Source organism: Pleurodeles waltl, chromosome 6 (genome assembly GCF_031143425.1).
Source record: "Pleurodeles waltl isolate 20211129_DDA chromosome 6, aPleWal1.hap1.20221129, whole genome shotgun sequence".
Classification (NCBI taxonomy): Eukaryota; Metazoa; Chordata; class Amphibia; order Caudata; family Salamandridae; genus Pleurodeles; species Pleurodeles waltl.
In genome coordinates this window covers 1311572261-1311860618 of record NC_090445.1, presented here as the reverse complement: position 1 = coordinate 1311860618, position 288358 = coordinate 1311572261, and positions in this window count along the sequence as shown.

The window sequence follows — 288358 nt, the reverse complement described above, 5'->3', positions numbered from 1 at the left end:
TGTACTTTAGTTTTTCCCTTAGTAGTTCACTATAAGGTATGTTTCATTTCTGTGGGCCAAAGTAGAAGCTCTTGGCAAGTACGACATTGTTAGCCGATGCAGATTTTCTATACATAGAGATTACAATCTTGTTGCCTTCCACCTCAATGCAAAGATCTAAAATGGTCACCTGCTGTCAACTCATAGGTAGGTGAATTCTAAGTTTATATTATTGCCATTGAACAAATCCACAAATGTTTTACCTCCTCTTGTCGTCCATTCCAAATAAAAATAAATCATCAATATATCTGATGCAAACCACAATCTTTTTTGCGTACCATGGTGTACTTGCTCCTCCCACCAGCCCATATAAAAAAAGTCTCAGAGCAGGTGGATGAAGCAGCACCCTTGGTGGTTCCTCTTATTTGATCATTCAGTGCATCATTGCAAAGGAAAATGTTTTCTGATCATGAAGACTCACTGGACTTGACCTTAGTGACCATCGTGCCCTCCGGTTTCCATCTTATGTCAACCACTCTAATTAAAACATCTCTAGAATCTCTGATATAGGAGGGTAATGTTTCTACATTTAGATTAAAGAGGTAATCAACATAGTGAGATGTTTTTTCAAGCAGACTTCCAATGGCTCAAATTATTGGTCTTCCTTAGCAAATTCGGAACGCCAGCAACATTATTTTCAGCAAATGGAGAAGCTCAAACGTTGGAAAATAACATAAATGCTTTAATGTGCTCTTGGGAGAAAAAGGTTTAAGTGCAGTATTATACAAAATGAAAGTCGTAAACTAAGGGTATAGTAATGGATACATTTAATTGTACTTTAAGGTTAGTTGACAACAGGGTACCATCAATGTGTTGTGAATTTTAAACATCAAGGTGCAATATCACATACGTGAGCACCTACGTTAAGACACTGTCTATGCACAATTTTGGGTTGACTATTGTTTTTAAGAGCTAAAACACCACTGTTTAGCTACCTTAAACAGTGATGAATGGCTCATTGTTAGCAGAAATGTAAACGGATGTGCAGTTTGCCTAGAAATGTACCAACATCTGTTGATGTATCTAACAAAAACAACATAAAATAACATAACAACATATTCAAACAATCATACCAAAAACATTGAAACATAACTAAATGCAACACAGCAATATATTCAAAACAAAATGCAACACCACAGCCAAAGTGTAACATAACTCCATTAACTCACAAGAATATAGCATAAAAGCACAGCAGCACAAAAATGACATAACACATTGTGCACGCTCCAATTAAAATAATTATGAAGGTAATATAGGGGATCAAGACTGTAGGAAAATACAGTCTTTCTTGGCCGTTTTGTCAATGTGTTTTGCCTGTCTCACTGGGATCCTGCTAGCCAGGACCCCAGTCCTCATAGTTGTGGCCTAAATGTGTTGTCAGTATGCTTAACTGTGTCACTGAAGTTCTGCTAATCAGAACTCCAATGCTTATGCTCTCGCTACTTACCAAATTTGTCACTACAGTTCAGTGACTCCTGTGAGAAAGTACCTACTTTCTAGCATGGTTACCCTCATTTTTGGCCTGTTTGTGAGTGTTTGTCAGTGTGTTTTTACTGTCTCACTGGGATCCTGCTAGCCAGGACCCCAATGCTCAAAGTTAAAACCCTATTTGTCAGTGTGTTTGCCTGCCTCACTGGGATTCTGCTAGCCAGGACCCGAGTGCTCATAGTTTGTGGCCTATGTGTGTTGTCAGTATGCTTAACTGTGTCACGGAAGTTCTGCAAATCATAACTTCTGTGATTATGCTCTCTCTGCTTTTACATTTGTCACTACGCTTTAGAGACTCCATATTCCAAAACTAAATGGCACACTGGACCCCCCTTTAAAAGTCCCTAGTATATGGTACCTAGGAACCCAGGGCGTAGGGGTTCCAGGAGACCCTTATGGGCTGCAGCATTTCATTTGCCACCCATAAAGAGCTCATAGAAACCTTTCATCAGGGCTGCCACTGCAGCCTGAGTGAAATAGTGTACACACTATTTCATAGCCATGTTCCACTGCACTAAGTAACTTATATGTCACCTATATGTCTAACCTTAATATACTGAAGGCTAGGTGCAAAGTTACTGTGTGTGAGGGCACCCTTCCACTAGCAAAGGTACCCCCGCGTTGCTGAGGGCCAATTCCCGGACTTCGTGAGTGCGGGGATACCATTATATGCATGAACTACATATATGTCAATACATATATGTAGATTCACAATGGTAACTCTGAATATGGCCATGTGTGGTGTCTAAGATCCTGGAATTGTCCTCCCAATCCAAATCTGGTATTGGGGGTCAATCCCATGTGCCCTGGGGCCTCCACCATGGACCCCCCACTACTGCCAAACCAGCTCTCTGAGGTTTCCACTGCAGCTACAGCTGCTGCCAGCTCACAGACAGGTTTCTGCCCTCCTGGGGACTGAGCAGCCCAATCTCAGGAAGGCAGAACAATGCATTTCCTTTGGGAGGAGGGTGTTACAGCCTCTCCCTTTGGGAATAGGTGTTACATGCTTGGGAGGGGTAGCCACCCAGTGCCTCTGGAAATGCTTTGAAGGGGGGCACAAATGGTGTCCTCAGGGACCCCTAGTCCCTGCTCTGGTGTGAAACTGGACAAAGGAAAGGGGAGTCTAGAGCTTCTCCAGAGTATCCCTGGCATTAGCCATCTTGGATTCCAAGGTGTGGGGACCCTCTGGGGACCTCTGAGTGGCCAGTGCCAGCAGGTGATGTCAGAGACCCCTCCTGATAGGTGCATACCTGGGTAGCCAATCCCCCTCTCAGGGCTATTTAGGGTCTCTCCTCTGGGTGTTTCCTCAGATTCAGCTTGCAAGACTCTTCCAGGAATCCTCTGCAACCTCTGCCTCAGTTTCTGCTGTCGGATCAACCGCATAGTGCTCCAGGAACCGCTGTAACTGCAACATAGTATCAGGACAACTTCTGTGACCTGCAATTTCAACTCCAGCCAGCATTTGCAACTGTTTCCAAGGTGTTCACACTTTGAGGACTGCCTGTCTTCACCCGGCACCAGAAGAACTGAAGGAATCTACCGTGGAGTGATGGAGTCATTTCCCTGCTTCAGCAGGCACCCTTCTGTGACAACAACTGGTACTCTAGGACTCTGGGTCTCCTGACGACGAGTCTGCTCCCCGGAACACAGGTGATGGACTGAAGTGACCCAGACTGTCCAAAGGTTCAGCTGTCCAAATTTTATGGAGGTAAGAGCTTGCCTCCCCGTCCTGCAACAGTACTCCTATGCACTGCATCTTCTGCAGCTCCTTGGGCTTCTCTGCACTTCTTCCAGAGTTTCTTTGTACACAGCGTAGCCTAGGTACCCAGCACTCCATTCTGCGATGTACAGCTCTCTGAGTTGTTGTCCAGCGGTGTGGGACCCTCCAGGGTAGTGCTGTGAATACCGCGCTTTGCATCTTCTTTATCACTGTGTTCAGGGACTCCTGTGGGTGCTGCCTGGTCTTCTGAGGGCTCTCTGAAGCGCTGAGAACCCCCTCTGTCTCTTCAGAGCGAGTTGAGACCCCCCGGTCCCTCCTGGGCCCAAGCAGCTCCCCTTTTATGCAAACCATGTACATGCTTGACATAAAACTTGTTGGCAGAATCCAGCGACGCAAACAACCTGCATCCCACATCTCAATGTGGGACATCTCTTGCACCAAGCAGTAACCCGCAGCCATCTTCTTTGGTGCACTTCTGTACTTTTATTCTAACCAGAGAATCAACTTTTACATCTTCTTCTAGGTTGGCAGAGGCTCCTGTCCTTCCTGGAATCTTCTTTGACTTCTGGACTTGGTCTCCTCTCTCCACAGGTCTTGAGGTCCAGGTATGCACTCTTTGATGTTTGCAATCTTGCTTGGTTCTTGCATAATCCTTCATCACGACTTGAAGTGTGTCTTGAGGAAACTTGTTGTGCTTTACTCCTGCTTTCCTGGGCTCTGGGGTCGGGTACTTTACTTACCTTTGGTGATTTCTTACACACCCAGCGCTCCTCTGCGCACAACACTTGCCTAGAGGGGAATTCGACATTTGCATTCCACTATTTTAGTATATGGTTTGTGTTGCCCCTAGGCCCATTGCAAGCTATTGTATTTTCTACTGTTTGCACTGTTCTGTGACTGTTTACTTACCTCATTTTGGTTACTAGTGTATATATTGTATATAATAGTTACCACCATAAGGAGTTTTGCCTCTAAGATACTTTTGGCCTTGTGTCACTAAAATAAAGCACCTTTATTTTTGGTAACACTGAGTATTGTCTTTTATTGTGTATAAGTACTGTGTAACTATTGTGGTATTGCAGGAGCTTTGCATGTCTCCTAGTTCAGCCTAAACTGCTCTGCTACAGCTACCCCTAGACAGCCTAAGCTGCTAGAACACTGCCTACACTTTACTAAAAAGGGATAACTGGACCAGGGATGGTCTAAGTACCTTAGGTACCCAATACAAATGGGGCCAGCCTCCTACAAAGACAATCTGAGCCTCCATAGCCCTGAATCCAAGCCAGTAAAATAAACTTACCCAAGTCAGAGTTCCAAGCTAAACCGTATAGTTTTACTCAAAATTCAGATCAGTACAGAAGGCAAAAAGTGGTTAGTTAATCACAATCAATGTCTCAATAGGAAATCAAAATTAAATGATGTGACTGGATCAACATAAGGGCTACCTCCAAAGCTGACTTGCTGAGCTGTGCTGCGTCACATATTGATAAATGTGCCCCTTAGAAACTCCTACTTTTACAGCATAGTAATGAAAGAGATGCATGGGAAATAAAGGGAATTACTTGATGTTTACGTAATACAAAAGGACAATAGACAGTTCAACCAATAAATGGTCCATAGGAAAGACAAATTGATACAATTGAGTAATACATAGACCATGGATCAGGCCTTTGTTTTGCTGATTTTCTGAAATGGAAAAGCAAACAGAAAAGCACATAAGTGTTTAAAAGGTTGTTCACATAAAACTATGCACATTTCTTTCAGCAAATATGAACAGGTGTCAGTGCAAGTGGACTGCGGCCTGGTCATGCTATCTTAAGCTTAGTTGAAATAGACATTATTATTGTAATTAACCCCTTAACTGCTGGAATTTCCTGCCACCAACTCTTTGGAATTTGGAAAGCTGTAGATCTTGGGACCTAGTGCATCCGGCGCCGGCGCCTAGGGACACTTACCAAACCTACACATTTTGAAAACTAGACACCGGGAGAAGCCCAGGATGTGGTAACGTGCATGGTTCTCACCAGGTTTTCTTATCCAGAATTGTTTACAAACCTCAATCTATGACCAAAAATGTACATTTTCCTAACAATACTGTGATGGAAAGTTCTGGAATCTGCAGAGAGCCATAAACTTCCTACCCATTCCCTCACATTTTCTAAGAACAATGGTGCCTCACTTATGTGGGTAGGCCTAGTGTCTGTGACAACAAATGGTTCAAAACACAACACAGACACATCAAATTCTTCCACAGAAAACTGACAATTTTTTTTAAAACATTGCAATGTGGGTAGCTGTGGATTTTTGGGCCTAGCTCAGCCAGCACCTAGAGAAAACTAGAAAACCTGCAACTGTTTGAAAGCTAGACAGCTAGAGGAATCCAGGGTTAGGTGACTTGCCGGCTCCCATCATCCTCCTATGACCCAGAACCTGTTGCAATCCTTAAATTGACTAAAAACACATTTTCTTTGTATGTCTGCAATGGAAAGTTCTGGAATGTGTGAGGATTCGCAAATATCCTTTCACCTAGCATTCTGCCATGTCCCCTGATAAAAAACGGAACCTTGGTTGTGTGGGTAAGCCGAGTGACTGTGACAGGAAATGGTCACAGAAAACGGACCACTTTTTTGCAATGTGGGTAGCTGTGGAGTTTGGGCCGTAGCTGAGATGACACTTAGGGAACCCTAGCAAATATACATGTTTGAAAATTAAACCTCAGCAAATTCATGGTGAGGCGATTGTGTGGCTTTCACCAGGTAATGTTACCCAGAAGCCTTTGCAAATCTCATACTTCAACTAAAATAATACATTTTGCACACATTTCTGTATGGAAAACTTCTGGAATCTGTGGGGATCCACAAAATTCCTACTACCCAGCATTTCCCCATATCTCCCGATAAAAATGCTGCCTGACTTGTATGGGTTAGCCTAGTGCCTGCTACAGGAATTGGTCTAAAATGCAAAATAGACACATCACATTTTTACAATGTAACATTACCCTTCTTTTTGCAAGTTGGGTAGCTGTGGATTTTGGGCGGTACCTCAGCCAGCACCTAGGGAAACCTAACGAACCTGTACATTTTTGGAGCTAGTCAAACAGGGGAGTCCATGGGTGCATGAATTTACCCAGAAGCCTTTGCAAACCTCAAACTTTGACTAAATCACACACTTTCCAAATATTTCTCTGAGGAAGACTTCTGGAATCTGCTGGGATTGACAAATGTCCTACCTTCCCCATCATCCTACCAAGTCTACCAATAAAATGCTGGTTTACTTGTGTGGGGAAGCCTAGTGCACGCGACAGGAAAGGACCCCAAACTCAATATAGACAGATCACATTTTTTAACTGAAAATTGACACTTTTCTTTTCAAGTTGGGTACTTGTGAATTTTGGGCCCTGGCTCCTCCGGCACCTAAGCAAGCCTAGAAAATCTGCACGCTTTTGAAACTTAAACAATCAGGGGAGTCCAGGGGTGCATGATCTGCTTGGATCTCACCAGGCACTTTTACCCAGAAGTCTTTGCAAACCTCAAATTTTGACTAAAAACACACTTTTTCACACATTTCTGTGAAGAAATCGTCTGGAATCTGTGGGAAACTACAAACTTCAAACCACCCATTATTCCCAAGTCCCTCTATAAAAATGCTACCCCATTTGTGTGGGTAGGTCTAGTACCCGTGACAGGAAAGGACCCCAAGCACAACATAAACATCACATTTTTGTGCTGAAACCTGACCTATTTCATGCAAGTTGGGCAGCTGTGGATTTTGAGCCCAAGGTGAGCTGTCACCTAGGCAAATCTAGCAAATCTGAACATTTTTGAAAATTACACAAACAGGGGCATCCAGGGGTGCATGATTTGTGTGGCCCTCACGAGGTAATTGCACTCAGAAACCTTTGTAAACCTTAACCTTTGATGAAAAACACACATTTTCCATATAGTTTAGGGAGGAAAACTTCTGAAATCTTCTTCTTCTGGGGGTCACAAATTTCATACCAACCAGCATTCCCTCAAGTCTCCTGATAGAAATGCTACCTCACTTTTATGGGTAGGCTAGTATCCCTGACAGGAAATTGCCCCAAGCACAACATAGGTACAAAACATATTTGCACTGAAAACTGACCCTTTTTTGAAAGTTGGATAGCTGTGTATTTTGGGCCCTAAATCAGCTGCAACCCATGCACACCTAGCAAGCCTGCACATTTTTGTAAATAGGAGTACCTGGGGAGCTTAAGGGTGCATCACTTGCATGGTTCTTACCAGCTAACCTTACCCAGCAACCCTGGTAAATGTCAATCTTTTGTAAGAAAAACCTCTTTTCCTCACATTTCTATGATGGAAAGTTCTGGAATCTTCAGGGAGTTATACATTTCCTACCCTAAAGCACTACTTAGAGAGCTAAGCAATGGGGAGAGCTGAGGTATTATGGGGCCATGCTCTGGGCCACCCATGCAAACCTACAAACTACATACGTTTTTGAAAACTAAACAACCAGGGAAGATCATGGTGATGCCCCTTGTATTGATTACACAAGTTTTTTTTTGCCCACAATAAACTGCAAACCTCATAATTTACCTGAAATGGCACATTTTCTTTCCATTTCTGTGATAGAACCTTCAGAATCCCCAGGAATCCACAAAATTCATACCACTCAACATTATCACACTTGTGCCAATAAAAACGCTGCTCGGCTTGTGTGGCTCAGCCTAGTTCCCATCACAGAAAAGGATCAAACAAAGGTCAATGGGAGTCCCCTTAAAAGGGTATGTTGGGTAATGGAGTAATGCTGGGTGATGTGAATTTTGTCTATTCCTGTGTATTCTGGAAGTTTGCATCATGGACATGGAAGTAAAATGCATGATTTCAGGTATAATTTGAGGTTTACAGAGCACTGTGTGTAAGAAAACCTTGTTGGATCTATGCAAGATACACCACCCTGGAATCCCTTGGTTGCCTAGGTTTAAAAAATGTCTGTGGTGCATATGTTTGCATGAGTGTTGCCACATTACACCCAAATACCAGACCTATCCCTATTGCCTATTACTCAATGGAGCACGTCAGGACATGGTCACTTCGACCACCCACACAATTAGGGTATCATTCTTATTGAAAGACGTGTGGTAACTCAGGATGGTAGGAAATTTGTGGATCCCTGCATATTCTAGAGCTTTCTGTTACACAAATGTTAGGACATTGTGTGTGTTTTTCTACAATTTTTTATGTTTGCAGTGGCTTCTGAGTAAGATTACCCAGTGATACCCACACAAGATCCACACAAGCCACACACCCCTGGACTCTCCTGGCTCTCTAGTTTTCAAACATGTGTGGGTTTGGTAAGTTTCTCTGGGCTGCAACACAGACAAGCCCCAAAATCAACAGCTAGCCACATTTTGAAAACAGGGTGGTTTTCAGTATAAAAACGTATTATAGCCATGTTGCATTTTTAGCACTTTCCAACTGTGGGTGCTAGGGCCACTCACAAAAATCGGGTGACATTTTGAGTGGAGACATGTGGAAATGCGGGGTGATTGTACAATTTGTGGATCACAGCAGATATCAGAAATACCCATCACAAAATTTAAACAAGAAATGATCTTAGCCATTTTTGCAAACTTTCATGTTTTGCAGGTACTGGTGGAAAAGTGAGTGGGGTCAAAACAAGTTTTACCACCCTGAACACCTGCAAGTATTCGGTTGCCCAAAAAATGAAGTGTTATTACTAAATTTTCATAGTGATACCATTACTCAGACAGGTTGGTTTTGGCAACTCCAGAAGTGCTAGCTTAAAAACAAAAACCAATAATCATAGTATCAGAATACTGAAAACAATCCCACTGAGGGTGAGCAATAAAGCCTCAACAAAGGCCAGTGGCTCTATAGGCCATTCACTCACAATTCTCGCACACACACAATACTTTCATACTGCCAGCCAGTGGCCCAATCCAACACATCAGTACAATTGCATAAACATACTGCTGCCATTCAAGGGCCCATCACATATATACACCACAGGCCAGAATCCCCAATAAAATCAATTCTCACTAAGGTATCAACCAACTTGCATACAAACACAACACAAGCAAACCTCTACACACACATATGGCCAGATATATCAATGGTTGGTGTGTCAGCAACCTTCACAAATGAAAAAAGATTCATTTACGAATTCTGTTGAGTATACACATAAGTTAATTCTCAGCATTACCAAACATGCCTAGTGAAACGGTACTAATGGCTCCCAGTTCAGCCACATGAGGCTCAGAAAGATGTGTCTTACATGTGCCTTTAGAGCACTCGCTATGCTAAATTCAGTTCCTTCCAGGGTGTGGATGCAGGTTTGGTTGTGTCCAAAACCTCCATGCAACGCCCACAGTTCTCATACTGAGTGAGCAAATATACCTTTAAAACGAAGGCAAACATTCTGGGGAAGACTGCCTAAGTTCCCTAAAGGGTATGTCCTAAACTATGAAGACTGGTACTTTTAGACATACTGGGTAGTCAGTGAGAATGTTCCATATGTCTTGTCTACCGTTATGTGCAGTGCAGTGAATGTAATGCACTTGTCTTACAGTAAACTAAACATCTACTATGTTCTGATGGAGGATGAAGATGGCAAGTAGGATACATATGTCACCTATATTTGCAGTGTTGGGTTCAGAGTTCTTTGTACTGTATTGTGTGTTTGTAAAGTGCAGTATTACATGAGAGGGTCTCCTGTTGATGACCCAGGGCAGCCAGGGCTGATCCATAGATTCACCTAGTAGAAGAGCCCGGTTTTCAGCTCTAAGCAGAATGCAATAATTTTAGATTTGGTGCAAATGTGTAAGGGAAGGTCATTTCACCCATTGGGAGAAAATTAAGAGGTCACTTCTCCCTGTTCTAGTGCTGCATATGCATGGGATGTGAGCGAGTACAAGTCTGGCTGAGCAAAGGTGTCTAGATGTTTGCTGCAATCTGAGGTGGTTTTGAGGTATGCTGGGAAATGCTCTGTAAGGCTTTGAATGTGTGTGTTTAAACTTTGAAAAGTCTTCTAGAATGGGAGCCACTGAAGCTGTTTGAGGTGCATGGTTTGTGTGTGATGGGAGGTTGAGGGATGAGACTGCTTGCTGCATTCTGTATGGTTTGGAGTCATCTGCTTATCTGGGTAAAGGAGTAATTTAGTATCAGGATGAGGGCCCCGTTGATGGGGTTGAATCCCTTGGTGAAGATGTAGTGATGACGTGTAACTGTACTTCCTTGACTATCTGCCTTCACCCTATGTGATATCCCTGTGAAAGCACACCTAGCCTAAGATTTACCTACCTGCCCTATCTCCGCCTCCTTCAAAATCCTGTATATTTGACAAGTGAATCTAATTTCTAGCTACTTGAAATTTAAAACAAATTGCCTTTTATGCGCCTTCAGCACACTCACTGTGCTAAATTCAACTCTTCCCACTTTGTGGATGCAAACTGAGTGAGAACATCTACATTTGAAAATATGGCAAACATGCTGGGGAAGGCGGCTTAAGTTTCCTAAAGAGCACTTCAAAATCTAGTCCAAAGTTTACATTTTGCCACACAGGGTACTCCATGACAATGTGGCTTATGTTCATGCACTTGCCATTCAGCGAGCAGAACTCTTACCATGTTCTGACAACAGATAAAGGCAATAAGCCAAACAAGGATATACTCAAGTAGTGTAAAAACATTTCTACCTTGATTGCCTAGTAAAGTGGCCCATGGAAGGTAGCTATCCATGCACAACCATTGAAAGGTTTGTGTTACAGCAGCTCCACCTCAATCAATTTCCCAGTACTCCATTTTTGTATGGTACAATATAAGGCAAGGAGGAAAACACAGGGCTGGCAGAGATGGGCACTCAGGACAGTAAACATGACTCCCCTGCCTCTTTCTGTGCTTTGAGCAGACTCTACAAAGACAGCATGGTCAAGTCTTTATAGTTGGTTCAGGAATGCGGTTGGCAAAGTGCTGATCCTACAGCCTTGCTATGTCTCACAGGGCATATGAAGTGGAGGATGCTGCTTCTGTAGCTGTAAGGCGTTCAGTGACGGTCAACTAAAAGTCAAGAAAAGACTTGAGCCTTCCTGGAGTGGTCTGATGATAAACAACATACTCATTGTATGTTGCCACGTGGATAAGGTGGGTAAACAGCTTATTATACCAAGTGCAAGTTTTTTGACTTTCATTATATTGCTGAAGAACCTGGTCATTTGTATCCACTTTGCCCATGTACTTGTCCACTGATAGGTTTGTGAACTTCAGTCATCTGACCCCAAAGTGTGACAGGGGAAGTGCAGTCATCATGAAATGTAGCGAGCATGTACATATAGGGCCTGATTCTAACTTCGGTGGGCGGCGGAGGCCGCCCGCCGAAGTTCCCCCACCAAAATACCGCTCCGCGGTCTAAAGACCGCTGAGGGTATTTCGGGATTTGCCCTGGGCTGGCGGGCGGCCGCCAAAAGGCCGCCCGCCAGCCCAGGGCAAATCAACCTTCCCACGAGGACGCCGGCTCAGAATTGAGCCGGCGTAGTGGGAAGGTGCGACGGGTGCAGTGGAGACCCGCCAGGAACAGGATGGCGATAGGGGGTGTCAGAATCCCCATGGCTGCGGAGCGCACTCCGCAGCCATGGAGGATTCTGTAGGGCAGCGGAAAACCGGCGGGAGACCGCCGGTTTTCCTTGTCTGACCGCGGCTGAACCGCCGCGGTCAGAATGCCCTGCGGGGCACCGCCGGTCTGTCGGCGGTGCTCCCGCCGACCCTGCCTCGGCGGTCTGAGACCGCCGGTGTCAGAATGACCCCCATAATGCCTTTCAGGGAATTTAAGTGCGAGCAGTTTGTTTGAATGCAATGCAATGCTCTGGAGTTTTTTCTTATAACCAAGCTCCTTCAGGAATCCTGTGCAACGACAATGAACTGCACCACATGCCACAGTGCCAGCTTTGTGGAGCTCACTGAACATCTCTACTCCTGTATAGAAGTTGCCTACATATTGGATATAACTGTGAATGTGCCCCCTCCAGGGACAAAACATGTTTTTCCTTTAACTTTCCCTTGGGGGGCAACCAGTTGCCATGCAGACTAACTGAATTGCTCTACTTTAAACAAAGAGGAAACAATGCCAAACAATGCAGCACTCTTAGTCTGAGTGATGAATTTATTAAGGCACTTCCCAGATATCAAATAAAAGCACACAAAAATATGAACATAAGCATTTAACTTGAATGCAGTGAAACGTGTATGTGCCAAAAAACTCACAGCAGTTAAACAATGATAGGCAGAAAATGTGCAACACATCAACAGTGAATATATGTAGTGAAAATATAGATATAGTCAAGCTAAATAATTAAGAACTAAAATGCATCACCATGGAGGTTGAATTCTTCATCCTTGCAGCATCAAGCCAAGGAACCCTGAATGGCTGAGGCTGGGGGTTTTCCAGACATGAGATTTTTTCCCTGAATTGTACCTACATGTTGGGGCGAGCTATTTCCTCAGTGCCAAGTTTCCCCACCTTCTATACCTTAAATCAGCGCAAAAGAGGACAATTCTAGTAATCGCCATCTCCCTTCGGTTATGAAATTCAAGTGCTGGATGTACTCGGTCTTCGGCGAAAACACACAATGGAACGTGCCCTGCCCCAATGCACATTCCAGAAACAGAGCTGTACCTTTCTCTGATGAAAACATTCCCAGGCTGAGACTCTCTTATCATGTCTACCTTCCACATTCTCCATGTTTTGTACTAACACAGTGTAACCCTGTGCTGTTGAGAAAAGCACAAACACGTTCTGGGTAGAGAACAAGCTTGATGTGGAAAAACCCTGCACCACCCTGCACCACCACTCTCACGGTACCTGAAGCTAAGCACAAAATGAAGTCAGTGGTCAAGATTGTGTTGGTTCGTCAAATACATGGAGCATTACACTCCACCCTTTGACCAATGACTCTCATAGCATACTAGTCTAGAAGTACCCCTTTTTTGTCTGGTCTAAACATTGTAACTAGGTCAGGTATTCATTGCATAAAGCAAAATAACATTATTTTAATACAAATTACTACAATCATTCCACGTAAAATGGACCTAAGTTGTCGTAAATCAGTAAGCCAGCTAAATAACTAATCCCACCACCCTTTGTCTACATATTGCTTCACTCCCTTCACCAATTCATGCAAGACTTCAATGTGGGATTGGAAGGATTTAGAGTGATCTGACGGTGGACATGTTTCAACAGTATGTAGTCAATATCTGCCCTGTTTTGCAATGCAGCTTTTCTGGTGCCTCATATGTCTAACAATAGCTCTGCTGAAGCAATAGGTGTGTGGTTTACATTTGTAACCATCAGGCATATGTTTGTTAATAACTCTCATATTATAAACAGCTCATCCCGGAACTCCTACTATAGAAAGACTTAAGCTCACATATTCTGACTTAGATAACACATTTCAGAGTCACAGTCTTCACTTAATTGAACTGGTTTCCTTGTGTGTTGAGTATGTAATACAGAGTGAAATGGAAACATCATAAGTCCTAACCGGGTAAAAGCACATGGTTCTCCGGTTATAATGGCAGGAATGAACATGTAGGTTGTATTTCCACAGGAAAACAACCTCCCCACCACTAATTTGACATGCTTGATGTGACTAGCGGCAGTCACTATGTTCCTACAAGACATGCTGGTGTTAATGTTAACATCTTTTCAAATTTATCACTCCTTTGTTGACAGAGTATTTGCTGCTCACACAGGATCTCTTGAGGACACTCCGTTGTCACTTCAAAGTGCATTTGAGCATATTTTCTGATTTTCTAAGTGTCACAAGTTAAGTTGTAGCAGACATCACCGGTAGTAATATTGTAAGTAAACATGTGTGTTAGATTATTCAATTTTTCTTCAGTTGTCTCTTGGTAAAACTGGCAGTATTAATAGAGTGTACAGTGTGTCAACATGTCACTTTCTTCCACGGCTCCATCCTTGTTGGTGGCATTACAGATTTTCAGCAAAATGCTGGCAGGAGTTGGTATGGTGACTAAACAAGTTGAAATTGCGTAAAAGGATCGGCTTATATTGGCCATGCAGAAATCAAGTTGGTTAAGCACAGTTTGTGCCAGATGAGTCCAAACATTGTAAGATTGGTGCAACAGAGATGTCGATCGGCTCTGTCGGTCTATAAAGTCAGGGCTGGGGGCTTTGGTCCCTCCTGACCTCACTCGCACACGCCAGAAGGGAGCCCATGCAAAATAGCTAGCACGCAGACATCTCGCAAATAACATTTGTCAGCTGGTACATACTCTCACTTTTCCAATCCTGATTTCATGACTATCAACCCATTCTCCTTTCCTCTTGCTAGGATTTCTGTTGGTTCGGGAGGACAATTTGGGGATTCTACACACACATCTGCACCAGAATTTTTGGCAGTTGACCTAAAACCTCCCTCCCCACCTACTGTAAGAAGGGCTGGGGCAGTCCCCTTTTAAACTATTCCTCCATATTCTTGAATGATGACAATCTGAGCAATTCCACCCCCAGGTTGTATTATCAAATCAGCGTCTCCATTGTTCAATAAGATTACCTTAATTTCTCCTTGGTCGGCTACATCAATTACTCCCCCAATACCTGAATACCTTTGAGTACCAACCCAGATCGAGGAGCAATCAATTCGAAATGCTCCGGGGGAGTATGTATTCCAACACCTGTTCCAAAAAGCGTCATGTTTCTTGCTTTCAATCTGTCCATGTTCAAAGCATGCAAATCAAGGCCTGCAGATTCTGGTGTGGCTCTGTAGGGAGCTAAGGCTCCTGGTTTTGTCTCTCAGTACATAATGGTATTTGTTGCATCAGGAGGTTGTATCTGTAATGCTAGGGTTAACATTCGCATTAATGGTGTTTCTCTATTTGTCAAGGGTCTATTTCTAAGTATCAACAAGGACTCATATAAATGATCTCTTCAATTTCTATGGGGATTGTCCGCTTGCTTCCGTAATTGGGCTTTTAATATGCCCTTCATTCTCTCAATCAATCATGCTGCTTGTGGGTAATATGGAATATGATAAATCCACTCAATACTGTGTTTTGAACAAAGGTGTTGCACCAATTTTCCTTTAAAATGTGACCCATTGTCACTCTGGACTTGCACTAGGACTCTGCAATACAACATTGACAAGTCCAGCGTTTTGATAATATTGAATTGAGTAGCACATTTACATGAGAACGCAATCAGATATCCTGAATAAGTATCCACTTATTGACACCCGCGACTATTCGGTAGTGGCCCATTGTATTCATTTTGCCATATTTGCCCTGGCAACTTCCCTCTCCCCAACTGACCTCTGACAGTTTGCGGGGCAGATCTATGCTGTGTGTGTTAACAAATAGGATATTGTATGATCACTGTTTTATCAAACCCAGGAGAATGTGCATCTCTTTATTCTCTGCCCACCTGTTAGTGGCCTTCTCTCCGAGGTGTCTACATTTTTGGTGCACCCATTTAGCCATCTCAATCAAGTCAGAATCCTGCGTTGCCTCTTCTGCCTCTCAGATTTTAGCTTTGTTGTCTGCAAATTAATTGAACCATTGTTATAGTGAATTGGTGGGACAGTGGGCATCTACATGATATATCGTAACAATACTTTGCTCTAGCATTTCCCAAATTTCCTGCCATAATTCTTTGCCCCACACCTCCTTGTAAAGTATTTGCCATTTATGTGCATGCCATGTGGGAAGCCAGGTGGCTAACCCATTGGTGGTGGACCAAGCATCAGTATAAATGTGACATGTCCCAGGAAGTTCTTGTTTTAACGATTGACATACAGCATACAATTCTGCGTATTGATTGCTCTTCCCTTCTCCTGTAGTGGTAAGCAGCTTTTTGGTTACAGGATTAAATGACACAGCCTTCCAATGTCTCTTAGCACCCACATACTTGGCTGAACCACCGGTAAACCAAACATGCTTCCTATCCTCAGTGGACCAGGATTCAAACGGCTCACCCCACCTTACGGGTGACTCTTTTATCTCTGGCATCTCTTGCACCATCTCGTTATCCTGCAATGAGGCCTGTGCCACATGTTCATGCATGGTCAATGTTCCTACTGGTCCTACTCAGGCCCTGTCCTGTATGTAACATTTTCACTTAATGACACTTGCTACCTGTGCATGTCCTATTTGGTGAGGTTTAGGTGAACTCATCACACACTGCATTATCGGGATCTCGGGTCTCTGAATCACATCATGCCCTTTGGTCATTTGTTCAGTATCCACTGGAGCCCAATAGCACGCTACTAACTGTTTCTCAAAGGGAGTATATCTCTCTCCAGTATCTGGTAGATTTTTGGTTTAGAGACCCAGGGGAACCCTCATTCTTAACGGTTTTTGCCACATCCTTCAATTTGATTATTGCCCCTAGACGGTTACAGGTAACTCAATGTCTCCTTCTCGTACTGGCTATAAGTTTAAAGCCTGTTGATTCATCTCCTTTGCCAAGTCAAACGCCAACTGCTGCTGCTCTCCCCATTCAAACTCATGTTTCTTTTCAGTCACTTTGTACAAAGGGCCAACATCTGACTCAAGTGAGGGATATGCTGTCTCCAAAAACCAAACAATCCAATGAATCTCTGAGTCTCCTGCTTATTATGAGGTGTGGCAAATTCTAGCATCTTTTGCCTTGCTTACAGCAACACCTCCCTGTGTCCATGATTCCGCGCAATTCCTTGAAACTTCACATTTTGAAAGGGGCCTTGTGTCTTGTCTGGATTGATCATCCACCCTTTGCTTTGTAAATTCTCCACAACCCTGCCCAACTGACTCTGTACCTGTTCTTGTGGTTCTTCCCGAATCAACACATCTTCGATATAATGAGACAACTGCACCCATAGGCTGGTAGGTACTTCATCCAGGTGGTCTGCCACCGGCCGGTGATAGATGGTGGGGCTGTCCACATACCCCATAGACAAAAATACCATATTAAATTGTCTTTCTTTCCATGAAAAACTGAATTGTTCCTGACTCTCAGGGGCCAATGGTATGGAGAAGAAAGCATTAGCAATGGTTGCATACCAGTCCTGTTATGTATTTGTGTCCTCTCAATCAAAGTGATGGTGTCGGGATGTAGCAGTCAAAAGGGGTGTATATTTGTTCAATTCTTGATAATTGATCATCATTCTGAAGTGCCCATCCGATTTGTGTATGGACCACAAAGGATTGTTCCACTCAGTGGTGACTGGGACCACCACACCCACCTCTATCACATCCTGTATAGTCTTACTTAACTACTCATGCCCTCCCGAGATTCCGTACTGTTTCAAATTAACCACCTTCGTGGTTGGAGACACCTTCAATGGGGGTATCTTTAGATGACCCGCCCTCACGGCTGCCACTGACATGTATCGATTTGATCCAAATTGAGAACGACCATCATCCAAGAATAAGTCACCCCTGTTAAACTTGCCATCCTTGGCATGGTCTCCCCTTAACTTTTTGCCTCTGTTTCCCAGGCTGTTGATGTATGCTGGATTCTGCTTTTGCTGTTTTTGTTACTCTGGGCACTTTACCACTGCTATCCAGTGCTAAAGTGCAAGTGTTGCTGTGAAAAATGTATGTGTAATTAACTTTCCATGATTGGCATATTTGATTTACTAGTAAGTCCCTAGTACAGTATACTAGAGGTGCCCAGGGCCTGTAAATCAAATGCTACTAGTGGGCCTGCAGCACTGGTTGTGCCACCCACATTAGTAGCCCTGTAATCACGGCTCAGACCTGCCACTACACTGTCTGTGTGTGCAGTTTTAAACTACCAATTCGACTTGGCAAGTGTACCCACTAGCCAAGTCTAAACCATCCCTTTTTATACATATAAGGCACCCCTAAGGTATGCCCTAGGTAGCCCCATGGGCAGAGTTCAGTGTATGTTAAAGGTGGGACATGTACTTATGTGTTTTACATGTCCTGACAGTAAAATACTGCCCAATTCGGTTTTCACTGCTACAAGGCCTATCTCGCTCATAGGTTAACAAGGGGGCTGCCTTTAAAAATTATTAAAGTGCAGATTCCCTTTAGGGGCAGATGGGAATTGGAGTTTAGGGTATCTGAGCTCACAATTTTAAAAATACATCTTTTAGTGCAGTTGGTTTTTAGATTGTGTGTTTGAAAGTGCCACTTTTAGAAAAAAGGCATTTTCTTGCTTAAACCATTCTGTGTCTCTGCCTGTTGGTGGATTCCCTGTCAGGATCAGTTTGACAGTTGGGCTGTTTGCACCTCTCTCTAGACAGTGACACAAAACGAGCTGGGGTGTAGCCTGCATATCCTGATGAGCCATCTGTGCTGGGAGGGAAGGGAGGAGTGGTCACCCACACCTGAAAGGGCAGTGCCTGTCCTCACACAATTCAGTCTCCAACACACTGGTGTGTGCCTGGAGCTGACCTGGGCCAGGCAGGCTCTTACAAACAAGAGAGACTTTCCTTTGAAGTTTGCCAGCTTCAAAGGCAGAAAAGGGTATAAATCGTGTACTCCAAACCCCTAAAAATTAGATCGCTTCTGGAATCAAGAGGAACCCCTGCCAAGGAGAAGAGCTGAAGAGCTGAGTTGCTGCTTCTTCCTGTGAAAGGGGACTAAGACTGGACTTTGCAGTGCATTCCTGCTTGAGAATAATCTCCAAGGGCTTAAACAGAGCTCGCCTCCTTTTGTTGAAGTCTCAGGGCCATCAAAGACTTCTCCTGCCAGCACCTGGACTCTCTGCTGCGACTCCTGCCCTGCCAAGTGGTTCCCTATCCAGTTCATGGGTCCTTGAAAGGTGAAGTTGGCAGACAAGAACTAAAAATCCACGCACAGACCGCCATGCAGGGAAATGTTTGACGCACCTTCCATGATGCGGCTTCGTGGCTGAAATCAAAACTCCACTGGCATCGCGGCTGGAAGATCGACGCAACGTGGCTGGAGAAAAGACGCACTACACCCGCTAACGGAGGCTGCTAACGACGCAAACTCCTCACGGCACGGTTTTCTGATACCGTGCAAATGGATTTTCCACGCATTGTCTTTGGGCGTCCAAGTCCAAACGACTCTGCGCGGAACTGAGGTGCCGCATCTGGAAATCGAACACATTGCTCTCTTGCGAGGGAGAAAAACGACCCATCGCCGACTGGAGAAGGAAATGACGCACAACCCCACCTGCGAGTAAGGAATCGATACATTGCTGACTTTTCCGATTCACGCTCTCCCGTGCAACTTTATTTTTTACACTAACCAGATACTTTGTGTAACAACAGCATTCTCACTGTTTTCCAAGGTTTAAGACTCTTATTCCTTTGAAAAGTCATATCTTAACTTGTGTATGTTTGAGTTTTGTCGTTTTGGTCTTGTTTTGTCTATATAAACCTTACCTAATTTACTAAACCTGAGTTGTGTCATTTTGTAGTATTTTCACTTTATTACTGTGTGTATTGATACAAACACTTTACACATTGCTTCTGAAGTTAAGCCTGCCTGCTCAGACCAAGCTAGGAAGAGGGTGGGCGGGGATTAACTGAGGGTGATTCACCTTTACTCTGACCAAATGTTTGCATCCCAAACGCCTTTATTCCAGTCTAGCCCTGCTTTAGCAATGGCTAAATTAACTTTTTTTTAATTAACTTTCCCCCTGTGCTTTTTGTATTTATACTAAGCAACGCTCACTGCAGCCTTCTCTACCACAGACTGGTAAGTGTCAACTTTATCTTGCAGTAATTTAGTCTGACATGACAGCATGGTTGAGTTATTCTTGGCTTCATCTAGCTGCCTCTCCAATTGCTAAATCTTTTGTTCTAACTGAACACATTTCTCCTGCATTTTTCTATACGGACATAACAGGATCCAGCCCCATCTTCCTAAGGAAGATAATTCCCACCCCTTATCTATGGCCACTTTTTGCAAACAATTTAATACCTGAGTTGGTTTAGCATCTAAAAGACATGCGCCCCAATTCTCACTGAACCCCGCACCACATGCCCATTCATTTGCAAGCACATTGTAGGGTGCTTTTCCTCACCCTGGTATGTAATTTGGCACCTGGGAAAATGCCCTTGATTTTTTGTCAAACATTTTCACTTTTTAATATTTTACTTCAAAAATCCTGGAGAGTGACCCCAAGTTGCATTGCTCTACTTTAAAATAAGAATAAAAGATGCCAAAGAATGCAGCACTCTTAGTCTGAGTAATTATTTTTGAGGGCACTTCCCAGATATCAAATAAAAGCACACCACAGTGAAACACATGTATATGCCAAAATACTCACAGCACTTAAACAATGATAGGCAGAAAATGTGCAATACATGAACAGTGAATATATATCTATAGTCAAGCTAAATAATTAAGAATTAAAATGCATCACCATGGGGGTTGAATCCTTCATCCTTGCAGCATCAGGCTGAGGAACCCTAAACTGCTGAGGCAGGAGGACTTCCCAATACGGGATTGCTTCCCGGAACGTGCACCCACGTTCAGGTGAACTCCTTCCTCAGTGCCAAGTTTCCCCACCATATATACCTTAAATTAGTGCAAGAGAAAGACTCTAGTAACCACCTCCTCCCTTCGGTTATAAAATTGAAGAGCTGGCTGTATCCTGTCTGCATCGAAATCCTGCAAAGGAACGGGCTCTGCCCCAATGTGCATTACAGAGACAGAGCTGTACTTTTTCCTGATAAAAATATTCCCAGGCTGATACTCTCTTATCATGCCTACCTTCCTCATCCCCCATGTTTTGTTCCAACACGGTGTAACCCTGTGCCGGTGAGAAAAGCACAAACATGTTCTGTGTACAAAACAAGCTCAGTGTGGAAAAACCCTCTGCAGCCACTGTGATGGTACCTTAAGCTAAGCACAAAAATAGAGTCAGTGGTCAAGATGGAGTCGGTGGTCACATATGCATAGCATTACACCAACCCCCTATTAAATTTAATTAGTGGTCTAGTGGTTTTCTAGGGTGTTGATCATTGAACAACCACGATTCACAGCCAGGAAACTGTTTCACGCAGGACGCATTGGAAAGGGGAAACTCTCCCCTTTCAAATGAGTCCTCCTTGAAATGAGGGTAGGCCTTTTAGGCATTTGTTCCTCACACAAAGAAGTAGGAGAGAGCACTTTTCTTGCTGTATGTGACGTTAGTGCGTGTCATAGTTGGGTGTGATGGGAGTGTAGGCGCTGCTGGGGAAGCAATTCCATATTTCCCCTACCCTTTGAAAAAAAAGAAGCAAGCACTTGAGGGTCCTTTTCAGCCCTCCCCAGTGTTGGCCCATTGTCAACAGATGCACTGATGATGGGGGGTGGGTGTCGGCTAAAGAGGGTAATAAAAACACACTAACAACATTGTTTAAAATAAATCACAACAAGCCATGAAACCTAAAGTCCAATTAGCATTTAATACAAGTTAACATGCAGCACAGCAAAACATCAGAGGGCAATTTTAATTTCAACTGACCAGGGTCCTACTAGAAAATGGTCAGTTGGAGCTTAGACCTAAAAAAAAATAAAAAAAAAAATAACATCGGCCTAGGATTTAAACAATTTTCAGTATTTTTGACAATGTGACAGAAACCTGTTATTCTCAGCGAAAATGTATCTAATATGCATCTGTCAGGATCTTTACCTCAAGGAAGTGCAGGAAGGCCTTGAAGGGGAAATATCGTTCCTATATACAGAATAGTAGCTTCATTATTCTCACAAAATTGTGCTTCCCTTGACAGGTTCGAAAACAAGGTTATCCTTCTGAAAAATATGCATTGTACAGGATGAGTCTTCTAGCTTCTAAGCAGCTAATGCCATCAAATATTTGCAATTATTGTTATGTCCTGGGAAGCTTCAGTCAAACAGAAGACAACCTTCATATTTGATCAATAATGGATACAATCATGATTACAAATATATCTCTTCATAAGTGTGTATGAAAACAATGTAGATTTTAAATATGTTTTCATAACACCAGTACCAAAACAAAATGGCTTGCAACAAATATTTAATAACATTCTTGACAAACATTACTACTTCCAGAAACCTGTTTCGAAACATGATAGTAGAAGGAGATTTGCCCAAGCACTGCCTTAATGAACCACTAAGGACATAAAATAGTGATAATCAAAAATGTTTTCTGATCCAGCTTAGTATTTTGACTTTTGACCCCACCAAATGGCTTTCATTTATATGCCAGCCTTGTGCATAAAATGGAAGCGTGGTATCTATAATCTAATTTGGCTGTCAGAAATAAAATTCAAAACTGTAATAAAAATAAGACAGAGAGAAAAACTAGTTTGGTTAATTCTGGTGTAGAGCCATGGGTCAATGTACCTTACCTGGAAGTTTTCAGCAACTGTGCTCTCTTCGAGGAAAGAGGCCCTGGCTCCATCGTGGTCTCATCGAAACAATCATAAAATGTTTACTGTGCTGCCATGGTGAACTTACTCAGGAGAATTATATTTCCAGATCCATGGAAGTATCCAAAAAACAAATGCTTTGCAATAAGGATATCAGGTTGGTAACTGCAGTGTAGAAAAAGAGTGAGAAATGTTTTGCTACGCCTCCATCCGCATTATTTGTATGTGCAGCACAGAGCCAGTAGATGAGGACCAAATTGGCCGCCACCTTGTTGTGGTAGTACATGTGTCAAAGCTACAGCAGTTGAATTGTTTATGACTGAAAACCGGGTGGCATTCACTAGTCAGTTGACCAGAAATATTCCTTTATGGCAGTGGTTCCCAACCCTTTGACTCCTGATGACCCAGGATACGCAGGTTCCCTCCCTTCCTGGAAGACTTGGTTCAGACAGCAGTATGATAAATGGTTTGATTGTTGTGATGCTGCAGAACATTAGGGTCAACTCAGGAGGAGCATGTAAAGGAAAACAAGACTGAGGTTGGGTCAACTCAGGAGGAGCATGTAAAGGAAAACAAGACATAGGTTGGGATCTTATCGGGAGTTGGGCTCCAGCTGGAGTGAAGACGCTGCTCCATACGACAGGCCGTGTACTGCACTGTCTCTGAAACCGCTGCCTGCTGATGATGTGAAGTTGCTGTCTCTCTGGACTGTCAAATCCTTCATATCTGCTGTCGCATGAGGAGAGAAGTGCTTTAAATGAGCAGGTACTATCTGCAACTCAGTATCTTCACGGCCTTACTTGGAAGGGATAGTTTTGTCACTTCTCAGCACTGTTCCAATGCTCTGTTGACTCCAGCATTGCAGTCGGAGTACTCAGCGTTTTGCAGGGGCGGAGGCGGCGGGCGAGCAGTTCGGCTCCAGCCCGGTCCCTCTGCACTCTGTACTCTGCATCTGCGGTGGGCCATCTCATGCCTCGTACCTATCATATCAGCAGTGATAGGAGGTGGGGGATGGAGGTGAGACTCCCGAGCCCCAAGGGCTTCCAGAACACTGTCCTCTGCCACTATGACCCTTCTCCCTTTACTCAACCATTAAACTGTACTCACCTGAGAGGATGGCATCCGTATAGTCTGTGTGTAGGACAGGCACTGACAGCAGTGCTAAGGCCAGGATGCACTGTATACCCAATGCCAAAAATCAGCCCACTGTGCATCTTTTCTAGTATCCCTGTACCTGAACTTGCAATGGAATTATACTAACCTGATAGAATGACCTATGTATATTGTGTGTATATCTTTAAGTAACGTAACTTTATATCCAAGCAGGGCCTGACCCCGTAACTCCAGTATCTGTACTACAATGTGCATCTGCCTGTGAACCCACAGATGAAGTTCACTCACCTGGGAGGGACCATGATACAGACCATGGTACACTCTGTGATGTGGCCAACCGCCTACATCAATCGTCAGCAGCTTTGCCAAGATGCCAAGAATGTGGAAAGGAAGGACAGGTCAAACTGTGTGCCAACAAACCAAAGTGTATCTTCTGAATGGTACTGGCAACAGACATATTCCCAAAGCACTGACCACATGATGACAACTATGGCATATACAACAAGGTTCTGGATCTGCCTGCATGACAGTCAACTAGGTCTGATGCTGCCCTAAATCACATCCTTCCCAGTCACTGTTTTCACTGCACTACTGGAAGATATGTCTATGACCATCACTCCAAGTGCTAATAAACTCAGACATCCTGAAGCTAGTGTACTGAAATAGAATTAGTATGTTATCCAAATGTCAGGTTGACACCATTGAGAGCATGTGTGCCTGTCACATTAGGCAGATCGGCAAATCCAATGTGTACATGGCCTTAGTCAAATGTCACTGTTAACTATTGGAGGTAGATGTCACAATACAACATGTAACATTTTGTCTATCACATCAGCAGGTCTACCAGCCACTTGGAACACAGAGACCACTCAAGAGACTGCCACTACTCCCATGGATGAAGCCCTCAGTGAGGACAACACTCCTGGACATGTGGAGGTTGAGGACGGTTCTGGCGCATCTGGGCAACCTGGGCAGACGACACCTGCCAGCCTCACCGTGACCACATCGACTCCTCTTAGCCCTGTTGCGTCAACATCTCAGGCAACCCTTTGACCCAAGGACAATGACAACCCAGTCCAGGATCCTTAAGTCATAGCAAGACTCCTCTGACATTGATGGTCCTGGAACCAGTAGTAAGGAGCAAACTGTGCCAAGGGGACAGACACGTGGGGGTATGGTGCATGAGAGGGATGGTGTGGACCAGTGGCATGTGGCTGCTGGGGATTGTTCTGGCCAGGACACCATCACTAAAGTCTTGAAAGCATACCAACAATCAAAAGCGTGATGGGCCAGGTACTTGGAGAACTCAGGGAGATCAAGGAGCTACAGAGGAACTTCCATCAGGAAATTTGTGAACAGCGGGAAGCCCACAATACCAACATTGCCTCCCTAACAAGGGTGCTGAGAGACATCAACACTACCCTGAGCAGAGATCGTCAACAACACCAGACCTCTTCCATTGGCCAGTCTATTCCAGCCCCTTCTATATCAGTGGCAGACACTGGAAGGGAGGCCCTGTGAGGGCAAAGACCTGCCTCAGACACCCCTGCATCTGTAGCTGAAGAACCGCTCTGAAAGCGGGACATCCTCCCAAGCATCCAGGAGGTGCAGATTGCAAGACACAAACCACTGCTAAGAAGTGAGCCCATCTTTATGAACCTCCTTTGTGTGCCACAGATTCACTCTGATGATTATTCTCTGAACTTTCCATTTCCACTTTCCATTTTCCCTGCTAGTAGGACACTGGACTTTGGTCTTGTGGCATCTAGTATAATGATTCCAGCCAACATGACTGAATCCTTCACTGTTAATTTCTGGATTTGAGCTTTACCTTTATTTTGTGTGCACATGTAAATAAACACACCATCGCTAAAACAATGCCTGCTAGTATTATGTCATCGTTGTTAAAATGTGATTGCTAAATCCATGTGATGCTAATGATGAATACCTAAGATGATAAAGTGTAGGAGGCTGGCCTGGTTTGTAGTGGGTACCTTGGGCACTTACACCTTACACCAGGTCCAGTTATCCCTTGTTAGTGAATGTAGTAGTGTTCTAGCAGCTTAGGCTGATAGAGGTAGCTATAGCAGAGCAGCTTAGGCTGAACTAGGAGACATGCAAAGCTTATACTTGTAATACTCAGTGTTACGAAAAATAAAGGTATTTATTTGGGTGACACAGTACCAAAAATATCTTAGAGACAATACTCCTTCTGGAGGTAAGTATTACACACAATATATACACTAGACACCAAAATTAGACAAGTAAATAGTCATAGAACAATTAAAATAGTAGGAAATACTATAGAATGCAACAGGAGAAAATAGGTCAAGGGCAACAGAAACCAACTACTAAAAAAGTGGAATGTGAATCACGAATTCCCCCCTAGACAAGTATAGTGTGTGTAGAATCGCTGTGAGCGTGAGAATACAGTAAAGGTAAGTAAATTACCCCACCCCAGAGCCCAGAAAATCAGGAGTAAAGTACTGCAAGTTCCTTAGAACACACTACACTTCGTTTTGGGGATTTTGCAGCAGCCAACCAAGTCTGCAAAGAACAACTGCTGGACAATCAAGCGAAGTTTAGTGTTAAGCCTCTAACCAATGTTAACAAAGCCTCCCAGTCAAGAACTCAGTCTAGCCAGTTGACGTATGATCAGTGTGATGTCTATTTGATGAACATCCCCAAACTGAGACATGGAATAAGGGAAGCAGAGGATTCACTGAAGAACAAAGTAACTCACTGGATAAGGAATGTTAAAAAATGTAGGTCCGTCATACGGGACGATATAATAACTGCCCAGAGATTTACAAGTGACACCTCATATACGGACCTCCTAGGGCTGCAGTTGAACAGCCAGAGTTTAGCAAAGGGTCTTTTAGCTCTTGAGTTAAGATCGAGACCAGACACCATGTCTCGTGTATCCCTTGTTCAGTTGATCCCTCCCTCAATGGCTAATTTGTTCTTTGGAGGTAGTCCCATTACTAGTCCTTCCCCCAACACATGCCCCATAGATGGGAATGTAGGAGCAGCTCAACCTCTAATGTAGATTGACGTAATGCCCCAGCAGTGGAGGTAGAGAAGGAAAACACCCCAGGTATAAAGCCTTTGGAACCACGTAACTTAAGTACCCTTCCGTTGGTTACAGCAGGAGCAGAGACAGGGGTATGTTGTAATGTGCATGCAGAAGGGAGACATAGTTGAATAACACCTCGCACAGGCAAGCGAATAGCGAGATTGTCCAACACTGGGGATAGTAATGAACCTTCAATTAACTTTTTATCCTGGAATGTGGCGGCTGTGACATCTAAGGCAACCAATCCAGAGTGGTGTAGCTTTATGGACCAACATCACATTATTTTTCCACAGGAAACATGGGCCACTTCCAAAAGGTATAGGGCAGTATATTGGTCTTCCAGAAGGCTGCACTTCCATCTCCATCTGGTAGAGTACCTGGGGGTTTAATAATCTGGCTCAAGCATGATTTATTTCCCAAGGTAAGGAGTTGCCCTCTCCCTCTAGGGACATACTAGCCGTGGAGGTAGTATTCAGTGGCCTAAGGGGACTAGTACGTATAGTACTTGTAAACATATACATAAGACCTGGCCCACAAAAGTCACAAATCGTTCAGATAAAAACGCTTACAGATTTCTTAAACCACCTACCCGGGGGTCCAGGCATACTCGTTGCAGGAGATTTCAACATGCAGTTGAACTGTGAGGATGATTCTCATCACAAAAGAATCCAGCTTACACACCCATGGGATAGATCAGGTCCAATCCAGGTTGCTTTAAAGCCTTCAGGGGGAGTTTTAGATCTAGTGGAGGATCTGATCAAATCAATAGGGCTTAGAATAGTCAACAGGAACACGAAATCAGACACTCCCGCGTTACCTACATTTAGGAAAGGCCTATACAAGAGTCACCTAGACCATGCTCTAGTAAGTGATTTCCTTTGGAATTCCCTCATTGACATGGTAGTTCTTCTGCGTGACGATAGTGACCATCAAGCTCTCTGTATACTTTTTTCAATCTCCCCATTTAAATGTAGTCTTGTCTCCAAGTGGGTGAAGGGTAGTATTCTAGCTGCGACATATGATCACAAAAATGTAAAGTGGAAAATGGTGGTAGATGATGTAAACTTTCAGGTACCACTATATAAAGTGGTGACATCAACGCTTTCCCCCCTGAAGCACATTGCCTTGATACCGGTTGACATAATTAAACTGCCCAACACTATGGTCAATCAGCTAAGACTCATTTTCCAGGTAACAAGGAGGCGGGCTGAAACCAAGGTTAGAACCCTGAGGTGGTTTTCCAGCTCTTGCCGACTGGCCAAGCTACGGCTTTTGGAAGCATTGAAGGCAGGGAGTCGTTGTATGAAAGGAGCCTCCAGGCTTGCATACAAAATTGAGCTGAAAAATGCAAAAATAGAGTGGGAATCTAAACATTGGAAGGCCATGGTAGACGCTTTACAAGTAAAGGACATAAAATTGTTCTGGAAACTAGTGGCAGATATAGGATATTCTGACACCGCGGAGACTTACCCAGTAATTCAGCCTGCACTCTGGGTGTCTCATTTCAGCGCTGTGTACAGTGTGGCTCAAATTAGTAGCTTTACTGCCTCGCCACCTTTTGAGGGGCCCCCTCGTCGACTTACCTCCGGGTTAGCCACTGCATTTAAATTCGATCTGGCCCCTTTTTCTTTAAAAGAAACAACCCTGGCACTAAAGGGAAGGCCCCAGGGCTGGATGGTATCCCCGGTGATTTGTATTTGTCCCGACCCAGAACCTGGTCTCTATATTTAAACACACTAAGTAATGAGATTCTGAGAGGCGGGGGGCTCCCTTTCACATGGCAAGGAGCAATTATAATCCCCGTTTTTAAAAAGGACTCAAGGGAACTTCCTTCCAACTATAGGCCAAAAAGTTTAAGCCAGAAAGTTTTTTGTAAGCAAATCTTGGCCAGATTGCAGGTGTGGATTGTGGACTCATATATTCTCTCTGACCTCCAGGCAGGGTTTAGGAAGGGCGGGAGCACAATCTATCAGGCATTTAGGTTTAATCTTCTTTGTTGGAAACATCTGTCATTAACCAAGGGCCATTTATATGTGGCCTTCATTGACCTAAAAGCAGCGTTTGATATGGTCCCAAGGGATCTATTGTGGAACATCCTTGAGACCTACAAACTTGATAGAGAGATGTTAAAATTGATCAGGTGTCTCCATGAGGGCACTCGTGCTCAGGTACGCAGGTCCCATGGTGGCGACTTGACAGAGGCGATACCTATTGACAGGGGGGTTAGACAGGGGTGTGTTCTGGCCCCCACGCTGTTCAATCTTTATATCAATGGTGCTGTCGACCAGCTGATACACTGCAATCATGACGCCCCAAAGTTAGCAGGAACCCCTGTCCCTATTTTAATGTTTGCAGATGACACCTTATTGATCTCACGAACCCCAATGGGCCTTCAAAACAAACTTGATGCCTTTTCTAAATTTTGCATCAAGAGGGGCCTAAAGATAAATTCTTCTGAGACTAAATTTATGGTTTTTAATCCTCACAAGTCTTTTAGGGGGAAAATGACTTTGGTAGGCCAACTGATAGAGAGAGTCAGTCAGTTTGATTATTTGGCGATCAGGATATCGGACGACCAACGGTGGATGGCACAGATAGAGAAGAGTGTGTCTACTCTTCGACAGAGGTCAGCCGTGATAGCGAGAAAAATTGCTAACTCCACGGAGGGAGAGATTTCCCCCGCCATCACGGTATACAAGGCAGCGGCTGTGGCTGCCTCAAATTACGGGGCTGAATTATGGGGGCATAGCAACTCTAGTTGCCTGACGACAGTGGAAAATCGATTTATGCTTAATTTTCTACGTCTACCGATAAGTACTCCACTCTTACCCCTTAGATTTGATCTAGCCCTAAATGAGATCCACAGCGAGGCTGCCCTAAGACCCCCTAATGTATTGGGTCCGCCTTTGGACATCCGAATACCTGTCCCCCTATCAGGCAGCAGTTGCCGAGCTCCTAGCGGATCGTGATGTGTTAAAAATTCCCTGGTTTAAACACATTAGAGACACGTGCCAACTCATCAAAGTGGATGAGGTGTGGAGAGACCCCTACAAGCTAACAAAGGAAGCAAAGGCACGAATAAGGCGGTGTTACTGGGAATATATTTTGATCCAACTATGGTCCACAAAGGACCATGGTAGTAGGACGTTACTGTTTTTGGACCACAAATGCAGCCCCAAGTTTGAGGCTTATATGGACAATATCAATCCCCCCTATGTTAAAACCCTTTTTATTAAATTTAGGTTAGGAACATTGCCTCTTAACACAATTACTGCAAGATGGTGCAAGGAGGTCCACAAACCGAGTTTCCACCACTTCTGTCCCGAGCAACCAGAGACATTGGCCCATTTTATGTTTTTTTGTCCTAGATATTCGGTGCCCAGGAAGAAGTGGATAATCCCTTTATGCAGACTAATGGGGATAAGGGAGTATAACACATCCTTGCAAATTCTTTGCAAGCGACACAAGTGACAAGGTGGTCTTTGGCGTTGCCAGGTACCTACAAAACGTATGGGCCATAAGAACCAGAGGAAACATTGCTGACCGTTTAGATTAGCCATAATCATCCTAGGTCTCAACCGATCATTGTGACCATGGAATCACGAAGATTTGCCTGTTAAAGAAAAAAGGAATTTTTATATTAAGTTTGTATTATTGTTACAATTATGTGTATTACAGCCCATTTTAGCTTAGACTATTGTAAGAAGAAACAGATTACTATATGGAACCTAGTCTAGCCTGGCCCTTAGGATTTTACAACTTAGATAGTTGCTTTGAACTATTTTAAGAATTGAGTTTTAATATTTTTACCTATTAGAATACTTGCTTCCTTTTCATATTTCATGTGGAGTTTGTATTTTTTCACTAATTTATAACTGTATTCCATGGTCATTGTTGTTGGTTACTGGATACATTTATGGCTTTCAGCCGAAATAAAGTTATTTATTGATATTGATTGAACTGCTGGATTATTGGACCTGAAGACCTGCAAAGGAAGGGGACCAAGTCCAGGAGTCAAACGAAGTTCCAGGAAGGACAGAAGCCCCTGCCATCCCAGAAGAGGGTGTAAAAGAAGAGTCCCCAGTTAGTAGAAGACTGCAGAAATGCACCCCAGGAAGATGCCAGTGAGTTCCTGCATGATGCAAAAGATGTCCCACACATGAACATTATTGCAGATGAGATTTCGTATTGGAAGGTGCCAACAAGCCATGGCTACGACAAAAGTGCGTTTTTCATCAAAATGGCGCTGGATGGACCCAGGAGGGACCTGGGGGCCTCAACTCTGTGTGAGGAGGAAGAGGGAGCTCTCAGCACTTTCGATGCCAGCCAATACCCCCAGAAGATGCAGGATCTGGGTTCAAAGGAGGTGCAAAATGCAGTTGATCCAGCACGACAAAATAAGGTCCCACGCCGCCGGAGAACAGCTCAGCGAGTTGAGCCTCACAAGGTGGAGTGTCGGGGACCTGGGCCAAGCTGTGCATGAATGAACTTTGCGAAGAGTCCACAGAGGCCTCAGGAGGTGAAGAAGACACAATACATAGGGGTAACATCGTTCTCGGGGAAGGCAAGGTCTTACCTCCTCCAAATTGTGTCAGCAGGACCTCAGGACAGTCTATGTCGATGATGTACACCCTCTGTGTCCTTAGGAGCACACTCGTTGCCAGGAGAGAAGGCCCAGGGTACCAGTCATCGCCTTGGAAGGTGCCTGCTTGGACCAGGGAAGTGATTCCGTCACTCCACAGGAGATTTCTTTGGTTCTTCTGGTGCAGGATGAAGACAGAGAGTCCCCAGAGCGTGCACACCATGGAAACTGTTGCAGGTGCTGACTTGGAGCTGAGGTTGCTGAAGAAAAGTTTCTCTTGTAGACACTTTGTTGCAGTTACAGTTTTTCTTGGAGCAGGCTGTGGTTGATCCAAGGTCAGAGGATGCTGAAGTTGTTGCAGAGGATTCCTGAAGGAAACTCGCAAGCAGAATTTGAAGAGAACCCCCAGGAGAGACCCTAAATAGCCCTGAGAAGGGGATTGGCTACCTTATCAGGTATGGACCTATCAGGAGGGGTCTCTGACGTCACCTGCTGGCACTGGCCACCCAGAGCCCTCCAGAGTGCACCCACACCTTGTAAAGCAAGATGGCTGAAGTCTGGGACACACCGGAGTAGCTCTGGGCACCACCCATGGGGTGGTGATGGACAAGAGAGTGGTCACTTCCCTTTCCTTTGTCCAGTTTCCTGCCAGAGCAGGGGAGAGGGGGTCCCTGAAATGGTGTAGACTGGTTTGTGCAAGGAGGGCACCATCTGTGCCCTTCAAAACATTTCCAGAGGCTGAGGGAGGCTACCCCACCCCATGCTTTAACACCTATTTCCAAAGGGAGATGGTGTAACTTCCTGCTCTCAGAGGAAATGCTTTGTTCTGCATCCTGGGACTAGGCTGCCCACACCCCAGGAGGGCAGAACCCTGTCTGTGAGGTGGCAGCAGCTGTAGCTGCAGTGCAAGCCTCAGAGAGCTGGTTTGGCAGAACTGGGGGTCCATGGTGGAGCCCCAAGGATGCATGGAATTGTCTCCCCAATACCAGATTTGGCATGGGGGACATTTCCATGATCTTAGACATGTTACATGACCATATTCGGAGTTACCATTGTGAAGCTACATATAGGTATTGACCTATATGTAGTGCATGCATGTAATGCCATCCCCACGCTCACATGGCCCTAAACTTAGTGGGGGCACATTTGCTAGTGCAAGGGTGCCCTCACACTTAGTAACTTTGCACCTAACATTCAGCAAGTGAAGTTTGGACATATAGGTGACTTATAAGTTACTTAATTGCAGTGAAAATGGCTTTGAAATAGTGTGTGCACTATTTCACACAGGTTGCAATGACAGTCCTGTGTAAGGGGTTGTCTGAGTTCCCTATGGGTGGCAAAAGAAATGCTGCAGCCCATATGGATCTCCTGGAACCCTAATGCCCTGCATACTTAGGTACCATATACTAGGGACTTATAAGGGGGGGTCCAGTATGCCAATAGAAACTGGTAAATTAAGTCACTGGCCTACAGTGACAAATTTAAAAACAGAGAGAGCATAAGCACTGAGGTTCAGGTTAGCAGAGTTTCGGTGAGACAGGCACTACACAGGCATACATATTAAGCCACAAACTATGAGCACTGGGGTCCTGGCTAGCAGGATCCCAGTGAGACAGGCAAAAACATACTGACATATAGGTTTTTGTCTATGAGCACTGGGGTCCTGGCAAGCAGGATCCCAGTGACACAGTGAAAACACAGTGACACACACTCACAAACGTGCCAAAAGTGGGGGTAACCATGCTGCAAAATTCCCATTTGTCAGTATGTTTTGCGTGTCTCACTGGGATCTTGCTGGCCAGGACCCACGTGCTCATAGTTTGTGGCCTATTGTGTGTGTTGTCAGTAGTGCTTAACTGTGTCACTGAAGTTCTGCTAACCAGAACTCCAGTGCTTATGCTCTCTCTGCTTCCAAATTAGTCACTATAATTTAGTGAATTCATATTCCAATTCCAATTGGCACACTGGACTCCCCTTTAAAGTCCCTGCCTTGGTACCCAGGGCATTGGGGTTACAGGAGATCCTTATGGGCTGCAGCATTTCTTTTGCCACCCATAAGGAGCTCAGAAAAACCTTTCTTCAGGACTGCCACTGCCGCCCAAGTGAAATAGTGCACACACTATTTCAAAGCCATTTTCGCTGCACTTAAGTAACTTGTAAGTCACCTATAAGTCACCTATATGTCTAACCTTCATTTACTGAAGGCTAGGTGCAAAGTTACTAAGTGTGAACAAGCCTTCGTCCAAGGCTTGTTGGACGAATCCAGCAACGCAAACACCCTGCATCCAACATCTCATCATGGGACATCTCCTGCACCATGCAGGAACCCGGAGCTATCTGCTTTGGTGCTCTTCTGCAGACGTCTTCTAACAGGAGTATCCTCTTTTGCACCATCTTCCAGGTTGGCAGGGGCTCCTGTCCTTCCTGGAATCTTCTGTGACTTCAGGACTTGGTCTCCTCTCTTAACAGGTCTTCAGGTCCAGGAATCCACCTTGCTTGCAGTCTTGCTGTGTTCTTGCAATAGCTCTTATCACGACTTGTAGGGTGTACTGTGGAAACTTGCAGAACTTTACTCCTACTTTCCTGGGCTTGGAGGTGGGGTATTTTACTTACCTTTGGTGTTCTCTTACACTCCCAGCGCCCCTCTACACACTACACTTGCCTAGGGGGGAATTTGTGATTAGCATTCCACTTTCTTAGTATATGGCTTGTTTTGCCCCTAGGCCTATTGCATTCTGTTATATTTTCTACTGTTTGTGCTATTCTATGACTATATACTTACCTGATTTCGGTCTCTATTGCATATATTGTGTATAATACTTACCTCCAGAAGGAGTATTGTCTCTAATACATTTTTGGCCTTTATTTTTGGTAACACTGACTGAGTATTGTCTTTTATTGTGTATAAGTACTGTGTAGCTAAAGTGGTATTGCAGGAGCTTTGCATGTCTCCTAGTTCAGCCTAAGCTGCTCTGCTACAGCTACCTCTAGACAGATTAAGCTGCTAGAACACTGCCTACATTTCACTAATAAGGAATAACTGGACCTGGTATAAGGTACCCACTACAAACCAGGCCAGCCTCCTACAGATACCAACACCAGGTCTACCAACTTGACATATGCCAAGACACAGACAGAGAGCAGTACAACAGTTCCTAATCATAGGTCCATCCTATTACAATGAATAAGAATCTGGTGGTATGATACAAACCTATGTCAGTCCTGTGGCACGGTCACTGTGGCCTGCAATGAGGAAACACTTTGACAGCTACATACAGGTCCTACAGGATCATTGTCAACCTAATGTGAAGGTAGAATGCATGAATTGCAATAGATGACAACATGTATCAAGGCCATGTGATCACACACATGAGACAATTGGATAAACACGTCACATCAAACAAGTGCATTGTGCACCCACTCACTGTCCTATCTGCTTTTGGCAAATGATCTTATACATCTCAAATCTGTGACCAACATTACCTGAATCAATCCATGTTTACTTCATATGTCAGGACAGCAACAGTTACATGCCAATGTCAAAATTCTAAAATGTCAACATGAGGATGGCATGGTGAAGAGATCTGAATGAAACACAATGCAAGGAGTTTAGGCAGGTAAAATACATACATATGGCCATAACCTAATACTAGACATCAGTAGATCCATTCATATTTCCATGAGACTGACACAAACAAAGAAGATAATGATGGTCTTAGCTTATTTTCAATTGGAATTTGCTATCAGACCTTGGCTGTAAACTACATGGGGTGAGATCCCCTGTCCTTTGTGAAAAACATGCCCTACTCAACACATCCTGTCAACTACAGTTTGCCATACACTCCCCTACATCCGATATTATCACACACTTGCACTCAAGTTAAGTATTGATTAATTGACTGATTGATTGATGAGATCTGCCAGCAAGTCTTCACCTTCCTCCTCATCACTGTCATCCTCACTTGGAATTTCAGGATTCTTCCCCAGTGACACTGTCAGCTCTCCCTCTTCTGCTATATATGGGATCTTCCTCCTCAGGGCAATGTTGTGGAGCATGCAGCCGGCCACAATGATCATACGTACTTTTTTGGGTGAGTAGAGGAGGGCTCCTTCAGTCTTGTCTATGCTCCTAAATCCGGCTTTCAGGAGCCAAAAAGCCTGCTCGACAACACACCACGTTGTTCCATGGACATCGTTGAAGCGGACTTGCCCTGGAGTAGTTGGGTTCCTCACCGGTGTCAACAACCATGGATTGTTTGGGTATGCAGAGTCCCCAGTAATGGAACAGGACATATGTTGAACAATTGGTCCCTCCCATTGTTTCTTCTGCTGAACACATTTGATACAAACACACATGAAACATGTAATTTAGCAACCAGCCAGCCTTCTCTGGGTAAAGTTGTTACATTAGCTGTGGAATTGCACTGTTCCGCATGATGAAGGCATCATGGACTGAACTTGGACAATGATGGAATGGAAGTTCTTTCTGTTCCAATATACTGGTTCATTGGCATGCGGTAGAAACAAGGCAACCTGTGTACCATCAATGGCTCTCACCACATGCGGGATTTATGCCACACCATTGAAGTCAGCCTTCACATGGGGGAAATTGTCACGTTGAGGAAACTGGTTATAGCTATCCAGGTGTTTCAACATTGCTGAGAGTACATCCTTCAATACAAGACTGAACATAGAATGGGACATACCAGCAGATAGAGCCACTGTATTTTGGAAGGACCCTGTGGCCAGGAAGTGCAACACTGCCATAATTCACACAATGGGGGTATGCTATTTGGATGAGAAATGGCAGGCCATAGATCTAGCTACAACTGGCAACAGAGATCCAGAGTAGTTTGCCTAGTCAGACAGTACATCTAAATCATGTGTCTGTCTTCCATGGCCTGAAGGTCTGGCAGTGGATGGTAGAAAAAAAGGATGCCTGATCCTTCCCTTCCCTGGGTACCTATGTAGAACAAGAAATCAATATAGCCATCATCCATTTTTTTCATGCAACATACATAATGAATGTTATTGACATACTGTGACAAGGAATGCCATGATTTGATAACATGATGCTCAGTACACGTTACCACTGTCAATGCCAAAGAAATAACATGTTTCCCCATTGCTTTAACACAAATGTCTATACATCATCCATCTGGACAGCAACAATTTGTTCCATGAAACAAGCTATTCAGAATGTGAAAAAAGTTCCTCAATTAAAAATTAAATGGGGATTTCTGTGGGCAAAATAAACTTGTATTTTGTAACTGCCAATGTACAAAAATGCTGTCAAAATAGAAGGACATACATGACAGGACAAGACTAGCACTTATCCGTTACTTAGACCATTATTCGGAGTTGTGATACATTTATTATTAGCCAACTACCACAGAAGATGCTTTTAAAATGGCGGGTGCCTGACCTACACCACTGGACACTAGGAATCGCCCACATCTGCCGGTGGAAGTCGCCTTGGTGGTAGGCGTTTGCCACCACAGCGGTTACAGCCATAAGCTAACATTGTTGCCAGTGGCGGGCTTGGGCCACCACTTGCCAACAGTGGTGACAGCCGCACACTTGACTACGTGACTGCCATGTTCTGAATAATCCTTCACTTGACTCCTGACACTGCTGCCAGCAAGACCTCAATGACCTGTGCTGCTGTGTACCATCTCTGAGAGCAATCATGCCACGTCCAACAGGTGACAGGGCCCCTGCCTCATGTCGATTTTCTTCCCTGCACTTCAACACACATTTTCTCCTTAAATGCTAGATTTTTGTGCCCATGTGTGCCCACATTTATAGTAAAGGCCATGGAGCTGCAGTCACTGTGGTTTAGGAAGCCACAGAGTTGTGTTATGTACCATACTTATTGAAATCTCTGTCAGAATGCCAGGACATACCCCACAAGATGTCAGTTGACCAACCTAGTTAGTGGAGGGCTTGAGCAGGGTGTTGGTTTGGTCTGCAGATTCGGAAATGTTTGTAGTCTTATCCATGGACTCAGTGACTAGCATGTGCCCACTTGGGCATTTTGGGCAAAACAGATTGTTTACTGCAATTTGCACTAACATGTATGTGGCTCTGCCATTTTGTATGTGATCTGGGGACATCATTTCCTGTCCTGTGTTTGTGTATCTATGCAGGTCAATGGCCATCAAAAGAAAGGGATTTGGAGAGCCATCGCCAAGAAGGTGCGGACCTTGGGGGTGCACAGCCAGAGGAGCGCCCACTGCAGAAGGAGGTGGGAGGACCAGAGACGCCGAGCATGGAAGATCACAGAGGCCCAGCTGGGGCTGCCCTCCCAAATTGGATGGGGTGCCTGTTCGGCCATGACCCCCCCTAATGGCCCGCATTCTCATTGTGGCATACCCGGAGGTGGATGGGTGTTTGACGGCAGCACAGCAGCCAAAAGGGGGTGAGTAGACAGAGAATGCCTGCTTGTCCCATTGCCAGGTGATTGTGTGGGGTACTGGCTGCTCCCCCTGACACTTTGCGATGAGCCATGTGTATCTTGCCTTCTGAAACTGGGACTTAGTACAGACCTTGGGGCAATTCACAACCCACTTACTCTGCAGGGTCCAAAATGGCTGAGTCCACTTTTCATTCACGTACTATTAGTGGTTGCTATTTGTGAGCCATCAAACACTTCCCCTGTATGTCACAGACAAAATGGCAATTGTATTATGGATAATTGTCCTCTGCCATGTGTCTGGGTATAGGTGTATTTAGACATCTGATACCCAAAAGCGAGATATCCTCAGTCTATGATGGGTACTGGTGCCTCCCTGCAGTCTGTGCTATTGTGGTGCCCATCATATATGTGACATGGTTTACCTGGATAATTGTTTGCAGATGTAGCAAACCACTTTCCCTTTTTAAGTGGGTAATGCCCATTGACATGAATCAAGTTCCATGACTGTTGCCAGCATTCCTTGTGCCTATATGTCAGCATGTGTTTTTTTCTCCTTAGGAAACGTTCATTATCTGAAATTTCAATAGCATACTTTTGTTAGCTACAGGTTAACTTGAGTCTGCTGCATGTGGCACAGCACTGGGGATGGAGAAGTCAGTGAGGCCCGCATTATGAGTTTGGTGGGCAGCAGAGGCCTGTGCAGCCTGAACCCCGCCAGCCCTAACTTGAGTGTTTCTGCCCACCGGCCTAGCGGGGAACATGGCCATAACATTGCAGCCGGCTCCTAGTGGAGCCGCCGGCAATGTGACGGTGCAGTGGGTGCAGCAGCACGTATCACGCATTCCACTACCCATAATTCTGGCAGTGGAATGCGCAACAGGGCTGTGCATGGAGACCCCTTGAGTCCCCCATTCTGCCAGCCTTTCCATGGCTGTCTAAACCGCCATGGACTGGCTGGCAGATGGGGGCTGGCAGCAGCCTGGTGGTGTTAGCGGTGGGACCGTGGCAGCTCCGCCACAGTCATAATGTGGCAGTCGGACAGCCATGACCGCGGTGGTCGGACCGCCATCATGACCCTGGCGGTTTGATGACTACCAGGGTCATAATCAGGCCCCTAGTTGCAGTATGGTTGTGGGTTTGCCAGACTTCATAAATGCAACTGTAGTAATCTAACATCCTGACTTTCTTGTGGGTAACTTTGGGAAATCCAGAGGGCATACTTGTATATGTTGTGGCACATGTATGTGCCACTTAGATGTACATTTTTGCAAGGCCTACTTGACCTGATGTTATTCTTTGTCACTCAGAGTTGTGTTTGAAGTGTTATCAGGTACATGTTGTGAACCTATTTCACTTTATTTTTGCAGCATTAGCACTGACAAGTGAGGGAGATTGGGCACCTGGCCACGGGACCTTGGGTAAAGATCCCAACGACACAAAGGGACCTAGTGGCCTGGAAGGGCAAGGGGAGTACCATGGGGGAGACTGAGTATTCTTCATCATTTTCAGATTCCTCCTCCAGTGGCCACTCCCTAATGGTGGCGGACCCACTGGGAACCCCCCATTACAATCCTTGTCTGCCACCTCCATTCTATCACTGCCCTCCATGTTGCTCCCCACCCAGTTGGCCATGTCCGCTCACTCAAGAGGATGGGCATCTCCTTTGCCACAGGAACCTCCACCCCAGCCCCTGCTAACCCTGCTGCTTTCAGCAGGTTTTCGACCTCCTGAGAAGTATCTCTGTTGGCTAGTCCACCATCATGAATGCCATCCAGGGATTGGCAGGTCAACTCCAACAGACCAATGCATTCCTGGAAGGCATTCATAGTGCAGTGGCTGTCCTTCAGAGATCTTTTCAGGCTCTGGCTTCCACACTGATGGCAGCCAGTCACCCCCCACCTTCCGTCCCCACTCCACCTCCCTCTTCCCAGTCCAAATGTCCCATTTACCTACCTCTTTATAGCACACAAAGAGATCTTCAGGCATCCACCTCAACAGACAAAGGTAGCACACACAAACACAAGCACCAAAAGATAAACCACCACCCGCAGACACAGCAACAGTCACTACTTTTCCTGACACCCCTACTACCACAGCATCACACACACATCAAGCCTCCCTCCAGACATCACCACAACAATCACAGAAACAGCCACCATACCACTCCTACCCATAGACACCACCCCAGCAGTCCTGCTAAAATTCATCCCAAACACTACACCTGCAGGCACCACAACTACTGACACCTATATCCAGCACATTCACCATACCTGCAGTCACCGTCCCAACAGACAAACTTCCTACCACCATGGCATTCCCCAGCACCTCCACCTCACCTAAGCCCAAAACACATAAACACCCACTCTCACCCACCCAACAGACACACACCACACAGAAGCATACCTCCCATAAACATGCACCTAGGACATCCACAACTACATGTTAGACAACGACTCTCTCAACCTCCAAATCCCGACCGCCTTCTGATGACCATTCCGCAGTTCCAAAAAACATTTCCTTTGCGACTTAGGCCTTACCCCTGTTCTCCCCCATGTACCATACCCAAAAAGTCTGCATCCGTCTCCAAGGCCATCCCTTCCACCTCCAAAGCCCCCCCCTACAAAGACCCATACCCCTCCCCCAAGAAGAAGCCCAGTCCTCCCAAAAAGGAGCCCCCTCCGAAACCTAAATCCAACAGCCCCTTCCAAATCTGATCCCACCAATCCCTGGATAAACCCTGAGGTGCCTGCCTATCCCCCATGATGCCCCTTACAGTGGATGTTACATGGCAGTCAGGAGTCAAGTAGCAGCACAACACTGTGCTATGATTTGGACATTTATTGGACTGGTCACTGGCCTTTGGACATTATTTTTGTCTTATTTGTTTTTGGCATTAAAGCCAAAGAGTTGATTTTCTTGGATATACCTTTGTCCTGAAATTCTTTTCCTAGGATGACTTTGGTTGTGTCCCTCCAGTTGTGTGTGTTTTTGCCTGCTTCCTGCTGCATGTGCTGTCTGCTTGCTGGAGTGCGTGAGTTTGTGTGCTGTGCTGTTGTCCACCAAGGGAAGGGTATCTGTAGTGTGTTAGGTCAGTGTGTGTATATGCAATGTTGGTTTCATGGCATTGTGTACTGTTTGGTATGGTAAGTATTTATTTTTGTGTTGTCCAATGTGGGCAGGTATGGTGTTGGACTTGTCCCCCTGACATGGCTACTGTGTACATGTGATGTGTGTATTCTTGAGCTTTGTTATTGCAGACATTGAGGACCTCATTACAACCCTGGCGGTCAAAGACCGCCAGGGCTGTTTCGTCAGATGCACCGCCAACAGGCTGGCGGTGCAATCCAAAGAATTACGACCGCAGCGGAAGTGCCGCGGTCGCACTGCTGGGACCGGCGGTTTACTGCCACATTGGTCCCGGCGGTTGTAATCCTCCAGGGCAGCGCTGCCCAGGGGATTACGAGTCCCCTTCTGCCAGCCTTTTCGTGGCGGTAGGAACCGTCATGAAAAGGCTGGCGGAAAGGGGATCGCGGGACCTTGCATAGCAGACAATGAAAAGTGCGATGGGTGCAACTGCACCCGTCGCAGCGCCGCAACACCGCCGGCTCCATTTGGAGCCGGCTCCTGTGTTGCAGGCGACATCCCCGCAGGGCCGGCGGATGGAAACTCGGGTTTCCGCCTGCCGGCCCAGCGGGGATGTTGAAATGGCCACCGCATTGGTGGCCGCGCAACGGTTATAACTTGGCGGGTGGCGGTTGCCGCCCGCCAAAGTTGTATTGAGGGCCTGAGTGTGTTAAGTTCTGCTATGTTGCCTAGCACTTGGGTGGGCATGTATCCATTTAGATGTGTGTCCCTTGTAGCTAGTTTGTGTAGAGGTATGCCCCATGGTGTTGCAGTTGTATGTCTTTTGTAGACTTGCCCTTACCCATTGCGTAGCTGTGCTTGACAATTGGTTTTGGTATGGTTTGTCCCTGAGATCCGTGTAGAGCCATTTCCTGTGCACATGTTGTTTGAGAGGCATGTTCAACCTGATGTGTCCCAGTGCAGCCTCCTTCCATGTATGCTCCTGATGGTCACATCCCAAATGTACGGGTATTGTTGATATGGTGCACTTTGTCTATTTTATCTATTTATATCTCTGTCTATTGTGTATGCCATTCTGCGTCCTTTGTGGTGTGATGTGTGTGTTAATTGCAGGGTTGCTTCATGGTGGGGTTTGCATGTATTCCATGCAACATCAACAAATATGTGTGTTGTATGTGTGGACAGTCCCTGGCCAGTGTTAAATGTGAGTGTGTGATTTGTATATGTACTGTAGGTGTGTTTTTGTTGCTATGTGTGACTATGTTGTGTAGCGTTCGGTGTCCCCTTGTCTTACCTGTGTGTTTTTGTGCATTTATGTTTTGATGCAGTGCAGTCTAAGGGGCTCATTATCAACCTGGCGGTTCAGACCACCATGCCGGCGGAAAAGACTGCCACTGGCATGGCCACCAACAGGCAGCCTGACTATGGAGGACATCATTATCCAACAGGGCAGCACTGCAAGCAGCGCCGCCCTCCGGATAATGAACCCTGTTTCCCCCAGCCTTTCCCTGACGGGTTTCCCCACCAGGGAAAGGCTGGCGGAAGGGGTGCTCAGGGGCCCCTGCACTGCCCATGCACTTGGCATGGACAGTGCAGGGGCCCCGTGCAGTGCCCCGTCACGCAAGTCAGTGCCCGATTTATTGGCAGTGATCTGCGCGACAGGTGCTGCTGCACCCACCACACTGAGGCATTGACAATGGCTCCATGTGGAGCCTCCGGCAATGTCCCGGCCCTGCATTCTGCTGGGCTGGCAGGCAGAAACACTGTCCATGAAAAGACCACCAGCATGAACACAGTGGGGTGTCCCGCCGTGTTCATAATGAACCCCTAAGTATGCTGGCCAAAGAGTACATATTGTGAGTGCATAGGTGTCTGCGTTGCTGTATGTTAGTGTGTGCGGTTTGAGACGTATACCTGCTGCCTGTGGTGTTTCCCCTATGATGTGTTTGCCGGTGCTGCAAGCTGTTTTTAAGGTTATTGATACAGAAAGGTGTGTGTACTCACGGTATCTGTCATCCACTGCAGCATTGATTTTGTTGATTTTGTTGAGCATGAGCAGCGGCATAATGTCTGCAAAGGGCTCCATGGCAGCTCCAGACATGTGAAGCTGTCTGCAGGTGAGTGTCTCTCTTTGTAGTGTCTGTTTCTGCCTGCTTCTCCCTGCTGTTTGGACCACCACGGTCATATTGGCAGTGTGCAACCTTGTAATGACTCAGATGAAAACACAAGCTCTGCTGGCCTATTTGTGCTTCCAGGTGACTGTGGCGGTCTATGCTGGCTGGCGATGGCGGTGGACCGCTAGCAGTCTTCTGTTTCTACGACTGCCATAGTTGTAATACGGTGGTCCACTCCGCCAGACCGTTGGCGGTCGGACAACCACCGCCAACATGACGGTCACAGGACCACCAAACTGGTAACAAGGCCCTATGTGTCTTGAAATAGTTTTTCATAAATTCCTTTGAATACATTTTATTCACCATTTGATTATTTCCATTTAAATATTGTTACTAGGGACCAGTGTGTTTTTTGTTTTACGAAAATTATAATGGAATTGTAAAAAAGTATTTTGGTTACATTTATATATTCAAAAATTGGTGTTATGTTTAATTTTTAAGAATTTTAGTTTTGGATAATGATTTTATTTTTCATTTTATGTTTCTAAGTATAGCAATGGTAGTAGATAATTTAAAAAATACATTATTAAATAATAGTGTTAAAAACATTTATAATTTAATGTTTATACATGCATATATAGGTTTGTAGCTTTGGGACATGTTTTTAAGTGAAATTTAGTTTTTTTAATATATTGTAAATGGTATGTGAGTATGGAGTAATGATTGTGCATAGAAACCCCTTTAGTGTCCAGCACTTTCCCCATATTGTTTTAGATTTGAGTGAGAGTAGTAAATGTCATCCTTTTAGAGTCCAACGCTTGCTCTAAATTAGTTTAACTTGGAGTGGGCATAGTAAATGTCACCCTTCTAGCCTCCAATACCCTCCCCAAATTGGTGTAGATTTGAGTAAGAATAGTAATTGTTACCCCTTTAGTGTCCAACCCTTCCTTATATTGGTAAAGATTGGAGTGGGAATAATAAATGTCACCCCTTAAGTGTCCAATACCTTCCCCAAATTGGTACATATTGGAGTGAGAATAGTAACTGACACCTCTTTGGTGTTCAACACTCTCCCTAAATTGTTTCATATTGGAGTGGGAATAGTAAATGTCACCCATTTAGTTCCCAACACCTCCTGTTTATTAATTCAAATTTGAATGATAATATTAAATGTGACTCTTTGAGTATCGAACACCTTCCCCAAATTGGTATAGATTGGAGTGGGATTACTAAATGTCACCCCTCTATTGTCCAACACCTTCCCCAAATTGTTGTAGATTGGAGTAGTACTAGGTAAATGCCATCCCTTTAGTGTGATTATTTAAATGTATAATTTTAGTGTGAAATACTTTGTTTAAATTATTTTTGTATGTAGTAGAAATAGTTTGTGTTATTTAATTAGTATTGTTGATATTTACGAATATAAAAAAATTGTAAATCATATTTACATTGTATTGAATATTGTACATTTCTACTTTTATTTCTATTGTTTGACATTTGTTTAACTTTTCCTACATTGCTTTATATACATATTTCAACCTCACCTTAACACAATATTTTTTAGTATACAGTATATTTATAGTATGTATTTTATACTATTATTTAATTTATATTTTGCAATGTTCTTACATGTTTTATAGCACTTCCAGACATGTTTTATATTTTTCAACATTTAAAAAAAAAATTGTTCACCATTTTAACATGTTCATGAGATAGTCTTTTTATTTTCATTTAGTGGCTATTTTGTTACCACTACCTTCTATTTTGTAGTCTATTTGTGTAACTTTAGTCTAATTTAAGGGCTTGAGGTTGTGGTAAGGAGGTGGTCTTCACAAGAGTAGGTAAGCCTTTTAAAATTATTTTTAATGATTTTGGGGTGTGCAGTGTAGGGGGAGGTCTAAAGGCCATGTATAGTGTTGTTTGTGGAGTTTTGGTACAGTTAGTTGTATTAATAATAGTGTGTTTACTAGTGTGTAATTTGAGGGTTTCATGCACTGTTTTACTAATTTTCTTATGCTATGTTATGGTATGGTACAGGTGGATTTTATTATTTACTTTACATGTTTTTGTCAATGAACGTTTCCTAAGGGCTTTTTTTAAATGAAATCACATTTGATTTATACTTTTTAAACACTTTTTCATGTTTTAATGGTTCCTACGCACCTTGGATTGCTTTGAGGGATGAATATTAGATTCATTACATTTTTGCATTTTTGGGGCTTTTTGAAAAATATTTTTCTCACTTTTGATGTATAATTATTTTTGACTATGTAAATACAGAAGAAGATCTGCAGCTACTGAACTGTAGGTTATATTCATTTCAGGTTTTAGGTGGGATATGTCGTATTGTATGTTTGTATAACTATTATGTGATTCTTACTTGGAAATATACGATTTTTGTATTGTATTTATTTGATGTGACTAGTGGAGTTTGTTCTTTGAGCTTTTTGGTTGGTCAGGTTTAGATTTTTGATGCAAATAATTTATGTATTATTTTATTATTTTAATCTTATTTATTTTTGGAGTTTTATTCAATGTTTAGACTGATGTCATACAATATTATGTTTATTACTCATATAAAAAATTATTTGACATCTTGGTTTAGCTTTTGTGGCAGGTTCGCAGCGTACTACTTATTTTATAATATGCTTTTGACTATTATTTCTAAGTAATCTACTCCTTTGGTGTTTTTGAAGAGTTTGACTTCAAATTACATCATTTCATATATTCTTTTGGTACGCTTGCTAAGTTTAGGTGCAATTTGGCTAACAGATTGCTCCATTTGTAGTTGTTGGTAGCTTTGATCTTTCGTTATGCTTCTCATAAATTTATAGAGTGTCAGCTAGGTTCTGCCTATTGTGGATTGGAAGGCGTTGTGCCATCCTTCCACTATGTTGTTTTTTCGTCTTACTGTGCCAAGGAGTTGTCAGAGACATTCCGTTATGGTATTTGAAATTTGGGTTGGCATCTGTGTCTGGTGCAATGCCGTCCGCCAACCTAGGTGCCTTCATAATAATCGATTAGGGGTCTTAGCTTGTCTTTGTTTTGTTAGTGAAAAGGGCTCCCCAGTAGTAATTTGTGGTAGTTAACTAGCTCTATGACAGGAATTTAAGCTAGTGCTGTTAATTTTTTTATTTCTAAGGATAATTGTCTCTTTGTTGCATATTCTACACTTAGGGCAGATTGTTGGAGGTGTCTCCGTATACTTTGATTGAAATGATAGTAACAGCCTTGAATGGCTGTGTGGGGGTAATTGTTTTAATTGCCTGAATCATGGCTTGTTGAAAGTCTATGAATATTTTCGTGGGTAATAGTTATTTGTTCTATGTTTAATGTGGTTCAAGAGCTCATAGAATGTGCTGGCTTATTATAAGGTAGTAGGGCATAAATAAAAACAATATTTGTGTTTTAATATTCACCATACATTGTGTGTATCTGACTGAATGGTTTGGGACACATTTTAGAAGCGCATCCATCATCCAGGGTTGACAGTGGCCTAGATTTAGTAAGGTATTTGCTGTAGAGAATATTAGGATGTGTTTCTCATTGTTTATATTATCATATAAAAAGAAATGTTCCTCATTATATGTCATTGTTAAATGTTCAGGTCATCAACAGCAAGCTTTATTTGGTCAACATAACCATCAAAGCATCATAAAACAATTTAGATTCAAAATTTAAAACACATACAAAAGTTTAAAAACTTAAAACTAATGAAATACAGTCTTGGACATCATGAATTTAAAATGCTTGCATACCTAAGATAGGTTTATAAAGAATTATTTATAAAATGACTTCGTATATGCCAAGTGGCCACAAGAAACTTGCTACCCACAAGGATTAAAGATTTGGAAGTATCACTTTTTAAAATCCTTATGACTGTACAGCACTGATTCAAACCCAAGTCTCGACAGATTGTACAAATCCATTTTGACAGTGGAATAGAATACGCAGGGCAAAAAAACATAAAATGTTCTACAGTTTATGAACTACCTCAACAAGCTGGACATAGGTCAGAAGATAGAGTTGGTCCCCAGCTTCTTGATAAGGACAACAGCGGTAGACTCCCAAAATGAAAACGTTCATACAGGCCCTTCCCCAGTAAGTCAGGTATAAGATCTAAGTACGATTCATACTGGGGGTACCATTTGAAGTCGATAAATAAATTCGACCATGAGGTTTACAGCAAATAGAGTAATTTCTTACATAGGACCAATAAGCTGTTTTCAAAATGGTTTTATGAGATTTTTCCAAGTGTTTCTGGGTTTTCCCAGAAACTTCCCAGTCCCAGGGTACGGAACCAGTTTGACACATATTTGACCCATGGAATAGTAGTCACATTCAGTCTGTTTCATAGGTCAAGAAGGGGGTCCCTGTATACAACAAGTTCAGCAACAGTCCAAATCCTTATCCAGAAGATTAAGGGTCTTAGGGCTATCAAATCCATTATACGGTTAAACCCAAGGTCCAAAAACATTGGGGTCAGAGGTGTGCTACGAAGGCACGCTGTTAAAGCCCTGGCAAAATTATTTTCTCCCACTGATCATTTTTTGCTATCGAAACCCCCCCATATTTCAGCACCATAAGTGGCCGCTCCCTGCGCCTTTGCCAGATAGATTTTAAGAGCTGGAGGTACAGAGCTTTTATAAAAGCGCAGGATAGCGGCTGCTCTATTCTAAAGGAGCCCCACACTTTTGCTAATCTGGTCCTCCCAGTGTAGATTACTTGATATCCTTACACCCAAGTAATCTATGGATTTAACCAGACTTAAAAGGATCCCGTCCAAATTAATAGTGTATCTCCTGCAAGAACCAGAGCTGAACACGATTAATTTAGTTTTATTAATGTTCAGCTCCAAGCCATAATTCATACAAAAGGATTTAAATCAATCAACAAGTATTTGGAGGCCCATGGGTGTCTTAGAAATAAGGAGGGAATCATCAGCACAAAGTAGGGTAGGGATTTTCTGCGCATTCAATGTGGGGGCATCATTTTGACAAGAATACAGTGTTTCTACCACCTCATTGATAAATAAGGTAAATGAAATAGGACACAGCCTTGGCGTACTCCCCCCTGAATAGGATTTTTTTCTGTCAACTCTCCTTGGTCACCCCATCTCACTTACGCGTAAGTGTTCTCAGGGAAAACGCTGTAAGAGGTAAATTATATTGGATGGAGAGGCTAAAAAGTTGGGTACAAGATCATCAGGTCCTTTCCTCGTTACAGGCAGGCTTTCGCCCTAAAATTAGTACGATAGATCAGGTCTTTTTGGCTGGTGCTCTTACATTGGAAGTATGTAGTCCTTGCCAAGCAATACCTCTATGTTGTGTTTGTGGACCTTCGATCTGCTTTTGACTTAAAATTATGCAACTACTTCTATTTTTTATACTTACATGTAGGTCCATATTAGATTGTAGCTTTTACTTTCGGGGTGGTGTATTGTTGAGTTGGTGCTTCTTTTTCTGTTGGATGGACGAAATCAGTTTAATTTTTAAATGTTTATTTGTTGGTAATTTGTAGAGGTTGAGGTCATTAAGTTTATTTTATTTGCTATTTGGGTGAGTTTATATTTTTTTATGATCTATGTGTACTTAGTTTGTTATACCTTTTTACTGGTTTATGATGAGTGATTTTTTCTGCCAGGTTATCACTTTTCAAAGTTGTAGTATTTTCTTTTAGGAATTATATGTGAGATAGATGTTGGAGAGTGTTTCGTTAATTATTTGCTATTTTACATATTTAAGTTTATTTACGAGCTTGTATTAGTTTAAGTATAAGCTTTAATTACTTGGTTATGTAGTTGCCAGATGTGTATATTTCTTCTTTAAGGGTTTGAATAGAGAATCCGGCAGAGTTTTGTCTTACTGTGTTTTCATTTTATAAGTATTTAATTGGTACAAATAGTGAGACTTTTATATTATTGTTTTAATTGTTTGATTTTATTGGTTAATGTTGTTTATAGCTTGATTTTATTGGTTATTTTAATTTTAGTTTGAATTTGTTTACCAGTTATGTCAAATTATGGTAAACGCTGATTAGTTTTCATTTATAAATGTATATATATATATATATATATATATATATATATATTTAAAGTTGATTTACAAATGTTTGTAGTTAATAGCAATATATCTTTGTACATTGTTTGCAAATAGTGCTTTTTTAATATTGTATTCAAGATATTGTAATTACTTTGGTGATATTATTGTAGTCTATATTGTGTGAATTGATATTTTAACATATTATTTCTTTAATATTATTGTTTTGGATATTTGTGTTTTTGGGAAAGTTGAAATCAACCCTCTTGTTTTCAGTCACAACAACAAAGCCTATGCGCATAGAAATAGGGAAAATGACGGCACACTCAGGTAGCAAGCGTCCAGGAACCATTTACATAGATGGAGGCACTACTTAGACCTCTAAAATGTGCTATGAGAAGGCAACACTGCACAACCAGGCAGGTGTGTCAGTGATGTCAAAAGGCTGTTTAGCAGGTAAAATGTTAAAACTTAAGGGCCATATTTATGCAAAGTGGTGCAGTGAAGCGCAGCACGTCGTCTTGCTGCTCTGCACTGCTTCACTGGCAAAGGACAGAAATAAGCTGTATTTAAGGCATATGGCACATTACTGTCCTATCCCCCTGCAATGACACACAATGGGCTGCCTAGCGCCAACACAGGCATCCTTGCACCATGGTGCAAGGGTGCCTGCATTGCATGCAGGATAGTCTTTGCACACGAAGTGTCACTTTCCTGCACAAAAACAATTCTGAGAGGCATATTCCTCTATGTGTGTTGCAGAATGCAGCACACATAGAAAGAGGAAGTAAAAGGAGAAATAAAGATATATTTCTCCTAGTTCTGAGGAGGCATGTCTTTTTGGTGCATTCCCACATTTACCAAGTTTGGTAAATCTGGGAATGAATAAAAAACCATGGGAGTTGCATGGGACACTCAGGCAACACCCATTGAACTCCTCCCTTGCACAGAGTAATGTAACGCAGCGATTTGTGCTGCTTTTCTTTACTACAGATTTTTTAAGCCATTAAATGTGACCTTGTGTGGCTTCAAAATTCTGATGTAGAGGGTTGCATCATGCATGTACCACGTTGCTTGGTGCAAGCACGATGCAAAGCTCTCATAAATAAGCCCCTAAGTTGATCCACCCAAGAGAATGCATTTGAGGTACCTTGGAAGAGTTTGTCAGTTCCTTATTGTCAGTGACCTATAGACTACATTCTGACTAAAGTGCAGTCAGAGTTTATACCTTCAAAATGTATGGCAGCTGAGCTCAGGAATATTCTATGTTCTATTCAATAGACTAAGGGTAGGGTGAAAGCTGTTGTTTAAGGTTCTGGGTAAGTCTACGACTGAGGTTCACAAAATGGCAGAAGCACAGTGGTGTGCTTCATGCCATCTGTCTTGATTGGGATAGGGTCTATATTTAAGATTTGTGTGTAAGGGTGGAATCAAGAAGGCATTTAGACTTTGTTGCATTTTAAGGCTACGTTGAGGCCTGTTTCCTACACAGGCCATCCACCCAGACTACAGTATTGGAGTGGTGTCAATTTTCTAAATTCTTGGATTGCAACCAGTGGACAGAAGGTGAGACTGCCACGGCTAACTGACAGTGTGTAAGATTAAATATATATGATAAAGGGACAGATTTTGCCCGTCACATCTTTGACACCCTTGCCTCATTCAGAGATGGCCGGACTGTAAGTATTCTTTTGGCAGAATCTTTGTTGGCTCTGTCCATAGCATACTTCCTCTGACGGCCCGATGGAATAGGCACCATTGAATGAAAGAAATTACAACATCTGCTCTACTTAAGGTTGATAGTGTAATGCCTTTTTTCCCTATCTGTCACCTCCAGGAAAATCCTGGTGGTGAGTAGTAGGAAAAAAAAACATAATCCACACCATGGGAGAAAACTTTGAGGGTGTGAGGTGGTCATTGTTTTTTTGTTTTTCAAAAACAAAATTGCACTTTGGGAGTTTGTTTTTCAACAACAAAAAATGTCAAGAGTTTGATGTACTGTTTTCAAAGCCAATGGTGGCTGCACAAGTACATAGAAAGGGACTACCGTGACAGCGATTACATTCAATGTACAGAGATAACAGCAGGGCTATTGGTTATCTATTAACTAGGTGGGCAGAGGATCCTGGTTGGGCATAGGTAATGTCTTCTGTTATCCTGATGAACATTACTCTGACCACCAAACTTGAAATCAGGTCCAAAATATTTACATAAGCAAACAGGGGCCAGCACTAATATAAATCCACTGAACTATATTCTCAATATAGGGTCCTGACCTAGCCGTTGTGTAAGAGAGGAGTGTGAGCAGACTTCCTGAAACGTGTGATGTGTGCCAACTAACAGAGGTAGAGGGTTTGTTTGGTGTAAGTTTCATGGTTCTTTTGGAAAGTCTGTCAACTTGGCCATATCTGCCTCAAAAGGTCAGCTCTGCCATCTGATAGCCAACAATGTTTATGTGTGGGAAGCCTATTAGAGCCATTTATGGAGTTTGAAAAATATGGGCCGAGATCCCCTTAGGACCCCAGTAAGATCCCCTTAAGTGACAATGGTGCTAACACTGTAGACCATTTTAGAGAGTTGAATTTCCAGCTTTGATGGTGGGTCTTCATGTTGATACTGATGGGCTGATGGGGAGGCCCATTAAAGATGAATCTGCACAGTGAAAAGAAAAGGTTCATCGTCATCCTCATCTGAAGCTTTAGCCACAAGGTATGAGACAACTGCTGTATCCAAGCATTTGGTTGCTGTCTTAAAATCTCCTAGTACTCCACAGAGTCTAAAATCTGTAGGGGCATTACTGAAGAACAGAACACTGAAGATACAATTGCATGAATCTTTACCACCATCTACTGAAGATATTTAGGAAGCTATAGGCAAACATCTACCTACTTGCGACATGGGGAAAATGGTACCAGATTTAATTTCCCCTGAGGAATGGAGGAACTTCAACTGTTGTCAACAACTGTCCAACCATCTGAAATCTATGGATCACTTTTGGAATTGAGGAACAATAATGAGGATGATGCCAACTGGATAGAGTGACCAGGAATTTCTGTGTCCAGTTCCGTCTGATTTTTAAGACAAACAGGAATGTTGTTGGCTGCTCTCTACCAGAGGTTCCACCCTGAAGGTCAAGGAGGAGATTGCTCATCCGATACAACCTCGGCCAGGCCTCATGTGCTCTGGGACTTCCAGGCCAAAAACACTAAGATGGGCAAAGGACACAATGGTACACAGAAACACTACTGGGTCCAAAGTAACCTGTTTGCTCATTTATCCACAAAAATCAAATTTCTTCTGCCACAAAGACATTATAATACTGATGATTCTGCATTCTGTGCCCAACACCATCACAGTGAAACAGGTATTATTACAAGGATTATTGTGTGTTAATAATGAGCTGTTAATCTCAGCTGTTATTGCAGCATACAACGCCCATGTAAAGAGATTTCTGGTACTTTCTTGCCTGTAATTAATGGGTAGCATGAATGCTGAGTATCTCCAAGAAAGGTGATCCCTTAAATTTAAGATCAATTGCTGTAGTTAATTCTTCTGCCCTGCATGCTGCAAATGTATGAGGATGCATTTTAATAGACTCTGAAAAGTAATGTTTTCATAAACTTGAGAGCATCATTACTTAATTTTATATATTCCTTCTTGTGACTTTTCAAAGACCAATTTAGTTGGTATATTCTGTGTAATGAGAGACTGCAAAGGTGGTAGCAAAATGCTGAAACTCTTGTTTTATCCTGAGGAAGGTGGCCATTGCCCATCAACAAGCAATACATTGACTCTTTGAGCTGGAAAGGTTGATTCAGCGGAACTATCACTACTTGGATGAAATGCCCTTGGTTTATTTTTAGCTCTGTGATGTGTTATAGGTCACAATCTTTTTTTGCTTTTATAACCAAATTCATATTTATAATTGAGCTATTATTGAGTTTGAGATACAATAAGGAAGTCTGTTTTGTGTGGTTTTGGTTTTCTGGTTAAATCTGTTGTATCATCAATACCTCTTCCATTTGTTAATAATTACATCTCTATACTTGAACTATAGCATATATTGTTTATTCTAGTCTGCATTAAAGAATGTGCCAGTTGTGTTGTTTACATTTATAGTATAGTAAGAAATTACATTTCAATACTACTTTTAGTTTGTAGTTCTTTGCAATTTTATTGAATTGAATGTATCTTGAATTGATAGACTTTTAAAATTTTGCATGTTTAATTTGCAGTGCATCTGCTGCCAGAGGAATTAACTGATCAGAGTTAATTTTATTGGTGGGCACTATTTTCTGCACCGCTATGTGCAGTATTTACCACCAGTGGTAAATGCTAATAACTGCCAGTGGGTATTTCTAGTGCTTTTTTACCTTCATATGCAAAATTACTTTATTTTACTGGTATTGAGAAACATTCGGAACTGCTATAACTCTGTTTGTATTGTTTGAATAACTTCATTCTTGTTGAAACAAAGGTTCATGCTTGGAGGCAGTAGATTTAACTGTGGACACATCTCCAGTCTGGTGGGGAACATGTTACTGCCAAGCATGTTATGAGGTTTCACACCTCCAGGATTTCCGCTGCGGTCAGACCACCACTGTTAGAAATGGGGTCTTTGGTTGGCAGTCAGGTTACCCCCTGTCCAAGCAAGGACCCTCATCTAGTCAGGGTAAGTCACACACAATCCAAATTATCCTGTGCCCATCCTCTGGTAGCTTGTTACCGAGCAATCAGGCTTAACTTAGAAGACCATGTGTAAAGTATTTGTGCAATAAATCATACAATACCACCATATAGCACCACAAAAGTACACCACACAGTGTTTAGAAAAATATATAATATTTATCTGATAAGCAGATCAAAATGATTAAAATGCAATTACAGCTGAACACCAAAGGCCTGATTCACAAAGGAATAAAAATAACTGTAAGGTATACTGTTCCAAACTATTTTATCCAGATATCTAAGTCGAAATCCAGGTAGTTTATAGTCACCCAAAGCATTTGCTTTTTAGAATCAAAAGTCCTACAAAGCAATATAGAAAGGGCCAGCCCACTTCAGCCATTGGGTAACTTCACTGTGAGTGTGAGCTCTTTAGATGAGCCCATCAGCACACAAAGTAATTCCTTTCAGTTCAAGGGACTACTATGGCAACGCATGTTATTGAGACCCAAAAATGTTCATGCTTTCAGACATTTAGGGCCAGATGTAGGAAAAAAGCAAATTGCGACTTGCAATTTGCGAGTCTGTGCGACTCGCAAATTGCAAGTCGCAATTTGCTATGCAGAAAGGTGTCTCAGACACCTTCTGCAACTCGCAATGGGGTCGCAAAGACCCACCTCATAAATATTTATGAGGTGGGTCGCAGTTTGCGACCCCATTGCGAGTATGGGCACTCAAGGGGATGGTGGCCTGCTGGAGACAGCAGACCACCATGTCCGTGACTGCTTTTTAATAAAGCAGTTTTTTTTTTCTATCTGCAGCCCGTTTTCTTTAAAGGAAAACGAGCTGCACTTAGAAAAAAAAACCGAAACCTTTTGTTTCGGTATTTTTCAGAGCAGGCAGTGGTCCATAGGACCACTACCTGCTCTGAAAAATAGTTTTTGTGATCATTCACAAAGGGGAAGGGGTCCCATGGGGACCCCTTCCCGTTTGCGAATGGGTTACCATCCACTTCAAGTGGATGGTAACAGCGATTTCATTTGCGACCGCTTTCGCGGGCGCAAATGAAATTGCATAGCATTGTGAGTCGCAAATAGGAAGGGAACACCCCTTCCTATTTGCGAGTCGGAAATGCATTTTGCGAGTCGGATCCGACTCGCAAAATGCATTTCTGCATAGCAGAGAGGCTTTTGCGCCTCGCAAACGGCGTTTTTCGCCGTTTGCGAGGCGCAAACCCTTTGCTACATCTGGCCCCTAATGTTTTAACAACGATTGGCCCAGCACCTCCTCGGGCCATAACGTTTTACAAAAACTTAACAAATATAGACAAAACCAAAAGTCTGTCACTCAGCGTCAGACTTATTGATTTGCCAGTGCTAATTTTAAATGCAATTTGAAGTCAGTTAAATAGAAATATAGAAAGCTACAAAACTGAGCAGAGTACAGTGAGTGCTATTCAGGTGTTAATACTACATCAACTAAGGAGATATATTCTAATAGTTCAGACCCAGTTGGAAGCCTTTTACACAACCTCATTATAAATCACAGATCATTGTCTTTTATATAGAGCACTGTTGCCTTTCATATGACCGGAAGTGCAGACATTTGACACTCACCCGGATCCAAGTGTGGTAGAATGTGGTTATTAGTAAAAAATGTCTAATTCACATAAGCTTAGGTTGCCAGTTCTAGATCACAGTCAGCTTTCATTGACATCCACTTTGTAGAAAGAAACTTCCTTCATGTGAATAAGTCTTTTGTGCATCTGTTTTTCGCTTTGCTTTTCATGTTCCATTTCAGAAAACAGTGAAATAGAAACCTAATCTGTGTTCTCTGTAGTAACAAGTTCTATTTATTTTGTGTTCCTCTCGGGGAAGCCGTGTTCGGGATGTTCCTGTCTCCGTTATTTTCAAGGTCCTTTGCTCAAGCCTTTGCTCAAGCCGTTCCTGTGGACCATTCATTAGCTGAACGGTCTATGTCTTTTTGAGTTATGTAAATGCCATGTAATTTCCTTCATTTCCTATGCACACCTCATTTATTAATGTGCAGTAAAATAGGTGTTTTAGGGGTATCTTATTGAATGATTCTGATGTATGAGAATCTTTATTGGTTTACTGGAATTTTACATTGCTAGTCGAGTCCTCTTGTGTGGTCTCTCACCACTAAATGTGTGTGGCTTCTGTGTATAACGTCACATAAAATATGATGTTTTGGGATATGTTCTAGACTTGTGCTTACTTTCTTAGAGAGCAGACTCTACCCCAGCCTGTCAACTGATGTACACTGTAGACTTTTTACCTACTTCCAATTTTGCAGACTCTTCACTAGTTAGAATACTGAGGACTAGATTTACGAAGGGTTTGCAGTAATTTTATAATCTATAATATCAGATGCAGAAATCCTTTTCAGGATTTAGAAACCAATGCAAATTGGTATTTGCATTGGCTTGAAAGAAAAAGTCATGCAAATCACTGCTTTATGTCATTATGCACCAAGGGGATATCCCAGGGTTGGCACATGGTGCTCCCATGTAACCACCCATGGTTTTCAGTGCAAACTCTCTATACTAACAATAGTAGACATGGTTTTTGCACCGAACATTAATGCCTCTTGAAGGCAGGTTTTAAAAAGGAGAATGCTGTTCTTTTTCCTAATGTGTCTCACTTTGCATGTGTGCTGCACTGTACAGGACACATGCAAAGAGGGAAACGTTTTAAAGTTTGTCTGGGCATAATATTTTGCACTGACTGGAAGGGTAATCTTCTAATGCAAAACCTATGCTAGACATCACGCACATATCCTTGCAAATGGTGCAAAAAATCTGTGTGCGGCTCTCAGTAACCTGATTTTGTACCAGCACTGCGGAGAGGGAAGGATAGTGACATCTCTCTGTAGATAGCTTTCTTACTCTCTCTCTCTCTCATGCATTGTTGTGTGAAAACTTTGAGTGCTGCATTGCATTGTATGACAAGTTTGTAAATCTAGGCCTAAGTGTTATTGGTGCACTCTTTGGAGGCTGACTCCATGCAAGTCCTCTTACTTAATTTAATTTGGTTAGGCTTCTTACTTCCTTTGGAGGTAGAATATATGTTGAACCTATTGCATTATTTTTATCTACTATGTAGAGATTTATTGCTAATTCCCTAACTAATTACTTTTTGCTTTCTGGAATGATCCTAATTTTAATAAACCTTTATGGTTTTGAATTGAATTATGCCTGGTGAAGGTTTTTCTTATGGTGGACAAAGGCTTACAAAGGCTCAGACAGTCCTGATCCTATGCATCATCGCTCTTAATCATTTTAATTGGAGCATAGACAAGTGCATACATGTGTTAATAAACAGGGCTTTGGTGTGCACATGTACACTTTGATGGGTATTGAATGGGTGTTTGCTGGGTAGGAATCCAATTGTTTCATATGTCAATAAAGTAAAGATCCCAGCACACACTTGTAGCTATTTCATGATCTTTTTTAGTAAAGTTCCAAGTAGAGCCATGGAGTCATCCGTGCCTGTCCAGGACCAACTGACAACTGCCCTGGAATAGGATGACATCACACAGTTCGGTGACATACAGAGATTCCATAAGCTATCTTAGCCTGCAGTCAGCTCTGACTGACATAAGTTAACTTAACAATCAGTATCACAGCCTCCTAAAGGTCCACCCAATGTGGTGGAAAGAAGGTTCTCTCTGCCCAGTACTGCATCTCCACCAACGATAGGCATTCTAATGATTGGATATTTAGACTTAATACAATGCATTGCCGCTTAAATGCTAGTGTTGTGCTCCCTCGGTAGTGAATGCAGAGCATTTGTTAATAAAAGTGAATGTCCAAAAACAGAAAAGGTACAGGTCCAAAGACAGCAGTTTGACTATGTTTTTGTTGGAGCACTTTGTTCTTGAATGGGTAAAGTCACTTGATAGGATTTCTATAACATCATCATTGCTTGTGAGAAATGTGTATTTTTTCCACACTATTTAGTTGTAGTTGCCTTGCTTTGCCTTCCTTTCCTCTGCCTGCCATTCTTTTCATTCTCCTTTCCACGATCTCCCTTCCACTCAGGATCCTGTCCTGAAACATCTCAGTTTTGGGTGATCCATTTAAGGTGAGAAAGATTTGTGCTCACAGGCCAATAACTGTGTGTCTATGCATAAACTACAGCTTGTAATCTCATTAATAGAACACTTTCGTGTAGCTCCAAAATTAATGAAATGACTACTTTTATCATTGGGTAACAGTTCGATGCATTAAGTATCTAAATCTATGTTGATATTATGTATCAGCAGTCAAAAACAGTCTTCAAAACATATTGTAGTACCTGTGTCCATATGAAGCTATCTATCCAGCCTATCTTCTTTCCTCTCTTTACTCATAGGCCTAACATGGTCTCCAAGTTTACCCAGCCAACCTGGTGTGAGTGTTCTCATATCTACCTCACGATACCAGATTGTATTAAAGAGGGCCTACACCATTTTAATCAGCCTGATAATAATTCATTATTGGTCATAGTTACTGGTAGTCTTCTCCATTGTTAATACTGTGTACTTTTGCAGACAGTCTGACATGCACGGAGCAGCACTGTTCTGAAGTTTTGGGTAATAATAATAAGTTATGAGAAGATTTTTCCTTCAAAACAAGCAGGAACTGGGCAGTTTATTTTTCCACGCAAGTCTGGAAGGAGATGCAATTTTTGTTTTTGCCTGCGGTGCGACCTGAGGCAAGAATTGCCCTAACGAGCATGATGGTGCATGTCCATCTGATAGAAATGGTGCCAAGAGACATATGTTAGGCATTCATGAACAAGCAAGGAAAGCAATGTGTCGAGGCTGGCAGTACGTGCGTGCACCAGCGCTAAGGTGAGTGATGTGTATGTGCATGTGTAATGGGTGCGGGCCAGGGATGTGCTTCAAGCGAGGGCAGAGTGCAGAACAGGCAGTAAAGTTTGGGGGTAGCCAGTAAGATTGAGAGAGCAGCATGGGGATTGGTTCTGCGTGTGTTGGGACCAGGGCACTAGTCCTACAAAATAAATCAGTGGACAAACCAAGTTAGTCTGTATACAAGTGACATCACAGCACATGACATCACAGCGCGTGACATTGTGCTTGGCATCACAGAGTCGGACCTTACAAGAAGCAGCATCAGACCTCAACACCTCAGACATATGTTTAGCAGTTCTATCACAAGTACATTTCTGTGCATTGCAAGATTTAACAAGTGAGATTTTGTGTTAGGGTTGTACAAAAAGAGTTACACAACCTTGACACAATATCTGGGCCTCAATTTATAAATGTATTTTTAAAAACTCTGCCACAAAGAAATTGGCACCAAGGAGAAAACGAGAAGTGACTCAGTTCTGCATAATTGGTTGCAAAGTCTGCATTTTAAAATATCTTATGGGAATAGGGCATCTGCTGCAGTGATCTTTGTGTGCCCAGTAAATCTCAGGGTAATAATAATAATGGTAAGATAGCTCTGGAGGTGAATGCATTTGCTGGAGAGATCTGTGCTTTGCCTAGGTCCAGTTTTGAATCAAAGTAACATTGAGGGTTAATGTGTCACCTGCAAAGCACATCATGAAATATGCAGATGACGGAATTTTATTTTATGTACATAGGTAATTGGGTTACTGTTTTTAACAGAAAGATACATTTGTAACTTGTAGAGCACAACTTGTAATTCCTCTCATATAGCACAGAGAGCTATGATGGACATGTGATTCCTACACCTTGTAACCCTTACTGTATTATGTAGCACATCCTATACACTGATTTACACACATATCTTGGATTGTCAAAGTATAATGTTTACCTATGATTTAAAGCGCTGGGATACCCTGCATTGGGGTGAGTAGTGATTTATGTATGCATATCTCTTATATAACCATGCCTCTCGTAAGTATCTAAGAAGTGCTAACAATCAGTGTGCCTTTTTCCTTTTTATTCTGTTGCAATTAGGTGAAAGGCTCCAGACAGCTTCCAGCCAGACTAATCAACAAAAGGATTCCTGATGACCCCATAATGTCAGCCTTTGTCCTGAGGCAAAAGGAATTTTAAATAAGAAAGCCCCTCCTGTCCTGCAAGTTGCTGCTAGAACAAACAAAAGCACACAACCTGCAGGCGCTGCTGAAAGTATCCCGCTACGCTGCTACGGATTCACCATATTCTGCTGGGGCCTAACTTCGTGGCAGGGTGGATGGCTTTCACCCTGTGAAAACAGTGGGTGGTCGCCGTCCACCCGCGTGTAACCCCAACTTATTGCCCTGGTTGGGCCATTGCAGGGCAGGGCCTGAGTGTGTGCTGCTGTTGTGACTGATATCCAGAAATGAGCTACTATCGTGGCCGTTGAGAAATTAACACTTCCAGGTAAGGGGGAGGGGTGAATATAATGATGTATCCCTATAAGTTCACCAGTTATCCAGCATTAAGTAAAAGTCAGTTCTCCTGGTGAGCTTTGCTTCTCCAATATCATCTGAAAGAGGTATCACCTCTAACAGCTCATGTGTATGGGAGGTACGAGTGATAGCGCGTCCAGTACTTATAAATTACTTATATTTGGACACGCCGGAGGTCGGTGACCCTTTTGACCGGGTTGAGTTCTCCTCATCCAAAGAAATCGTCGGATCCCTCAAATCAGTGATCAATAATAATTTATAATCAATAACCAATACTTAATTAGTAATCAATCAACAATTAGTTAAACAGAAATCAGTAATTTGACACACCATGACCTTTCAGTCATGAATAACCACACCTGTTTATTAAAAGTTAATGAGTTTATTTCCCTATATTAACAAAGCTAACAGAATGTAAGTAAGTCTCAAAATCAAATGATACACATATACGAACATTACTGGCTGTCCATAGCGACGGAAGAAACGCAACCTACGTAAAACCAGAATAATCACACACTCTGATATAGCTATGCAAATCACTAATAAAAGTAATTGAAATTGACTAATTGCATACATCGGTCAGCATAACAAGATTTCAATTCAGCACGGTGCATCAAATGAATACCTCAACTAACTTCTGATTAGCATTGGCATGTGGGGCTTCATGCAAAATGAATTTAATCAACATAAATTTAGAAAACTTCTAGCCTAGGCTCTGTCAAAATAAGCAGTTGGTACCTAAGAAGGAAAACACAATGAATAATACATTTATCCTTTCATAATTACCAAATACAATCAGCATTCAAGGTAAGTCTTCGTCCTTCAGGTACCGGTTCGATCATCATGGGTCAGACTTCAAAGGGGCAAAGTTTAAGTCAAGTTTTCCTTGCAACAGCAAGGAAAATGGAGGGGGCAAAAGTTATAAAAAAGGGCAAGGCAAAGTAAAGTTAAAGTTAAAGTCTCTAGGGTGAGAATTCTTTAAAGTCTCTCTCTCTGGGATAGAGAAAAAGCATCAGAGTGTCATCAAAATGGCTTTTCAAATCTGGTTTCAAAATGGCATCAAAGAAAATAGCTGGCTTCTCTTCGTCTGATGGGATTAAGTAAGAAAAGTTCCAAATTCTTCAGGTTCTTCCATTGGAGGGTCCATGGGGTGATTTCTTTTTGACCAATGAATAGTGTCTTTTCTCTTAATACTCATCTACGCATAAGGTGCCCTTGGAGTTTTGGAACACAAGTAGCAACAAAGTTGCAAATTAATTCTGCATCAGTGTCTTCATTGTCTGCACCTGCAGAAACTGACCTTGAGCTTCAAAGGGGATGAAAGTTGCCTAGCACGCAATTTTGAGATAAATGTATTAGTCATTTTACTGGAAAAATACAGCTTTAAAGATTCAAAACACGTCTTTGTTAACACAAGTGAAAACTACGTAGTTAAAATTGAGACCTGGCAACTAGGCCAAAGCCTCTGCTAAATTTAAGCTAAGCGTATAACAGTTTTAAAGAGAAAATCATAGAATATAGCTGCAATTATGACATATTCGTACATTTGTCGGTTTACATGATTAATCAAGCTTGTTTATACTAATGGCGACCTATTTCGTGGGCACATTTTTCTACAAACATTATTTTTCTTTGGTAAAATCACATTGTCTTATACGATTTTGTTACATGATATATACATGTTTGTTGGTCTTTCTTTTTCAGCTTCATCACAAGTAATTCATGAATTTTTACTTCCAGCTTAGTTGTTTCAGAAACTGTGGGTCTGATTGGTGACATTGAGCCTGCACATTAGCGGCTTGCTTCTTATGGGTCACAAATGTGCGTGCACGCTTCCAGTTTAAGCAGGTCTCGATTCACAATGAGGCACACATGCAAATCTGTGCATCTAACATGCACTTCACTATCTTCTTGTTGAAGGCTTCCACGGCTGGTTAATTAGGTGCAAGAATGTTACCTTACTTGGACTCAATAAAATTCTCCAAAAAGCGTAACGTTCCCTTATACGTTTTAAAAGGGACCATCAGACCTCAAAAACCTTTCCTCAACCAAACGTTTTTCATCTCTACTGATGTCAAAAGGCTTTACCCTAAAACCACTCATGTCACCTTCCTTGGAGAATCACGAAGTAGAGAGGTGTGCCTGTATCTATTGCACCTCACCCTGCTCGAAACCAACCACGTCAGAACTACAATATAGGAAGGGAAAGTATGACAGATAAATCTGTGTGCATACTTCTATAGAGAGGACGTAGTGTAAAGGCGGTAGCTGGGGACTTTGGAAATGGGATACCGGGTCCAAGTCTCGGCATCAACTCAACATCCTGTGATTCTGGGCAAATAACTTAATCTCCCTCTGCCTAAACAGAAGCAGGTTTGTGTCTTTGTGCATCATAACTGGGGCTCATCTAAAGAGAACTTGCAGTGTTGCGTAAAAGAGAGGGTGTTGAAATGTGCCATATCTACTAAGATCAGGTGCTCTTCTGCTCCTACATAGTGCTGGTGAACTGTGTGCAGCCTAGAGCCAACGCTGGTGCCCTTGTGTCATGCAGCATTGTTTTGTGCAGGAAGCAACGTCTAACTGCACAAAAACAATCCTTAAAGGCATTTTCCTTTTACTAACTGTTATGAGGAATGCATCATATACAGAAAAAAAGGTGCAACAAGGAGAAATTATGATATTTCTGGGTAAACCTGCACAAAATAGGACTCCTTCCTGGCGTAAAACTTCATTTGCACTGGAAAGTTGCCTTAGAGTAGTTACTTGCATAGGTGGGACATCTCATGGGTTGTACATGGGCGTTCCCATGCAATCACTCATTAGCTGATGTTATAAAGAAGAAATGCTTTTATTTTTTCTAATTTTTCTTACTTTGCATTGGTGCTGTATCGTACAACACACATTCAAAGTGGGAATAAATGTAAAGTTAGTCTAAGCATAGCACTGTGTACGTGAAGGGTACCCTTCCAGGACAAACCCTATGCTAGGTATCATGCGGGCACCTTTGCACAATGGGGTAAAAGTGTCTGTGTGCAGCTAGGAAGCCTAATTGTGCACCAGCGCCCGCAAGTGAGCAGGACAGTGCCATATCTTAGTAGATGTGGTGCTCTCGTCTCTCCCTCACACACAACGCAATGCTGCAACTTTGGCTGCTGTGCTGCATTGCGTGTCATTTTCATAATTCTGGGCTGCGTGTCTCCTTTTAATCAGAGTATGGTCGTAAGCAAGTCTTTGTGACCTGGTTTCTTAAATTCGTATCAGGATCACGCACAAAAAACGCTTTTTAGGTAGGCACAATGCACTAAATAACGATTTCGATCTTTTCTTATGAAAAGACTTACGAAAAACAACGTAAATGACCGAAAAGTAAAAGGGAGAATTGTCAAACCAGCCAAGGTAAATAAAAGATGCACACAAAACAAGAAGAAACGGCGAGGGAACAGAACATGCTCACCAAAAGGAGAGAGTGGGAAGGACAGGAAAAACAAGTGCAAGCATGAAAATATGTCTGAACAGAAAATCTATCCAGAAACTTGTAAAAAGCTTCCCTCTGAGTGCAACAGCACACAGTGACATGCCCTGATCTGAAGAGAACGCAACCATCTGGAGATAATGATCAATTATCCAGTTAGCACCGCCAGAGAATAGGGAAGCTATTTTGGGAGAGCAGGTGGCTTTCATAACCTGATTAGAGAGGATGCCATGATCCCTGGCAACAAGGAAAGGCGCTGGTGGAAAGCATACAAAGAGGGCACACAGTTTACTAGAACAGAATGTGTATCAAGCCTTTTATCTTGTTTAAGTTTGTAAAGTAGCTAAGCGGGCTAAACTATCTCCTGGAGAAATCTTCGTTAAAATACAGACTCAAATGCTAAAGGTGGCATACAGGCTTGCTATCTTATCAACGGCTCCTGTAGGGAGGTACATGACTCAGTTACATACATTCTTCATTACTACAAGTAGAACGCCAAAGCATCCTCTTCATAGTCCTTAGATAATGAAGTCTTACTCTCAATTTCGGAGCAATTTAGCTCCTCAAATATAAATGTTATTTTGAATTACATAGCCAACTTGGTCAAACTGGTTAATAAAGGCGTCACAACTACTACTTTCGAATAAAAGTGGCATCATTAAAATCCTGTTCTACAAAGCACAACATTATGGGCCAGATGTATGAAATATTGTTGCACTCGCAAATGGTGCGAATCGCAAAAATCGGCTGTTTGCGAATGCAAAAACGTGGTCTGCGATGCATGAAAGGCATTCGCAGACCAAAAATAAGAAATCGCAAAATTTGCGATTTTTTGCGTTGCGACTTGGTTTTGCGAGTCGTAGTTTACGATTCGGTATTTTCAGTAGGAAATTGCGAGGTGCAAATTGCGATTCGCAAAATCCAAGTCGCAAAGAGATGCATAAAAAAATCGCAAATTGTGATTTTTCGCAGAATGGCATTTTGCACATGCAAAATACCATGAACTGAAACCAGGTGGTAACCAGGTGCAACCTATATTAAGAGGCCCGGAATGCCTCAAACTCTTTTCAACAATGGCTACACTCTACGTCATGGCGAGGAGGATGAGGATCTTGGCAGGTTTGAGGAGATGGAGGAGGAGACAGGAGCGCATTTTCAGAGTGCGCATTACACTTTTTGACCTGACAGAGGAGGAAATATATGAGAGGTATAGGTTGAACTCAGCCATAATACTTGATCTGATAGCTGAGCTACAACCCATTTCTTAAAAATCGCTATTTGCGATTTGCAAGCTCCATTATTCATCCATATGGCCCTAAATCTATGACAAATGCTTAGTAGAACAGGAGGAGGGACAACATAGGACTATGACAAGGAAGAATTGAACTCTCAGCCATAAAAATTACTGCTAATCAACTGGGTCATTGCCTCCTTATTTACCATCGTCATCCCAGCCCTAACCCAATGAGGTTATCCCCAAGCTTCACAACATAACCCTGCTGTAGAGCCTAATAAACATGTCCCATCAACCAACGTTCTGTGCTAAGGAGAGTTATTATTAAATAAACAGAATATAAAGCATTATTAATCAACTGTACAAAATCTAAAGCAAAATCAGCAGAAAAATGTCAATAATAATGAGACGAGCCTTTTGTGGAGAGGACCAGTTCACTACAGACAAGACGTCCTTGTGGAAAATTCCCTTTAAGAAGGCCAAAGATGTTGTGGTTGCTCTGGTTGAGTGACTGAATTGATTGTGAACTCTCTCTAGTCTCATAGGTTGTAGAGGTGGTAAGACAGATCCGTTTGCTTAACACAGAAAAAGAGGGATGCCTACCTTGCTTGATAAACAAAAAGTGACAAACAAAAGTTTGTTTTTCCAATGGAAGTTGCCCTATTTAAATAGATTGATAGGCACCATGGGCATCAAGGAGATGTTGTCACCCTTCTTTTTTTGGACAACGAACGGGTGTGAGCTGAAACAGCTGTGATGGTTCACTAATCCATTAACAGGCAAAAAACAATGACATTCAAAACCCATCAGGATACATATATTGACAGGCAATTTCAAGCCATCAATATACATGACCCTATGGTATACGAGACACTTTAGGCAGGAAAAAGGTAACTTTCTAAAAGTACATTTTCCAAAATATTTATTACAAATCTGACTTAACCAGTTAATTGAGCTTGCAGTAAATATTTTAAAACGTCCAATAATGGAATTTGTAGATGTTTCCTATCTGAGGAGTATCTGAAGAGAAAATTACACAATTTCTTATTGTATCCCAATGCTTTCCTATGAAACAGCTAACATTTATGCAGTCAAAATAGCTCTCAGGTATTTTTCACTGTAAGGGCATTAAACCTTTATATGTTCTACTTGTAAATACCTTGTACCCTGCTTTATGGAGAAGGGTTATTCTGCCAAGTCAAATTTGGTGTTTTAAAACTGCGCAGCCAGGCCTCAACGGTAGGCATGCTGTCATGTTTGCATTGTCACTCTAATGAGTAGTGCAAAGGGTGGTGCTGTCCACTAATGACATTTGAATTACAGGGTCTGGGTACACTTTTTACAATGTGCTAGTGACTTATAAGTAAGCTAAAGATGCCAGTTAGGAGTATAGCTAACTTTGACCATTTGAGTGGTCAGATCACATGAACTGGGTACTCACTAGCAGAGACCCAGTGTAAAGAGTGAAAAAAAACAGCAGCTTCAGTCATGCAATCAGAGGCCTTGTCTGACAACAATATAATTACAACAAATTACAACAAATAGAACATGTAATCATGTGAAATTAAATATGAAGTATGCACATTTTTAAACAGCACTCTTAACACTTAGATATGGTCCCCTTGAGTCTCCCCTTTAGCTATGACCCTCGTTGCGTGGCCTTGTAGATATGGGTCTGCACTATGTGCTGCCTGTGCATCCCAAAAAAGATGCACTGGTGGTGCACAGAACTTGTAAAGATGCCCCTTAGCTTTGTTCCACTAGAAACAGTCCAGCCTGAAAAGCCAGGGCAACTTGCCTCCGGACAGGAACACAAACAACAACACCCAATCAACCTATTTGGGCCTCATCAGGAGCTTGAATCCAAGGGTACATTGAGAGTACATAAAACACTTCTGGATACCTATTTGGTTTCACTTTCAAAAACAAACAAGTGATAGATAAAATGCTTAAGTTACCCTCAACCCCTAGTAATTACTTGAGCCACATTTCTAGCCATTATTTTTTGCCCACTGCTCGACTAAGGACAGAGTCAAGCCATATTACTTTCGGCTTCAGTCTGATCCATTTTGTTTTGTTGAAAATGGTGGACAGGGTTTTGCCATGTGGAAATCAGACATGTTCCTTTTCCAATAGGAACAGTTCAGGCTGAACTGACAGGCTGGGTCCTGCATGGATGGAAATTAAAGCAACCCACAATAGCATCAACATATCTAGGTCTCATCAGTGACCTACATAAATCCTGTGGCACAGTGATCAAAGGGTCCTTGTCTAGGCCTACCTGGAACACCCGGACATATTAATTACAAAAACAACAAAGTGGTGGCTTTAATGCTTGAATTAATCTCAGTCACAGTATGTTATTTGGGGTTGTATTCTAATCAATAATTTTTTATCCTGCTACTGTACTCTAGAAACGAAAACTGGACACAGTAATGAGGAGAAGGAACCTACAATTGCGCAAAGTCATTTTTTACAACCTTTTTAAGGCTCAAGGGATTTGTCAGTTTGATGTGAAAGAGGAGAGTCTTGCAGTGGAGGGGATTTCAGAAATGCAATGGCCTTAAAACACAAAGGGCCTGATTACTATATAGGTGGTCCAACCGCTGGACTGTCCATACGGCAGTGGGGAAGATGCTGCCAAGCCGGCAGCCTCCCCACAGCTGTTTTATGATCTCGCCCGCAGGGCTGGCTGGTGAAAACAGTGCAGTAGCATTGGCTTCGGCTCTCAGGGAGAGGCGAGGCCACTTCTACCGCACTGTTAGTGCCACCAGCATTCTAAGTGTGCTGACGGGGACCTCAACACTACCTATGAAATGGTTATGGGCAGAGCAGGGGTCCCTTTGTGGTCCCGTCTCTGCCTTCCCACCTGCCTTTTCATGGCGGGGTCCCCACCATGGAAAGGCCGGCGGAAAGGCAAGTCTTGGTCAGCACAGTGGTGCCAACATTTGCATCGCTATGCTTGACCATAATTTGCACCGCAGCCAATCGAGATCCATGATCCTGGTGGGGGTCTGGTGGCGGTCTGACCGCCAGCATCCTAATCTGGCAGTCGAACTGCCAAGGATGTGGCTGTTGGACTTCCACCCTGGGTATGGTGGTTTTAGGACTGCCGTACTCGTTATCATACCCAATGTGTTTGGGGGAAGGGAGTTTTATGAAGGTTTGTGTACAGAAGAGACTGAATAGTCAGTAGAAAGAACATGTCTGGAAACATAGGTGTGGAGTGAATTAATGAGGCATATGATAATGGCTTACTGCTACCACCATTTTATTAACTTTTTAAACAACAAATAACTGATTTGTGACCCCAAAATCACAAACAGATCTCAGCAGCAGATGCCGAATTCACTCAGCTGTTACACCAATTGTTATATTGCACATGATAGGGCAATGTGTCTGATCTGCAAAAGTTTAACAGTGTATGCGTGGAACTGTTCAGAACCATTTCTAGGTGACTGGTGGAGGGAGAACCAAAAAGCTGTTGCAACAGTCCAAGTTTCTGTGGGGTGGAGACATAAAGGGCTTGATTTTGAGTAGGATTCTACTGAAACTGATTTGTGGAGGAAGCATTGAACAGTTGAAAATCACAAAGTTTAATATCCTCTGGCATACTGTTGCTTTAGTAAATGATGTTCCACTGGTGCATTTTACTATTTTTAGTACTGACCCCATAAACTGAAGGATCTTTCTCAACCTCCCACTGCTAAAATAGGGCCTTAAGGAGGATCCACTAATTGAAGAAATAAATTATGAGATTTAAGGAAGGAGTAATAGGGAAAGTGGTAAACAGGATGAGCCAAATGTAACTTTCAAAATGAGCACTGAGGCTCTCAAGAGTGAGCTGTGAGGCAAAATATAGTTATACTGGAACTAATGAGATAGTGGAATGGTTTTGAGTGCGGTCAAAGAGCATAAGTAGATGATTTTCTTGCATCAGTTATTCATTTGGTTATGGGTAGCCACCCAGACTTGAATGCCAGATACAGCTGTTTGGACTAGCATGAACTTGAAACATTGGAACAAGCAGTGCATGGTGTTTGGGTAAGTTATAGTTTATTAGTTTAAAATGTTTTGTTTTAACTGACTATAATGTTCCTTTAAGCATTTGCTTTTTATTTTTGTAGAATAAGATATTAATACAATTCCTAACTATAATGTCCTTTTAACCTTTGTTTGTTTCAGTGAATTTCTGTGTTTTTTAAAGGTAAGCTAAGATGTCCATTGCTGTGTGTGGCTTGGAATAGGATGCAAGGCCTGGTCTTTGGGCAGACTATGTACTCAACCCTATGCAGGCACCCTATCCCCAAACAGTCAGGGCCAAGGGCCATGTGTGGTGCAAAGATATCCACAGGACCTGACCTGCAGCCAGACCTTTCGATCAACACCCTTGGACAGCCAAAGTTTAGCTGCACTAAGCCTTTGATTGCACACATTGTGGTGTTAGGTGGCCAATTGCAGATCTGCAGCAAATCTGTATCGATCCCACTGGGCTTCATGTTGGATACGCAGCTCCAAGGAATCCTAAAACGAACTTTTTTAAAATTTGGTTCCAAGCAGGTCCTTCTGCCTCCCGCCACCGGCCTGGCTCAGGGTGTCAGGGTACTCCTCCCAAGCTCCCACTATGTTATTTTTTTTTCTTTGGAGGACTCAGGGACCTAGTCCCCAAGTTCTAAGATCACAACCACAACCTTTTTTTTATTTGAAAAGATGCAGTGTTTCCGTAGACCACTGCCTCCTCTCAAAAAAAACTTTTTCTTACATTCACAAAGGGGAACAACTCCCATTTGCTAATGCATTACCAGTACATTTCTGTAGTTGATAAAGTATTAATGTTTTGTGACTGGAATTCAGTCTCAAAACATTAATGCATACCACTCCAATTCGATATTTGACCGTTACAAATACCAAATTGGCATTTGGTCACAACCCAAAATTCCGATTCAGTAACTTTCTACTGATTCATAGTTTGAGAGTTATACATATAAAAAACGATTTTTTGTGTTTGTGGATTCTGTGAATTGTCCCATTTGCTACTGCACAAAAGCTTCACATATCGGTCCCAGGAAATGAGGGGAGGTGGACGGTAAAACCATGAAGTGGAAGCAAGATTAGGTAACTATCATGCACCCTTTGATCAGCAGTGCTGGAGGCGCTACTAAGAAAAACTCGGGGCGCATGCATACAGACACACACACACAAGTTTTCTACAAATTAAGGCCCATAATTATACTTTTTTGCGCTACATTTGTATCACTTTTTGATGCAAAAGCAGCGCAAACTGACTAAATATATTGGTATTTTGTAATTTTGCGCCTCTTTTGCGTCATAAAATGATGCAAATGCAGCACAAAAAAGTATAAATATGGGCCTAAGTGCACTCTCATCTGGAGATCTACAGCATTACCCTGTCAGCACGAGAGATTCAACTTATGATAGGGAGCTGGGATTCACAGGTCATGCAGAGTGAAGTTAGTTCATGATATTGGATTTTTAATTTCTTCTGTGTAATACAACATGAAAGAGCTCTTAGTAATAATTCCACAACTTTTTGAATAACAACTCTGCCCAATTTATTTGGATTCACTTAATCTTGTGGGAATTAAGTCAGTGATGCAGAAGATACTTAGGTATTTCAGTAGCATGTGCAGTAAATCTTTGAGTTTTCTTAGTGGTTAAGGAAGGCAAAAGTCCAAGAGGAGCTAGAGTGAGGGCATCCATGTTATGTTGTATAATATAACAGTTGTGCAAAATGAGTTATTGTGGTCCCTTTGATAACAGTAACTAGGTTAACCCTCAAGAGATTTGCTCACTCCTTAACTTACCCTACATCCCCCCAGGTAGTATCAGTTGTTCCTCCCTCTAGACAACATTCTAATTGGCCCTGCTAGGTCAGATGGCTCCAAGTTCCCAAGTTCACAGAATGGTGAAGAATTAACAGTATTGGTTTAGCACAAATGGAGCTTGAATTGGATCTGCAACACCATGAAAGAAAACCCTAAAAGATGTGAATGCTTCCTAGATTAGCCGTCCCTCTCTCAAGCAGCGTTAGCTTACTTTTTCTAGAAACAGGTTTGAGTAGGCCTTCTGGGCCACCAGAAGCTTCCCTTGTGAGGTAGGTTTGATCTCTTGCTGTCTCAAAGCCCTCCCAAGCAGGATCAGCAGCCTCTATCTCTACTCACTGACTGCCTCTGGATTTTCTCAACAGAGACTGACTAGAAGAGAGAAATCACTCAGTGTTATTACCAAAACTGAATTAACTTTGGCTCAAATAGAGCTTGGTCAGGGCCAACATCAACATCTGATGTCCTCTAAGAAAAGTTGTTTCTTTTCCAGCTTCCCCAGGACACAGCCGCTCCCTTTGCTCATGGCTGCCAATGAGCCCTCCTGATTTGCCGATCCATGTTATAATACTGATCTGGTGTCTCTCTCTTTGAGTCCAACTGCAGATGCCATGTTCTTTTGAGCCTGCTCTGTCACACTTAATAAAAGGAGCTTGCAAAATGTCCATGAGATAGTTGACCTGTTTTGCTGAAATTGTGAGAAATAATTGGTATCCCTAGCTGTATGCTTACATGTAATTTTGGTGGTTTTGCTGCAGTTGCACATTTTGCAGTCATGTTCAAATACAGCTTGATGTTCATGGATCATTTTGATTGAATGAAAGGTTTTGTAAATACCATTACCTTATGCCGGGAATATGCCCCTACTGGCCGTGTTAACAAAAGAAGTTGTGCTGGAAGGTATAAAAAATAAAAAAACTCTACAAAATTGATTTGGGCGGGTTAGCCTCTGATTGAGTTTGGCCCCATGTGTTTTCATAAATATGATGCTTTATGATTCTGTTTTTATTGACTACGCCTCCACACGATTACTACCCAACACACATTCCTTTTGGGCCGTAGGCTACCCACAAATATCTGAAGCAGAGATATTTTATTTGAACTGAGTTGCAATAACCTAAAAAAAATGACCAACACAGTAAAACAACCATAAGGGCTAATCAGTGCTCCATACAACATAATATAAAAATGCACATCTATTTCTAACACGCCCTCATCCATCAAACCACCAGGCACAGTCTCCCATAATATGACAAATGCACCTGGTAGCCCTCAGGTTTGATATGGAATCGCTTCCCACATGACTCAAAGTAGACAACACACTTCAGACCACACCCCCACATGGAGAAGCATGCTACCCATGAGGAAAATAGATTTAGTGTCCCCACTATACAGTTTCTCCAACGCCAATAATGTTGTTTCTAGCTCAGAAACCCTCTTCCACTATATACCGAAAACCTTAATGAAAAATGGTCATTCTCTTTAAACTATTTTCATTGATAGACTCTCTCCTTACCATTGATAACGCGTCCCTTTATGATATTTTATTACACATCAGGACTCGTTTTAGGCCAATGAATCTTTTGACCCAGTTGAGAGACACCGTAGGACGAGATAGCTAATCAATATATCAATCAATACATCAGTAATGTCATCAATATTTATCACGACAATGCATTTCACTTTAGTCAAAGTCCTTAATCAATTCAAAAACGCTACCATGACCTTGCAACCATGAATAACCCCACCAGTTTAGTAGAATTTTATGAGTTTTATTCCCTATTAGTTACAATCTAAGAGCAAATGCGTTAATCTCAACACCAAGAAACATAATAGCATAGTCACAATATGGCAACTGTGATAAGATTTAATTAAAGCAAGAATCACAAACATCAAAACATAACACGGCGTGAACATAGATCAAGTTTAGTAGAGTGTCAATAACGCGTCAGTTCAACAAAGCATAGTCTCAGTCATTTGTCTATTTGCGTCAGTTTTGGTGAACACCTGTCCTAACCAGTGATTGGCATTAGCATGTTGGGCTTCATGCAAAACAATTTAAACACCAATTTGGAAAACATCTAGCTATGGTCTCTATCAAAGCAAGCAGTTGGTACCTAGAAAGGAAAACCAAACAGACAAGTTACAAATGCGTTGTCATAATTACCCTCCAAGGATTAGGTCAGCGCACAGGTTCAGTCTTCTTCTTCAGGACATCAGTCAAATCGCCATCAGTCAGAACTCAGCTTGTGGGGAAAAGGGCACTTCCCTCATAAGGAGGTAAAGTGTAAATGGGCAATCTGAGGGTGAGGATGGTTTAAGTAAACCACCAAGTCACCAAACAGAGTGACAGAGTTTCTGGATAAAATCAATAGCATTCCCTAACCCACCTAAATGACCTCCCTGTGACATGGGTTTTTATCCCTTTTTCATAGTACATTCCCACAAAATTCTATTGGACATTCGCTATACCTCACTATCTTTAACCTATCAAATTAAACATTAGATAATCCTAATCTTCACCCCATATTGGTTTACATGTCTTTGACTGGTCTTCATAATTGACGTCTTCAGAGGTGGCACGTCCGGTGTGACTTCATCCCTTTGTAATTCTTTGCACATCTTTTGGTCAGCAGTTCCATTGTCTTCACCGGTTTGAATGACCTTGTACATTACATAAATCTACACTGTTTCAATTAATTTATAACATTTAGTTTTCACGACGATGAGAAGCAGTGGGAAACGGATCTACATGGTTACATTCATCTTCCAAGTTTGAAGAAAAAGAACAAACAGGGTCATGGCCCCTTGTGAGTCAGCACACTGAAAAATAGAAAAATGCATTTAATATGAGAGCCAAACAGCTAAGCTGCAGCTCATGCTAACTTAAAGCCTATGAGGTTTTCAATACAGATTTATTGGTGGCCACTCTTTGTGGTCACAATTCAAGTGCACGTTTAAGCAAAATTGCTATTTTATACATTTCTATGCAGCAGTAGCACACCTTAATTCATAATCATTTCATGTTAATATGGATTATATAAGCTACGCTCTCTCAGTCCCTCCTCTGATGACGTTCGTCATCACACAAACCTTTCCCTTTGACCTTTCACTTTAATTTTTCACCTTACGCATAATGCGCATTTCAACATCTTGTCCCTTATGTGAACTTTCCCAAATTTCGTTGAACATTTTCTCCCTTTCACTTTCTTCATTCTTCCTGGCTCTCTTTGTCCAATTTCTTTTAATTTTATCATTAATTTTGCATGCTCCCCATAATCCTAATAGACAGGCCAGAACTATCAATATACCCCCTTGTATTTTTGCAAGTACCACATTCCAAATATTGCTAAACCAGCTCCCTACTCTGACAATTTCCTTTCCAAATTTCTCCCACATCCAGGTTCCTTCAAGTCCTTAAAAACTGCACTATCCTTAGTTAAGTTAGTAAGCATACCTCTAATCTTTTTACTATTATCTGGTATAAATGAGCAACAATGACGCTCGTTGAGCATCTTGCAGACTCCGCCACTCTTTGCTAAAAGAATGTCTAAAGTAAGCCGATTTTGAAGAGTCATAGCTCTTTCAGCAGAAAGTTCAGTATCCATCAGGAGTATAGCCCCTGTAAAATTTGTCAGCATGTTATCCACAATAGTAGACAACTTTTGAATCTTTATGGAGTTTAAGATAACCCCTACTGAAGGAATTATGGCTCCAAATATGTCTCCAACGACAGCAGCCGCTGTCTCTCGTTTTTGTCCAGCATGTTGTAACTCAGACGTTTTAGGTATTTGCTTTAAGTCACCAATCTGGTAAATCTTTGGGAAAACTATTCCCAAATAACATGTCCCATACCATCCCTTCGGGAGACGGTAATAAGCATTAAGTCCACAGATGTAATAGATCCCAGGGATCGCTGGATCCTGTCCATTTAACATGAACGTCCATTTACTCTGAAACAAAAACACATGTCTGCATTCACTCGTTCCCACAAATAAAGTGTCATGCTCGGATTTTGGCCTATATATACAAAGCCTCCCTACATGTAGAGGATCTTTAGCTAGTTTGCCTTGCGTCTTTATTGCAGTGTAAGCATAATCATTTGCATATGTGCGTTTTTCTAGCCCCTTTTCTTATCTTTCCTTCAATGCTTTGCGTCTATCATCAGTGTAATCTAAAAAGCTTTTCTCTACAGGTGTCAATAAGCAGGTCAGATTGTTGCGGTGTGCATAAGCTGTCCCAAATGTAAGGGTCGGTTCAAAGAAGCCTCTAACTATTTTTATACGATGCTCCTTAGCTAACTTGTTCAGAAACTCAATCACAGGCACAAAAGAAAACACAACATCCAGATTTGAATAGAAGTATTGCACATGCTCATGATTATAAAATCTTGTTAATAGCAAGCTACAACTTATCCCGTAGGTTAGCGGAAGGCTACGATAGGTGACCCCTTCTTGCACTGACGAAGGAATCTTTGTACACACATAACAGTTTTTCGCATCCATGGTCTCAACATACTCATTCAGTAAGCGACAGAAGACATTAGTAAAAAGTTCCCCCTTTGAATTAGTTCCCTCGTGCAAGTGCTTTGCATCCTGTTAAAACTTTTCCCACGGTGTTAATGTTGCAGTCTCAGGTTTTGAAGCAGTGTTAGTAGCTTTCTTATCCAACCACGGCATTCCCACAATCACTCCCACAATTATTATTGCAAACACAATACCTAATATAAGACTCAACCAACCACACACCTTACCCTTCTTGTTACTACCTCTATTATAAGCCATGTCTGTAAAGAATCAGATAGCAGAAAAACAATCAACGTGAGGACGATATAAAACTTTTTTTTCTTTTTTTCTTAATGCAAAAAGTCTCTTTCTCTCTGCGTGTATTTACAGCGTTAAACTCATTCCAGGACCCCTTTTGTCAAATCAGGTTAGCAGCTTGTCATAATCAGGTTTCTCAAAGTCAAATCAGGTTATCAGTGTCTCATCCGGTAATTTATATCTCTTTTCTTTAGTTTTTCAGTTTTCGATTTTAACAAAGTTTTTTTTTTGTCTCTTTGAGTTACTTCAGGTACCGTAGTATTGGCCTGGTACTTCTCGATCAAAACAGAACGCTAAGAATTCTTGTTGCCATTCAGATGGTATTGCATATGCCCATTCAGGACCTGCGTACCTTCTATTTGCGGTTCTCTTTCTTTTTAGTCTGCGTTCACCTTGCAATTCTCCTTCACTCAGATCTTCAACTCGGGATGTATCAGTCTCTTCTGTTATTGTTTCACCTGGTACACTCTTTTCTCTTGCAGCCTGTTTCTCTTGCCAGTTATCTCCCTTATGCGTCTTCTTTCTGCCTGTTCTTTCAGGACGCTGAACAGCACCCTCGTCTTGTACTATGGTGTTTTCTCTTGATGGACCTGCAATTGGCTCAGGGGATGCCGGAGTACTGCGGTCTCTTTCTATTATTTCCCCTTCTTCTTCTTCTGGATCTGTAACGGGTTCAAGTTCTAACCCGTATCCGTCTATTTCTGGAAGAACCTCTCCTTGATTTAGTTCTCCTGCTGCCTCTACTGAGATAGGCACACTATCACCTCTCTCAAACTTGTTCACTGTTTGAGGGACTAGGCTGTTCTCAGTAGGCTCTCCTGCAGTCTCAGTTCCCTCTTGGCTGTTTTATGGCCCTGAGACTTCCCTCTCTGGAACTGTTGTGCCGGAAACTTCAAGTTCCTCATCAGTTGGACATGTTACCTTTTTCGTGTGACTGGCACGTATCCAATTGGGAACTCCTGCACATTTCACAGCAGTGGTTGTTGTCAAGATTACTCGATATGGCCCCTTCCAGCGCGGCTCCAGACACAACTTTCTCACGTGCTTCTTGACAACCACCCAGTCACCAGCTTGTAGGGTGTGACCTGGATTACCGATCAGTGGCAATGTGTTAGCTTCTACCTGGTGAGAGAAAGAGCTAATCACATCAGCCAAGCCTTTGCAGTAGTCCAACACCATATCATCCATGATATTCACTAAAGCATTCACAGGTACTGCAGGTAACCTCATAGCTCTGCCCATGAGGATCTCCTGGGGTGATAGTCCTGTCTTCTTATCAGGGGTGTTCCTCATTGACATCAGCACTAAGGGTAATGCATCTGGCCATTTCATATTGGTAGCTGCGCACATCTTTGCCATTCTTGATTTCAAGGTACCATTCATTTGCTCTACTAATCCTGATGCTTCAGGGCGGTGGCTACAGTGCAGCTTCTGTTCAATATCTATTGCGGCACACAAGAGTTTAATCACCTCATTGTCAGAGTGTCTGCCCCTATCTGATTCTATAGAGACCGGAAACCCAAACCTGGGTATTAGTTCCCTAAGCAACAGCTTTGCAACTGTGAGACTGTCATTTCTACGTGTGGGATAAGCTTCAATCCAATGGCTGAAAACACACACAATTACCAACACGTATTTTAATCCTCCACAAACAGGCATTTCAATGTAATCCATTTGCATCTTGCTAAATGGACCGCCAGTTCTCCCAATGTGGCTCAAAGTTACCACAGTCCCTTTTCCGGCATTCATCTGTTGACAGATGATGCACCTGTGACAGATAACCTCTGCGGAATGTCTAAACTTTGGATTAAACCAATCGATTTTGAATGACCTGATCATCGCATCTCTCCCCAGGTGAGCCTGTCCATGGTAGAGCCTAGCGAATTGTGACAGAAGACTGTTTGGCAAAACTAATTTCCCCTCCTCTGAGACCCACAAGTCGTCAGCCCTCTGTACACATTGCATTCTTTGCCAGGAACATTTTTCCTCTTTACTAGCACGACCCTGCAGTGTTTTTAGTTCATCTAGTGTATCGACCACCCTTAATGCAAGGTTCAAGCATGTGTCATTTTCAGTTTGCGGCATCAATTCCCACTGATCCTTAAACGATATACAGGTCAATGCGCAAAACCTTGCGACTTGATCTGCATAACCGTTTCCCATGGACACAGAGTCTTGTGACTTAACGTGAGCATTGCATTTCACCACAGCAATTTCAAGAGGTAACTGAATCGCATGTAACAAATCCTTAATTTGTTCACCATTTTTCACAGGAGAACCAGAAGAGGTCATGAAACCTCTCTGCGACCACAATTGGCCAAAATCATGTACAATTTCAAATCCGTATCTGCTGTCAGTATAGATAGTGGCTCCTAGATTTTCAGCTGCGTGGCATGCCTTAGTAAGGGCAATTAGCTCTGCCACTTGTGCGAAATACACTCTCTTGAGCAAGGAAGTTTCAATGATACCAGCTATGGTACATACAGCGTAACCGTCTCTCAGCGTTCTGACTGAGTCTCTCAAACAGGATCCATCAACAAACATAATGCAGTAATTTTCTTTTAACTGGGTATCTTGAATATCAGGTCGTGGCTTGGTACATAGGGGGTCATTCTGACCTCGGCGGTAAAAGCCGCTTACCGCCGGTCAGAAGGCCGCCACAATACCGCCGCGGCCGCGGTCAGCCGCCACGGACATTCTGACCCACAACTGCAAAACCTCCGAAAATCCGCCCTCCACTGCAGTCCGCCACATCAGCGGCCAGCGGTAAACTGGAGAAGACCAAACCTCCACCGCCACGCCAACAGAAATACGCCCATCCCATTATGACCCGCAAATCGACGTGGCGGTCATTCAACCGCGGTATTCCATTGGCGGTACACACCGCCGCGGTCAAAATACACACACCTTTACAAACCCCTACCACATTGGACAATTTGAAAGGCACACACCTGAAACACATACACACACCACTCCCACACATCCAATACCATATAAAACACACACCCACATCACCCACAAACCCCTACCAACAAAAACCAGAGACGAAGGAGAGAGAGACACATCAGAGAATAGAGAGCCAGACACACCGAGGCACACCGCAACATCACACACACCACATAGAAGCACAAAGCACCACACACCAACACACACATCATCACATACACCACCCCACACCTCATACACACCACCCCATGGCACCACAAAGGCACCCACGCTTTTCGGACCAAGAACTCCGGGTCATGGTGGAGGAGATCATAAGAGTGGAACCCCAGCTCTAAGGCTCACAGGTCCAGCACACCACCATAGCAAGGAAGGCGGAGCTCTGGCAGCGGATCGTGGACAGGGTCAACGCGGTGGGACAGCATCCCAGAAATCGAGAGGACATCCGCAAACGATGGAACGACCTACGGGGGAAGGTGCGCTCGATGGTCTCGCGACACAACATCGCAGTGCAGAAGACTGGCGGGGGACCCCCACCCACTCCACCCGAATTCACAACATGGGAGCAAGAGGTACTCAACATCCTGCATCCTGATGGCCTCGCTGGAGTACACGGAGGAATGGACTCTGGTAAGTACAAGGCCAACCACTTCACCCCCCCCAGCATGCTAACCGCCACCCTCACCCCCAACCCCCCAGCACACATCCTCCCTGAGAATGTCTCCCCAGCACAACCCACCCAACACCAACCCCTGCATGCCACCCCCAAACTATGGACACCCATCACCTAAGCATGACCACTGCACATACCCATCACCCCCCCCACACAAAACACCCTCACAACACCTCCCCCAAGGGAATGCCAGCACTGGGGGACAAGGGCACCCATAAAACGCAAGCTAATGCACACACAGAAACAATAACCATACCCTCTTACCCCATGCAGGACCCGAACGACAACACACCGGTCAGGAGGGACCAGAAATGTCCATCCCACCCCCGGAACAGGCCACTAGTGATGACAGCAGCTCTGTCGACCTGGAACCTGACGACCAGCCCGGACCATCGGGGACCTCTGGGCAGTCGGTTCCCCTCACCCAGACACAGGCCACTGCAGACCCAACCCCCTCTGGGAACAACAGCACAGCTCCCACCCAGCGGGCCCATGCCTCTGTCTCTAGGACAGGTCAAGCAGCGGTGTGTCTACCACTACAGGGCCCCCAGGGTAACCCACCAACCCAACAACAACAGGGACCTGGGGGCAGTGGGAGTGGGCACACCGTCCAGGGGACAGAGGCCCAGGGAAACAGGGCAACTCGGAGGGCTGCTGTGCGACAGGGGGGGGAGGAGAGGCCCAGGGAACCCACTCTCCAAGAGGCCCTCACCACCATCATGACTGCCTACCACCACTCACAAGAGACGATGGCGACGGTACTGGCCAGGTTCCAGGAGATCCAGGCACAGCAGGAGCAACGCTACATGGGGTTCAGCGACCAACTCAGCAACATCTCAACCGCTATGGGGAGCATAGTCCAGGCCCTGAACCGCATAGAGGACACGTTTCGGGACTATGTGGCATCACACAGGGCCCCTGTCACTAGCCAGGAACAGGAACAGCCTACCACCTCCGCCGGCGCTAGTGGACAGGAGGCCCCACCACAACGACAGCCCACCAGAACCCCACCTTCTGCTGAACAACAACCGCCCCGCAAAAGGAGCCTGAGATAAAAAAAAACGACAGAGTAGGATGTCAAGTCCCCCGCCAGCATCACATACCCCCTGAAGTCCTCCCACTGTCCCACATTGCCACCCTGTCAAACCTTGAACTGCCCCTGCTCCATCCTGCCACAGGCATATGGACAATGCACCTGTGAGACTGAGAACTGGACTCCGCCATGGACATTACTCCACCCCCACCCATCACTGTTTCACTATCATGTACCAATATCTATGCACTAATAATAAATCACACATTGCACTGAAATCAATCAGGACTCAGCCTGTCTTATTTACAAATGTATGACACATTACATATCAATTACGTATTGTGAACATTGTGAATTACACATACCGAGGTAACTTAGCATTAGTCCATGGGCCAACCAAGCCGAGGTCACGCAGTGGCTCATACAGCACAGAAAAGGGAAGGGAAAATCAAACATCATGTTCATAGGTCTGGGGGGAAACCAACAAAGTTGAGATGCAGGAGGCTTTCAGGAAATGTAAAATGGCATGGGTGATTATTACCTGTGTGCTACTGGAAATACTGTTCTATTACTCTGTCCCTGTTGTCTGTGTCGTCCTCTGAGTCTTCCTCCTCTTCACTCTCCGCAGGCTCCACAGCTACTTCAACACCACCATCTGCACCATCCTCGTGCAGGAAAGGAACCTGACGTCGCAAGGCCAGATTGTGAAGCATACAGCAGGCCACGATGATGTGGCACACCTTCTTTGGTGAGTACATCAGGGATCCCCCAGTCATATGCAGGCACCTAAACCTGGCCTTCAGGAGGCCAAAGGTCCTTTCGATGATCCTCCTAGTTCGCCCATGGGCCTCATTGTACCGTTCCTCTGCCCTGGTCCGGGGATTCCTTACTGGGGTCAGTAGCCAAGGCAGGTTGGGGTAACCAGAGTCACCTATTAGCCACACACGTTGTCTCTGTAGCTGCTCCATCACATAGGGGATGCTGCTATTTCGTATCACATACGTGTCATGCACTGACCCTGGGAACTTGGCATTTACATGGGAGATGTACTGGTCAGCCAAACAGACCACCTGGACATTCATCGAATGATAACTTTTTCTGTTTCGGTACACCTGCTCATCGTTTTTTGGGGGTACCAAAGCCACATGGGTCCCATCAATGGCACCAATGATGTTGGGGATATGTCCAAGGGCATAGAAATCACCCTTCACTGTAGGCAAGTCACCCTCCTCTGGGAAAATGATGTAGCTCCGCATGAGTTTCATCAGGGCAGACAACACTCTACTCAAAATCTTAGAAAACATAGGCTGAGACATTCCAGATGACATGGCCACTGTGGTCTGGAATGACCCACTTGCCAAAAAATGGAGGACTGACAAAACCTGCACCAGAGGGGGAATCCCTGTGGGTTGGCGGATGGGGGACATCAGGGCTGGCTCCAGCTGGGCACACAGTTCATGGATAGTGGCACGGTCAAGTCTGTATCGAAGTATTATATGGCGTTCTTCCATTGTCGACAGGTCCACCAGCGGTCGGTACACGCGAAGATTCCTCCTTCTCATCCCAAGTCCCAGCGGACGGTGCCTAGGAAGGACAACATGGAGCACAGAGTCAGCCAAACCACAGGTACGTACAGACAGCTTGCACAGTTAAAGAATGGCAATGGGTTGAAAGGCGTGTATGTGTGGCAATGCAAGGCCTAGGCCTGTGTGTTGCAGTCAAAATTAAGCCATGTAGGCCCTTGAAATGGCGGCTGCCTGACCTGTGAAGTGGGACAATGGGATGTGAGGTCAATGCGCTGGCGGGGCACACCGTGGCGGTAGGCGGTCGAAGACCGTGGCGCAAAGCCGCATTGGTTAACATTGAAGCCTATGGGTTTCAGGAGCCAATGACGAAGTGCGCCGGCGGTCGCGGTACGCACCGCCGCGGTACGCACTGCCGCGGTACGCACCGCCGCGGGCGTGACCGCCATTTTCTATCTGCTTAATCACTCGAGACCTGATCATCCACAGGAGAGGACCTATACTGCAAGTGCTGCTGTGACCTTGGTCTGGAAGATACAATGGCTGCTGCGACTGGGGAAAGGGCCCCTGCCTTCACGTCTGAAGAGTTGGAGAAGCTGGTGGATGGGGTCCTCCCCCAATATGCACTACTCTACGGTCCTCCAGACCAACAAGTGAGTACACCGGGTGCACATGGAATGGGCTATGCCTGTGTGGTTTGGGGTGGATGTAAGTTGGTGGGGTGGGGGGCGAATGAGGAGTGCAACGCCCGACAGATGAGAGCATGTGCCATATGGCAAAGTTGGTGGGGGGGGCCAATCACATCTAACATGCAGGTCATTGATGATTTCCTCCTTTCCACCCTGTACATGTCAAATAGGTCAGCGCCCATCAGAAGATCGAGATTTGGCGTGCCATCGCCAAGGAAGTCCGGAACTTGGGGGTCCACAACAGACGGGGCACCCACTGCCGCAAGAGGTGGGAGGACATCCGCCGCGGAACAAGGAAGACCGCAGAAACACTGCTGGGGATGGCCTCCCAACCTAGGAGGGGTGCCAGTCGCACCATGACCTCCCTGATGTCCCAGATCCTGGCGGTGGCCTACCCAGAATTGGATGGGCGCTTTAAGACATCACAGCAGACACAAGGGGGTGAGTATCAGCACATTCTCCTATCTTTCTGCGCAGTGGAGGCGTCTGGGTGGGGGAGGAGGGCTGTGGGTGACATTAGGCCAGGGCGCTTTCTGTAGTGTAGTCCTCTCCCTTAGGCATGGCCCTGTGCCCCCGGCCCCCACCTCGGTAGGGTGACAAGTACAGCCATTGAAGGTCCAGCATCTCCCATGTGCGCGTTTGACGTCTCTTGGCCTGTTGTCCTAGTCAGTAGTACTGAGTAGTGTACCCCGAATGCGCGGCTTAGTGCATTAGGCTCCTGTGTCTGTCCTCTCCGCCAACGGTGTTGACATTGCATGCACTCAACCTGGTCTTCTTTTTTCTCCCCCCACCCTTTCTCTTCATCTTCTTGTGCATGTGTGCATTAGCATCATCAGGCGGAGGAGATTTGGCATCGGAGCACGAGGGAGCTGCAGGACACAAGGCCCCAGTGGGCCCAGAAAACAGACACCGAGGGCACCAGTGATCCGGAGGGCGAGGGGAGCACCACGACGGGGACCGCTGGTGAGAGCAGCGAAAGCGACACGTCCTCGGATGGGAGCTCCCTATCGGTGGCGGCAACATCCGTGCCCCCCGCCTTTACAGGTACAGCCGCCACCCAGCGCACCAGCCCCGTCCTCCCAGCAGCCCCTCAGTCTTTGCTCCGTGCCCGTTCGCCCAGGAAGGCGTGCGTCTCCTTCGCCCCAGGCACCTCAGCCCCTGCCCCTGTTGCCCCTGCTGCCCTCAGTGCGGAGCTCATTGACCTGGTAAGGACGCTCATTGTTGGGCAGACGACCCTTTTGAATGCCATCCAGGGTGTGCAAAGGGAGGTGCAACAGAGCAATGCGTACCTGGAGGGCATTCATTCGGGTCAGGCTGCCCATCAACGAGCGTTCACTGCTCTGGCCTCAGCACTGACGGCAGCCATTGTCCCTGTTTCCAGCCTCCCTCTTCTTACTGCCTCCAGCCTTTCTCTGTCTCCTGTTCCTCAGCCTATCCCATCCACACCATCAGACCAGCCTGCACACACCTCAACACCCAAGAGCAGCTCATCCAAACACAAGCACCACAGATCCTTCAAACACTCACCCAAGCAACACCCAGATGCAGACATGCCAACAGCCACTGCCACCCCTGTGTCCCCCTCCTCCTCGTCTCCCTCCTCCCTCCCTGTGACGTCTACACTCACACCTGCATGCACCCCAACATCAGCCAGTGCTTCCATCACCACCTCACCCTCCAGTACAGTCCACACTCGTGCAGTCACCACCCCCACTGCCATTTACACGTCCCCTGTGTCCTCTCCCACTGTGTCTGTCACCCCCTCTTCCAAGACACACAAACGCAGGCAGCCACCCACCCAACAGCCATCCACCTCACGACAGCCTACAGCACCAGCACCTTCACCCAATGACAGCACACCTGACTCTCCTACAACCACCTCCTCTACCTCCACTTCCATCTCCACTTCTCCTACCCTTTACCTTGGCCCTAAAAAACTTTTCATGGCTAACCTTGACCTCTTTCCCCCCGATGAGCTCCCCCATCCATCTTCAAAGAGTCCCAAGAGCACCGCAGCCACCACCAGCCCAGCTTCGGGTGTCACTGTTGTGCATGGGTTCTGGAGCCCACCCTTTGCCAGCAGTGACACATCGATCAGCAGCAAGGACACGTCCAGCCCCCCCCCCCGGCAAGAGGACCCGCAAAAACAAGGGCCGCCGTGCGAGGACCGACAGGGCTGCCCCCAAGGAGCAATGTGCGGCCACTTCACCACCCACACCATCTAGGGGAGGCAAGGGCCCGAGAGCCCCATCAAAGGAGCGGAAGGGCAGCAGGAGCGCGGAGAAGGTGGACCACACATGCCACATCCCAGCTGGGAAGGAGGACACTAAGGAGGCCAGGAGTCCGTCCCCGAAGGGTCCAGAAACGTCACGGTCCGAGGGCGACTGAGCAGGGAGTCCAGGCCAGGTCTGGCTCCCTTGACCTGCTGGATGAGCACCGCTGAACAGGGCCCGTGGGGCAGAAGAGCACCGCTGAACAGGGCCCGCCGTGGAGAAGAGCACCGCTGAACAGGGCCCGCAGTGAAGAAGAGCACCGCTGAACAGGGCCCGCCGTGGAGAAGAGCACCGCTGAACAGGGCCCGCGGTGAAGAAGAGCACCGCTGAACAGGGCCCGCCGTGGAGAAGAGCACCGCTGAACAGGGCCCGCCGTGGAGAAGAGCACCGCTGAACAGGGCCCGCCGTGGAGAAGAGCACCGCTGAACAGGGCCCGCCGTGGAGAAGAGCACCGCTGAACAGGGCCCGCCGTGGAGAAGAGCACCGCTGAACAGGGCCCGCCGTGAAGATAGGCACCGCTGAACAGGGCCCGCGGGGCAGAAGAGCACCGCTGAACAGGGCCCGCCGTGGAGAAAGGCACCGCTGAACGGGGCCCGCGGTGAAGAAGAGCACCGCTGAACAGGGCCCGCCGTTGAGAAGAGCACCGCTGAACAGGGCCCGCCGTGAAGATAGGCACCGCTGAACAGGGCCCGCCGTGAAGATAGGCAGCGCTGAACAGGACCCGCCGTGAAGATAGGCACCGCTGAACAGGGCCCCGCCGTGCAGAAGAGCACCGCTGAACAGGGCCCGCCGTGAAGATAGGCACCGCTGAACAGGGCCCGCCGTGAAGATAGGCACCGCTGAACAGGGCCCCGCCGTGCAGAAGAGCACCGCTGAACAGGGCCCGCCGTGAAGATAGGCACCGCTGAACAGGGCCCGCCGTGAAGATAGGCACCGCTGAACAGGGCCCGCCGTGAAGATAGGCACCGCTGAACAGGGCCCGCCGTGGAGAAGCGCACCGCTGAAGAGGGCCCCGCCGTGCAGAAGAGCACCGCTGAACAGGGCCCGCCGTGAAGATAGGCACCGCTGAACAGGGCCCGCCGTGGAGAAGAGCACCGCTGAACAGGGCCCGCCGTGGAGAAGAGCACCGCTGAACAGGGCCCGCCGTGGAGAAGAGCACCGCTGAACAGGGCCCGCGGTGTAGAAGAGCACCGCTGAACAGGGCCCCGCCGTCTCAAGCACCGCTCCGCTGGGCCCTTCTTCTCAAGCACCGCTGAACAGGGCCCGCGGTGCAGAAGAGCACCGCTGAACAGGGCCCCGCCGTCTCAAGCACCGCTCCGCTGGGCCCTTCTTCTCAAGCACCGCTCCGCTGGGCCCTTCTTCTCAAGCACCGCCGTCTCAAACACCGCTCCGCTGGGCCCTTCATCTCAAGCACCGCTCCGCTGGGCCCCGCTGTCTCTCCACCTCTCCGCTGGGCCCTTCCTCTCAAGCACCGCTCCGCTGGGCCCTTCTTCTCAAGCACCGCTCCGCTGGGCCCTTCCTCTCAAGCACCGCTCCGCTGGGCCCTTCTTCTCAAGCACCGCTCCGCTGGGCACCGCCGTCTCAAGCACCGCTCCGCTGGGCCCTTCATCTCAAGCACCGCTCCGCTGGGCACCGCCGTCTCAAGCACCGCTCCGCTGGGCCCTTCCTCTCAAGCACCGCTCCGCTGGGCCCTTCTTCTCAAGCACCGCTCCGCTGGGCCCTTCTTCTCAAGCACCGCTCCGCTGGGCCCTTCTTCTCAAGCACCGCTCCGCTGGGCCCTTCTTCTCAAGCACCGCTCCGCTGGGCCCTTCTTCTCAAGCACCCCTCCGCTGGGCACTGCCGTCTCAAACACCGCTCAGCTGGGCACCGCCGTCTCAAACACCGCTCCGCTGGGCCCTTCATCTCAAGCACCGCTCCGCTGGGCACCGCCGTCTCAAGCACCGCTCCGCTGGGCCCTTCATCTCAAGCACCGCTCCGCTGGGCCCCGCTGTCTCTCCACCTCTCCGCTGGGCCCTTCCTGTCAAGCACCTCTCCGCTGGGCACCGCCGTCTCAATCACTGTTTATGGTTCACTGTGCCCACCATGCCTCCTCCTTGACCAGTGGAGACTGTCATCCACCTGATGGACTGTGGCTTTGCACTCCCCAGGATGGTACAGTGGGCAGCCCACCCACTGTAGAGACATTGAGAGACTGTGGCTTTGCACTCCCCAGGATGGTACAGTGGGCAGCCCACCCACTGTAGTGACATTGAGGGACTGTGGCTTTGCACTCCCCAGGATGGTACAGTGGGCAGCCCACCCACTGTAGAGACATTGAGAGACTGTGGCTTTGCACTCCCCAGGATGGTACAGTGGGCAGCCCACCCACTGTAGTGACATTGAGGGACTGTGGCTTTGCACTCCCCAGGATGGTCCAGTGGGCAGCCCACCCACTGTAGAGACATTGAGAGACTGTGGCTTTGCACTCCCCAGGATGGTCCAGTGGGCAGCCCACCCACTGTAGAGACATTGAGAGACTGTGGCTTTGCACTCCCCAGGATGGTCCAGTGGGCAGCCCACCCACTGTAGAGACATTGAGAGACTGTGGCTTTGCACTCCCCAGTATGGTCCAGTGGGCAGCCCACCCACTGTAGAGACATTGAGAGACTGTGGCTTTGCACTCCCCAGGATGGTACAGTGGGCAGCCCACCCACTGTAGAGACATTGAGAGACTGTGGCTTTGCACTCCCCAGGATGGTACAGTGGGCATGGTGGCTCCTCGTGGATCTGGCGTCATGGACTCATGTGGCTGTGGTGCCCCCCCCTTCCCTTCCCCCTGAGGTGCCTGTAGGTTTTACATCTGATGCCCCTGCAGTGTTCTCTCCAAAGGACTCAGGTCTCCTGTGTGGGCTTTGCCCTTGTTTCTCAAAACTTTGGCCCACGGACATGATGAATTCGTAGGATGTGCAGGACTTGTTACTTCAGTTATACACTGATGTGTATGTCATTAGTTTCCTGTGAATATCTTTCATGGTTGTACGATAATTTTCAGGAGCTTTTTGGTACATAAATATTTATTCCAAATTTGATTATGTCCTAGCATTTTTCTGGGGTGTTTGGGTGGTGTCACTGTGACTTGTTGCTCTGCATTGGTGTGTACATAGTTGGGGGGGGGGTTGCATATGTGTGTGCCCGTAACCTTTCGTCCTCCCCCCTCCCGTGTGTCGTAGGTGCAGTACTCACCGTTGTCGTCTGCGCCGGACTTCGTACTCGTGGTAGATGAGAAGGTAGACGAGAGCAGGTAGGATGTTTAATTCGGGTTCCATGCTGTCCTCCTTCCTCCTGGAGTGCGTAGTGGTGAGCGTTTTCCCGTCCGTAGTCTGTTTCAGCCGTGTTTTTATCGGCGGTGCTCCCGCCCCGGAAAAGGTGGCGGATTGGTGAGTTGTGATAGTGTGGGCGGTACATTGTCTGCCGCCTGGCTGTTGGCGGTGACCGCCGCGCTGTTTGTTTGTACCGCCGTGGCGGTCGGAGTGTTAAAGTGGCTGTCTGTGTTGGCGGTTCCCGCCAGGGTCAGAATCCCATATTTTTTACCGCCAGCCTGTTGGCGGGTTGGCCGCCGCTTTAACACCGACCGCCAGGGTTAGAATCACCCCCATAGTTCTGTTACCTCAAGAGAATTGTGCTCAACTTCCTCTTCATTATTAACTTCAGTATTCTCAGCAGGAAGTAGAGTTGCCGGGTTGAACACAGTACATCGTTTCAGTGAAACATTAGGTGACCCCAGTATAATTGTCTCATATTTGGTAAGATGAGCATTTGTCATGTGCTGAGTTTTGGTTCGAGTCAACAAAATTTCAACTGAATGCGCAACCATTACTTTTAGGGGGTATCCCATTACTATGCCTTCACACTGCGTGAGGCTCTGACCAACTGCTGCAACTGCGCGCAAACAACCCGGTAAGGCTGCTGCAACGGGGTCCAAGGTAGCTGAAAAATATGCTACAGGGCGATTTGCACCTCCATGGACCTGTGCCAAAGCTGACAAAGAACAAGCATCACGTTCATGACAAAACAGTAGAAAAGGCTTTGTGTAAACAGGCATACCCAATGCTGGTGCCCTGCACATGCACTCTCTCAATTCCATGAACGACTCAAGCTCTTCCTTGGACAAAGCTATGGTATACGGCTCACCCTTGATCTCTTTGCCTGTCAGCTTTATCAATGGTTTTGAGATAATCGAGAAGTTGGGTATCCACTGGAGGCAGTAGCCCACCATTCCCAAAAACATCCTGACATCTCTCTTTGTTGTTGGGGGGTTCATTTGCAAAATGGCTGTTATTCTTTCTTTTGATATTCTCCTAGACCCTCTTTCAATTAAGTGTCCTAAGTACTTCACTTCTTTCTGGCAGTACTGCAGCTTCTTGGGTGACACTTTATGTCCCTTCTTTCCCAAATGATTCAGTAAAGCAATTGTGTCATACCTACAGTCATCCCTTGTCCTGGGTGCAATCAGCAAGTCATCAATGTACTTCACTAGAGTCGAGTTAAAAGGAAGTACTAAGGATTCTAAGTCCTTTTTCAATATCTGATTGAAGATGGACGGTGACTCAGAAAACCCTTGAAGAATTCTGCACCAACTGTACACCTTGTCCAGGAATTTGAAACTGAATACAAACTGGCTGTCCTCGTGAAGAGGTATCGAAAAGAAAGCTTGTGACAGGTCTACAACGGTGAACCATTCAGCATCACACGGGATCTGAAACATAATCACTGCTGGATTGGCTACTATGGGGCAACATTTTACCACAATCTCGTTTATTTTTCTTAAGTCCTGCACAATTCGAACCTTCCCACAAGGCTTTTTCAGACCCATTATCGGTGAATTACATGGGCTGCTCAACACTTCCTTCAGGACTCCCTGTTTCACAAAATCTGCAATTATTTGTGACACTTGAATAAGAACATCCTGTGCCATGTGATAATGTGGCACCTGGGGAAACACTGCATTCGGCTTCACTTGTACTCTAACTGGTTCCACACCTTTTATCAAGCCCACTTCTTTTCCTGTCAAATCCCACACTTTCTCTGTCACTGTCCCTTGCAATTCAGCAGGTAAGTCGATTACTGTAAGCATCGGGAGTAATGTAATCAAAGGTTAATCTTCATTTGCAGTTCCTGTCTCTAACTCTGAGAACTGACCATCATCCTCTTCATCATCACTGTTTGTCTGTACTTCGATTCCATCATTGGAACAGGTAATCAAACATTTTGTCTTGCACAGTAAGTGTCAAAGCCCAGCTCACCTGAGTCCTTGTTCAGTTCTGATGGAGGTTGAAGACAATCCGACCCCACCCTGAAACTGCTTGTTCCAGCACACTAGTTTTTAAAACAGTGCACTAAGAACAGAAGCTCAAGGGAAGGGGGGAAGTGGATAAAATAAAATAAAGAGACAACAGCGTTCTTGCGTTTCCACTGTTGAAGTGCTGCACAAATCTGCGGCTCTCTCTGACTTCTGTAGAAACTGGTGCCTAATGAAACATAAACAAAGAACAGATAAGTACATCCTATTCCTAACTGGGTTCTTGACTATCCCTTTATTTATTAGAAATTTTCTTGTAAAAGTACCTCTTGGATCCTGGTCTCTAGTTTCCAGGTTTGGAATGTGTTACTGCTCTGGGATGTGCTTTCTATTACTCTAAAGCTTCTAAAACATTAAACAAATACCGTTATCAGAATTATCAATATCAAACATTCATCTTAATATAACTAAAGCCAAAATTGCCAATAGCAGACTCACTTTTCCCATATTTCCAGAATCTTTTATAAAACAAATACTGTACTTTTACGTCAAAATACAGCATGTAATTTGTGCAAGTCCTTGATTTACTGTTTGCCTTGCTGTTAATGGTTTCCACGGATCGATTCTTAAAAGTTCCATAAAAAAAATGTTTGCTTCACAAAGTTCCGCAAAGTATTCTTGTAACAAAGAGTTGGAATCACAATGTTCGTGGAAGGTATCTTGTTTCAAATTGTCTATACACAAATCCAGAAATTGTTGTCAAAGTTCTTTCAGGTAATAAAAGTTTTGCACTTACTTGTTGCTGGCAAGAGATACTGATCAGTCTAACCTTGTCTTCTTTCTCTTTTGCAGGTTGCTTGTAGGAGAGAGGCTGAGGCAAGGAGGAACCGGAAACCGGAAGAAGGAAGAGCCAGCAGCTGCGCCCATTGAAGCCAATGAAAGTCTGTAGAGAGCAGGAGTGCCAGCACCGAGGGATCTGTCCTCAGGTAAGCGGGAGGTAGACGAGCACAAGCACTGGGTGAGGCTCTGGGGCTGCCTTTTATAGACAGGGCTGGGTGTGGTCCTCACATGCTGCACATTTTCTTGAAAGGTGTGCAGAGCTGGGTGTGGTTTGAAGAGCTGGGTGTGGTCCTCACATGCTGCACATGTTCTTGAAAGATGTGCAGAGTTTCAGTTATTATGCAAATGAGTTAAATTAACACATTGCCTAGAGAGGAGTGTTTTAAAGAAGCCTTGGTAAAAGCAAGGCCCAATGTGTAAACAAAACAGCACATTAAACAACATACACAGAAGCCTAGGGGGGGGGGAAGGTGAGATAACAAGAAAGGCTTTCAATAGTAAGTTTAAAAGGGAGCTATTACAGAACCCACTAGTGCAGTGAGAGGGGACATGCTCTTTGCTGTGCACAAGCCCTAACAGTTGCCCCCCTCAAAGGCCCTCCTACAGGACGGGGTTTTCCTGGATTTTTTAAATAAAACCGTCTAATCAGCTGTGGGGCATGTACATATGATGCTGGTTCCCATGAATTCTCAGATTCATCATATCCTTTCCATTCTACTAAATAAAACAGACGTCCACTAATTCTTTTTGAGTCTTTTATGCTTTTCACTTCATATTCTAGATTTCCCTTAATTGGTATGGGTGGAGGTGGTGGTTCAGGTCGGGTTTTTGGATTGTACGGCTTAAGCAAGGACACATGGAATGTAGTATGTACTGGATATTCTTTTGGTAAATCTAATTTTACTGTTACCGGGTTTACTATGGCAGTTATACTAAAGGGTCCAATGAAACGTGGTTGCAGCTTTCGGGATCCCTCTATGTTTAGGTTCTTTGTGGAGAGCCATACCTTGTCACCGATTTTATACATTGGGGCCTCAGATCTGTGTTTGTCTGCTTGTCTTTTCATGCTTTCCTTGTACTTTAATAAATGTTTCCTGGCTTTGTCTTGTATGTCACCTAACCTTGTTAGTCTATCCATTACTGTAGGTAACAGAGAATCTTCTAACAAAATGGGTATAGCTCTTGGATGATACCCCTGCAAGAAATAGAATGGTGAGCAAAGTAGAGCTGAATGCTCAGTATTATTATAAACAAACTCCGCTACAGGGAGAGCTTCCAACCATTCACTAGAATAATCAGCCAATAAACAACGTAGCGTTTGAAGTAAGGTTTGGTTCAGTCGTTCAGTCTGTCCATCTGTCTCTGGGTGGAAAGCAGTGGATAATGCCACATCTATTTTCAGTTTTTTACATAATTTTTTCCAAAATTTAGAGTTGAACTGGCTCCCTCGGTCTGACACCACTTTGCTTGGCAAACCATGTAAACGCACAATTTCCCTTATAAAAATATCGGCAAATTCTGCCGCCGTGGGTAATTTCCGTAATGGTACAAAATGTGCCATTTTAGATTAAAAATCCACTATAACCAACACTGTTGTGAAAGATTTTACAGGTGGTAAACCTACAATAAAGTCTACGCTCACAGTGTGCCAAGGTTGCTTGGGTGTTGGCATTGGTATTAACAAACCGTCAGGGGCCTTATGAGAAGATTTATGTCTTGCACAAATTGGACAGGTAGTGACAAATTGCTTAATGTCCTTTCTTATAGTGTCCCACCAAAAGTGTTTTTGCACATTTTCCAGGGTTTTTACCCAACCAGGATGACCTGCCAACGGTGAGGCGTGATGCCAAATTATCACCTGTGTTTGTAATTCAGAGGTGGGCACTAACAGCATGTTGTCGTGATACAATAAACCTTGTTGTATTGTGTTATGGGAATCCTTTAACCAATCCTGAGGTCCTATTTGCATGTGTGCATTATATAGATCTGTGATGAAATCCTTCTGTTGTACTGGTGCCAAAAACTTTTGGGGAGGAATAATGGGTTCTCCTATTTTATCTTGTTTCATGTCTGAAGTATGTCCGTATCTAGATAACACATCAGATTGAATTTGTTGTGCACCTGGTCTATAGGTTATTACAAAGTCAAATGTGCTAAAAAAATTTAACCAGCGCATCTGACGTGGTGTTAGTGCTTTAAGTGATCCAAAAAACTGTAGGTTCCTATGGTCAGAAAAGATTGTAACTGGGTACTTGGCTCCCATTAAATGGTGCCTCCATTCTGAAAAGGCTACTTTGATAGCTAGTAGTTCCCTTTCAGCCACAGTGTAATTTTGTTCAGCTGGTAATAACTTTTTGGAATAGAAGGCTATAGGATGTAACTGGCCATCTACTGCATCTCGTTGAGAGAGAACTCCTCCTAAAGCTACTTGTGAAGCATCCGCTTCAACAAAAAAAGGCAAGTCAGGATCAGGATGTTTCAGAATTGGGGCTGAAGTGAACTTTTGTTTTAGGAGTTGAAAGGCGTGTGCCGCCTCATCAGTCCAAAGAAATCGTTGCCCTTTCCGCAACAAGGTAGTTATTGGGGCCGCAATGTCTGCAAAATGTGCAATAAACCTCCTATAAAAATTGGCGAAACCCAGAAATTTCTGAATATCTTTTACAGAGGATGGTTCTGGCCAATCAGCAATAGCACTGATTTTCTTTACATCCATAGTTATTCCTTGAGGTGACAGGCAGTATCCTAAAAAGTCCACCTTGCTGACATTAAAAGTACACTTTTCTAACTTAGCAAAAAGATGATTTTCTTTTAACTTTGATAATACTGCACGAACATGTTGGGTATGTTCTTCTGAGTTCTTAGAGTAAATGAGGATGTCGTCTATGTATACTATGACACAAACGTCCAGGAATTCGTGTAGGACCTCATTTATAAAGAACTGAAAGGCCGCAGGGGCATAACATAACCCAAAGGGCATTACTGTGTACTCAAATAAACCAAACTTTGTCTTGAAAGCTGTCTTCCACTCATCCCCCTCTTTTACTCGGACCAGGTGGTAAGCTCCCCGCAGATCTAGTTTAGTGTATACAGTAGAATGTCTTAATTGATCCAACAACACAGGTATTAGAGGAAGAGGATATTTATTCTTTATTGTAGCCTTATTTAGTCCTCTATAATCGATACACACGCGCAGGGATTTATCCGGCTTCGGGATAAAAAAGAGTGGAGATGACACCGGAGATGTGGAATGACGGATGAACCCAGACTGTAGTAGGTCATCTAGGTAGGTTCTTAAGTATTTGGTTTCTTCGTCAGTCAAAGCATATACTCTGTTATTAGGTAAAGGGGCCACTGGGATAAGATCTATACGACAGTCATAAGACCTATGTGGGGGCAGCACACTAGCCTTTACTGGATCAAAGACGTCTTTAATGTCAGAATATTCAGGAGGGAGACTTGGTTCATCTTGTATAACACTAGCACAGTGTAATACTGTGCTCTGTTCTGTACCTGCTTCTTGATAGCAATTGGTTCTACAGAAAGAGGAATCCAAAGTAACATTTCTATTCACCCAATCAATTTTTGGGTTATGAGTTGTTAACCAGGGAACCCCGAGAATCAAACCAAAATTAGGAGTATCTATCAGATCAAAGCTAATCACCTCTGTGTGCCCGTTCTGACAGACCATAACAAGTGGACTTGTTTGTTTTGTGATTAATCCAGAGGTCAATTCTGACCCATCCACTGCACATACTGCTTCTGGACAAGGCTTTAGGCACATAGCAAGTCCTAAGTTTTCAGCTAACTTATTATCCACAAAATTTCCTGTCGCGCCTGAGTCCAGTAGGACAGGGAGAGAATGCCTCACTCGGGTAGTAACAATTAAAACGACCTGAATTATGAAATGTCTAGGTATGTGCGGTACCATGAAGGCTGCAGCATTAGAGGTTTGATTAAGATGTTTTCTCGAACAAGTAACCTCTCCCCTTGTCGAGCTTAATCGTTTCCCGATTCAGTTGAGGAGGTGGAGGAAACAGCACCCTTTTGTGGATTTTTAGGCTTTACTGGACATTCTCTGGCAAAGTGACCTGCCCTTCCACAATATAAACATAATTGAAGTTTTCTCCTTCTTTCTTTTTCCTCTGAAATGAGTGAACCTCTGAGTGTCCCTATTTGCATAGGCTCAGGTTCAGGGAGTTTATTATCTGGGTTTTTCTTCTCGTGTCTAATAAAAGTTAACCGTGATTCCAGTTTGTATTTATCTCCCTTTCTTTCTCCTAGTCTATGTTCTAATTTCACAACTAAATCTACAAAGTCCGAATAGTCTTCTGGCAAATCAACGATATGAGCCAGCGGGTCTTTTAACTCGTCTTTCAAACCTTTATAGAAAAGGGAGACACGCTTTTCTTCTGGCCAGTGTGTCTCGGTGAGTAAACGATTAAAACTAGTGAGATAGGTCAATAAATCCTTGTTACCTTGTTTAAGATTTAAAAGCTCATTATCACTTGCCTGCATGAAAGTGTGTTTTGCAAAAAGGCTGGTCATGGTACGTTTAAATTGATTCCAATTATGGAGGATGGGATCATCTCTCTCCACGAAAGGAATTGACCAATTGGCTGCTGTGCCACCCAAATAAGACAAGACGAATGCCACTTTCGTAGCATCAGTAGGGAACTGTTGTGGCTTACAAACGAAGTGTAATTGACATTGATTGATAAAAACATGGAATTTGTTACTATCTCCATGAAAACGTTCAGGTGCTGCTAAGGGCACAGCATTAGGAACATTAACAGTGACCTCAACTGGGGGAGGCAAAGTTGTATGTTTTGATGGCGTCCCTGTCTCTGAGGAGGTTTTAAACAAAGGCGTAAAAGCTGTGTTCCACTGAGATACCCTAAATTTATACCTGCTTAAATCCTGTTTTAAAGAGGTATTCTCCATCTTTAATCTCTCTATTTCCTCTTGCATATGTTGCAAGATGCCAGACACTGATTCATTATGAGCCAAGTCCTCATTTAGGGCCTGCGCCATATCCCTGACGTCAATGCCCTCTATTTCTTCCCCGATATTCATCGTCCACCAGAACTGAATTTTTTTATTTTTTTTATTTAAGGCTTGTGCTTCTGTCAAAGCCCAGCTCACCTGAGTCCTTGTTCAGTTCTGATGGAGGTTGAAGACAATCCGACCCCACCCTGAAACTGCTTGTTCCAGCACACTAGTTTTTAAAACAGTGCACTAAAAACAGAAGCTCAAGGGAAGGGGGGAAGTGGATAAAATAAAATAAAGAGACAACAGCGTTCTTGCGTTTCCACTGTTGAAGTGCTGCACAAATCTGCGGCCCTCTCTGACTTCTGTAGAAACTGGTGCCTAATGAAACATAAACAAAGAACAGATAAGTACATCCTATTCCTAACTGGGTTCCTGACTATCCCTTTATTTATTAGAAATTTTCTTCTAAAAGTACCTCTTGGATCCTGGTCTCTAGTTTCCAGGTTTGGAATGTGTTACTGCTCTGGGATGTGCTTTCTATTACTCTAAAGCTTCTAAAACATTAAACAAATACCGTTATCAGAATTATCAATATCAAACATTCATCTTAATATAACTAAAGCCAAAATTGCCAATAGCAGACTCACTTTTCCCATATTTCCAGAATCTTTTATAAAACAAATACTGTACTTTTACGTCAAAATACAGCATGTAATTTGTGCAAGTCCTTGATTTACTGTTTGCCTTGCTGTTAATGGTTTCCACGGTTCGATTCTTAAAAGTTCCATAAAAAAAATGTTTGCTTCACAAAGTTCCGCAAAGTATTCTTGTAACAAAGAGTTGGAATCACAATGTTCGTGGAAGGTATCTTGTTTCAAATTGTCTATACACGAATCCAGAAATTGTTGTCAAAGTTCTTTCAGGTAATAAAAGTTTTGCACTTACTTGTTGCTGGCAAGAGATACTGATCAGTCTAACCTTGTCTTCTTTCTCTTTTGCAGGTTGCTTGTAGGAGAGAGGCTGAGGCAAGGAGGAACCGGAAACCGGAAGAAGGAAGAGCCAGCAGCTGCGCCCATTGAAGCCAATGAAAGTCTGTAGAGAGCAGGAGTGCCAGTGCCGAGGGATCTGTCCTCAGGTAAGCGGGAGGTAGACGAGCACAAGCACTGGGTGAGGCTCGGGGGCTGCCTTTTATAGACAGGGCTGGGTGTGGTCCTCACATGCTGCACATGTTCTTGAAAGGTGTCCAGAGCTGGGTGTGGTTTGAAGAGCTGGGTGTGGTCCTCACATGCTGCACATGTTCTTGAAAGGTGTGCAGAGTTTCAGTTATTATGCAAATGAGTTAAATTAACAAATGGCCTAGAGAGGAGTGTTTTAAAGAAACCTTGGTAAAAGCAAGGCCCAATGTGTAAACAAAACAGCACATTAAACAACATACACAGAAGCCTAGGGGGGGGGGGGAAGGTGAGATAACAAGAAAGGCTTTCAATAGTAAGTTTAAAAGGGAGCTATTACAGAACCCACTAGTGCAGTGAGAGGGGACATGCTCTTTGCTGTGCACAAACCCTAACAGTAAGTCTCTTCCCAGTAGGGATACCGGACTCGAATCGCAGACTACAAACTTATGCAGTCCCTGGAAGTTGCCGATCTCAACCTGCACTGGATCTGTGATCGGATTTGTCAGGTACTGGTTTGCTACTCCGACCACCCTTATGGTACTCCCTGAAAGTGGTAATTTCGGAACATCTGCACTTCTGACTGTAGAGCGTGTAGCTCCGGTATCAACCAAGAATGAAACTTTGTGACCCATTACCTTTCCCTCTACATAGGGTCCCCTCTGATCTGCCTCCAGGGACGCTGCAAGCCTGCACTCTTTGCTATCTGAGCTGTCATCCGACCACTCCTCATTCATTCCATCTTCACCATGCAATGGGAATTGCTGTACTGTATTATTTTGACTCATCACCTGACCTGTGACCTGCTGAGGAAGCATCACCTGTTGCTGTCCCATCGGAGCCATTGGTAATTGCATTTGCTGTCTAGGTACCATGGGAACCTGCTGTTGTACTTGTTGCATTTGCGCTGGTTGAACGCGCGCCATTTGCATTTGCTGCATGGGCTGTAACCCTTGCATCTGAATCATGTTAGTTTGGAAGTTCGGGTTTTGATTTCTCAGTTTTGGACCTTTCATATTTTGCAATGTACCGATATTAGTGCTTTGTTGAACAACACCATCCTGCACCACATCTGGGCATTCCCGCTTCCAATTCCCCACACCCCCGCACGCGTGACATGGTGACATCCTTTTCATTCCTTGTGCATCATTTTGAACCACAACAGTATTCAAGTCTGGACCGCGATTCACAAAACCTCGACTTCAACCTCTTGGTTGTGCCTGAAACACACCAGTCACTTGCGGTTGCTGTTGTATTATCTGTTGAACTCCATTTACCTGTGTACCAGCCTTTGCTGCCCTTATCTGCATCACCATCACTTTCTCTTTTAACTTTTTCTGCTTTAGCTCAATTTCGTCACTATAGTATTTCGCATACTGCAACACCTCATCAATCGGCTTCGCTTGCCAACAAATAAGATGATTCCTAATCATCTGGCTAACCTCTGGTCTCAGCCCTTCAACAAATCTGAACACGAGATGGTTCATGTCTTTTGGCTCAATCTCAGTACCACTGTAATGTTTAAATGCCTTCAACAATCTCTCATAATAAGCATGAATTGATTCTTTAACCTCTTGCGAGGTCCGGTCGATTTTCTGCCAATCAGGCACCTTCGGCGACACTTTCTGCTTCAAAAACTCAATCACTTTATGATTGTACTTCATTACCTCCTCAGAGGGAGCTCCGGTCACCTTATCCCTTGCCGGCTCCTTCGTCGGCCAGTCTACACCTCTCTTGCACTCGAGCCACAAATCAGGCGGAACAATGATCTCAAACAAGGTATTCACGTCTTCCCAGAGACACTTTGCAAGCTTCACAAACCTATCTGTTTGTTGATACCACTCGATTGGTTTCTCCCTCAATCTGGGATAATCATTTGTAAAAGATAGGATGTCTCCTCTGGACCACGGCACATGAATTAAAACTCCACCAGCTGTTTCTCTCATGGGTAGTATTTTTACCGATTCCGCATCGGGTGAAGCTTTAGCCTGACTCGACCCCGGACTGTCACCTTTCTCCTTGTCTCTTTTCTTTGCCCATCTGCCTTCCCGCTTTTCTAACGCTCCCCAGATTTGCGCACTTTGCAGTATTTCTTTTAAATGCGCTTTCATTCCGGCAGACCTCATATGCTCAAAGTCTTTTGAATCGAAGTCTAACCTGTAACTTCTTTTCAAATGTTTAGTGTTCTCAATATCAATGTTGTACTTGTCTGCCAGGTTTGCTAATCTTTCCTTTCCTACCTCTTTAGTAATCTTAGGGCACAAGTATCTCAATTCTGCTTCTGTATATGACTCTAATCTGTTTACCCCTATTGTTCCGTCCACTAGTTTGGCAGCTTCCACACCTAGGGGGTTATTACAACTTTGGAGGAGGTGTTAATCCGTCCCAAATGTGACGGATATACCACCAGCCGTATTATGAGTTCCATAGGATATAATGGACTCCTAATACGGCTGGTGGTATATCTGTCACTTTAACGTCACTTTTGGGACGGATTAACACCTCCTCCAAAGTTGTAATAACCCCCCTAGTCTTACAAAATTCAGGTACTCATTTCTCCCTATCCTTTCCGGATCTACTGCAGTCACTGTAGTCTTTTGTGAAGAATAGGTCTTCTCTAACCACTCATTCAACTGTTGTACTGTAAAACCTTGCTGTGAAATGTTCCCTGCATGCTTCATTGGTGATTGTGAAGCATTCGTACTTATCGTCTGTGGGGTTAGCACTCCTAGCCCTGCCTGTCTCATTGCCTCCAACGGTGCTTCAGCTGGGCTAAGGTTTAACAAGGACCTCGGTTTTTCAATCACTTGCTCTCCTGGGGCCATTCTTATGAATCCTCCTCTTATTGCATCTTGAGTCATCACTCCCTGATCACATACGCCAGATTTACTGTGTGCATACAATGGCACCGGTGGACCAACGGTAATTGGTAACAATATTGCAGCGGGTGTCTGACCTGGTCCTAAACTTCTTGGAGCTGCTGCTCCAAGGTGATCCCCTGAAGCCGGGGCAGGTATTAATGGAGGACCTGCTGCCGGGTTATATCCTGGTATCAATTGTGGTTGTGGCTGGGGCAGCAATTGTGGAGTTGGCTCAATCTGCACTAACCTCGATTTTTTATATATCAGGTCTGGGGGCACTATCAGGTTTGTAGTAGTCTCTAGCACTGGGACGTCTGGATAGATTCTCTGTATCTGCGGTGGAGGTTGCAACTGTATCTGCATGTCTGGCGCAGTGGGTACACTGACACCATTCTGTATCGAACCTGTATCACTAGTCTGTACCGTATCAGTAACTCCCTTTTCCTGTGTCTGGTTCCCAGGACCCGTACTAGTGCTCGGAACACTGTCACTCGCCGCATAAGGTGGTGGGCGATCATGTAATATCCGATCCATGAATTCTTCATCGTCTGAGTCGTCTTCCTCTTCCCAAGGTCTCTTAGTTTCTTTAGGCTTACTAGAGTCCTTGTCTGTTTTACAGGTGGCTTTCTTTCCCTGCGTCTCTTCTCCCTGTGTTATTGCTGGGAACAATTTTAATCCATCAACTATTCCCCGTCTCCACATTTTGCTCTCATTATCCCACTTAGCTTCTGCATAAGTCTTTTATGCCCTTTTTATTCTTCTTTGGAATTTTTCTTTTCTCTGTTTAAGAGCCATTAGATCCCAAATCGCTAAAGCCTCATACTGCGCTGGCCTCTGAGGTGGTTTCTGTTCGCTTAACATCCACCTCAAATTCTCTAGCACCCTCGTATTGAACGTCCCATGTTCTGGGAACGCCAAACATCCCTCTTTCTCTGTTAATTTACGCCACTGTTTCATCCATAAACAAGGCGCAACACCTTTCTCCTCCATAACTATGTAAGCTGGAGTACCCTCAGGCGGTGTAGGCTCTCCTTCACTTGCCATAATGTTTGCATCTCCTGTCAGAGCACTCTTAAAAGCTTTGACAAAATTCATCTCTGTGTCTTTTCTTCTTGTTTGTATTTAATCAGAAGTGACTTTAATTCCCAGGACACTCTTCACCCACCTTTCTTAACCTATTGCCCCTCACGGATGGCAGCCAATCCGTGCGCGACCCCTCTCGACAACTGACCTATCTCAGCGCGGCACCACTGACGTCACACTCACACACTGCAGCTGACAAAGTCTTGCGGCTTGTCCGCCCCTCACTGGATTCACACCAAACTAATGCAAAATTTGACTGCGAGCACCTTAACAACAACACAAATCTGCTGGTTTACTACAGGAAGGGTAACACATTCGCTTCAGAATTTTACAGAGATTTCTCTTGAAGCCTCGGCCTCTACTCTCTCCTTCTCAATTCCCGCATACGCAAGCAGAATTCGACCCGCAAATCCTACTCTCGACTTGTCAATGGTTCGTCCTAGCGCACTTTAGAACTTGCCAAATCTCCATCGAAGGTTTCACACATACAATTTGACTCAAACTCGACTTGTCAAACAAGCCCGATTGACCTATTAAACCGCACAATTTACAACATAAACCCAAGTGTCTCCTACACTTGTCAATATTCTGCGGAGTCTTAGACCACGACGGGTCCGTACAACCAACCACGTGGATAATTTTGAGCACAAAGCCCCACACTCACATGAAGTACGCCGACTTCCCTGCTCTCATACTACGGAGTACGCCCACTCCTACTAAAACAACATTTACCTGGCCTAAATACACACAAACTTCACAAATCACCTGCAAAAATGCATAAACGAAGCAAGCGCAAACCCATATACCACACACACTATGACGCCGAGAACATTCCCAACTCACTTAGGTAGGCTCCGAGATCCATGGAAAGTCATGATGAATTTAGAAACACATCATACCTCCAATTTGCATTATCACAGAAAAACAATTTAAACAATGATTCTCCGTCCTAGGGCCCCAAAGGGCCAAACCGTCGCTCTGCTACCAGAACTGATAAGGCGTCCCTTTAGGATATTTTATTACACATCAGGACTCGTTTTAGGCCAATGAATCTTTTGACCCAGTTGAGAGACACCGTAGGACGAGATAGCTAATCAATATATCAATCAATACATCAATAATGTCATCAATATTTATCACGACAATGCATTTCACTTTAGTCAAAGTCATTAATCAATTTAAAAACGCTACCATGACCTTGCAGCCATAAATAACCACACCAGTTTAGCAGAATTTTATGAGTTTTATTCCCTATTAGTTACAATCTAAGAGCAAATGTGTTAATCTCAACACCAGGTAACATAATAGCATAGTCACAATATGGCAACTGTGATAAGATGTCATTAACGCAAGAATCACAAACATCAAAACATAACACGGCTGAACATAGATCAAGTTTAGCAGAGTGTCAGTAACGCATCAGTTCAACAAAGCATAGTCTCAGTCGTTTGTCTATTTGCGTCAGTTTTGGTGAACACCTGTCCTAACCACTGATTGGCATTAGCATGTTGGGATTCATGCAAAACAATTTAAACACCAATTTGGAAAACATCTAGCTATGGTCTCTGTCAAAAGCAAGCAGTTGGTACCTAGAAAGGAAAAGCAAACAGACAAGTTACAAATGCGTTGTCATTATTACCCTCCAAGGATTAGGTCAGCGCACAGGTTCAGTCTTCGTCTTCAGGACATCAGTCAAATCGCCATCAGTCAGAACTCAGCTTCTGGGAAAAAGGTCACTTCCCTCATAAGGAGGTAAAGTGTAAATGGGCAATCTAAGGGTGAGGATGGTTTACGTAAACCACCAACTCACCAAACAGAGTGACAGAGTTTCTGGATAAAATCAATAGCATTCCCTAACCCACCTAAATGACCTCCCTGTGACATGGGTTTTTATCCCTTTTTCGTAGTACATTCCCACAAAATTCTATTGGACATTCGCTATACCCCACTATCTTTAACCTATCAAATTAAACATTAGGTAATCCTAATCTTCACCCCATATTGGTTTACAAGTCTTTGATTGGTCTTCATAATTGACGTCTTCAGAGGTGGCACGTCCGGTGTGACTTCATCCCTTTGTAATTCTTTGCACACCTTTTGGTCAGCAGTTCCATTGTCTTCACCGGTTTGAATGACCTTGTACATTACATTAATCTACACTGTTTCAATTAATTTATAACATTTATGGGGTCATTCTGAGTCTGGCGGGCGGCCTCCTCCAAAATACCGCTCCGCGGTCGAAAGACCGCTGAGGGTATTTTGGCTTTTGCACTGGGCTGGCAGGCGACCGCCAAAAGGCCGCCCGCCAGCCCAGTGCAAAAAACCCTTCCCACGAGGACGCCGGCTCAGAATTGAGCCGGCGGAGTGGGAAGGTGCGACGGGTGCAGTTGCACCCGTCGCGAATTTCAGTGTCTGAAATTCTTTTTGGGGCCCTCTTACGGGGGCCCCTGCAGTGCCCATGCCATTGGCATGGGCACTGCAGGGGCCCCCAGGGGCCCCGCGACACCCCATACCGCCATCCTGTTCCTGGCGGGAGAACCGCCAGGAACAGGATGGCGGTATGGGGTGTCAGAATCCCCATGGCGGCGCAGCAAGCTGCGCCTCCTTGGAGGATTCAATAGGGCAGCGGAAAACCGGCGGGAGACCGCCGGTTTTCCCTTTCTGACCGCGGCCAAACCGCTGCGGTCAGAATGCCCTGCGGGGCACCGCCAGCCTGTTGGCGGTGCTCCCGCCGACCCTGGCGGGTCAGAATCACCCCCTTAGTTTTCACGACGATGAGAAGCAGTGGGAAACGGATCTACATGGTTACATTCATCTTCCAAGTTTGAAGAAAAAGAGCAAATAGGGTCATGGCCCCTTGTGAGTCAGCACACTGAAAAATAGAAAAATGCATTTAATATGAGAGCCAAACAGCTAAGCTGCAGCTCATGCTAACTTAAAGCCTATGAGGTTTTCAATACAGATTTAATAACGCAAATGTTAATATAAGCTCATTTGAACGTAACATAAGCATTTTGATCATCATTATTAGTTTGCGTAAACATTGGTGGCCACTCTTCGTGGTCACAATTCAAGTGCATGTTTAAGCAAAATTGCTATTTTATTGTTTTCTATGCGGCAGTATCACACCTTAATTCATAATCATTTCATGTTAATATAGATTATATACGCTACGCTCTCTCACCATCAATTCTTTGCATACCTCCTTTCTCTGAGAATAGCCTACTCTAAGTCACATGACTATGTGTATTATATTATAATATTGCGTTTCTCCAAATTGCATTTACCTCATTTCATAGGTCAAAACTTCTCCTTCTTTGAAAACAAATCCCTTCTACCTAATATTACATAGGGCCCAATTTAAATTTTGGTAGACTGTACTATCTTCAGCAGAATGGCAGAAGACATTACCTTTGCCTCCATGACAGACTACTTCTGCACTTTTTGGAGATGACCTAGCAGTCACCTCCATTCCTTAAAAGGTAAAAAGTTTTGATGGGTGGCTGCCATCAGTTTTAATGGCTGTTCACCATACTTTTCAAATTTGTTGTTTTTCAGAAACTCTCAAAAAGGGAGTTTCCGTAAAACACAAAATTTATGACCTTCACACTAATGGAGTTTAATCCCACAACCCCTAAGTAGGCTGAGTGTTACAATGCCCTTCTTCTGATAGCTGCAACTCCTTATGGCCATCTGAGGAACCAGGGAAACTTTCTACTGATGGAGCCAATAGGGGCTCCATCCACAGATAGCTTTCAGTCTGCATGAGGGCACACCAAAACTTTGGTGGACATGGTACTCTGACATGTTTGTGAGGTAGGATCCCGTCCACCAAACTCTAAAAAAAGGCCCTTAACCTCCTTTAGCCTATTAACTTTACAAACCATCTGCATTAACTCAAATACCCCCCGCCAAGGATCACCCCCAGCTCCCATTAACTTAATTTACCACAAAAACAGTAATTTCATGCAATCAATTAACCACTAACCTTGGCACAGTGTACTGTATGCTGCAATGTGCTTGAGTGTTTTGTCAGGGGGTAGTAAACAATACATAAATGCAATTTCTATTGAAATAAAACAGTAAAATCTAAGCCACATTACCAAACCCCTGTGTTTGAATGTTCAAGCAACTGAATGGAAGATGTTTATCATTACTGAATTCAATGGCACTGAGTTTACTGACCTGCTGGGATTTGGAGCAGTGACCATTAGCTCAAAAATACCATAAATGCATTAGGCCATTTAGCCGACCGCAGCTGGTTCTCAAATTTTTTATGTCTTTTCAAACTTCTTCCGAAAGAAATGTCGATAGGCAGTGGACGAGGAGGGTTCTATGTCTTTGAATTAGGTGTAATGATCCCTCAGTAAAATGACTTTGCAAGGCTTGTAGGTACCTGGTAGATACCATAGCTTGCTGGGTCCTTCTTGGTACATTAGTAAATGTCTCATTAAGTACACATACATGAGTGCATTAGCTCACAATATTTTACAAATTCTATGGCAAGGGAATAGCCAAAAATGGAGGTCACTGATCTTGTAAAAACATGTTTGTTACTTTTTTGTGTAGTCTGTATGAAAACGTGTAGTTATAAATGCTGGCAAAAAAAATCACAATTTCCTAGTACATGCAGCTTCTCTTTCTAAAGACAGAATGCAATGAGAACGCGATGTATAATGCAACTATACCATACAAATGCAAGTTAGGTGAAATGCTACTTTACAATATGCATTCAGTATATCTACATGCATAGTTTTAGTGTTATCTAATGTACGTATTTAGCATTTTGGCAGTTAGTTCAATCATGTGGCATTTTCACCAGGGTGGAGCTCCAATGATCCTTTCACTCACTTGTGTCAGTAAGTAGCATGATGTGGATTGGAAGACCTGTGGGTGACAGGTAAGGTTAATTTAAGTATCATCTAATGGTGAGAATAAAAAGGGCACAGACACATGCTTTAGAACAACTATCATATAAAGAGAATAATCTAGCCATCTATATTATATACCATTACTGCTGCATTGAATTAATTTGTCTCCCTTACTCTGCTTCCAAGGATCCGGAAAGATATCTCTGCAAATTCTCTGCTTGCATGAAGAAGTTAAGATAATACATTTTCAGCAAAATACTTGTTTACAATCATTAATACATCTTCCCCAGAACATCCAGCTTCTGGGGCTTTTCAGTTTCTCCAACATATTTGATCTCTCTCCTTGCAACCACATCGGCCTGTCTAATGTGGACGATAAAAACAGAATAAAGGGACTATGAATAGAACACTGACTTGGTAAACATGTGGCATCTTTGACATATAAGCTGATGGGGAAAAGATCTTTCATCCACTTGTATGAATAACTACTAGCATAAGATGCAACAGACCAAGAATTGTATTGATTTTTTGGCTTTTCAGAATCTGTTGTACCAAACTGTTAGATAATACATACATCAAACAAGGCTTTATGGAACAGAGAAACATGGAAAAAATCAAAGTGTAGACTTCAATTTTTCTGCCTCTCTGTGTGTCTCGCAGGTCTCACCAAAGGCAGTGAAAGAACATTTTGCTCTGCAGGAACTACCTATGGCCAGTGCTTAATTTGTAAAGATAAGTACCAGGAGACCACTTCAGCTTGCACCACTCATTGCCCCTGCTAGTGCTGCCAATGACAGAACGAACACAGCTACCAAACATTACACTCCTACAAGTGTGACAATTCAGACTTTTAATATACATTAAAAGTGACTAATACCTGTCACCCAAGGCATTCTTTTAGATTTGGGAAGCAGGTAACATAATTGGAATTATTAAACAGTTGTTGTGCTCATCACAAATTTAGACAAACTTAGGAACCTTGTGGTGGCCTGTCAAAAGGGCTTGTGTTAATAATTGAGTGTCAGTGCTGAGCACCGGAAACTATTAGCTAAAATCAAGCACTGCCTATGGTTCAGTTAATGCAGAGACATCAACAATGTTTCTCCCTGCCACTGTAGCTATGCAACCTGTTTTAGTCAAATAAGATTCAGAATGTAAAAAATGCCCATTTATATGGGACAAGTATTCTGACTTTCCTGGTTGGCTTTGAAGAGAAAGATGATTAGCCAGGGAACTAGCTCTGCCACCTTAGCCACCCAATCAATCCTTGGTGTGGCAATATTTTGAATTGAGGCCAGGTGCCAAGAAGGTTTGTGCAAAGTATATCATCTGTAAACTTTTCAGGAAAGAGTTTAACCGGGGAGAGGAAGTAAACAATATAGCATGAGTACCACAGCCATGTGGAGACCCCTGGCAATTGGAGTTCTGTGCCCAGGTAGAGTTGGCTTGTGCTGGGGAGCTAGACAACTTTACAGAACAAGCTTGTCGGAGAGCAAAAGAGCCCCATCCTCGCAGTAGTTCTTTTCAAAGTGTTTTGTACATTTTTCTCCTCTTTGTTTTTTTTAACGGAGATGTATTTGGTATTTGTTTCACACCTCAAGTTGTTTGTTTTTGTTCTACCCTTTTCACAAAAATTAAAATACCAAAAATATATTAAAAATGTTTGAAACATGACATTTTTTTAGTTGTTGAAAACTGTTAACAAAAATAGCTCTTTTCAGAGTTAACTTATAGTTTCATGATCTATGTTCTATGTTGTTTGTACTGTTTCCCTTTTTATACTTCTTACAAACTCTTGCAAGACTCTCACAAGAAGGGAGACACCTAACTGCTTGCTCTCACCCCTATATTTCACCTGCTCTTGCAAGAGTCTTGCAAGATCCAGCCTTTTTTAAATTAAGAATTAAACATCTACTCATCACAGTACCTATCTCTTACACACTTTTATTGAAAAACAAGCACCACAATATCTATTCCTACCAATAAAATGTATTGTGAACTCATATACTCAGTTTTTGCTATTCATGATCCCACTCAAGCCCCACAAGGTCATTAAAAATTAGTTAAAAACAATATACATTTATAATCTTCATATTAGTTCACCCTTTGATACCCCCTCTCTAAAACTAGGGGGACAGCTTTTTTACTTAATTTCTACAACATCTCAAATTTCTCACAGTGAATCGTAACAGCAGCCATTTCATTTCACACATTTCAACAATTAGCCAATCAGAGTGCTTGCAAGACTCACTGGAGCCAATCACTCTTGTGAGAGCATGAAGGCTTGGGGGGAAAAAACGTGCCTCTCAACGAATCACAGGCCTTAATTTTTTTAATTCGCATTCTAGCAGGAGGCTCTTAAGAGTCTCATGAGCTCAACCCTCCAGATATACAATTATTTTTTACCCTTAATTTCTCATAAACTACTGTATGGATTTGCATCACATCACAAAAAGCACAATCTACGGACCAAGATCTAGCTTCCTGCAAACTTTTGTGTAATTCTGATGAGCACTTTTTGTTGTAGCCGTTTCTTAAGAAGTCTATGGAAAATACATGGGGATTTTACATTTTGTATCCTCCCTGCTTTTTTGGCCCCTGCTTCACAAAATTTTAGATACAGTGACAGCCTAAACTGCTGAGCGGTTTTACATCAAATTTGACAGAAAGCTTTAGCTAGAACCTGAAAGAGTGCTTTTTGTGTTTTGGTGTAAATACGTTCAGTAGTTTCAGAGTAATAAATGGAAAATAAACTTTGAATATCTAGGGACGTGGATGCTCTGTGGAGCCCAACACATTACAAATAGAGATCTGATTAGCAGCCACCACCTCAACCAGGATGGCATAGCAGCCACTTTAGGACTTGGAACTGAGTTCTGAGCCCTAAGAAACAAATGCAAAAAAAGACACTAGGGGGCAAGGTATGACTACCATAATCCCCTGGACCTGAAGTTGGGGTCCGAAAAGGCTTCGCCCTATTGCCAAAATTGTTTTGTTTTAAATTTTGCTGCAAATTCGTGCAGGGTCCACAAAAGCTGCAGCAACATATTTTAATAAAAAGTAAGTGTATTCTTCTGTGCTTGTGTTTTTTATCCCCGGGTGGGCTAGTTCCAGGGTGGGAACATTTATTATTTGGTGGAGGGGGGTGCGTGTGGCTCCCTCTCCAGGCTGCTTTCAGACCCCTTCCCCCCTTTGTCTTGCCAATTGGTAAAGATAGAGGGGACTGTGCAACCTTATCCTCCAGGGCAGGCTCATGTGCTATGTCCTAGGGTCCCATCCCCAAGACAGAGCGGTTTTCCTGCCTGCACTGTTGCAGGCAAGGAAACATGTTTGCTGTTGCTTGGTGGGAGCAATATAAATCTCCCACCAAGCATAATCAAACACAAAGTCCTCTCCTAATAGGTGGGAGCATGAAAATGCTCCCGCCTACTTGGAGCAAACTTCGGATCTGTTTCCCTTGCGGGCAGGGAAACAGATCTAAATATTGCTCCCGTTCACCGGGGTCAGCAATTGCAGATGCTCCCTAATGGTGGGAGCCATGCCAGCTCCTGTTAGATGGGAGGAGCTGAATGGGATTGCAGGGGCCTTGGGGCTCCCCCCACGGCACTCAAAGATATTGTGGTGGTTGCACTGGGTGGGCACTAGGGCACCCACCCTTCGTTAGCTGGCCCCCTGGGAATGGGGTCCCTGGGCCAAAATCAGCCTGGGGAAGGGAACAGAGTGCCACCCTTCCCCGTAAATATAATGCAGGCCCCAGGGAATGGGGTCCCCAGGGCCAAAATCGGTCCAGTGAGCAGGTTATGTGCCCCCTCCCTAAACAAAATTGCACTGGGCTCTGGGGATGGGTTTCCCGGTGCCAAAAGTAGCCCGGGGAAGAGTGCCATGTGCCCTTCCAATAAAAAAAAAGTGTACCAGCCCACAGGAGATGTGGTCCCCAGGTGAAAAGTGGCCCAGGGAGGGGCCACATGCCCCCTTCCCATAAAAATGCATTGACCCATTGTGATGGCATCCTCGGGACCAAAGGCAGCCTGAGGAGGGGGGCCACATGCCCCCTACCCCAAAAAAATGCACGAGCCCTGGGAGAAGGGGGTCCCGCGGCCAAAATTTGCCCTGACAGGGGGGCACATGCCCCTTCCCTTATGTTTCATTAATGGCCCTGTGGAATGGGGTCCCAAATGCCTATCAAGGTTTAGAGAGGTGGGGTATGCAGCTCCCCTTCTCTTTATTTTAAAAAATGGTCCTGGGGATAGGGATAATTACAACTACTGAATTTCAGTAGTTTTTAGATTTTGAAGCTGAACATTTCACCTAACTGTAACATTACTTTAACTTTTGTTTTTTCTAGTATCTATCTATCTATCTATCTATCTATCTATCTATCTATCTATCTATCTATCTATCTATCTATCTATCTATCTATCTATCTATCTATCTATCTATCTATCTATCTATCTATCTATCTATCTATCCATCTATCCATCTATCCATCTATCTATCTATCTATCTATCTATCTATCTATCTATCTATCTATCTATCTATCTATCTATCTATCTATCTAGCTAGCTAGCTATCTATCTATCTATAACAAATCACTTTGAAGTTACCAACAGTAAGAATTGCAATTCACATAGGATGGAGATACGTTGTAGTGTAGAAGTAGAGAAAGAGAGATAAAGTCAGCCTTTGAAGTGCCTTTGTCATGAGGTTACTTAAGCATTTACACTGTAGCATTATTTTAGCCCTGGGTCTTAGGCCTGTGCCCTGACACCTTCTTTAATTTAATTTTCATTCCTTTTATTATTTTAGGAAAGCTTCATTTTGGTGGAGATCTTTTAATAGTTTTGTCAGTTGCCCTTCCATGCAGAATTTGTTATTCATTTCTTTGCATGATATTTTCATCCTGTGCTCAACCGAAAGTTGCACATGATAGTTTACCCGGTATTGCTGGTCCAAAGAGTACATTGTCTATCCTACATAGAAAAATATGTGTTGTCACGTCAGGGCACCACACTGCCCCACCATATCAGAGGGGACATTCCCGCCAACCATCTTATGCTGCTCATTGTTGTCAAAAATTCTGATGAAACTCTGCTTCTTCTCTTCATCCATGTGGGAGGACTCCCAGCAGACCAACACACCTCTTCTCTACCAATAGCACAGGTATGAGCATTGGGTTTCCTTCCAGGGACTAGATGGGCAAATTAGAGCTGACACTACTATTGATCTCATGCCAAATCTTATTAGTGCAGGTATAGACTTTAGAATCACTTATGTGACAGTATGGTGGGACTTTTCCTCTGTTTCCTCTTTTTCACTTTTCTAGTCACCACCATAATAGTGTTGTGTTCCATTGTCTGGATAATCATAATTCATGCCTTTTTACATGGAATGCAGTTGCTTCAATAAAATGTACTGAATCAAATTCTGCTTTTATTTGTCTTTACATGTATGAGACATGTATAACTTAGAGAAAGGGGTAAGATCAGCTCCACAACAACTTCTCTGAGGAGTCTTTGAGTCTCATGCCACAATTCACTTTTAATCACTGGTACTGGTGAGGTGCTGCTAGCTAGCCGAAAGGGTTCGGTCGACAGCTATCATGTCCCCCAGGCTTGGTGGTGTTGCCACCCAAAATCCAGCAGTCTCTTTCCTACAAGAAGAGTCCTATGACATGGCGCCACCAACATTGGTTAGGCACTAAGGGGCATATTAATACTCTGTTTGCGCCGGATTTGCGTCATTTTTTTACGCAAACCTGGAGCAAACTTAACTCCATAGTTAATGTAATTTTTTTACAGTGAAAACCTACCTTGCGTAAATGAGATGCAAGGTAGGCGTTCCCGGTCAAAAAATGACTGTAAGGCCTTTGCGCCTTGTTTATCCTCCCGGGCAAAAATCACACACGGGAGGAGGATTGCCTTAAATAATGGTGCTAAGCCTGTTAAGCTCCATTATTTAACGCCTGGGTCAGAGCAGGCGTTAGGGGACCTGTGGGTTCATTTCCGTGGTCGGCGACCATGGAAGCAGTCCACAGGTGCCCTTCCTTGACCCCAGGGACACCCCCAGCCTCCCCACCCACACCTGGAGGACGGGACCCATCCATGGTAAGTCCAGGTAAGTTTTACATTTTTTATTTTTACAAGTGCCATAGAGGGCCCTAACTTGGGCCCCCTACATAGCTCTGTGCCCAATGGCCATGCCCAGGGGACAGAAGTCCCCTGGGCATGGCCATTGGGCAGAGGGGCATGACTCCTGTCTTTACTAATACAGGAGTAATGTCCATGGGGGTGTGCGTCAAAAAATGACGCTAGTCAGGTTAGCGTAATTTTTTCTGACTCTAACCTGACTAGCTCCATTCTTCGACCCACAACCTCCTGCTTCCCCTACGCCTCCCCCACCCGGTTAGCATAATTTATTTTGACACCAGCCGGGCCTATCCGCCAGCTAGCGTCATTCCTTAAATATAACACCCGGCTGGCGTCCAGGAATGGCGCTAGCCGGCGGTAAACATTTTGACACAAACATGCACTAACACAGGTATGCGTCAAAAAGTATAAACCAGGGCCTAACTTTATGGTTCTGCCAAGTATCTCTATCTCGTTACATGCTAATGGTACCCTAATTACCTTATACAGAGACATAAATGGTATTAGGGAATATCCTCCTCAGCTAGATAGGTAGCACCTATTTGACAATGGAAGTTGTTCAAGCTTGAACTTTAAAAAGGATCTCTCCAATTGGTGTTTCTATCTTTGAACAATACTATCCTAAAAATGCTAGACCAACAACATGTCGTAATTGCAGCAAATATGAGTCTCCCCCTCACAACACGTTTAAGAATAATGGCCTCACAGATGAGGAAGGAGAAGTTACATTTGTTGTTGAGGCCCAAGCAGCATACAGAACTGAAATATTCTACTGTTAGGTCACCTTTCCAGCAACAGATGGGAACCCAGGCACATTTCACCACTACAAGCAGCAAATGCACACATACAATATAGACCATATGAGTATTTGGAAACACCACTATCTTATCAAGAACACCAAAATTGGCTTAATGGCACCCTACCACACGGTCAGCACAATGGTAGATTAGGTACTTTAAGCAATGATGGTCCTACATGGCCAGAATCAGCTACCTATTCACCACATCCTGATACAGATGCAATGGTAGTAGCAGAAGTGTGCTGCCTCTACACTAATTTAGTAGAAATATATAGATACGTAATGCAATTTGTAATGCAGACTTTAAAAAACACCTCAGCAAGGGTTGCTCCAACACAACCACATGTGGCTACAGTAGGCATTAACCCTGCTACTTTGCATTCAGCTATGGGAAAGGTACCCACCAAAAGGGAAGAAATTCTGTTTTGGTAAGCACAATAAATAAGTGCCTTGGAAGCAGTGTTTCCTCGTACCAGACCCCAAGACAAACATAAAATTCTCACAATGTGCTTGCTATTCGGGATGGTTCACTCAGTGGACTACTGTGCCACTTGGGGTGCAGAGTTTGGTGCACTCTACACTACTGCACACAGTACACCAACACTTGTGAATCTTCCGGAAGTGTTAAAGAATATTCAAGATGAATACAGGGCTATCCTGGCCCTAAACTTGGGGATGCAATTAATGGGCAATTTTGACACAGTATCCTCAAAAGTATTCAGTAATCCTTAAAGGGAAGCAGTAGCATTGTCAGTAAGTCAGAGGCTCTGGGATGTTCCTGTACAGGATCAAGAAAGTGAGCAACCAAAGATCATTGACAAGACCTTTTTTAGTATAGTTCAGGATAGTGTGGGAGCCAAACCACAATTACAAGCTAAATCTAATAAGGATTCTACCAAGCAATAACTAAATAAAAACAGTATAAAACAAAGAGGAGAATATCCATGTTTTGAGACCTCTGAGTAACGCTATAATTTGAGAAATGGGGACAGTTTAAAAACTCCTGATAGATATCAATATACTGATACATGCCAATCTGGATCCTTTCAGGTCTCTCCAGATAAATGCCGTGACAGAGAAGCGGGTCAGAACAGTGAAACAAGGACGTGACAATGAGGAAAGATTCACAGCACTCATCTGACGTGTCCAAAAAAAATGAATGGAAACGTCCCCAACGGAAACCACAATTTAAAAAGAAATAAAGTGGGAGGAATTTCAGCAAAAAATGCCACACATAATGAGAACTTGATTGAAGAACAGGACTTAGGCTGTGACTCTGCTAGCCAGCCTGGTCACAATAGTTTGTTGGGATCTTTGAGTGCTTCTGGTTGTGACAGCAACTAACGTCTTTTTAGAAGTTGAAACTGCTGACAGGCACTTGTCCCCCTCCCCCCTTCCCCCAGACAGGGTTTACAAAGCAAGAATACAAATAGAAGTAGTCTTAGAGTGTACCATTAAAGTAACATTTTGCAGAACATTAGCACTGCATTATGATATCCTCCAGGCAGAAAAAGATTGGCTACCTGAATTTGTACATAAACTCCCACAAGGGGAAGTTCTCATCATGCCATCTTTGTTGGTCCTTGTTCCTGAAGAATTAAGAAAGGCTTATGCCGTAGATTGGGCATTGGTGTAAGCTTCAATGTTGTATTTGAATCATGTAGGATGGGATAAAGACTCCCCCTACTGTATGATATCTATTAGATCCACTCCAAGGCTTCAACTACAATACTCCATGAAACATGAGGCCAAAGCCACAGTGAGAGCATACTCACACAACGTGAGTACCAGGGTGTAATAGAACCCTTTGTATCACCAATGAACAATTCTTTGTTTCCCGTAGCTAAGCTGGACCATTTAAATAGAACAGTCTTAGATTACAGACATTTAAATAGTCACATACCCACATTTGGTATAAAAAATGCACACATAGTACTTGTTAACAATATAGTGCGTAAAAAATACAAAACAGTCTTGGATAATTGCAGCATTTTCTTCAGCCAAAATCTAGCATCTAAAAGTAGTGATCTCAGCTTACAAAGAAAATGTTGCCAACTCCGATAGGGGTAAAATCTCACCATGTGTAACGTCTATAGTACACAATAATGAACCAGAGGCGTTGTCCTATATAGATGATATCTACCTTACAGATGATGACACTGTCAAACACCTAATACGGGTGGATCCCATTGTTATGGGATTTGCTGAATAAGGCTACAAATGTAATTTCAGGAAAACAAAAATTGCCTTGCCCAGTGCCCTGTTTCTGGAATACAAGTTATCAGATGAAGGTAAGAGCCTAGCACCACACTTTCTAGAAACATGCGCACAGTTACAACCACCAAACTCTATAAAAAAGCTACAATCATTGTTGGGCTTTTTCCATTTTGGCAGAACATACATTCCAAATTATACTCAACGCATAACCGCTCTATGATTTAATACATCCAGACTTTTCAGGTAAATATTGGCCAGTTGAACATATATGCACCCTTAAAGCATTGCAGCAGGACATGGTTGAAACAAAACACTTACACACACGTGATAACAAACCAAACCTGGTCATAAGAGTAATTGCTGGTGCCATCGGATTCACCTATGTAACATTCAATGAAGGTGATATTGTGTCAATAGCAACAAATCACATTTGTATTCCACCGCTGAACAACTCTTTGTTCCCACTGAAAAGATTCTGACTGCTGTTCAGATGGCTGTCATTAAAGAGAAACCTTAGACCCTGGGAAGCATATCATTGTAGTGACCCAAATACCAGCCTTAGAGTCGGTTACAATAGCCAGAGTTCCAAACACAAAAGCATTACATCCACGTTGGATCCAATGGGTAACATCTCTGACAGCCACTGATGTGGATTATGTTGTTGATCCAAAACTTCAGACCAGAGAATTCCTTCAATATGAACTTGAGTACCCAATACCTACAAACATTTTGCCTATTGAGCAATACCAAATGATTATCTACTCTGATGGTTCAGCACAGCCAGCAGTGGGTACTAAACAACAATACTCCTCCACTTGCACAGCCGGGAGCGGTTTCATGATGGATGGTGAATTCCACTCTCATAAAACATACATGCAGATCCTTAGGGACTGCACTGCACAACTGGCAGAAATCAAAAAGGGAACACCATCAAACATAGATTCCTGTGGGGGAAGGTAGCAGACCTGAAGTAAACACTATCAAACACCCATGTAGTGCATACATTGGGCAATCAACGTGTAGGAATACATGATGTAGGAAACACTTTGGCTGATGAAGCAGCCAAATCAGCACTAGCTATGGCTTCTGTTCCTACAATTACTCATTCTCGTATGAGGTTGGATGAAGAAGAACCAACTGCTTTGAAAGCTTTGGTTGACAGCAGGCCCTTGCCAAAGGGTATCCTGCCAATTATATCCTATCATATAAGAACCCAAAACCTTGCATTTGAATCAACACCAGGGGTGGATGATTGTGTGATCTCCAACCAAGTCCAAAGATTAGATCTCTTAAAAAGAAACGCACAAGGGGGTTGCTTCTGCCCATGCAGGTGGGGTGGCTTCTAGTTGCTTACGACCAAAATGCTACTGGTGGCTAGGTCTATACAAGCAGACCTAACAATATGCCCTTTACTGTGACATCTGCCAACAAATAAGAAAGTCCACCGTCAAACGCCCACCAAAGACACCCCTTCTAATTTTTAACAAACCTCTAAAATGTGTGTACGTGGACTATTGTGGTCTCCTAACATCTGATGGTTCATATAAATACATCTTAGTTGCTGCTGATTCTTGCTTCAGATTTCTATGTGTATGGCCACAATGATCAGCTAACGTTCAGAGAGTTATTAAAGATCTGCAAGTCTTCATCAAGACAGTTGCAGCATTCAATTCAGACCAGGGCCCTGCCTTTGCCTCTAGGGCATTTAGAGACACCATGGCGACAGTGGGTGTTCAACTCCATTTCTCGTCTCCCTACCATCCTGATGGAAACGTGGTTGTGGAGTATAAAAAGCAAGACTTAAAGCAGTCCTTAACAGTAATAGTGCTAGGTACGGGTGGTAGTTGACTTAACCATCTGTATGGCATCCACAGAGCACTTAATAGTCTGACCAGAAGGTCTTTGGGAGTGGGTACCCTATATGAGGTACTGTTTGGCATAGCTATTTATGTCCCTGATCTTGATGGCTCTGACTTGGTGGCGCAGACACACCTTTTGACATAAATGAACGTGTCACTGTCTTGCAAGAATTTCAAAAGTTCTGTGATCAAAACTCATCTGCATGTGCCTCTACCTTGGGAATAGGGGATTCACCAACAACACCAACCGGCTGGATTCCAAAAGGTAGAGATCCAGAAGAAGAAAAGATCACTGTGAAGAGAAATTTGGCCTTTCATATCTAGCACTGGCTCCATTCCTGGGAACACACAGTACCAGAACTGTCATTCTACAGTCGCTGCCTGGTTCTAAAAAAACAGCTTTATTTCGATTGACAATTCAAGTTACACCAGGTGGCCAGTCCTGCACAGTAGAGCACAGGGACTCCTGGGTAGTTTCTGAACCCCTCTCACTACCAATTAGGATGTACCACTACGCATTTTAATCAACAATGATGAAACTTCCCAAAGCCTGGAGGGTGAAAAACGAGCTTTCATTAGTACCTGTCACTATATCTACAACAAGAAATGTCCAAAGTTCTGACCTAAAGCACTCAAATGCAAACAAATGAATGGAATCATTTACTTCGAACCACCAAGGGGCACATCTCCCTGTTCTCCTTCTCTGACACCGTGAAGTAAACTCCTTATTATTCACGATATCCACAGCAGGTGATTTACATCCATTTCTGTTTTATTGATACATTTTCAAGGTAAGAAACTCCATCCACAGCAGGTCCTATCTTCTCTCCACTCAAACTGTCATCCCCATGGAACTCTCGGTCCAGAAGAGACAAAGATGCTCTCAGTTGGAGGGGAAGACGGACTATACCAACTATTACTATGCGAACTGTAATTTACAAACTACAACATATATACAACTAAAGAACATATTATAATTATAGCTAATACATTTTCAGAACATACTACACCACCTCCCTTCCTACTAAACAAACTTGAACAAAAACAAAATGAGATAGATAGAATCACCCAATTTTTACAACTCTATCTAGGTTCCATATTTGACCATCACCAACTTTTATTGCCCCCTTAAAGACTTTGACCACATTAAAAACTTTACTGTAATGAGATTGAACAGCCCTAAATTTTCCTGGTAATTTAATCTTGACATTATCAGCCACACTTATATACAATTCCTTCACAGGTTTCCTTGTGTCATAGTTTTTTTCCTCTTATTTTGGCAATGCAATTCTTTCTTTAGTGCAAACTTCGTACACTTGCCATAGTCAAAGTGTTCTTTTACATAAAGTTTGACCCACGGAGGACTCATCTTAGTGTGTGGAACTCTCTTTCTGAGCATAACAAAAGGGGATTTATTTGTGCTTGTGTGAGGAGTAAATCTATATTCCTCAATGCGATCTCTTATCATTTTTTCCCACCCTTTACCGATCTGTTTAGCCAATTGGATGGTTTCTTTCAGAGTCCTGTTGAACCGTTCTACCATGCCATTTGACTCTAGATGGTATAATGCACAATTTTTTTTAACAATTCCTCTAGATGCTAGAAATTCACACATCAACTTAGAGGTGAATTGAACTCCATTGTCAGTCAATATACATTTAGGATTTCCTTCCCTCCCAAATATTTCCGACAAAAAATTCACTACAGTCAAGGATGTGATTTCTTAGGTAATTAATACTTCAGGCCAACGCGACAATACATCCATGACAACCAGAACATATTTAGGAGAACTTCCTGAGCTGATAGGACCCATGGTGTCTACAGAGACCTCTTCCCACACTTCCTTGGGAACTTCCTTTAATATCATAGGTTGGGTCCTAAGTTTCATGGATTTGTCCGCCAACTTACACTCTACACAATCACAACTCATCCTCTCTATTGTTAAATCCATGCCAGGCCACCAATATACACTTCTCATCCTCTCTTTAGTCTTGCAAATACCGTGATGTCCTCCATGAGCAAGATCCATTAGACGATTTCGTAAACACGAGGGAGGTATTAACTTACTTCCTCTCATTATCACCCCTCTTTGTACAGACATTTCATTCCAGACTTTCTTAAATTGCAACCCAATATTCTCAACATTGCCAGGAGAAATACCAGAACTAAGAAGCCTTTTGATCTCACACATTTCCCCATCGTTCTCTATCTCCTGCAGCCATTCTTCCTCAGAAATGCAACCATCTGTAACAGCACAAACCTTAACATCGTCATCAACCCACCAGGAAGTGTCATTATCATCTTCATTGCAACTCTTTCTCGTCAGTCTAGACAGACAGTCCGCAGTCTTGTTCACACCCCGGCAAATACTTCACCACAAAATGAAAGTCTTGAAGTCCTACTATCCATTTGCATATACGAGAGGAAATGTTGTCTAGACCCTTCTTCTCGAAAACCTCTCGTAAAGGTTTATGATCGGTCTGTACTTCGAAAAATGTTCCCCACAGAAATTGCTTACATTTTTTAACTGACCAATATATAGCCAAAGCTTCCTTTTCAATAGTTGAGTACTTACACTCTGCCCCAAGTAAACTTCTGGATGCAAAGGCAATATTATTAATCTCACCATTTTTCAGCTGTTTGAACACACATCCTAGACCCTTTTTTTGAAGCATCAGTAGCAATATAGCAAGGCACACCCTGTTGAAAACTACTGAGAAACTGGGCAGAGGACAAGGCCTTTTTAGGTCATCAAATTCTTAATGGCATTTTGTAGACCAGTCAAACTCTACACCTTTCCTGAGCAAATTCCTGATCGACGAACTTCTCTTCGCAAAATTTGGCACAAACTTACAATAAAACTCAGCCATGCCTAAAAATACCTGTACTTCCTCTTCCTTCACAGGAGCAGATAAATCAACAATAGACTTCACTAAATCTCCTTTAGGTTTTACACCATCACCTGAAATGACATGACCTAAATACGTAATTTCAGACTTAAAAAACTTGCATTTAACTCCCTTAAGAGTGATGCCTTTCAGTCGGAAAATCTTCAAAACATCCCTGACACACTGGATATGTTGCTCAAGAGTGTCAGTGAAGATGAGAACATCATCCTGAAAAAACTTAACTTACGTCATACCTCCCAAAATCTCATTCATGAGCCTCTGGAAGACAGAGGCAGCAGAGCAAAGACCAAAAGGCATGCGGTTAAATTTATAAACGCCAAATGGTGTGATGAATGAAGTCAACAATTTAGATTCTTCACACAATGGCACTTGGTGGTAAGCGGAACTGAGGTCTAAAGTGGTGAAATATTTAGCATTGCCCAATGACCCGACCATCTCAGCAATATTGGGCAAGGGAAACTTATCTTCAACCACTTCTTTATTCAAATTGCGCAAGTCCACACAGAGCCTGATGTCTCCTGATCCCTTCGTGGCAACAACAATGGGTGCAATCCATGGAGAAGCTTCAACCTCTGCAATTATCCCTTCAGACAACAGTCTCTGAAGCTCATCCTTGACTTTATCTCTTAAACTAAAAGGAATGTTCCTAACCTTGCACGCTATTGGTGACGCAATCTCCATCAATATTATTTGATGTTTGTAACCTTTGACACAACCTATATTGTAGCTAAAAACATCACAAAATTCCCTCACCAGCTCATCTCCAAACTTGTTGATTTTCTGCACTTGTACTTGTGGTTCAGCATTGGGATTTAAAATTATGCCTAACAGCTTTTGGTGCGGCCAACTTAGGATGGTATCTCCTACCAGAGGGACATATACTTTACCGTCAATCTTATTACCTTTGAAAATGATAAATGCATTAAAAAATCCCTTCAATTCAATTGGTTTCCCACCATAATTATATGGTGTAACATCAGGTTCAAGCAGAGTTATCTTACCACAAAAATATTTGATATAGTCAGTTTGAGAAACTAAAGTTAGCTTAGCTCCAGAGTCCATCATCATGGAAATATTGATACCTTCAACCTCCACAGTATCGGACGGATATTCACATTGAATATGGCTTATGCAATTTACGTCATTAATCACCTGAAGAATGAAATCGTGATCTTTGTCATCGTCACTATCACACACAATTTCATTTACCTTAGATTTCACTTTCCCAAGAGATTTGCAACATTTAGCAAAATGCCCTTTCTTCCCACTTATTGCAAATAACACTAATTGCAGGACAATCCTTACTGTTAGCCAAATGTGAAGACGAATTGCACCTGAAACATAACAGTTTAGATTTTACAACGGTACCAGTCTTAAATTTAGCTTTTGCAGCCACCACATGAACGGTTTTAGTTTCATGCTTAGATTTCTGTAAGTCCTCAATGCAGAACTCTGAATGCTCAATTTTTTTTGCAATGAGCAATACTTCATCCAACGTAGGTTCACTTTTCGACCACAGTGCTTCTCTGATCTTATCGTTTTTGCATTCGAGCATAAACTGGTCACGGATGCGCTCTTCCACACAGGTACCAAATTTGCATTGGCTGGCTAGCTTACGTAAATTTGTCACAAAATCCTCCACAGTCTCTGAGTTTGCTTGCATTTCCAAAGTAATACATTTGAAGTATTATAGATACTTTAGGCAAATAGTGTCTATCAAGTTTTAGCAAAATTATTTCAAATTCATTTAAAGAAGTATCTCCTTCCGCACCATCCGGGGATTCAATTGAAGGTAAAGTTTTCAAAATTTCCTGTCCTTCGGCTCCTAAACAATGTTGAAGAAGTGACGCCTTTCTGTCTGCTGATAAATTACTCCCACACACTCTAATGTAAGTAAGGAAAACCTTCTTCCATTTGTTCCATACAATAGGTGGCCCGCCAGGTAATGATAGAAAAAACGGAGGAGGTGTGACATTCTGCATTTTGTTGAAATTTTGTTGAATAAAATGTAGGATTTACTACTTTATAGACACCTTAAATGTATTAAAACCACTCTTTATTTTCTATATATGTCAGCTCATATATTTTCTTATTTTCATTTTTCACGTATAATTTTATATTTATTGTCAATAAAACAAGGATTTATATACACACTAGAAGATGTATACTGTGCACATCAGTGTTAAAAGCAAACAATGTGCTACTCAGTTGTTAACCACAGGGAAACACTGGCCCAGTTGCTAAGCATGCATGCAGAAGTGTTGTTTAGAAGCGTTGTTGCTGTTGCGAGGGCGATGCGAGGGCGCTGCTTAGTGTACTGTGCACATCAGTGTGAAAAACGGACGATGTGCAGGGAACCAAGTAATGAAGTGCTTTGAAGAAAAGTATGCGTGAAACGTTGCGTCAGTTGTTAACAACAGGGAAGCTTCGCAGCGAGAAATGTAGAGAAACACTGGGCCTGTTGCTAAGCACGCAAAAGCGTTGCTTAGATGCCATAATCTCTGCTCCGTGTGTTTGTTTATTCTACTACTGTTGCTAAGCACGCGAGGGCGTTGCTTAGATCCGGCAAGCGCTGCACCGTGCCAGTGCCAGTGGTCGCGTGTTAATGTTTCCAAGTACCCGGAAGCGTTGCTAGGAAACAACAAGAGCTGCTTAATGCGCTTGTTTATCGAAGATTAGAGCACGTTCCAGTGCCCGCGTTCATTAAATTAAAGGCAATTTTGAAAAAAAGCTGGAAACGGTGTGGTTTCCTTTGAAAATATTATGTGAGAGTAAAAAAAAAAGAAAACAAAAAAAAACGCAAAGAGGCATAAAACAGAGTACCTTCAGTTTTAGAAACCAAACTTGTGTTGAAGTTTCTTACAAACTTGAAGTAGGTCCGAAGTACCAGTCGTCGCCAAAAGTGAAGTAAACTCCTTATTATTCACGATATCCACAGCAGGTGATTTACATCCATTTCTGTTTTATTGATACATTCTCAAGGCAAGAAACTCCATCCACAGCAGGTCCTATCTTCTCTCCACTCCAACTGTCATCCTCATGGAACTCTCGGTCCAGAAGAGACAAAGATGCTCTCAGTTGGAGGGGAAGACGGATTATACGAACTATTACTATGCAAACTGTAATTTACAAACTTCAACATATATACAACTAAAGAACATATTATAATTATAGCTAATACATTTTCAGAACATATTACACACCGGCTCCAGTGTTTGCACGGACTGCTTGTGGATATTTTCCAGACATCAAGGACTTCTTTACAAATTCTTCAACGTCTTCTACAGCACCTGTATTAACAGTACATAAGCTATTTAATAGGCTTAACACTAAGGCCCATATTTATACTTTTTTTAACGCTAATTCAGCGCAAACCTAACTCCATATTTATAGCTCGGCGCTAGACACGTCTAGCGCCAATGTTATGGAGTTTACGTCATTTTCTGATAGTGAGATGTAAGGTAGGCGTTCCCGTCCAGAAAATGACAATATGGCCTTAGCGCCATATGTATCCCCCTGTGCTAAAATCTAGCACGGGGGATGGGGGCTTTAAATAAAAGCTTCCTTAGCACCATTATTTAATGCCTGGGTCAGGGCAAGCGTTAAGGGACCTGTAGGCCTTTTTCCATGGTCAGGGACCTTGCAAAGAGCCCACAGGTGCCCTTCCCTGGCCTCAGGGACAGCCCAATGCATACCAGAGGGACACCACAGAACGTCGGACCCATCCCAGGTAAGTGCTGGTAAGTATGCATTTTTTTTTCACTTGCTCTGGGGCCCTGACTTGGTGCACCCTGCATGGCACTGGCCCCAGTGGTCATGCCCAGGGGACATTTGTCCCCTAGGCATGGCCATTGGGGTGGTGGGTGTGGCTCCTGTCTTTACTAAGACAGGAGCCGTTTCCATGGGGGTTGTGTGCCAGGAAATGGCATTACACTGCTTAGAGGCATTTTTTGGCTCTAAACAGTGTAGTACCATTATTCGGCGCACAAGCTCCGGTTTCCCCTACTCCTCCCCCACCTGGTTAAGGTCCTTTACTAGGACACTAACAGGGCATTAGCGGTGACTAGCGCCATTCCATAAATATGGCGCCTGGCTGGCGTCCAGGAATGGCACTTGCCGGTGCCATACTTTTAAACGCAAAACTGTGCTAACGCAGTTTTGCGTGTAAAGTTATAAATATGGGCCAAACTATCTAATTCGCCCATGGAGTTATCTGTGGATTCTGTTAACTTTGCTTGCCTTCCTTCTCTGGATTGGTTTTGTCATTGTTTTCTTTCTACTGATACATGGTCATTATCTTCCCGAATGCTCTCCTGCTGAACTGGTGGATACCGTCTTTAAACCTCACCTGTCCTGACATAAGGTCTGAAGAGACATGTCCCTAGTGAACATTTCAGCTATACCGATTCCTGATCGGATTGTTTGAGATAAAGTATCCTTTGATATCTTTGGGTTGACGAAAATTATTCAAATCCCATATGTGTTCAAAGTCTCTATGAATTATATAAGAACACCAGGGGTCGTTTCTCAAGATTGGGATGTAAAAATGGTTAATTCTATGCTTTCTGAGCCTGAATATTCAACTGTGTTTGAAATTGAAGATGATTATCAAACAGCAACAGCTTATGTGGAAATGTTATTTGACCATCATTGCAGACATCATTTTATACATAAAGTCAGCACCCCGAGAACTGTTTGAATTTTAAACAATGGTAACATTGTCCGACTGTCAGTGAGGAGTTCTAAAACATATTGAAGGAAGTTGGCTCTGAATATACTATCTCAAAGTAAGAGATAGTGTGCACAGAGTCCAAGGGTTCTCCTTAGAGGTAAGATAGTGGCTAAATTAGATAATTCTAATGCTCTGTTTTGTGGTATTGTGGTCGAGCAGTAGGCTTATCAGAGGGTAGTGTTAAGCATTTGTTGTACACACATAGGCAATAAATGAGGAACACACACTCAAAAACTTAACTCCAGGCCAATAGATTTTTTAGATAGAAAAAATATTTTCTTAATTTATTTTTAGAACCACTAGTTTTGAGTAAATATATACATTGCAAGGTACTCCACACATGTAAATTAGGAACTTTGAATTAGAGCAATAACATAAACAACTTTTGGTAAAATGCAAAAAGCAACAGTTCCTGGGGGAGGTAAGTATTGGTTAAATTGTGAGGTAAGTAAGACACTTACAAGTCTCAGTTCCTGGGCATACGCTGCCCGCCATTGGGGTTTCAGGGCACACCACCAACTCAGGGCCGGTCAGGTGCAGAGGTCAAAGTGGTGCGCCAAAACACATAGGAGCCTATGAGAACAGGGGTCCTCCGGTTCAGGTCTGCCAGCAGGTAAGTACCTGCGTCCTCGGGGGCAGACCAGAGGGGTTTTGTAGAGCACTGGGGGGGACAGAAGTAGGCACACAAAACACACCCTCAGTGGCACAGGGGCGGCTGGGTGCAGTGTGCAAAGCAGGTGTCGGGTTTTGAGTAATAATCATTGGAGATACCCAGGGGTCACTCTGACGGTGCAGGCAGGGACAGGATGGCTTCTCGGGCCAGCCACCAACTGGGCCTGGCAGAGGGTGACCTGGTGGTCACTTCTACACTGAGGTTCGGTTCCTTCTGGTCCTGGGGGCTGCGGGTGCAGTGCATGGTCCAAGCTTCGGGTCCCTTGTTACAGGCAGTCGCGGTCAGTGGGAGCCTCTGTATTCTCGCTGCATGCGTCGCTGTGGGGGTGCAGGGGGGGTCATCTCGGGCTACTCATGAGGTTGCAGTCGCCTGGGAGCCCTCCCTGTGGTGTTTGTTCTCTGGATCTCGAGCCGGGGGTGTCGGGTGCAGAGGGTGAAGTCTCAGGCTTCCGGCGGGAAGAATTAAGGCGGTCATTCTGACCGCGGCGGTCGCTGCCCGCCATGCGGTTACCGCCGAATGACCGCCCCGCGGTCAAAAGACCGCGGCGGCCATTCCAACTTTCCCGCTGGGCCGGCGGGCGACCGCCAAAAGGCCGCCTGCCGGCCCAGCGGGAAAGCCCCTGCAACGAGGAAGCCAGCTCCGAATGGAGCCGGCGGAGTTGCAGGGGTGCGACGGGTGCAGTGGCACCCGTCGCGATTTTCACTGTCTGCTAAGCAGACTGTGAAAATCTGTATGGGGCCCTGTGAGGGGGCCCCTGCACTGCCCATGCCAGTGGCATGGGCAGTGCAGGGGCCCCCAGGGGCCCCACAACACCTGTTCCCGCCATCCTGGTTCTGGCGGGGAAGACTGCCAGAAACAGGCTGGCGGGAAGGGGGTCGGAATCCCCGTGGCGGTGCTGCAAGCAGCGCCGCCATGGAGGATTCCCTGGGCCAGGGGAAAACCGTCGGGAAACCGCCGGTTCCCCTTTTCTGACCGCGGCTTTACCGCCGCGGTCAGAATAGCCCAGGAAGCACCGCCAGCCTGTTGACGGTGCTTCCGCTGCCCTCCGCCATGGCGGTCATGGACCGCCAGGGTCGGAATGACCGCCTAAGCCTTTTACAGTTGCAAGAAAGTTGCAAAGTTGTTGTTGAAGCTGCTCACAGGAGTTTCTTGGTCCTTTGGTTCAGGGCAGTCCTCTGAGGCTTCAGAGGTCGTTGGTCCCTGTCGGATGTGTCGCTGGTTGCAGGTTTTTGAGTCAGGAGACAGTCCGGTAGGGCTGGGGCCAAAGCAGTTGTTGTCTTCCGTCTTCTCTGCAGGGCTTGTAGGTCAGCAGTCCTTCTTTTTTCTTCAGGTTGCCGGAATCTGATTTCCTGGATTCTTGGGTGCCCCTAAATACTAACTTTAGGGGTGTGTTTGGGTCTGGGAGGGCAATAGCCAATGGCTACTGTCCTGGAGGGTGGCTACACCCTCTTTGTGCTCCTCCCTGAGGGGAGGGGGGCACATCCCTAATCCTATTGGGGGAATCCTCCAAACTTAAGATGGAGGATTTCTAAAGGCAGGGGTCACCTCAGCTCAGTGCACCTTAGGGGCTGTCCTGACTGGTGGGTGACTTTTCCTTGTTTTTCTCGTTATCTCCTCCAGCCTTGCCATCTAAAGTGGGGGCAGTGGCCGGAGGGGTGGGCATCTCCACTAGCTGGGCTGCCCTGGGGTGCTGTAACAAAAGGGGTGAGCCTTTGAGGCTCACCGCCAGGTGTTACAGTTCCTGCAGGGGAAGCTGAGAATCACCTCCACACAGAGCAGGCTTTGTTCCTGGCCACAGAGTGACAAAGGCACTCCCCCCATGTGGCCAGCAACTCGTCTGTTTGTGGCAGGCTGGCAGAAACTGGTCAGCCTAGCACTAGAAGTCAGATTGGCATTCAGTGGGCATCTCTAAGATGCCCTCTGGGTGTATTTTACAATAAATTTCACATTGGCATTAGTGTGCATTTATTGAGCTGAGAAGTTTGATACCAAACTTCCCAGATTTCAGTGTAGCCATTATGGAACTGTGGAGTTCGTGTTTGAAAAACTCCCAGCTTATATACGCTTATGGCTACCCTGCACTTACAATGCCTAAGGTTTTGTTTAGTGTAGGGGCATAGTGCTCATTCACATATGTCCTCACCTGTGGTATAGTGCACCCTGTCTTAGGGCTGTGAGGCCTGCTAGAGGGGTGACTTACCTATGCCACAGGCAGTGTGAGGTTGGCATGGCACCCGGAGGGAAGTGTCATGTCGACTTAGTCTTTTTCTCCCCACCAGCACACGTAAGCTGTGAGGCAGTGTGCATGTGCTGAGTGAGGGGTTCCCAGGGTTGCATAAGACATGCTGCAGCCCTTAGAGACCTTCCCTGGCATCAGGGCCCTTGGTACCAGGGGTACCATATACAAGGGACTTATCTGAGAGCCAGGGCTGTGCCAATTGTGGAAACAAAGGTACAGTTTAGGGAAAGAACACTGGTGCTGGGGTCTGGTAAGCAGGGTCCCAGCACACTTTCAATCATAACTTGGCATCAGCAAAGGCAAAAAGTCAGGAGGTAACTATGCCAAGGAGGCATTTTCTTACACACATATAGAAAAGTTTGCATATTTTACTGACCGTTATGTAAAAAATACTGAATCTTATTATTTTTAATTGCCACCAATAAAAATGCAGAACATTTTGTTAAAAGATACAAATTATTCTGTTCTGATTCTTCTGTTTCCCAATTGGCTATAGAAGGCTATGAATTTTGGTTAAGTTGATTGACTTAAAAAATGTGTGGGTAACTATAGATTGGCAAATATAGGGAAGGGAAATTTTTTAAAGTATGACTTATTCTGTTGCAAATTATATTTTTTAATTCATTTATCCAGCAAACATGTTGTTTTGGCTCGGCAAAAATTAAGGGCTCAAATGCGCCCAGTAGTCCATAATTAACTAAATTTGACAAATGCCAAAAGATTTTAAATGTCACTGAAGAACAGCTCAATGGGTGGATCCAAAATTGAACATTTATTTCACCTTTTCATGTCCCAGTGGGTGGTTATCATGGCAGGGGGACACAAATGGTGGCCATGCGTGTTTTGTAAACTTCACAGGCCGTTTTAAAGCGAGCCGATCTGATCCTTGTTATATATCATTACAACCCTCTGATATCATCACCTCATATATTGTGGGTAAACTATGTCAACAATGGTTGAATTCTCCCACATTAACAGCTGTTAAAGAACATCTTAGTCTCCTGTCAGAAAACACAGACTTAAAAGACTTTCTATTAGGCCCCATAAAACCAAGCACCAAGTGCGACTTTTATGCAATATACAATGACATTTGGAAACTTTCCCAAAAAGAAGCCACTGCCCGGTTGAGGCAGATAGATCATAAAAACTTGCAGAAAGCATTAGCCGTTCTAGACAATAGTATGAACACTTTGTCCAACCACAAAGACACACTTAACAACATTGTTGCATCTGCAGTTGACATATTACAAAACAATATTTTATTGTTACAACATGGACAGAGTCAACTTAGGTTCATTATGCAGCTAGGTTGAAGATTTCAAGTTCTGAAAAGTGGTCACATGGCCTGGCAATGTGTCAGCTCCAGGGACCTCTTTTCCACATTTAACTTGATGCTAAAGCAACAGGCTAAGAAAACAGCAACTCATATTATGCCCAACATAAAAAAGTTTGAAAAGTTGCCTTTTACTGTGGTGGGAATAACATCTGCAGTTTTGTTAATACACAGGGTTATTAATCTGCCCATTTCAACACTTCAACTCACCTTGTGTTTGAAACACATTCCTGTAGTCAGATTTGAGAAGCAAATGTTTCAGTGTCATTAAAGATGTCTTTCTTGGTGAATGCAACACTTCTGTGAGCCATTCAATGATTTGCAAACATCTGTCCTTGCACGCAGCATGTAATGCTTCAGCAGTGAATTTAGCTTGTTATCTGAAGGGTGTTCCTGTCCCTTTGACCAGTCCGGCATTCCAAGTGCTCTCGAATGTGAGTTCTGTAATGCTGAAGCAAGAAAGCTGTTGTGGGATGCAAGCCAGAATTGACTATGTAGTTTTGGTCTCCCAAATTGTGACTAGTTGTGGGAACGTGTTTTTCCCCCCATTCGAGTAGCAGAAATATGGCCTCATATTACTACTCTGAATATAAATTTTGACAAGCTGAGCAGACTGAAGGCTCTTTTGTTTCAAAAACACTTCAAAAAGCCGTGAGACCTATGCTCTTGTAGTGCCAAGGTCATCCGTAGAGATGAAGTCCTTTTTAAATCTAACTTTCCACAAAAGTTCAGTGAATTTATAAGTTGCATTTTTAATGTGTCTAACACTGCTGGGATTGTACATTTCTTTAAGGCTGTTGGTTCTACATTTGTCAGCTCCATTTCTTCCATCTTTTGCATAATACCTTCCACCCTACAAATGATTTTGTGGGGAGACTCCCTGTTACTTTGACATTTATTGGCAGCTTTTTGCTCTTTGTGCTTTTCCTTCGGAAAGGCTGCCCTGTCTTAACCAACAAGGATGACTGATGTCACTTCCACCATCCCAAATGTGTCGTGAATGCATGACGCAGTATTATGGAGCACCACTCCTTAAAGAACTGGTGTCCAACTGTTTTTTGTCATTCAGTCTGGTTCTGAATTGCATGCAGGTTGTATTTCGATGTTTGTGATGCCAATTTGAACATGCACCTGAAGTGTATCTTGCCATGCAGTGCATATCTTCTTTGGACGCAGGTCAGTTGGTGTTCTTGATGAGGGTTCATTATCTGACATGCACATTGAGATTGCGATTGCTACAAGAAGCTTCCTATGAGCTGCTTCTTGTGGATCGAGTGGTTCCTGCTGCTTTAAAACCTGACACTGCACGGGACTCTGCAGGCTCAGCTAGAGCTATGGCTGACGCAAAGGAAAATTAATGCTCCCTCAGTTCCCTTGTCAACGAACTGGTCAATTTAACACCTGCTGAAGTGGTGTCTTTCCTGGCTTCAAAAACAATTGATGACATTGGCGATGTTTTAAAGGATCATGATTACCGTTGATCTTCTGACATTTAACTTTAATTGGTGTCCACGTTTTTGTGAAATTCTAAAATTACCTTTTAATTTGGCTCTACTTTGGTCTGTTTTGCTTGTTGATATGAATATTTTATCTCCTTTGGTATATTTTAGCATGCTTTTAGAAATTAATGCAGGGAATAGTGATCTTCATATTAGGTTTTTATTATAGACCTTAGCACTTTTGCACTGACAATGAGGAGGGTATTTTGATTAGCATTTACACAGGCTTGTTATTTTAGCCCTGGGCCTGAGGCCTGTGCCCTTTCACCTAGTTGCATTTCATTCTTATTCCTTTTATTATTTCAGCAAAGCTTCATTTTAGGCAAGATATTTTACGATTTTATCAGTTGCCCTTCCATGCAGAATTTGCTATTAATTTCTTTGCACAACATTTTCATCCTGTGCTCAACCCAAAGCTACACACAATAGTTTTCTTGGTATTGCCGGTCCAAAGAGTACATTGTATACCCTACATAGAAAAAAATGTTGTTATGTCAGGGCTTTTCTTAGAACAACAGATGTTTTATTATAAAACACCACACAGTCCCCACCACATCAGTGGGGACATTCCAGCCGGCCAGCCATCTTAAGCTGCACATTGTCATCGCAGTTTCTGCTGAATCTCTCCATCTTCTCCTCATCCATGCAGGAGGATTCCCAGCAGAACAAAAGACCTCTTTCCCACCTACTGCACAGGTATGGGGTTTGGGTTTCCTTCTAGGGGTCTAGACCGGCAGATTAGAGCTGACACTACTATTGCTCTCATGTAGAATCTTAGTAGTGCAGGTACGGATTTTAAAATCACTATTGTGACTGTATGGTGAGACTTTTCCTCTGCTTCACTTTTCTAGTCACCACAATAATAGTGTTGTGTTTCATTATCCTGATAATCGCAATTCATGTTTTTTACAGAGAATGCAGTTGCTTCAATAAAACGTATTGAACCAAATCCTGCTTCTGTTTGCCTTTGTATGTATAAGACATGCATATCCGAGAGAAAGGGGTAAGATCTGCTGCACCACGACTTCCCTGAAGAGTCTTTTAGTGTCACTCGAGAGGCTGCCACAAGTCACTTTTACTCTTAGGTACTGGTGATGTGCTGCTAGCTAGCTGAAAGGGTTAGGCCGACAGCTATCATACAGTGTGGGATCAGACTCCGTTCCCCATGCTCGGTGGTACTGCCACCCAACTTCCAGCAGTCATGTTCCTACAACGAGTTCTACAACACCATGTCTTCTTTCAAACTGAAGCAGCTCTGGTTGAGTTTTTTTTTAGTTAGGAACTTTCAGGAAAAGTCAGCACTTGCCTTCTTTCCCCTCTTGTAGTCCTAGGTTTCGTCTCCAGGAAGGCAGGTTGTCTAGTATGGTTTGTTGTTTACAACATGATGCAGGCTATTTTAAAGGTAATTCAATCTTGAAGGGGGAGTCAATTCATTTCTTTTAGAAGTAATGTCTTCCTTCCTATGACAATTCCACCTGTCAAACCTAGGATGCCATTGTGGATTTCGGGTAGCCAGAAAGCATTGCACTTTCACTGTGTAGGTGTGTGAGTACTAAAGGTTGTACTGCTGCTGTCCTGATGGCAGAGGTAGTGAGGGATAGCTACCTTTAGTTTGTGTAGTAAGAAGGATATGGTTTTCTTAATTTTTGGAATGTGTGGTGTTATGTTGAGTTTATGTTGAGTTTCTGATCACAGATAAACCCTAATGTTTTGTTCTAGGGGAACAGTGGGGAAGAAATCCAAGGTGAGTTTTCTTTTTACACCATTTGATACAACTGGAGGATGGAGGATTATCAGGTGAGATAAGGGTAATTTTGCCCTAGCTGGGGTCAGTTTCAGGAAGATGCAGCTCAGTAAACAGCAAATTAATTCATTTTTTGAGGACATTTTTCTAAGCTCAATGTGTTTGATGGGTTTAATCTCTTGGAGTATAATAAAGCATCATCTCCGTAATGATGAACACTGATGTCATTATCTCGCAGCATTGTGTCAAATACTTCCAAGGAAAAAAAATGTACAGAGAGAGGATTGATGCTTGTTGTGCATCACAGTTTAGGACTAGTACTGAAGATCTGCATGAGTCAGTTTTCACAAATAGGGATCTTGACAGACAATGTAACAGTATCTGTTAACACCATTTGGTGACATTTCATTTGAAATTAGAGAACCTGCTGTATTCCATATCCACATGATCCAAAGTACATCTATTTCTATTTCAGGTTACCTTTTCCAATTTACTTCTTTTGACAATATTGTTGTAATGTTTCATTTAAATTGTTACTAACTTTATGTGGCAAATTAGCTCCTTATTAAACACAAACTAATCTATATTAGATAATGAACTGACTTTGTCTGAGATCCTTTATGCAATAAAGCAATTACTATCTGGCATAGTCGAAAGTGAAGATGGACAACCTGTAGAATTTTATAAGACCTCTTCTAAATTATTGGCCCCTTTGACAGTGACGATAGCTCAGAGGCTTGAAGAAGGTGGCGAGACACCACAATCATGGAATCTTGTTAATATTGTATCTTTTGAAAGAAGGGTAAACTGGCCAATAAGCGTGGATCGTATTGGCCAATATCCTCTGCTCTAAGGCATTGCCAAATTGACTTTCAAGGGTAATCAAACATGCAATAAACAACATGGATTTATTCTGGGTCCAGATACTTCTGGGCACATCAACCTGGCTATTGCCATGTTTGATGTGGCTAATGCGCTGCATGCTCCTGCTATTTTGCTCTTATTAGAAGTGGAAAAAGCATTTGAAAGATTTCTTGGCAGTGCTTCTGGACAGTTGCCGATGACACACAACTCATCATTTTCCTCACCGAAGACCCGGACACTACCAAAAGGAACGGCCACCCAGGAATGGAGGCCATCGCCATTTGGATGAGAGAAAGCTGCCTCAAGCTCAACTCCGACAAGACTGAGCTCATCATCTTTGGAAACACCACCCCAGCTTAGGACGACTCCTGGTGACCCACATCCCTCAGTGATCCCCTGTACCGACTGAGCATGTCAGCAACCTAGGCATTGTCCTCGACTCCTCCCTATCCATGACCTGCCAGGTAAACTCACTCACCTCCTCCTGCTGGCACACACTCCGCAAACTTAGGAAGATCTTCAGATGAATCCCAACAGACTGTCTCAGGACAGTCACCCACGCCTTGGTCACAAGCAAGCTCAACAACGGCATTGCCCTCTATGCCGGCACCTCAACTATCAACATCAAAATACTACAAATCATCCAGAGCGCCACGGCCAGACACATTCTGGACCTCCCACACCAAGAACACATCTCCCAACACCTGACCCTCCACTGCCTACCCATCGAGAAGTGAATCACCTTCAAGCTACTCAGCCATACAAATAAGGCCATACACAACGCAGGACCAGCCTACCTGAACCACCGCGTCTCCTTCCACACCCCACCCGATCCCTCCGCTCTAGCCAGATGGCCCTGGCCACAATCTCTTGCATTCGCAAAACCACCACCAGAGGACAATCCTTCACCTACACTGCAGCAAAGAGCTGGAACAACCTCCCCCACCTCAGACAAAGCCCATCACTCACCATCTTCAGGAAGAACCTCAAGACGTCGCTCTTCTCATGACGCCCATCACCCTCAGCTCCTTGAGACCCTCACAGGTGAGTAGCCACGCTTTATAAAAACTGATTGATTGACAGTTTTAAGGCAAATGCAATTCCCCACAAAATATGTAGGAAAGATACCAGCTTTATTTAAAGCAATAAAGGGGGGTTAGCATCAGAACCTATCAGCATCATTAGGGGAACTGCACGGCTGCTCAATTTCCCACATATTATGTAAAAATTATCTGGAAACTTACATAACACATATACACATTAATCATAAACTGCAGCCTGTTGTACTCAATGGATCCAATTTAGGATCTATGCTTATAAAGATGTGTAATGCTATCTGTATTTGACCACAGACTCTATCTTGACCACTGACTCCATGTTGTGCTTAGCTTAGTTTCAAATGCTATCATATTGGTGGTGCAGGTATTTTTCCACCCACAGCTTGTTAACGTGGTTTCACTTTTCTCACCAGGGAAAGGAACATAGTATGGGGAATGCAACATTGATAAGAGTGTACAAGGATGAGAAATTAGAATGTTTATTTCAGAGAAGGGTACAGCTTGGTCTCGGAAAGATACTTGGGGCCTGGCCAATATCTTGTGTTTTTTTTTTCCACACCAGCGCTTGAATTTCAGAGCTGGGAGTGGGGTTTCTAGAATCTTCTTAAATTTGTTTAAGGTACATTCTAGAATCTTCTTAAGTTTGTTTAAGGTATATAAGGTGTGGAAGCTTGACATTGAGGTAGAAGGAACTCATTTCTGAGAGTGGACGCATTGCTAAGAAAAATCCTTTTGGGCAGGTTTCTCTTGTCTCAGCTGTCATGGGTTCCACAGCTTGATGCTGGAAAACAAGAATGATGTTGGATTTAATCCCCATGGTGATGCACTTTAATTTTCAATATCTAACTTTACTGTATGCATGCATAAATATACATACTCACTGCATATATATTTATTGTTGATGTATTGCATTTTCTTTGATTATTATCATCCAATTGCTGTATTTTAGTAGCTGTACATGTGTTGCTGCATTCCAATTAAGTGCTCATGTTGTCCTTTTGGTATATCTGCATGTGAAACATAGGAAGTGCCTTGATAAATTCATTACTCAGGCTAAGAGTGCCACATTCTTTGCATTCTTCACCTTTGTTCCCTCTCAGTCTGAAGCAAAGTAAAACAGGTTGATGTGGCAATTTACTCATCTACAGTATTAGAGAGACTATTTAAAGACTATTAAAAATGTTGTTTCGGGATGTAAATTAGATACAGCTAAAACGCAAACGGTTATTAATTATAACGAACATCACAAATATACACGTATTGTAGTAGAAACAATGTATCTGGTGATCAAAATGAATAGCAGGGTTTAGAAAATTGAGCTGTAAATTATGACTTCCTACTGAGGGATTGTGTAAGGCAATTCCAGTTTTGGAAAAGGCTTCCTCTCACATTGGTGGGTAGGATTACCAAATAAAAATGATAATTTTACTGAAAAATGTATATTTTATATTTATTTTGTTCATGTCCACTATTGGTTCCAAGCCAAGTTTATTCTTTGTGGAATTTAATGTTGGAATTAGCCAATTGATATGGAATTATTAGAAGCCCCCATAATGCAATTCGCTTGCCGAAGGTTCCACATGAAGGAAGTGGTTGGGCACTCCCCAATTTCAAATCATATTGCTGAGCTTCTATGCTGCAAAAAGTGTTCTGTTTAATCACAGATCACTCTGAAAGTAGATATAGGCATATTTATCAGATGTGCTATGGTCTTGATGCAATTTGTGTTCTGGTAAGGTACTTTAATGCAGGGTAATTTAAAAGGGTAAAGTTGAAGAATGCGTTGATTGTACAAGGCATCCTGAAATCTCTTAAAAATCAGTTTCTGATCTTTGAAGTGAATGCACACACCCCGTTCGTGGGGTAATTTGCCTTTCCCAGATATTTTTAAAGACTGCAACTGCACATAATTAGCTAAAAACAGAATCATGCATGTAGGACATTTAATAACTGGCACATCTATATTATCATTTAGCAAACTACAGGAGAAGTTTCGCACATCTAGGCAAAGTTTTTTGGAGTACTTACAAATCATGGATTACTTTTCTATGGTTGGAATATCAGAAATATGGACTGTTTCAATACCGTTAATAGAAAGGTTTCACGCAGCAGGGGGATTACCAACCCTGGGGAATATATACCAACATTTGTTAGCTGCATTTGAAGATGAGTTAGATAGTATTACTGCAAACGGTCCATGAAATTAGGAGTAAATATAAACGTGACAGAAATTGAAAAGGCCTTAGAGGCCATAAGATATCTAAACGCTCAAATTTGCAGCTGCAACAATACAAGGTCATTAATCAGCTGTATTATACACCCAATTGAATATGCACATGTAAAATGTAATCTCCTTCAATATGCCCCAGGTGAGATCGATTCACAATATACAGATGAAAAACATATTTACACCACCTGCCTTAGTTTAGAGGAATATTAGTTGGAAATTGAAGGTGAATTATCTAGCATGCTCAAGTGCAGCATATAATTGACTGTGAGATGCATCATGCTTGGATCAGATATAAACATTTCCAGATATCACACAGACATTGTATATATTGGTGTGGTGTCTGCCACAATCTGCATTGCATGCTATCGGAATAAAAAAGAGCCCTCCCGGGATAAGAGAATGGTAGGAAAGGCTATCACATTTTTACAAGCTAGAAGCTATCATGATCAATTGTAATGGTAAAATAGCTCAGGATAAATTTAAAGCGGTTTGGCGCCCAGTGGAACGTTATGTCAATATATGAGAATATGTTAACTAGAACTAATCAAATGACCCATAAGCAAGTATGGAATAAGGATCTGGAGGGCAAGTTTAATTATGGAGGTTTTCATGTTGTGCTATTTATTTCTTCTTTATTTTTTTTTGTTTTGTATTGTTAATCCTCTCGTAATAAAAATATAAATTAAAAAATGCTAATTGAACTACTCCCTAAAATCGTTTCTTGAGAAGCCATTTGAAATTGATATGTAAGGGAAGAAAAATGTTTAAAAAAAAACATAGTCGGGAGCATACTTTCAGGAAATTATTTACAGCTGAAATCAAGCTTCTGTGAAATAAGTCAATATAATTAGAAACAAGTTAGAAGATTTGATGGAAATGTACTGCTGATCTGGATATTGAAAAGAAAGAGCATTTGACTATCACTTTTACATTTCACACCCTGTGAAAAGTAGATGACTAGCTTTCATTAGTGCTTGGTGTTGTCTTCCAGTCCCTACTAAATAGGAGGGAATCTTAACATTTTTAAAATCAACCTTGAGACAAGACAAATTAATGGCTCAACAAAGAAGAAGAGGGCACTTAGGACCTTAATTTTAATTCTAAGTTGAGTAGGTATTTGAAGACATAAAATTGAAATAGAATGGTTGTCACATTCGTTTCTTTTAGACATTGAACTTATTTGAGACTATTTTAAGATTTTAGTTTTCATCAAAAGGCCTGCTTACTTATCTATAGATTGAATCTCTTAGACCACAGTAAAACAATTTTTCTTTGAACAAAACTCAAATAATTAGAAGATGGACAGGTGTTATAAAGTCAAAAAAGTCATCATGTACTATGTCAAGAAAAAGGAAAATGGCTTTCAGTGGAATTCACATTTGTGAAATTGCAAAATCATTTAGATGAATAAACCTCAAATAACTTAAAGTTCCAAATTCAAAATCAAAAAGACCATAGTAAGAAATCAAATAAAACTTAGATCACAAGTGGATAAGGTGTATACCTCCAGATTTTTATGAATCACTATACAATGAGCTGAAAATGAAAAGAATTCTCAGGAAGACATGCTTAATTATCTACAAGAAACAGAACCTTTGAAGCTGAATATGACTAAGGGCCTGATTTAGATTTCAGCAGACAGTTTAATCCATCACAATGGGTGATGGACATCCTGTTCGCCGAAATTTAAATCCCGCTATTTCATACGGGATTTAGATTTCGGGGGATGGGATATGCATTACCTTTGTGAGGAGTAACCCGTCTTCCGAAATATAAATCAGGCCCTAAACGTTTTTACACTGCTGTGGTTATGGTACTGTTTCTAAAAATGCTGAAAAAATAAGTTTAAAAAACATTCAGGTGAAATTGTTTTATAAAAAGATGAGTTGTTAATACTGTCAGAACATGAAAGGGGAGCTTGTGATATTGCAAAAAAGAATATCAAACGATGACGAGAAGTACTGAATAAATAGGAACAAAACAAAAGTATGTGTTTTCAATTCTTTGGTCTGTTGGATGGGTTAAAATGATACGTAGTTTGGGTTGGAAGGTGGACTTTAAGAACATATTCATGTTAAATGATCATACATGTTTGACTCAACTCAACTTGAAAAGATAGAGGGGGTCATTCTGAGCCGCCCGCCTGGAGGGAGCCGCCATATGGCCGCTCTGCGGTCGAAAGACCGCGGAGGCCATTCTGGCTTTCCCGCTGGGCTGGCGGGCGACCGCCAGAAGGCCGCCCGCCAGCCCAGCGGGAAACCCCTCCCCATGAGGAAGCCGGCTCCGAATGGAGCCGGCGGAGTGGGTATGTGCGACGGGTGCAGTGGCACCCGTCGCGTATTTCAGTGTCTGCAAAGCAGACACTGAAATACAAAGTGGGGCCCTCTTACGGGGGCCCCTGCAGTGCCCATGCCATTGGCCGCCAGGAACAGGATGGCGGTGAGGGGGTCGGAAGCTGCGCCGCCATGGGGGATTCCCAGGGCAGCGGAAAACCGGCGGGAGACCGCCGGTTTTCCTGGTCTGACCGCGGCCAAACCGCCGCGGTCAGAATGCCCTGCGGGGCACCGCCAGCCTGTTGGCGGTGCGCCCGCATCCCCGGCCCCAGCGGTCCTTGACCGCTGGGGTCGGAATGACCCCCAGAGTAATGGAGTTTTGATTAATAATAATTAAAATAAACCTAGTTAAAATAATACCATTACAATGCTCATTTGCTAAACCTTGCCAAAACCAATTCATCTAAAATTATAGCCAAAACTGTAAAATGCATTGATGCATTTATTTGAGCACACCGAGGTATCAGAACCTAATTTACAATGAATCAGAAATTCCATAGGGCCCGATTAGAGTTTGGCAGACGGTAGTACCACCCGCCAGATATAGAGACCACTGCCAGTCTAGCACTGATCTCAGCACCCTTACAGAAACCACCATCACATTGGTTCCTCAGAAGGGACCACAATATAGGTGGACAGGTGCTGTTGGTCTGATGGTCATCCACCAGACGTTTTGTTTTTCATAAAAGAAAATCCCAAATAAGCAGTTTATTTTTGCGATTTACAAACAAATCCCGAATGCTCCCACCACCAGGGTGTTTTCCTTGGCTGTGGAAGTCATTATTTGTATATTTCTGTTAGCCAGCACCATTTTTCACTTGGAGATCATGGACCGAAAGAGAGGACATCAGACTTTCAGCCCTAAAATAGGGTAGATGGTCTAATTTCCCTAACTTCCATGGCCAAAACCCTGTTATGCCATCAGAATAAGCTTTAAGGCAACAACATCAACTGAAGCATTGCAAATGGAAAGCTGCCAATCTGCTCGACTCTACATTGTGTGGGCAGACCGATAGTTTGGCAAACAGGGTTATCAGCCATGCTTGTGCTGGAGCACACTGTCTGCTGAGCTATTAAACTTATGAATATAATTTATATGCTTATTATTATATGGCGAATTTAAGAAGTGTATGATTATGAACCACAGGAGGGATAACGCTCCAAGGTCCTGAATCCGAGTTTGTGGAATCTAGGTGCTTTTCATTGTTCCCGATCAATATCGATACCCTGAGGAATATGCAGATGTCGGTACATGCTTACAGCACCAGAACCTGCTTGATATGGAAAATATGGCACAACGTTCCCCTTTTAAATCTGGCAGGTCTAACCTAGCGAAAGGAAATGAAGGGTGAGATATTTAATGGACCCAGTTATTAACAGATGCAATAAATACCATCAAACTCAGACTTGGAAATGCTATAGACAACTATGTATAGAAAACAGGCAAAAAATGAAGTTCTGAAACATGAGGTCATTCTTTCTATTATACTTGAAGCATTGTAAGCATTGGGATTGAGAGCATCAGGTTAGTAATCGCATGGCTGTGAAATGCTTTTACTCAAGGATTTAATACAGCCTACTAGAATTCATATTTGCATTATTTAGGGTTGAAAATTGTGCCGGAGAAAATAATGAATACTGAATACTGAAACTAACTTGGAAAATGAGAATGAAAACGTTCTGATTTGTTTGCAACATCAGGGTAGAAATCTACTTTTTCAACAGTAAGCAGGGATTTACAAAGGGATCACTGCCGCATGACAATTTACTAGGCAGGATTTATGTGTATCCCCACACACAGCTTCTTTTAAATGTGCAGGATTAGTGCTTGTGGCACATCAGCACAAACGTGCTGTACAGACACTGAACTGCAATGCAACCCAGCTTTTAATATATGATGAGCTCAAAAACGCACCAGCACTGCAGAGCACTGGCTCCTTTTAGCTGTACAAATACAATTAAATACCTTTTTGTCAGAAAACTCAGCTTTTTTCGCTCAATCATAAAGAGAAATTGTTCAACATAAGTGTGCTTCAGTTCACCTTTTTACCTCATTAGCCTACAAGATTCCAATACAGTCTTCTAGTAATTGATGACAACCTGAGAATTGAGTGACTAACGATTCCTGTTAGAAAAGTTTCAGAAGTTTTCCATCTTATTATGATGCCCACGCGGTCCATCTTATTATGATGCACATGAGGTCCGTAAACATTTTTTTGTATCAAAGTGAAATTTGGGGGTTGAATAAACATCTATTTCTTTTGTGGAAATTCCATATCCTGATTCACTGATTTATGGTTTTAGCCATAAATAGCGCTAGCCCTGCCAAGTACCACTCATCAGTTGTTAGACTAACTTGTTGCTGGAGTGACCTAAAATGCAGTAGTCGCACATTGATAACATTCCTGGGACTACCCACAAGGAGGTGCACTAGGTCTGAGCTGAAAAATGGCCTTCCTGGAAGTGTTCTAAAATCGATTTGTTCTACAAGTGCAGGCTGCTGCCTGTCACAAGTTAAAATTGTTTTATCACTTCTGACTTAGCCTGTGACACAAGTCATAGCACTGCTAAGTGTTTGAGTAGAGCACACTAGGCACGTTGGAGCCCAGCATCTGAGTGTGTACCTGGACTATGTGGTCTGTCTCAGCTTTTAGCAATGCAATGTGAAAAAAGTGAAACATTATATATTGACAAACAGCCGCACCTGATAGACTACAGCACAGATAAGGCTGTACAGTGTTGTAGTGAATCCTATCTTGTTTCAATGGGAAGCTGGAGTTAGCTTAGCCTTCTGGCTCTCAGACCTGTGCCCCCGTCACCCAGTGACTTTTACCCCACTTCGCTTGCTCTGTTTTAGCGCAATTATTTAATGATATCTTCCCAAGATGGCTGCATTGTTTTTAGTCAGGACAATGTTTTAATTTCCCTCTTTCAGTGCCACTCTCCTAAGGCGTCACTATCGGTGCCAGAGATAGATAAGATGTAGCTATTCACATTAGGTACTTTCCCACTTTGTGCTTTCGGGGAATTGTTCATGTAATTGTTGCCCCAAGCATGTATTGTTATCTATTGTTTGGGAACAAACCTACATCAGGGGTCTGAGCAGATCTGTATAAATGCACCTTACATAGAGGGATAGTCAGAGGGATTCCTACCAGATGCCATAGACGCTATACATGGTGCATGTCGCCTTGACCCTGACCCAGTCTTCGAGTCCCTACGAAGTCTGACCTAGAGACCTCATTCCAAGGTAATGAGGGTGGGGGGGCTCTTCCCATGGAGATGGTACTGGCAGATTAGGTTTAACACACCTAGCTCTCTTTAGGATAGAGATTAGGGTCATCATGTTAGGGTATTAGGACATATTTCATATCTCATGTCATCTTATGTTATTGCAAGATGGTGGGGGGTCTTTGTATTCATGAGTCTCGTGTTCACAATTCTGTGTCTTGCATTATTCATTATCCTAATCATTGCAGCCCGTGCAACGTTTTGTAGATTGCAGTTTAGAACTTTACTGCATCTCCTTCATTGTTGCCTGTGTTTGATTGAGACATGTTGTTCCTGTGAGAGAGGGGTAATCTCCGTTTAACCACAACACTCCCTGAGATGTCGCACTCTTGAGTCCATGCATAAAGGCTGCCATAAATCGCCTTTTGCTTTTGGATTTTTAGTGAGGTACTGCTTGTGAGCTGGCAGGGTTGGGACGACAGTTGTGACTTGTTGTATGACTGGCATAGTTACCTATATACATAAGTACTGTCATCTTCAAACCAGCAGTCTTGCCTAGAGCAAGAGTCAAACTACGACAGTGTCTTGCCTTGTTCTCTGGCAACAGGCACCACCCTTCTGACCTACACCACCTACAGGGCTAGCAGGTGGCAGCTTTGCTTTTTTCTCACCATGATTCCTGCCATAATGCACAACCCCCTCACAGTGGTGCCTGTTGTGAATAATGGACATGTTGGCTAATTTTGCTTCTGAATGTTGTTTTTCCTGGGCCAGCACCTGGGGGGCCAGGCTCTAGGCTGTATTCTCCAATCCTGTCAGTGAGCCAGCCCTGCTTCCTCAGCCCCCCATGCCCCACTTGTTGGCAAACACATTGCTGGTGGGGCCCGCCTGCCAGCCCCCAGGACCATAAGAAGTCAGCTTCTCAGACCTAGTCACATGTGTTTGTAGTCGTGGCCTGGCGGTCGCAGTGGAGCAGTGTTAGACCTGGAAGCTTTTGATATGCTTTCCTTGTGTTTTTGACTTCCGACCTCCTGTTTTTATGGTATGCTGGACTCTGTTTTTGCTGGTTTATTGTCTCTGTGCACTTTACCACTGTTGATCAGTGCTAATGTGAAAGTGCTATCTGTGTAAATTGTATTGGTGATTGGTATATCCATGATTGACATATTTGATTTACTAGTAAGTCCCTAGTAAAGTGCACTATGAGTGCCCAGGGCCTGTAAATCAAATGCTTCTAGTGGGCCTGCAGTACTGGCTGTGCTACCCACAAGAGTAGCCCTGTAAACATGTCTCAGACCTGCCACTGCAGTGTCTGTGTGTCGAGTCTTTCTCTGTCAATTCGACCTGGCAAACGTACCCACCTGCCAGGCCCAAACCTTCCATTTTACTACACTTAGATCACCCCTAAGGTAAACTCTAGGTAGCCCCATGGTCAGGGTGTAGTGTATTTTAAAGGTAGGACATGTACTGTTGTGTTTTACATGTCCTGATAGTGAAATACTGCCAAATTTGTTTTTCGCTATTGCAAGGCCTATCTGTCTCATAGATTAACATGAGGACTGCCTTTAAATATCTTTTAAGTGCAGTTTCCTATTGGGAGCAGATAGAGATTTGGAGTTTGGGGTCTCTGAACTCACAATGTAAAAATTCATCTTTTGGTCGAGTTGGTTTTTAGATTGTCTGTTTGAAAATGCCACTTTTCGAAAGTGTGCATTTTCTTGCTTAACCATTCTGTGCCTCTGGCTGTCTGTGTAATCCAAGTCTGGGTCAGACTGACAGTTGGGCTGTTTGTGAATTCCCTCTAGACATTGACAAAAAGGGAGCTGGGGTGTAGCTTGCATATCCTAATGAGTCTCCTGGGCTAGAATGGGGAGGGAAGAGCTGCACCTGAAAGGGCTGTGTCTCTCCTGGAGTGTGTCTGGGGCCAGGCCTGGGCAAGGCAGGATCTTGTGAACAACAGAGACTTTCCTTTGAAGTTTGACAACTTCAAAGGCATAAATGAGTATAAGTAGTGGACCCAAAACCTCAGACTTTTAGAACACTTCTGGATCAAGAGGAACCACTGCCAAAGATAAGAGCTGAAGAGCTGGAGGAGGCATAGTTGCTGTGTGTGCTTTGCTGGGTTGGCCTGGAGTTGCTGCTTCTGCCTTAAAAAAGGAAAAGACTGGAGTTTGCTGTGTATCCTGATTATGAAGTTTCTCCAAGGGCTTGAAGTAGAGCTTGCCTCCTATTGGAAGTCTCAGGGATATCAAAGACTTCAGATTCATCTGCCTACACCACTGGGAACTGGGTGTTTTGTGCTGCAACAGAAGAGAACACAAAGTGACACCGTCAACGAAGCAGCTGCCTGCACCGCAACCGACGAAGCTGCACAGGGCCGCATCCCGCTTTGCACCGCAACACTGGTCTCATCTATGCCGCCACTCGACACCATCACCAAGCCGTGGGTCCCGCATTCCGCATTCCCTTGCTCTCACCCCAGCCTTGGAATATCAAACGCTGCGCCATGCTGACACCGTTGCCACTGCGTGCACCATTGCCTGAAGACACTGATCGTGAGGTACACAAAGCACTTTCCATCACGCACCGCAGCCCCGGTCCAGTGCCGACAGTGCCACTGACTCCAGCATTGTCAACAGATGCCCCTATCTGCACCGCGACCCCTGGGAGCTGCATGGCAGCAGCCTTACGGCATTGCCTTGAGTGTACTGATGACAGCGTTCCACCAACAGCGACTCCTTTGCCTGCTCTGTCACCTGGAGACACCTCACGTTGCACCGCCCCACTTCACACCACATCCCTGGTCTCACTGCCGCCGCAGGGTGCCATCACCACATCCCTAGTCTCACCGACGCCGCAGGGTGCCATCACCAAGCCACTGTCTGTACTGTGACCTTTGGGCACTGCACATCACACCATCTCACTTCACACCACAGCCACGACTCCAGCAATGCCAGCTCTCCTGACTACATCAGCCCGGAGTTCGATCTGCAACGCCCGACGAGCCCCGCACCGACCTCCAGAACCGATGTCTGTGACGCCAGCGATGCCATACTCCGGATCTCATCACGAGGATCACAACACCCTGCATTTCCAAGGTACTGTTTGCATGTCACCCGACACCATAGCTAGCCCGCGACATAGCAGCAAGCCTAACTTGTTGGATTTGTTCTTCACTACGCTATGATAGACGGAGCTATTGACTTCAAGGCATTGTTTTTTTAAGTTAATTATTGCAAAATTATTTTCTTTTTAACTGTATGTGGAATTTTTCTTGTTTTGGTCTTGTTTTACATGAATAAATATTGGCTATTTTCCAAAACTAGTGTGGTATCCTTCTGTAGTGTTTTCACTGTATTACTGTGCATTATATGCAAATGCTTTACACATTGCTTCTGATATAAGCCTGACTGCTCATGCCAAGCTACCAAGGAGGTGAGCAGGGGTCATTTGAGCTGGATATTTCCATATTGGACAGGGTGTATACTGAATGCCAACTAGAGACCTAAATTCTAACAAACACTGCATACACATTTTATTTAAGCATGACCAGGCCTGGCAACAACCCACTGCCAGCAATCCATCTCTTCAAGAAAGCAGCATACCAGACATCCACAGAATCAATACCAGGCCAGACAATGAGTCAACCATTTGCTGCCAGCAAGTCAGCTCTGCAAGAGAGCAGTAGACTACTGACCTGATGCCCCTGAATAAAAATGTGAAGAAGCAGAAGAACTAGAAACCCTTCATCAAGAGCCAGTTGATGTGCTGATAAGTGCAGAGATGACAGCTGGAAGGAGCATTTGAAAGTCTGCTCACCCAGTGTGGTAAGGAGCTTCTCAGGTTTTTAGAGCTTCTTATTGCTCAAAAGGGTACAATTTCTGATACCTTTTGCTTTCCATGGACTTCATTGCTTGGTTTTACTTGTATAATAGGGGCCTCATTTACAAGCCCTTTGTGCTATCTCTGTGTAATTTCTTTGGACACAGCAGTACAGCTAACAGTGCACTGCACTGCTCCAGATTTACAAACGGCTGAATTTGGCCCAATGTGTCAGTTTGTAAAGCCCTGGATTGGATTATGCCTGCGCCTGGTAGAATGTATGCAGGGTAGGCGTTCCCAGGCAAAAGGCCATGCAGAACTGGTGCAGTGACATTTACAACATGTCAATGCATCATTCTGCAACTTCACTGCATCAGAATTTTACTGCCTGCTCAGAGCAGGCATGAAATTGTTGCAGGACTTTTTCTAATGGGAGCCTCCTTGGATTGCTGGAGTAGCATAATTTTTATGTTGATACTCCAGCAATGCGTGAGGTTAGCACCAACAGATATGTCAGAATTTCTGCCTCATCTGTGAAAATGTGCGCCCTGTGCGCCCTGGAGCTCTGTATTGTAAATACAGCGCATCCATGGCATTGTTAGGGGATCTTAGGGAAGTGCAAGAAACCTGGTGCACACATGCCAATGCCTCAGATTCTTGCAAATGAGGCCCTAAGTGTCACACGTTTGTTCACTGAATGTCACTCATAAGTACACTGAAATTATGGAAATTTCACATATAAGCATAATAAAAACATGGCAGCTTTGTTACATGTGGCAAGAAATCGAGCAATCCTGGGATGTCACCATTTAAAATGTAATGAACACCCACAAACATCTAAAGTTATTGGTATTAACAAACATTGCGTAGGAGGGCTGTATCCTGGAAATACATGTATATTCATCCATGTGAAAGGAAGAAGCATTTTTGTAGGTTTGGAGAGGAAAGACAACACCCCAATATTTCTTGGGGGTGGAGAGAAAGGTATTTATTCACTAAGAAGTTTACTTGTGCAATTACATATTTGCATATCAGTGTCTCAAGCTAAATATCAAACCAGTTTAGACAAATAGAAAATGTTTTAATAAAATAAATGACACAAAAACAACAGAAATCTAATAAGTAGAGCAACTAGTTACCTGGTCTCGCTAGATGGAGTCAAAGTCAAAAGTTGAGGATGACCGCAATGACTTACAGGTTGGATACAGGACCAGGTTCATCCTTGTAGAAAGTTTACCTTCTGACCTGGAAACTGTTACTGGGAAAAAGTTGTCTTATACGAGTCCTCATCAGGGCAATTTGTAAGGTGCATTCAAAGTAGGGCACAAAGACAGTGGGCTGCTGAAAAAGGAGTTCAGGTGGGAAAGTTACAAGCAGGCCAAGTCTGCAGTCTGTGCCCAGGAAGGCCTTGACATCAACCGGATGCTGCTTTTTGTTCATATTCATGAAGCCCTCTATGTTTTAGACTTAAACACATTCCTGAAAGTCAGATCTTCTTCATCTAGGCAACCAAGCAAGCTGAAGTTGACCAACAATTCAATATTCAATGCGGCTTCAGCAGTGATCCTAGTCTCTAAAAATTAGCAATATTTTTTTAAGTCCCACTTCATGCAGTTTGGGAACAGGAGGAGTACGCTCTAACAGCAGTGAAGAGACCATGATCTGGCCACTAGCAACTCAGTTGGTAACATAATGACAATGTTTAAAGCAGATCTATTCCAATGTTTGTTGTCAAGATAACTTCTGAACACCTTAGTCTCACCCTGGTAATCCAGGAAGCACATTTCAACTGTCTACAGCCACCAGGGCCTCACACAGGTAATCAACGAAGCACATGTCAACTGTTGACAACTGCCGGATCTTTAATTAACCCTCCTAATGGACAAAAGCAGTTGTGAAACATGTGCAATTACAATAATGACTAACAAGTTACTCTGTTCTCCCCATGTGTTTCCTTGTTTCCTTTCACCTGATTTGGGCAGGCTATAAAAGCTGGCATTTCAGACTAAATCCTGCTTAGCCTCATTTAACTTGGAAGCAATGCTTACCTGTCTCTAGTCTTTGGCAGTCTTCCCTTTGCAGTGGCATCCATACCTTCACAGTGACAGGCTTCTCCTCGCAGTGACACGCTTCCTGAGTTCTGACCTAGTATTTAAAATCTTCTCTTGCAGTTACCACAGTAACTGTAAAGGGTAGGCAGCTTGCAATTCATCTTCCACATCGTGCTTACCTGCATTGGCAGAAAGACACAAGGCATCCCAAATAAGGTAGCACAAGCTTATCTGTTTAATTTGGGATCTTGGTCAGCGCTGATCAATCAAACTTATCTAAAGCCAGCAATAATTTTCGGATACATCTTGTGACTGAAAAGACTTTAGAGAAAAGGAATATTTCTTGTAATAGCTGCGCCTTCCTGAATCTTGTGTTCATAGTTGGTTTTCAATCTGTGTTTTCTCAATCAGAATCTGATGTTGGTGTTCTCAATATTTTTGGGACAATTGAGGACTATAATCTGATTGCCATTACATATTTGAATATGAACCTTAAACTATTCAGACTCTTGAACTATTGAAGGATTTGAAGTAGTTTTGTTGTGATTAATCCAGTTATTTTCTCTCAGTGGAAATCAGTGTACATGATAATTCCAGTTCATGATAATTTCTGGATAATTTGTGAATCATATTGGGGAATGTTTCTAGTATGAATTCTTGGTATGCTGATTTGAAGTTAGTTAATGTCAAAGATCTGCTTCCTTTTTCCTGTTTTAAAGTGTGGTTTCATTACAAGGAAAGCTGAGTCCAGACTCTTGTATCTGAATAATCCTGGTTGCCAGTATCCTGAATCCAAAACCAGAAAGCAGTTATTCTTGAGCACAGCAGTGCCCGCAGTAGGGAAATCTGAATAAGCAGAAGTCCTGGTATTTCTCTATTTCTCTCTCATTCCAACCCCCTTCCCTTTGGAAACTCCAAGGGTTGCAGTGTGTCCTTCATTGCAGCCCTGTCAGTTCACATTGGGATTCAGGGATTTTCATCGCAGCATTGGAACCACCTGGAGTTCAGGTGAGTGGCTTGCAGCACATGCCCAGTTAAGACTAGTCAGCTGAAGAGTTGGTAGGACAGAGGCCTCTGAATGCTTCTTCTACCCATGAAGCTCAAACAGGAGGTCAGCCAACTAATGCTTGGAGTCACTTGTGGGGTCCTGGGTTCAAGGTAAGCAGGTCAGGTCTTCCTTCAGGTTTCAACCATGAGGGCAGTCCTTTATCTGATCTTCAAAGGTCCAGGAGTGCTCTGAGGAGAGGTCTGTGCTGCCCACTTATATGTCCAGTGCCAGTCTATGGGTGGAGGGTAAGCCTTTGCCCATCCACTATACCAGTTCTTGTTAGGTCATCCACTCCCATTGGGTTTGGTGCCAGCCTGCCTACAAACACAAAAGAGAGGCAGACCTAGACGTGAGTTCCATCTGTCAATGAAAAGAAAGGCATATTTTGAAGCTCAGTAAGGGGCTGGCCATATTGTCAAGGAAGGAATCCCCTCCCCAATACCACACTCCTTTTACTACTGTCTAGGGGTGCTCTCTGGGGTCAGTTGACAGATGGACACTCGTCACTGGCAGGAAAGCCTTTTAGTTTTTGGAAGGAAAGTTACAACTTTTTAAATATGTATTTTCGAAAATAGTAATCCAAAATCCTACTTCACCATTACGTTGGTTTTGAAATTAATATTAAAATTAGTCATTAAGCCACTTGTTTAGTGGCTCCCAACCTGAAATTAAGCATTATAAGTTATTATAATGAAACAAGCGTTTTCCCTACAGAAGAGGCAGCCAACTTTGGAGGTTTTTCACTGTCCGAACATGTAAAAGATTATGGCCCTCATTCTGACCCTGGCGGTCTTTGACCGCCAGGGCGGAGGACCGCGGGAGCACCGCCGACAGGCCGGCGGTGCTCCAATGGGGATTCCGACCGCGGCGGTAAAGCCGCGGTCGGACCGGCACCACTGGCGGGCTCCCGCCAGTGTACCGCCGCCCCATTGAATCCTCCACGGCGGCGCAGCTTGCTGCACCGCCGCGGGGATTCCGACCCCCCCTACCGCCATCCAGATCCCGGCGGTCCGACCGCTGGGATCCGGATGGCGGTAGGGGGGGTCGCGGGGCCCCTGGGGGCCCCTGCAGTGCCCATGCCACTGGCATGGGCATTGCAGGGGCCCCCGTAAGAGGGCCCCTACATGTATTTCACTGTCTGCTGCGCAGACAGTGAAATACGTGACGGGTGCAACTGCACCCGTCGCACAGCTTCCACTCCGCCGGCTCGATTCCGAGCCGGCTTCATCGTGGAAGCCTCTTTCCCGCTGGGCTGGCGGGCGGTCTGAAGGCGACCGCCCGCCAGCCCAGCGGGAAAGTCAGAATTACCGCCGCGGTCTTTCGACCGCGGAACGGTAATCTGACGGCGGGACTTTGGCGGGCGGCCTCCGCCGCCCGCCAAGGTCAGAATGAGGGCCTATATGTACATGTCTTATTTTTTAAATGTCATGCTCCCTGCCCTATGGGTATTTAATGCCTACATTAGGGGTGACTTATAAGTGTTGAAAAGGAATGTTTCCGTCCGGCAAGAGGTTTGTTTTGCCAGGTTGAAATGGCAGCTTTAAAAGTGCAACCCTAGCATCTAGTGGCAGGCCTGGAGACAGATTTTTATGGTGCTACTTTAGTGGGTGGCACAATAAGTGTTATGGCCCACTGGTAGAATTTAATATGCTGGCCCTGAGTACAGGTAGAACCATGTACTAGGGGCTTATAAGTAAATTAAATGTGCCAATCAGGTGTATTCCAACTTTAATATGTTTGAAAGGGAGGGTGCAATCACTTTACCACTGGTTAACAGGGTAATGTGCACAGATTCCTATGGTTAACTAAAAACTGGTTCAGCGACAGAAGGCAAAGCCAAAAATCTGGGGTGACAATGCAGTAGAGGCAAATTTACAGGAATTTCAATTGTAGCAAACCATTTATTATATATATTTCACAAATGATTTGCTAGTAAGCTTATCAAACCCTGCCATTACTCATTTCGATCTCATTTTAAATAATAATTTACAAGTCACCAAGTCATTGCATTGTTGAGTATTAACCGAGGGCAGCAGTAATACTTTCTTGACTCAAGAAACAATTAACAGTATAAAATACCATACAGATAATGATGGTGTAGGCTTCTTTTACAAAGAAATGTGCTGGCATTTTGCTTGCTGGTTAGTTTAAGACAGATATGTACAAATTAAGGTCAGTCCGTAAGTGGCAGGTGCGAGCAATGAGTCTAATTGCAAGCATTTCTCCCACTACCTATTGCATGTTCAATGTGATATAGATGTGGTCACGGGAATGCCCAGACCTGGGTCCCATGCTCACTGTGACACTAGAACCAAGCTTCACCTGGCTAAAGAAGCCCAAAGAGGCCAAAGCCAACCTTGGATTGCATGTGTTTTCGATCTGAAAGGACCTGGCTTGGGAGTATGGGCTAGACTGTTCCTATTTGAGCAGGACCAAGACTGAATATGACTGTGTTTAATCTGAGGTGGCACAATGTATTGGAATGCTATTTTGAGCAATTACCAGTGTTAGACTGTTTGTAAGTATCTCTCCCATCACTTATTATGGTCGAGCTCACAATCACTCTAGCCTGCTGTAATATCTCTGTGGGCTTTTAACCATTCCCACCGCACGTCCATCAGTTTCATTGGTTCGTAGGCTTGCCTTTTAGAAATTGCTTGTTTTCATTTGTGAAAGGGATTTATATGTCATGCCTTTTACGGCTTTTAGCCCTCCTCGAGCACACCGGGCAACTACTGAAAACATACAAGGCTCCATGTTTTCCGCAATGCTTTTGGACTTCTTTTTCTTTTTATTTCCTATGCAACGCGATCTTGTTGGGCAGTAGTCGAGCGCTTTGCATGACATCGACCCTGTTACATGGATAACTGCATAACTGCCGCTACGTTTGACTGTGAGCAATCTTCTGTGAAGGAGCATGATCGTGCTCCTTCACGCTCATGGCGTGGTGCTTTAAATCATCTAGTTTATGTACAACTGGATTACTTTTCACTTTCAATTTATGTGGTAAGAAAAGTCCGGTTAGGACTTTACAATGCTAATAGCTCTAAGTCAAGCAAATGTGAGACCCATTGCATTGCAAATGCATGTTGTATATATCTATACAGTGAGTAGTGCCCAGTGGTGGAATGTTCACCAAGTCATTATTTTCCCCTGATGAAGCCAGCTGATGGTCCGTTTTTTTGGAAGTATAATCAATTAGTGATCCTTGATAAGTATCTCTCACCCCTCCTCTTGGACTAAACATCTTTGTAGCAGAGACATTTGGAGAAGAACAGCCTAGCCAGAGAACTTGCAAGGATTGGGAAGGCCTTACACTGTTCCTGGACCCTCCTCTAATCAGTACAAACAAAATTATAATATATTAGTATGTGTTAATATATCATAATATAATATATTAGTGGGAGTTTATTATAACCTAATTTACCGTGGGGACTAAAGGTTATTTATAACGCACATCCTCCAAAGGCAATTGCAGAGAAGATAATATAAAGACACCAAATATTATGGTTCCTTAGTGTGATTCCTAGCCTTTCTTGGTTCTCAGATGTGTTGAGCTCCATAAAACGTTCCCCTTGTTTCTCGGTGGACCCCACATGATAGAGTAGCTGGCTTATCAGCAGTAAATTGTCTCTGGACAGCATTGCTCTCAGGTCTGTAGATGGCATAACCACTCCTTCTTTGAGGACAAAAGTGATAGAAGTGTGCCTGAAAATGAAGGGTGCTTAACATCAATGACTTTGTGGCTTAATTCTGTGTGCAGATACATGATACGCTATTGGTGAGTCAGTGCACCTAGTTACCTGTTGCTGGGCTTAGTAGTTTTAGTAGTTTGCTACCTATTGCAAAGTTGGGTTGCATGACAATCACATATTGCTAGAAGGGTTGCACAGAGGAACAGAATAATAAACTGTAAATCAGTCACTTGATGCTGGCGATCATTGTTTATGTTGGTTAAGTATAATTCGCCTAAACGCTTCTCCTAGTAAAAGACAATGGCACACTATGTGGATATGACAATATGAAACAAGCTTAATTAGGTCTATTGTCTTATACCTAAACGACAGCTAGCTTGGGTAGTAAGTGAGGCACTATACCCTGCATTATATATTATGCGTAATGTGAGATGATGAATGTTTTAACTAATAAATTCCTCCTGAAAGGGGGTGAAAACCACACCACAGTTCCTGTGGAAACCCTAAAGTCCCCCCTCCCCCCAACTAAATGAGGCAGGAGAATTGTGAAGTTAGGAGTCCTTCATGGAAATCATTACTCTTAATCTTGAAGAGGGTTTATTAGCTACAGAATCTTTCACTGTCAATATGCTCAGTTTTGTAGTCAGTCTTAAGCAGGTGTTTAAATGCATACAGATATATGATTCCAGTAACAAATTTCATGCAGAATGAACTTTCAATTGAATGAATTTTATTTGAAAGAAGTTTGACCATTCTAATTGTACAACCTTCCTGCAAAAGAGTGAACAATCTTGTTCATATTAAAAACCATACAAACTTAAGCAGTCAAGTTTCGGACAAGATGTTACAAGATGGAAGATCAAAAATGAAAGAACTCATTCAAATCTACAGTTATGAAGCACTGCACTTTTAAGGAGCGCCACTCCTTTTGTGTTGAAAAAATATTTTATTAATTTTTACAAAGTTAAAAGACAACACAAAAAAATTTACAATAATGTTACATATCACAAAAAAATGTAAAAACTTAAATTATAGATGTACTCATAATATTTTAAAATCTTATAACAAGAAAAAAACAATTTGAATAAGGAATAAAGAAGGGCTACCTTCTGTATTAGAGATTACAAATGACATAGAAATAAATAATGAATTCAATTAACATGTAAATAGCAGTATATTAATCAACTGGACTTTAGAAAGTTTGAAATTTAAGATTATTTGCACATGTCCCCTTAATAGATATCTGAGCTCCACATTTATTGAATGTGACCAAAGACCACCATGTATGAATCAATAATGCTTGAATGGATTTCCAGTTAGTTGTAATGGATTTAATGGCACTAAAGATCAAGTGGTCAAGAAATAAGCTTATTATGGGGTTCTGTTAAATTGGAGGAGAGATTAAAAGATTTATATATAATCATGCTATCTGTCAAGGTATCCATGATGGGAAGTATGGGATTATTTCGAAAACTGTAATACTATTCAACATTCCCTCAGAACATATGTTAAAGACCCTTCATGTTGTCTGCAGTGCCAACAAAGAGGGGAGTTAATAAGCTTAGCCTTGTGTCATTTACTTGAAGTCCATCAACAATTAAACAGAATAAACACATTTGCTTGTGACACAGGAAACCAACTTGTTATATTTGCTAACCAAATTTGCTTCCAGTCATCTAGGGAAAATTCTGAAGACAGTTCTGCATTACAGTATCTACTAAACAAATCCAAATTAGGTTCACAGGTAGTGTTCAATTGCTTATACAATTTTGAAGCTGTATGTGGAGAAACAGAAAATGCTTTTCTACAAATCTCTCAAACGGGGGTAGTATTTTGGAGTAATGAGATGGGAAAATGATTGATTATAGCATTATATTGAAAATTGTATTTATGGAATTCAGTATCCAGTAACACAAACTTATATGGTAATTCAGTAAATGATATTAAAGCACCCTAATCATAGATATCTTCAAGATAGACAATACCAGCAGGTATCAATGATTTCTAATATTTGATGGTATGATTTTATTCTATTTTAGGATCATTCCATAGAGCTATCTTGGTAGAATCTGAAATATGTGTTGAACATGAGAAATCAAAATCTTGTTTAATTTGTTTGGCAGATAAAATAATGGCAGGTAATTTAAGAAGTTAATCAGAGTTAGCCATAGATAATAGAGTTGGCAAAGGAAATGGTGAAACCAATTGCTCTTCCACTTGTAGTCATGTTGGTGAGTGTTAGCGCCTGAAACCAGTGAGAGTCTTGCCTTAAAATGAATGCTTCTTAGTAGTTAAAAACATCTGGTTAACAAACTCCTCCAGTGAATTTGGATAGTTTGAGTTTGGCATATCAGATCAGTGGGGGTTTTTGATGCCAAAGAAATTTGGAAAGAATGCGATCCAATTTTTTATAGAAAGTGAGAGGCAGTTGTAATGGAAGCATTGATAAAGTATAAAAACTTAGAGGAGCTACTACCATTTTAATAGCTTCAAATGTACACCACCAGGAGAGGTATAGTGGAAACCAATTTCCAATTGTATTTGTGAACTTAGTAATCAGAGAATCACAATTTAATGTAACTGATCGTTTAAGATAGTGTGAAAATTGGATACACAGGTAGTTACATTTTTCTTTTTGCCAAATAATGTCAGTATTGTCGAACACATCCAGAGTGCAGAGAATATTTAAGGAAAAAAATTCTGTTTTGTTAACGTTCAAGGTGTAGCTGTAAACATGGGAGTATTTGTGTATTAGATTGAGCACTGCAGGTATAGAGGTGGCTGGATTACTAGGGAATAATAAAACATCATCAGCATAAGCAGATGTTTTAAGAAGAATGTTAACAATGTCAACGACAGTGATGTCATTGTAGTTTTGATATTAGATAGTAAGGGTTCATCAGCTAGCAAAAAAGAAGGGGAACAGTGAGCACCTTTGTTGGGTGCCTCTGTAAAGAAAAAAAGAGTGTGAGAATTCACCATTAACAAAAAGCCGAGCTGAGGGGAACAATATAATGTTGATACCATTTTTATAAAGTCAGATCCAAAATGAAAAGATGAAAGTGTATTAAATAGGAATGGCCAATTAACTTTTTCAAATGCAATATCAGCATCTAGAGCAAGAAGATCAGAAAGTCAGTTATATGTGGGGATGGCATCTATCACATGAAACAAACGTTGTGTGTTATTGACAGAGACTCTCTTTTTCATGAAACCTATTTAATCTATATGAATGAGTGTTGATAATATATTGGAAAGTCTTGTGGCAAAACTTTTTGCAACAATTTTACAGTCTTGATTTATGAGTGAGATAGGGTGATAGCTAGAGACCTTTGTTCAATTTTTATCTGGTTCAGGCAATACTATTATTAAGACTTCAGAAAAGGATCTCGAAACATATCTGAATTGCTAAAGTCAGTAAATAAATTATATAAATGAGGAGTAAGTATATTAGAGAAAGCTCTATGAAATTCTGCAGGAATGCCATCTGGTCCTAGGGATTTTTTGAGTTTGAATCAATGAATAGCTGTTAAAGTGTCATCCTACGTTAAGGGCATATATAGTTTAGAATTGTCGTGTTGGGAAATTTGTGGAAGCTTAGCAGCATCTGAAAAAAGTGTCTATGAGTTGAGAGTACATAAGTTCAGGTTTATTACATAATGATGAATACAATTTAAAAAAATCATAAATAATCTCAGGAGTAGATGAGGCAATTGTGCTGAACAGCATGAACTTGCATTTTGTTTTTTTGTATGTGAAAATAATTAGCTAATATTTAATCAGATCTAGTGATATCAAAGGAAAATGCAGCTTTTTTTGTTTGAAAGTTGTATTCCAGCTTTTGTACATGGTACTGAATTATATTCATATCTAAGTTTTTGTGGGGTAGATTTAAAGGTAATATTAGCACAAGAGATAAATACTCTTGCAAATTTAGCAATCTGTTTCTCCAAATTTAGAAGTTTCGTATTAAATGTCTCATTGACGTAAGCCATTATCGATATTGATACCCCTTGTACATATGCTGTAAAAGCATCTCATTGTAATATAGGGAATGTTAAACCAACATGGTTTAGGTAAAAATAATCTCTGATAGCAAATAGTAAATTATCTTCATGACCTTTCTGAAGAACTACATATGTATTCATTTGCCATAGAGGATGAGCAAGAGAAGATTTATTGATCTGCAAACAAAGCGAAATTGTTTCATGATCTAAGATCTCAATATTTCTAATGAGAGGACAGATAATGGATTGTACTATTTCTCTAGATACAAGTAAATACCATAAACGTGAATGGGAATTTTGAGGGTTGGAGAAAAAGGTAGATTCTTCAGTAGTTGGAAAATGTAATCTCCAAATTTCAACATTTTGTATCTTTAAATATGGCCTTAAATGAGTGAAACGCTTTTGGTGTGTAAATTTTGTGAAGGAAAGTCTGCCTAAAAGAGATTACATATTAAAATAAAATCTCCACCAACAATAAGAGGAACTTTAAGAAGTTGAATATCTTAGAGGATCATCAACTGTTGGTCCATATATATTAATCAAATGTAAATACCGTGATACCAGTTTTCACTTTAACAAATATGAATCTGCCTTGTGGAACTTCATGTTTACCCAACATTTGCAATTGAAGTTTCATTGAAAATAGGAGTGCCACTCCATATGTCCTACCCACTGCTAGACATGAGAGTATCTTAACTACCATTTAATTTGCATGGATTCTAAAATCTTATAATTGAAATATGTTTCTTGTAGCAAACATATATCTGCTGTATGCTTTAATTAGTAATCTAAAATTTTTAAGCATTTAACAGGGTGTTGCAATCATTTGACATTCAAAGAAGCAACCTTAATATTTTGAGTAGTGTCCGTAACTCAATGAATGAGAGGGGAAATACTGACAGGTAACATTGTTGAAAAAGAGGAAAAGAGAAGAAGTGATGGAACCAATGAGGTAGCACGAAAAACATGTAGAGACAGAACCAAAGCAGACAAGAAACAAAAACATATATAAATCCACCTAAGCAAAGACTATAGAACATATATCATAGTGTTGAGACACATATGTGCATTAAGAGGAAAAGCCAGGTGATAACGCCCGTAATAATTATAATATTGTATGAATAGGATTAAGAATTGAGACATACATAGAAACCCCTATAAATTTTAAGTGTTATCAGTTTGATGTGTCCTGTGTATCCATTGAAAGTGAAAAAGATTTTCCAGGAATGCTCTGAGATCTTCTTGGTTGCGAAATGATTCAGAGATGTAATCTTTCCAAATGTGCACGGTGGAATGTCTAAAAAGCCCATATTTAGATTTAGAGTTTCTTAGTCTTGGTTGCATAGCCGCAATGTCCTTATGGATGACAACTGTTTCCTTAGGAAAGTCCTGTTGAATTACGACTATACTGTCCTTCAACATAAGGGAGGGATTTTTTTGAGCTGCATTGCGTGTCCGAACGAGATGAAGATAATGATGAACTATGAAAATAACTTGTTGTGGTTCGGTGAGGCTTACAATGGGATGGGATACAATGTGCTTTGTCAATTTTGAATTTTTCAGCAAAGGTTAATTTTAAGAGAATTGGCAATAGGTTCTCAAGATAACGCCTGCAATCACTTCCTTTTATATGTGCAGGCAGATTGAAAATGTGCAGTTAGATTGCCTAATTTGATTTTCCAAGTCCAACAACAATTTATTCATAGAAGGAATTTTAATAGTAAATGGAATTAGTTGGTCAATTCTTGCTTTATTGTCATTAACTTTCTTTGTGTTGCATGTCACCATCATGGAAAGACCAGCCATAACTGTCTGTATATTCCTAATTTCATTACCAATATTGCCAGTGTTAGATCTAACAACTTGCAATTCCTCCAATATAGTATTAAGTGAAGGTTCAGCAGAATCAACAATTGTTAGACTTTAGAGGTGGAGGAGACACTGTTTGCATTTATGAGCAGATGTAGATGAAGATTTCCCCTCCATATTATAATACATTCCAATAAATGTATATATATGAATAAAAGAAAATTATAATAAAGATAAAAGAAGCCAAACAAATGACAAGCTGGTGAATAAATCATAGGTGTAGCAGCTAAAGAGGATGGTGGGAGGTTTCAAGGACAAAGCATGCCCTTTCTTGGTGGAACTCTGCCATCCCTGAATAGAACTTCGAAGAGAAAGCAAACTGAGACTGGGAGAAGGTTTAAATGCTCTACAGAGAACTCAGGTAGGAAGCTCTGCTATTGAAACCCCACAGAAGATTCCTTATGACCTGGGGTAATGGGTTGACAAAAATGAAGATTAATTGACGCTAAAAAATCGCTCAAGTAGCATATTGTTATGATGGGCAGGCCGGAGACCAGCAGCGGGTGGCCATTTTAAATCACACATTTATCATAATAACTCATTAGAGGAAAAACATAAAATGTCCCACATTTGGCATTAAATCTAACAAACACATTACCAAATCTTATGCCAAACAAAATCCAAAATGTTTGTATTCTTTGTGTTAATAACTCATTGTAACTTGTACAGAACACACCAATGGTATTCAATGTATGCTAACTTATGCTAATTTATGCAAAAATCCAGTCGATGTGAATATCATCAATTAATCAACACAACAACATCACCTGGGCAGCCCAGATAGTTTATGCAGGAATTACCAATTTCAAGAGAGAAAGAGGAAGTGATGACAAGTACACCTGACAGAACCAATACAAATATCGTAGACAATGGTGGTTCGAGCACATAACCTTAAGCAATTATGGGCAATTATGGGCCTGATTTAAGGAGAGTGGTGCTGCACCCAGTGAGCAAAGTTTTTCTTGTGCCACTTAGTACCCTCCTAACGACACTATGTGTGCGCCGTATTTAACATATGGTGCACCATGGCTGTAGTTAGGGGAACCAGTGTCAAAATGTTTGATGCTAGTTCAGAGCTTTGCAGGATTAGGGTAAAAAATATTGGTGCTAATCCTGCAAAGCCCAATGAGGCCCATTATAAATGATGGTGTGCCTCCTTTTAATGCCTGCACTTTAGGTGTTTTTTCCATTTTGACTAATAGCCATACATATACTTTAACTGTGTTTTCTAAGTCAATTTCTGAGACGTGTTCAGGTACTGAAACCAAAGCTTACCATCACTTCACTTTTAACTCTGTTTTTTAGCAAATCTATCTATCTATCTATCTATCTATCTATCTATCTATCTATCTATCTATCTATCTATCTATCTATCTATCTATCTATCTTACATGGTTAAGCCTTCTTATTGAACATTTTCAGTGTTTTAAAGCTAGTTGTTCACAGAAGAGAGGCATGGTGCTAATTATAGACCACTAATCAGCAAACCTGACAAGCTTACCCTTTCATGCCCAGCCTTGATGTAAGCTCTTCCAATGAATCCTCCCCAGTGTGTAAAAATAAACCCACATTTTAGAATGCACTTTGCATGTTTTAATATCCTTAAAATGTGATTTACATTTACATTTTGACTTACAATACACACTATTGCATAAAAGACATTTGTGGTAGTCCTGACTGCCAAATTTAAAAATGTCCATTGAGAATATGAATTATAGTTTAGTGAACTAATTATAACTCGCTCCCCTGTCAAGTATTGCTTGTGTCCTCACATATTACATCACTCATAACATGCTAAATTAAATAATTCATGACAGTTCATACAAAATCCTTGTTAACATCACTGGTGACATCATCCAGTGATTGGGACAGTGTCCTATAGGCTTTGTGCTCTTGAATTGATTCATTAAGCTAAATCTGTGTCCAATTTTCTTTCGCCAGCCAGGTGATAATAGACTTAAACTTTGGTCAAATGCTGAGCACATATAATTTCAGATTTAACAGTATATCTGTCAAATCACCCTCTTTTTTCTGGTATTCCACACTAAGTCTCCGTGCTTGTCATAATAGCAATGATTTCACTAACTGTCTCTTAGGTCTAAACTCCTCAAGCAAAAGGAACATTTATTGATGTAAGTATTTAGTAATAAGGGCAAAAAGAAACAGCTTAAAGAATAAGCGATGCTGACAGAGAAATAATGCAGACTGCATTCAAAGTCATTGACAATGGTTTCAAACACTACACTATCTCTTCTATCACATGTTCTGCTTTGAAGATTCTTAAGGAAGATGTACAATCTTTGCACCAGGGAAAAGCACAGATAATTGATTTAGTTCACCTAAGCTGAGCATTGAAGACATTCAAGGTTGTGGTCTTCAATTAACATGACTGCTCTATTGCTGCCTTTTAATCTCACTGTAAGATAGCAAATAGTCTTGAAGAAAGAAGCATCCTATAACCTTCTCTTGATTAAGAAATCTAGGAGCAGTCCCTCCTCTCATGCAGATGTTCTACGTTTGATACTGCTATTATGTTGAGTTATTTCTTTACAAATCACAGCCGTTCCTTTCTACATCTGTTTGAAACAAAACTCTCTAGGGTGCTATGAATGCATATATAACACATTTTTTCAAAATACTTGGGGGGCATATTCAAGAGCCACTAGCACCATTCTAATGCCACATTTTGTTACACTAATGTGACGTTAGAAGGCCAAAAATGCTGCGTCATATTTATAAAGTGGTGCAATGCATGCATTGCACCACTTTATAATCCTTTGTAATCCTTTGTGCTACATTATGTCTGCACCAGGCATAATGTATGCACAGCGGGCCTTCCCCTGTTGGGGGGGGTTTAAAAAAAATGGAACAAAGAAATCTAACAGATTTCTTTGCGTAATTATTTTCTGGCACTTTCAACGCCTGCGCTGAGGAGGCATTAAAAGGAGGCTTACATTGTTTACAATGGGCCTCTAGGTGCTTTGCAGGATTAGCGTCAACGTTTTTAATGCTAGTCCTTCAAAGCGCCGGACTAGTGTCAAATATTCTGATGGTAGTCACCTAACTACAGTTATGTTGTGCTGTATTTTTAATACAGCACACACATGGTAGTGTAAGGGGAGCTAAGGGGCGCAAGAAAAGTTGTGCAGCACCACTTTTCTTAAATATGCCTTTTGATATTTTCCTTTCAATTACAATTTTTTTTTCTCACCAATAGAAAACCTGTTTTTATTAGCACATCTTTTTGTACTTATCGGTTAACGAAAACACTTCTGTGTGATAACCATTCATTGTTTTTGTAGCTTGTAAACTACTGGCTACATCTAATTTTTTCATTCCTTTCTATCATACTCTCTTTAGCAATGGAAGATACATGTTTCACACAAACACTTCATGCTATTGGTTGATACAATTAAAAACATATTGCATAATAGTCAGGGAATAATAAAATGTTGTGCAGGTACATTGTATATTGCTCTAAAGAAGACTTCTGATGTTGCTATATGGACGAAGGTCAATCTAACAAAAAAGTGCTTTGTTAATTTGAATGTGCTACTTGCAATTCTAACACAAAAAGAGGTGGTTTAAATAGATAATTAAGGATGGTTTTCTTGCATCCTGGGAAAATATTACTTGGATAACGGGTAATAGGTTATGCAGATTATCAGTTGGCCACCTGCGTACATGGGTTGCGTAAGGATGGGATGGGAACTTGGAATGTGAAGAAAAAGTACAAGGGTGACCCCAAAAAAAGAGAGGTACCGAAATGGTAGTGGAAGGTACAGATGGAGCCTTTACTGTGCCAGAAGAGATTTGGAGAAGGGACCTGCCAATTCCGGAGCTAACATACTTATGGGAAGTATCTATGTCTACTCTTTAGGACGCAGTAAAATCTGCATCTTTCAAGAAAAAACATCTGTTCACACTACACGGAGCCTATTGGGCACTGAGAAAACTGTCAAGTCTAGGAAACCGAGGGGCATAGACCTGCCTTAAGTGTGGCATGGAGATGGCTGATGATGCATATGTTCCTGCAGTGTCCCACCAACCAGCTCTTCTGGTGAGAAGTGGGTAAGGCTCTATATGAGATGTTGAGTAGAGAAATCCAGGTAAGCCTTGCACTTGTGATGTTGTGTATCTTAGAAGGTAAAGAGTATTGGTCTTCTATAAAACTAAATAAGAAACAGAGATCACTCCTATTTATCTTAATTCTGCTGGCAAGGAGGGAAATATCCATGAAAGGGGTATCCCATGCAACTCAGGGGTTCACTGAATGGGCAATTTCGGCTCAATGAGTCAGTAGGCTTGATCATAACTGCTTAGTAACTAAAAGGGCAGAGATGTGGAAGGCATTGGAGGATTGGTGGCTGGAAAGGACGTGTGAAGCACAAATATCAGTCAGGGAGTAATCTCAGTGTCCAATGATTATGACGCCAGTACCAAGAAGTGAGGACTACCATGGCCACCATGAAATTCCTACAGATGTTGGATGAGGTCTAAACCAGGAAGAGACCTACAGGATGAGAGATAGTGCCAATTTGTAGCAATCGCTCACCTGGGGTCTTTCTACCTGTTACAAATCAGGGTATGAAAAATGACTTCCAAACAGCGCATTCTGCCAAGAAGATACAGGGCTACATATACGTAGCATTTTGCATGTCGCAAACAGTGAATCGGGCCGTTTGCGATGTGCAAAATGCACTTTGGGATGTTCAGACCCATTCTTGCGATTCGGTAAACTATTTACTGAATCGCAAAAAGGGTTTGCGAGTCGCAATTAGGAAGGGGGTTCCCTTCCTAATTGCGAGTCGCAGTCCCATGTATGATTGTTTTGTCACCGCGAATGCGGTCGCAAAACAATCACAGTTAGCACCAGTGTCACACTGGTGCTAACCCATTTGCAAACGGGAAGGTGTCCCCATGGGACCCCTTCCCTTTTGTGAATGGCAGTAAAAACATTTTTTCAGACCAGGAAGTGGTCCTACGGACCACTGCCTGCTCTGAAAAAGTGAAAAGAAAACTTTTCACTTTTTGTTTTTGAAATGCATCTCGTTTTCCTTTAAGGAAAACGGACTTCATTTAAAAAAAATAACTGCTTTATTTACAAGCAGTCACAGACATGGTAGTCTGCTGTCTCCAGCCCTTGTGCTGCCTTGACCTCTGCTGCCCTTGGCCTTGTCTTCACCTCTCTCTGGCCTGGGACAATGGCAGCTGTCTGGGAGACACAAGCTAGGTGATTTAAAGGTCTGCCTTGACCGTTTTGCGACCAGCTCTTGCTGCTTTACCGTGGTGTTGGGGCCCTGGGACCAGGATAGGCATCAAAGACAATGTAAGGAGTGGTGGGGGACGTGGTAGTATTCTGGGGTGGGCAGAATTTTTTTTTGTTCTCTGCTGGTCTTTTTTTGGGTTAAGAGGTGGTGCTTTCCTCAGGGGCTGCAGGAACAAGGATCAATTAGAATAATTTTGTCGTACATGCTGTTTTTACACAGTGCAATTGTCTTTGTATATTTTTAGGCCAGTAGATGGCAGTGTTGTTTCAATAGTAATTCCAGAGCTTGTTACTGTAATTTGATATTGCCTGCCTAAAAGTATTTATATTTGTAATTTTAATTACTGTTTTATTGTTGTGCCTGTTTGCGATCCCTTTTGACTTTGCCTTTTAGAGGTAGTTCTTCTCCTGTTTACATAATTATTGTTCTCACTTGTGTGTTGTGGCAGCAGTGTGGGTTAGGGCAATTTAGTAGGCATGCCACCAAAACAGGTAAAATGTAAATTTGATGTAGAGGCAGTTATGGGGCGCCTAGACGCTATGGACCGGGTGCTCACTCTCATGCAACCAGCTCTAATGTCGCTGGCGCAAAAGGAAGCTGATGGCAATCAGCTGGGTGGTGAGACTCCGGTAGTAGAGGTGGACTCTGCGCCAGATCAGGGTGGGTGCCCAAGGCGGGCTGGGGTCCCTCCATAATCAGCATTCTCCCCGGTTCCTGAGAGGGCTAAGAAGGTGGCACCCAAACTGGGGGGGGTGAAGTCAGCCCCCAAGAGGATACTCGCTGAAGGGACACGGGACCCCAAAATGGGACAGGCAGACATGCAACCAGAGGTTGCCATCACAGGAGCAGTGTCAGGCACAACCTTGGAGGGAGCCAATTCTGTCAGTGAGTGGGGACCTGGAAGGGACCTGGTTAGCAGATTGGCAAAAGTGCTGCCCTGGCTGGCAAAGTTAGGCAATGCCCCACAGATTGATTGGGCAAGTGAGGGGTCAGCATTGGCCATGTTAAAGGGCTTAGTAATGGGTATTAGTGCAAATCTGCAAGGGGCTACAACAGGAACACACGAATCCTCGAGGGCCACAGCCACCACATCGCATGAGCCTACATCCTCCATTGCCCTGCCGGCGGTCGAGGGCGCTACTACAAGTACATCACCACCAGAGAAACACGGCGAGGGCGCTACCCAGCCAGGTGGGACACATGATCAGGTGCTTTCTCCTAGGGATCAGCTGGGACCTCATATATCTAGTGAGTGAAGGGCAAAAATTCAAAAGGGTACATTTGTGGATATTTTGGAGCTAACAGTAGTGAAGCCGGCTGATGAGGAAAGTAAGGACATTAAGGATTGTTCCCACAAATGGAAGAAACCTAAGGTAGATGAGACCATTATAAATTGGATAAAAGGGTTTACCATTTATCAGTCCATTTTTGCTAGAGAAATTCCCTGAGGTAGGTCCTCAAACTGCATATTATTTGAATAAAATAGTGGGCGCGCATGAGGAGTTTGGAGGAACCAGTTGGAAGGATTATGACAAAGCGTTCAGGTTGAAAAAAGCGTCAAACCGTGCTATGTGCTGGGATCAGACTGATGTTAATGCGTGGTTGCACTGTATGATGCTGAAGAAACCAGAAGCCAATGTCCAGTCTCTTTTTCGGGGGCCCACAGCCAATGGGGATCGAAAAGGGGCGTGTGGGGCTTTCAACAAGAGAACATGGTCTAGGCCACAGGGTTCCTGCAAATTCAAGCACAATTGCTCCTTTTGCGGTACTGCAAGGGCATCCTGAGTTCAACTGTTTCAAGAAGTCCAAAGAAAATGGTGGGCAGAAATGAGGATAATGTTTTCTTGGTCCCAGGGGCCCCTTCACCTGTGTCTCTCTTGGCTATGAACCCTTGGCTTTATTTGTATGCTGAGCGCAACGTTTCAAAAATGTTGTATGAAGGTTTGCGCAATGGTTTTAGGATCCCAGCTGTAGGGGTGCAAGGCCCAAAATTTGGTAAAAATCAGCAGTCTTTAGACATGGCCTAGGAGGTAGCTAAATGCAAGATATTGAAGGAATTGGGTTTGAATAGGATTGCTGGGCCATTTGACAGCCCCCACTTAATGTTTTTTTTTGCTTCCCCCGGGGTTGGTTCCCAAAAAGGACCCCGGGGAATTTTGGTTGATACACAATCTTTCAGCTCCTCGCAGAGCCTCTGTGAATGACGCAATCGATACAGCGCTTTGCTCAGTCAAGTATGCATCTCTTGGTGGTGCCCTGACTTTATTGAGGAAACTGGGTCAAGGGTCTCTCATGGCAAAAGCTGATGTAGAATCAGTCTTCAGACTTTTGCCTGTTCACCCTGATGATTATCATCTGCTGGGCTTCCAATTCAGAGGGAAATTTTATTATGACAAATGCATGCCTATGGATTGTTCAGTTTCCTGCGCATATTTTGAACAATTTAGCATGTTTTTGGAGTGGGTTTTTACACAAGATTCAGGGTCACCTAATGTCATTCATTATCTAGATGACTTCTTGTTCCTAGGACTAAGCGGATCAGATAGGTGTGCTAAGTCTTTGACTGCATTCAAGTCTCTGATGGATGAATTTGACATCCCTTTAGCTCAGGAAAAAAACGACAGGTCCAGCCACATCCTTGGTATTTCTGGGAATCGAAATAGATTCAATGAGAGGGGAGTGCAGAATGCCCCAGGATAAAGTCATGGCTTTCAGAGCATTCATAGAAGCAAGCCTGTTTCGCAGCCAAAAAAGTCACCATGCGTCGGTTACAAATATTGGTGGGTCAACTTAATTTTGCCTTGCGGATCATTCCAATGGTGCGCCCTTTCTCACGCTCTATTGCTCAGTCTATGTCTGGTTTAAAGGAGAAGCACCATAGGACTCGGTTGTCTGCTGAAGTAAGGCATGACTTGAGGATTTGGTTGGCTTTCCTCCAGGATTTCAATGGGGCAGCGGTGTGGCCGGCCCCTCGGCGGTCCAATCAGGAAATCGGTTTGTTTACTGACCCGGTGGGTAGTAGTGGTTTCGGGGCCATTTTGGTTACCAGGGGGTGCGCACAGGCCTGGCCTCAGACTTGGCAGACATCCGGGGTGGTTAAGGACATCACCTTCCTTGAGTTATTTCCTATAGTGGTGTCACTACACATATGGGTAGATCAACTTCGCAATCAATCTGTGGTTTTTTGGTCTGACAACATGGCGGTGGTCCAAAGTATTAAGGGGCATATTTATACTCTGTTTGCGCCGGATTTGCGTCGTTTTTTTTTACGCAAATCCGACGCAAAACTAACTCCATATTTATACTTTGGCGTTAGACCCGTCTAGCGCCAAAGATTTTGGAGTTTGCGTCATTTTTTAGCGTGGACACCTTCCTTGCGTTAATGATATGCAAGGTAGGCGTTCCCGTCTAAAAAATTACTCCGAGGCATGTGCGCCGTATTTATACTCCCGGGCAAAAATGAAGGTGCCCTCATCGAGTTGGAGCCCACATATTTCCCAGGACAGCTGTGGAATCTTCGAACTCACCCTTGGCGGATCTAGTGGCAGACAGCCTACCACCAAAAACAAGAACGGCATATGAGAATTGTAGGAGAGTACCATCTTGCCTGTCATGTTACCCCCATATTTCACTGTATATATGTTGTTTTACTATGTGTCACTGGGACTCTGCCAGGCAGGGCCCCAGTGCTCATAAGTTTGTGCCCTGTATGTGTTCCCTGTGTGATGCCTAACTGTCTCACTGAGGTTCTGCTAACCAGAACCTCAGTGGTTATGCTCTCTCTGCTTTCCAAATTTGTCACTAACAGGCTAGTGACTAAATTTACCAATTCACATTGGCATACTGGTACACCCATATAATTCCCTAGTATATGGTACTGAGGTACCCAGGGTATTGGGGTTCAAGGAGATCCCTATGGGCTGCAGCATTTCTTTTGCCACCTATAGGGAGCTCTGACAATTCTTACACAGGCCTGCCAGTGCAGCCTGAGTGAAATAACGTCCACGTTATTTCACAGCCATTTACCACTGCACTTAAGTAACTTTTAAGTCACCTATATGTCTAACCTTCACCTGGTGAAGGTTGGGTGCTAAGTTACTTAGTGTGTGGGCACCCTGGCACTAGCCAAGGTGCCCCCACATCATTCAGGGCAAATTCCCCAGACTTTGTGAGTGCGGGGACACCATTACACGCGTGCACTATCCATAGGTCACTACCTATGTATAGCGTCACAATGGTAGCTCCGAACATGGCCATGTAACATGTCTAAGATCATGGAATTGTCACCCTAATGCCATTCTGGCATTGGGGGTGACAATTCCATGATCTCCCGGGTCTCTAGCACAGTACCCGGGTACTGCCAAACTGCCTTTCCGGGGTCTCCACTGCAGCTGCTGCTGCTGCCAACCCCTCAGACAGGTTTCTGCCCCCCTTGGGTCCAGGCAGCCCTGGCCCAGGAAGGCAGAACAAAGAATTTCCTCTGAGAGAGGGTGTTACACCCTCTCCCTTTGGAAATATGTGTGAAGGCTGGGGAGGAGTAGCCTCCCCCAGCCTCTGGAAATGTTTTGATGGGCACAGATGGTGCCCATCTCTGCATAAGCCAGTCTACATCGGTTCAGGGATCCCCCAGCCCTGCTTTGGCACGAAACTGAACAAAGGAAAGGGGAGTGACCACTCCCCTGACCTGCACCTCCCAGGGGAGGTGCCCAGAGCTCCTCCAGTGTGTCCCAGACCTCTGCCATCTTGGATTTAGAGGTGCTGGGGGCACACTGGAATGCTCTGAGTGGCTAGTGCCAGCAGGTGATGTCAGAGACTCCTTCTGATAGGCTCTTACCTGTCTTGGTGGCCAATCCTCCTTTGTTGGTAGCCAAACCTCCTTTTCTGGCTATTTAGGGCCTCTGCTTTGGGGAATTCTTTAGATAACGAATGCAAGAGCTCACCAGAGTTCCTCTGCATCTCCCTCTTCACCTTCTACCAAAGGATCGACTGCTGACTGCTCAGGACGCCTGCAAAACTGCAACAAAGTAGCAAGACGACTACCAGTAACATTGTAGCGCCTCATCCTGCCGGCTTTCTCAACTGTTTCCAGGTGGTGCATGCTCTGGGGGTAGCCTGCCTTCACCCTGCACCAGAAGCTCCAAAGAAATCTCCTGTGGGTCGACGGAATCTTCCCCCTGCTAACGCAGGCACCAAAAGACTGCAACTTTGGTCCTCTGGGTCCCCTCTCATCCTGACGAGCGTGGTCCCTGGAACTCAACAACTCTGTCAAAGGGACTCCCTCAGGCCAGTGACTCTTCAGTCGAAGTTTGGTGGAGGTAAGTCCTTGCCTCCCCACGCTAGACTGCATTGCTGGGTACTGCGTGATTCGCAGCTGCTCCAGCTCCTCTGCACTCTTCCAGGATATCCACCATGCACAGCCAAGCTTGGGTCCCTGGCACTCCTTCCTGCAGTGCACAACCTTCTGAGTTGTCCTCCGGCATTGTGGGACTCCCTTTTGTGACTTCGCGTGGACTCTGGTTCACTATCCTTCCAAGTGCCTGTTCAGGTACTTTTGCGGGCACTGCCTGCTTTTGTGAGGGCTCCCTGAGTTGCTGGGTGCCCTCTCTGTCTCCTCCTCCAAGTGGCAACATTCTGGTTGCTCCTGGGCCACAGCAGCACCCAAAAACCTCTACCACTACCCTTGCAGCTAGCAAGGCTTGTTTGCAGTCTTTCTGCAAGCTTCATCGTGACGTGGGACATTCATCCTCCAAAGGAGAAGTTTCTAGTCCTCTTCTTTCTTGCAGAACTCTAAGCTTCTTCCAACTGGTGGCAGCTTCCTTGCACCCTCAGCTTACATTTCCTGGGCTCCTGCCCACTCTCAACACTGTCGCGACTATTAGACTTCGTCTCGTTTTCTTACAGGTACTCAGGTCCAGAAATACACTGTTGTTGCATTGCTGGTGTTTGTTCTTCCTGCAGAATCCCCCTATCACGACCTCTGTGCTCTCTGGGGGTAGTAGGTGCACTTTACACCTACCTTTCAGGGTCTTGGGGTGGGCTATTTTTCTAACCCTCACTGTTTTTTTTACAGTCCCAGCGACCCTCTACAAGCTCACATAAGTTTGGGTCCATTCGTGATTTGCATTCCACTTTTGGAGTATATGGTTTGTGTTGCCCCTATACCTATGTGCTCCTATTGCAATCTATTGTAATTCTACACTGTTTTGCATTACTTTTCTTGCTATTACTTACCTAATTTTGATTTGTGTACATATATCTTGTGTATATAACTTATCCTCATACTGAGGGTACTCACTGACATACTTTTGGCATATTGTCATAAAAATAAAGTACCTTTATTTTTAGTAACTCTGTGTATTGTGTTTTCTTATGATATTGTGCATATGGCACCAGTGGTATAGTAGGAGCTTTACATGTCTCCTAGTTCAGCCTAAGCTGCTTTGCCATAGCTACCTTCTATCAGCCTAAGCTGCTAGAAACACCTCTTCTACACTAATGAGGGATAACTGGACCTGGCACAAGGTGTAAGTACCTCTGGTACCCAATACAAGCCAGGCCAGCCTCCTACATTGGTGCAGCGGTGGGATAAGCACTTGTAACTACTTACCACTTTGTCATTGTGTACTTTACATAAAGGAATAATATACAAAACAGTTCAGTGTATGTACACCTAACTAAAAAGTTTTGCTTTTCTCCTCTTAAACTTTTTACAAAGTTTTGAGAAGTTCCTCTAAACTTCTAAAAGTTTTCTAAAAGTTAGAAAAAGGTTTTTCTCTGTTCTTTAAAGTGTTCTGAAACTTTTTCTTCCTTCTCACTATCTCTAAACCTTTTGCTATCATGTCTGTTGTAGAGTCAGCTCTTAAAATGGTCAATACTACTTATGACAGTTTGAATTACAAGAGCCTAAGGAGTCTCTGCTTAGATAGAAGTTTAGTGATAGGAAAGAACCCTACAAAAGAGTTTCCATGTAACATTCTTATTGTGAATGATGAGTCCAAAGCAGGCACATCAAATGAGAGGTTAATAGAAGGTTCCCATTCTGACTCAGGGGATCTCCTTGAGGTAGGTGGGGAGGGTTCTGAACCGGATCTGCCTCCTAGCAGGACAGCCAGTAATGTTGGTAGTAATGGAGGTTCTCATCACAGTATGGAAGTCTTTATTCGTAGAGGCCAAGTTGCTAGGGTCCAGTCAGTTGGGGACATATCCCCTTCTGTTGCTCCCAATTTGTCTTCTGTGTCCAAGCATTCCCAACCCACCCACCCTGAGGATAACTTGTTAGAAAGGGAACTCAAAAAGTTACGGGTTGAAGAGACCAGACTGAAGCTTAAACAGCAACAGCTGTCCTTAGATAGGGAATCCCTAGACCTGGAGAAGGAAAGGCAGAGATTGGGGGTTGGGCCCCATGGTGGCAGCAGCAGTATTCCTGATAGTAATCCTGTTAGAGAGCATGATTCCAGGAATCTGCACAAGATAGTCCCCCCTTACAAGGAGGGGGATGACATCAACAAGTGGTTTGCTGAACTTGAGAGGGCCTGTATGGTACAGGGGGTCCCTCAAAGGCAGTGGGCTGCTATTTTGTGGCTATCTTTCACTGGAAAGGGTAGGGATAGGCTCCTTACTGTTAGAGAAAGTGATGCTAACAATTTTACAGTTTTGAAGGATGCACTCTTGGGTGGATTTGGCTTAACCACTGAACAAGATAGGATTAAGTTCAGAGACAACAGAAAAGAGTCCTCACAAGACTGCACAGACTTTGGAGACTGTTCAGTGAAGGCCTTGGAGGGGTGGTTACATGGCAGTAGAGTATCTGACTATGGAAGCCTGTATAATCTTATTCTGAGAGAGCATATTCTGAATAACTGTGTGTCTGACTTGTTACACCAATATCTAGTGGACTCAGATCTGACCTCTCCCCAAGAATTGGGAAAGAAGGCAGACAAATGGGTCAGAACAAGAGTGAACAGAAAAGTTCATACAGGGAGTGACAAGGATGGCAAGAAGAAGGATGGTAAGTCTTCTGACAAGGGTGGGGACAAAAGTTAAACTGAGTCTTCATCAGGCCCACAAAAATCCTCTGGTGGGGGTGGTGGGTCCAAATCCTCTTCCAATAATCATCCTAAAAAGCCTTGGTGTTATTTGTGTAAAGTCAAATGCCATTGGACAACTGATGCCAGTTGTCCAAAGAAAAACACCAAACCTCCCACTACCACAACCCCTGCTGCAAATTCTAGTGCCCCTAGTAATAGCAGTGGTGGTGGGAGCAAACCTACAAATAGCCAATCCAAGGGAGTAGCTGGGCTCACTATTGGTAATGTAGTGGGAGTTGGTCTTGTTAGGGAGACCACAGAGGCTGTGTTAGTTTCTGAAGGTGCCATTGATTTGGCCACATTGGTTGCTTGTCCCCATCATATGGATAAGTGCAAGCAACTTCCTCTAAGAAATGGGGTTAAGGTTCAGGCCTACAGGGACACAGGTGCCAGTGTTACCATGGTGATAGAGAAACTGGTGCACCCTGAACAACAACTACTTGGTCAGCAGTACCAAGTGACAGACGCTCATAACAACACTCTTAGCCACCCCATGGCTGTTGTGAATCTCAACTGGGGGGGAGGGTTACTGGTCCAAAGGAAGTAGTGGTTGCCTCAGATTTACCTGTAGACTGTCTACTAGGAAATGCTTTATAGACATCAGCTTGGGCAGAAGTGGAGGTGGAGGCTCATGCAGCAATGCTGGGCATTCCTGGGCATAGTTTTGCTTTGACAAGGGCTCAGGCCAAAAAGCAAAAAGGACAGGGTAACTTGGATCCTGGAACAATGGACCAAGTGCTCCCTAAAGCTAGGGGTAGCAAGGGTAAATCCCTACCCACTATCCCTCCCTCTACAGATGATTCTCCTTCTGAGGAAGAAGAATTCCCTCCCTGTGAAGAACCTTCACCAGATGAGCTGGCAGCAGACACTGCTGAGCTTTTGGGTGGAGGGGGGCCTTCCAGGGAAGTGCTGAGTGCGGCACAGCAAACCTGTCCCAAATTAGAGGGTCTCAGACAGCAAGCTGTCAAACAGCAAAATGGGGATGTCAGCGACTCACATAGAGTTTACTGGGAGAACAACCTCTTGTACACCGAGCCAAGGGACCCAAAACCTGGAGCAGCCAGGAGATTGGTCATTCCCCTGCAGTACAGAGAGTTCCTCCTAACTCTTGCACATGACAATCCTTTGGCTGGTCATTTGGGCCAGATCAAAACAAGGGAAAGGCTTGTCCCCCTGTATCACTGGCCTAGGATGTCAGAGGACACTAAAGATTTTTGCAAGTCTTGTGTGACCTGCCAATCCAGTGGCAAGACTTGTGGCACTCCAAAGGCTCCCCTTATTCCACTGCCTCTGGTTGGGGTGCCCTTTGAAAGGGTAGGGGTTGACAAAGTTGGCCCTTGACCCTCCTACTGCGTCAGGCAATAGGTATATCTTGGTGGTTGTGGACCATGCCACAAGATATCCTAAAGCAATTCCTCCAAGGACCACAACAGCTCCTGCAGTGTCAAAGGCCCTCCTGGGAATCTTTTCCAGGGTGGGTTTCCCTAAAGAGGTTGTATCAGACAGGGGTAGCAACTTCATGTCTGCATACTTGAAAGCAATGTGGAAGGAATGTGGTGTAACCTACAAATTCACCACTCCTTATCATCCACAGACTAATGGACTGGTAGAGAGGTTTAATAAAACTCTCAAAGGTATGATAATGGGACTCCCTGAAAAACTCAGGAGTAGATGGGATGTCCTGTTACCTTGCCTCCTTTTTGCTTACAGGGAGGTACCCCAGAAAGGAGTGGGCTTCAGCCCCTTTGAACTCCTCTTTGGACACCCTGTAAGAGGTCCACTAACACTTGTGAAAGAGGTTTGGGAACAACCTTTAAACGCTCCCAAACAGAACATAGTGGACTATGTACTTGGCCTAAGATCCAGAATGGCTGAGTACATGAAAAAGGCCAGTAAAAAACCTTCAGGACAGCCAAGAGCTCCAGAAGCAATGGCATGACCAGAAGGCTGTTCTGATTCAGTACCAATCAGGACAGAAGGTGTGGGTATTGGAGCCTGTGGCCCCAAGAGCACTCCAGGACAAATGAGTGGACCCCATCTCATTGTTGAAAAAAAAGGTGAGGTTACCTATCTGGTAGACCTGGGCACTGCCAGGAGTCCCCTTAGGGTGATTCATGTCAACCGCCTAAAACCCTACTATGACAGGGCTGATCTCACCCTGCTCGTGGCAACAGATGAGGGACAGGAAGAAGAGAGTGACCCTCTCCCTGATCTCTTTTCCACCACTGAATCTGATGCTTTAGTGGAGCAAGTAGTTTTGGCAAACTGTCTTACTGCAGAACAGAAAGACAACCGTATAAATCTCCTTGGACAATTCTCTGACCTCTTTTCAATTGTGCCAGGCACCACATGCTGGTGTGAACACACAATTGATACTAGGGACAGCTTGCCTGTCAAAAGTAAAATTTATAGGCAGCCTGACCATGTCAGGGACTGCATAAAACAAGAGGTGCAGAAAATGCATGATCTAGGAGTGGTTGAACCTTCTGAAAGCCCATGGGCGAGTCCTGTGGTGCTTGTACCAAAGCCTCACTCAAAAGATGGAAAAAGGGAGATGAGGTTTTGTGTAGACTACTGAGGTCTCAATCAGGTAACAAAAACTGATGCTCACCCTACACCCAGGGCAGATGAGCTCATAGATACACTGGCATCTGCCAAGTATCTAAGCACCTTTGATTTGACTGCAGGGTATTGGCAGATCAAATTGGCTGAGGATGCTAAACCTAAAACTGCATTTTCAACTATAAGAGGGCACTACCAATTTACAGTGATGCCCTTTTGGTTGAAAAATGCACCTGCCACTTTTCAGAGGTTGGTGAACACAGTCCTGCAAGGGTTGGAGGTTTTTAGTGCAGCATATCTAGATGATATTGCCATCTTTAGCTCCACCTGGGATGAGCACCTGGTCCACCTTTGGAAAGTTTTGGAGGCCCTGCAAAAGGCAGGCCTCACTATCAAGGTCTCAAAGTGCCAGACAGGGCAGGGAAAGGTGGTTTATCTGGGACACCTGGTAGGTGGAGAACAGATTGCACTACTTCAGGGGAAAATCCAGACAATCATGGATTTGGTTCCCCCTACAACTCAGACCCAAGTGAGTCTTCTTAGGCCTCACTGGGTATTACAGGAGATTCATTAAAAACTATGGCTCCATAGCAGCCCCTGTTAATGATCTCACAAGTAAGAAGATGCCTAAAAAGGTATTGTGGACAGCTAGCTGTCAGAAAGCTTTTGAGGAGCTCAAACAGGCCATGTGCTCTGCACCTGTCCTAAAAAGCCCATGTTACTCCAAGAAATTAATTGTTCAAACTGATGCATCTGAATAAGGGGTAGGGGCAGTCTTATCACAACTGAATTCTGAGGGCCAGGATCAACCAGTTGCTTTTATCAGCAGAAGTTTGACCCCTAGAGAAAAGCGTTGGTCTGCCATAGAGAGGGAGGCCTTTGCTGTGGTCTGGGCACTGAAAAAGTTGAGACCATACCTGTTTGGTACTCACTTTATTGTTGAGACAGACCACAAACCTCTACTTTGGCTAAAACAAATGAAAGGTGAAAACCCTAAATTGTTGAGGTGGTCCATATTTCTATAGGGAATGGACTATACAGTGGAACACAGACCTGGGAGTACCCACTCCAATGCAGATGGACTCTCCAGATATTTCCACTTAGACAATGAAGACTCATCAGGTCATGGCTAGTCTTATTGTCCTTCGTTTGGGGGGGGATGTGTAGGAAAGTACCATCTTGCCTGGCATGTTACCCCCATATTTCACTATATATATGTTGTTTTAGTCTATGTGTCACTGGGACCCTGCCAGGCACTCCCCTGACCTGCACCTCCCAGTGGAGGTGCCCAGAGCTCCTCCAGTGTGTCCCAGACCTCTGCCATCTTGGATTTAGAGGTGCTGGGGGCACACTGGACTGCTCTGAGTGGCCAGTGCCAGCAGGTGACGTCAGAGACTCCTTATGATAGGCTCTTACCTGTCTTGGTAGCCAATCCTCCTTTGCTGGTAGCCAAACCTCCTTTTCTGGCTATTTAGGGTCTCTGCTTTGAGGAATTCTTTAGATAATGAATGCAAGATCTCACCAGAGTTCCTCTGTATCTCCCTCTTCACCTTCTACCAAAGGATCGACCGCTGACTGCTCAGGATGCCTGCAAAACTGCAACAAAGTAGCAAGACGACTACCAGTAACATTGTAGCGCCTCATCCTGCCGGCTTTCTCAACTGTTTCCAGGTGGTGCATGCTCTGGGGGTAGCCTGCCTTCACCCTGCACCAGAAGCTCCAAAGAAATCTCCTGTGGGTCGACGGAATTTTCCCCCTGCTAACGCAGGCACCAAAAGACTGCAACACTGGTCCTCTGGGTCCCCTCTCATCCTGACGAGCGTGGTCCCTGGAACTCAACAACTCTGTCAAAGGGACTCCCTCAGGCCAGTGACTCTTCAGTCGAAGTTTGGTGGAGGTAAGTCCTTGCCTCCCCACGCTAGACTGCATTGCTGGGTACTGCGTGATTCGCAGCTGCTCCGGCTCCTCTGCACTCTTCCAGGATATCCACCATGCACAGCCAAGCTTGGGTCCCTGGCACTCCTTCCTGCAGTGCACAACCTTCTGAGTTGTCCTCCGGCATTGTGGGACTCCCTTTTGTGACTTCGCGTGGAATCTGGTTCAATTTCCTTCCAAGTGCCTGTTCAGGTACTTCTGCGGGCACTGCCTGCTTTTGTGAGGGCTCCCTGAGTTGCTGGGTGCCCTCTCTGTCTCCTCCTCCAAGTGGCAACATCCTGGTAGCCTCCCCCAGCTTCTGGAAATGTTTTGATGCGCACAGATGGTGCCCATCTCTGCATAAGCCAGTCTACATCGGTTCAGGGATCCCCCAGCCCTGCTTTGGCACGAAACTGAACAAAGGAAAGGGGAGTGACCACTCCCCTGACCTGCACCTCCCAGGGGAGGTGCCCAGAGCTCCTCCAGTGTGTCCCAGACCTCTGCCATCTTGGATTTAGAGGTCCTGGGGGCACACTGGAATGCTCTGGGTGGCTAGTGCCAGCAGGTGATGTCAGAGACTCCTTCTGATAGGCTCTTACCTGTCTTGGTGGCCAATCCTCCTTTGTTGGTAGCCAAACCTCCTTTTCTGGCTATTTAGGGCCTCTGCTTTGGGGAATTCTTTAGATAACGAATGCAAGAGCTCACCAGAGTTCCTCTGCATCTCCCTCTTCACCTTCTACCAAAGGATCGACCGCTGACTGCTCAGGACGCCTGCAAAACTGCAACAAAGTAGCAAGACGACTACTAGCAACATTGTAGTGCCTCATCATGCCGGGTTTCTCAACTGTTTCCAGGTGGTGCATGCTCTGGGGGTAGCCTGCCTTCACCCTGCACCAGAAGCTCCAAAGAAATCTCCTGTGGGTCGATGGAATCTTCCCCCTGCTAACGCAGGCACCAAAAGACTGCAACACTGGTCCTCTGGGTCCCCTCTCATCCTGACGAGCGTGGTCCCTGGAACTCAGTAACTCTGTCCAAGTGACTCCCACAGCCCAGTGACTCTTCAGTCCATGTTTGGTGGAGGTACGTCCTTGCCTCCCCACGCTAGACTGCATTGCTGGGTACTGCAGGATTTGCAGCTGCTCCGGCTCCTGTGCACTCTTCCAGGATTTCCTTCATGCACAGCCAAGCCTGGTTCCCTGGCACTCCTTCCTGCAGTGCACAACCTTCTGAGTTGTCCTCCGGCGTCGTGAGACTCCCTTTTGTGACTTCGCGTGGACTCTGGTTCACTTTCCTTCCAAGTGCCTGTTCAGGTACTTTTATGGGTGCTGTCTGCTTCTGTGAGGGCTCCCTGAGTTGCTGGGTGGCCCCTCTGTCTCCTCCTCCAAGTGGCGACATCCTGGTCCCTCCTGGGCCACAGCAGCACCCAAAAACCTCTACTGCGACCCTTGCAGCTAGCAAGGCTTGTTTGTGGTATTTCTGTGTGAGAACACCTCTGCAAGCTTCATTGTGACGTGGACATCCATCCTCCATAGGAGAAGTTCCTAGTCCTCTTCTTTCTTGCAGAACTGCAAGCTTCTTCCAACTGGTGGCAGCTTCCTTCCACCCTCAGCTGGCATTTCCTGGGCTCCTGCCCACTCTCGACACTGTTGTGACTATTGGACTTGGTCCCCTTGTCTTACAGGTACTCAGGTCCGGAAATCCACTGTTGTTGCATTGCTGGTGTTTGTTCTTCCTGCAGAATCCCCCTATCACGACTTCTGTGCTCTCTGGGGGTAGTAGGTGCACTTTACACCTACCTTTCAGGGTCTTGGGGTGGGCTAATTTTTCTAACCCTCACTGTTTTCTTACAGTCCCAGCGACCCTCTACAAGCTCACATAGGTTTGGGGTCCATTCGTGCTTCGCATTCCACTTTTGGAGTATATGGTTTGTGTTGCCCCTATACCTATCTGCTCCTATTGTAATCTATTGTAATTCTACACTGTTTTGCATTACTTTTCTTGCTATTACTTACCTAGTTTTGGTTTGTGTACAAATATCTTGTGCATATAACTTATCCTCATACTGAGGGTACTCACTGAGATACTTTTGGCATATTGTCATAAAAATAAAGTACCATTATTTTTAGTAACTCTGTGTATTGTGTTTTCTTATGATATTGTGAATATGTCACCAGTGGTATAGTAGGAGCTTTACATGTCTCCTAGTTCAGCCTAAGCTGTTTTGCCATAGCTACCTTCTATCAGCCTAAGCTGCTAGAAACACCTCTTCTACACTAATAAGGGATAACTGGACCTGGCACAAGGTGTAAGTACCTCTGGTACCCACTACAAGCCAGGACAGCCTCCTACAAGAATGCATTTCATAGATGCAAAAATCACACATCTGCCGACCCCTTGGTGCAGCCTGGTTCCTTCAGTAGTGGGTTGGGTTTTCTTGAGCTTTTGTGAGGGCAGGGTAAATCTGCTGCGAGTGCCAGGCGGCACATCTCAGCTGTAGCCTTTTTTACCAAACTAGTGGGTGGGGCTGACCATTCTAGATCTTTTCTTATCAGACAGGCACTCAAGGGATGGGAAAGGTTGGAAGGGTCGATCCCGGACCAGCGGTGCCCCGTTGACGTGGACAAGCTAGAAAAGATCTTGGAGGCCCTGACTGGGATCTGTGATCAGGACTTCTCAGTTTACCATTGGGCACATGGCTCCCGCCAGTGTTTGGGTTATTGGACATTCCTTTGTGTGTCAGGCGCGGCCGTTCTTCAAACCGTATCGCAGTTGGGCGCAGGACGCAGGTCCCCTCTCATCCTGACGAGCGTGGTCCCTGGAACTCTGTAACTCTGTCCAAGTGACTCCCATAGTCCAGTGACTCTTCAGTCCACGTTTGGTGGAGGTAAGTCCTTGCCTCCCCACGCTAGACTGCATTGCTGGGTACCGCAGGATTTGTAGCTGCTCCGGCTCCTGTGCACTCTTCCAGGATTTCCTTCATGCACAGCCAAGACTGAGTCCCCAGCACTCCTTCCTGCAGTGCAGAACCTTCTGAGTTGTCCTCCGGCGTCGTGAGACTCCCTTTTGTGACTTCGCTTGGACTCCGGTTCACTTTCCTTCCAAGTGCCTGTTCAGGTACTTTTGCGGGTGCTGTCTGCTTCTTTGAGGGCTCCCTGAGTTGCTGGGTGCCCCCTCTGTCTCATCCTCCAAGTGGCAACATCCTGGTCCCTCCTGGGCCACAGCAGCACCCAAACACCTCTACCGTGACCCTTGCAGCTAGCAAGGCTTGTTTGCGGTCTTTCTGCGTGGGAACACCTCTGCAAGCTTCATCGTGACGTGGACATCCATCCTCCAAAGGAGAAGTTCCTAGTCCTCTGCTTTCTTGCAGAACTCCAAGCTTCTTCCAACTGGTGGCAGCTTCCTTGCACCCTCAGCTGGCATTTCCTGGGCTCCTTCTAACTCTCGACACTGTCGTGACTATTGGACTTGGTCCCCTTGTCTTACAGGTACTCAGGTCCGGAAATCCATTGTTGTTGCATTGCTGGTGTTTGTTCTTCCTGCTGAATCCCCCTATCACGACTTCTGTGCTCTCTGGGGGTAGTAGGTGCACTTTACACCTACCTTTCAGGGTCTTGGGGTGGGCTATTTTTCTAACCCTCACTGTTTTCTTACAGTCCCAGCGACCCTCTACAAGCTCACATAGGTTTGGGGTCCATTTGTGCTTCGCATTCCACTTTTGGAGTATATGGTTTGTGTTGCCCCTATACCTATGTGCTCCTATTGCAATCTGTTGTAATTCGACACTGTTTTGCATTACTTTTCTTGCTATTACTTACCTAGTTTTGGTTTGTGTACATATATCTTGTGTATATAACTTATCCTCATACTGAGGGTACTCACTGAGATACTTTTGGCATATTGTCATAAAAATAAAGTACCTTTAATTTTATTAACGCTGTGTATTGTGATTTTTTATGATATTGTGCATATGTCACCAGTGGTATTGTAGGAGCTTTACATGTCTCCTAGTTCAGCCTAAGCTGCTTTGCCATAGCTACCTTCTATCAGCCTAAGCTGCTAGAAACACCTCTTCTACACTAATAAGGGATAACTGGGCCTGGCACAAGGTGTAAGTACCTCTGGTACCCACTACAAGCCAGGCCAGCCTCCTGCAAGAATGTATTTCATAGATACAAAAATCACACATCTGCCGACCCCTTGGTGCAGCCTGGTTCCTTGAGTAGTTGGTTGGGTTTTCTTGAGCTTTTGCGAGGGCAGGGTAAATCTACTGCGAGTGCCAGGCGTCACATCTCAGCTGTAGCCTTTTTTACCAAACTAGTGGGTGGGGCTGATCATTCTAGATCTTTTCTTATCAGACAGGCACTCAAGGGATGGGAAAGATTGGAAGGGTCGATCCCGGACCAGCGGTGCCCCATTGCCGTGGACAAGCTAGAAAAGATCTTGGGGGACCTGACTGGGATCTGTGATCAGGGCCTCTCAGTTTACCATTGGGCACATGGCTCCCGCCAGTGTTTGGGTTGTTGGACATTACTTTGTGTGTCGGGCGCGGCCATTCTTCAAACCGCATCGCAATCGGGCGCAGGACGCAGGTCTCAGGTTTCTTTGGATAGTGAGAGGGGGTCTGCGCCTCGATGGTCTTCGCCAGCTCGTCGAGGAGAGCCGCCGCCGGCACTCATCATCCTTCACGTGGGAGGCAATGATCTGCCAACAATCGGGAGGGGATCAGTTTTTGAGGACTTGATGGAGATATCCTGGTTAGCAAAACGGTGTCCAGGGGCTGTCATAGAATGGTCCCATATCATTCCTTGGCGGATTTGGAAGTCAGGGCGCTCAACAAAGGCCCTTGATGAATCAGCCAGACGGCTGAACATCCGCATGAAACAGCTTTTGAACACATCAGTGCTAAGGACTGTTGCGCACGGGTGCCTTCATGGAGAGGCAATGTTTCAGGACGATGGAGTGCGCCTGTCGGATGGTGGTCATATTGTGTTTGTTGAGAACCTGGTAGCATTTTCAGTACAGTGTCTCTCTCAGAACTGAGCTTCTTGTCCTCTGGGGAAGGGCTGGTTGGTCGGGAAACCAACCAGGCCTGTGGGATGGAAGGAGTCATGTTTCGGCACAAAGCAGGTGGCTAACCTTGGCATTAAGAATACTAGTGCAGGCGAACTCAAGACAGTATCAGAAGCTTTTTGGCTCAAACCAGGGTGGCGGTGCTGTGGGTGTAGGAAAGGGGCTCGGGATGACAGTTACTGCGAATGTCCATAGCTCCCCCCACGTTACTCCATTACATGGCCCTGGAATTTGTTTATTTGGGGGGATGAGACTGTGCCAAGGGACCAAGTTATGGCCCGGTTGCCCAGCATCATCCCCATCGGGTGCCAGTGGGGATCCCTTGCTTAGGGTTGGCTCTGGCATGGTTGGATTGGGGGACAGTTTTCATGTTGGCCTGCGCCCCCTCTATCTTGAGGGGGCAGATGAGTCTCGTCTTGTGAAGAGTAATTGTTTTTTGGGGGGAACACGGCCCCCAGTTTAGAGTCGATGCCACGATGCCACAGGTGCCTGGTGGTTGGACAACCATGATTCCTTTTTAAAGAACCTAAACTATTTGAGATGCATATTGTAAATAAATATAGAAATTTAAGGATGAAAGGAAATACTGTCAATATGATGTTGGGTTTATGTGGTTGTGAATAAATACGGCTTGAGAATTGTTATATTCTCTATCGCAGGAAGGTTTCAGTCTGCTTTGTTTACTGTGGACATTAAGTACGCTCCTCCAAGGAGAGGATCATAGAGGGAAACCAGTGTGAACTATTTGGCTATTTGGTTGGAGGTATCGATGCAGTCCCTCACCTGTTGCATTGGTGTTTTAAATATATATTTCTTAAAGAATAACTATTGTTTACTGTTTTCCTTATTCGTTTTCGAGTGGTATTGACATAAGTATACTGGCCCTTTCAGTGACACTTAACCAATTATTTGGTCAATCAAATAGTTGACATGATGACATGAATTGTCATGCCACGGTTACAAATGCTACTTATGTTGTGGATGTTTTATGGGTTTAGGCTGTGCTTGTACTACTGGAGAAGTATAAATTGCATAACTGTGTTGAATACAAATACATTATTTAGTAATACTAACAAATGCTTAATTGTGTGACTGTACCTTTATAGGTAATAGATTCAGCTCTGTAGTGGTAGTGCTTTAAATGTTCATGTCGCCTAGTGATCTCCTAGTCCTGCTGCATAAGTTAATAGCTTACTAGTTTGCATATGGTCGGGAGACTACATTAGAAGCAACTTCAACAAGTAATTTTTTAACAGACAGCCTATAAGGAGCAAACCTACAAGTCTCAGTTATTGGCTAAACAAAAATGATTTGAAAATATCAGGTTAGTGAATTTCCATTTCAACGTTTCAGTTTTAAGACCCTTCTCTGGAGATTCACAGTGCGAACAAGGGAATAATGCATGAAATGTGGCCCTTTAAATGGACTTTATTGCTTGAGTTTCATCAGAATAAAGTGTCACTCGAAGTGACACACATTTTGCAATAAAATGTAACTCATAAGCACCCGGAAATGTACATAACGAATGTAAAAATTTGACAGCTATGAATGTCACATGGGCCAACATTGCAGTTTCTATGCAAGTACTCGGAAAAGGAAGAGGAAGGAATTGCGGGAGCGTGTCTCAGCAGAGCCGGGTTGACCACACATTCAGGAGGCTTCCCCACACCGGGGATCCTAATATGAAGAACTCTACAGAGGTACAATCTCAGCTCATAAATAGTTAATTAAACTTACTGTTTGTTTAAGCCTGATTGAAGTCCCAATTCACATGTTACAATCAATCAAAGGCATTTGTATAGCGCACTGCTCACCCGGAGGGTCTCAAGGCGCTGGGGGCGGGGGGAACGCTACTGCTCGAACAACCAGGTCTTGAGTTGCTTCCTGAAGGCGAGATGGTCTTGCGTTGTCCGGAGGTGGATGGGGAGGGAGTTCCATGTCTTGGCTGCCAGGTAGGAGAAGGATCTTCCTCCGGCGGTGGCTCTGCGGATGCGGGGGACGGTGGCGAGAGCGAGGCTGGCGGAGCGGAGCTGGCGGGTGGGCTTGTGGAAGGTCAGGCGGCTGTTGAGGAACTTGGGGCTTAGGTCGTGGAGGGCCTTGTGTGTGTAGGTGAGGAGTCGGAACGTGATTCTTTTGTTGACGGGGAGCCAGTGCAGGTCTCTCAGGTGTCCGGAGATGTGGCTATGTTCTGCACCTAGGTGTAAATCTGCACATTTTTACACCTACGTGCAGGCATTCACTTACTCCAGTCAAAGGCTGGAGACATCTATGACCTTAACAAGTGTGGAGTTACTTCTAATAAGTTTTCATATTGTTGCAAAGATCTCCGCCACTGGAGCGAAGATCTCCTTATTGTCATATATATGGAAAATAAGAAAATGTATTACATTGTTAAAAAAAAAGAAAACTTCATCGGTGTAAAACAAAAATGTCAATTAATTTAAGATACTTTATACTAATGTAAAACTGATTCCGTAAAATTAAATATATACTGGATAATTAATAACAAATAGTTTTCATCTAATGTTGAACTTATTTTAATCAAAACTAAAAAACACCCCACTAACATTTTTATGTTTAATTAATGTTTAGTAAATGTATTTGGAAGTTACATATTTTATGTTAACTTAAAACTAGTTTCACATTTTTATTAAAAGCTAAATTTGACATTTTTTAAAATAAATATTCTATTTTAATCCAACTCTTTAAAACCATAAACAAAAAATATACATATTTCGTTGAAAAGTCAAAATCATTTAATTATATATTATCATTTCCTGTATGGTGATATTCCACGTTCCTGCCTCCATTATTTTCCATCGGAGTGTGTTGCAGTACCTTTGAGTAGCCATTTATGGTGCCTGAAATACTCCAAAACCGTTTTGGAGTATATTTACTACTGTGTTAAAACCTATTACCTGCAGTTGTCAAGGGTAGGAATTTTTGGTGGTGCGTGTAGGATCATCTTGGTGCTTAGGAACGGTCTACTTTCTCCAGTAACAAACCCAGATGCCAGAATGAAACTAAGGGGCTTATTTACAAGCCCCTTGCGCTGCTGGGATGTCACTTTTTCCCATATTAAAAGGGGTGTGCTGGCGATGCAAGGGGCTTGTAAATAAACCCGTAGGAGTCTGGAATTGATACCCAGCAGGAATAAAATGGAGATGAGAACACGTTTTCAAATGTTGAGTGCCAAGGAGCAAGTTATAAACAAAGGAGGAACTTGAGATTGTGTATATGTCATGAATCCAGTTAGCGAACAATTAAACAAACACAGCTGCAGCACAACTTCCCATTATAGTGCCAAACAGGATGTGACACAATTCTGGAAGTAGTTTGGTCATCTTGGATTGGAAAATAATGAATAAACATTGCAAACCATAGCATATCAATAATGAAATATTACTAGGACTCATGAACAACACTGTGCTAGATAAGTGTCCTAGTAAGAATATTATAGTGTTCATGTATGCTGTGGTTAATAATAAATCATGTGCATCACCTGGCATTGAGGCAAATTCTGGACAGGACTGTAGAAAATTCAGGACAAAGGGTAAAAAATCAGGACAAAAATTCACGACAAAGGGTCAAAATTCAGGACAAATATTCAAGAACAAGGGTCAGTTTTATAGACACACCCAAGAGAGGCCATGCCTCAATATGTTGTCAGTGCATTTATTTACTCTTTAACATAGCACTATTTATTCACTGTGGTATTTTTGTGATTGTCTGCTGGTATGCTACAGTTAGGTGTCACAGTACGTCCTTGTTCAATAGTAAATTAATGCCCAATCTTTCTTAAAGAGAAAGTAACAGAAACATTTTAATTATGTTTCTGAACATTTTAAAACTCTTGGCAAACAGTTTGTGAAACATTAAGGTAACTAACCTTGTGCTAGTTTAAACAAATTGAACAGAAACATCTGGCTTACCCCAACCGCCCCCCATGGACTTTCACCCTAAAACAATTTTAATCTGATGACGTAGGGCAGATTGTGTGGGCGACAGTCTCACACCTAATGTCAGGATGTGATGTACCCACAACTTGCCTGTAGTCTCACAGCACTAGAGTGTTTGTCTGGGACTCTACATTTATCTCAGATATGGGAGCCCGGACTACCAATCAAAGATAATAAGAGAGGATGATGAAATCGAGATCAAATGGGAGATCCAAGGCAAGTGATTCAAAGGGTTGTTGCTAAGAACTGGATAAATAAGGAAGAGAAGAACAAGATGGTACAATTCCTAAAAACAGAGAATATGGGTCCACCAAGACTATTGGAAGGTATTGGGTACCTGGGGAGTTGTCTCTGAACACAGGAGAGATACAGAAGAGGCATTATCAAGTTGTTGAACAAGCAACACCCACACACCTTGGCAAACTCTTCTGGTGCAATGGTCTGCTGTTAATGCTTCTGAAGGGTGAGCAAGGGCAAGACCCTCTTGCAAGGTTGTGCAAGGCAATTGCCAGCTTTGTCCATGTCTTTAAATGGTTTTCAAATTGAGCAAAAGCCAAACTAGTGATCTTGGTTATCCCTAAGTGTCAAGTACATATAGAATCTTCAAAATAGTTGGGACAAAACTTAACATACAAACAAACAAAATTTTAAATATTTAAAATGTACTGAGTGTTTCTTTAACATATGGCACTGTTTTCCCCTTTATATCCAATTAGATCTCAGATTGAACTGGAAACCTGTTACCTTTTGATACCTAGTGATAAATATCTACCACTCTCCCACTGATTTGCAGGATGGAAATCTCGACAGAGTGTCACGGACCCTCCAAGCCCAGTTTGCTTTTTGGTCTTCTCCTCTGCTTTCTGTAGTGGGTCACGTGGCACTAGTGAAGATGGTGTGCTACCCCAATGATAGTATTATTTTTCAAACCTTCCCCTGCTCGTCCTTCATTCCTTCTTCAGACATGCCACATATCTGATTTGGTCGCTGCGGCACCGTCTGGTAGCTCTTTCCACTCTAAAGCTGCCCGTGACTGGGGGTGGATTAGGTCTTCTGGACTTATAATGCGATTATTCAGCCGCACAGGTCAATGGGTGGCTCGCTAGCTTTCTGCCCACCTCCCTGCATGAGATGGGGTCTATCACTAAAGACTTTTAAGGAAGGCTTAATGCACTGCTTGTTGTTTCCTACCGACCATTCTATGGATCACCATTCGGGGTTATCATGCACAGCTTTCTCTTGCCTTGCTAGAACCTGTAAACTCACTGACATGAAGAAACCTTATGGTCCTGCACTACCTTTGCTAAGCCTTCCGACTCGCACAGGATGGCTGTGCTAAGAGCAACTCCATCAGTGGCATGCTGCAGGTGTCTTAAAATTGGGGGGTTTGTTTCTGGACGGCGAGCTACTAAATTTCCAAGCCCTTATCAATAATTATTAACTGTCCTATTTTTGCCTGCCACCTAGCACTAACCCTATAAGAAGTGTGCTAGAAGCTCTACACCATAGGAACTGGTGGCAAACTGATAGAATGGGTGAACAGACCTTTCCCGCAACATGGAAACCACTCCATGTCTTCTTGTCATACTACCTGGGTGATTGATGTGGCCAAACCTCTGCAAGACACAGAGTGGACTAAAATACTGGACTTTCCCCACAAAGAATCCAACAGCTGTCACTTTATGTACATTGATAGAGCTTCCTTATGAATGCATTCCACCCGTTGCTTGCCATTGGCCTTGTGGTTTGTAACTCACATTTTGCTGCTTTCAATTTGCTGTCTTTATTTGTTTTAGGCTATGCAGCTTGAATTTGTCCCTTCCCTTGACCAAACCTTATTTTCAGTATCCTTCTGAGTGCTCCCTTTCTGTAAACAGTCTTGTACATCTTTTTCTTATCTCATCACATTTGCTGTGCTTTCAAAGAACAAAGTCAAATGTCAGGCTCTGTCTTTGATGGGAACTTAGGCCCTCATTACAACATTGGCGGTAAAAGCCATATACCGCCGTGCAGAAGACCGCCAACACACCGCCGCGGCAGCGGAATTCCACCACAGCTATTATGACCCACAGTTCTGAATCCGCCAAAATCTAGACACCCACACAAGTCCGCCACACCAAAGGTCAGTGATAAACTGGCGAAAACAAATCCTCCACCGTCACGCCAAGAGAAATACGCCCACACTATCACGACCCACGAATCCACGCGGCGGGCCTTTCAACCGCGGTATTCCATTGGCGGTACACACCGCCGCGCTCAAAATACACACACATTTACAAAACACAGCCACATTGGACAAATCGAAATACACACATCTGATACACATACACACACCACTACCACACACCCAATACAATATAAAACACACACCCACATCACCCACAAACCCCTAGGACAACAAATCACGAACAAAAGCCAGAGAGAGACAGCACCAGCAAGAACAACAGCATCCACAGGCACACAACACCATCACCCACAGAACTTCCATGCACCGCCCACAACACCCCACTACATATCAGGACACTTATCACCCCACACTCCACCCCACACATCACCTACACCACCCCATGGCACGGCAAAGACACCCCAGGTTCTAGGAGGAGGAGCTCAGGGTCATGGTGGAGGAAATCGTCCGGGTAGAGCCACAGCTATTCGGATCACAGGTGCAGCACACCTCCATTGCAAGGAAGATGGAGCTATGGCAAAGAATAGTGGACAGGGTCAACGCAGTGGGACAGCACCCAAGAAATCGGGAGGACATCAGGAAGAGGTGGAACGACCTACGGGGGAAAGTGCGTTCCGTGGTCTCAAGACATCACCTGGCGGTTCAGCGGACTGGCGGCGGACCCCGACCTCCTCCCCCACAACTAACAACATGGAAGGAGCAGGTCTTGGCAATTCTGCATCCTGAGGGCCTCGCAGGAGTAGGTGGAGGAATGGACTCTGGTAAGACAAATCTTAACTATTACATCCCCCACCCTACCTGCATGCCAGCACATACCCCCATCCTCACCCCCAGCACTCCAACTCCTCACATATGTACCAACATCACAAACCACCCATCCCAACACCAAGCCCTGCATGCAACAACAAAGCATGGACACCCATCACTAAAGCATGACCACTGCACATACCCATACACTCCCCTAAACCATCATCACACAAGGTCCCACACAGTAATGCAAGCACTAGGGTATACGGTCACCCACCCATTGCACACCATGCCACACACAGATGTAATAAACATCCTTTTATACCCCTGCAGGACCCCTACCCAACGTCACCAGACAGGAGGATCCACACATGTCCACACCACCAACAGAAGAGTCCCACAGTGATGACAGCAGTTCTGTCCAACTGGATCTAGATGACCAGCCCGGCCCATCGGGGACCTCGGGACAGTCGGTTCCCATCACACAGTCACAGGCCACTACAGAGCTTCCCCCCTCTGGAAACACCAGCACAGCACCCACCCAGCGGGCCCATACCTCCGTCCCCAGGACACGTCAATCAGCTGTGTGTCCACCACTACAGGGAACCCAGGCTAACTCACCTCCCCAACAACAACAGTGACCTATGGGCAGTAGCAGTGGGCACACGGTCCAGGGGACGGAGGCCCAGGAACACAGGGGAACTGGGAGGGCTGCTGTGCAACAGGGGGCAGACAGGCCAAGGGAACCCACTCTCCACGAGGCCCTTTCCTCCATCATGGGAGCCTACCACCACTCCCAGGAGACGATGGCAACGGTACTGGCCAAGTTTCAGGAGACCCTGCGCCTGCAGGAGGAACAGTATTTGGGCTTCAGGGAGGAACTTAGAACCATCAGCTCCACCCTGGGCACCATCGTAGGGGTGCTGAAGGAAGTACTCAACACCAGGAGGGACACTGTGGCACTACAAGGGGCCCCTGACACTAGCATGGACGATGAACTGCCCACCACCTCTGCCGGCACTAGTGGACAGGACGCCCCGCCACAGGACCACCACACCACCAACCCACCCCCTGCAGAGGGAGAACCACACCGCAAACAGTCCCTGAGATCCAGGACAAAGACAGAGCACGATGCCAAGACCCCCGCCAAGAAATGAGACCACCCTAATTGTCATCCTACTGTCCCACTTTGTCACCCTGTCCATACTGAAACTGCCCCAGCTCCACTTCCTATGCCCATATGGGCAATGCCCCTTTGAGACTAATAGACTGGACTCTACCATGGACATTCCTCTGTCATCACCCCTCACCATTTTACTACCCCCTTCAATATTGAGCACTTAAATAAACACAATTAAAGCACAAAACAATCTGCAGTCTGTCTGTGATTTCGAAACAGTGTATTAGCCATTAAAGTGACAAAATGCTCTTTCAATTGTAATGTCAACATACCTATATCACACAGCTCTAGTCCATGAGGAATCTAAGCAGACGTCACACAGTGGGACCCACATCTGTGAAATCGTAAGGGAAAGTGACAACTCAGTGACCAAACACTGGGTGAAAACGAAAGACTTTAGAGAGGCAGTAGTGTATAAGTACATGTAGCAGGCAGGTCTGTACCCATACCTGTGTTTCACTGGAAATATTGCTGGATCACTGAGTCCCTGTTGTTCATGTCTTCTTCTTCTGCTTCCTCGTCTTCACTGTCCACAGGCTCCACAGCTGCCACAACACCGCCATCTGGTCCGTCCTCCTGCAGAAAAGGCACGTGCCGTCGCAAGGCCAAGTTGTGAAGCAGACAGCAGGCCACGATGATCTGGCACACCTTCTTTGGTGAGTAGAATAGGGATACTCTTGTGATATGGAGGCACCGGACCTGGCCTTCAGGAGGCCGAAGGTCCGCTCGATCACCCTCCTAGTTCGCCCATGGGCCTCATTGTAGCGTTCCTCTGCCCTTGTCCTGGGATTCCTCACTGGGGTCAGTAGCCATGACAGGTTGGGGTAACCAGAGTCACCTGCAACTGGCGAGGGACAACTGTTAGGCACGCACTAACCTGGAGGGATATCTCCAGACCCAGACAACCAATCCCACTTTCTTGCTTCCAGGTGCTCACTTAATAGCCACACACAGTGCCTCTGGAGTTGACCCATCACATAAGGGATGCTGCTATTCCGCAGGATGTAGGCGTCATGCACTGAGCCAGGTAACATGGCATTCACATGGGAGATGTACTGGTCTGCCAAACATACCATCTGTACATTCATTGAATGATAACTCTTCCGGTTTCTGTACACCTGTTCATTCCTGTGGGGGGGGTACCAAAGCCACATGGGTCCCATCAATGGCACCTATGATGTTGGGAATATGTCCCAGGGCATAGAAATCACCTTTCACTGTATGCAAATCCTCCACCTGAGGGAAAATGATGTAGCGCTGCATGTGTTTCAGAAGGGCAGACAACACTCTGGACAACACGTTGGAAAACATAGGCTGGGACATCCCTGATGCTATGGCCACTGTTGTTTGAAATGACCCACTTGCAAGGAAATGGAGCACTGACAGCACCTGCACTTGAGGGGGGATTCATGTGGGATGGCGGATTGCTGACATCAGGTCTGGCTCCAACTGGGTACACAGTTCCTGGATTGTGGCACGGTCAAGCCTGTATGTGATAATCACATGTCTTTCCTCCATTGTCGACAGGTCCACCAACGGTTGGTACACTGGAAGATGCCGCCATCTCCTCACATGTCCCAGCGGACGGTGCCTATGAAGGACAACAGCGAGCACAGAGTCAAACAACTCAGAGGTACGTACACAAAGTTTACACAGAACATCATTCATACACAAAAAGTGGCCTGTATGTGTGTTGAGTCTAGGCCTAGGTATGTGTGACGCAGTTGAAAATGAAGCCATGTGGGCCCCTGAAATGGCGGCTGCCTGACCTCTAAAGTGGGACAATGGGATGTGAGGTAACTGCGCTGGCGTTGTACACCGTTGCGGTAGGCAGTCGAAGACCGCGGCGCAATGCTGCATTGGTTAACATTGGACCCTATGGGTCCCAGGAGCCAATGACGATGTCACGGGCGGTGACGGTTACGCACCGCCGCGGACGTGACTGCCATTTTCTATCTGTTCAATCACTCGATACCTGATCTTCGACAGGAGAGGACCTACACTGCAAGTGCTGCTGTAACCTCGGTCTGGAAGAGACAATGGCTCAAGTGTCTGGGGAAAGGGACCCTGCCTTCACATCGGAGGAGTTGGAGAAACTCGTGGATGGGGCCCTCCCCCAGTACACGCTACTCTACCGTCCTCCAGACAAACAGGTAAGTACACAGGAAGCATGATGTATGGGCTATGCCTGTGTGGAGAGGGCTGGATGTAAGAAGGAAGGGGGGAGAGTGCGCATGCATGAAACGACAGTGAATGCATGTGCCACATGGCAAGGGTAGGGATGGGAGCCAATCACTTTGACGGTGCAGTTGGTAATAACTTACTCTTCCCCCTGTACATTTCATGTCGGTCAGCACCCACCAGAAAAAATATATTTGGCGTGCCATCGCCATGGACATCCGGACCCTGGGGGTCTACCACAGACGGAGCACCCACTGCCGGAAAAGATGGGAGGACATTCGCCACTGGAGCAAGAAGACGCCGGAGGCTCAGCTGGGGATGGCCTCCCAACGTGGGAGGGGTGCCTGTCGCACCATGACCCCCCCTGATGTTCAGGATCCTGGCGGTGGCCTAGCCGGAGTTGGATGGGCGCTTGAGGGCATCACAGCAGCAACAAGGGGGTGAGTACACTCTCATTCTGCTGACTTTGTGCGCAGTGGAGGGGTCTGGGTGGGGGAGGTGGGCTGTGGGTTTCCCTAGGCCAGGGCGAGTTCCGTAGGCAAGGTCCCTCTGTAAGGCAGGCCATGTGGCACCTCACCCCACCTTTGTAGAGTGCCAAGTACACCTAGTCATGCCCCTGTGTCATCTATGTGTGCAGATGTCGTCCATAGCCTTGTAGGCCATTTCCCAGGAATTGAATAGTGGAGCCCCAGAGCGCGGCGTAGTGCAGGGGGCTTCTGTGTCTGTTGTGTCCGCCAACGGTAGCGGTAATGCATGCACTCAACATGTCTTTCTTCTGTCACCCCCCCCTTTTTGTGGTCTCCCTGTTCTTGTGTGCATTAGCATCATCAGGTGGAGAAGCAGTGGCCCTGGAGCACCAGGGGGCTGCATCCCACATGGCCATGGAGGGCCACACTACGGACTCAGACTTCACCAATGGGACGGAGTGCGAGGGGAGCTCCACGGCGGGGACAGGAGCTGAGACCAGTGACACAGACTCGTCCTCTGATGGGAGCTCCGTTGTGGTGGCGGCAACATCTGTGCCACCCCCATCTACAGGTGCAGCCGCCACCACCCCTTCCAGCACTGCCCTCCCAGCAGCCCCTCAGCCTTCGCCCAGTGCCCGCTCACCCGGGAGGGTCGGCATCACCTTCGCCCCAGGCACCTCAGCTCCTGCCCCAGTCACCCCTGCTGCCCTCAGTGAGGAGGCCATTGACCTCCTCAGGTCCCTCACTGTTCGGCAGTCTACCATTTTGAATGCCATCCAGGGTGTAGAAAGGCAGTTGCAACAAACAAATGCATTCCTGGAGGGCATTCATTCTGGTCAGGCGGCCCTTCAGCAAGCTTTTCAGACTCTGGCCTCAGCATTGATGGCAGCCATTGTCCCTGTGTCTAGCCTCCCCTCTCCAACTTCCTCCACCCCGACCCAATCCCCTGTACTCCGGCCTATCCCAAGCACACATACAGACCAGCATGCACACACGTCAACACACAAGGGAAGCTCAGGCAAACATCCCACAGGCACTCACGCAAGCATCACACACATCCAGACACAGCAACATCCACTGCCTCCACTGTGTCCCCCTCCTCCTTGTCTCCTTCTTCCCTCCCTGTCTCGTCTACACTCACACCTGCATGCACTACCTCCACAGCCACTACGTCCCTCTCCAGCACACCCACCACCACACCCCGCTCACGTGCAGTCACCACCCCCACTACCATTCACACGTCCCCTGTGTCCTCTCCCAGTGTGTCTGTGACGCTACCTCCCAAGGTACACAAACACAGGCACACACCCACCCAACAGTCATCCACCTCACAACAGCCTCCAGCGCATGCACCTTCACTCAAAGTCAGCAAACACCTCTTACAACCACCACCTCTTCCTCCACTCCCAAACCCCATCCAGCTACCCGTCCCAGTGTGTCAAAAAAACTTTTCCTGTCCAACCTTGACCTCTTTCCCACACCTCCCCCACCTCGTCCATCTCATAGGTCCCGAATTAGCACCTCAGCCACAACATCTCCGGGACCAGTGGTGCACCGGCCACCAGGGCAGCCAGTGTGGCATGGAGCCACAGCACAGACAGTCCCCCACCTGTGAAGCATCAGAAGTTGGCCAGTGCCCGGCGGGAGAGGGGGAAGACTCCAGCCACCAAATCCGCTCCCAGGGGTTCCGGTGGGACTGTGGAGTCAGCTGTGACACCTTCCAAGGTGGGGAAGGGCCACAAGAAACCCAGCAAGTCTGGGAAGAGCAGCACGGAGGAGAAGACCACCATCCTCCCCGCTGCCCAGGAGGCCACCTCCAGCACCATCCCACCTGCCCAGGACAGGACTGCCAGCACCAGCCCACCTGCCCAGGACAGGACCGGCAGCACCAGCCCACTTGCCCAGGAGGCCACCGCCAGCACAGGCCCAGCTTCCCAGGAGGCCACCACCAGCAAAGGCCCAGTTGGGCCATGAAGGACCGCCAGCACAAGCCCCGCTGGGCCATGAAGGACCGCCAGTAAAAGCCCCGCTGGGCCATTAAGGACGGCTAGCACAAGCCCCGCTGGACCATGAACGACTGCCAGCACAAGCCCCGCTGTGCCATGATGGACCGCCAGAAAAATTCCTGCTGGGCCAAGAAGGACCGCCAGCAGCTGAGTCCCTGCAATGGAGACCGCCGCCTCAAGCACCGCTGCACAGGGCACCGCCGCCTCAAGCACCGCTACACAGGGCACCGCCGTCTCAAGCACCGCTGAACAGGGCACCGCCGCCTCAAGCACCGCTGAACAGGGCACCACCGTCTCAAGCACCGCTGCACAGGGCACCGCCGTCTCAAGCATGGCTGAACAGGGCACCGGCGTCTCAAGCACCGGTGCACAGGCCACCGCCGTCTCAAGCACCGCTGAACAGGGCACCACTGTCTCAAGCACCGCTGGCCCATGAGCGGCAAGGGCACTGACGCAACTGAGTCCGTCACGGGGTGAATGATGCACTCTGGGCACAAAGCCCCCTCCAGAACCAGTGGAGAAAGGCATCCACTACCTCTGTCCTTGGCAGGATGAAGCACTCTGGGCACCATGTCCCCTCCAGAACCAGTGGAGAAAGGCATCCACTACCTCTGTCCTTGGCAGCATGAAGCACTCTGGGCACAAAGCCCCCTTCAGAACCAGTGGAGAAAGGCATCCACTACCTTTGTCCTTTGCAGAATGAAGCACTCTGGGCGCAATGCCCCCTCCAGAACCAGTGGAGAAAGGCATCCACTACCTCTGTCCTTGGCAGGATGAAGCACTCTGGGCGCAAATCCCCCTCCACAACCAGTGGAGAAAGGCATCCACTACCTCTGTCCTTGGCAGGATGAAGCACTCTGGGCACAAAGCCCCCTCCAGAACCAGTGGAGAAAGGCATCCACTACCTCTGTCCTTGGCAGGATGAAGCACTCTGGGCACAAAGCCCCCTCCAGAACCAGTGGAGAAAGGCATCCACTACCTCCGTCCTTGGCAGGATGAAGCACTCTGGGCACCATGCCCCCTCCAGAACCAGTGGAGAAAGGCATTTACTACCTCTGTCCTTGGCAGGATGAAGACTCTGGGCACAAAGGCCCCTCCAGAACCAGTGGAGAAAGGCATCCACTACCTCTGTCCTTAGCAGGATGAAGCACTCTGGGCACAAGGCCCCCTCCAGAACCAGTGGAGAAAGGCATCCACTACCTCTGTCCTTAGCAGGATGAAGCACTCTGCGTACCATGCCCCCTCCAGAACCAGTGGAGAAAGGCATCCACTACCTCTGTCCTTGGCAGGATGAAGCACTCTGGGCACAAAGCCGCCTTCAGAACCAGTGGAGAAAGGCATCCACTACCTCTGTCCTTAGCAGGATGAAGCACTCTGGGCACCATGCTCTGTCCAGAACCAGTGGAGACTGTCATCCAATTGAGATACTGTGGCTTTGCACTCCCCAGGATTGAACAGTGGGCAATCCACCCACTGTAGAGACTTGAGAGACTGTGGCTTTGCACTCCCCAGGATTGAACAGTGGGCAACTCACCCACTTGTGAGACTTGAGAGACTATGGCTTTGCACTCCCCAGGATGGAACAGTGGGCAACCCACCCACTGTAGAGACTTGTGAGACTGTAGCTTTGCACTCCCCAGGATTGAACAGTGGACATGTGGCCCCCTCGTGGATTTGGCGTTGTGCACTCAACCGGCTGGGGTGCCCCCCTTTCCCTCCCCCTGAGTTGCTCTCTGATGCCCCTGCAGTGTTCTCTCCGTCATGGTCGGGGATCTTGTGTGGGCCTCGCCCATACCGTGTGGTCCCAGTGTTCCACTGACTTTATTAGAGCACTACCTGGACTACTATGCTTGGTATATATTTTGTACATGGTATATATATATATTTCTGCCTACTTGCTTTTAATATATTACAATGGTTACACTCATTTTCTATTGTCTTTGCATTCTTCCGGGGGGTTTGGGGGGTGCAACTGTGATGTATTGATATGCATTATTGTGTGTGTTGTAGTGGGTGAGGGTGGGGGTGTTGCGTGTGTGTGTCCCTGTTTTTTCCCTCCCCCCTCCCCTGTGTCGTAGGTGCAGTACTCACCGTGGTCTTCGCCGCCGGCATTCGTGCTCCTGGTAGAGGAGCAGGAAGACTATTGCAGGTAGAATTTGGAATTCCCGATCCATGGTGTCCTCGTTCCTCCTGGGGTGTGTAGAAGTGAGCGTTTTTCCTTCGGTATTCCTGTTTCCGCTGTGTTTTTATCCGCGGTGAATCCGCCCCAGAAAAGGTGGCGGATTGGTAGGTTGTGATACTGTGGGCGGTACATTGTCCTCCGCCTGTCTGTTGGTGGTGACCGTCAAGCTGTTTGTTTGTACCACCGTGGCGGTCGGAGTGTTAAAGTGGCAGTCTTTGTTGGCGGTTTCCGCAACGGTCGTAATAGCAAAATGTTTTCCGCCGGCCTGTTGGCGTTCTTACCGCCGCTTTATCACCGTCCGCCAGGGATGTAATGACCACCTTAGTGTTTACTTTTCTTTCTCTGACTTCAAAGTGAGAGGATTTATGTGACAATCTTGCTGTATACTGGGGTTAGGGAAGAGTTTTTTTCTATCAAATGACAACATTTGAATAAACTTCGGAATATATCAGAATTAGGAGTACAAATGAAGCACATTTGTGTTAATTCTGAACTGTGCTTGAAACAAATGCCTTGATATGATTAAAACAAATCATTGCATTAGGTGATGCAACTTCCACACAAAATCGTCTGTGCACAGTTTAGTCTGATTTGAAAAAGACATACAGTCTGTGCAAATGTGATGGTCATGTCAATCAAAAATGTGTTGTCTGTAATGGCAGTGTGTTACCACACCATGTATACTCCACTCCTCCCTGCACTGCACCACTCCACACCACTGCACCCTACTCTGCATCACTCCACTTTGCACCACTCCATGTCACTGCACACTTCTTTATTCTGAATCACTCCACATTACGCCACTGCACTATATGCTACTTCACATAATGCCTTTCTACTCTACTCTGTACCTCTGCTCTATACCAATGCATTTTACGCCTCTCTACACCACTGCGCTCTGCGCCTCTGCACATTATACCACTCCAGTCCAGGCAACCCCAATCTAGTCCGCACATCTCCACATTATGCCACTCTGCTACACTGCACTGTACGCCACTGCACTCTAAGCTAATACATTCTATGCTAGTGCACGTTCCTCTGTAACAATCAACTCTATGCCCCTGCACTCTACATAAATACACTGTATGTCACTCTAATCTACTCTGCACCTCTGCACTCTATGCCACGGCTCTCTACACCACTTTACTCTATGCCATCACACTCTATGCCACTCTACGCAACTCCACTCTACCCTGCACTTCTCCACTCTAAGCCACTTCACTCTACTGTGAAACAATCTACTTTACGCCACTGAACTCTGTGCCCCTGCATTTTATGCCACTGCACTCTACCCTGCACCTCTCCACTCTATGCAGCTGCACTCTACTCTGAAACAATCTATCCTACGTAACTCCACTCTACGCCTCTCTGACCACTGCACTCTAGTTCAATGCACTCTATGCCACTGCAAGCTGCCACTCTACTCTGCAACACTGCACTGGCCGCCACTATACTCTACACCACTCTACTCTGTACTACTACATTCTGCACCAATGCACTCTAAGCCACTCTACTCTGCCCCATGGCACTCTATGCCACTGCACTTTTCGCCAGTGCACTCTAAACAACCACACTGTATGCCACTGCCCTTTACTCTGCACCACTGCACTCTATGCCACTGTTCTCTGGACCACTCTACACCACTGCACTGACACTCTTCTCTGCACCACTGCACTCTACACCACTGTACTCTGTACTACTGCATTCTTTGCCACTGCACTCAATGCCACTACACTCTACATCACTGCACTGTACCACTCTACAATACTCCACTCTGCACCACTCTACTCCACTGCACTCAATGCCACATGAGTCTACTCTGCACTCTGACACTGCACCACTTTGCATTACTGCACTCTCTGCGACTCTATTGTATGCCACTGTACTCCATGCCACTCTATGCCTCTGCACTCTGTGCCAGTGTACTCTAACCAACTGCACTGTACGCCACTGCCCTCTACTATGCACCACTGTACTCTATGCTACTGCTCTCTGTGCCACTGTACTCCACTCTACATCACTTCACTGACAATCTGCAACATTGCACTCTCTGCTACTGTACTGTACACCAATCTACTCTGTACTTCTGCATTCTATGCCACTGCACCCTATCCCACTCTGTATCACTCCACTCTCAGCCACTGCACTCTACAGCACTATCCTCTACTCTGCACTGTACCACTCTACATTACTCCACTCTACGCCACTGTACTCTCTGCCACTGCACCGCTCTACTCTACTGCACTCTATTGTATGCCACTTAATTCCACTGCACTCTATACCACTGCACTCTGCCCCACGCCACTCCATGCCACTGCATTCTACACCAATGCACTCTAAACAACTGTACTGTACCCCACTGCACTGTAATCTGCACCACTGGGCTCTTTGCCACTGCTCCTATGCCACTCTACTCCACTCCACTCCACTATGCCACTAACATTTAGCCATGCTGAACAGCAGACACTCTGGTGTATAACATGGCAAAACACATTGGCAAAGCCAAAAACTCTTGCGTAGATGAGACCTATTGACTTTGCCAATGCTTGTTGGTACTATGAGGTACCAAGGTCCCTGAAAGAACTGTGAATGTGTAAGGCCTTATTTTAAACATGCATTTGAGGCCTCGTCACGGGTAGTAAGCACTATATAAATACAATTACATCATAATATAGATTGCTATAAAATGCGCAAATACATTTCCGTTAAATAGAAAAAAGTGCTTTTCAGATACAGATTTGAATAATATACAGTTTAATAACACTCCATTAAAACCACACACTCCACAGCCCACCTTAGAACACCCTTAAGGTACCTCTCTAAAAGAAAATATCTATGCCATCAGAAAGCTTCAAGTGACTCCTTTGATTAAAGTCAATTTAGGTTTTCAAGCCGCTTTGCATTTGCAGATTTAACTGTTTGCTCACATTTGCATATCTGTAGGGAAGGAGACACCCTGGCAAGCAGGCCTGTTTATGATCTGTCTAACCCCTCGCTCCCCCCCACCCTCACCCCCCTCACAGATCACAGGACACTCCCTGCCTTTTTCAGTCCAGCTGGGGGAACTGATCTGCCCTGCGTGTCCTTTCCGTGAAAGGCAAAAATTAGGGACAAATGCAGTCCGTTAAGCCTTTCATCACGGACAATGGACAGCAGGGCGAAATTACAGACAGTCAGTCTGTGGTCACCCTATGTGCAAGCAGCGCGCACGGGCAAGCTTGAATGCAGGAGAGGTCACCCCATAATTCCTTGCACGTATTCTAATGAGCTGAAGCGCGCGAGGTAAAAACAATTATGGTTAATGAGACACCACTGTGTCCCAAAACCAGAGGAACTTATGGCAAGGGCTGGAGCTCGCATTGAGGACATGCCATTTAGGTTTGTGATTGGAATCTTGTAGTTATTTACTGTGCTAGTGTAATACTACTAAATGTACAACAACATACACCTTGAGAATCGTCCTTATAGTATCAATTCAACACTGTCTCGAATAAAACACAGTATTAACTAATGTAGCTTCATGGTTCGCACTCCCTCTCTTTAATCATGCAAGACATTGGGCATTTTTTTTTCTTTTTTTTATGTTCCCTACACTTTCGGCGAAAGCACGTGCCACCAATATTAAAAAATGTAAGCAGAACACGCAAAACAGATAACACTTTCAATCTTCCGTCAGTATAATACATGACATATGGTTATAACTTTATAAGATCGACTTTATAATTCTCATAGGCAATTCATGTAGCATACTTAGGTTTCACTTTGGATTGCTTTCAGCAAGGCCGTCAACCCAGTTTGGATGAAATGAACGTAGGTGGCATAATAATATTGAAATTAGTATTTTAAAACGTGGACCAGCAAAATCATCAAAACCGTTCTGCAGTCAGGACAGAAAGAAGTGTAATGGACCCTTGTGGCCTCTGCAGGCTAATTTATGGACAGTCACTGCAGTACATGATGCCACATGTTCCCCAATACAAAGAGCATTTTCAAATGTAGCAAAACTAGACTTTAATCAAGTCATTATTTGAGTGAAAAACACTCTATGGTGTGCTTACTAGTGGTTATAAACCCTCACGAGGTGCAGTAGTGTTCGCTGAACATAAAAAGAATGAGAGTAGATGAGAGATACTTGTGAGAGGGCATGTTTTTCTTAGAACTAGAGATACAAATATAGCCATACATCACTTTTTGAAATTCAACATTCAACGTTTAGAAGGGTGAATGGAGGCTTTTTACCTTTTAGTAGCAAAACTGGTACCGACATTCATAATAAGGCAATATTTTTAGTTGATTTGTCAAAAACATAAAAACCTATATAAACCACATAATCTTACTAACAAATGAAAGGTATACTCAAAAGTGGACAGTCGGTGGCACTGTTGTATCATTGCTGGTTATGCATTTATTGTAGCATTTTCTGTTCAGCTGTAATATTTAATTTTACGGAAAGGAAACAAATGATACATTATTTGTTTTTCTTCATTACATGCACAATATTGTTACCAATGGATGTTATAAAATGTCTATTCACTTTACTTATTTTTCTGACTTTCTGTTAGTTCTCTCTGTCTATGTTTTTAGTACTGCTTTGGACGGGTTAGCACACAGAATGACAGTGGCCCTAAAATACTCTTTCGCGGCTCTCTGTGTAGAACTTACTCTTTATGTCAATATATAACTTTAACACTTTTTAACGCACTCTCCTCGATTACTATAGATATTACTTCCTTGCATTCTATTGCTCCTTCGCTTGTTGTCTATAGACAACCGTCATTTTAAAAATATGAACGTAGTGCTACGAGTAAAAATCGTATTACCATATGTGTATTTTTAATACGACCTGTGTTCCTCCCGCTTGCTGACGTTTCCCTTACTATATATATGTTTCCTTACATCCATGATTCTTTCCTTATTTATGTGTCTCTTGGGGCCATATTTATGAGCCCAATTGCGTCGCACTTGCACTTGTACCACGCAAGGTGGCGCATGACGATGCAACTCAAAAATTAGATTTATGAAGCCACGCAATGTCTGAGGGGATTGTTTTTGTGCAGGAAGGCTCCTATTCCGGCACAGAAACAATCCACCTTACAACACAGGCCCACTGCCCTGAGCCATGGTGCAAGGGTCCCTGCATTGGCGCTAGGCTGCCAAAATAGCGCCAGTCCAAAGACAAAGATAGGAAGACACCATGGGGCATATTTATACTCCGTTTGCGCCGAAATTGAGTCGTTTTTTTTTACACAATTTCGTCGCAAAACTAACTCCATATTTATACTTTGGCGTTAGACGCGTCTAGCGCCAAAGTCCATGGAGTTAGCGTCATTTTTTAGCGTGGACACCTACTTTGCGTTAATTATATGCAAGGTAGGCGTTCCCGTCTAAAAAATCGACTCCGAGGCATGTGCGTGGGATTTATACTCCCGGGCAAAAATCACGCCCAGGAGTGGGCGGGTCAAAAAAATTTACGTACGGCCGCTTTTGCGCCGTTTTTTAGCACCTGCAAAAGGCAGGCGTTAAGGGACCTGTGGGCTCTGAAGGAGCCCACAGGTGCCCCCCCATGCCCCCAGGGACACCCCCTGTCACCCATGCCCACCCCAGGAGGACACCCAAGGCTGGAGGGACCCATCCCAGGGACATTAAGGTAAGTTCAGGTAAGTGTTTAAAAAAAAAAAAAATTGTGGCATAGGGGGGCCTGATTTGTGCCCCCCTAGATGCCACTATGCCCAATGACCATGCCCAGGGGACAGAAGTCCCCTGGGCATGGCCACTGGGCAAGGGGGCATGACTCCTGTCTTTGCTAAGACAGGAGTCATTTCTATGGGGGTTGGGAGTGAAAAAAAATGGCGCAAATCGGGTTGAGGCGAAAAAATTGCCTCAACCTGACTTGCCCCATTTCTTGATGCCCAAGCTCCATATCCCCCTACGCCGGCGCTGCCTGGTGTATGTCGTTTTTTTTAACGCACACCAGACGGCGCCGGAGGCTAACGCCGGCTAACGTCATTCAATAAATACGGCGCCCGCATGGCGCTTCAGAATGGCGTTAGCCGGCGCTAATTTTTTTGACGCAAAACTGCGTTGCCGCAGTTTTGCGTCAAAAAGTATAATTATGGGCCCATATTCTCTTAAATAAGGCACATTCTTGTCCTTTCTCTGTGACAGCACAGAGCAGCAACGTGACTTGCTGTGCTGCGTTTCTGCTCTTCGCCACAATCCCATAAATATGGCCCTTGGTGCCTATGCCTATTTTTCAGTGTTTTCAGTGTCTCTCTTTCCAGTGATGCGTCTAATTTCAGAAACACCCCGTGGCATCACATTCATGCTTCCCTCACATTTGTGTGTCTCTTCCCATTCATGCCTGTTTTCCTGTTGCCTCTACTCCTATTCATGCATAGCTACTTTCTATTGCCTCTCTTTCCATTCACGCACCTCTTCTTCCCCGCATTTTTCTTCCCATTCATGAATATCTTCTCGTCCATACCTGTGTTTTCCTGAATAACCTTGTCCAAGTACTTACTACGCAAGGAGGTCTCACCTATCCTCAAGCACTACGTGACTAAAAGAATCCCCACCCATATTCCTTTTTCCTGAAGCCCCTCACACTCTTTACCAGTAGCCAATGAGCGGGAAGTCCATCAAGCGTCTTATGGGCCCCATTTACGATGTCCATGGAGCAGGGCAGTGCAGCAAGTGCCTTGCTGTGCCGTCCTGTGCCACCACATTATCTACAAGATACAGCGCATTTCTGTCCTCTCCCTCTGTGCTGGCGCACAAATCGTTGCATAGCGCCAACACAGGCACTCTTGCACCATGGTGCAAGGATGCCTGCATTGCAGAGATTATTTTTTTTTATGCAGAAGGAGACACCTTCCTGCACAAAAACCATCATAAGGGGTATTTTCCTCTATGTGTGCTGCAGAATGCAGCACACATAATGAGGGGTAAACCAGGGAGAAATAAAGATATTTCTCCCTGTTACGTGATTCTTACACCACCCTTGAGGTGGCATAGGAATATGAAACATTCCCGGACTTGTAAATCTGGGAATGCATCAGATTCCTTCGGGTTCCATGGGTGTTGCGTAGGAACATCCCAAGCAACACCCATGGAACGCCCTTTTATGCAGTGTTTTGATTGAAAGGGGTCCATATTTACAAAGCCATGAAAACCTACGCACAGTGGCTTTGAGTGGCCTTGTAAATATGGGCTGGCACACTGTGCCCGAAGCATTTAAAAAAAAAGTGATGCTTCAGTGGCGCAGTGTGCCGCTAGAGCTGCGTAAATGAGGCCCTATGTTTCTTAGGAATGTCTGGGCACTGGATCTCCAATTAAGAGAGGTGTTCATGTGGTACCCAGCTTTAGATAAGTATTTTGACAAGCAGGACTCTCTGAATATTCAACCTGGTTCGGGGGGGGGGATAGTTGCAGCAGTGGCTTTTCCACTGTGGCAGTGGAGCATCGCCACAACCAGCGGCAGCTGCTGTGAAGCTTTAAAAATATAAGATGATAAACTATGTTTATTATTGTTTTATTTTTAAAAGTGTGGGGCCATGGGGGAATGACAGCCATGGAGGTCAGTGGTGTGCACTACCCTCAGTCCACATTTGTGTTTGGTCGGCCGTCTCAGGCTGGTCAAACACACATGCGCACTGTACTCTGTCCAACCCAGCACTCTGTTGCCGGGTTGGAGTTAGCAGGCACAGGCTCCCAGTTTCCCTGGGAGCAACAAGCCAGGACGCTCTGGCCAATCCTAACACAGTTTTCATGGAGCATTAGTATTGGCTGAGGGAAGGCTGGGAGCACATGCCTGCAGTGACCAAAGAAAGAGTAGTGGTGCTGCGGTGAGGCATATAAGGTTTTATTCATTTATTCATTTAATTTTTACGTTTGTTTATTTTGTCCTACCCAAAAACGTGCCTCCCTGCTCCTTCACTATGCAGCGATCCACGAATGGATTGTTGTGTTTTCCTTCGCGCTTAGGGAGATAAGAATTTAGGTCTCGTTTTCAGCTTTTGGACTAAACTATGAACATCTAATGGACCACAATTTTTATTTTTTGTTCAGGGGGACTCGTCTCTATGGTAACAATGGAAGTGAGCTAGGCTCCCTGTGGTAGGAGCCGGGTACTTGTCAAAAGTGAGGTAATTCTGGAAGTAGCAGACTGGCCTAAATGGAGTGGGGTTCCTGTGTCCCTGTAGGCCTGAACCTCAACACCATTTATTAGGGGAAGTTGCTTGTACTTATCCATATTAAGGGGACAAGCAACCAAGGTGGCCAAATCAATGGCACCTTCAGAGACTAAAACAGCCTCTGTGGTCTCCCTAACAAGAACTACCCCAACTACATTGCCAATAGTGAGCCCATCTACACCCTTGGATTGGCTATTAGTAGGTTTCCCACCACCACTGCTATTACTAGGGGCACTAGAATTTGCAGCAGGGGTTGTGGTGGTGGGAGGTTTGGTGTTTTTCTTTGGACAACTGGAGTCAGTTTACCAATGGCCTTTGACTTTACACAAATAACACCAAGGCCTTTTATGTTGATTATTGGAAGATGATTTGGACCCACCACCCCCAGAGGATTTTTGTGGGCCTGATGAAGGCTCAGAATCTTTACTTTTGTCCCCACCCTTGTCAGAAGACTTACCATCCTTCTTCTTGCCATCCTTGTCACCCCCTGTATGAACTTTTCTGTTCACCCTTGTTCTGACCCACTTGTCTGCCTTCTTTCCCAATTCTTGGGGAGAGGTCAGATCCGAGTCCACTAGGTATTGGTGCAACAAGTCAGAAACACAGTTGTTCAGAATATGCTCTCTCAGAATAAGATAATACAGGTTTTCATAGTCAGATACCTTACTGCCATGTAACCACCCTTCCAAGGCCTTCACTGAACAGTCCACAAAATCTGTCCAGTCTTGAGAGCACTCTTTTCTGGTGTCTCTGAACTTAATCCTGTATTGTTCAGTGGTTAAGCCAAATCCATCCAAGAGTGCATCCTTCAATACAGTGTAATTGTTAGCTTCACTTTCTCTAACAGTAAGGAGCCTATCCCTACCCTTTCCAGTGAAAGCTAGCCACAAAATAGCAGCCCACTGCCTTTGAGGGACCAATTGTACCATACAGGCCCTCTCAAATGCAGCAAACCACTTGTTGATGTCATCCCCCTCCTTGTAAAGGGGGACTATCTTGTGCACATTCCTGGAATCATGCTCTCTAACAGGATTACTATCAGGAATACTGCTGCTGCCACCATGGGGTCCTCACCCCATCCTCTGCCTTTCCTTCTCAATGTGTAGGGATTCCCTATCTAAGGCCAACCGTTGCTGTTAAGCTTCAGTCTGGTCTCTTCAACCCTCAACTTTTTGAGTTCTCTTTCTAACAAGTTATCCTCAGGGTGGGTGGGTTGGGAATGCTTTGACACTGATGACAAATGGGAAATTTCAGAGGGGGACCTGTCCCTACCTGTCTGGACCCTGGTAACCTGGCCTCTAGGAATAAAGGATGCCCTACTGTGATGGGAACCTCCATTACTACCAGCATTACCAGGTGTCCTGCTAGGGGGCAGACCCTTATCAGAACCCCCCCCTGACCGAGCTTCCTCAAGGGGTTCCTCTGAATCAGACTGGGAATCTTCTACTAACCTCTCATTGGATGGGCCAGACTGGTTCTGGTCATCCACCATAAGCATGTTAAACAGAAACTGTTTTGTAGGGTTCTTCCCTCTAACTAAACCTCTATCTAAGCAGAGACTCCTTAAGCTCTTGTAGTTCAAAATGTCATAAGTAGCATTGACAGTTTTGGGAGCTGAATCTACCACAGACATGATAGCAAAAGGTTTAGAGATAGGTAGAAGAGAGAAAAAGTTTCAGAACTTTTTAAAGCACAGAGAAAAAACTTTTTCTAACTTTTAGAAAACATTTAGAAGTTTAAAAAAAAAAATCAGAACTTTGTAAAAAGTTTAAGAGTAGGAAAGCAAACCTTTTGGTTATGTGTACATACATCGAACTGTTTGGTACCTGATACTCTTATGAAAAGTACAAAATGACAAAGTGGTAAGGTACTTACAAGTACTTATCCCACTGCTGCCACCAATGTAGGAGGCTGGCCTGGCTTGTAGTGGGTACCAAAGGTACTTACACCTTGTGCCAGGTCCAGTTACCCCTTATTGGTAGAATAGAGGTGTTTCTAGCAGCTTGGGCTGATAGAAGGTAGCTATGGCAAAGCAGCTTAGGCTGAACTAGGAGACATGCAAAACTCCTACTATACCACTTATATCATATGCACAATATCATAAGAAAACACAATACACAGAGTTCCTAAAAATAAAGGTACTTTATTTTTATTACAATATGCCACAAGTATCTCAGTGAGTACCCTCAGTAAGAAGGTAAGTACTATACACAAGTTATATGTACACAAACCCAAAATAGGTAAGTAAGAGTCAGAAAAGTAATTTCAAACAGTGTAGAATTACAATAGGTTGCAATAGGAGAACATAGGTATAGGGGCAACACAAACCATATACTCCAAAAGTGGAATGCGAACCACAAATGGAACCCAGATCTATGTGAGCTTGTAGAGGGTTGCTGGGACTGTAAGAAAACAGTGAGGGTTACCAAAAGACCCCACCCCAAGACCCTGAAAAGTAGGAGTAAAGTGCACCTACTACCCCAAAAGAGCACAATAGTCGTGATAGGGGGATTCTGCAAGAACAACAAACACCAGCAGTGCACTGACAACGGATTTCCGGACCTGAGGACCTGCAAGGCAAGGAGACCAAGTCCAATAGTCGCAACAGTGTCCAGGGAGGCAGGAGCCCAGGAAACCCCGGGTGAAGGTGCAAGGAAGCTGCCTCCAGATGAAAGAAAGCTTAGAGTTCTGCAAGAAAGAAGAGGACTAGGAACTTCTCCTATGGAAGACAGATGTCCCACGTCGCAATGAAGCTTGCAGAGGTGTTCCCATGCAGAAATACCGCAAACAAGCCTTGCTAGCTGCAAGGGTCGCGGTAGAGGGTTTTGGGTGCTGCTGAGGACCAGGAAGGGCCAGGATGTCGCCTTTTGGAGGAGGAGACAGAAGGGGCGCTCAGCAACTCAGAGAGCCCTCACAGAAGCAGGCACTTATATGGGTGTACCAGTATGCCAATGTGAATTGGTAAATTTAGTCACTAGCCTGTCAGTGTCAAATTTGGAAAGCAGAGAGAGCATAACCACTGAGATTCTGATTAGCAGAGCCTCAGAGAGACAGTTAGGCACCACACAGGGAACATATACAGGGCACATACTATGAGCACTGGGGCCCTGTCTGGCAGGGTCCCAGTGACACAAGGACTAAAACAACATACATACAGTGAAATATGGGGGTAACATGCCAGGCAAGATGGTACTTTCCTACAGGGTGGGACTGGGTCAGGACAGCCTTTGGGTCATGCCATTGCTTTTGCAGCTCTTGGATGGCCTGAAGGTTTTTACTGGCCTTTTTCATGTACTCAGCCATTCTTGATCTTAGGCCAAGTACATAGTCCACAATGTCCTGTTTCAGAGCTTTTAAAGGTTGGTCCCAACCCTCCTTAACAAGTGCAAGGGGACCTCTCACAGGGTGCCCAAAGAGGAGTTCAAAGGGGCTAAAGCCCACTACTTTTTGGGGTACCTCCATGTAAGCATAAAGGAGGCAAGGTAACAGGACATCCCATCTCCTTCTGAGTTTTTCAGGGAGTCCCATTATCATACCTTCAAGAGTTTTATTAAACCTCTCAACCAGACCATTTGTTTGTGGATGATAAGGAGTAGTGAACTTGTATGTTACACCACACTCCTTCCACATTGCTTTGAGGTATGCAGACATGAAGCTACTGTGCCTGTCTGACACCACTTCCTTAGGGAAACCCACCCTGGAAAAGATTTGAAGGAGGGCCTTTGCCACTGCAGGAGCTGTAGTGGTCCTTAACAGGATTGCTTCAGGGTACCTAGTGGCATGGTCCACTACCACCAGGATAAACCTATTGCCTGAAGCTGTTGGAGGGTCAAGGGGGCCAACTATGTCAACTCCTACCCTTTCAAAGGGCATCCCAACCACAGGAAGTGGAATTAAGGGGGCCTTTGGAGTGCCACCAGTCTTGCCACTGGCTTGGCAGGTCACACAAGAGTGACAAAACCCTTTGGTGTCCTCTGAAATATGAGGCCAATGAAACAGGGGAACAAGTCTGTCCCAAGTTTTGCTTTGGCCCAAATGCCCAGCCAAAGGAATGTCATGTGCCAAGGTAAGAAGGAACTCCCTGTACTGGATGACCAATCTCCTGGAAGCTCCAGGTTTAGGGTCCCTTGATTCAGTATACAGGAGGTTGTCTTCCCAATACACCTTATGGCTATCACTGGCATCCCCATTCTGCTGTTTGACAGCTTGCTGTCTGAAACCCTCTAGTGTGGGACAGGTCTGCTGTGCCACACTCAGCTCTTCCCTAGCAGGCCCCCTGCACCCAAAAGCGCAGCAGTGTCTGCCGCCAGCTCATCTGCTGTAGGATCTGTCAGGGATAGGATTTCTCTTCCTCAAAAGGGGAATCTTCTGGTGAGGGAGGGATAGTGGGCAAGGATTTACCCTTCCTACCCCTAGCTTTTGGGAGCACTTGGTCCATTGTTCCAGGATCCAAGTTTCCCTGTCCTTTTTGCTTTTTGGCCTGAGCCCTTGTCAAAGCAACTTTACTCCTACTTTTCAGGGTCTTGGGGTGGAGGTGGATTGGCTACCTAACCAGGTAAGAACCTATCAGGAGGGGTCTCTGATGTCACCTGCTGGCACTGGCCACTCAGAGGTCTCCATTGTGCCCTCACACCTCTACATTCAAGATGGCAGAGGTCTGGGAGGTGGTCACTCCCCTTTCCTTTGTCCAGTTTCTTGCCAGAGCAGGGCTTGGGGATCCCTGAACCAGTTTGGCCGGGCTTAGGCAGAGATGGGCACCATCTGTGCCCTTCAAAGCATTCTCAGAGGCCAGGAGAGGCTACTCCTCTCAGGACCTTAACACCTATTTCTGAAGGGAGAGGGTGTAACAGCCTCTCTCAGAGGAAATCCTTTGTTCTGCCTTCCTGGGACTGGGCTGCCCAGGCCCCACGGGGGCAAAATCCTGTCTGAGGGTTGGCAGCAGCGGTAGCTGCAGAGAAAACCTCAGAGAGTTAGTTTGGGAGTACCCGTGGTCAATGCTGGAGCCCCGGGGATGCATGGAATTGGCACTCCGATACCTGATTTGGCATGGTGGGGTCAATTCCATGATCTTAGAGATGTTACATGGCCATGTTCGGAGTTACCATTGTGAAGCTACACATAAGTATTGACCTATATGTAGTTCACGCGTGTAATGGTGTCTCCACACTCACAAAGTCCGGGGAAATTGCCCTGAACAATGTGGGGGCACCTTGGCTAGTGCCAGGGTGCCGTCACACTTAGTAACTTTGGAACCTAACCTTCACTAAGTGGGGGTTAGCCATATAGGTGTCTTATAAGTTACTTAAGTGCAGTGGAAAATGGCTGGTAAATGACATGGACATTATTTCACTCAGGCTGCAGTGGCAGTCCTGTGTAAGAATTGTCTGAGCTCCCTGTGGGTGGCAAAAGAAATGCTGCAGCCCGGAAGGATCTCCTAGAACCCCAATTCCTTGGGTACCTAGGTACCATATACTAGGGAATTATAAGGGTGTTCCAGTGTGCCAATCAGAATTGGTAAAATCAGCCACTAGCCTGCAGTGACAATTTTAAAAGCAGAGAGAGCATAAACACTGAGGTTCTGGTTAGCAGAGCCTCAGTGATAGAGTTAGACACCACACAGGGAACACATATAGGGCATAAGTTATGAGCACTGGGGTCATGGCTAGCAGGATCCCAGTAACACAGGCAAAAACAAACATACACACAAGTACAAATGGGGGTAACATGCCAGGCAAGATGGTACTTTCCTACACTCCCCTTGGTGCTGTGTAGCACAGCATCTTTAGTAGTTGTTCTAAAAAATAGTAAATCTCCCCATATGTCCTATGAGCATAGAGTAAGAGGGTAAGTTTCATATTCTGCAACTGTTTCACCCATTCTTGTTGAAATCAGATAAAGGCAGTCCGGCACAGTTCCGTTTTTTTTCCTTTCCCGAACCACAGATGGCTTGACTCAACCCACAGACTTGGAATCAGTGTATGCCACAGCTTGATGCCCAGTACTCCTATTGATATTCGAGTTTGGAATTAAAAGTAATTCCAAAGTCTTAAACTACCTTATTTTTACATATAGGTTACCCCTAATGTGTGTCCTATGTGCCCCTAGGGTTGGGTGTATGTAGCTATAAGCAAGGACCTTATAGAAATTGTTTTATAATCCCTGGTGAGGTAAAACTGCCAAATTAGTTTTTCCCTCACTGTGGTGAATTGCCTCCATAGGCTAACCTGGGGAGACTGTATTTTAATCAAAAAAGTCCCATAAGAGACAGATATCTTGAGTTTGGTATCAAATAATTGTTATAATAAATCCCACAACTTGCCATTTTTGGGCCTAATATAACTAGTGCAGGTAAAGAGTTGTAAAACTCTATCTAAAAGTTGCCAATTTCAGCTCTGTAGTGCCCTTCTCTGATTGGCCAGCCTCTGGAAGCCTTGAGAGTCTGCCTTGATGAGGTGAGAAGGGGCCTGGGCTGAACACAAAGGATGTGCATGGGGGAGGAGATCTGCCTCAGCAGATGGTGAAACAGGATGTTGGAGAGCAGCCAAACCGGTCTTAAAAGGCATGGAAGGACATTTGGAGCAGCTCAGGACCTCCCACATTTCCTGCAACCCTAGACAATTAGGTGATCCCTTTATTAGATTAGAAGAGGGCAGGAGAGGGGCGTATTTAGGATTTTTAGCCGCACCAGTGTGTGGGCTCAGCCAGATGTAACCTCTACAAATCATTTTCAGCCATGTAGGATTTTTGAAGATTGTTTCTCCCTGGGATTGATTTTTGCCTCACTTCCCAAGAAGTGGTCATCAAAGCTGGAAGGAATCTGCCTGTGATTGGACAACCAGAACCCCTCTGCTTTCTACCCCAGGAGCAATGATAAATATGGCACAGCTGCACCCACACCTGAGATCCCTACAAGGAACAAGATAAAGAAGAAGAAGGACTTCCCTGCTGGACCCCTGACCTGCACCTGGACACTGCACTCTGAAGGACTGCACTAGCTGCACACTTCGGCTTCACCACTAAAAGGGCTTTGCATGTCTTCTACTGCTTCAAGAAGGAACTCCAAGTTTGCTACAGGTACAAAGGAGCTGCCCACAGTACCCCGCATCAAGTCCTGCAAGCAAAGTCCAGCTGACCAGCGTCCTGTGGCCAGTTGAGGATTTTGACCAAGTGCATTCTGGGAATTGTAGTCACAACTCCCAAGGAGCAACTCAGAGATTCTGGAACCTTGGGTCAAGTTGTGGACACTTTAAGGTCCCAAAAAGGACCTCTGGAAGAAGATCCAGAAGTTTGGAGCAACTCTATAAGGTGAATAGGTGCATTATGGGAGTTGTAGTCCCAGACCCCAAGAGGCAAACCAAAGCCTCTGAACTCTTGTCTGGTGCTGTAGACCACTTTCCTGAATCAAGAAACACTTCTGAAAGTAAGTGTAACAGTGTTATTTTGTGGGTGGCTTAAACTCTGGACTTTGTCCTTTTCCAGTGTGACCTTTTTTAACCCTTTGAGTGCTAGTTGCTTCTATGCTATAGAAAACATTAATTCTTTAAGAATTCATATCTCCGGTTCCCCTTATCCAATTTTAATAATTGTGGTGTCATCTTAAAGATACAAATATAATCTATGTTTATAAATTGGTTTTGGATTTTTATTCTGTTTTGTGTTTTAATTATTTAGTGTTTTGTGATTTTGAAATGTTTTACACATTTGTCTCCTAAATTAATCCTTGTCGCTCATTGCCAACCTACCAAGGGTTGAGCTGGGTTTAATTTATGGAGACCTAACTGGACCTAATTGGGGGTTAGTGGCATATTGCTAGGTGAAGGAACTTACCTGCCCTTACCAATAACCCATTTTCCAACAACCATGCTTGCAGGTGAGTGTGTTTATCTTACAAAGAATGGTTGAATGTGTCTGTATATGGAAGCCTGTGTGTCTGAGTCAACTACTGTGTGATGACACTTCACCTACCCGGGGCATTGTGGTGAATTGATGTCTATGGCTGACAGATCTGCTACTGTGTGTTATTAGGTTGCACCAAGATATCAAGTCGCTTGGTGACATCACAGAGGATGAGGCAGAAGGCATGGTACCTTGTAATATCACAAATGGATGAGGTAATTCATCACATGATGTGGTCCAGCTAGGGATTGATTATTCTGTAAATTATACCACATGTTCACAGAACACACATACTTTTGTAGTGTATTATGATATATTGGGCTTACAGGTAGAGCACAATGCAGACACAGCGTGAGTCAGTCCATCGTTTGATTACAGAAACCACAATTAGATAATGACTTCAGTTACTCATTGTAAATGATCCTGGATTGTAACTCAGGTTCCCACCCTTGCTCAGCAACGTACTGCTCTCTAGATATGTTTTGCTTCTCATGGTATGGCGATATCAGAAGGTGATGTGTAATGTAAAAAACAACACTTTATAATGTTAAAAGACGAGCAATATCATTCTCAGTGTAATGTCAAAATTTCATATTGTTTTTTTATCGGCTGCAACAATATCACAGCCAGTGCTTCAAACATTTCTACCAAAGATTATAGCTTCTTGATTTCAAGAGCTTCTACACACCAGAGTAGTGCTAATGAAGTAGCAAGGCCTCACAAGACTATGGGGGTCATTCTGACCCCGGTGGGCGGCGGGAGCCGCCCGCCTGGAGGGAACCGCCAGAATACCGCTGCGCGGTCAAAAGACCGCCGCAGGTATTCTGGGTTTCCCACTGGGCTGGCGGGCGACCGCCAAAAGGCCGCCCGCCAGCCCAGTGGGAAACACCCCTCCATGAGGATGCCGGCTCCGAATGGAGCTGGCGGAGTGGAGGATGTGCGAGGGGTGCAGTAGCACCCGTCGCGAATTTCAGTGTCCGCTGAGCAGACACTGAAATTCAAAGTGGGGCCCTCTTACAGGGGCCCCTGCAGTGCCCATGCCATTGGCCGCCGGGGTCAGAATGACCCCCTATATCCTCTCAAGGGAGTTTAATCAAGGGGGGCAGGGAGCCCAGCCTCTCCCTGCCAAAATTAGAAACTGCACTGCAGTCTGCAGCACCAGGATAGTACTACTTCCTAGGAGGGTACCAGCAAGGGAGTTTGGGTAGAATTTTGCCTGTTCTCACTCCTCTCAGGACCAATACACCAAATTGGCACACAGCATTAGTACATATGAAAACACTGCTAACAGAGCAAGGGGCAAATTTACTAAGACCTTGCGTCATTCGTGCTTTGTGCAAATCGACGGACAAAAACACAAGCGCTGAAGTAACATTTACCAAGCTCTGCAATGGTACAATCAGGTCATTGTTTGAGGACTTAGGGTGTCATTACGACCTTGGTGCGGCCGCCAATGAGGCCGCACTCACGCGGCCCCCATTATGACATTCCCGCTGGGCCGCCGGGCGCAAACCAAGTTTGCGCCCGCCAGCCCAGCGGGGATGAGGCCACAACATAGGAGCCGGCTCCTAATGGAGCCGGCGGTGTTACGGCCGTGCGACGGGTGCAGTTGCACCTGTCGCGCTTTTCACTGTCTGCTATGCAGACAGTGAAAAGCTGGCCGGGGCCTTGTTAGGGGGCCCCTGCACTGCCCATGCCAGTGGCATGGGCAGTGCAGGGGCCCCCAGGGGCCCCAGGACACCCCTTACCGCCAGCCTCTTCCTGGCGGTGCAAACCGCCAGAAACAGGCTGGCGGTAGGGGTGTCATAATCCCCAGGGCAGCGCTGCTTCCAGCGCTGCCCTGGCGGATTATTACTGCCGGGGCTAAAACGGCAGGAAACCGCCGGCCCCGGCGGTGCGACCGTGGCGCTTCCGCCGCGGTCGTAATAGGACTGGAAGCACCGCTAGCCTGTTGGCGGTGCTTCCGTCCTATTAGCCCTGGCGGTCTCGGACCGCCAGGGTCAAAATGACCACCTTAGTCATTCAAACCCTGAATGGAATCGTCTTGCATCACACTGGTCTAATTTTATGCCAGGTAGGTGTCCCTACACAAATTGTAATGCAGAGCTAACACAGTGCTATTTGCAAAGTAGAATAGAAGTTGCATGTAGTACAGTCATGCAGTGTATTTCAGTGGCAAAAATGCATCAAAAGTCAGTGTTTTGCCCTAGCAGGCCAAGTAGTCACAGAAATCTCTTTTATATATGGACATTGGACCACAAACACATTCCAAATCATTTCTAGACATGGAGATACTGTTTATTAGAATGAGTCGACATCTGTGTCAATGACAGCTATGGAGGAGCACACAGCACACATAGAAAGAGGAAAACTCCATTAATGATTGTTTATGTGCAGGAAGGTGTCCCTTCCTGCACATAAACAATCTTCCCTGCAATGCAGACACCCTTGCACCATGGTATTGGCACTAGGCAGCAATTTGTGCTCCAGTGCAGGAGACAAGGACAGGAACGCACCTTCTATCTTATAGATATGGTGCATTCCTGCTCTTTTGTTTTGACACAGGCCAGCACAGCATGAAGGCTTGCGATGCTGCCCTGCACCAAAATATCGTTCATGAGGCCCTATATGTTATGAGAACTAATGTACACATTTACTTTGTCATGCATCATATATTTATCTCAGTTCTTCTCTTTTTTTATAAAAGTAACTGTTTATAAATGGTAGACCAGATTCTGTCGGAAAAGTCAGGCTTTGTGTAGTAAAATGAATTAGAAAATGTGGATTATCATATTTAAGATTTACTACTATAAATCAATAGATGTGTGCAGTTGTTATTTACCATAATGAATGTACACTAATAGTAGTGTTTTGAATACACTACAGTTAAAAAGTTATAATTTTTTTTTATGTTAAAGGAGATCAAGAAATGTTCTTCAGGCCTTGTTAATGACCTCAATTGCACAACCTCAGAATGATGGTTAGAAGAAATTTAGTCAAACATTGAAACAAAACAAGGAAAATTGTTGAAAGAGCTTTTGGAATTCTTATATTCTAGTTTAGATGTTTGGATCAATCAGGAGGGATCAGACTGAACACACCACCTGTGGTCTTTAAATTTATAGTAGTATGTGTAGTGCTTCACAATATATGCATTTAATCAAACATAAACTGTGAATAAGATGCTCAACAAACAGAAAATGGTGGATCTAATACAGGAGAAAGAGACGATGAATTCCATCCATTAGAAAGATGTAAGTGCTGAAATTTGTTGGTCTAAACATTTTCAGTTCATAAACATGTAATGTATGCCGATGAATTGTTCAAAATATTAGTGCTGAATATATATTAGAATCTAAAGGAAAAATATTTGGCGGTAAATTTGGAATTGTAAGTATGCATGTGACCAAAGTAAGTAGTTATGCTGTATCGGAGATACCTAAACATTACTATTGTTTCTAAGCTACTTTGGGGCTTATTTAAGAAAAGTGGGGCTGCACTCAGTGCAGCACCACTTTCCTTGCGCCCCTTAGCACCCCCTACTGCCACCATGTGTGCATTGTATTTAAAGTACAATGCACCATGGGGCAAGGTAGGGGGCAATAACATCAGAATTCCTGACACTACTATGAACTCTGCAGGAGTAGTGCCAAAATGTTGGTACTACTCCTGCAGAGTACATAGGGGCCCAGTGTATTCAATGGCATACCCCCTTTTAATTCCTGTTCTGAGCAGGCAATAAAAGTGCCAAAAAAATGATACAAGGAAATTTCTTAAATTTCCTTGCGCCATTTTTTCGGCCTCCCCTAATGGGGGAGCGTCCCCCTTACATACATTATTTGTGGCGCAGGCATGATGTGGCACAATGGTTTACAAAGTGGCACAATGCATGCATTGCACCACTTTGTATATATGGCATGTGTAAAAAATCCACTTTAACACCACTTTAGTGTCCAAAAAGTGATGCTATGTCGCCGCTCAGGTGGCGCTAAGGCCTTTTAAATTGGCCCTTTGTGCTTAAGCAGTCTACTGGCACGCCTACATTTGAGGCTGGATATTCCCAATGAATGCAGCATTGTGTCATGGTGCAAGGCTGGCTGCATGATGTATGTGATCCTCGAAAATATTTATTAGTTGTTCTAATAATGCTGGCCAGCCTAGAAGCGTTCAGACACCTCCCAGCCAAAACACGTAAGATCCCTTTCATGTTAAATATTATAAACTCACAGCAGACTCAGATTTGAGATATCGATGAAAGAGCAACAACTGCCAAAGCAAAAAGGATATGACAAGCATGCCAACAGTGTTACAGTTATAAATAAGATTTACTATGTGTAATTGTTTATTAGCCTGATTGATAATTTCCTATCTACTGCAGTCCTAAACCGTTTTTTGTGGTTAATATTCAAATGAAGTTACACAAAAGAAATTGTAGGAGCATAAAGCAATCAGTTTATATGTGACAGGTAGTCTTGGCATTGTGATTACACAAGCTCTTTGTTTATATTAATAGGAAGATATGCAAGTGTTGATCACCTGTGCACATACTATATAAACATCCATCCTGCCCTGTGTTCATATAGGATAGGCCTTAGTTTTAGATTTATTAGACACTGATCAATTATATGATGTGTGCTGTCACCTTTAATTGATGTTTTTAGAAAAGCAAGCAATTACATATTTTTGCAAAGTGAAAACAATAAACAACAACTCTACAATGCAGGTTTTTGTGTAAAAACAAGTTTTATTTGTTATTGTTCATATCCAAAAACAGTGTCATTGATGGCCTACTTGGGAAAGTCAACTTCACTAAATTTACAATACGTATAAAAATAAAATATACAAAATTAATCTTCAACATATTAGTGTTTATAATTGAACAAATGTAAGCAATAAAATACAATTGCCCATAAACGGATGGGTACAGCTTACATTATATAAATAAAACCAACACAAATCCACATAAATTAGATGTAGAGGAATAAAAAAAGAGATGGCATTTAGATAACACACCAGGACACACATCAAACTGGCCAGGTACATCTCATTAGTGTTCATCTCCTTGACTTGTGTTGCCAATTCAAATTCATCTACCTCAGCAGTGGAGGGCATATATTGACAACTAAATTAGTAGAATAGCTACCCCAAGCTTTACAAGACTTGTGAATCATCTGAATAAACTTAAACCTGACCTTCTAAAGTAACTAGAGTAAAAATACAGAAAGCCACCAGTGTGAGAGCCCAATACAAAGCTGATAGTTTTTTACAAATCGACAGTCAGGATAATCTACTATTAATGACTTCATTGTTTGTTTGAGAAATTGCATCCCAATAATAGAGCTTGATGTGTGGAACAACCCACCCTCCTTACACCAATAGAAGTTTAAAAAATCAAATTGCCTTATGGGCTCTTTGATAGTGCAGCATAAAATTGAATCTATTTGGTCAACTCTGCTACTCATCGTAATGCCTAAATAAGTTATTTCTTGGACAATGTGATCATCAAGTCTAAAAATCGTGTTAGTAAATATTTGAGATTAGCCTATGTTGAGCTTATAGCCAGAGGCCTTACAAATAGACCAGCCTCTTTATCTATTCCTCCAAGAGTTAGGATGACTTTAGGGATTTAACTGCAATTTCAAAAGCATATGTTGACATTTTGAGCCATTTGTTATTCAATAGATCAGTAGGTTTCTCTGTTGGCATTTTGACGAAAATGTTGAAGACAGGATTCTAAATAAATGGATAACAGTAAAGGAGCGATAGGACAGCATTGCGGAGTATAATGAGTACTTAATTTACCATTAGATGCCAGCATTGCGGATACAATTCTGGCTGTTGGAGTGGTATTAAGAGCCCGTATTAGCTATATTTCTTGGGAAACATCATTGTATGCATGGTGACAAAAAACTTCATGAAACACTATCAAATGCCTTTTAGGCATCCAGTGGCATCAGGTCAGTCATGTATTCCAAAGGGTTGGCAGTGTCAAACATTACAATAGCATTATCAATGTGTATTGTTGTACCATTTCATGAACAAAGCCATGTTACATTTTGCTAATATTGTTATGATTTCCAATAGTCTAAATGCTAATGGTTTGGAATAAATTTAGGTACTAAATGTGTATCTTAGATACAGAGCACCATGGTTGTAGTTAGGGAAACTAGCATCAACATTTTTTATGCTAGTTTGGAGCTTTGCAGGATTAGCGTAAAACATGTTGACACCAGACCATTGAGGCCCATTGTAAGCAATGGTGTGCCTCCTTTTAACGCCTGCTCTGAGCAAAAAGAAAATGACGCAAGGAAATCTCTTGGATTTCTTTGCACCATTTTTTCGATCCCCCTAACGGGAGAACGCCCCCTTTGCATACATTATGCCTGCTGCCACTTGGTCCAAATCCCTCATAGTTCCAGTCCATAAGAAGGGGACTGTCTTAATCCTGCTTGTTACCGCCCAATATCCTTATTGGATTATTTGGTGAAGGTTGTGGGACGTGTGCTCTTGAACAGATAAGAGGATTGGGACGAGTCACACGAGATTTTATCTGAGCTTCAGTATGTGTTTCAACCCGGCATTGGAACAGTTGAACAGGGTTTAAATCTGGCCCTCAATGTAGGAAAATATACACAGATTAAAAACTCCAACCTTTATTTGGCCTTTGTAGATCTATCATCTGCTTTTGATTGTGTGGTTCATAGTGAATTATGGCATGTACTGGTAGAAATTGGAGTGGACCCCACCTTGATTGATTTCTTGAGGCAGTTGTTTTCGGATAATACAGCCATGGTAAGATATGGGATTAAGGGAGTGTTCACATACGTTCCTTATAGAGAAGGGAATCAGGCAAGGTTGCATCTTAGCACCTTTTCTATTTGCTCTATATGTTAATAACTCAGGGCAAGCTCTGACAAAGCAATATATGTATGTCCCTTTTGTGGGCCGCCCTATCTCGGCCCTTCTCTCTGCGGATGACGCAGTGCTAATGGCCGCACTCCAATTGGCCTTTGTTGGGTGCATTTACGATGTTTATGCGTAACTTGGGGCTTTCGATTAACAAGGGGAAACCTTTGTTACGAAGTGTGGCAAAAGACCCATAAAATATAGCAATCCATCTATTGAAGGCACCCATATTGAGTTTACTAAAACCTTTGCTTACCTAGGCATAATGATTGATCAGAGCAGTAGCTGAAAGTCAGCTGTACATACCAGAAAGTTCCAGTATTGTAAATCGACCATGACACTTTGTACCTTTTACAGAAAGCTGGGGAGGAATCCTGTGAAGGACCTACTGGCCATTTATAATACAAAATGTGTGTCCACAGTTACCTGTGGTACGGGTGGTACGGGTGTTTGAGGTAATTCAGATTGCCAACAGCTGCAAATTGTAGAAAATGTATCCTTACGATTTGTCCTTGCAGTCCTGGACAGTTGTTCCTCTTATGTGTGTCATGCTGAGTTGGGGCTTCCGTTTCCTACTGACGGGGTGAAAATTCAACCTATCTTATTATTGCATAAAATATGGCCTACTGAGCAAGCTGCTTTAAACAGGCATATTGTAAAGGAGTGCTTAAAGCAGAAGCTGCCTCCCAGTTTCCCTGACGGATTTGGGACATGCATAATATTTTCCCCAGCCAGAGCTTTTCACATCTGTAAACAGAAACGAACTCAGATCAGACTGATTGGCTTTGTGTGATGATCAAAGGCTACCTTGTGAACTGATAATGCCCACTGTTCGTAGACATGTAACAACCCTGATTTCGCCTGATTTGCAACCCTACCTAATATTTGTACCCAACGAACAGCACAAATTTATTTTAACTCATTTTAGGTTACATATATTCCATCGCCTAATATGTTTCCATGACTCGTCTAGGATTTTAAGCAAATGTCCCTGTGACCATATTTCTGAACAGAGTACGATGCATTGTGTTTTGTTCTGTAAATTTTATAAGGATTTGACATAGCTCTGGATTTTACCAATTTTAAAGTCCCTTGGTCTTCGATAATGTCCCCTGCCTATATATACCTACAGTTTTTATCAGACATATGTATTTGTTATTGTATGGTGAAGTTTTTATGGGCTGTGCTTAAGCACAGAAATGTATTGATGACTTTTTAATCTGTAATATATTTTAATCTTTTTATACTGCTGTATATGCATTAGTATGCAATGAAAATTATTTGTATATATGACTTTGTGATGTATGTCTTTTAGGATTTTACTATTTGAAATTGAACAAAGTTTTATTAATGGACAGAAGAAACTTAACTAGGGCAAAATCAGTCTTGGATTGCTTGTGTTCCAGTTCAGTTATGACGTGGCTTGGCACTTCAGGATGAACTGTTCCTATTGGAGCAGGGCAAATACTGAATTCCATATGGCTGAATCTAATCTGAAGAGGCATGGCGGGCAAAAAATGATATAATGGGAAGAGGTTGAGTGATTGCCAGTGTCTGAGATTAATTTAAGCATTCCACCCATCACATTTATGTTTATTTCATTAGAATGTACTTTACCTTCAGCAATAATTAAATATGCAGGGAGGTATGATGCACATTCTACCTTAGGCTTATTTTAAAAACAATTGGCAATGTTAACCTGGTTCCAGGAATACGTCCACCCCAACATTGATTTTAGCTATCAAGATAGCATCAATGTGTAAGAAAGTTTTATAAAAAGAAATATAATCCTTTCCAACCACTTTACATGAGGGCAAGAGCAGAATAGCCATATGAATTTCCACAAATTACATCCCTGCATTTAAAGCTTCCACCTCACTTACATGCAAACTTGGTAAAGCTATTAGTATCGCATGGCTCCTGAATATCAGGTCCAGGAAATAATGGCACACTAACATCATGGACAAAATAATAAGTGACAAAACATTGAAAGGTAGTATGTATAGGTTATCTATACCTAACTCATCATGTATGGACCATGAAGATTTATATAGCTACATCTTCAGGGTGCATGTAGGGGGAGTAACAAATAGTAAATATATACTTCCCTCTGTGCATTTACATTTCATTATGATGGCCCTCAATATTTTGTCCATGATATTAGCGTGGCACAATATTCTTGTACTTTATAGTGAAGAGTATAATCTGTTGATATATTTATACTTTTCATCCTCCTTGCAAGAGGTACCTTCAGTATAGAGTTTTGCACATAAACTCCTGAATGAAAGCCAAGATAGCCTCAGGATCTTTTAAAAACCCTCCTGCATCATCTTTAACCCGTTAAGTGTGGTTCACGACCAGTGACCGACACCAGGGAGGGGGTTAAAAGCACCCGAGGATTTTTTTTTTTCACTCCCCGGGAGAGACAGAAGTTTTTCTGTGTCTTCTCCTTCCCCCTCCCGCCCCTTTGTGAGGTCGGTGTGCGCCGCGAGGCGTGATGACGTCACATTGTTGTTTTCCCCATTGGAGCAGGAAGTGGCCGTGAGGCCGCTGCCTGCTCCGATCGGGAAAACGGCCCCAAATGGCCTTCCCCACGTTTGGGAAGGCCTTGTATGAAAGGGGAGACTCTCCCCTTTCATACAAGGCTTTCCTGAAACGCCACTAGACACCGGGGATTTCACTTGGGGGGGATCGGCCACCTTTTGAAAATTTGAAAATGGTTATATCTATAGATAGTCATGTATATATATATATAGATCTATCTATAGATATATCCATGTAGATAGATCTATCTACTCATATATATATATATATATATATATATATATATAGATCAGTTTTGTCAATGCATGTGTGGTTTCCCTGGGGGCTGCGATCGACCCCCAGGAAAACCAGACCCACATATAAAAGTGATAAATATTTATATATATATATATATATATATATATATATATATATATATATATATATTTGCCACCAGTTGTCTTGCAGTTTCAGCTTGCGTCTTCAAAGCAGTGCACATATTTCGTCTGACGCATTTCAACTTTAGCTTTTAGACAGCAATAAAAAAAGTCAAGTAAGACTTGTGATTATGTTTCTGCTACAAAAGGATCAGACTTTTATCTAGTGGCAGTTTTAGTGCCATAAAGAAGTGCTGAAGGTTTATATGCCTACTGCAGAGAGCAAATCTGTTTTTTGTGTAAATAGCTGAGTACATTAGTAAAGTGAGCCATTTCCTGCGCTATAATACAAATGAAATGTATGTGAGGGATGGGGGACGGCTATGGAGAGATGAAAGGCACTTTTGCTGGATGGTAATGAGGGAATCCGAGGAGGAGGACGTGGGAGAACCAATAATGATTGTTGGACTGGGCGCAGGAGCTGCTAAAGACTGTGATGAATGGTATGAGACAAGGTGTTTTTTGAGTGCCTTGAAAGAACGCGCTGATTGAGGGACGAAGCTCAGGTAAGGTGGCCTCTACTGTTGCACGTATCACACACACACACCAGCAATTTTGTGACTGTCTACGTAGGCTTGTGTTGTAGAGCAACAGTTTTGCTAATAGCAGAGATGGCATCTTGATGGATGACTGCTGCTGACACCGTCACTCGGGTTATAGAGGACAGCTCTGACATAGGATCAGAGACTGAGACAGCAGATACTGAGACAGCATCTGAGGGATAGGACAATGGCGCAGACTCTGGGAGTGATTTTTCAGTCGCAGAAGTCCCATTGGATAACTCCTCTTCCAGTAAATTATGAGGGAGGTGATGAGGACAGTCCTGCTGTCCCTTCGCAAGCACAGTCTGTGCAACGGGGAAATAGTGGGATAGCCCAACCCAGAGAGCAGATAAATGGGGTGGCAAACACAGAGAGAGAGTGCTCTCTTGGGAGCTCCCCAATTTAGTTCCGCCCCAAATTCCACCGCCCAAATCGTATTATGGAGACATCAAAATTATCTATCACAAAACAAACTGGTTTTGTAAGGCAGGCCTGTGTTTTTGGTCCTGGGTTCGGTGGCTATATAGGGAAACATACTAAACCCAAACATTACTAAACCCAAACATCCGGGGGAGTCCACAGAGGTGTGAATTGTGCGAATTCCCCAAAGTTTTCTTACCCAGAATACCCTGCAAAGCTGAAATGATGAATAAAAACTCTATTTTTCTTGCATTCTGTCAAACAAACTACAGGAATATGCTGGGATCCACATAATTCCTACCACCCAGTGATTCCTCACCTGTCCTAATAAAAACACTACCCCACTTGAGTGCCTATACCTAGTGCCTGCGTCAGGAATGGATCACCCCAGGGTCAACAGTTGCCTCATGTAAGGACCAAAATTGACCGTTATGTGATCTATTCCTGTCGCGGACACTAGGCCTACCCACACAAGTGAGGTACCATTTTTTAATGGGAGGCTTGGGGGAATGCTGGGTGGAAGGAAATTTGTGGCTCCTCTCAGATTCCAGAACTTTCTGTCACCGAAATGTGAGGAAAAAGTGTTTCTTTGGCCACATTTTGAGGTTTGCAAAGGATTCTGGGTAACAGAACATGGTGAGAGCCCCATAAGTCAGCCCATCCTGGAATCCCCTAGGTGTCTAGTTTTAACAAATGCACAGGTTTGGTAGGTATCCCCAGGTGCCGGCTGAGCTAGAGGTGAAAATCCACAGCTAGGCACTTTGCAAAAAACAGCTTTGTTTTCTTTAGGAATATGTGATGTGTCCACATTGTGTTTTGTGGCATTTCCTGTCACAGGCGCTATGTCTACCCACACAAGTGAGGTCCCATTATCAGGAGACTTGAGGGAACGCTGGGTGGAAGGAAATGTGTGGCTCCTCTCAGATTTCAGAACTTTCTGTCACAGTAATGTGAGGAAAAAGTGTTTTTTGGCCACATTTTGAGGTTTGCAAAGGGTTCTGGGTAACAGAACCTCGTGAGAGCCCCACAAGTCAGTCCATTCTAGATTCTCCTAGGTGTCTAGTTTTAAAAAATTTGCAGGTTTGGTAGGTTTCCCTATGTGCCAGCTGAGCTAGAGGCTAAAATGTACAGCTAGGCACTTTGCAAAAAACACATCAGATTTCAGTGTTAAAATGTGATGTGTCCATATTGCCTTTCCTGTCACGAGCATTAGGCCTACCCATGCAAGTGAAGTACCATTTTTACTGGTAGACTTGGGGGAACACAGAATAGTGTAACAAGTGTTCTTGCCTCTTGCTTTTCCATACATTTTTTCCTTCCAAATATAAGACAGTGTGTAAAAAAGACATCTATTTGAGAAACGGCCTGTAATGCACATGCTAATATGAGCACCCCGGAATTCAGAGATGTGCAAATAACCACTGATTCTCAACACCTTATTTTGTGGCCATCTTTGGAAATACAAAGGTTTTCTTGATACCTATTTTTTACTCCTTATATTTAAGCAAATTAATTGCTGTATACCCGGGATGAAAACCCATTACAAGGCGCAGCTCATTTATTGGCTCTGGGTACCTAGGGATCTTGATGAACCTACATGCCCTATATATCCCTGCAACCAGAAGAGTCCAGCACACGTAATGGTATAGTGCTTTCAAAAATCTGACATTGCAGGAAAAAGTTACAGAGTAAAACGTGGAGAAACATGGCTGTTTTTTTCAGCTCAAGTTCAATATTATTTTTATTTCAGCTGTTATTTTCTGTAGGAAAACCTTGTAGGATCTACACAAATGACCCCTTGCTAAATTCAGAATGTTGTCTACTTTTCAAAAAAATGCTTAGCTTTCTGGGATTCAGTATTGGTTTCACACCCATTCCTGTCGCTAACTGGAAGGAGGCTGAATGCACCAAATTTAGTAAAAATGAAGTATGTCCCAGTAAAAAGCCAAAATTGTGTTGAAAAATATGGTTTTCTGATTCAACTCTGCCAGTTCCTGAAATCTGGGAAGATGGTGATTTTAGCACCGCAAATCCTTTGTTGGTGCCATTTTCAAGCCTTCTTCGTCAGCCCTTTTTTTCCCATTGTTTTGAAAAAACAAAACAAAACTTTAGCGGTATTTTGGCTAATTTCTTGGTCTTCTCCAGTGTAACCCAGAAACTCTGGGTACCTTTAGAATCCCAAGGATGTTGGAAAAAAAGGGCACAAATTTGGAGTGGATAGCTTTTGTGGACAGAAAGTTATGAAGGCCTAAGCGCAAACTACACCAAATAGCCAAAAAAGGGCTCAGCACTGGGGGGGAAAGGCCCAGCAGCTAAGAGGTTAATTGTTGTAATTATGGACGCATCTCATTTAGCCTTAATTTTATAAGCAAGGAGTCGGCCAACTGACTCACGGTATTCTAATTCCTTCCCTTTATACAACATGAAGCTGAATGCAGCCCTCTCGCTTATTTCATTTCCTATTAGTGCCCTAGAAGATAGCGTTTGTCTAAATAAATTCTTCTATTGTGCGAATTGTCTAATTATTATAACATGGTATATTTCGAGACTGTGCAGTTTCTGTAGTTGTTCTTTTTCAATAGCTTTCATGCATTTTTTTCCAATAGTGACACATTGTCTAAATATTGTTTATGTATTATTTCTGTATGTCAAAGGGCATCCAAAACACTATTTAAATGGTAGGTGTTTAAAATATTATCAATAAATTCCGTAATGGATTGGGCTATGTATTCTCGAAATTCCGCATCAACTAACAAGGTGGGATCAAACGTCCATCTAGCTTGACATCTGTACTCCTGACCTATACTGATTTTCAACTAAAGAGGACTATGATCTGAGCAGAACAGAGGATACATTTCAATATGAGACTGAATGGCCCGATGGGCATGAAAACCATGTCAATACAGGGGCATTGACTGTGGACTGAAGAAAAGTATGTACATCTGGGTTCATGTGCCTTTAGCACTCTCCACACATCTCCATGACCAAGCTCTTCATTGAGCTTATTTGTAGCTTTCCGAAATTTAACCCTGTAACAAGAGGCTTTCCGATTGATAGTGCATTTTTTTTAAATCAATTATACAATTAGAATTATCTAATAATATTGTTTTCCATAACCATCCCATAAATTCTAAAGGCAGTGGGGATCACCTGTATTATGACCATATTTAATACAGATTTAATGACTATTTTATGATAGCAAGTCTATGTAATTGCCCTCCACTCACATTAATCTGCTTTCAATCTTAGGGGCATATTTATACTCTGTTTGCGCCGGATTTGCGTCGTTTTTTTTTACGCAAATCCGACGCAAAGCTAACTCCATATTTATACTTTGGCGTTAGACCCGTCTAGCGCCAAAGATCTTTGAGTTTGCGTAATTTTTTAGCGTGGACACCTACCTTGCGTTACTGATATGCAAGGTAGGCGTTCCCTTCTAAAAAATGACTCTAAGGCATGTGCGCCTTATTTAAACTCCCGTGCAAAAATGACGCACGGGAGTGGGCGGGCTGTAAAAAATGACGTCCAGCCGCTTTTGCGTCATTTTTTAATGCCTGGTCAGGGCAGGCGTTAAGGGACCTGTGGGCTCGGAAGGAGCACAGAGGTCCCCTCCCATGCCCCCAGGGACACCCCCTTCCACCCTTGCCCACCCCAGGAGGACGCCCAAGGATGGAGGGACCCATACCAGGGAACTTAAGGTAAGTTCAGGTAGTATTTTTTTGTTTTTTTTTGTGGCATAGGGGGGCCTGATTTGTGCCCCCCTACATGCCACTATGCCCAATGACCATGCCCAGGGGACATAAGTCCCATGGGCATGGCCATTGGGCAAGGGGGCATGACTCCTGTCTGTGCTAAGACAGGAGTCATTTCAATGGGGGTTGGGAGTCAAAAAAAATGGCGCAAATCGGGTTGAGGCCAATATTTTGCCTCAGACCTGACTTGCCCCATTTTTTGACGCCCAAGCTCCATTTTCCCCTACGCCGGCGCTGCCTGGTGTGAGTCATTTTTTTTTACGCACACCAGTCAACTGCGCCGGCTAACGTCATTCAATAAATAAGGCGCCCGCATGGCGCTTTGGAATGGCGTTAGCCGGCGTTAAAATTTTTGACGCACAACTGCGTTGGCGCAGTTGTACGGCAAAAAGTATAAATATGGCCCTTAGTACCTGAAATCCATCCCTTATACGCCCTAGAATAGCTACTACCTGAGGTGAAGCTTGTTGGGATGTATTAGTAATAACCAGTTTAAATACTTATTGTTTCAGCCATGATGAATCCTTATGTGTAATATTGGTTTTGATTAAACAAACTACATCTGGTTTTCAAATCTTTGCTAGTGTGCACTCTTTAAATCCCATACATTCCAGCTAGCAATAATTATATTTTTCTTTTTACTTGTCAAAGTGCATATATTTTCCATAGTATGGATGAAAGTATATTTATTTGGGCAATGTCTGCCTTTCAAAAAATTATTAAAAAAATTATTTGCAGAAGAAACAATGTTGTGGCCCTTCTCTTTCCCTCTTTTTCATGCTGTACACTTAGGGGGTCATTCCGACTCCCGCCGGCGGCGGTAACCGCACGCCTGGCGGGAGCCGCTGAATGACCGCACCGCGGTCAAATGACCGCGGCGGTCATTCTGAGTTTCCCGCTGGGCTGGCGGGCGACCGCCAGAAGGCCGCCCGCCCAGCGGGAAACCCCCTTCCACGAGGATGCCGGCTCCGAATGGAGCCGGCGGAGTGGAAGAGGTGCGACGGGTGCAGTTGCACCCGTCGCGATTTTCAGTGTCTGCCACGCAGACACTGGAAATCTATGTGGGGCCCTGTTAGGGGGCCCCTGCAGTGCCCATGCCAATGGCATGGGCACTGCAGGGGCCCCCAGGGGCCCCACGACACCCGTTACCGCCAGAAACCAGGCTGGCGGGAAGGGGGTCGGAATCCCCCGTGGAGGATTCCCTGGGGCAGCGGGAAACCGGTGGGACACCGCCGGTTTCCCGTTTCTGACCGCGGCTGTACCGCCGCGGTCAGAATGCCCATGGAAGCACCGCCAGCCTGTTGGCGGTGCTTCCACGGTCGTTTGCCAGGGTCAGAATGACCCCCTTAATGTGTTGATCTCCAGCTCTTCCACATCACAGCATGTCAATTTCCTCCCAACCCCCCACCTCAGTGAAAATCATATCTATTTCAGCTTTTGTGGTAGGACAACACTGTTTGCATGCAGAACACTAACTTCAGCTACCTCAATATCCCTAAGACATGAAAAAAACTGTTCTGAGTAATGATGGTGCCCAGCACTCTTTAGTATTTAGAAAAATCGAGGTATAACTGTCCATTAATCCTTAAATAATCTTCACATAATCATTATTTTCTCATACCACAATTCTATGTAAGAGTTGTCTCCCACTTAGCATAAACTTAGTATGCATAGCTTAAGGTAGCTTAGAACAATGATTGATTAAACAAATGCACAACACAAATACATCCTATAGCAAAAAATGTATGAATATTCAAGAGATAAGCATGTGCCCTGTATAGTAGCATGTACTAGTTTTGTTGCAAGACTTAAAAAGACCATGGGCCCCATTCACAAAGGAAAACCTATACCAAAGGTCTAAATTTAGGACAAAAGTCTAAACTTAGACCAAAAGTTTAACTTTACTGCGAGTAAAGTTAGACTTTAGACCTAAGCTTAGACGTTTGGTGTAAGTTTGTCTTTGTGAATTAGGCCCCATAACTGTATTAGTTAATTTGCCTCTGACTCCGCTGGATAATTTTCAGCCTAGCTGGTTCTTGCAGAAGCACCTGATCCCCTAGTTCTTTCAGTTGATCAAACATATACATATCTCTCATCTTTTTTCCTCAGTACTGTGACAGAAATTGGATTGCACAAAGATGGGAACTGAGCACATCAGCAATGGAATAGAAAATAGTTTCTTGTCATATAATGCTTGCCGAAGAAGGCAATTGCCTATACAGTTTGAAACTGCCCGTGCTTGGTGCCTAATTCTAGTGGTTTTCCTTAGTGGTAGACAATGTGCATGAAGAAATCTGGGAAATCCAATCCCAACAAGATGAGTCAGGCTTTCAGGCTGACTTTCTGAAGAGATCAATGACAAACTGGTGTGTTTCTTATCTTTTCACCTTATTTGTAGTTGGTCCTTTTTTCTCCTATTTCAGGGATTGCTTCATACAACCAACTGCTTTGTCCGAATTGGTCTGAGCATCACATTCTCCTTTGGTAGTACTGACAGTGCCTCTTCTAACAAACACACAAAAGGTGATGAGAGGAACGCTTGTTATAAATCTAACCACTGGCAACTGCTTAGGGTAGCATTCCAACACCTTGTTTTTTTACCCACCTCGCCAGCTCAGATTAGACAACAAGCAGTTCTGTCTGGTTTGACTTACTCTAAGCACTCTTCCAGTAACATTTGTGTATTTGATGTAACACCCCTACTCGTGGTACCACAGGAACCAAGCTACACCCAACAGAAGAAACACAATTAGGCCAAAGCTGGTCCTGGGTAATTTGTCAGAGAGGACCTGTCTTGGCAGTTTGGGCAAGACTTTTCCAAGTTTCCAAGACTGATTTGGATATGGCTATGTCTAATCTAAGATGACATGACGGGCAAAAGAATGAAGAGCGATGGTTGGAATGCTACCCGAGCAACTGGTAGTTCTTAGACTTATTGAAAGCATTTCTCTCATCACCATGTGTGTATTTGCTGCCTCGTCTAACCCCAGAGCAATCATCTGAGCTGGGAGGACATTGCATCAGTTTCGATGCAGCTTCAATGTCGAACGCCACCCAGCATAGTTACAGTGTCTTCTGCAGATCTGTCTTCGAGATTCTCAATACCATGGGCCTGGTGAGGGTCTTGCAGCAGACTCAAACGTTTGATAGCGATTCATCGCTGGGTCCCGAGAGCAACTTGTTCAATCCTTTCCTGAGTCCCTTTAAGTGATGCTGATGCAGAGGCCGTGGTAGCCAGAGCTGAGGCAGGAGCCGGGCGATGATGTGTTGGTTTGTTTCGTTCGATTTTACCTGATGGCAACCATACGCCTCGTATGCGAGTTACTCTGCGAGTTTGCAGTAAGTGAAGTGGGCTTAATCACTTTGAATGTGCCTATAGACATTATGAATGGAAAAAAAAATGAAATCGCATAGCTAGTATACTTCCGTTCCGTGGAGAAAATTATCTTGTCTCACTTCTCCATCTAGAAATATAGAGATGCAATTGAGGTGAACGGTATATCTGAGGTTGAAACTAGCCCCTGTAATCTTTTCCTCAGATGTTTATCCTAGTAAGTAAAGCAGTCATTGTGAATCGAAGTGCCAGCGTTTTTGGCACATAGTGACTCCTAAAGGAATTGTCCAGGCATCTAGGCGTATACACAAAGGAGGCTCAAGAAATGACACAATGTCTATTTACTCCTTTCTGTTGAGTGCTTACCTGCTAGTAACTTGCTTAATCGATGCCCCTGTTAAACCACTTTACTATACTTGTTTCGTACTAGTGATCTTTCACAGCGTGGTTAAAATAGTATGTGATGTCAGAGATGTGGCTATCACGTGATATAAGGAATGAGTCTTCTTCCTTAGTTTCCTTCTCCCAAGCTTTTTTAAAGTTTTTTTTGTGTCTTAGATGTATAGTCATTTTGCAGGCTAGCCTTGCTTTACTGACCCATCATGTTGACTAGTAATCACTTAGGAAGAGCCTAAATATGCACCAGGACCTGCCACTTCAGATACACTAAATCACAAAAACAAATTTACTAAAACCAGATCCTTTTGCCTTGGTTTCAAGTGCCCTGATATTGGTGCAATATTTTTTGCGCCCATTAAAAACCAATACGTGGCATTAATAATTTAACAGGACCAATGAATAGCAATATTTACGATTTTTTTGCACCATAATTTGCATGTGCCGTCATTCACTGTTCTCATTTGGTAAATATTGGCAGGTTTGACCTGGCGATGTTTACTTGAGGAATATTCTGAAGATTGTGGTAAACTCCGCCCACTTAAAATTACGAAACCTGCACAAATTGTTACTCATAAGCGAACCATTTGCCCAGTAAAGTGGGTGACTGGATGTTTTATCAAGCTAAAACATTACATGCAGCGAGGTTCGCTTGACCCAGTGTTCTTCCCTCTCTTGTGCAACTCCTACATTACATCGTGTACTTTACGAAGAGGACTAAGGATTCACATGTCTTTTACCTCCTTGGAGATCAATTTTTTAAAGCACTTACCCCGGTCAAAAACGTGACACAGGGTTATAGTCTCCCCCGTCCATGCTTGGAATGAATAATGTGCTCCATAACTGTGGTTAACAACTTGTTCTGCTGAACTGCAGCATGCCATGCATATCTCTATGTAGTGCACTTGATGTGCACTCTCCGACCTTACAGAATGGTTCAGATGCGCACTGCCGGCTTCGTATGCGGTTGCTGATTAGCGTTGATATGAAGCAAAATCCTTGTCAAAATAGCCATATGAGCTTGGATTAGTTTCGTGCAGAGGGTTACTTGACCTCAATGAGACAGTTTACTGAGTTACTTTTCAGTTTAGTACGTGAAACAGTCGAATAAAAGGTAATCAAAGGTAATTCACGAGAATTTAATCCGTCAGTACTTTCCAATATAATTTTGTTAAACAGTAGTCGAAGTATGGAATTAATAATTAAGCTCATATATGGGGAAAGAAGGAAAATTGTGCAGAGCAGGTCTCTGTAGAACCACCACTTTTTGTCTGCGGTGTCGACTGCTATATGTCTCCTCTTCGCGCCTGCGCAATATTCATTAGTGAATTGTTTGGTTTTACATTGTTCAGGTAAATTGTGTTTTTCTTACAGTTACATTGATCAGATAATTTCTTTTCTGGCAGGAGTCTAGCTAGAGAAGTAAGGCCCATATTTATACTTTTTTAGTGCTGCATTTGTGTCATTGTTTGATGCATAATCGGCACAAACTTAAAAAATACAGGGGCATATTTATACTCTGCTTGCGCTGGATTTGCGTAATTTTTTTTAACACAAATTTGGCACAAACCAAATACCATATTTATACTTTGATGCCCGACCCCGCAAACGTAAACATTTTGCTGTGTGCGTCATTTTCATTAATGAGTGAATCGCCTTGCGTTAATGACATGCAAGGTAGGCGTTCCCGTCCAAAAAATGACTTAAACACCCGTGCGCCATATTTATCCAACCACGCAAAAATCCCACATGGCTGGGAGGCGGAGTCAGAAAATGGCTCACAGCCCTATTTGTGTCAAAAATGAATGCCTGGGCCAGGGCAGGCGTTAAAATGGGGCAAACACACCAGTACTTAAGGAAAACACACAGAAGCAACATCAGAGCTCCAAAAGGAAGACATGGAGGTGCTATTCATCCAACATGCACGAAGATGCAGAGCACAGGAGCAACAGCAGCAGCTTCCACCACACCAGCAGGGACCCCAAAGGCAACGCAGAAGGCAGGAGAGGATATTCCGGACCAGGACAACCCTTCAGGGCCTCAGGGAACATGACATCATCCAGAGGTACAGGCTAGACTGGCAAGCCATACAGCAGCTGCTGCGCAACACTGAGCCACAGTTGGCACCCAGCTTGCAGACACCCCACATCATTCCACCAGAGACCAAGCTGCTAGCTGTCCTCCACATGTTGGCAAGTGGCTCTTTTCAAACCACTGTTGCCCTAGTTGCCGGGATCTCACAGCCCTCATTCTCTGCCTTCCTACCTAAGGTACTGGATGCCATCATCTCCCTCACACCCTGCCACATCAACTTCCCCAACACACAGCTGAAGCAGCATGAGACCAAACAGGGCTTTTACCACATCAACGGCTTCCCACACGTGCTTGGTGCCATTGACTGCACACATGTACAGATTGTGCCACCTGCTGCAACCGAGCATCTATACCGCAACAGGAAGCACACACACTCCATCAATGTGCAGGCCATTGTGGATCACCGGGGATTGATCACCAACATCGTGGCAAAGTATCCTGGGAGTGTACATGATTCATTCATCTTCCAACACTGCACCATCAATCAACACTTCCAGGATGGATGATATGGAAATGGCCTACTTGTTGGTAAGTACAGAAACCTGGTAATTTACACACAGCACAGCAACCCTGTAGGACATACAACACATACACTACTACATGGACACATGGCCAGGAAGACACTGAGGTTGTGACACTGCTAGTCATGTTTGATATCCTGACCCAATGGGATACCCACCTATGGACAAATGACAGATACAAATAACAACAGATGCCACTCCAGAGACCCAAGGGACCAATTTAAAACCACACAGTGACAATGACATGGCCTTAACTGGCAGTACAACTTAGAAGATGAACCTTCCAACATCACATCAATAACACTCAATCATACACCCTTCCAACCAATACGTACTATGTAAGGGGTGGGTAATGTGTTTCGCTGCAGGTCAAACACCATGAGACACATAGCATGATGATGCTGACTCTAATGAAGGGGACATAGAATCATTGAGGCAGTACCAACATCTCACATTACTCCATTACACATTGCCCGCTACCGATAAGGAAGTGGACTGTGCTAAGCACACATATTGATGGGACATTATTGCAAAGTGCACATTGCTACACATACGGATTGAGACAATTACACATATACACAACAGATGTACATGCATATGGACCTTCTGACAATTAAACCTTCACCCCCACAACAAAGTTAGCCACCTTACCTGTACCAGGTTCAGTAGTGTAGGCACACGTTTGCCCATGAGCCAACTCAGTGAGGGCACAAAAATAGGTTGCATAGAACTTGTCACACATGGGATATTTGTGCATTGTCAACTGTCAACACTTCAGTGCAGCAAACCTATGGAGCTGTGTTGTACATTGTCACCTAGCCAAATCAAAGGGCCTCACTGTTGTTTTTCACATGCTATTACATATGTTGAATTGGATGGGATTTTCAGGCCACATAGTGCAACCGTGTTACTACCACAGTGGAATTGATTCTGTGTGTGGAAGTATCATGTCACCTCCAGTGGAGACACATGGACACTTCTTTCACATGATATAATGCATGGAAGATACACAATACCGCTGATATCCGGTTAATCAGCCAAACACCACTTTAGATAAATAAACAACCCAATGCTGATAGAACATCCTAGAAGCCTAGGATTCCACACAATAACACAGACACAGATGAATCACAGACGACACAAGATAACAACTGCCATGTAAAGTTATAATCGTGGTGCAAGCAACATCCAAATGTTTACACTCATTTTCTCTTTCAGCTGATCAGGGGTATGGGATCCAGCCATGGATCATGACCCCATTTGCCAACCTAAGCATAGCATCAAAGCGTGCCTATAATGAGGCACATGGGAGGACACACACCATATTAGAGAGGACTTTTGGCATCCTGAAGTCAAGATTCAGGTGCCTCTACATCACTGGAGGCAGCCGCTTATATTCACCTGAAATGGTCTGCAAGATCATTTTGACCTGTGCCATCTTGCACAACATATGTATAAGGAGGAACATTTCCCTCTATGGACCAGACCCACAAATGCATGAAGAGGAGGAAGAGGAGTATGCTGTCCATCAACATGATGGAGGCCATCCAAACACTGCAGCAGGATTGCTTCGGAGACAACACATTGTATAAAACTTCTTTTAACTCTAGTAACCATCACCACTTTCTTACCATATTTCATTTAACACCTCACTTCATCACTGAATCCTGGTCTGGGTAATTATTTATGCATCACATGATTGCTAGGAATCATAATCAGAGTTTAGCCTCATGGAGCATTGCAGAAATAAAGATTAGGATACTGAAAAAGTCACATCACATTTGATGGGTATGAATGTACACCCAAAATCACACACAGTGTTGATGACATACAGCCTGTCTATTTCACATTTGAAGGGCAATATCAGAGGACCACAGCTATGAGACACATCCATGTTGTCAACATGGTCCATTGCAGCATATAACACACAACTAAGACACCATCAATCATAAGTTGAAAAAGTGCTTCATACATGAGGCAGTGGATGTGCAATTTTATTGTTAACAGGAATGTATGAGCAAACCCTTGACAGCAGTAAGTGTGACATCAGCTATCTCCTCAAGGAGCAAGTGTGACAAGAAGTCCATCCAAGCTGAAAATGGATAGCACGAGTGCCCCAGGTATGACAAGCATTGCTTACAAGACATGCCCTACGCATGCCATCCCAGGTAATAAGTCCTGTCACTGCCAAGCTTTCAGTCTCTCCCCACCCTTCTGTAGGGGGCCCTGTAAATGGACTATTTGTTCCCTGATAACCTTCATCTACACACACCCATACTCCCCTTCTAACTCCTGTGTGCTTCCCTCTTTAGTATGGCATGCCATAGTCATAGTTCATCTGTCTGTATGGACTTCAAGTCTGATAATGCACTGCCTGGTAGTCTGTAGGACCTGTAATCACCTGTCCATTGCTTCCCATGTGAAAGGTACTGTTGGCCCTTTGAACTTGATTCTCACCTATAGGACTTGTGAGAGACTGAAGCTGCACACACCTGTGAGAACTTCCATGCAGACCAGCCATTTGAGCCTGCACTGCCATTGCTGCTGCCTGGAACTGCTTAGAAGCTGCCATTTTATGAATATCCTTGTTGTGCATTGCCGTATAAATCACTTGTGAAACACAGGCCTTGGGGTATTGTGTAACGTTGCAGCCGACAGCATAAATACAGTTTTTAGTTCACACAGTGTTGTTCCAGCCTTTCCCAGTCAGAGTCTGCTCACTGTTCATATGCCTTGTTCATGTTTGTTCCTGACAGAGCCTGCATCCTGTTAGCCTGACTGGTTCCTGTCTTTGCGTTACCATAGAGGTTCCCTGTGGCTACATTTGTCTCATAGTTGCTTTCCATGGACTCTCTTTCCTCCTGGGGTAATGTGTCTGGTAGGTCTACGATGAATCCTCAAATAGATTGCATAGTGTAATCAGTTTACTTATCATATCATGCTCTGGGACATATATTCAAATAGAGTAATCCAGCCCCCATCCCTTGTCTGGGTTTCATGTATTCATGAATGACAAACAGTGCACTGTACTATGGCTGTATGCATGGATTTGATACGGTGCCTCCAGCACAACAAACAAGGGTTGCTAATGTGTATTTAAGGACAAAACATGTTTGTGCCCTGATGGTCCACACATAGATTCACATTGGCTGCAACTTATTGATGGTCCTTGCGTGGTGACTAGCTGTGAGATTAATCAGCACAGAGTCACTGATGTTCCCTGTTGCAGTGAGAATTTTAGAGGCCACCTTGTGTACAAATGTTGCAATGAAACCTTCCTGTTTCATATTACTGATCCATAAAGTTTGTGATCACACCAAGGTTACCCTATTGTCAGTCTCATAAAAGTTCTGCAGTGCCATGGCTGGACTATTCCCATGTGTGTCTTCAATTTCTTTGGCTTTCGGTCAATTCTGCTATGAAGGATACTCTGTTAATGCAGGGAATGGCTCCACAGACTCATGACTAGACCTGCACGTAACTGTGACAACATGGAGGCCAATACTGACATAGGGTACACATGGCCACTCACTTGAACTGGACATCTTTGTGCAATGAACCACTTGAAATATGTGAACACATGCTGCATGGTCTGCTGGTCCTCCACTACCACAGAAGAAAAATAGGTCATTTATATGACTGAAATTGTGGTGTAACATTACATTTTTGGATTGGTTTTGGGACTCTGTGCCACAAACACTGTACCTACCTAGCATGTTCAAATGTCTGACTCGTTGGTAGTATACAAACAAGTGACCAGAAAGTGGTATCCAACATTCCAGTACATGTGATGGCTTACCCCTGTAACATTGCCGTTATCAACCGTCCTCTATCTATCCTGTGCATAGTTTGTAAGGGGAGATGTTTGGTCCCCAAAGTCAGGGAAGCTCACACAGCATAAGATGCTACGGTATGACAAACACATATCCTGACTGATGTACCACACTGAATGGCGTATGATGGTTATCCACATTTACAACACATGCATACAAGCCTATTATTCAAAACACGCCTTGTGACGTTCACACAGAGGAACAACAACAATTGAAATAGCCAATTCACAGACATAAACACACAGGCAATGAGTGAATGTATTAAGTTGCGTAGCCTTGCTATCCTCTATTGACGCACCACCTGCTCAAACTTGGGAATACCAATTTATATTCCAACTGTTTGGGTTGCTGTTGCGTCAGTTAAGAGTGCTCTTCCGACACAACATGAGTATTATGGTCCGCATTAGTGTGGTCTGCCACATGTGCCCAAACACTGAAACACACAATGCAGGCCCTAACAGCCTATCTCTGTACAGTTACAGCTTTCATCTACGTTAAAAATGAGAGAAATGACACAAACACAGTTAAAGAAAGATATTTTGCCACAAACGCGTAAAAAAAGACGCATATGCGTCAAATTTTGCCGCATATGCGTTGAAAAATGTCACTCACAGCCATTATACATCCACTGGTCCCTAGCGGTAATTCCTACACTGCACCCCATGAAATTGGTTATCAATGAAAAATATATTGAACTTTGAATGCAGGGAAAAATTTGAAGCATTTGCGTCAAACATTTTTGACGCATAGCCCATAAGCATCATACATTTTTTACGCATCATAATAAAAGCGCACCTCATTTGAGACAGGAAGTGATGTAGTAGCATATCCTGTTTACAGAAATGGTACAGTGGGTGGACTTTCACTTTCACTTTGCAGTCTGTGATTCTTCTAGACTGTGTGACTGTGCTGAGAGTTTTGTCTGTCCAAATTGTGCTTTTGTTTCCTGTGTGCCATCCTAATTGTCATCTGTTGTTTTTGTATTTTTCTCAGTTATTCAGTGTGAGTGTGTTTTTGTCATTTTTGGTGTCTAATATTGTCTTTGTGCTGTTGGGAGAGTGTAGTGGGTATTGTTAGTTGTGGTATTGTTGGGCTGTTTGTGGGTTACAAAAGTTTCATATACCTCCCTCCTTTCCCTGTATTTTCCTCTGTACCCTTTCCTGTCCTTATTATTTCTGACATGTTGGGTAGGCCACATCTGGGGAGAATGGGTGAGGAGGAGCTGGTGTGCCACTTCCTCCCCCTGATGTTAGAGGGTGGTGGCAGGGTGACACAGGGGTATTACATGCAGGCGAGGAGGCTCAGGTGGTCCAAGGTGCTGTACAATCTGAAGACAATTTTTAACACACAGCGCAATGACCACCTACTGAAGCATTGCTGGGCTGACCTTGTTGCCAGAGAGCAAGACCTGGGTGTGGTGATTGGTGGCCCTGTTGGTGAGTACAATTCAGCCTATGTGCACATTTAAATGTTCTGTAGTGACAGTAGCAGATTTGTTGACATGCTGCATGTAATGTGTGTGGACATGTGGAATGCTAGTTAAATATACAATGGCCCTGATTTATACAATATTTGCGACACATTACCGTCATTTGTTGATTGCAAAAGCTGCACAAACTTTCAAAACACAACTTGATCTTGTCAATTAGTGCTGCATCAACGTCAATAGATGATGGTAATGCTGCTCAAACTTATGTTTCATTCATGGTCTGTGCGTTTACAAGGAAAGAGATGTATTTCACAAGCTAAAGCAAGGAATGAATGTAGTCCCCAATGATTTGGAAAACATGTCTGAACTGTATTCATGGCCATACGTACACAATTCTCTCTAATCTCTAGTAATATCTTAGGCTGATACTTTGACTTGGTTTGTGCAGCATTTAAATTAGAAATGGATGCCAAAGTAATGCACATGGGATAATATCTAAATATTTTACGCTACTTTCCATAGCTGTAGCGTTAAACATGAAGCAAATGCTACAAGTTGAAGATAAAAAATATATCTGGCCCTCTGTTCATTGTTCCTGTGTGTTTTAATTTGCCTTGGGCACAATTGCTGGAACAGAGCTGATGCATTATCCATCTGTGCCACTTTATACCCATGCAATTCTCATAAGTTAATGGGTCATCATGGGATACTTGAACTTGGTGAATGCATAGTCACAAATTATTACTTGCATGATGTTGGGCAAGGGACCCCTGACCGCTTCCATCATACATATAAAGTGACTAAATAGTTTGCTAGTTTACGTTTGGTACACCCCTGCTGATCTAGGGCAGCATATGTACAATAGCTAACTTCCCAGTATAAAGGCTATCACAGACATGGGTGTATGCTAATTGAGACCTACCTCATCAAGATTGCCACAGTAGGACATTTGCTAAACCATGTTTCAATTAGGGGACGGTGTCAGTTTGTTGTATACCCGCAGATCACCCAAATTGGCTAATGTAAGATGATGAATGTGGCTAACTGTGATTTCCAATACCTGATATAGGTACACAGGGCAATGAGTGACACATTTCAGGTGCAATGACTATACCTGTGCCCATGCATTCTGTCATAGATGATCAAAATAGACACTGTCAGCATATATTTCTTTGTTGTTTTGATTTAGATAAATGGCCAATCCATGTTTAGCGTAAGATTGTCATCAAGTAACACACAGGATCCCTACCATCATGGTATCATAGGGGGCATATCTGGCTCTGGGTACACTGGCAATGTGGCATATGTAACCCACAGACAACACAGACCCACATTTAATGGACCATAAAAAGCATAATAATTCATGAGCCTAACTCAACCCACATGAGTATCACACACTAACTGATTGTCCCTTGATGCACAAGCCACAATACCTGAGTGACTGGTATTGCAGTGCACCAGGAATGTGGCCTTGCATGTCTCTCATAAAAACACATGAAGAAATGGAGTACCCTCTATAAATGAATCTGCAACCAATTGAGTAATCAGATTTGTCACGACATGATTGTTACGGTTATGAAATCTGTGTACCTAGGTATGAGGATCCCAGTGTAAAACACAGACATGTAATTCAAAAATGCATTTGTTCCAACCTAGGATACCCCCTCATGATTAACAACTGTATACCATCCTGGCAATTCTATTTACAAATCACAGATCTTGTGGCCCTTGATTGTCATCCCGAAGATAGTCATTAGTTGGCCTGTCACATGTGGAGTGCTTGCAGCATTTGTTATGTGACTAATGGCAGAACAATGATGCATAGAGCATTTAGATAGGTATACACCTTTTTGAGCATTTCTGTGCTGATAGATAGGAGATGTGTAGGCTGCTTTGGCATGTACTTCCTCAGGGACAATCTATGATCTGTACTGTGATTTGGCCTGTTTAAGCTAATTTTGAGAAAGTGTTTAAATATCATCAGTAGCTTTATCACACAATGATGTAACTAATGTTTGGCTTTATCTTTTTTTACTGCTGCCAATATGGATGCCAATCAGATCTAAGAATTTCAGAGGAGGGCGATGCGTTACTGCCACATTCTGGATGTGGCGTCTGGGTTCCGCAACATGGCATGGTGTTATCGCCATGAGAGAGCCACAGGGGTCTAGAGGGCATTTGTCCAAGGGGGCCCATCCGTGTCCACAACAGCCCCCACCACTAGAACCACCACTCCGACCCAAGTGGCACCAAGGATGACAGCCACCATTGCAGGTCCCTCAACATCATCTGCTCCTGGACCACACCACTGACAGCAGCCCTTGCACCTCCCCCTTCAAGCATGGCACTGGCACCAGCACAACCCTCCACTAGTGGCACACAGACCACCCCTGCTGCAGTCATTGATAATGCAGATTTTATGAACATGCGACGTGACATGCAACGGATGTTGCGCAGGATGGACAGGCTGCAGCAGGAGGTGTCCCGCAATAGCAGGAGACTACGTGGGATAAAAAAGATCATGGGGAGGGCAAACTTGTAACTGTTGGACCCTCAGCCATGATTCCCTCCCCTCCCTCCTCTTTCCTGGTTCTTATATTTAGTGGGTTTAGGGGGCTTAGTGGTAGGTTAGAACAGGCTGTTAGTTTAGTTAGTATAAGTGGGTTGGGGGTGGAGGGGATTCTATTTTTACATCTGTTTTTTGTGGGTGGGGGTGATGGATGATGTTGGGGTTTTTATGTATAAAGAAAATACAAAAAAGTATATAATTGTTTAGGATAAGATAGTATGTGTTTAGGTTAGTATATGTTGTCCTCCATGTGTCCCGTCATATAAGGGGATTGGGGAATTGATGTTTATAGTGTTTAGTTAAAAGTGCTAAGTAAGTTTAGCTTAGGGTAGTAAGGGCCAGTTGTGGGTAATGTGTATTTAGGATTGGTTAGGTTAGGTTAGTTAAGGTGTTTCCACTAGTTTTAGTATCCTTTTTTGCAGTTAAAGAAGTATTTAGGTACTACTTTACAGTATCTGTCATATGCTTGGGGATCAGGGCCTTGGCATGGGTGAACAGTGTCAATTTAGTATTTGCATTTATGTTCCACCCTGCATCCAAATCCCATTATTGACATGGTTATTTCCAATTCCAATTGAGCTGTGACATTGGCAGCCACACCAAAGCGACTTGCCATGCATCTGCCATCCACTGCACCCACCACTCAAGGTTACTATCGTTCCCAATGTGTTGTTAAGTTTGGATGTGTTTTTTCAATTTCTCATTGTTTGAGACCTGATTTGGAATCTTGGGCACTGTGGTACGTCTGTCTGCAGCCTGATGTTCATGTGACCCCTGATAAGGTGAGTGATGGTATAATATTATGTAGTATTGTATACATAACTCACAACTATCATTTCTTACATTGTATTCCCAGGTCACTTATTTGTCCATACACTCATACACATCCATTCCTGCTGTATGGTGTGTGTGATGAAAATTTATAGGCAGATTTCACATACATAATGATTGTCTAGAAGTGAATTTTAAACACATTGATTTTCTGCTTGAACATCCCTTGAAGCGGACTTTTTCAGTCCAACACACAATATACAGTTAGTTTGTTATTTACTACAGAAATAACCCTCAAGAAGCGCAGATAATGATACAATCCAGACACCAGTGCATAGTTATCAGGCCACATTCTTTCAACACTGTTGTATTGACATTCTATGGCCCTTGAAATGTGACATACATCACTAATCTCCTACACAGTTGATGTATCACATTACACAGAGACAAAATGGTTGTGTAAGTGCTATTTATTTTAAAGTGCTGTAGTGCAATATTTACACAGTCCAGGATTGTGAGTCCATTAGTGTGACCCATTCGATTGTGATACTACACAGGTGCAATGGGTCATGTCATTGGACATGCTGGGGTGAAGTATCATACAGTGCAGAGGAACATGAATTGCTAATGAGGTAGTGAGAGACAATCACAGAGCACAGTGTCAAGGTAAACAGTGGGCTGGAGAACAGTGCATGTGAGCAGCTGTTGCAAGACTGGCATATTAACAAGCACAGGACCTAGGATTCAATTGCCCATTTGGCATGGACTTCTGCTACCGGGTACTCCTACGGGTGAAGGTGATCTGTTCCACGTCTTCTTTTTCTGATGTGTGTGTTGTCTCCTCTGCCCTTGGTGGTGGTGGGTTTGAAGGGGCAACACACACTTCAGTGTTTGAAGATGTGGAGTCAGAAATCCCGGTAGCTGCCAACTGTGGGGCTATTAATGACAGTAATTCAGCAAGGAGGAGCTGCTGGTTCTTAAGTATAGCAGCTACATCATTGTGGTAGGCAGCCAGGTCGGCCCTGGGGGGGTCATGAGTGCATTCGTGCACGCAGTGAAAGGTTTGGTGTGCGAGGTGTTGTGGCAACTCCTTTACTGCAGTGCTGATTTTCTTTACACTTTGTTGAAGTTCTTGCAGGATAGATGTTCACCCTTGCATGCCTGCTGCCTGTTCTGCAGATGACATCGTGCACGAACGCAACCCCTCAAGGCTGGCTGCCATATTTTGCATCCCCACCGCACCTCTTTGGCCATCTCCCACTGTACTCAAACTACAGTCCTCTCAAAGCTGGTGCCAATGTCCATCTGGGTTGGAGCTGGCAGATCGTACAATTGGGGTCGTGGGTGGGTCCTCTGTGATGGCTGCTTCTTCTGTGCTCCTCCTTGCGATTGAAGGTGGGGTCTGGAGGGTGCCAAGGACATCTTGGAGGGTCTGCTGGCTAATGTTTGTCAGCTCGTCATCCATGTCATCAGGGAAGTCCAGGACAGGCATATGCCCAGGAGAGCCATCGTCCTCTGCAATTAGATATTGACGTGCCTGACTTTCTATTAGTTGCACATTGTGATCTTGGTTCCTGTTCATTGTTCCTGTCACTAATATTAGCATTCTTCCAGGCCTATGTTCCACCTGCATGTCACATGTAGTGTGGGAAGTTTGTGGAAATGTCTGTGTCACATCCTCTAGGTGTAGGTTCTGCCCAAATTATATGTTGCCACCTTCTTGTCCTATCCAACCCTCCGTCTACTTCCATTATCATGTTGTGGCCTTGCACTGGCTGTGGGTGTTCTGACGGCACTTGCACCACACTTAACAATCTGGAACTGACCCAGTCTCTGATATTTCACATTCAGCTATATGTTGCTGAGACCTAGCATATGCTATGTATAGCATTGGCATGGGACAATACAGGTGTAAGCATTGGTAGTGTGTACTGCTGATGTTGGGGAATGTGTGCTACATTGGATTGCACTGATGGTCCTAGCAGTGTTCCATTTCCTCTTCTGACTGTGTGGGTGTGTTTCACTAGCTGGAAACATATGTCCTCCCCCTCAATGATGTTGTCTTACCACTATGACACTTGAGATGTTGCATGGTGGCATTGCAGCTATTGTGACACAGGCACATGGTAGACCCTGACATGTGCAGCATGGGTGTGACATTACTGCTGTGTACCTCATAATGCTAAATACCACACCTGATGTTTGTAGTGCCTATAGATATGGGCATTTGACGGGATTTTCTCATTTTTATTAATTACAGGGCATTGATAAAGTTGTCATCCTGATCCCTCTATTTTGGGTGTGTTTGATCCATGGGCACGTAACTGCCATTAGCTACTTGACCTGCACACACAGCAGAGGTGGTAGTGGCAACTGTTGTCATTGGTAAATATCACTTGCAGATATGGCCTGAGACTGGAAATTGAGCCCTACTTCATGTAGCGACAATACCAGCTATTGTGTGACAGCAGGCCTGTTTTACGTTGTATCCTACCCTCCTGGACTGGCTTTGTTTTTCCAACATCCTTGGCATGGCCGAGTACCCCCATGCAAAGGTTGTTGGTGTTTTGATCTGCTGTGCCCCAGGTTTGCCCTGCCAAGCCCATGCATCCGTGTCGTGCCCCTTTGTCCTTTCCACTACCTGATTGTCAGGGCTGACATGCATTGTGTATGAGGTATGCCCCCCCACTTGCAATTAACAAATAGTCATTTTTGTTCCCCATGTCACTTACCCTGCATCTGTGTTGTATCCTGGTAGTCTGCCCTGTCCTGTCCTTGAATCCCTGTGACGATCTCCTTAGGGATGACGGCTGCCACCATATCCTCCATGTGGTCCAGGGCCTCCTGCGGAGCTGGACTCCCACCTTCAGTCTGCAGTGCTGCCTTCCTGTTCCTTGCCATATTTTCCTTGGTCCTGCGCTTGCAGTCATGCCAGCGTTTCTTGCACTCTGTGACAGTACTCATGCCTCTGCCACACTGGTTATCTTATCAACAATTTGTTGCCAAATTGCCTCTCTCCTCCCACTTGGCAAATTAGAGGTGAAAAATTGTTGGTGCTGGTGTTCCGTCACCTCTTTCACCAGTATTTCATGCTCCTCTGTACTGAACCCAAACTTCCTTTTCTTCTTCTCCCTCTCCTGGGTCTTTGTGTGAGTCCTCCTGGCTGGTTCCTGGTCAGTTGTCATCTTCCTGGGGTCTCTCATGGCTTCTGGGATCCATTTTTGGGCTCCTTTGCACATTTTGCTGTGTTTGCACCCTTTTTGACGCTATTGTGGCGAAAAATGGCACGTATCTGGTTTGCGACGTCATAAACCAGATTAAAGTAATTTTTGCCACGTTAACATAGTTTTTCTTCATGACGTCACACAGTGGTTTGAGTAAAAAAAAATGACTCTAACCAGTGGTTTGCCCATCCAAACATCGGCACAGTTTTGCTGGATGAAGGACAACTGCCTGAAGCTCAACACAGACAGAACCGAAATGCTGATCTTTACACCACCATCCCTTGGAATGAGTCCTCGTCGGTTTCAGAACTAGAACCATCACCCAAACCGACTGACCATGACACAAACCTCGGAATAATCCTGGATAGCAAGCTGACCATGAAGGGGTGTGGCCAAATACCGATGGTGTAAGTCGCAAGCTCGGGAGCTCCAGGCTGGCGATCCCTCATCTGGCCCATCCAGCGAGTCTTTTTATACTACCCTGCACTTAACTGCAGATCCTATGTTGCCATGAGGGACTTGCAATGGCAGAAAGAAGCCACGTGGACCCATCGCTGGAGCTGCAGGTTGCCGACAGAAAGATAGGAGATGTGGGCCGCTTGGCAGACGAGTAGCGACCCAGACCCGGTTAGATCACTGGGAGCCCGCCTAGGCGGGGAGGACTACTTGAGAAGTGTTTGGATGCAGCAGACCTTGGCTGCAATGCTAAAATTTTAAGAAAATAGAAGCAGCAGATCATGACAGCTCGCCACCCGCCCATGCAGAGAGGAAAGCACTGAGGTGTTTGCCGGGTCACGCATTTAAGACTGTGCGTGAGAAACTTGTCTGAAGGCTCAGTTACCGCTGAGGACTATTTATTATTAAGGCAGTCACCTCCTTGCAGGTAACTGTGCATCCTGGCCTATCTGGTGGTGCTACCCCTGCTGGGTCGTGAGTGAGCAGAGCCACCGTTGCGGGACCCACACTTAGGGGCTGCCAATTGTACAGAGTGTTCTGGAGGACTAAAGATTAGACCCAGTGTGGATGCTGAGGCAGCGGCGGAGCACTTGCTGTTGCGGCCTATGAAGGGAGTCAGAAGAGCTGTGAAGAGCCAACATTCTGAGCACACCACAAAAGACAATTGCTGAACAACTGACCCTGCAGTTTGTGGAGCACTGGCACCCCGAAGCACATTGCAGAGGGAGGTTTCTTGGGTAGGAGAGGCATATACCTGAAGCTACCTACATCTCTGTGGGGCGGGATCTGCATATTGCACCAGACTCTTAGACTCTGAGATCTTCCAACCTGACATAGAACATAATGTGGAGCTGCAACTTTGGCATTCCCCCCATCGCCATGAAGCTGAGACGCTGCAACACTGCTTTCTGGGGTCACCTTGTTGCCTCTGCGGAGCCCATGGGGGAATTGTAACTTTGATGGGTGAAGGCAGCTGGGGATCCCCAGTCACAACTGAATACTTTGCCATCCTCACCGCACAGTGGACCTGAGGTGTTGCGTGGGAAGTATGCCCCAATGATTAGAGCACCACATTTTGCACAATGCCTGCCCGGGGATTACACCAGGGAAATCAGCCTTGTCAGGTCCCAGGGTGCGTAAACACTCTGAGGAGCACCTGGTCTACTATCTAATTTTGCCATCTGCATGGATCCCTTTGGATGTGAAGAAAACTGCTCCCCTGATCCTCGGGTGAGGAAAGAATGACAAATGCTCACTATGCAGCAACCTGAGAGGTGTTGATGCATTCCAGCCCCACCAACCATCCTGCTCACCAGCTGGAGTGGAACTTTCTATTTGGTCACCAGAGGGGCTATGTGCTAGTGGTGCAGCATTCAACTCATCTCTGTTGCAGCTTGTAGCCCTCCATCAAACAGCAGCCCTGCATACTACGGTGATCCTGCAGCCTGTGGAGCATGCACTGATAGGTCCTTCTCACAACTGCTCCCTACAGGTGAAGAGGAGTTGTGCTGCCTGTCCTGGGGTGCAGGAGTTGGGACGTTTGTGGTTTAGTTATCGAAGAGGGATACTTACAACGTGCCTTGGCGGCAAGCTCCTTATTCAGATGGAAGGGGGTGGCCCCCTGTGTATGGGACATGCCAACCTGGACCAGGTGGCTGAACTGTCTACATCACACACAATGTCAGACCCCATAATGTATCAAATTCTCTCCTGGAAGAGCTGAGAGATGCACTCCATGACTGAGAGGCAAAATATGTTCTCATATATCAAAAGAAGGGTAGCTCACATTGTCCTCCTACACCTACAAGAAAAACATCTAGTTACTTACGAAGGGGCAGCGCTACAGCGCAGATGGAAGGGGAAGGCTCATTACTCTACATATTCGGCATATACAAGGGGTGTAATGGTATGGATCCAACCAAGAGTCCCCTTTGAACATACTGACCACTTAAACAACCGCATGGGACACTACGTGGTAGTTACTGGCTGACTTAATGGGCAAGATGTCAATATTAGGAGTATCCAGGGACCAAGCTCAGACCAAAGGGGTTATTACAACTTTGGAGGAGGTGTTAATCCGTCCCAAAAGTGACGGTAAAGTGACGGATATACCACCAGCCGTATTACGAGTTCCATAGGATATAATGGACTCGTAATACGGCCGGTGGTATATCCGTCACTTTACCGTCACTTTTGGGACGGATTAACACCTCTTCCAAAGTTGTAATAACCCCCCAAGTGTCTTTTCTTGCTGAACTGTTGAAAGTCTTGGCTCCTCATCTGGTGGGCTTGATTATCCTGGGAGGAGATTATAACTGCATGGTGGATCCGGTGCTCAACAGATCCCACCCCACATTGCGGGTCTCTCCAACATTTTGAGTGGCCAGGGAGTTAACAGCCTGGCAGGCGGAATGGGGACTGATAGACACCTGGCATTCCAATCATCAGGGAGAACAAGAATATTAATTATTTTCCGCATTATATGATCTACATGTGAAGCTTGTCACCCTATTGTGTTTGCCTGATGGCCACAGCCTAGTGCACTTCACAGAACATCTCTCTAGGACCAGCTCTGATCATAACCCATTAGTTATGGGGTTGAGATGGGAAAGACCTCGACCCCGCATACCGAAATTGAATTTGAGACCGGAATCATTGGAATATCTGGCATATAGGGACACAACTGCTGCTGTCATCAAGAATTGATTAGTGATAGATGTATTTCTGAATTGGCAGGTGTCCGGAGGACCTTGTTGACAGAAGTGTTAGCTGTGAGGAAGAGCTGCAGACACTCAAATGGCGGCAGCCAGAACACCCAGAATCACAGACTGAACTTCTTGAGACCAAGGGGAAAATAGCTGAAACAGTAGAACGCCTCAGGTGTTTTGAAGAAATATGATTAAGACACATGCTGAGAGGAACTGCACTGGATCGTTGTTTGTTTGGTTAGCAAATCCAGCTGAAAGAGGGCCTGTGATTGTGGAGTTAGAAACTGATTGGGGTTCTAAAGTTTTTCGGCAGGATGACATCAACAACAAATTTTATAAATATTAATCCTACCTTTACAGGAGCACTGTTGATTGCACAATAGATGATGTTGAGGCATTTATGACATCAGTGACATTCCTCAGGATATCTCCCTATGAGGCAGAGGAATTGGGAGGCGATTTTATGCTCTCAGCAATTTGTGCGGTGATCAAAAATATAGTGCAAAATAAAACTCTGGCACCAGTGGCTTGACAATTGAGTTCTACTCTGTCTGTGTGGAGGACCTAGATTCTAGATTGGTTGACCTTTATAAGGCATGTAAGGAGATGGGCTGGTTGCTGTCTTCAGCACAAGAGGCTTTGATTGTGCAGTTATTGAAAAAAGGAAAGCTGGCCCACAATGTGAAGGATTACCATCCACTCTTGATGCTTAACATCAATTATAAAATACTTAGGGGGTCATTACGACCTCAGCGGTCTTGCAAAAAGACCGCCGAGGCCGCGGGAGACAGAATACCGCCATTGCCGGCAGTATTCCTGGCTCCCTATTATGACATTTCCGCTGGGCCAGCAGACGGTAACAGTGTTACCGTCCGCTGGCCCAGCGGAAATGTCACATCAACATTGCTGCCGGCTCGTAATAGAGCCAGCAGCAATGCTGATATGCAGCGGGTGCAGTAGCACCCGTCTCGCATTTCACTGCCCTAAATTCGGGCAGTGAAATGCGCGACGGGGCTATGCCTGGGGCCCCTGCACTGCCCATGCCAAGTGCATGGGCAGTGCAGGGGCCCCCAGGGGCACCCCAAGTCCCCTTACCACCAGCCTTTCCATGGTGGTGTTTTCCACCACGGACAGGCTGGCGGTCGGGGACTTGCACCGCTGCCCTGGGGATTATGACCGCCAGGCGGAAACCTGGCGGTAAATTGGAGGGGCCGGCGGTATGGCCGTGGCTATTCCGCCACGGTCATAATTGCTGGCGGAACATCGCCAGCCTGTTGGCGGTGTTACCGCCACCTTACCGCCGGCCGCCAGGGCCATAATGACCCCCTTAGTATGGTCTTGGCCACTTGACTCCTCTGCCAAATGCCATGCTTTGTCCACCGCGATCAGGCAGGATGTATACTGGGCCACAATGCAGCTCTCAATGTTCACAAGCTCCTTACGCTGTTAGAGGTAAATACACATGACAAACATGACCCTACAGTGGGCCTACCTATCTAAAGTGATGATGTATTTTGGCCATGGAACAGGCTTTGTATCTTGAACCCAATTACTGTACGCGGGTACATTGACCAGAGTTCACACAGGACAGGTTATATCAGGTTGTTATGGAGTGGAATGGGGTACGCAAACAGGTTGCCTTCTGTTTCCTCTGCTCTGTGCCCTGGCCATGAAACCATTGGCTTGTCATGCCAGGATGGGAGAGGCATACAGAGGTATAGTGGTTGGAACACAGGAGCACCATATTGCACTGTAAATTGATGACCTCCTACTATTTCTTAATGATGCGGAGGATGCATTGACGGTGGAGCTTCTTCCTTGCGTCTGGTCCCTATCTGGACTTAGGGTAAATTGGCAAAAAATATTGTCTGTTCCCTGCTCTAGCCTCTAGAGAGGCTCCGATGGAGCTGGGGGGTTACAAAGGGAGCCCCACTGCTTGCCCTACCTAGGAATTCAGATCTAAAGAGAGTCAGCAGACGTATTGAAAGAGAATGTTGGTAAGTCCTTGAAAAGGCTTTGTTCCAGTGTAGAGTTTTGGAAAATGCTACCCGGCTCTGTGGCATGCCAAGGGGCCCTGGTAAAAATGAGAGTCCTTTTTCGGTTGCTATACTATTTTGGTGTGTAACCGGTGTGGATCCATCGGGACTGTTTTGGGGAACTAGACAAGTTTGTAGGGATCTGGTAGTTGGGGAGTGGCACTAACTACACTTCAAAGACCACTGATGGAGGGTGGATTGACTATTCCCGACTTTGATACCTGCAGTGGCTGGATAGTGGGCTGGCCCAAGCCTGGCAAAAAGGTGGGTTGTTTTGTCCCTGATATCCATAAACTCGCCAAAATTCTCCTTCAACCTCACTGCCCCACCAGGGAAAGAAACCACAGACCTTAAAGTGCTACATCAATGCTGGACTCAAAGCTTGCAGAGGACCTGGGTGAAAGTATCATATTCCCCATTAAGATTTTGGGAAGAAGTACTGGTTGACGGTAGGGGTGATGACTGTGAGGGCCCTATCTGAGGCTGAGGTGCTTCTCAAGTTTGTAGATTTCGGCTTGCAATATGACCCACCCCAATGGCACTTTCCCCTTCATGGAACAGTGATGGCGGCCATCCGTCGGCACTGGGGACAGGGACTGACCTAACCGCCTTAGACCAAAGACTACCTGTACTGGCTCACATCATCAGGAATTTTTAAGGAGGTCTCTTGCTTGTACAGGAAGTTACGGGGATACATGATGTCACCTTACATGCCCTTAAAGCCTGTTGGGAGGAGAATTCGGGGTCCATATTTCAGAGGAGGACTGGGAGCATATACTGGAGTGAGTACCCATGGTATCTAGGGTTGCAAGGTTTAAACTGATTAATCTCTATGACTTGCCCAGAGCCTTTCTCACCCCTGGAAAACTTAATAGATATTTTGCCAAATGTACGAGGTGTGGGGAGGTGGGAGTTGAGTTTCTCCACATGATTTGGACTTGCTGTGTATTAGTTGATTACTGGAGGAGCATTACAGACACAATGGTTGAGGTTACAGAACAGGACATACCATTTAAAAATGATTATAAAGCTGGTTCCCACATACGGCCTAAACTAAAATAACAAAGCAGTTCTTGGCATTCATCATGACCCAGTGAGAAATGACAAGAAATTGGGGACCCCGGAAAGCAGTGTGGAGGAGGGAGTTATTAAGATAGGTGGGCTATGAGGGTGCAATAAAGTTTCACAACACCAGGCGAAGTCAGGGGTTGCTGGAGGGGGCTAGGGCCTGGGAGAAACTGGTAGGTATATTAGAGAACACAGACCCTGACACCCCTGAGGAACAAGAGCTGCTTGCCCACTAGATGTGGGATATAAATAGTGAGCATGGATATAAATAGTGAGCAAGCAGTCCCCTGCATATGAGAACAGAAGGAGCAGTCACTAATGAGGGACAAGGTATGTTGCACAGGGATGAATGGGACCACATAACCACAGGCCTGCCAACAGTAACTTAACTGTGAAGGTTAAAATGGCATATTTGACCTCTTGAAATATCCCCATTTAACATGACTAAATTCTCCTTTTAAATATCATTAAGCCACCCCTGAGTAGTACTTAAATGTCCGTCTGGCAGGCTGAAAGTATGACATTCAAAAGTTTAATGTTGAACGTGTTCTCATAGTAACAATGTTCTAAAAGCTATTATCAACGTAGCAGTGTTTGCTGTTTGATGGGAAAGCATTGGGATACATTAGTCAAAGTAGATAATGTTATTGCTGCATAGTAACAGATAAGAGGTTAATTCTTGGAGTTTTAAAAATATTTATTGCAAGTTCAGTCCATTGGAAAAGTTGGATTTGTGCTAAACATTTTACAAATGTTACTTTTAAAACGTCACTTTTAACCTGAGCTTCCACCTATCACCCAGGAGCTGAATATCTCTTTGATGGGGTTTTAATTGGTTTCCAGAGGTGATACAAAGGCCCTGATCATGGGGAGAGGTTAACTTTCCATTGTTAGCATTTCCTGGGAGCTGTACCCATCCTCTTGCATCTCTTCCAAGTATTCATATCCTGTCATTGGCAGATGTAGGTCACACCTGGGACTACCTCTGTTTTGTCTTCATAGCCAGCCAGGCTCTACTCCGAGCAGTTTTGAGTGGCCACAGAGAAGGGGTTGCTCATTTATCTTGTCACACTTGTTAGGTGGGCATAGGAGCTCTGTACATGGGAGGAAAGTTCTACCACATTTGATTTAGGGACAGAGGGGCACTTGGAATTGCTAGCAGTAGGACAAACAGGAACTCCTGCAAAAGTGGATAGGGTTAGCACTGGAAACTTTTTCTTATAGGCTAGGCAGAAACCAGGAGCCAGGCATAAATTTGGCACCTCTGGATACCTTCTTCAGAATACTACTGGACCTATGGAAGACAGAAGAATGACTGCACCTGCTCCTGAGAACTGTAAGGAGACAATTAAGGGCTGAACATGCTCCCACTTGTAGCCAGGACAAAGAAATGGACTCCAAGGGTCAGTTGGCTGATCTCCTGTTGAGCTACAGAGACATCAAAGCAGCAAGACACCCACTTTCTTGAAGGAACCCAGCTCAGCAGTCTCAACTGAACCTTCCATGGAGCTTGCCGCTGGCTGTGCTAGAGTGTGTCCTAACCTCCCAATGGTGCCCTCCAGATCCTGGATGGTGTTAGCATGTACTCCTTCCCCCAAACTGCTAAAAGTTTGAGCTTCATGCCGACCTTTTCCTACTTTGACTGGAGAATTGACAGAGACCAGGATCATCTTGAAGCTGCAGCCATTGATGTTGATTCATCAGCCTCAGCTTGCTGGTTTGCCCATATTGAAGGACATCTGACTTCCAAAAAGGTTCCAAAGTCCAAACCTAGAAGGCTTCACAGAACTGGATCCAAGCAGCATTCTTTCGATGTCAAGGCCATCCTCTGCATGGATTTTGGCCACTTTAAATGTTCCTACCTTCATCTACAAACACACTGGGACCTGCTTTTCAGCAACACACCATCATTGAGCTCTGCTTTATATTCAGATTCCAGCTTGACCTGCCTTCGATTCATTGACAACTATTTTTTCCACAATAAAGGTTTCTTAGTCAGAAGGTTAGCTTTCCAGTGGGATGAACCTGGTCCCTGTATCTCACCAGTGATTAATCATGAATGGCCTTTACTTTTGACTTTGAGCTGGTCTACCATGACCAGATAACCACAGTCAGTACTTTGTGCTTTTTGGCGCTACTTTTATTAAAAATTAAAAAATTTAAATCTCCAGTTTCCTGTATTGGATTTTTGTAGTTTCATCAACTAATGCAGGGTTTTTGTTGTGTTGTGCATTTATATTTTTAACTGTTTTCGTATTTGTAAATGCCTTATACAGTTTCTTACGTTAAGCCTCTCTGCTCTGTGTCATAGCTACAAAGGGCTGATTTCAGGTTTAAATTATTAAAACCTTTACTGGACCTCACAGGGATAGTGACTTCACTACTTGTATTAAACTCTCATCCACCTCTGAAAACTGCTATTGTGCTTTTTGCTTATTGGCGCTATTTTTTATTCAAACTTAATTCATATCTCTGATTCTACTTTTTTTATATTTGTCATTTTGATGCCATTTTATTTATTAAACAATTAAACTATTCTTTATTTTACCAAATTGGTTACTGATTTTTCTTGTGTTGTGTTTTCACTTTATTCCTGTTTGAGTGCTGCTTAAATATTTTTCACATTGCCTCTAAGCTAAGCCCAACTTCTTATTGCCAAGCTACTAGAGGGTTAAGCACAGGTTTATTTAGTGATTTTTGGGTTCAACCTGGCCATAATCATGGGACTTCAAATGATGGCCAGACGAACCCAGACTCACACCAAGCACACACACCAGAAGCCTCAGAGAAATAATCAACAGCATACTGAACTCATTCTCACAAGTCATCGCCGTCCCTGCATCCTGCTTCCCCACCTTGAAGGTTCAAATGGCTCCTAAGCAACAGTAGAGAAAGTGTCACTCATGCCCTAGTCACCAGCAAGTTGGACTACTCGAACACCCTCTACTCTGGGATCACCAAGCATCTCACTAGAAGACATTAAATCATCCAGAACCTGGCCAGAATCATCCTCAAACTGTCACACAGAACTCACGCCACACCTGAGGGCGCTCCAATGGCTCCTGATACACAAACACATTGATTTCAAATTCCTCACCCACATTCCAGGCATTACCCACGTTAGGCCTCACCTACTTGAACATTCACATCCCCTTCCACCAACTACCCAGACACCTCTGCTCTGTAGGATCCACTCCCACACATCACACGCATACACAAAACAAGTCTCTTCTATTCTTGAAATCTGCAAGAAGCTGCAGACCTAGGTTTTCATTTAACCAACCTACCACAGGGAAGACTAGGCACACACAATCAGTGCTAGAATACTCTTTCTGGTGATAGTGCATTTTACAGATACACATAATATAACACAGTCATCTCATGCAGTGCATAATGTGCTTATGTGCTTTGGTCATTCAGAGCAATCTTTTTTTTTTTTGTGCTAGGTTAGTCTAAATGATGGTATAAGATTTGCTATGCATGGTTAAAGGAGATATCAACTACATAAAAAGGCAGGTGTGTTAAAAGTTTTTATGTAACTTCAACTAGTTTGTCTCATCTGGATCCCTTGTATTATGTTTCAAATCATTAACAGAAAAAAGTACCACATCATCTTCAATTGTTGATGATGACACAGGTAACAAATAGAATATAAAAAAGCCAAATTATGGCTCCTTGGAAAAGAGAGGCTGTTGTCATATGACTAAATTAATGGCTGTGAAACAAGGAGATCTGGAAATTAAAACTTGGTTCCTTATTTGATCAGGTAGTGAGATCCTGTCTTGCTTATTTGCCTAATCTAACTAAGTTTGGAGTACTCAGAAACAGACGTCGTACATTATTAGGTACCATTGAAAACAACTCTGGTCCAAACACGTCAACAAAGATTTGGATGGTTGTGATCACTCCAAACCCTTTAATCTATTTTGTATATTTAAAAAAAAACACAATTTCACTGAAATCTACATATCAGCCCTGTGTAAATAGTGCTTAAGCCCGTTAACATGGATCAACCTTTGGGGAGTGTCTCGCGGTACTGAGGTCCACCCGGTAGATGACCTCACCTACCTTCTGCAGTAAAGTGTAAGGCCCAGTCTATTTGTCCTGGAGGACCCTGGGAGCCACAGGCTCCACAATCCAGACTTTCTAACCTGGCTAGTATTCCACCAATGTTTTTTTTAGGTTATAGCAGTGCTTAATGAGCTCCTGGCTGGTCCTCAAGTTTTTGTTAGCCATTTTCAAGCATTCAGCCATGCGGGAAGCCAGGCCCAGCATATAGTCCATAATGGTCTGATTTGTTTCCTTCAACAATATCTCCCACCCTTTTAGGACAAGACTTGAGGGACTCCAGACAGAGTGCCCTTACAAAAGCTTAAAGGGACTGAAAGCTCATAGGGACTGAACCATTTCCTTCTTGTGGTACCAGACTGTAGGCAAATTAAAGGTATGGTTGTAAGACGTTCCACTTCCTACAGAGTTACTCAGACAGCTCGATAGTCATACTATCTCTCCAACTTATAAGTCACAAACATTCAACCCACATAGCCTTCACGTGTGCAGACATGAAGTTTGTCCCCTTGTCTGAGATTAACTCTTCAGGAAACCCTACTCTGGTAATGATATCATGCAGGGCCCCGGCCACCACAGGCATTGTCACTATCTTCAGAGATAAGGCTTCAGGTTACGTAGTTGTATGGATCACTGCCACCAAGATGATCCTAATACCTGAAGCAGCTTTAGGATCCTAGAGGTGAACCGTGTCAATTCCTGCCTCTGAAAAAAAGTCTCAACCCCAGACAATGGAAATAAAGGAGCCTTAGGCTGCCCTTTTGTCTTGCCATTGGTTTGACAGATGGTGCAATAGAACTCCTTACCCTTTTAAGATACCTGGGGCCGGGAAAAATGGTTGACCAATCTGTTCGAAGTTTGGTCTGTCCCAGATGCCCAGCCAAGGGGATATCATGGTTCAAGATGTAGGCCCTGCACTCTTAGGGACCATCAATCTCCGAGTTGCCCTAGGTGTTGGGTCCCAATCCTCACTATATAGTACACAGTCTTCCCAAAAGAATCTCTGGGTTCCACTGGTATCCCTCTGCTTCTGGACTTCAGCCTGATACTGAAGGCCTCAAAAGGTTGAGCATGATCTCTGTGCTTGACAGAATTCCTTCCTGTAGAGTCCTCCTGTCCTATGCAACTCACAAAGTTCTATAGAGTCTCTTGTCTTAGGTTCATCCATTTTAGCCACCAGGCCCCCCGGGAGTCAGATTTTGGAAATGTGCTCTTCCAGTAGAGTCCCCAGGGATTTTTTGTCTTTTACTGAATCCTGTCTTTTGGTTGTAGACCTCGGTACACTTTATCTGCTAACCAGAGGTAAAGTGCTTGTGATCTCCCTGTCAAATATGATAAAAAAGTTAATTGGCACATTTAATTTGCTCCAAGTCCCTAGTATTTGGTACTACATGTACTCAGGACCTGTACGTTAAAAGCTACTAGTGGGCTGCATCACTCATTGTGTCATACATTCAAGTGGCACTGAAAGGCAGATATCCGGGCCTGTCACATCAACCTTGGTATGTAGCTTTGAACTGCCAATTCAACCTGGAAAAATAACCTTTGCCAAGCCTAAACCTTCCCTCTTTAATACTTATAGGCAAGCGTAGGGTAGGTCAAAATTGCCCATAGGGTAGGGTGCATTGTTATTCAAAAAGTAGGACATGTAGCAGACAAAAAGTTTGTTTCACCGTGGGAAGGCTGGCTCTCCGATAGGTTAACCCTGGTTTACACTATTACAATTAATAGGTAGTACATTTAGTTGGTATAGATTGAGAAATGATTCAAGGGTTCATTGTAATGGTAACTGTAAATCCAACTTAACAGTTACTTAACAGTTACGTCAGATTTTATATTACTCTTTTGGAAAATACACTTGTATAAAGTTGTAATTTTCCTTCCAAAGAACCAAAAGGTTTCCTACCAGTATTCAATGCCCAGCTGTCATATGACCCCTGATGGCTACCTTGTGGTGAGATGTGTATTGCTCCCAGACATCAGTCAAAGTGTCCTGGGTGTGGGGAAGGGGACTCACCCTTTGACAGAATCGCCTGCGGAGCTGTGTCCTGATACTTCCTGAGGACCTTCCTGAGCTTCAAATGATGCCTACCTTGTCTCTAGCAGATGAAAATATCACACCTTGGCCTGCCTCCCCTATACTCGCACGCTGGCACCTAACTCAGTGGGAGTAGAGGAACTGGCCTGAACTGGTTAAAGGAATGGACAAAGGCTTGCAGTCCACCAATAGATCTACACTAGTCATAAACGTGAACCCCACAGACCTCTCCTCAGAACATTCCTGGAACTGTGAAGAATCAGAAGAATGTCTATCCTGCTGTCTGAAAAACCAGAAGGAAGACTGAACCTGCTTGCCAGGACCCCAGAATTGGCTCCAAGTATCAGTTGGCTGACCTCTTGTTTGAGTTACTGGGGCACCATAGGCTTCCAGAGGTCCTTTCTCTGCAACTGCCAAACAGACTAGTACTGACTGGACCTGCCTCCTACAGTGAGGTGTTCTTGTCAAAGATCACTATTTCTTCTTTGTCTGTGTTATGCTTGAGTAATCACAAAAGGTGTGGGGTAGTAGGAACAGGGGGTAAGACTGGGTTAGTCTTTAACCAGTTCCTGGTTGCATTAGGTTGCTTGATAGGGGGTGCTGTGTTGCCCTACAGGAGTAGCAGGGGATTTTCCTTTACGGACTAGGTGGTCTCACACACATAATAGTGTCTTGCTTCATCATATGACCACCTAGCCCCACCTAAGTAAGATGATACTACTCAGGCGGACTCGACCTCTGGTTAAAAGAACCAGAGGGAGTGCTGAAATTGAATTGTCTGGATAGTTACAGTGATCCAGAGGGGGTGAATAATAAAATTACCTAACATGTCACCGGTGGCTCTTGTTAGTTTTAATGGTGGTGCATGTTGGTAAGACTAAAACTAAGGGGGAAGGCTCGTTAGAGGATAATGTCTCTTGGAGTCTAAAAGGGGTTGAACATGACCAACATGTTTCTGCCCTCACTAAGTGCTGGTGGGTCAGGGGCATTCGTCAGGGTCGGAGCACCTGTAATGAGTACGGTGCTCAAAGTGAAAGTGTGTGTCCTACCTGAACAGGTAGTTCACAGTGGGGTAGGCCTCTAGTAAATGATAAATAAATCACAATTAATTCAGAGTGACAGAGAGGTGGCAAACCACAGCACACGACACAGCAATCAGTGAGAAAATGAAAAAATGCACTCACACATGCATGCAATTGTGACTTACCCCGGAGCTGGGGGCGTATTGCCTCTGGTCTGGCTAGAACCGGGGGGGGGGTTTCCCTTGTAGTCACACTCTGAGGAGATTAAGGGTTTAGCAAGAGGGGACAAGGAGAAGAAAGAGAGCTAAGGACGCATAGTGTGCTAAGCAGAAAGGAGGAAACTGCGCAGGGTGCGCTACAGCCAGGGGGAGGCCAATAGGGCAGGTTAGTGAGGTAAGGAAAGGGCAAGGGGTGAAAATATAAAGAGAAAGATCTAAGTACAGAGAGAGAGAGAAGGAATGTCACAGTGAAAAAAAGAAAGAAAAAGAAAAAGAAGAAGGAAGAAAAGGAAAAAAGGAAAAAGAAAGAAAGCAGAGGAAATACAGATAGAAGAGGCTACCAGAAGGATGACCGGTAGCAATGAAAGGAAAAGAAAAAGAAGATGAAGATTTCACGGGCCAAATTAGCCCACACTTACCACGCCAAAGGGAATACCATGGGGGGGTACCTACGTGCCGGAGCCAGGCCACTCTGGTACTGTCTGACCGACTTGCCAGGTCTTTATGAGGAGCTCAAGCCAATCGACGCGGAGCTGCCGAGGTCAAGGGCGGTGCCCGGTAGTTACACTCAGGTGTGCTGCGCGTCGAAGAGCCCAGTGCGTCGGGAAAAGCCGCGCCCCCTCGGGGTCTGTGCGGGGTGCGGAGCCTCAGTGGCCCCGATTGGTCTAAGTGAAGCGCACCACCCCGCGGGGGCACCCGGATACGGTGCCCCGCGGGGAGCGTCGCGTATGGTGACAGTGAGGAGGAACAGGACGCCCCGCCCGCGGCGCGGCTAGCGCGCACGGGCGACCGTCCTGCAGTGACGCGTCTCGCGATGCGCGGCGCGCCACTGGACCCGTGGGACTCTGGGGAAGTGAGTCCCACGGGGGGACTCTGGGGAAGTGAGTCCCACGGGGGGAACGGGCCTGGTCGTCCAAGGAGGGCGACCAGGAGAAAAAAAGGAGAGAAAAAAAGAACGGGAAGGGGGGAAAAAAAAGGGGGGGGGGGAAAACAGGGGAAGAGGGGGAACACTAAAGAGGGGGGGCAAAACAATAAAAAAGAGGAAGGGAGAGAAAGAGGAGAAGAAGGAAGACTGGCAATGTGGGACTAAGGGCGGGGAACAGCGCTGGGGCTAAAATAGAAAGACAGGGTAAAGGAGAGGACGAAGGGGAAGAGAGCAGAAGGGTAGGGGGGAAGAAAGAAAGAAAGAGAAGAGAAAGTGGAGGGGGGGAAAAAGAAGGGGGGGAAACAAGGAAAGCCTGAGAAGAAAAAGGGAAAGAAAGACCGAGGGAGATGAAATGAATAGAAAAAAAGGAAAGAAAGAGAGGAGAAAGTAGGGGGGGGGGAAAAAAAAAGGGGGGGAAAAAAGGAAAGCCTGGGAAGAAGAAGGGAAAGAAAGACCGAGGGAGATGAAATGAATAGAAAAAAGGGGAAATTATTTTAAAAAAGGGGGGCTTTAAAGCAGGGAAGGGGAGAGGAGGTTATGGACAGAGAAGGCAGGAAGGATAAGACGAGGGGGGGAAGGAAAAGGAGGGGGAAAGAAGAGGAAGAAAAATATGGAAAGAAAGGAGGGAGACAAACCCCAGGGGCGGGGAGTGGGAGGAATCCAGATGATGTTTAGAAAATAGAAAAGAAAGAAAAGGAGGGGGGGAAAAAAACCCAGGGGGGGGGGGAAGGGAGGGTGAAAGAACGACAATGGCTGGTCTACTAGGGGTGGGGGGAACTGCTCTGGTAGGTCAGGTAAGGTTATGATGCACAAGTATGAAAATTAATAGGTCCCGCAATGGGGATAAGCAGGGCTCGAGGAATGTCAGTCAAGTTATCTAATACTAGTTATGATTCTAGTTGGGTTGTCATAGAACAGAGGTCTCATTTTTGGTATTTTAAGTCATCAGCATAGAGCTGACCATTGAATATTGTCATTCAGTCCTAGGGTGTCTGTTCGCAGCCTCCAAATCCATCTCTGTTCATACATTAGGAGCTTGTGTTTGGCATTGATTGCTGTGGATTTAAGTTGATCCAGTACCACCCACTGCATATCATCAGGATGGTGATTGCTGGAGATATAGTGCTCTGTGAGTCTTGTGGCATCTCTTTTGCACCGGATGGTGCTTCTATGCTCGCAGATGCGTGTGCCCACTCTTCGTGTCGTCATCCCAATGTATTTCTTGTCACAAGGACATGTGATCATATACACCACATTTTTACTGTTGCAGTTCATTAGTTGCCTAAGCTCCCAGGGTGTTTGTAATCCCAAGTCAAGTGTGAGGGTTTTCTTAGTAAAGGTGCAAACACTGCAATTGCCGCAAGGGTAATGTCCTTTGGGAGGGGGAAGGTCCCAGAGGGTCTTCTGTCTGCTTGTGGTGGGATTTATCCGAGGGCGGGTGTGCACGATCATATCCCGGATGCTTTTTGCTTTTCTGTAGGCATTCATGGGGATCTCAAAAGGGAGACCACCAGAGGTGAGGATTTTCCAGTCTTCATTTATTATTTTTTTGATCATGTTGGACGCTGGGTTGAATGTGGTCACACAGATCAAGGGGTTCCCCTTACTGCTTCGACTGCTTGGGTGCAGTAGAGTCTCTCTGGGGCTCACACGGGCCCGTTTATCTGCTCTCCTCAATAGGTGATCCGGGTATCCTCTTGCTCGAAGTTTGCCACTAAGTAGCTGAGCATGCTTTTTGTAGTCCGTTAGTTCCGTACAGTTCCGTCTAAGGCGGAGGTATTGCCCCACTGGGAGGTTTTCCCTGAGGGAGCGTGGATGAAAGCTCTGAAACTGGAGGAGAGTGTTCCTATCAGTGGGCTTGTAATACACTTCTGTTATAAGGGAGCCATTTCTCTCAGTTATTAGTAGGTCGAGAAAGGAGACTGCCGGGTTGCCTACTGTGGCTGTGAATCTTAGAAAGGGATTAAGGGTGTTAAGCCACGTGATGAAGATGGTTGCTTCTTCCCTTGTACCTCTCCAGATAATCAGGATGTCATCGATATATCTTTTCCATAACCTGATATGGTTGATATATGGGTTTTCTTCAGTAAGTACCATTGTTTTCTCGAAGTGATCCACGTATAGGCATGCCAGGCTGGGTGCAAAGGTGCTCCCCATTGAGGTGCCCTGGATCTGTAAGAAGAAGTTCTTGTCGAACTCAAAGAAATTTCTGGTGAGAGCTAAATGGGCTAAATCCAGGATGAATTCTGGAGGGGTGATGTAATTCCAGGTGCCCTTATTTAATAGATCGCTGACCACTTCGAGAGTTGCTTCTTGTGGAATATTGGTGTATAGCGACTCCACATCCAATGTCATGAGATGTTCGCTATCTTTGTCAAATTCTAAGGTGTTTAAAAGGGAGAGCACGTCTGTTGTGTCTTTTAGGTAGGTGGGAATTTGTTTCACGAAAGGTTGAAGAAACCAGTCGCAGAATTGCGACAGAGGTTCCAGCAAAGAACCAATCCCGGAAACAATTGGTCTCCCCGGGGGTGGATGCTTGTCCTTGTGGATTTTGGGCAGAATATAGAAATACGGAGTTTTTGGATCAGGTTGAGTGAGGAAGGAGGCCTCATGTTTGGTGATCCAACCATTGCTCATGCCCTTGTCTACAAGGAAAGTGATCTCTTCCCTGACCTCTTCTGTTGGGTCCCTTGATAGTCTCTTGTAATGATGGTCATTATTTAGTAGGCGTAGGCATTCGGAATTGTACATCACTGTGGGCATTATTACTATAGCCCCGCCCTTGTCGGCTGGTTTGATAGTGATGGAAGAGTCGTTACTAAGGTCGTGGAGGGCTGAAAGTTCTTCAGTGCTGATGTTGTGGAAAGACTCCCTCTGAGTCTTCTGTAGATCGTCAATCCTCCTGCTCACCGATTTTTCAAATGCCAAGACTTCGGGTGGCATGAGGTGGGAGGTGGGAGTGAATTTGGATTTGGGACGTAGCCCAGTGTTTTGATCACGTTCCGGGTTGGGTTCGGGGTTCTGGAGAAAGAAGGTTCTAAGCCTGATCTTCCGAAAGAACTCTGCTAGTTCTATCCTTAATTTAAAGACGTCAAGTTTTGGGGTGGGGACGAAACCCAGACCTTTCTCTAAGGCTTGGAGTTCGTTAGTATTTAGCACTCGTGAGCTTAAGTTGACGACAGTAGTGGACCCCTTAGTTACGTTCTGCTGGTGCTGGGGGATTCGTCGTCTGTTGGTCCCTCCTTTAGGTTCCAACTGACTCCCTTTTTCCTGCCCCTGCCCCGTCCGGGGCCTCTCCCAAAAAAAGGAACATTGGGATAAGACCACGTCGTTTGTGACTGGGGATATAGTCGGGCTTGGAATTGGTTGGGTGGCCCATAAGGGGAGGGCCATCCCCAGGGAGGTATGTTCAGCAGCGGGGGTGGTGGGCCTGTGAATGGTGTAGGCCAGTTATTCCGAGTATTCCCCCTCCTACCCCGCCTTGGCCGTGTTGGTTGTGTCCGGTTAGAGTCGGAGTCTGAACAGGAGTAACCCCCCGAGGAGGTGTCAGAAGGCAAAGAGGATTGGGCTACAAAATCTTCCCTGGAGTAGGGATGTACTCTCTCTAGGGAGAACCTGTCCAGATCTTTCTGGAATTTGGCAATTTTACGGTGAGTCAAGTAGTCTTTGAACTCACCGATTGTCTTATTAGTTTCTTCTAGTTTCTTCTTAAATACCGCGGCTGCAAGTCCAGTTTTTAGGTTACTTTCTGCCGCTTTGATTTGAATCATTAGGGTATCTGATAGTCTGGTGGCTGTATTAATGATTAGGATTAACCAATCACGTGTGCACTTCCAGGCTATTAATGACCAGTCTTTTCTAAATTCTTTATCTTCTAGGAAGATACGCGGTTCAGTAGTGATGATCAGCCCATTTGGTGCTGCGTTTTTCCTCAGATATTCAGTGAGGACAGCCCCATGTAGTATGGTTTTAACTTGTGTCCTTTTTAGTTCGATCAAAGTGTCCCAGTCCCCTAATTGGGCTATTGTCTTGGAAAGTGAAGAATCTCCTAAAAGTGAGGGTGCTGCGAGGATGGCCTGGAGCTCCTCCTCGCTGAAGGCAAGTCCTTCAGCCACACCCGGAGGAGTATGGCAGAGGTTTCTAGTTGACCTGTGCGTCTGTCACAGGGTTTATAGAACAAGACTCTCACAGCTGGCTGCTACGCTAACTACAAATACACAGAAAGAGAGCAAGGGAAGCAAGGCTAACCCACACCGCCTCTCAAAAGAAACCAAGTAATCACAAAAGGTGTGGGGTAGTAGGAACAGGGGGTAAGACTGGGTTAGTCTTTAACCAGTTCCTGGCTGCATTAGGTTGCTTGATAGGGGGTGCTGTGTTGCCCTACAGGAGTAGCAGGGGATTTTCCTTTACGGACTAGGTGGTCTCACACACATAATAGTGTCTTGCTTCATCATATGACCACCTAGCCCCACCTAAGTAAGATGATACTACTCAGGCGGACTCGACCTCTGGTTAAAAGAACCAGAGGGAGTGCTGAAATTGAATTGTCTGGATAGTTACAGTGATCCAGAGGGGGTGAATAATAAAATTACCTAACATGTCACCAGTGGCTCTTGTTAGTTTTAATGGTGGTGCATGTTGGTAAGACTAAAACTAAGGGGGAAGGCTCGTTAGAGGATAATGTCTCTTGGAGTCTAAAAGGGGTTGAACATGACCAACATGTTTCTGCCCTCACTAAGTGCTGGTGGGTCAGGGGCATTCGTCAGGGTCGGAGCACCTGTAATGAGTACGGTGCTCAAAGTGAAAGTGTGTGTCCTACCTGAACAGGTAGTTCACGGTGGGGTAGGCCTATAGTAAATGATAAATAAATCACAATTAATTCAGAGTGACAGAGAGGTGGCAAACCACAGCACACGACACAGCAATCAGTGAGAAAATGAAAAGATGCACTCACACATGCATGCAATTGTGACTTACCCCGGAGCTGGGGGCGTATTGCCTCTGGTCTGGCTAGAACCGGGGGGGGGGTGTTTCCCTTGTAGTCACACTCTGAGGAGATTAAGGGTTTAGCAAGAGGGGACAAGGAGAAGAAAGAGAGCTAAGGACGCATAGTGTGCTAAGCAGAAAGGAGGAAACTGCGCAGGGTGCGCTACAGCCAGGGGGGCGGCCAATAGGGCAGGTTAGTGAGGTAAGGAAAGGGCAAGGGGTGAAAAGATAAAGAGAAAGATCTAAGTACAGAGAGAGAGAGAAGGAATGTCACAGTGAAAAAAAGAAAGAAAAAGAAAAAGAAGAAGGAAGAAAAGGAAAAAAGGAAAAAGAAAGAAAGCAGAGGAAATACAGATAGAAGAGGCTACCAGAAGGATGACCGGTAGCAATGAAAGGAAAAGAAAAAGAAGATGAAGATTTCACGGGCCAAATTAGCCCACACTTACCACGCCAAAGGGAATACCATGGGGGGTACCTACGTGCCGGAGCCAGGCCGCTCTGGTACTGTCTGACCGACTTGCCAGGTCTTTATGAGGAGCTCAAGCCAATCGACGCGGAGCTGCCGAGGTCAAGGGCGGTGCCCGGTAGTTACACTCAGGTGTGCTGCGCGTCGAAGAGCCCAGTGCGTCGGGAAAAGCCGCGCCCCCTCGGGGGCAGTGCGGGGTGCGGAGCCTCAGGGGACCCGATTGGTCTAAGTGAAGCGCACCACCCCGCGGGGGGACCAGGAGAAAAAAAGGAGAGAAAAAAAGAACGGGAAGGGGGGAAAAGAAAGGGGGGGGGGAAAACAGGGGAAGAGGGGGAACACTAAAGAGGGGGGGCAAAACAATAAAAAAGAGGAAGGGAGAGAAAGAGGAGAAGAAGGGAGACTGGCAATGTGGGACTAAGGGCGGGGAACAGCGCTGGGGCTAAAATAGAAAGACAGGGTAAAGGAGAGGACGAAGGGGAAGAGAGCAGAAGGGTAGGGGGGAAGAAAGAAAGAAAGAGAAGAGAAAGTGGAGGGGGGGAAAAAGAAGGGGGGGAAACAAGGAAAGCCTGAGAAGAAAAAGGGAAAGAAAGACCGAGGGAGATGAAATGAATAGAAAAAAAGGAAAGAAAGAGAGGAGAAAGTAGGGGGGGGGGGGGAAAGGGGGGGAAAAAAAGGAAAGCCTGGGAAGAAGAAGGGAAAGAAAGACCGAGGGAGATGAAATGAATAGAAAAAAGGGGAAATTATTTTAAAAAAGGGGGGCTTTAAAGCAGGGAAGGGGAGAGGAGGTTATGGACAGAGAAGGCAGGAAGGATAAGACGAGGGGGGGGAAGGAAAAGGAGGGGGAAAGAAGAGGAAGAAAAATATGGAAAGAAAGGAGGGAGACAAACCCCAGGGGCGGGGAGTGGGGGGAATCCAGATGATGTTTAGAAAATAGAAAAGAAAGAAAAGGAGGGGGGGAAAAAAAACCAGGGGGGGGGGAAAGGGAGGGTGAAAGAACGACAATGGCTGGTCTACTAGGGGTGGGGGGAACTGCTCTGGTAGGTCAGGTAAGGTTATGATGCACAAGTATGAAAATTAATAGGTCCCGCAATGGGGATAAGCAGGGCTCGAGGAATGTCAGTCAAGTTATCTAATACTAGTTATGATTCTAGTTGGGTTGTCATAGAACAGAGGTCTCATTTTTGGTATTTTAAGTCATCAGCATAGAGCTGACCATTGAATATTGTCATTCAGTCCTAGGGTGTCTGTTCGCAGCCTCCAAATCCATCTCTGTTCATACATTAGGAGCTTGTGTTTGGCATTGATTGCTGTGGATTTAAGTTGATCCAGTACCACCCACTGCATATCATCAGGATGGTGATTGCTGGAGATATAGTGCTCTGTGAGTCTTGTGGCATCTCTTTTGCACCGGATGGTGCTTCTATGCTCGCAGATGCGTGTGCCCACTCTTCGTGTCGTCATCCCAATGTATTTCTTGTCACAAGGACATGTGATCATATACACCACATTTTTACTGTTGCAGTTTGTTAGTAGTCTCAGGCTTTCCTTGTTTCCCCCCCTTCTTTTTCCCCCCTCCACTTTCTCTTCTCTTTCTTTCTTTCTTCCCCCCTACCCTTCTGCTCTCTTCCCCTTCGTCCTCTCCTTTACCCCGTCTTTCTATTTTAGCCCCAGCGCTGTTCCCCGCCCTTAGTCCCACATTGCCAGTCTCCCTTCTTCTCCTCTTTCTCTCCCTTCCTCTTTTTTATTGTTTTGCCCCCCCTCTTTAGTGTTCCCCCTCTTCCCCTGTTTCCCCCCCCCTTTCTTTTCCCCCCTTCCCGTTCTTTTTTTCTCTCCTTTTTTTCTCCTGGTCGCCCTCCTTGGACGACCAGGCCCGTTCCCCCCGTGGGACTCACTTCCCCAGAGTCCCACGGGTCCAGTGGCGCGCCGCGCATCGCGAGACGCATCACTGCAGGACGGTCGCCCGTGCGCGCTAGCCGCGCCGCGGGCGGGGCGTCCTGTTCCTCCTCACTGTCACCATACGCGACGCTCCCCGCGGGGCCCCGTATCCGGGTGCCCCCGCGGGGTGGTGCGCTTCACTTAGACCAATCGGGGCTCCTGAGGCTCCGCACTCCGCACAGCCCCCGAGGGGGTGCGGCTTTTCCCGACGCACTGGGCTCTTCGACGCGCAGCACACCTGAGTGTAACTACCGGGCACCGCCCTTGACCTCGGCAGCTCCGCGTCGATTGGCTTGAGCTCCTCATAAAGACCTGGCAAGTCGGTCAGACAGTACCAGAGCGGCCTGGCTCCGGCACGTAGGTACCCCCCATGGTATTCCCTTTGGCGTGGTAAGTGTGGGCTAATTTGGCCCGTGAAATCTTCATCTTCTTTTTCTTTTCCTTTCATTGCTACCGGTCATCCTTCTGGTAGCCTCTTCTATCTGTATTTCCTCTGCTTTCTTTCTTTTTCCTTTTTTCCTTTTCTTCCTTCTTCTTTTTCTTTTTCTTTCTTTTTTTCACTGTGACATTCCTTCTCTCTCTCTCTGTACTTAGATCTTTCTCTTTATCTTTTCACCCCTTGCCCTTTCCTTACCTCACTAACCTGCCCTATTGGCCTCCCCCTGGCTGTAGCGCACCCTGCGCAGTTTCCTCCTTTCTGCTTAGCACACTATGCGTCCTTAGCTCTCTTTCTTCTTCTTGTCCCCTCTTGCTAAACCCTTAATCTCCTCAGAGTGTGACTACAAGGGAAACCCCCCCCCCGGTTCTAGCCAGACCAGAGGCAATACGCCCCCAGCTCCGGGGTAAGTCACAATTGCATGCATGTGTGAGTGCATTTTTTCATTTTCACACTGATTGCTGTGTCGTGTGCTGTGGTTTGCCACCTCTCTGTCACTCTGAATTAATTGTGATTTATTTATCATTTACTATAGGCCTACCCCACCGTGAACTACCTGTTCAGGTAGGACACACACTTTCACTTTGAGCACCGTACTCATTACAGGTGCTCCGACCCTGACGAATGCCCCTGACCCACCAGCACTTAGTGAGGGCAGAAACATGTTGGTCATGTTTAACCCCTTTTAGACTCCAAGAGACATTATCCTCTAACGAGCCTTCCCCCTTAGTTTTAGTCTTACCAACATGCACCACCATTAAAACTAACAAGAGCCACCGGTGACATGTTAGGTAATTTTATTATTTACCCCCTCTGGATCACTGTAACTATCCAGACAATTCAATTTCAGCACTCCCTCTGGTTCTTTTAACCAGAGGTCGAGTCCGCCTGAGTAGTATCATCTTACTTAGGTGGGGCTAGGTGGTCATATGATGAAGCAAGACACTATTATGTGTGTGAGACCACCTAGTCCGTAAAGGAAAATCCCCTGATACTCCTGTAGGGCAACACAGCACCCCCTATCAAGCAACCTAATGCAACCAGGAACTGGTTAAAGACTAACCCAGTCTTACCCCCTGTTCCTACTACCCCACACCTTTTGTGATTACTTAGTTTCTTTTGGGAGGCGGTGTGGGTTAGCCTTGCTTCCCTTGCTCTCTTTCTGTGTATTTGTGTTATGCTTGAGACAATTGTCTTCCATCCAGTTAGTGACTTTGGTCAAGCAAGTGGTGAACTTGGTTCTTGTGTTGGGGGTCTTGTCTGAGATGGAGAGTATGAGTTGTGTGGCAGTGATGTAGATGGTGCTGATGTTGTGCATGCATATGATGATGGCTAAATGGATCATGTATGTGTTAAAGAGAATTGGGCCGAACCGTAATTCTTGAGGTAGTCCTCAGATGAATTTGTGGGCTTCCAAGGAGTAAGATGCAAAGCTGACAGCTTGAGTTTTATTCGTTAAGAAGGATAGGATCCACCAGAGAGCAGGTCCTTGGATGCCTGTCTCATGCAGGTGCCTGAGTAATAAGGAGAGTGAGACCATGTCCAATGCTGAGGAGAGGACCTAGAGAATGAGAACTGCAGTGACTCCTCTGTCAAGGATCATGCAGATGTCATTTATGGCGGTGATGAGTGCTATTTCTGTACTATGGTTGGGCCTGAATCTGGACTGCTTGGAGGCAAGGAGCTGGTGGTTAGTGAGGTGGTTGGTGAGGTGCTGGTTGACTAGTTTCACTAAGACCTCTGCCGGGTATGTTAGGAGGGGAAGTTGGAAAGCATGGCTGAGTCAGGGGATGGTTTCCTGAGCAGGGGCATGAGGGTGGCATGTTTCCAGATAGCCATGAATGTGACTGAGTCAATTGAGGCGTTGAGGATGGGTGTTAATGCTTCAATGGTCAGTAGAGGTCCTTTGGTGAAGGCTTGGTGGGGTTAAAAGTGAAATGGAGCCCCGAGTGAATGGTCTTCATGATGTCAGTGATTTTGATGCTGGGGGCAACGGGCCACGAGGTAAAGCTTCGATCTTCAGCTGTGATGGGAAGTTGAGTTGCAATGGTGACATAGTACAGTTGAGTGTGGAAGTTGCTGTGTATGGAGGTGATTTTGTTTCACAGGAAATATAAGGGCTTGTTACAAAGGTCTTGTGAGGGGGTGATGTTGCTGGAGATGGCAGAAGTATTGGTGAAATCTTTAATAATGGTCAAAATTTCCTCACTGCTGTTAGTGCCGGTGTCTATGTGATGGTCAAGAGCTTGTACTCAGTATCTGCTGGTGGTAGCGTCTTTGAAGCTGATTTGAAAATGTCTTTGTCTGTGAATGATTATCAATAATAAAATAAGCTATTTAGTCTGCTCATTATCCTCATTAAATGGAATATGGTTTTACAACACTCTTGGCGCCAAGTTATCAAATGTGAGAAAAACTAATTTCACATATATATTTGCTGAGACATGGACGTCACAGTAAACATAGAAAGTAAGAAACGTGATGAATGCCTTAACTAGAAAGCAAATATCAATGAAACGAAAATTAACAATAAGTACAGTTCAGTGTGTGCAGCTACTACAGCAGCTATAAAACCTCCCCTGAGATGGCAGGAGCCACATTATTCGCTTTCACAGATAATAAATGATCTGTCATAACTCATTTGCAGCTTTGCTTCTCACCCTCGTGCAAGAGTTATCAGGTCATTAGTAGCTCATGAATAACGATTGCAGTGTGAGGCAATCAAACGTCTATCTGCATGTACCGTAGCTGGTAGGGTCGGTGCTGTGTTTACCTTGCGGTACCGGAAGTCAGGGCCCCGAGGACCGAGGCTTTGCAATTTCTTGAACAATATATTTAATTTTGGCCACAACATACATTTCCTTTCTTTTAACCCGTAGCTGAAATTACCACGATATTACATCTGCGCAGCATGTTAACCATGGCACCATACATCAAAAAGGTGCATTTTGTGATAAATTCTCTCTTTTTACTTTGAAAATGTTTGTCATTAGCATTTCAAGTAAAGAACATCCTCATTTTACGTAAAACTGTGCATTGGAATTGCCGTCTCTGTTTTCAGTGCAGACTAGCAGCTTTTTTTCGGTAAACACGTTTTTTTCTTGTTATCTCGTAGCTGTTTGAGTTAACTGCTTGACTTCCGAGAGAGACATGAGCTCCGTGGTTCCCCTTTCAAAGTAAGTGGTTACAATACTCCCCATATCCACTGAAAGAAACTCAGCGAGTAATTTAACAATGATGCTTGTTCTGCTGGAAGTTGTGATCTAACATAATACGATAGCTGTGATAGATGTCAAAGAGGGCACATTAATTGGCAAGAGGCTCATTTGTGCACATGTACTAAGACAGTGGTTCCAACCCTTTTGATTTCTGTGGACCACCACTTTATCATTACTGGAACCAAGGGACTCCCCACTGTGTCATTACTGAAAGCTGGGAACCTAATTGGTTAATATTATTTAATTTTCTGAGCAGTCGCGGACCCCTTGAAGAGGCTTCGTGGACCCCCAGGGATCCCCCGACAACAGATTGGGGACCACTGTACTAAGGTGATTGCACATTTAGGGGCATATATAAGAACCCTCTAGCACCACTGGAGCATCACTTTTAGTGACACTCCGGTGGCTCTATGAACTGCACCGTGTTTACAAGGTGGCATTAAGCCACTTTTTGTGGCTGTACGCCACCTTATAAATACAGCCCATTCACATGCAGCACTTTGCGTGGAAGGGACGTCCAATAGGTGTTGCTGTGGGTGTGCCTCAGCAACACCCATTGCATTTTGATGCTGCACCGACTTACGAGTTTTCGTTAGCCAGAGGCAGCACCAAAATCTAACGCCACCATATGGGTGGCATTAGAGTGGCACAACGAGGAGAAATGCTTTCATTTCTCCTTGTTTTTTTGCTCTTTCTATGTGTGCTGCATTTTGCAGCACACATAGAAGGAGCAAATTGCCATTGAAGGAGAATGTGTCCCTTCCTGCAGAAAAACAATCTCCCCTCCAACGCAGCCATCCTTGCACTGTGGTGCAACGGTGGTTGCGTTGGTGCGAGGCTGCAAAGGTTGCACCGCGCAGGGGGCAAATGACAGTGCGTGACGCTGCCCAATTTGGCGCTGCGATGCGCACTGTCATTTTCACTTAAATCTTTCCCTCAGCATGTTACACATCTCAAAACATCCTACTGATAAGTGGTGCTATTTTAATAATAAACCTACCTTCCCTTCCTGCTTCCCGAACCATGCATTTTTGTCAATCATCATGTCTTGTTCCTCTTCCAGAGCTGCCATTTTTATTATGTAATTGCAGTGGCGGCCCGTCCTTTAGGGCAGAGGGGCCACACCCCCCCCCCACCTTTTGCCCCTCATGAAGAGTGTCTGTCAGGCTGAACAAAGGCCAGCCTGACAGACACTCTTCATTTTCAGCTCAGACAGCTAGGAGTGAGACATGCGCGATTCGCGCAGACTCCTGGCTGCCTGAGCTGAACTTTGCTGGGTTGAGGAGGTCACATCTCCTATGGGTGTGACCTCCTCGGCTCAGCAAAGGTGCCTCGAGGCCCTCCCCTGGGTGACAAGGAAAGCGTCACCCATTGACACACGCCCTGGGTGCTTCAGGTTTAAGCCCTGAAGCGCCCAAGGCGAGTGTCAATCAGTGACACTTCGTCACAGAGTTGAGTTGGGTGGGGTCAGCACTCTCACTGTGACGAGGCTGGGACTGCTGCCTTCCAATGAGGAAAGGCAGCAGTCCCATCCCTCCTGGGACCTGGAGGCTGAAGGTAAGTGTGTTTGTGTGTGTATGTGTGTGATGTTTGAAATTTAATGTTTGGTGCGCATGTGCATGCTTGAGTGTTATAAGTATTGTTAATGGATGTGCATGCATGCGTGTGTGTGTGTGTGAGTGAAAGAATGAGTGTGTGTGATCTTTTAAAATGAATGTTTGGTGCCTGCGTGCATGTTTGAATGTTTTGAGAGTTATTGGATGTGCGTGCGTGTGTGAAAGAATGAGTGTGTGTGATGTTTTAAAAATAATGTTTGGTGCGTGCATGCATGTTTGAATGGTATGAGTGTTGTTAATGAATATGCGTGCGTGCATGTCTGTGTGTGAAATAATGAGTGTGTGTGTGTGTGCTTCCCGCCGGCCCGCCCCCCTCCCTCCTAAAGCTGCCAGCCGCCACTGTGTAATTGTTACATTTACAAAGCTCTTGAAACGTCTTTACTTTCTTTCTTATATGGCCTCCACCAATATTTTTTAAATGGATTTCGATTGTTTAAGTATGTGCACACAGCGATAAAAAAAAGTCAAAGCCTACAGCACGATTTATCGGACATATGTGTAGTGCTGTTCTTGAATGGCCAGGCTACGCATCACATTACCTGAAACAAACATTCTCAAAATATCAACTTTTGTCCTGTGTGCTATTGGGTTTGGCAATCCTTGTTTGTGTACTGGCGAGCAAACGCTTCAAAAAAAGGCATGGTGCAGAAAATACCACAAACATTTGTTCTGTAGCTTCATTTGTTTCATACACTTTTATTAGCTTCCTCATCAGTGCTACTGGGCCACTCCTTGAACATAAAGGAGTCCCTTATGGATTCCAGTTGAGGTAGAAAGACACAACAAATAGCCAATAGACACATTTTGAGACTGGAATACTCACAGGGGCTGATACAAGATGTGATTGGCAACGTCTCAACATTAAAAGAAAAAAAACGTGCTAACCACGGATTTAAATCATGAACAATTAAACAATCAACGATTGAAACACAAATTTAACATTAAAAATTAATCAGTTATTATCACATTTATTAAAACCTCATATCATAATTTTCAAAGATTTCACTATTTCCAATAAATTAATTAGTCCCCACTAAAACTCCCATAAAATATATAACTCTAACACATACTTCACATAAAAATCTTAGTACACCTAGAGACCTATAAAACAGAAACAGGATCCCTGGTTAACAGATGATCCTGGACCACTGGCCCCATTTCTTCATGGCATCATTCAAGTGTAGTGGTGGTCTCAACCAAAGGATGACACGTTTCGGTGGGAAGGTAGGTTCCACAGTATTTTATCGGGTCTGTAGAAAATGTATACATAAATGTTGCAACACATCAAGAACATTCCAGTTATTTACAGCTAAATAAATCCACAAAATGCACATTGGGAAAATAAACCAAACCTGGTAATCATTTAATCAGTTTTAGTTGGATATCTCTTTTACATCATATTTATCATATCACGAACACCATTTTTAGGGTGTAAGGCTGGTGCTAACAGCAAACCCACGGATCACAGTTAGTAAAAGTGCTTCAAGAATTAGTTGTTTCTCTTGGACAACTTGATAAATAGCTTGCCCAAAATGTCAAAGAAAGAAGCACGAAAGATGATACGTGCTTTGACGAACTTCAAAAGAATCCACAGAGAAAAGCATAAATCAAAATGAGTCAAGAACTCTATGTTTTATGATCACATACCATGTAAACCTCCGGCTCTTAGTAAGACAGCATCATATTCAATAGTCTTGTTGAATTGTGTTAAATCCCAAATTAGTGTGGCACGTGTGATCTTGTATAGGGGCAGGGCCTGAGTGGGCAGCTAGAAAATCAAATGTATCCATTGTTTCCAAGGATAATCTGTGCATGAACTGTGCTAGTTAGTGTTTATTGAGGGTCGCAAAGAACTAAAAATAACGAAAAAGCAAAATACCTCTCTCTTGCAAAAAGAAACATATTTTGGGGCTACCTAAGAATGCACTATTTAAATGCCCAGTACATGAAGTTCACATATGCCCAATACTCTCATAACTTTATAATCTTACAAAATATAAAAAATAAATCTCAGTCATATAAGTGGAAAGAACTTTAAGAGGTGACCAATCTGGATAACTGTCAGAGAATCTCCAGTAACATTTCAGTAATGAATAGCTGTTGCCTGTTGAATTTATTAATTGTGGCCCAAAACATGGGAATGGATGTTGAAGATCCAGAATAAATCCCTATGTTTACTCCTACATCACATCCTTTTTTTGCCTTTATTTTTTTTAATAATTACCAATTTTTGCTACTTCTTCACCATGTCCCATAGCCTTTCAGGTCCATGCTTATAGGGATTTGGCACATGGAAGAGCAGCAAGTCACACTGCAAAGTGAAAGGACAGGAATATGCCGTATCTAAGGCATACTGTGCATTCCTGTCCTTTCCTCATGTGCTGGTGCTGTTTCAACAGCCTGGCACGAGTGCAGGCACCCTTGCAACATTTCGAAGTGTGTCTGAGTTGCATGCAGGATTGTTTTTGTGCAGGAAGGGGCATCGTTCTGCACAAAATCAATCCTAGGAGGGTTTTGCTTCTTGCTATGTGTTTGAGAAATAAACATATTTTTCCTCGTTGCACCTTCCCAGATTTGTATGGCCTTGTAAATATGGGGATGCATCAAAATCCATGAGTGTTGCATGGGAACACCCACCACAACACCCATGGAACTCCTCTCTAATGCAGATTAAGGAAAGACAGCGATTTGAGCTTCCTTGCCTTACTCCATATCTATGAGGTAATTCAAAGCCATGCAAAGTGATTTTGTGTGGCCTTATAGATATAGTTGAAAGGTGTGCTCCACTGTTCCCTCACTTAAAGTGATGCAACAGCGGCGCAAGCCTCTCATAATTATGCTTCTCAGTGTTTTCCAGAGGTGCAATCTGTTTTTTGAACAAATGGATTTATGTTTACTAAACCTGTTCCATAATTCATGGGGCTAACCCATCTATTTTCCTCTGATCGAGGTGTATACTAGGCAGAGGTATAAAATGAACCAATTTGTCACATAAATCTGTATTTCTTCGTAAGGCAGACAAAGGTTTACTTAGATGACAGTGATCTCTTTTATTCAACATTTGACAGTTTTAAGCAAGTTCGAATTTTGATATTGTGAATCCAATAACAAGCTCCGTAGCCAAAGTGATCCTCTTATATCTGTGTCTAATAATTCACAGCTTTGTTGTAAAAACGTGGTTTTTAATAGCGTGTCTAAATAGACCTTGGGATAACCCAAAGCTACTAGTTTTTTGTTTCAGACTAGAAGCATGCTTAAGAAATCCTAAACTGAGTCCTAGTTTAGAATTATTCAAACGGAACACATCATTTTCTGTTTCTTAGGATTGTAACTATCCAAATATCCAAAGGTATTTTATATTGTGGGTGTTGTGTGCAGTTGTTAGGGCTGGCATCCTTGGCCTTTTGCTTTCACTCCGTGATTTTTGCTGAACTTGTTTTTGGCGTTAGGACTCTGTGCACGATCCTTCTGCTTACCAGTGCCAAAATGTAGGTACTCTTTTTGAAACATGGTGAAATTGGCATACACTTGATTGGCACATTTAATTTACCTATTAGTCCCTAGTAAATGGTACTACATGTACCTAGGGCCTGCAAATTAAATGCTACCAGTGGCCTGCAGCACAGTTTGGCCACCCAACAAAGAAGCACGGAAAACATGTCTCAGGCCTGAGCCTGCAGTGCAGTTTTAAACTGCCATTTCGACCTGGCAAAATAAACCTTTAGCCAGGCCTAAACCTTCCTTTTGAATACTTTACTAAGTCACCTTAAGGGTAGGCCCTAAAACCCCCCAGGGCACGGTGCATAGTATTTGATATTAGACCATGCAGTCTTAAGTTTTACATGCCATCGCTACGAAAAGATCATTCTCTCCTTTAGATTTGCACTGGGCTACCTTATTACACTTATTTGATGCTAATATCAGTTTGTAATTTATAAAGCCTCTTTAATTGCAAAGTTGGATTTTAAATTACAATTTTGAAAATGACAGGCTTAAGAAGGTGACAGTTTTCTGCCTAACCTTTTTGCCATTTTTCTGGGCCACATGACTGTTAATGGCTCTCCAGTTGTTTGTTGTGTATTGCTCCCAGATGTGGGAACAAAGAAGGCCTAGTTGTGAGGGTCTTCCTTAGAGGAGGGCTGGGAAAAAGTTGATTCCTGCTTGATTACACTTCAAGGAGCCCTGCCTGCAGCACACACAAAGGAACCTGATTTCAGGCCTATCCTTGCCTTTGTCACTCTAGACAGTTTGGCGCAGGGCCAGGGAAAGGCGCAGAACTAACCAGTACCTGCTTTGGGGGTAGGTCAAGGAATTCCCCACAACAAAGTCTGGCACTTGGTATAAAAATCGGGACCTTTAGAACCTCTCAGCAGAACACTTCTAGACCTGTGGACGATTCAGGAGAAGGGCTGTTTTACTGTCTGAAGAAGGAAAATAGAACTTGCTTTTTCTGAATCTAGGCCCTCCAGAGTGAATTCGAGGGTCAGTTGGCTGGACTATAGTTTGCACTTCAAGAACACAATAAGCTTCCAGAGGCCTCCCTGCAATTGCCCAGCTGCCCAGCACAAACTGGACCTGCCTGGGCCTGCCTGTGGCCCATCTTGTGACCTCTGCTGGAGAGAGTACTGATCCCCCAGAGGTGTCACCTAGGTCCTGGACTCTGCTGGCATCAGTGTCAACTCCTCCTGAAGAAAACTGAATGTACAGAAGTTTTGGAAAACAGCCTCAAAGCGAAGCACCAGAAGGACCAGCACTTTGTACTGACAGCGACAGCGCATGACGATTGCTACACCAAACTCCATGTAACAACAGACTCTTCTCACTACAACAATGACAGTACATCACAACAATGACGATCGACCTGCTCTTCGTGCCAACAACCTCCTCTTTGTGGCCCCACCAATGTGAATGGAACTCTTTATGCAGGACTTGAGAAAGTAACTCTTCACTGGGCCTAATCTGGTTCCTGTATTCGACCCAAACTTTGTGCAGTCATACTGAACTTGTGACTCTCCATTGATCCTACACGGCCAGATAACTGTGAGTGGTGCTTTGTGCTTCATAGGCACTATTGTCACCTAAAACATTGAAAACTCATCTCTCCATTTTACTGATCAGATTTTTGTTGTTTTGGTATCATTTTATTTATTTAAATCAAGTGATTATTCTAAATTGGTTTGGGTTTTTTCCTGTGTTATGTTTCCATCTTATTACTGAGTGCTGCATAAGTACTTTACACATTGTCTCTAAGTTAAGCCTGAATGTTTTTGTGCCAAGATACCAGAGAGTTAACCACCTTTTAATTTAATGACTTTTGTGGGCTATCTTCAAAGATTGTGTTCATTACTTTGTAGTGTGGTTAGTTTTACGTATCCTTTGCGCGTTAGCTTCAGGCTTTAGGCCTTTGTGCACTTTGCCCTGGATGTATTTTATTCATTTGCTTGCAGCTTAGAGCCTCTGTGCACTTTGCTCTGAATGCTTTTTATTAGGCTTCGTACTGTTATTTTTCAAATAGCCAGTTCTACGGTTTTGTTATTTATTCATATCACACTGTTTAGCCTACTTCAGCACTGGAGTTCTCACTCTGTGCTTCAGTCAAGGATACAGTCTGGTACATTGCCGATAGACGTGGTAGGAGTTTAGACTTGGCATTCCTGCATAGGGACATTTTGTGATCATGCTGACATGTTAGTTATAGAATCACTTCCTTGTCCCAATACACGGGAGAGGGAGATTCCGACCAGGGAACCACAACTAGACGCTGACTGCCTCGTTGCAGATGCTGAACCAGATCACAGGCCTTTGCTCAGGTATGAGGGCTGATGTCTCCCCAGTGATTCAGAAAGGCAAGCTAGAAGCTTAACATGCTGTGCTCTAAATAGAACAAGCAGAAGGAGAGTAGAAACTGTTAGGCACTATCATAGCTTTGTTCTTATGTTTTACTCTCCTGGTGACTATTTCAATCCTACTGTGTTGTATTGTTCTGGTTATTGCGGCTCACGCCTTATTATCTAAAATACAGTCGTTTTATTAAAACATTATATAAAACTTATACTGTCTTTGTCATTTGTATATGAGATCATATTGTAAATGAGAGAGTTGGTTTGGATCTGAGTGACCACGACTTCCCTGAGAAGTTCCAAAGATGTCATGTGCTCGGCTGCCCAATCATCTCTTCCCCGTGGGAGGAATGAGGCACTGCTAGTTAGCCGGAGCAAACACCGGATTTAGGGTGACAGAGTTCCTTACACGTGGGTCAGACTCAGTCCCCCACACCGTTATCGATCCTGCTGCCTAGAAATCCAGTAGTCTCATTTAGGATAATGAAAGCCCACGCGACATGGCGCCGCCAACGATTGGACTGGCTCTAATTTTCGGGTCCAACTAACTCTCTCGGTCTCATATATATATTGACTCCTTGGTTCCGTATACGGAGACGTCCGTGGCACTGAGGACTTCCGCCACCGCAATGTAGGTAGATCCTATTAATTGCGGTTGGTTGTTCAAGCTTGAACTCTAAAAGGAAAACACCGATATTGATGTGCCTTCTCTGACCCAGTGCTATTTTTTACAAATGGCAAATCCTAATGTAGTGAATATAGCAATCAATATGCGACAACCGCTCACGGGACATCTGGTGGCACATGGCCTGACAGTCCAGGGGGGTCCGGTCACTTTTGTGGTGGACGCCCATGCAGCCTAGAGAACATAACTTTTTTATTGTTGGGTCATATTTCCAGCAGTTGATGGGGGTACAAACACTTTTCACGAATACACTGTTGCGAATGTCCCTGGACAATACAGGGCTTATGCATATTTAGAGATACCTTTATCTTATCAAGAACACCATAATTGGCTTGATGGCGCCCTCCCACACACAATAGCACAAGTTAGGTTGGGTCACTAAGTAATGATGGTCCTACCTGGCCTTTATTGGCTACATATACACCTCATCCTGCGGCTGCCAGTTGACAGTGGTTGAAGTTCGTCGTTTATATACAGACTTAACGGCTACATATAGACGATTAGTTCAGTTTGTAATGCAGACCTTAAATACTAATGCAGCGCCTGCTGCTCTGGCGCACCCACAAGCAGTGGTTCCGGGTATTAATCCAGCCACTGTGCACTCAGTTATTGGTAAAGTACCGGCTAAACGTGAGGAGACTCCATTTTGGCTGGCGCAGAAAATTAATACGCTGGAAGCAGTATTTCCCCATACGGGACCTCAGGACAAACATAGAATATTGACGATGTGTTTGCCGTATGGGATGGTTCCTCCGGTGGACCTTTGTAATATCTGGGGCACGGTGTTTGCCGCGCTCTACACTACGGCACACGGTACACCGACATTAGCAAATTTACCGGAAGTGCTTAAACAAATTCAAGATGAATATGGGGCTGCCCCTGCCTTAGATTTGGGCATGCAGTTAATGGGCAATTTTGCTGCAGTTTCTTCTATTATTTTGAGTAATCTCAAGGGAGAGGCAGTAGCACTAGCAGTGCGAATGCGTCTTCGGGAAGTTCCGCAGATTAATCAAGAGCGGGAAGTCCCGAGAATAATAGCGGAAACATATTCCAGTATTGGTCGCGATAGCCTAGGGGCTAGACCAAAAAAAAAACAATTGCAGGGTAAAAATAATAAAGATAATGCTAAACAACAGCAACCTGAGGGTACTAAAAAGCGCTGGGAAAAGAAACAGCAAACACCTAAGAAAGATGGGGGACAGTCTCCGCAACCGGAGACCCCGCAGAATAGGTATAATCTCAGGAATAGAGATAATTTGAAGATGCCTGAAAGATATCAGTATACTGATACACGCCAATCTCGTTCCTTTCAGGACTCCTCAGAGAAGAGAAGTGAGAGAGGTGGGTGATCAGAGCGGAGAACTGAGTACGTGAAACCGAGACAGGAATCACAACGCTCAACGGAGGTTTCTGTTAAACAGGAAGAGAAACCGCTCCAACAAAAGCAACAATTTAAAAAGAAGAAAGTGGCAGCAGTCTCAGTTAGACATGCCGCTCAAGAAGAGAGTTCTCTTGATGAACAAGACATGGGCGTTGGCACTGTTAGACAGCGCGGCAGAGGTCACAATAGTTCGCCGGAGTCTTCTAGAGCATCTGGAGGTGAAAGCAACTGATGACTTCATACAAGTCGAAACGGCGGACATGCGAGTCTCTGATCCTGATAGAGTATATCAAGTGACTCTGCAATTAGAAGGGGACATTGACCGCATAGTACACTCCATCTTTTGGGACCATGTGGTAAAATCATATGATGTTCTGCTGGCAGAACAGGATTGGCCACCTGACTTTGTTCGCGATTGTCCAGTGGGGGAGGAGGTTATTGCACCTTCCTTCTCACCACTTGTTCCGAGAGAACTTGTGGACTCCTATAGTAAATTATGGGCTCTATATAGAAATAATGTGGGGAGGGATAAACAATCACCTTATCATATAATTGCAATAAAGGGCGAACCTCAGCCGCAGCCGCAGTATCCTATCACATTTGAAGTAAGGGCATCGGTTCGGAAAATTCTTACGCAATTGGAGTACCAGGGTGTAGTTGAGCCCTGTATCTCGCCGATGAATAATCCAATGTTTCCGGTTGCCAAACTGGAACATTCCTATAGGATAGTGGTGGATTACAGACATTTGAATAGTCATACACGCACATATGCAATACAGAATTCACATAGCGCAGCGCTTATGAATAATATAGTGCGTAAAAAATACAAAACAATGTTGGATATCTCGAATGGATTTTTCTGCCAAAATATAGCGCCCGAAAGTCGGGACTATACCAGTTTCAGTGCGTTTGGCTCTCAGAAAAAGTTTTGTCGTTTGCCTCAGGGGTATAAGAATAGTCCAGGACTGTTTTCGGCTCGTGTAACTGAAATTCTGCACGAGTTGGACCCTGAAGCGTTGTCATACGTTGATGATATATATCTGACAGACGATGAGATACTGCAACATCTAAGGCGTGTATCGCGCATTGTTGTGGGGTTTGCTGAAATTGGCTATAAGTTTAATTTTAAGAAATCGAAGATTGCCTTCCTCAGCGTCATTTTTCTGGGATATGAATTGTCGAGTGAGGGCAAAAGCTTAGCGCCTAATTTTTTGGAGAAATGTACTTTATTGCAGCCTCCTAATACGGTTCGGAAGCTCCAGTCATTGTTGGGGTTTCTGAATTTTGGCAGAACTTACATTCCTGATTATGCTACGTGTATAAAACCCTTATACGAATTGATTCGCCCAAATTTTTCGAGTAGATTTTGGACGATTGAGCATACACACATACTACGAGAGTTACAGACTGATCTCTTAGCAGTTAAACACTTACACACACGGGACAATAAGACACATTTAGTCATCAGGGTGATACCTGGGGCTGTTGGGTTTACGTGTCACCTTTAATGAGGGTGAGACAGTCCCGATTGCATACAAGTCCCACTTGTATTCTGCTGCAGAACAACGATTTGCACAGACTGAGAAAATACTCACTGCAGTACAGATGGCTGTGATTAAAGAAAGACCGTTTGCCCAGGGCCAATGCATCATTGTCGTTTCCCCGATTCAGGCCTTAGAGGCTGTTACAAAAGCGAGTGTTCCTAATTCGAAAGCTTTACACCCGCGATGGATACAATGGGCTACATCTTTGACAGCCACTGATGTAGATTACATATTTGACCCTAAACTGCAGACTCAAGAATTTCTTCAATATGAAATGGAGTACCCAGTTCCTGCTGGTACGTTGCCTATTTACCAATATCAGGTGGTCATGTATACCGATGGCTCTGCGCAACCAGCGGTTGGGACTAAACAACAGTATTCTCCTGCATGTGCGGTGGTGAGCGGCACTATGGAGGGGGAAGTGTTCTGCCCCCGACATACTTATACTAAAACCTTGGGAGATTGCACGGCACAGCTGGCTGAGCTCAAAGCTCTATTGTTAGCGTTGGAGCACGCGGATCCGGCGATTTTGACCTTGCTGGTCTGTGACTCCTACTACTGTGTTCAGTCTTTCAATGAATATCTGCACTATTGGAAGTTGAATGGGTCAGGGATTCTAAAGGCAACACCATTAAACATAAATTGTTGTGGGGTAAGGTTGCGGATCTGAAAGAAACCTTCCTAAGGTCCATGTTGTGCATACACTTGGACACCAGCGCATTGGAATACACGTTGCTGGGAATACTTTGGCTGATGAAGCCACAAAGTCAGCAGTGGCTGTCGCCACTGTGGCCACAGTGACTCGTTCGAGTTCCAAACCAGACACAGAGATTTCGGCTGCCATGAAAGCTACGGCTGATGGCACACCATTTCCTAAGGGATTTCCTTCTAAATATGGTTACTGCTTGGGTAGTGCGCTAAATGCTGTTGTTAATATTCCAGACATTGGTGTACGTGAACTACCCAATAAAATTGAGAGACCTCGATTAATTTCTGCAGCACATGAGGGGGTGGCATCTGCACATGCTGGTGTGGCTGCCACGATTTCACTTTTACAGGCTCGTTACTGGTGGCCTGGTCTCTATAAAGAGACAAAGCAGTATGTCCTTTGTTGTGACGTTTGTCAACAAATTAAAGCTTCGTCGGCTAGACGCCCGCAGCAGACGCCCCTTCTGATATCAATTAAACCTTTACAGTGTGTGTACTTGGATCATTGTGGTCCGCTGACACCAGATAGTGCATACAAATATATATTGGTTGCTGTAGATTCGTGCTCCAGATTTGTGTGGGTATGGCCACAATGCTCGGCTGGCGGTCGAAGTGTTATTAAAGATTTGCACATCTTTGTCGATACATTTGCAGTTGCGGCTTTTCATTCGGACCAGGGCCCTGCTTTTGCCTCTAAGGCATTCAGGGACACCATGGCTTCGATGGGGGTCCAACTCCAATTCTCGTCTCCATTTCATCCCGAGGGAAATTCTGTCGTGGAGCGTTTAAATCGTGATTTAAAGCAATCCTTAACGGCCAGAGTTATAGGTACAGGTCGTGGTTGGCTAGCCCACCTGTATGGAGTACAGAGAGCACTTAATAACTTGCCTAGAAGGTCACTGGGGGGTCGTACTTCATATGTGTGCCTGTTTGGAACACAAATGTATGTTCCTGATCTAGATGGTCCTGGTGTGGAGGCGGCGGATACGCCTTTTGACATAAATGATCGTGTCACTGTTTTGCAGGATTTACAACAATTCTGTGAAGATAACTCTTCTGCAAGTGCTGCCTCCTCAGGAATTAAGGATGAGCCAGTAACTCCTACTGGTTGGATACCCAGGATTGGGGATCTAGTGAGTGAAAAGGTCGCAGTAAAGAAAGAATTTGGTCCTTCTTATCGAGCACCTGTCCCTGTGTTAGGGGTAAGCGGCACGAGAACTGTGATTTTACCACCGCTGCAAGGGGCCAAAGGAAATCGCTTTGTTTCCATTGATAATGTCAAGTTACAACATGTGGCCGATTCTGCACAGCAGACCAAGAGGGACACCCAGTAGTTCCGGAATCCCTCTCACTACTGGGGAAGAAGTCCCGCTGCAGGTGATTTACACTGACTCTGTTTCCTCTTCGAGCTTTGGGAGGGTGGAAGATGATCTTGCGATTGTTCCACAAACGACGATTAATTTGGAATCTTTTTATCAAGTTGCTGTACGTTCTACTGATGTTTCTGAACATGTGGTTTACAGTGTGCCAAGGCGAGAGCCTCCATCTGCTTCTTTGTTCACGGTTGCACCTTTTGCAAGAACTGCCTCTGGCTGCTTCAACGACACTGATGATGCAGTGTCCAGCTCCTCGTCCTCGATGTCTTCAATCCGTGGTCCACGTAAGCTGCTGTGTTGGCTTAAACGCACATATTTTGTTTTTCCTTGGAACAATTTGTGGCTTTTTATGGCTGTAATGACTTTTTTTTTGTGGTTGGGATTTGTGGTTACTTTTTTTCTGGTAATACATGGTCATTTTCTTCCTGATCGATCTGACATTGAGCACATGGAGACTGTGTTGAAACCACATTTTTCGTCTCACATGGTTCGAAAAGACTTGTCCAATGTAAACATTTCTGCAATACCGATTCCGGATGGGATTGTGTGGGATAAAGTAATGTTTGATATATATGGTCCCACTGAATTGATTCAAATACCGTATTTCCTCAAGTTATCAATGAATGATATTGTTATACCAGGCATTGTTTCTGATGATTGGGATGTGAAGACAGTAGATTCTATGCTGTCAGATTTGCAATATTATACTGTCTATGACGATGAAGATGCTTACCAATTTAGAGATAATCATGGTGACATGTTTTGCTACAACTATTATGGACACCACTTTATTCATAAAGCTAGTAGCCCTAAGTCCATATTTAATTATGTGCAATGGGAACATTGCTCGACTCCTCCACAAGGGAGTTCGAAAACGTATTATGATAAATTTGCATATTTTTCTGGGCATGATCAACGAAATGCTAAGTCTTACTATTTTAATGTTACTCTGTATTCTAATAAGCAAATGTTATTGACCGATACTAAATTACTGTATTCAAATTTGTTTGTATCTAAACTTTCGGTCGAGGGGTATGAATACTGGTTGAAGACTGTTGACTTGAAAAGTGTTTGGGGTATGAAAAATTGGCAGATGCGAGGCAGGGACACATTATTTAGAGCATGTATTATCCTTGTGCAGATGATTTTCCTCAATGACACAGTACAACAGACTAGCTGTTTGGGCTTGGCAACAATTAGAGAGTTAAATTTGCCTAGTATACCTGTCCCTTCCAAATTAAACAACTGGCAGCACTGTGTGAATGCTACTTTTAGTGAATTTACACATTGAGTCCAGAATGGTACGCTTAACACTTCATCGATACATCCGGGCGAGTGGTTATTATGGCCCATAGACACTAATAAGTGTCATCAACGTTTTGTCACCTCTTCAGGGGGGTTCAGGACTAGTAGGGCAGACCCTCGTTATATTTCACCAGAACATGTTGATATTATAACTACATACATCGTGGGGAAGCTTTGTCAGCAATGGTTGAAATCATCCACGCTGGATGCAGTTAAGTCACATCTCACGTTACTGTCTAATGATACTGATTTACAAGATTTTTTGTCAGGTCCCAAGGCACCACGGAAGAAAAGATTTTTATACTAAGTTTATAATGAGATTTGGAAGCTTTCACAACAGGAGGCTGCTGCCCGGTTGAGGCAGATTGATCAGGAAAACCTGCTGAAGACTTTGGGGGTCATTCTGACCCTGGCGGTCCATGACCGCCATGGCGGAGGGCGGTGGAAGCACCGCCAACAGGCTGGCGGTGCTTCCTGGGCGATTCTGACTGTGGCGGTAAAGCCGCGGTCAGAAAAGGGGAGCCGGCGGTTTCCCGCCGGTTTCCCGCTGGCCCAGGGAATCCGCCATGGCGGCGCTGCTTGCAGCACCGCCATGGGGATTCCGACCGCCTTCCCGCCAGCCTGTTTCTGGCGGTGTCCACCGCCAGAACCAGGATGGCGGGAACGGGTGCCGTGGGGCCCCTGGGGGCCCCTGCACTGCCCATGCCACTGGCATGGGCAGTGCAGGGGCCCCCTAACAGGGCCTCACAAAGATTTTCACTGTCTGCTTTGCAGACAGTGAAAATCGCGACGGGTGCCACAGCACCCGTCGCACCCCTGCAACTCCGCCGGCTCCATTCTGAGCCGGCTTCATTGTTGAAGGGGCTTTCCCGCTGGGCCGGCCGGCGGTCTTCTGGCGGTCGCTCGCCGGCCCAGCGGGAAAGCCAGAATGGCCGCCGCGGTCTTTTGACCGTGGAGCGGTCTTTCGCCGGGAACCGCTTGGCGGGCGGTGACCGCCGACCGCCGCGGTCAGAATGACCGCCTTTGTCTGTTGTTGATAATGGCATGTATACCCTTTCTGTCCGTGTTTACACGATTGACAGCATTGTTTCCTCTGCTATTGACATTATTAAATCAGACATGTCTTCTTTATATCATGGGCAGAGTCAGACGCGGTCCATCATGCAGCTGGGTTGGACTCTTCAGACCTTGAAGGCAGGTCGCGTTCCATGGCAGCACATTCGTGCCAGAGAGATCTTTGTCTCCTTTAATTTGACTCATCAACAGCAGCTGATGGCTAAAAAGGAAGCAACATATGTCATGTTGAATATTGAAAAATTGTAGAAACTGCCTTTCACGGTTGATGAGATTCCGTCAGCTGAGTGGTTGATTCATGGGGTTATTAATCTGCCTATCTCCACTCTGCAATTTACTTCTTGTTTGAAGCACATTCCGGTGGGTAGATATGAACTATTGGTAGACAGTTACATACACGAGGTGTGGGAGCTTCCCTTTCAATACATATGTATTAATGGTTTGAGGGAGGTTTTTCTTAGCGGTAGTGAATGCGAAACTTCTGTCAGCCATTCTATGGTTTGTAAACAGCTGTCCTTGCACGGAGTGTGTAACGCTTTGATTTCTAACTTAGCTTGTTATCTGAAGGGAGTTCTAGTCCCGGTTATTAAAAACACTTTCCAGGTGCTTTCTAACGGCAGTTACATTGTTCTTAACAGCGAACGCTGCTGTGGCATGCGTGCCGGAATAGTTTACGGTGTTGTTGTCAACAAGGCCGTTACGTGCTGCGGGAATGTGTTGTTTCCCCCCACTCAAATTAGGGAGGTAACGGACATCTGGCCTCATATTGCTACTTCCAAGGTTAATTTCGACAAGTTGAGTCGACTAAAGGCTTTATTGTTTAAAAAGCATGTGGCCCTTACATCTGCGAGCGAGACCTACGCACTTCAGGTGGCAAGGTCATCGGCGGAAATACAGTGGGACGTATATTTAATGCATCCAGCACTGCTGGTATTGCACATTTTTTCAAAGCCGTTGGTGTTGGTTTTGCTCACACCTTCTCTTCATTATTCGGTTTGATACCTTTGTCTATACACTCTATTTTCAGAAACATTTTTGGGGGTTTCCCGATTACTTTGGCTTTATTGGCTAGAGTCTTGCTGTTGTTGCTATTTTTTCGCAATGGCTGTCCCGCCACGACGAGATCCTATATTGCTGCTCCCGTCAGCGCAGCTGTGTCTTGAACGCATGATGCAGCATTTTGGAACAACGCTCCTGAGCCATTTGGAGTGTGACTGGTCTCTGTCATTCCGACCGGTTTTGGATTGTGTGCAACCTATGTTTCGGTGCCTTTGGTGCTCGTTTGAACATGCACTGGCTCTCTGTCTCTCACTGCAGCGCCCTCCAGTGGTCGATCCTGATCTGTTGATGTTCCCGCTTAGGGCTCATTCCCAGTCTTGTGCACTACGGTTGCGTTTGCTTCGTGAGGCAGTGTATGAGATTCCCTTCCTGGAGGAAGATGGTTTTGTCTCATTCATAGGCCCTGCACGGGGTGCCGCCCTGACTGGTTTTGGGGCTTTGGAACACACCTGCTCCATGGTACTTTGTGGCGTGGATCTTCCGATATTGACATATATCGAAGTGGAGGAGCTCCTACGTTCTATTGCTTCTGTTTAACAATTGGATTTTTTTCCTCTCCTGCAAAATTGACTTTATATTGAATTTGGCTTTATCGTCACGTGTTTCCTAAATTTATGACTTTGTTGTCTTCTGACCTTGTCAAAATATGTATATAATTTTAGGTATTGTTTATATCTGGGGCACATTTTTATATTATTGGAACCACTTGCTACCGACAAGGGGAGGCTGTAGTGTGGTTAGTTTTACGTATCCTTTGCGCATTAGCTTCAGGCTTTAGGCCTTTGTGCACTTTGCCCTGGATGTATTTTATTCATTTGCTTGCAGCTTAGAGCCTCTGTGCACTTTGCTCTGAATGCTTTTTATTAGGCTTCGTACTGTTATTTTTCAAATAGCCAGTTCTACGGTTTTGTTATTTATTCATATCACACTGTTTAGCCTACTTCAGCACTGGAGTTCTCACTCTGTGCTTCAGTCAAGGATACAGTCTGGTACATTGCCGATAGACGTGGCATTCCTGCGTAGGGGCATTTTGTGATCACGCTGACATGTTAGTTATAAAATCACTTCCTTGTCCCAATACACGGGAGAGGGAGATTCTGACCAGGGAACCACAACTAGATGCTGACTGCCTCGTTGCAGATGCTAAACCAGATCACAGGCCTTTGCTCAGGTATGAGGGCTGATGTCTCCCCAGTGATTCAGAAAGGCAAGCTAGAAGCTTAACATGCTGTGCTCTAAATAGAACAAGCAGAGGGAGAGTAGAAACTGTTAGGCACTATGATAGCTTTGTTCTTATGTTTTACTCTCCTGGTGACTATTTCAATCCTACTGTGTTGTATTGTTCTGGTCATTGCGGCTCACGCCTTATTATCTAAAATACAGTCGTTTTATTAAAACATTATATAAAACTTATACTGTCTTTGTCATTTGTATATGAGATCATATTGTAAATGAGAGAGTTGGTTTGGATCTGAGTGACCACGACTTCCCTGAGAAGTTCCAAAGATGTCATGCGCT